The sequence below is a fragment of the Opisthocomus hoazin genome, chromosome 4, assembly GCF_030867145.1.
Source record: "Opisthocomus hoazin isolate bOpiHoa1 chromosome 4, bOpiHoa1.hap1, whole genome shotgun sequence".
Taxonomy (NCBI): domain Eukaryota; kingdom Metazoa; phylum Chordata; class Aves; order Opisthocomiformes; family Opisthocomidae; genus Opisthocomus; species Opisthocomus hoazin.
In genome coordinates this window covers 15,476,749-15,765,106 of record NC_134417.1, presented here as the reverse complement: position 1 = coordinate 15,765,106, position 288,358 = coordinate 15,476,749, and the positions used below count along the sequence as shown (strand labels likewise).

The window sequence follows — 288,358 nt, the reverse complement described above, 5'->3', positions numbered from 1 at the left end:
TCATGTAGCTTGTTCCCCAACTGTGGAAGCAAGTTTTTCCCCATCATCCTTCCTCCTCAGTGCTCGTTTCTCCATTAGCCTCCACAGCCCAACCTTCTTACGCTCAGCAGAATATTTTCTGTTTGCAGGCTTGTGTGTTGTGGTGTTGAAGGACTGAATCTGCTACAACAAACAGTCTACATCTATTGCTCAGGGAAGAGGAGAAAACAGGCAAAATGGGGAAGTGCTGGGAGAGTCGAGAGGCTGACAATTACAGACTCTCAGCTTTATTTGAAAAGGGCTCCCCAGCAACTTCTGCTCAAGGGGCTGGCACTGGGACCGCCAAAATGCCTGCTTTGTCCCAGCCATGAGAGGGTGCATCCGAACAGAGCATTACTGAATGTAACAAGGATGAAGAAGCATAGGGTCTGATTCACACCTTGCTAGTTTTCAAGGGTGACTGCTATCCTGAGGAGAAAAAGAGAAAGCCTGGCACAGCTCAAACTTTTTTCCCCAGTTTAGTTCAACTGCTTTGTATTCACTACCCAGGCTGCTGGAAGCTGATAATAAAAAAATATCTTCTGTTCCAGCTACTTGTTTTTTATCAGTTGCCTGTGGTATTCAATGTCTCGCCCACACTTCTGAGCATCAGACAGGTTGTGATACCTGGCTGCACATGTGTATTCAGTTGGCACCATTGCAAGTGTATTTAATGCCAGATGTATCCCTAAATATAACACAGGAAATTATGTTCATGTTTGCAGTAAGCAGTTATTTTTTTCTTGGTAACATAACATGATCAGGTTTTAAATAAAACTGATTATTTGTGGACAGATATGATGTTCTTCAGAACATCATATGATGAGAGGTGCCCGAGGACTGGAGAAAGGCCAATGTCACTCCAATCTTCAAAAAGGGCAAGAAGGAGGACCCAGGGAACTACAGGCCGGTCAGCCTCACCTCCATCCCGGGAAAGGTGATGGAGCAGCTTATCCTGGAGGCCATCATCAAACAAGTGGAAGAAAAGAAGGTTATCAGGAGTAGACAGCATGGATTCACCAAGGGGAAATCATGCCTGACCAATCTGATAGCTTTCTACGATGACATGACTGGCTGGGTAGACGAAGGGAGAGCCGTGGATGTTGTCTACCTTGACTTCAGCAAGGCTTTCGACATAGTCTCCCATGATATCCTCCTAGGGAAGCTGAGGAAGTGTGGGCTGGATGAGTGGTCGGTGAAGAGGATAGAGAACTGGCTGAATGGCAGAACTCAGAGGGTTGTCATCAGCGGCGCTGAGTCTAGTTGGAGGCTGGTAACTAGTGGTGTCCCCCAGGGGTCAGTACTGGGCCCAGTCTTGTTTAACTTCTTCATCAACGACCTGGATGAAGAGTTAGAATGTACCCTCAGAAAGTTTGCTGACGACACCAAACTGGGAGGTGTGGTAGATACACCAGAAGGCTGTGCTGCCATTCAGCGTGACCTGGATAGGCTGGAAAGCTGGGCAGAGAGGAACCTGATGAGGTTCAACAAAGGCAAGTGCAGGGTCCTGCACCTGGGGAGGAACAACCTCATGCACCAGTACAGGCTTGGGGTGAACCTGCTGGAGAGCAGCTCTGCGGAGAGGGACCTGGGTGTCCTGGTGGACGACAGGTTAACCATGAGCCAGCAGTGTGCCCTGGCTGCCAAGAAAGCCAATGGGATCCTGGGGTGCATCAAGAAGAGTGTGGCCAGCAGGACGAGGGAGGTTCTCCTTCCCCTCTACACTGCCCTGGTGAGGCCTCATCTGGAGTACTCTGTCCAGTTCTGGGCTCCCCAGTTCAAGAAAGATGAAGAGCTACTGGAGAGAGTCCAGCGGAGGGCTACAAGGATGGTGAGGGGACTGGAGCATCTCCACTACGAGGAGAGGTTGAGGGAACTGGGCTTGTTCAGCCTGAAGAAGAGAAGGCTGCGAGGGGACCTTATAAATGCCTACAAATATCTGCAGGGTGGGTGTCAGGAGGATGGGGCCAAATTCTTTTCAGTAGTGCCCAGTGACAGGACAAGGGGCAATGGGCACAAACTGAGGCACAGGAAGTTCCGTCTGAACATGAGGAAGAACTTCTTCCCTCTGAGGGTGATGGAGCCCTGGAACAGGCTTCCCAGGGAGGTTGTGGAGTGTCCTTCTCTGGAGATATTCAAGACCTGCCTGGACAATGTCCTGTGCAGCCTGCTGTAGGTGACCCTGCTTTGGCAGGAGGGTTGGACTAGATGACCCACAGAGGTCCCTTCCAACCCCTACTATTCTGTGATTCTGTGATTCTGTGAACTGTTTGTCCACTGGGTGTTTGTTATTGTAATTAAATTTATTGTTCTACTTAAACAAAAGCAGGCTTTTCCCCCAAATTAATTAGTCTTTATAATTAGAAATTGTTTTTCAAGAATACATTCAATTTACATGCTAGAAATTACCTGGATTCTGTTTTGCTGACAGCTATCAGAGTTGGCCATGCATACCTAATGTTCAGAGATATATTAATTACCTTGCTTATCTAGCATGCTCAAATACATTTACAACTCCCTGCCTTGGAGAACTGCTGCTTGCTGAAAGCTTTATATTGAGATGCAGTTTCTCATGATGTGAAGTTCCTGCTCAGATGGAATTCATGCATAGATGGAACGACTGAAAACAATCTGAAGGAAAACTAATAAAGTTGGAAGACCTTTCAACTAAACCTGGTATAGATTTACAACTGGAGACTAGTGAAAAGCAATGGCTTTCTAAGATTAAGCTGAAGTACATGAAAAACAAACTTTCCTTCTTAAAAATGCACAGGAAAATGCCACGTCCTGCAATTTTTCCAATTTTCCCCTATTTCTGGACGCATTTGCCCTCCCACTTGTCTTTTCTGCTTTCGATCAAGATAAAGCAACTGTTTTCTTATACTCCCACTCTCTACCTTTCTTTGGGATGGCTGGAGCCTAGCTCCAGTATGGACCCGTATCCTGAGCAGAAGGGCTTGTCCCGGGGAGGCTGTGCCAGCCCGGGCTCCAGGTCCCGCGGCGGTTCACTCTGCAGGTCTGCACAGGCAACCTGGGGGAAAATTGGTGTCTAACACTCGGCATCTGTACCCAGTGCTGCCTCTTTGCTTTCATCAGCTACACCATGAAATAAACTTCATTCTCCCATAACATACATCATCTTTGTCGCTGCATGGAAAGGCAGCCGCAGGAGAGTAGGATTATAGCAAAGAACAGACAAAAAAGTCACGTGAAACAGACAGAAAAAAACCTGAGGGACAGGCTGGTGGTTTGACCCCTTGCACTGAAAATCAGTGTCTGAGCTCAGGTCTTACTAGGCTCTCCTGAGTCCCTGTATGGTGCTTTAACCTCATTTTTCTAGATTGGAAAGATATGCTGGGTCTTAGATATAAAGTTATTATTCAGGTCTTGAAGTGCTCCTGCAAAGTTATTCTACTGTTTCTAAAATAAATAAGAAATAAATGACTTCTACCCTACTTTCAAGCCATGAGAGACACTGTGCCCCTAATTCCCTTTTCCAGAGTGTTTTTCTTTTGCTACTATATTTTTTTGTGGAGTCCTTCTTCATGCTGGTAACTGCTTTCATATTTAGGCTTCTGTCTCATCTGAAAAATTTATCTTTCTTCAAAGTATGTTCAGCAACATCTCCCCTTTAGACCTAGTTCTAGTTTGGGAAGAAAGCAGCAGATTTGGTGAGCCAGAAAACTCCAGTTAAGCTTGTTCATCCCTATTCAGCCAAGTACTTTGACTGAAATTTTCAACAAAGGGAGGTTAAATTCCCCAAATCCCACTGAAACTCACTCAGCCCTGTGAATAGTCTAGCCTTAAATACCTGATTTACTGGATCAAAATAAACATAAGCATGGGCTTATATACATGGAGAACTGGTACATCAATTACACCTGGCTGTAAAAGAAGAGAGGTTCATTGATAGTGTACTGGTGTACACTGTTCTTTTTAAAAACATTCTTTCTACCTTAAAAAAAAAAAAGTACATTTTAGTTGATTCACTAACCATGGCATTCAGCTGTATATAACTCTGAGTCAAGGCGCTATGAATATACATGTGGTATATATTGAAGCCAAGGTAGACACAGCTGAGTGTTGAATTCCCTGATGAAGCAACTTGTTCTTAAAGTCCTTATTCCTACCATTTATTTTAATTGATCCTAGCCGGTGCTAAGTTATTTTAATGGTCTCATTATTCTGAGCTTCTAATAACTTACTTTTAAAAGGAACATATTTCACGAAGACAACTTCAATAAATAAGATCAAAGCTATTCTGGGCTGACTGGTTTGGGTTTTGTCCTCTGCAAACAGAGACATATGCTTGATGCATTTTTCAAGAGTGGGGATTAAGGGAAGTCAGTATTAACATTAAAGGTAGGGAAGGTTGGGCCATTTCGGTAGTTTGCTTTGCAGATGTCAGAAATACTGCGCTGCTCGTCTTCCTTTCAGGGGCAGAGATTTACCAAAAGCACAAATGAAGTTTTAGGTGTTTAATTCCCATTTTGAAGACCTATTAGACTGTAGCACCGTGTCCCCTTTCCTTTCTTTGAAAGTCTCACCTTTATCAGGGATACAGCAATTTGAAAATGCAAAACAGCAGAGGAAAATGCGAGGCAGTGATATCGCCGGCTCCCAGAGCTGTTTTGGTAGCGTCTGTGAATAGTGAGGAATACCACAGAGGCTGGAGGGAATGGCCTTTGCAGTCAGGAGCGTGCAGTAGTGACAGCTCAAAGGACAAGGCAAAGGAGAAATTACCTCGTTATTTCTCTAAGTAATATAGACAGCACTTGTATTGCTGTGTGAGAGCTCCCAGAAGCATAACACAGCTTTGCAGTCAGGCGTTGGAGAGGAACACTTACGAACAGCCTTGCAGTGCTGCCGGTGTTTCGGTAGCCTGCAAGGGAGAACTCATTTTTCCTCTTTCTGCATAGGAGTCACCAGACAGTCAAGGAAGGCTGGGCTTTGCCAGGATAATTGTTTTTAATCTGTTCTCAAAGTAGGCTTGCTACTTGCAAACGTGATACTGATGTTTCTGGAGGAAGAGATTGTCTTATGCAGTCTGCTGTAAAGTACCTGGACTGACACAAAAGTTACAGAAAAAGTGAACTTTAAATTTCACCCAGATACTGCATTTCTTGTATTTTTTTTCCTATTGGGAAGCTGACTGAATTGCTGTGACATGTGATACTAATAAGCAGAGAGGTCAATAGGACATCAGAAATGGGATTTGGATTATAAACCCACTTGAAACCTTCACAAATCAGAATTCCTCCTTTGTTCCTAATATAGAGATACGGTATCACGTCTCTAAAAACAAAGGGCATATTTCTGTATTCCACTGGGAGTGAACAGAATTTAATGTAGTTTTTGACCAATCTTTTCATTGTAGCCCAGTGTTTATACTTTTATGTTTCAGGTGCACTTTTCTTGTTACTCTTAGTGTTCAGCTGGATCTCTGGGTACTCAGCCGGTGCTGGAAATTGAGTTCATGAGGTCTTCAAATTTCCCTTTCTGTAAGATGGGAGCAATGTCAGTTATGCAGACTACCCACCATGGAAACTGGAGGAGATCTGCTGGTTAATTTTTGTAAATAGCTCCAAGGCCATAAAGTGCCCTGTAAGTGATAAATACTAGTATTTTTAATATGGCATTTTTGATGGCCCAAGCAGTTTCTCCACTGAGAGGTCCAGCAATGTCAGCCATCAATTTAACAACATGAATCTATCAGGACAATAATACATTAGCTTCTAGCGATGCTATGTCCTCCTGTTGCAGTTACCTTGACAAATCACTCAGTTCGGAGGCACTGCATCAAACATTATTTCTCTGACTGGTAAACTAGGATGCTTCATAAATGTCGTGTGTGGAGGTGGAAAGCTCAGTTCAGGGAAAGACAAGGCACTCCTGGGTGCTATGGAGGGGGACTGTCCCCTAAAGTGACTGAGTCGTGGTCTGACACATTGCCCCTTCTGCCTTCAGAGGGACATATGCCAGAGGATAAGCTAAATAAAGTCTAAGTCAAGAGTGGGCTGTGCGACCCTGGGAGCTGAAGGAGGTGAGAAGGACGCAGAAGTTGCTTGTTTACTTCAGCAGTTTGGAAGGAAAGGCTACAATTTTGGTTTTAGGGAGACTTAGATTTTCAGAGTTTGAAGGAGGACAGGCTTTGCTAGCCTGGGGCTGGGAAGTGGCTGTTCTGTGCTCCCACATAAAGGGCACAATCTGTTTGCTAAACCTGTACTGTATTTCCCTCCTCTGATGGACTGTTCATTGCCATGGGATGCATGGCTGCGCTGAATGATGGGCCACTCTGACTGCTCGCAGCATAAGCAGAGGAAGGTCAGGTAGGAAGTATTCCTGTGAGACTTTAAGTAGAGAGAGGCTCATATCCTGTGTCCTGATATTTCTGAGATTTTCGAGGGTGATGGCTAAGAGCCAAGCTCTACGTACGGCCATGCTGCAAAATCTGAACTGAGAACTCCTCCATTAGCAGAGAAAGTTTGGGGAGGAATTAGCTTTGTGGCACAGCGAATCTTTGCTGTCTTGGTTGACTCTTGCAGCCTGTTGCAGCTGACATAACTCAGCCAGCATGGGGCCCAAACAGTGAAGCAGCTTGACCAACATCAGTCAAAAAGCCTGTCAATAAATCTCTTCCAGTAGCTCCTGTCATGTACTGAGGTTGCTGTGCCACAGCCTCAGTTTTGATGTGGCAATGGCAAGTTAACAGGTGTTTTAGATGGTGGCTCTGCAGGTGAGTAGCCATCACGAATACGTTTTCCTCTAAACACATGCTCAGTTCAAAAATCTAAGAGAAGCTGTTTTTCTGCACAAATCCCAATGCAGTTCAGGTTCAATTTTTTCCTGGAACAAAGGTGTAAATATATATGGCAGCTGTCAACTCCTGTGCCCCTTCTTTCCTTCTCTAGTTGAAAATTTTTTTTCTGGATAGGATGAAATAGAGCTGTATGTGTATTTGTGTAGATTTATAGTGGCCTGCTTTAAAACCAAAAAAAACTTGGTCTAGGTTATGTCCATGAAATGCTAGACCGTCAGTCAATTTAGTGTTGTGGGCTGCAAAGCCAATTTCAACTTCAGTGCTAGAAAAAGTAATAAGGGTTGGTTTGATTTGCAAGTTGTTGTTTTCATGTTCAAGATAATATTTTAATATCTTAGTGTTTACTTTTCAAATAATTTTTCTCTTCCTAAACGTTCTCTCTCATGTCTTCACACCAGAGCTTGTTATCCATGCTGTTGGTTCAGGTTCTAGTCCTAGGAGACTGAAAAACTTGAATATGTGCGAAGATTTAAGTCCTTGCTGCTTGTGTTTTGGCCAGTGTGATGGTAGCAAAAATTTCTCCTACTGCCTGGCGATGCTTTACCTTTTCTGCACGTGAAGGACTTAAAAATAGACCTCTAAGTTGTGAATTTGAGCTGTGCAGCAGTGTAACTTCCTTCTCACAACCCAGGTTAGTGTGAATATTTACACCATAAATACTTCAACGGTGTTTTTCCTGGCAAAGGTGTATTCATGTTCACAGGGAAATAAGCTATGCTGAAAAATATTTTATGCTAGATTATAACATACATATGGGATTTGTTCCTGGTTTGGTGTTAGGTTTCCTGGCTTGTACATGACAAAGTGTGTAAGACAATGGAGAAACAAGCTGTTCCTCCAAGGATGGGTTGTGACTATCCCATGCTTTTATGATTTCCTCTGCGAACACCACTGGACTTGACAAAAGCACAGGAGCACTACCTGGCACAGCTGGCAGCACTGAGTACCTCTGCCTGCTCTTTCCTGGCACACAGGAGTTTACTCTGTCAGCCCAGAGCTGATCACAGCTGCGGGGGTGTGTTATCACAGTGCCAAGTCTGAGTCAGTGCGTGCTCACGGCTCCTCTGGTGCAGGCAGAGCCAGTTCAGGACAATCAGCAAGATGCATGGGCTTGCAGGGGAGAAAAGACTGTTGCACACCCTCCCAGTGTGGGATTTATGTTCCCAATGCAGAGCAGGAGTGAAGATGTTTCACCTCCCCTCCAGCCCCATCAGCATCGCAGCTGTGTCTGTCACCTCACCAGAAATACAGAACAAAACACCGACGCAAAAAAACCTCAGAGGTTTGGAGCCCATGTTCAGGTTGCTGACAGGGCAAAGCTGGGCTGCTCCTCTTGGGTCGCTGCTGTTACCGGGGTTGACCAGACTGAGCTGCTGCAGATGTTCCAGCTCATCCTAGCATCACACCTCAGTGCAGATTGTCTTCTGGGAGTGGGGGGAGAAGCGAGGACAGCAGGCTGGGTAGTTTGCACTCAGGAGCTTGTTTGTGGCCATGTATTGCCTTGATGACAGAGTCAAGATTTGAATCCAAGCCCTTCGATCCAGTCCCACGATAAGCAGTGACACTACAAACCCTCCTGAGATGCTTGATAGCGTAACAATAAACAGAATTGTTTTACTGGTAAGGCAGCCTCTGCCAGGATGTTAGCAACGCTCCACCAAACAGTTTTGAAAGCAATAGAAAAAAGCACAGGTAATCAAAGTGGAGTGCAGCATTACGCTGATTTAGTGTCTCCCAGAGACAAACCATGGCCCTGGTCCTGCAAAACTTGAAAACCAGTTTACCTTGAGCGTCCCAAATAGTCTCCCTGACTTTAGCAGGACTGTTCCTTTTCACAGCGCTGTGGAGGTAGCATTAACGCTTGTGGAGATGAGCCGTTAAGGCTAAAACCCAGCAAAGTTGTATCCAGCTGAATTTGTGCAACATCCCAGCTAATGACTGTATGAAATTTTGTGTATGATATTCCTTCACCTTTGTTTCATTACCAAAAGTAGTTCTTGCAGACAGAAAACCTCTGGAGAACAAGAACAAAGTTTATTTTGCAGTCATTGCCAATTAAATATTTTTAAAAATTAGATGCATGCTACATTCAAGTTGTGCACAGAAGCATTTTTTGGGGAAAAACCAATTACAGATTTTTTTACCAGTTTTCCTCAGTCTCTCAGAGTAACAGAGAGATTAACATTCTGAGTGATAAAAACCCCGAGCTAAAATTCTAATAACTCCAACATTGCACGTAATATCAAGAGAAAACTTTCTCATTATGTATGTTGTCTTTAATTATAACGTAAAGGTTCGAAAAGGAGAAATTAATTATAGTTTTTACCCTGAGATTGTCAAAACTCAAAACATAAAGCTGATAGAAGATGCTCTGGAGAACATCTTACCCACCATTCAATTTAAATATCATTTAAGAGCCCAGCCTCCTGATGAGTTGCTTAGATTTCCAAATCATGATATTCCCTTGCCATTAGAAGCACAGTATGAGATCATTTTCCAGACCTCATGCAAATGAGAATATCCTTCAGTAACCTGAAATGGAAATGCTCAGGTCTTCATACCTGGCATTTTGGAGTAACTTTCTGCTGAGGGCCTACAAACATTAATTTATCTCTTCAGGATGTAGGTGTTATTGTGGTACAAGTCTGAAAATAGCACATTTGGACATGATCTTATGCTAATTTGTCATCAGTGCTTGCATGAGCAGCTCATGATCTTTGCAGAAGCACTGTGTTACCCTTAATACCATGTTATAGACCCTTTGAAGTACTTAAGCAGAATAGAAGAGAGAAAAATTACAATACCCATGATAATCAGAGATGTACAGCTCTAACACTGTGTTTATAATGTAAGTGCTACTGCTCCTTTAGTAAACAGAAGCTGCTTTTAATAATTATTCCTTATCAATAAGCTTAGATACATTTTACAAGTCATAATATCCACCACATGCCTAATTAAATGAATTAGGGCTTTTTTGTTGTTGTTGTTGCCAATTACAAGTGATCTTCAGAACATTCCTGAAGTCGCTAATTATAACTTATCTCTGTCTATTTGTATAATGGCTAAGCCTCGCGACACTGAAGAGCAAACTAATATAATCAAATAAAGATGATATAATCACATGTCCTTTACCACTGTGGAATTAATAAGGGTTGTACAAGTCTAGGTTTACAATTAAATGAGGCCTGGAGAACACTTCTTGAGCCCAGGAGAGTGTTGTTTCAGATTTGAGGAAGAAAGTGTTTATTATGTGTGTCTCCCTTCATAAAATCTGTATTTTTTCAATAGGAAATAAATGTTCAGTGTTCTGTAGCAGTTTAAGATGAAAGACAGGTATAGTACCCTTGGAGAAGTGATGTGTAGATCTTGGAAAGATGAATATTTACTCCTGTATTGAGAGAGGATATTAATACTATGCTGTTTCAAGTGTTCTAATTTAACATAGGTAATTAGTTATTTTAAGTGAACTTCAGAGATTAATTTCAGGGTCTGTATGAGATTTTCTCGCAGTCTTAGCATGACTTCCAGGACAGAAGGGGCCATATCACAAGAGCTCGCCTCTCCACCGGCAGCCCTTTGTGATACTGAGCAGGTTTATGTGGCCCTTCAACGTATGACGAGTACCTCTAGACCTCCATGTTACAAGTATGTCTTTACCAGGGTGCATGTTTCTTGCTGTAATCACAGGCATCCCACCATTCAACTAGGAAGGCAGGGATTTTGTTAATCTATATGTATAAATAAAAAAGGTATGCAGCATCTTCAGCCATTAATAAACAAGAGGCTCTGCAAAGTGGTTCTGAAGAAGCAGTGGTCTGAGCTCCAAGTATCATGTCAAATTTCAGCTGCATTTAACGGCTTTTGGAGAGTCTTTCAGCAATGTTATTATGTGTAGTTTTATAAATTTCCTCCATCTAAAGCGACAAGCATTTTGATAGAGAGAAACACCTGTTACCTTCTGTGACACACTTTATCATCTCAACGGAGATCATTCAAGCCTGTGCTTCCTTTATTACTTTTTCCAGTTATAGTTCAGGTTCAAAAGGTTAACAGTAGTATCAAGTGACACTACTGTATCATCTACTGTGACTGTGCTGCCTCCCAGACAGGACCACTCTGTCCTAATAACCAAAGCAATAGCATTTTATCCTGATTTCTATTAGCTGTTTGACAGGATCTGCTTGTGCCATTGCCAGGTGCTTTTTTTTTGTATCACATTTAAATTCATAACTTGAATCTTAAGGGGTTAATTCTAAACTCCAGATGCAGTGGACTGAGTTGAGCATCGCCTGTTGGTGTTGAAGCGCGGGCATGCGCCCAGTGCATGGAGGTGAGATTATGTCTCTGGCATCAACCGCGTCCAGAGCAATCCTCTCATAGCCAGACTGCGTTCAAAGAGGGACAACATCAAGTGTGTTGCCAAGCTCAGCTCTCAGAGTGTTAGCCCTGTCTGTTGTCGAAATGCAGACCAACTATTAGCAGGGGCAGTTTAATTTTTAACCACACCAGGCAGGCAGTGTAACTCAGAGCTGATATCCCAGGGCTCAGCAGGGAGCACCGGTCCCCAGGCTGCCTGGGACCAGCTGCCTCTGCCTGATAGCGGTGGGGGCAAGAGCAGTCTGCCTGCAGAGAGGGCACGGGTTAGCTCAGGACGCTCTTTGCGAAGAAGACCATGTAATCAGCCCGAAGTAACAGTTTTCATCATACTGGCCATAGCATTTCCATAAAGGGCATCCTTTCCCTCATGAGGGATTGGACTCCAGACTCGGGTAATGCCACCACCTCAGCTCTCACAGAGTTCACCCACGTCCTGAAGCACCTGATAAAGTAGTTTTCCCTGCATGCAGACAGATGATAAAGGATACGTCTAGCGTTCAAGCACTCTGGAGAGCACAGACCTCCAGTGTTTCACGCCAGGCAGGGTGTTGTCAGCACAAGTGGGTCTCTTTCAGTGAAGCCAGCACTAAACACTTTGCAGCCCCCAGCAGAAGCATCAGGAAATGATACAGCCATCTCGTGCTGCCAGCTCTCCTCTACTTTCCAGCCCCTGTATTGCAATGCAGTTTGCTTAAGGGGAAATGTAGATTTTGTGGTTTGATCCTTAGCATTATTATACAGGGCAATTTGTAACAAAACAAGGAAATGATTCTGTGAATATTGTAAGCCCTGGGAAAAAATTGTTCGGTCTGTACTTGATTCAATCAATCAGTCTCCAGTGAGCCTGACAAACACCTTGCTTCTTTTTTTCCCCTGTCTATGTAGGAAGTTTATATCCTGCATGAGTGGGTGGGTGAGTTCCTGGAAGAGATATTATTTCTGATTAAGTATAGAAATGCTAGCTTGGACCAAATTCCTCCTGCGACAAAGCAGTGGCAGAGCTGGGCTACATCAGTGTGTGTTACCATGCTAGTGCACAGTCACCACCCTACTGTACCTGCTACAGAACTGCTCCCATGTTGCACGGTAAAAAAAATTTTATCCATGGAAAAATCTGATTTCGTTACCTTTTCTGCTCTGTAAACATCCGAGAGTACCACCCGTTGCCTGCTGTATGTAATGTGTGTTTCCTGCAGCCCTATCCATGTGCTTTTTATAGGCAGCTTTCCAAAATGAGAATGAGTAGGACATGCTCCATCATCCTCGTGCCAGGTGCTGCAGGTCAGGTAGAGGGGAGGAGTAGGCCCCAGGGCCACCTGGATGTGCTCAAAAAAAGCAGCATAACAACAGCAGCTCTCAGGCTCTTCATTGGTTGGAAGAAAAGGGACGGTCAGATTATTTTGATTTCACCTACAGTGAGATTTGAAAGGGATTCTGTTAAAATAATAAAAATATCACTTGAACACTTGCTGTTCTAGAAGTAAATATTGGTCCTTTTTCTATTTTCCAAAATCTATCTCCACAAATACTAACAGAAATTAGGAGCGACTTGTGAAATACAGAAAAATCTCTTTGATGGCTGGTCAATGAACATGGATGCCTTAGATCAGCAACTTACTCCAGTGAAAGGCAGCAAGAGAGTGGAGAATCATCCCTTCCATATAGCTAGCAATTAGACATATACAAAGTCTGGCATTGCACAAAGTTGGAAATTATTGTAAAAAGCAGAGGAGCCTAAAAAGGTTTTGCAGAGACCTGTGAGAGGAAATGCAGCTCTAGGGTGGTGGTCATTAAATCTTGGTCCACAGGTCCTAGGGATCCCTCAAGTGACAAGTTAGTCCTAGGTGATGCACAAAGGGGACTAAGGAAAGGGATTTTCCTGGTGTAGTCTTTATTTCCAATCATATTCCTCACTTCCATTGGGCAATGGCTGGAGATCAGCAAATCTCAGAAGCTGAAGATCATTGGCAAATATTCAGGAGCTGGCAGGGCATGTATTTTTTTTTTTTTCCCCTATGGCCTTGCTCATTCCAGAAGTAGTCAAGAAGAGCCTACTTGAAAAGGCAAAAAGAAAGAGGAGAAAAAAAGCGGTATCTGGCTTGGATCCTGGCCAATGAGCATGTGTGTCCTACATCACCAGGACAGATGATCCTCATCATATGAACCTTATCCCTCTGGGGCAGTGGCTGCTTTCCCTATTTGCTTCATCCTTTTGGAGCCGAACTCTTGGCTTGTTAAGTATTTGTGGCAAGACCTCATAGGCAGCAGAATCCACAGAGGAGGGAGGGATGGAGCCTGGGATGCCACTCCAAGTCTTGTTCTGGATAAAGAAGGCTACACTGAAATTCAGTGCCCGTGTATAACGTATACACAGCTTGTTTTCCACTGCCTCAGTAACACCACATCTGTAGGAATGCACGATTACCAAATTCTATTAATTCCCTTTTAATGCAGCTCCTGGTTTACAAGCCAGGAGCCTGCTTCTCACTTGTTAGGTCTGTGTAGGCACTTGTCCTGTTTTCTGATGGAAATGACCAGGCAAACTGCCCCAGCCATCGTTGTTATTAATTTTTCCCACTGCATTCAGCTCCCTCCCCGTCACTTAGCCACAGTCCCCGGTTAGCGCTTCATTCAAGCTAAGAGGAGCAACTTGTACATGTTTAAGCATATACACGTACATGTACCAGCATTTCCCTTGGCAGGCAGCGATTAGAAGAGTCTCATGGAGAGTCTAAAACATCACTACTGATGTTCACTACTGATCACTACTACATCACTACTGATGATCACTACAATCCAAGTTACCTGGTGGTGAAGGAGATCAGCTGTGTCTTGAGCTAGAAACAGCTGACTCAGATATTGGCTTGAATGGAGCTGAGTTCAATAGCTCCCGCAGAAGAGAGCAACTAAACACCAGGAGACAGTACAAAAGACCCAGATAAATCCTTTGAGGACATTTTTTGCAAGGTAAGGGGTTTTTCTTTGTTTTCTTAAGAAACTGGATGAGATTTATTGGTATAAGAGTCAGTGGCTTATTTAAACTAAGAATCAAATCATCACTGGGAAGGTTATTATTTGGATGGTCATTTAATATTTATGAACAAGACTTGCCTGTAAATTAAGAACTTAATCATCCAAGAAACAGCAGTAGCAAATTTCTCCCCAATACAAATACAAGCAGATTCCTGAGCTATTACCCCACAGTTGGCTTTTGCCCATCTTGTCATAAAAAGAATGCTTGCAAACCTCTTCTTAAAGCAATAAATTACAAATTAATTACAAAACACCCCAAAAGAGCAGAGATGCAAACCCGGAGGAAATGCCTAGACAGAAAATGGTACGACTGGCTTCCTTCTAGAATGCTTACAAATCAAAGGACTCAGGGTCACACCACAGCAGCCCGCTTTCAGACAAACCTCAGAAAGACATCAAAATCCGCAGAAATGTTGCTGTGAAATAGATTCAGCAAAATATGCAGAATGCAAATCTTAATGTATTTGTGTGGACAGCAACAACAGGGAACTCTGCAATAAACATTGCATGATCATTATGTAAAGAGGAATGTATATGTGTACACTGACCTACTTTTTGCACGTAATTTTATTCAGAATTGTAGATTTACGAATATAAGGATATGGATATTTTTCAAGGTCTCCTATAGGATGGTTTCGTCCCCTCCTAGGCCTCCTCACTTCATTTGCTTGATCTGAAAGCGAGGAGCATGCTTATAGTAACATGTGGGACCAGCTCCCTGATGTAAAGCTCCTCAGCTGAGGGTAGTTGTTTGCATAGCTCCTTTTCCTGTGGGACTTAGATCGAGCCCCCTTGATCCCAGACAGGCAACCCAGGCCATTAACCAGAGCTTGGCTGGAGGTCAGAAACTCTGTCTGTGGTCTGCAAGCATGGCAAAGTCCAGAGGCAAGCCAGGCACGCTGGGATGCCGGGGTCTTCTAGCAGATCCAGGAGCTGGACTCAAGTCACAGCTATCAGCTGTTGGTCAGGGAGGTTTGAGCTCTGGTCTTCCGAATTTATCCTTCTCTTTGAGCACAGTTTGGGTTGCATTGACTCGGTGGGGCATCAAACTGCTTATTAACCCACACAAGCTCACATAGCAGGTAAACAAATAACAAGGTAATATTGAGTGCCTTGAAGTTGTCTCACAACCAACCACTTGGAGAATCTCTGATGATCTTCCATGTCATCACAAGAGCAGGATGCAATTCAAGGGTCCTCTTCAAGTCCTCTGACTATCCAAGGGAGTGGCACTCAGGATTGGGGTAGTTGAGATAAGTAATTACTGCAATAACACTTACAGCTATGTGCTGCAGTACTAATGAGCTATATTGCCTCTACTGGAACTGAGAAAGCCACTGGAGACAAAGGCCAACTACAATTAGCAGCTCACAGGGTGCTCCTTGAGCTGATGTAGTCTGTTCCTCTAGTTTGAATATTTAGAGAAATTTTCTTGCTGGCAGCCCCAGCTGACAGTCAGTGCATTACCCTGCTCTTTTCTCATTCTAACTGTGGAATGGCAGAGTCTTGCAGCCACAGGTGAGGTGAAGTTCACTGATCTCTCATGCCCCTCAACAGGACCAGGCACATGAGCATACAGCTCCACTTCTTAGAGTGAAAGTCCAAATCTGTATTCCACAAAGGAAAGGATTAAAATGTCATCAAAGGTGACAGAAGAAGTTTTCAGGGTGAAAACTCCAATTTCAATGAAATTATAGCAGTAGCCCTAGATAAATGTGAGGGTGGGTTGGCAGCAAGTTTGGAGGCAGTCCATTTACTGATTAAATTTGGTTTTATATCTATAGCCATGCTAAACCCCAATTATCGTTATTCAAAAAAAGCACCTGGATTAATCAGACCTGCCACATCCATCTTTTTCTAATGTCTCTTCCACATTTATCTGACTGCCTGTGACTCCTACAGAGGAAAATTTCACCAACTGATTTAAAACACTGATTAGTTTTGCAGCTCTTTTATTTCTAATCTGCAGGTAGGAAGAGTCAAAATCAGACCTCCTCACTTTCTTCCCTTCCCTCCCAAACAGGGCTGGAAGAGTGAGCTGCGTGGCACCTGAAGGACCTGGGGAACATGCCTTCCAGCAGCGCTCCTGGGAACGAAGGGCCAGGTCTGCTGGCATGCCCAAGGGGTAGGTCAGTCCTGGGGTTTCTACCCTGTTCCACAAGTAATGTCACAAAAAGTGAGATGCCCCAATATTGCCTTTTTTAACGTGGGTGACAAAGTCTAACTGCAGGGGAGCACGATGGGATCCCGTGTGGAGCTGAAGGCAGGAGCCTGTCTTGAGGCGGAGCATTGCAGACAGACACACGTGGCTCCGGAGCTGCTTCGGTCAGGGGCTGCCCCTCCATGGGGAAGATATTGTGCAGGAGGAGAACATGCGGTGAGGGGAGAAGGTTTTGGGAACAGTGCTGTGTCTGAGCTTGCTGGCTGTATGCTATGGACAGTGGTGGAGCAGCTGCAGATCAGCTTATTTGACTGATCTGGACTTCATTAGCGCTCCCATCCTCTCCATATCAGTAGGTCTGGCATGTCATCCTGTTTGCATCCAGTGATAACCTTGTGTCAGGGGAAAAGAGGATGATTTTTAATAACGTGTCTCAGAGAGATGCAGTTCTGGCTCTTCAAGCCAGTGATAGCAAGGCTGTCTGAGCGAGGCAGGCTGAAGAAACTCCCAGCCGAGCTCTCTAATTGTTTCTGGCCACTGACTGAATGTAACAGCCTGTGGATTCTCAGGCTATTCCCTGCTGGCTGAAACGCCTGCGAAAGGACAGACTTTGCTCCTACTCTTGAGCCAAAGGAAATCTCTCCTTTCTAGTTTCCTTCAGCAAGTGAGATGACATCAGCTCTGTGGGTGGACAAATGTATTGAAAACCTGTCAAAATTCATAGTATTTTCAGAAATACAGAAATGTTCAAGCTAGAAACGCTGTTATAATCAGCTAGTCTCAACTCCTTCCTATCACAAATGTCGGAGAATCTCACCTGAGCACTTCTACACTTTCCAAAGTTTCAAAAATTGAATATAAAAGCAAAGTTCAAATGTCCAGCGAGAAGGGAATTAGTACTGGAACAGGCAGATGAGAGACAGAGTAGATTCTTCATTGCTTATGATTTTTTTCTTACAACTGGATGGCTTTCCTGATGATGAGCTGGTACTAATCAGAAATATTTTATTGACCTAAGATGTGCCAGCTGGTATCCTTTGGTCTGTATTACACAGGGAATGTGAATGCTTTGTTCTACCTTTGGCACCCACAAATCTTTGAAACCTGGGATGACCGGGAAACAGGTTTGTGGGCTGCATTTTGTGATGTGTGACAAATCTGCTCACCGGGAACCTAGAAACACCCTGGGGAAAAACTGGATGCTTGTGTGAATTTGTTTGGCTGCAGATTAACTATTGGCCATGAAACAACACATCCTGGGAACACGTATGAATGGGCTTCAGAATAGCCAGTCTGCAGTATGAAGCGTGATTCAGAGGAGGCCAAAAATTGTTTTCTTCTTCCTTTTTGATCTCTGGCTTCACTGTACCTTCCTCCTGTGAGTGACGAACACAAGGCTGTGTGCTCGCTTTGTTAAACAATTTCTTTTCTTCGTATGCAGAATGATTATAGTCTTCCTACCCCCTCTTGTTTCCCAGAACATTTTCTTCCCTCAGTTCCAACAGACCACTTTCCAACATTTAGTCTCAATGCTCTGAAGCCTCCCCTGAATTTAACAGTCATGTGGTAAGATTTTGAAAGTTAGTGATACATTTTTATGGAGAGGAAAAGCACTTGAAGAAAAGCATGGGGAATTATGCACAGATCAGAATTTCTGAGGGATTTTGCAAGTTCATAAAGCCTTATAAATGCAAAATGGGCTTCTCAGAGGGACAGCCTGAACACTTCCTGAAGCCAGGAAAATCACCATGTGAACTGTCAGAACACAGTGCAATGCTTTCTGCGTGCTTCCTGGCAATGCAAATGCTAGCAGCCCTCTTCTCAGAAGCCCTATCTTTATAAGCAACCACCAGCACAGACTGTAGAATCTTTGCTAGATTTCCCAACCCATTTTTGAAGAGCTGCCTGACTTGTATTCCACGCTCAGTTTTGCAGTTCCCCGCATGTCAAATCTGGGATGGGAATTCCACCTCTCCTGGCACTGCACTGCTGCCACCTCCACGTGGCTTCTGATCTCTCCCCAAGTCAGCCTCGTTCACTCCATGACTTTTTCCCTCACAGTGTGAGCTGAGTTCCCAGTGTGACCTCAGTCTGCTATTTCCTAAAGGGCAGACAGCCCACCAAAGTAAAATACTTTAGGACTTCATCCTCTTTGCCTGCTTCCTTTGCTAAAATCTGGTATCAAAAGCTCTTTTCAAATCATCCCTCCTGCTCTTGGCAAATATTCAGAATAATACAGCTTTCCCCCTCTATTCTGGAAAGATTTTTCTTTTCTCTCTGTCACTCAGGCATAGGCAAAGACCAAATATTATGCCTGCTGAACAGCTCAGCAAAGGAATTGGAGAGAATATAGCCAAAAGGACTGAGGACTTGCAGTGGTGCTGAGTTTGGCCAGAATTTTGGTGCTATGTGCTATTACACCATGTGTACATCCAGATGCAACTTTGTGGCAGAATAGTATGTTGGCTGTGACAAAAGTAAGTGGTTGAGAGATACAAGAATCTTGACTTACTGAGGACGCAGGTAGTAGAAGGTCCTCATGAGCTAATGGGAATATGATGCAGAATATCCAGGGCCAAACCAGAAGATGTGGGCCTTTGGATCCTCCTGGTGAACACCCTGTGAATGCTAATGCTGCTAATTAGTTAAGAGAGATGCTGTTATAAATAGAAGAGCCAACTGAATCTTTTCGTGGCAGATAAGCTATACAATGAATATAGTCATTTCCTGTTTAAGAGCATGGTGATATTTAGAAAGATATTTTTAATTGTTCATTACTGATAATTACTTGGTTTAAAAAAGAGACAGCATTATGGAAGATTTGAACTACACATTTATCAGAAAATAACATCAACCAAAATATCCCCTTCAAGCTGGTTACCAGGGAGGATTGCCTAGGTAGCAGACACGTGTACTTCTAACCAATGCAACAGTGATCTTCTGGCTGACATGAATTTTGAGCACTCACTTTTCTCGTCTCACCATGTTTTTTTTTTTTACTGTAAAATAACTTCCTTTCCCTCTGTCCATGGGACAGGGGTCAGTGGGACTTTGCCTGAGACAGGGAAAAGAGATTTCTTGCAAAGCCCAGACTTGGTTTGAATTGCTGTTCTCACCAGAAGAGTGACACACGATATATGAAATAAATTCTCGTGTCAGAAAATCTCCCGATCTTTAACACATGGGGAGTTGCAGCAGGCTAACAGCTGGTGCTTCACCTCTTGTGTCCCAGCATTGTTGTCCACATGCTTGACAGTGAATTAGCTGCTAATAATGGATAGCCAGACTCTTCTGGAGTGAAACATTTACAAGAACTGACATGCTGCCAAGTTTAAAGCCTGGGAACACAAGGCAATTTCAAACCTGTCATTTCCTCACAGAAAGGGGATTATTGTTTTGTTATCAGCAAAGATACTATGTTATGTAGCTTTTCTGCCCTTGAATTATCTAGGTCACATGGAATGGCCGTGGGTTATATTGAAAAATACGTATTTTGGGTCTGTGTGTTTATATAACATACATATGTCTATATAAACCTCTAGCGTGGAATTCACTGGTTACCCGCATACCCAGTGCAGTTGCACGGACCACATACTTATAAGTGTCAGTACTTACAAACTTGGCAATTGTCTTAGACAGCCTCTGTAACAAAGATTTATTGTTAGCTCAGGTCCCACGGTTTTCAGCGTTCAAGGTGCTTCCTGTGATAGGTATCAGGAATCACTGCAGCACCTGGGGCACCGACTGAAGGCAAAGCTGGCGAATACCCTTGCTGTGTTCTTTGTGCTATAAGCCTTTGGCTTGTATGGTTGAACTTCACTGCTATCCAGTGAAAGGTGCTCTGAGAAACACCTCTTAACCACAGCATTTCTATAGCTGTGCTCATTTCTGTTGGTCAATACACAAAGGATCTGATAGATGATAAAGTTGCCAGTTTACATAGAGCGTGAATTGTGCTGTTGCATCAAGAAAAAAGCAGATGACCCCGCTTTCACTGTGGGTAAGGCATCTCGTGCTCGCTGCTGGGTTTTGCAAGGCATTTCTTGGTTCCTGATGCTCAGAGTGTACATACTGGAGCTTCAAGTAATGCATTCACGTGCTCGTACTGCAGAAAAGTGAGACTTGCAGCTGGGTTGGACCTAGTTTTGGAACACACTTGGAATCCTGAATCAGAAAAGGTGTCTCAGCCATGCTCTGGCTGTTCAGTGCAGCCATGCTTCTGCTGCTGAGTGTCCCTTTCACTTGTTAAAGAGCAAGAACCACAGTGGAAAAATTCATAGTGAGCTACTGGTTTGTAGTAGAAGCCTTCTGCAATTGTAAGCCTTGTTTCATCTTTGATATGACATCGAAGCATACAGTGATAACAAAACAAACTAATATCTTGTTCCTTTCTGGTAATTAACAATATAAATATTTTCAGGGTACTCTCCAGTCTTTTCTGTTGCACATTTATTTCATCTGCTTCACAGTCTTTAGTTATACTGGCCTGAAAAGTCACATTATTCAGAATACGCGTATTTATTGAGGAACAGTTTTGACTTGAATATAAGTTGCTTTCTTGCAGCTCCTCAAAAAGCTGAGAATGTATTCAGAGTATCCAATGATAATATCCTGTAGTTTTCTAACAGAGGTGTCAACATGATCTACAGAAAACAGCATCCAGCCTTACATGAGATATAACAATGATTCCGTCATCTTGTGTAGTGAAATAAATATGTATGTGTGATATATCTACATATCTATAGTATAAGCCTATGCATGTACGTCTTTAGCAGTTCACTTACATATGTCAGTTAAAATAATGTATTTGAATACTTGGACTATAAACAAAACATTTGGGGGTTATGAATTTTTAATAAATTCTCATAGTTAATATGCATATGCATTTACATTTTCAGGGTAGTACCTGCTTAATGAAATGGTGTTGTACTGCAGAATTGCCTTTGATTTACAGCAGCAACAATGTGCTGATTGACTCAAAGGAATTGAGACAGCAGATCTGCCTTTGTTATGAGATCTAATGTGTTTCTTTTAACTGTTTATTTCTAAGTGCAAGGCAGCTGCATCTGCCAGTACGCATTGGCATGTTTTAGAAGCCATTCCCTCACAAAAGCAGGTAGAAGTCATGAGAAATTCAAATTTCTTGCTGCGTGAAAACCAGAGGGTGAAAAGAGTCTGTTTAGAGGGCTCATTCTCTGAGAATTTCTTTTAGGAAGCATTTCATCAGTAGATCTGTAGGTTTCACTGCTGCTTATTTTAAGCCAAGTAGGAAAAAACGTAATTTTTCCTGTCAACACCTTGGGCTGAAAATGATGAAACAAGCATTCGTGGCAGGTTAATTGTTCCTCGGCTATTTGCAACCCCTGCACAGAGCGGGCATGAATATTAACTCCGGCAAGTAGCAGGCTTACCGCACGGGGAGGCTGTATTCGCCAGACATGGACGGGCCCCAGTAGGCTCCCTACCCAGACAACGTGTGCACGGCAAGGTCAGCTCGACCTTCCTTAACTGTTGGCTGAATCGGTAAACACGGTGTTACAGAGCTCGCAAAGCAGAGCAACACCGCAGCCTGCGATGGAGGGAGGGAAGGAGGACGGGTTGGGAGTAAAACTATTATGCTTTAAGAAGCCTGTAGCTATAAAACCATGACATAAAAATGTTCAGTAGATGTTTCCATCTCCCACGTAAATATCTTGTCTGTCACACAGGCACGCAGACACAGCTTCTCTTTTTCCCAAAGACCTATGGTCATGTTAAAGCAAATAGCTGGTGCACTAACATTTGGATTCACCTACGTTTAGCTGGAATAGCATGTATTTGCACCTGGAAATTGTCAGGCTGATATACCATCAAAGCAAGAACTGTATTTTCATGACTGCATATAAATATGTGGTTTAGGTCTTTGTTTTCTCTTGCTGTTTTATTCTGCTCAGATCTCCAGCTCACTGAGTGCGTGCACATCTGAAAATGTGGGGAAGCGTTATAAGTGAAGTGACAGCAGAACCAAAATGTTGCCAGGACTGGTCTTTCCACATGGATACCAAGAAGAATATTCAGAGGAGGCTGACTTGTCCGTCTCTGTGCTGGAGCTTTTCGACTCTACAGAGGCTGTCAGCATGAGTAGTGCTTTGATGAAGTCAGGTTACTCCGTCTGGTCTAGGAGGTAAGGTTAGAAATCAAATGTGCAGTTGTCTTTCATATTCATTCTATCTCTCATTACTCTTGTGCCTAATATAACTGTTAATACAATTATTCTTGCAATGCTGTCTTGTAGCAGAGTGGTTCCGTAATCCTGATGTTGCAGAGAGGGAGCTGAACTGCAGTCATCTGGCAAAGGTCAGGCAGGAAAGTTGGAGGCAGAAGAGGGAGCACAACAGCTTTCTTAAACCCTGAGAGACATTCCTGCCCACCAGACTAATCCTGTGCAGGATGAGGGTTGTGCAGGGCAGGCATGCAGGCATGGAGCTGTGACTCGCTGCTACTCTTTTCAGTGCCTTATGCTAAAGGATGCCTCTGTGTCAGCCAGAGGTAACAGCAGGACCAGCTGCATTCCTGGGGTATGTGACACTTGCTTTTGATTTTACGGACCCAAGATAAGGCCAAAGCATCTCCTCAGGTTTGCTTTCAAAGCTGCTTCTGAGGAATCCAAAGGGATCATGGCAAGCAGTGACAGCAGAGGGTGCAGGAGGGAGGATGGATAAAGACAGCGTTCTTGAAGGAGAGCACAGGATTTTGGAAAGAGGCATCCAGCCTCACCCAGTGCTGGAAGGAGAGGCTCCCAATGCCGCGGTGGTGGCACCGACAGTTCAGGGGTGAAAATGCTCTGCCTCTTTGGAGCTGAATTTGCTTTGCATTTATGCTGGTGTGTGCTGGGGAGTAGAAATGAGACCTTCTTCTGTTCTTCATCGCTCTCTGGAGTCAAAGGAAAGAGTCGCTCTGGGCCCTCTTCCCAGCCTGGCTGCTGCCTTGCATTGCCTGCCCTGAGGCTGCTCTCTTCCCACCCAGTTCGATCCCAGTGGAAGATGCTGACTGGTCTAGAGCAATGACATTTTGGGTGACACTGACAGCCATCACCCCTGTCTTTCATTAGGAGCCTGGCTGATTTCAGCATGCCTCTTTGGGAAGGGACTAGGGAGACAAGCCCAAGATGCATCTAATCAGCTGTGATCTTTGCAGTGATGCGTTATCATTGCTTTGTACCCTGTGTCATAGGGTTATTACTTACACATAAATTCCTGCTTTGCTTTGCTTTCAGTTTTCTTTCCTGTCCCCAGGGGTTGATGCACCTTGTTGTGAATGCAGGTAGACATGGGGCAGAGCTGGGAGGTGATGTCCCAAGACGAAGTTTTGATCTTGTTCTCATTCCTAGCCTAAATTTTGTGACCACAAAGTAAATCAAACATAAATACTTGGAGCCTGAGTCTGTCTTAACTTTCTGAGATACCTTAATAGAGATGCTGCTGATTGACATTTCTATGTGAAAAATTCTGCACCAATTGATTGCGTATCTGGATTTAACGTTTGTTTTACCTGCTTTTAGCTCCAGCATCCCAGACACCATCTTCTTCTGTAGATGAGGGGTGATGCAGATGTCTCAAAAAGCAGCCAAAGAGCTTAGTCTTTTTGCAGTGCCTGTTCGATATTGATGCAAATAACCAAGTGCAGTGACCCAGCAGCAGTCCCCAAGTTTGTTACCTCAGCGCACGAGGAAAACGTGGATGCTGGGTAGGGTGGGCTGTAGCCAGGGCCGTTCCCTGGGACACCTGGCTGCCCTGCAGTTGATTTCAGGGTGCGCTCTCCTGCAGAGCTGGCTGAGCAGATGTGTGAGTGTGATAGCACCTCCTGAAAAGCATCAGGTTTGTTCCTTTGCAGGTGTTTTCTTTTTCCTTTTCCTCCTGTGCTATTTTTACTCTGGTTTGAACCGGTGTTTAATTTGCCACTTTTCACTTGCCTCTAATAACAACTCCCTCTCATCTCACTGCTTTGCCTGATCATTTTTCCTCCTTCTTTGTTAGATGTCTGGTTTCTCATGTTCTCCTTTCTTCTCCCCCTGTGTATTGAGTCTTGCACACTTCTCGCATACATTTTCATGTGTTGTTTATCTGCACAGCTCCCCAGGGCGTGTTCCATGAGCATCTTACAAGGCAGGGGAGCATGTCCAGATCCTACCAGCTGCTCGGACACGGGCACACAGAGAGCCATTTCCATGAGTGGGGCAGATCAGGAGACTAATCTCTGCTAACAGAAGCCACTGGAGCACTGTTTTGCTTTTGATCAAGCTGTTGTGATGGTCCAATACCTTATTCCTGAGCTTCAGCCTACCTTCTCACCTACTGAATTTGCTCTTTTGCAGGGGTATCTCAGTCCTCTCATAAAGAGTAACACATTAGGAGTCCCTGCATGAGAGCTGGAATTAGTGAAGTCTAATTTCCTACAGGCTTGTTTCCCATGGCTGGCTGACTGTGATCTCTAAGAAAAAAAATCCAACTCTAGCTTTTTGTCTCATTGGAGCTTCATGTGACTCTCTCCGTGTCCCATTTCTGACACCTCTGCAGTCTTTCCCGTGTTCAAAGGGCTTTTGTGTTCTCTTGTACCCAGATACCTCTTTTCAGAAAACTGATAGGAACTCCCTTACCCTCCTGTCCAATACCACTCCAGCAGACTTGATTGAAACAAGGCACAGGCTTCAGCAGAAGGGTTCAGGATTGCAGAATGATTGCCAAAGCCATGTTTTCCTCAGAAACAGGGCAGCTAGGCTTACCACACGATAGTTTTTCTGTCTTTCTGCCTTTCAACTCGGGAGCAACAAGCAACCTGAGCAAATTCTCCCCACCCATTTGTGGTTAAATACGGGAACCCCCAGCTACACGTGGTTGTCTTCGTCTGCTGCACGTCCCAGGACAGGATGGTTTAGCTTTGGAAACCTGACAACAGCAGGTTCCTTCAGACGAGCATGTGGCTGTGAGTCTGCAGGACCGTTGTCAACCAATTCCCTGGCCAAGAGCTCCCCCTTTTCCCTCGGTCTCTTATTGTCCCAGTGGGTGGGTGCAAGGCTGCAGACTAACAGAGGTAGATGGCAGGAAGAAGGAAAGGTATAAATAGGGATATTGCTGGGTGACTCTATCTACAGCTGGGATTTAAGCTTCTATCTAGCTAGCTCACTCATGCATGCATGTATTTTAGGTCTTTGAAAAGTGGGAGTAGTCTGGTCAAATTTTCCATTTGCATTTTCAATTTCCTTCACTCCACCCCCCCCAAATGTTTCTCTCTAGCAGAAGACGACCAGGAGAGTAATGTGCCTGGCAAAGATCTGCCAGATGAGTGACCCCCTCCAGATTAAAAAAAAATAGATAATCAAAGGATTGTTCAGAAGTGCCAAGCAGCTGTATAATGCTCATCCAACCTCAAATTCTGCCAGGCCCATGCTGAAGGAGCTTTCCATGCCATTCCTGGTGGTGTTGGGTCAGCCTTCAGTGACATGGTGTCCTTTATCGACACGGGATGGTGCAGGACAAGCTGCATGGCACCACAGCTGCCTGCCCTGTGGGAGCTGGGCCTCGCACTGGAGGAACTGGTGTGGTCCCATGACCTGCGGGATGGAGCTGGCTCTGGCCCTCGCCGGTGAGGAGGCTGGGGTCTGACCCCCACCAATCATGATCTGGAGCAGATGCAGTAGCTGTCCAGATGGTTAAATGGGAATGTTTTTTCCTGTTTCTGTGGGAGTTTTGAAGAAATTTGTAAATGGTTTTCTTGCTTTCTATTTTGGAACAGAAATTAAAATCTCAAATGGCTGATGGTAGATTTGTAAAAGAAACAAGAAGTCAGGACAACCTCAATATTTCATGTTTGATTTTGGCTTTTTAACATTTTGTTTACTTCTTCAGAAGCCAAGAAATCAGTTATGATACAGAATAAGAGTGTTTCTCATAAACAGAAAGGAAGAAGAGTTTCTTCTGTCTTTTCTTTCCCACAAAAGGTGTAAACTTACAGGAAAGAAATGTTTAAAAAAAAAGAAAAAAGCAGCAAACTGATGGGTGAGAGGAATGACTGATGACTGATGGGGGTATTGTGAATGTGCTGTTTATATATCTACTTTATCATGAGCCAAAGCCAAGTCAAACTGAAAGACATCCAATTAGTTAACAACCTTTCCATTTAAACACATTTTTAAAAGTCAAATAATAGCAAGAAGAAGCTGGGCTCGCCGCCGCCTCTGCCCCAAAATATCATTGTTCATTCTCATAGCCTGGCCAGAAGCCAGCTGCTTTCAGGCTTTTAGCCACAGGGTGCATTTGAAAACCATTCTGTGCTCCTGTTTTCTTGTCAGTATGAGTGAAATCATTGTAAATAACCATTTTCAAGTATGTCCATGTCCAAACAGAGCACGGTGTTAGGTTCTCCGGGGTTGGTCGGAGCAGGGAGCAGAAAGGATGAGTAGCTCCAGAGCAGAGCATTTAAGCCTCTCCAGGGTCTTCTGCAAACATCTGCTGAAGCCTGAGGGTGTTTTTTCCTGCCAGGATCAGGCTCTTCAGCAAACATGGGGGGCTTGTTTGAGATGTGTACATACACTGATTGAAATCTGGTCAATGTAATCCCCCTCTGGTGTCAGTTCATTACAGCCTTCTATGGGTTGGATGAAACCCCAAGGAAAACACAAAGCCATGGCACGGAGCTGTAGAAATACCCAGATGAGGGAGGCAAATCTCCAAGAAAAGGCTCTACCTGAGAGTGTTAGGTTGGCTTTTGTGAGCTCCCCAGATAACCTGACCGCTACAGAAGAACGTATGACCAGTGAAGTTGTCTTTTATTTCTCTTCAAATATCTTTGCAGGAAAATATTGAAAAAACCCCACGCCAACACCTTCTTTTTCTATTTAAATCATATAGAGGGAGCAGGGAATAGGTTTGTTTTTTTTTAAACCTTTTGTGTTTTCTGTAGACATGGACATTTTCCCTTGAAAATAAGTGAAGAAAGACAGCAAACAAGCAGTAGAAAGCCGGCTGTGATTAAATCCCAAGCCCCTCAGCTGTTGCGCTCATTTCCTTCACCCTGTTTGCCTTCCCTACTCTAAAAAAGCTTCTTCACTGTGCAGGGCCCGTTTACTGGGGGGGTGGGATGGAGGCGGTGGTGGTGATTGCTAAATCACTGTGACTGTTGAAGCTGCTGCACTATTCCACTCTAGCATTTGCCCCCACTTACCATCTCTTTTGTGTCACCTCTGGGGAGCTGGTACTGCCAGATCCACTGGGGTATTTGATCAGGGAGGAAAGTAGATACCAGATCCCTTTTCTGTGCTTGTGGCACTTCTGAGATAGAGACTGAGGACCACTCACAAAGTCTATGAGGTGCAGTCAGAATGACCTTATTTCATTCCTTGCAAGGCTTGTGCTGCTCCTGAGTTTGTGTGCTCAGCGCCTGATTTGCCTTGTAGGCAGAGGACCTGCTCCCCAAAACAGAAGTATTTCCAGACTTCTTTCTGTCCTCTCAGATGTGAGCTAGAGGCTAGTTTGATCACGTCACAGTGCTCAAGCGTATATATATATACACACACATACACATTTATAGCCTGCCTCGGTCACTGCCTGTGGATGTGTGTACTCATATACACACACTTGCACAAACTGTAGGTGGCACTGGGAGAATTAGCAAAGCTGCTGCTGTGGCCTGTGTCGGGGCATGGCTCTATGCACACCAAGCCGGGGGGAAGGAGGAACAGAAAAATGGATCAGCTACCTATGAGGAAGGCAGAGAGAGAGCAGAAGCTCCCTGGAAAAAATACCCTTCTCGTTCCTCGCATTCATGGGACTGCAGCACTCAGCTGCTGACAGCCCCTTTGGGAGAGACGTGCCGATACCCTGTACTTTTCTTTACAGTATGTTTTACTTATCTGCCTTAGAGGCGGAGATCTGCTGTACTTATCACCCCAGGAGTTCAGCCGGATACAAATGTTAACCGACTGCAGGAGAAACAGCTTGCTCCAAAGGTTTTATTGTGTTTAGTACGTAGCAAGCGAGTGCCAGGCGCAGATTATGCATTTACAGAGCTCTTGGCCCTCGCCTGCCTGAATTGTCAGGAGAGAAATTCAAACCACACTGTGATCAATTTGCTGTCTGTCAGCAACTGGGAACCGAAGGGCAACCCTGGATCGATCCATTCTTGGAGCACTGTCCTCATTTTCAGAGATTACCTCATTTCTGCTGTGCTGTATTAATGCTTCAGGTACTGGGTGTTGGAGAGCTCTACGCATGCATGTGGGTATGACCTTTGCATGAGGTCTTACAGAAGGGTATATGAGTTTTCCACAAGACATGCTCTGTATATGTTTAATGCTGCTCTGTATGAGATGGAGATTGGCGTCTTCAGCTGTGTGCCGTAGCTCTACAACACACAGTGGGTCCCTTCTTTCATTCTGGGCAACATGAGCCTAGATTTTGGGGAATATTCTGTGTTTGCCATGAAGCTCTGAATGCCCTTGGAATGTACATCGCTGGGCGCGATACTAGAGGATGATAATGGAGAAGAGTTTACTGTGGTTCACATGCTGAGAAGCCAAGAAATGCCTCTCAGCCTGCTGAAATGGCATCACGTGAAAACTTGCAAAGTTTTTGGCCTTTCCAGCTTCTGGGAGAGGAACTGGGAATGTCATGATTAATTTTTCAAAAGGACTGAATGTCTTAGAATCCTGTAAGAGTGAGGCCACAATGTGAAGAGTTTTGATCATTTGTGTTTTGGAAATTCTTGCTCTCTTACTCGTTGGAGATAAGAGAGTCCCCTCTTGGAGGGTCTCCAAGGTGCCAGCCTTTTAGAGTGTCTCACTTAAAGAGCTGCTTTCAGCTGGTGTGATGTGGACCCCAACAGCACCTGAAAAATCAGCCATGGGACGGGAGCGGGCATGTGGTGTGTTCTCGTTTTTTTGCAAGAAGACTTAGCAGACAAAAAGTTAGAAATGGACTGGGACCACACACATGTAGCCCAGTAGCAGAGGTTCTCAAGGGTATGCCCAGTTAGATATGCAGGCTTGGGGCAAGTCCCAGCACAGAGAACACGTTCAGCTGCTGCTCCTGCTTAGCCAGTGCTCATTCTCACCATTTGAGCTCTGCATAAGGATCCAGTGTCAGTCCCCTCTCTACCAGCCGTTGGGCAAATTACTTCCATTCCTCTTTCCCACTAGGAGAACCTTTGTGCATTGACTGCTGCAAGCTCAGGTGGAGCAAGGTGAGCAGCTGGTCTTCTTTTTACCTAAGGCTACCACCCTTATTTATCATCCACCCTGGTGCTGGTGAGTCTCCCGTTCTCTGCTTAAGGAACTGACTTGGAGGTATTTATAATGTGGGCTCTACTTTAGTCTTTTCTTTCTTTTTCTATTCATTTTGTTGCAGGTGGATGCCTTGAAGCTGCTGTTGTGTTAATCACGGTCTTTAAAGTGGAAGAGTACATCTTGCCTGTATCAATGTAAGTGAATGAATTTGCAGGGCTATCCAGGACCTTGTACGAGCACAGTCCCAGGTAAATCTGCATTAGTAATCCGAGGTATTCCTGGGGAGATTTGTCTGAGAAGGCTGCATCTCAAAATGATATCAAGATTGATACACCCCAGAATCACAGCTTCATCCCACTCTATCAATACTTCTCTGAAGTTTTCTAATGGGAATAAAAAACCCAGCTGTGTAAAATCCACAGATTTATTTCTTCCTTCCCCGCCCCCCCCCCCCCCCAATTCCCTCGAGTATGACATCATCTTAAGCACTGTTCATTTAGGATCTTCAGCTTTCAGTGCCAAATGACAAAGGAGCCAGCAAAGCGTGCTTTGTTAGCTTTGACTATGTTCAGTGTGGTGTAGAACAACAGCTGGAATAACTGAGATAATCTCTCAGCTCACAAGGGGAGGGGGGAAACCAGTGCTGAAGTGGAGCCGGGGGGGGGGGGGGGGGGGGGGGGGGGGAGTGGAGGGGGGGTGGGAGAAGCGACAAGGGAGGAGACTTGGCAGCACAGGAGCCAGCGTGCTGTAGTACAAGGGAGTTTCAGCAGCCAGCAGGTTTCAGCAGCTCTTTGGAGTACTTGCACCAAGTGGCTCTGGTCCAGTTGTTACTGGAGTGCAGCGAAAGGTACGTTGTCACGGACTGTGTTTGTCCGAGACTCATTTCCCCGTATGTAAGATGGGACCAATGTTTTTGGCTGTTTGTGAGGCCCCATTCACCTCAGTGCAAATGTGCTGGTGACTTTCACATTGAAGAGTCACGAGTCGCTTTGAACAAATTCTGTCCCAAGTCTTCTTCATGAAGTCAATGGAGGGTCACAGTGATGGCAGCTCTGAGCAGTCATTTCTTGACGCTGAAAAGCACTGTGAGACCTGCCTGTGCACACAGGGACCTGCTACCCCAGGAGCACTCTGCAGGAGCAGCCTTTCTTAAGTATTTGTACTGCTTTATCTTAACCAAAAACATTTATCTGAGCTTGGAAGAAGTTGAAGCCTACCCAGGTTTACTTTGCTTTGGATGCAAAGGCTGCTTGCAAAACCAGCCAAAAAACAGTGGATCCTTCTCTCAGCTTAGGCTGGCAGTGCATACAGTTGTCGCTCCATCCTTCCAGGACCAAACATCTATGAAGCTGTTTTGAATTTACGGAGGGGCAAGCAGTAAGTTATAACCTCATAACCACAGTGACTGCAGAGTCTTGGAAATTAGTGCTGATGCATATACTTCAGGGCTCTCAGCAAGGTGTTATCCCAGCATTCAGTTCCATCTAACTTAGCAATTGTTTTTTTCTGAATGGTGACCAGCCCACATGCAGCAGTTACCTTCTGTTTCCAGCATTTTTCACCAGCCCCTTAAGCAAAGATAAGATTTGCCTTTTTGGTCTTTAAAGGTCTCTTCAAACCCAAACCATTCTGTGATTCTGCTTTCCCTCTCTGTCACTCTGCTGTCCTTTCTTTCTCTACTGAAAGCAATACACCTGTTTCTGCAGATGTCTACAGCTCCAAACCAGTCTCTGAATCTCAGTAACTCTGGAGAGGCAGTCACATAAGCTTAAAGCAAAAAATAGGAGTCTGAAAAATAAGCTAAGGAACCTGTTTTGGATGCTACATGTATATAACTATGTATTACAAAAACCCTGACATGCCATGGTAAACTTTACTTAACAGACTGCTTAATCTCTACAAATGTTAACCTCCAGGTTTTTATTTACTGAGCTGGTGTTTTATGATGCCATTGTCTAATTGAAATGTGTTCATTCCTTCTCGAAATGCCACTGCTAAGCATTTTACTGATATATAGCAAGAGAACTGGATGGGATTTGCTTTCTTTCAGAGTAAACTTGGGAGACAGATGGTGTTCAGACAGTACAGATGTGACAGCTTCCATTGCCTGCTTTATGGAGTCTTTCTTGCCAGCTAAGCACTTTTGTTTTCAAATGGCAAAATTGAAATTTTCACAGGCACCATAGAAAAAGAGGCAGAAGAAGGAGATTTGTATTTGTGCATCCTCAGCAATGAGGACGTTTGTTTCCAAAACTGGAGCGGGAGGTGGCTGGAGCCAAGTTCTCATCATCTTGAGCCCAGGCCATTGTGTATAGAGCAGCAGTTTGGATAGTCCCAATCCTTCCGTCTCTCTGCTGTTGCATTGCTTATTACTTGGAGCTTTCCAAAAGAGACCAATGGCTCACTCTTTTGTTACAGATGGGGAGATTCAGGCTCAGAGAAGGGGCCTGAGCTGCACAGCATTGGGAAGCAGAGGGAGGTCTGGGAATAAAGCCCAGCTTGCCTTGGTCTGGAGCCAACGCAGCGGGCACTAGACCCAATCAATCCCCCAGGCGTGGTGGGGGGAGTGGAGGGGGAGAACAGGCAGACCTGGCACTGCTGGTGGAAGCAGACTCTCAGAGCCAGGTGACATTTGTTCCAGTGTTCAAACTCTTTCAGGTTGGGCAGATAGAGAACAACAGATTTGTTAGGAACGGTTTTTTTCCTTGTACAGCTCGGGTGCTTGAAACAATGAAAGGACTACTGTTTCATTTCACAGAATGGTAGGGTTTGGAAGGGATCTTTGGGGATCATCTAGTTCAACACTCTGCTAAAACAGGTTCACCTAGAGCAGGCTGCACAGGACCTCGTCTGGGTAGGTTTTGAATATCTCCAGAGAAGGAGAATCCACAACCTCCCTGGGCAGCCTGTTCCAGTGTTCCGTCACCCTCAGAGTGAAGAAGTTCTTTCTCATGTTCAGATGGAACTTCCTATGCTTTAGTTCGTGCCATTTCGCCTTGTCCTGTCTCTGGGCACCACTGAAAAGAGTTTGGCCCCATCCTTCTGACACCCACCCTTCAGATATTTATAGGCATTTGTAAGGTCCCCTCTCAGCCTTCTCTTCTTCAGGCTGAACAAGCCCAGCTCCCTCAGCCTTTCCTTGTAGGACAGATGCTCCAGCCCCCTCACCATCCTCGTGGCCCTCCACTGGACTCTCTCCAGTAGCTCCTCATCTTTCTTGAACTGGGGAGCCCAGAGGTGGATGCAGTGTTCCAGATGGGGCCTCACTAGAGCAGAATAGAGGGGGAGGAGAACCTCCCTTGACCTGCTGGCCACACTCTTCTTAATGCACCCCATTTGATTGGATATCATTATTCTGCTGTTATTTACCACGGGGAGAAACAGCAAGGCTATTTTGCATGGAGGATGAATAATCCTTTGAGACCCACTAGCTTGGATTATCACAAAGGTGAAGAGCTCAGTAGGTGTAGTTCAGCTCCTTCCCTACAAAGCTTTCTATGGGCGGTCTTTTTGTGATGTTATTGTGCCCCCCAGACAGGGCTATCCTAGGAGCTGGACTGGAGCTTTTGCCTCAGGCAGTCCTTGGGACTCTGCTGTTACTGCAGATGCTTTTCACTGCTAGCTAGTCGCCTGCCATTAACACTAAAAGCCCTGGGAAACACTGATAAGGAAGGCCAGGTCTGGCTCTAGCCCATTTCTTAGAAGCTGTTCACCTTTTGTAAGGCAGTGCTTTCAGCATTGTAAGTTAGAGAACAAAATCACAGCTGCCCCGAAACCCATGGGACTTGTGCCAGCTGGGCTGGAGTTTCAGTCCGGAACAAAGACTAGATCTCTCTGAAAAACTGCAAAATGTGGAATGTTGGCTACAAGCCAAATCTCACTTTTGAATAAAGATAATTTTTTTTGTTTGTTTATTTTTTGCAAGGGGGTCTGGAAGCCAATTTTCCTCCCTGGGAAGACAGCTGAGTCTGTGCAGGCTGCACTGGATACTCGGCTCCACTCTCTGAACCAGACTTGCTCCCTGCTCTGACGCCAATCTGGGAGGGTGGGCATGGTTGGAACTGGGTCCCTGGTGCACCCAGAACAGAGCTGAGCACAGCTGGTAGCTTGGCACAATGCTGCTACAAAGTCTGGTGGTTTATTTGCTGTCATGAAGACCGGGCAGCCTGTCAGCAGGCTGCCATCATGCATTTCTCTCTGCAGACTACCTGTGGACACATGGCTGGGAATCTGGGGGTCTGCTGTGGTCCCGGCTGCCTCTGGTAGGCTTAGATAGCAACAGTGCTAGAAATACCCAGAGCAGCCATCTGTGGTGAGATGACTCTGTCTGTGTGTATTCATAGTAACTGCATAGCTTTATTGTGCTGGTGTTCATGGACTGTTGTTAATTTTTGTTTCTGATACCAGTCAACAGAGAAAGAAAAGTTTCTGGTTCAGAGCAAAAGTCAGCCTAGGACTGTGAGTTTCTCGTTAATCTGACGGTGGCCAGACATCTTCCACAGCCGCCTGATCTGTCTGTAGTTGAGGACACTGGATAAGATGATGGAAAGGCTATCTGCTCCCCACAGCTCTAGTTTGGCAGCAGCTAATTGCCATACCAGTTTAGCTGAATCCAAGATATGGAGACAAACTCTTTGCTGGCTTTGGACCAAACCTGACTTCAAACCCATGGCTGGCTGGTGCAAAGATATGGTGTGAAGTCAGTCTTTGGTTTCAAAGGGGATGAGCTGTCTGCAGTAAATCAGGCAGGTTTTGCTTACAACACTCCCTGACAGTGCAGGCTCTCTTGCAAATCGTTCTGGTGTTAGGTGGCCATGGTTTCAATTCAACCAGCCTCTAACATATTTTACTGCTTATCGGTTTAATTGCAAGGGGCCCGTTGCCGTGCTGCCTGACTGCAGAGTGCCAACTTAAGTGTCTATAACCCTGGAAGTGCAGTGCCCATATTCCCAGGCCCAAATCCCTCTGCCTCATGCAAGCATGCTGTGTCAAACCAGATAAGTGGGTAAATACTAAAAAATTAGCAATTTAGCACATGTGCAAAGCTGCCAACTGGCAAGAATCCTCAGAGCAGTAAGATGAAACATTCTGAGTTACCGAACAAAATGTCTGTGCTGAGGTACTGAAATACATGTATTTAATGTGCTATTATTGAGGTTCAGTGGCAAAGCAGAATGAAAGCTATTTAAACAAATCCTCACTTCATGTAACGTTGCTGTAGTCCAAGTAGTTGCTCAGCATATCACGAAAGACAATATTATCCAGCTTTTGTTCAATATCAATTATTTTTCTGCTTCAAATAATAAGAAGCGTTTTTTTTTAAAAATGGGTTTTTCTTAGACATTAGGGAAAATAGAGTTAACAGACATCAGAACTCTGTCTTGCGAAATTCACTGTGAAGCAGGCACAAGTATAACAAAAGTAATTATAAGTGAATGCTGATAATTTATTTACTGGGATAGTAGTATTGTTAGAGATGTCAAAATCCTGCTTTATCTGCGTCTGCACAAGTAGGCTTTTTAAAAGAGTTTCTATGTTTCCAGCAGCAAGACTCTTACGATTCCGATGAGGCTGTGAGAAGCACAAGCACTCTTCCATTGCAGCGGAGAGGAGAGCTCACACTGGGATCTGGAGACGAGTGGTCCCCATTTGACAAGAGTGATTCAGCCAGAAAGTCCAAGTTCGACTGGGCTGCTGTAGGAACGTCAGTCTGGGTAGCATCATGTAGGGATGGGTGTGAAAGTCACTTTGACCAGCTGAAAATGGTTTAGTACATTAAGTTACTGTCAGACAATAACTCCTGTAGAGGAGACAAAGTGAGGTGCAACGGATCTGATGTTAAATCTGCCTTCCTCTGGCAGGTTAATCAGGAAGGTGGGAGGTGGGAGAAATGCTGCAAAGAGCCTCTAGCTTCATCGCAGGCCTTGACAATGCGGGCAACAGCCTGCAGCAAGAAGCCTCTGACTGGACACCAAGCGATGCTTCAGTCTGAGGGGTGAATGCAAAATGTGATGTCTCAGAAGCTGGTGGGGCCCACATTCTCTGTGACTGGGAGGGAGAGGACAAAGCAATCTCTGCTCCTGGGCCATTACATCTGGCCGACGCATTTAGGGCACATGATACCATGCTGCTCCACGCACTGTGGCAGTCAGGGGACCACAGCCATGTGCTTTTAGTCACAGCCTGTCACCTCATCAGGTGCCCCACAGTGCTCTGGGTGTGCTGTGTGGCCAAATCCCACCCTCACACCTTCCACAAGGGGTATGTGGAGCTGCTCCTCAAAGGCAAGCCATACCAACCCAGCTATCACTGGGTTTGCTCCAAAGCCCAGGGAAAGTGAAGGAGTCGTCCCTCACCAAGGGTGTCATCACTATGGAGCTCCTGCCACTAAAGAAATCTTATTCTAGCAGGGAGTTGCATTGCATCCCAAAGCAACAAAGTATATATGCACTTTAACAAACTCAAGCTCAGCTCCTTTCACAAACCAAAATAAATTGTTTCCATGCCTGCCCGGATTCTAAATTAGCAGAACAAACAGTCATTTAAAATGAATGATTTCAAGTCAGAGGAATACAAATCAGAGACTGTATTTCTTCTTATTGGAAGAATACTTTTACACCAAAAAATATTACCTATATTTTCAATCTTCTATAGACTGGGCAGAAGATCTTCATTATCAAGCAGTTAGAAGACAATGTAACCCATTCTGGCTCCACATCTGACATGTCCAAACCTTGACAAATCATTCCCTTTGGTGCCTTTACACACAGCGAGGGTTGCCAGCTACAGGGCTCACATCTTTATTTGGCTTGTGTGGAGCTGGATCCAGAAAAGTTGTGGCCCAAAATTCACCATTATGAGCTGTTTCTCCTCTCTGCTGTGCACGGCACGGACCCCAGCAGCTGTGGCAAAAGATGGTACTGCCAGAGGGGAATGGGGTGTGGGAGAAGGGGAGGAAGGAGTGCCTGCAGCGTGAAGGGGCAACAGAAGAGAGGGACCAGAAAACATTAGCTGAAACCACACAAACCTATGTGGAGATCTTTCTACAGTTCTGCCCCAAATGCTCCTGACTGTCTTGAGCTGCAGCTCAGTCTTTTTTGTCATCCTCACCAGCCCTGCTTTCTTTCACCTGGGCCAAGAAACCATTTTTGCATGGAAGAAGGTTAGTAGGTGATCCTGGTTCATAGCTCTTCTGAGAAAGTGTCAGTCCAGGCAGGACAGCTATTTGGAACAGGTTATAAGACATTACCCTCAGGCAAGTATGGGTGTGTGATGAACGCATTACTCCAAAGGGAGCTCATAATTTGCTACAGACCTTTGGAAGCATCGGTACCAAATTCCAGTTGTGCAAATTAAAACTCTTAACACTTCAGGTCTGATTCAGACTGCTGCAAAGTCAATAGGAGTCTCTCACTGCTTCCAGTGGGTTTTTGATGTGATCCTTATTGAATAAACAACAAAGAAATAAAGATGTATAGAATCTGATTACCAGGTCTCCAGTCTCTGGATGAACTCTCTGCTGTATCATGGAAATACACCGCTAGCATGTGAAGTCCCAGCAAACTGGAGCAGCGTTTCCATCGCCCAGCTGGATACCTCTGGTCAAGATCACCTGTGGCTTCTGGTCCTAAAGTCGCTAGTCTCTGTTATGCAAGAGGTAGGACTATCATTTGCAACTGTCCTTTCTGCTTTTAATAATCTGCAAGGAGGTCTTTTTTACATGAACTCTAAGCAGCTGCAAGTGCCTGCACCAGCTGCTAAATCTGCCCCATGACCACTCACCCTTTCCACAAGTCACCGTGGCACAAAGAGTGCTGAGATGCTGCCCTGAGATGATCCAAAGGATCTCTTATTTTAACAGTACAGCTGTTTGTTTTTCTGTCCAGGAGCAGTAAAGCTATCAATGGCACAGAAGGACAACATTTTAAAGCACACTAAACAGCAAATAATCCTCTGGTCAGGACGTTAAAATATCACAAACCATGCATTTCCCTGTGCCATTACTTTGTAGCCAGTATCTGTGTGTTTTAGCACCCCAGCCTGTAGACTGAGGAGGTGACATGCTCTTACAAAGCCTAGGGTAAAAGGGGATGCACAGATAGCCTTGTGCTGTCTGCTTCCAGGCAGGATTTGCTTTTGCAGACCCTTTCTCTCCAATCTACTGACTTACAGTCACTGCCATGTATGAATGGCATGTCTTCTTCACCATAATGAGGCCGGGTGTATTAGGTAGAGCCTTGGCCAGCATGTCTGACACAGACCACCTTGTGATGGAGACCATATCTGCAGCCAATCTTACCACATTTTCTGACCCATCTACTTTTTTAGACCTTGGAATAATTGCCCTAATTGCATGCTCGCACTAGATCTCTGCCATCAACTAGTCAAAAGTAGTTTTTAAGGTGCTGACCAAGTCACAGTCTAAGGCAGCCTGACTGCAAGATGCTCTGTTGTCATCACAAGTTCCTGCAGGGTCAGATCCATCCAGACATGACATGAACTGGTACAAGGGGTGTTACTGAGGAGGCAAGAGGGGAACGCGGCTATAGATATAGATAGGCAGAAAAACAGACACACTTATTCTCCAAAAAGAAAAAGTTATGCTTACAGTTTGTCCTTCTTAGTCCTTCAACCAGCAGAAAAATGCTGGTCACACCATTAGATAAATCCTACAAATGTAAAGAGGAGCTTCCCTTAAGATAGAGAATGAGTGGTGTCACCCGACATAAAGGGAGAGATTTTGGAGATAAAGGAGGACAAAGTCCTGCACTGCCTTGTGGAAAGAGATTGTATATGGCTTTGGGGAACACAGGATAAGTGGCATAAAGCAATTGTAAGGCCTGGATTTTAACACCAAGAGTCTTCGTGCTGTTTCCTGTTATCCTCTGACACTGTGCAATCATTTTCTAGCCCTGAAAATGATGGTCAAGGCTTGATAAAAGGTATAACTCATCAGTATGTGCAGAGGCATCTGCAAAATCCAGATGGGAAAATGACCTTGGCTCCTGCAGTTAAAGAGAAAATGAGGCTTGCGCCAGATTAATTCCCAGGGTTGCACATTGATTTCATTGGAGTTGCTCTGAGGGTGAGTTTGATTCCCAGCTCCTGAAAGTTTCCAGAACAAAGCAAAATCCATGTGGGTGGCAGTATGGAACCAATGGGGCTTTTTTGTTTTGCTGGGGGTTTTTTTGCCAATAGTTTTAGTACAAGCTACCATGACTTAAAGCTTATTCCTACAAATATGCAGGAGCAGGCAACAGTTTTATGAAGAAAAGGTAAAGCCTTTACCTGGAACAAGCTCATGCTGCCTTTGGGAAGATTTGACTTTATTGATGAGCTTGTATTTCTATTTAAAATACCCCCAGTTTTGACTCTCAGGAGTGCATCCATTCAGGCTCTCTCTGAAGCCACCACCTGCTGATTTGTTTGCAGAAGATTCTCCCAAGGAACATATTTCTGAACAGAGAAATGGTTTTACTGAATTAATAATAGATGGACTCAAGCTGCAACAGTCGAAGCTAAATTTCTACATGAATGTGGGCTCCAAGGTTTGGGCATGTCTAGAGCTAGGTTATTGTGCTCCTTAGCAATCAGATATATCCGATACTTTACTTTTTCCTTGTTTTAAATGCCACCACTTTAGAAAAGGCCCAGTCAATCCTACAGATGGAACAGAACTCTGAAATAGTCAGGTTTTGTATTTGGATATTCAAAAAAAGAGAGATGAGCATAGGATTTAGAAGTTCAGTTTGGTTTTGTAGGGAAAAATACAGAAAGGGAATCCAAAAATGACAAATTTGAACTAGACCTTCGTCCATGGCAAATTTAGGTCTCTGAGCACTGTGGGGAGCTTTCCCTGGGAAGATCTGGTTGCACACACTGACTGCATAGATTGAATTCAGATTTAGGACCTACGTTGCACTCCATTGACCTTGCTAGGAGAATCACTTGAACTCACTGGTGAAGAGCAAGAGTTGCAGTACCCTAAATGTGACCTTGTGAAAGTTCATTACATGCTCATGTGAAAACTACCCATCCGAAAGCCCAGAGGCGCTTTAGTAGATGTATGACTGAGCTGGCAATCATGAGAGTATCTGTCTGTTTGTGAGATAATGTTTCCTGCTTCCACACCAGAAGTCAATGTTTTCCCAGTGTGTTGCTCTCTATTAGTTTTGCTTTCTGTTCTGTCTGATAGCAGGAAGCATAGAAAATACTGGAAATTAAAAAATGAAGATAACGCAAAGTTAAACACACCTCTCTTTCATCGCCAAATTGAGTTAATGTCAAGCAAATCTTGTGTTCTATGCCTGGCTTGCCTCTCTGTTCAACGATGAATCGAGTGGAACTATTTCACTTGTCAGCTTGTGCAGAAAGTTGGAAAATAAAACTAATAAGAGGCAGTGTCAGAGTCACAGTGCGTAAGTGACCCTGCCAAAGCACAGCTGAATTGGAAGCTCTTTGCCTTTGCAGGGTCCTGTTCTCATATGACCAGACCATTGCGTAAGGCAAAATGTTGTGATCCTCGTAACACCCCTGCGGTAGGGCTGCTTGCCGACAGTAGAAACTGCTGGCACCATGAGCACACGCTGGGAATGGCATAACAGGAGGACTGACATCTCTGTGTCTCAGATTTGGGGGTTCTTGCTGTGGGGCCTGCATAAATCAGGGTCCTTGGAAGCAGAATTGCCCAGGATACTGAGCCTTGTTTTCTTGTCTTTCCTGGCATATCTGGAGGAGGTGTGTGGTGCCCTGGGAGGGCTCTGTGATGAGCCCCTCTGGCCTGGGCCATCAGCTGACAGCCTGAACAGGGTACTTGGCTTGGGATCGCGCTGCTGCCCAAGCAGGAACTGCTCTGCCTTGTGCAGATGGGCATGCCCTGAGGACTCAGTGAGGATGGTCTCCCAGGAAAACTTCGACCCCTGAGAAAGGAAAGGATCTGGATATAGAGACTTAAATGTCACCGAAGTCCTGGTTTAGGCACTGGTGCTAAAATGGAACCACCGATTGCTTTTCTTCCTGAAATTTTTCTCAGAGCTCAAGGAATTACATTCACCAAAGCCTTAATTTCTGAAAGACATGAAGTCTGACATACTTTGACCTGAAGGTCATTTGACTGTCTGATGAACGCTTTCATTCTCCCATGTGCTGTCCCTTCATTTTTGTATGAAGCAATGAGAAAGAAGGGTAGTAACCAGCTACCTAAAATGCAGATTACACACGAGGTTAGCACAGCAGAAGCATCCTGCCTTCTTCTACCAGCTCTGTTCAGTATTTAAACTGAGATATTTAGTTCCCATGGGGAAAATTGTACTAGAATAGAAAAAGGCACAGCATGCAGCTATTATTGGGGCAGTGATTGTAATGAGCATGGAAAATGGAACAATATATAACCCATTCTTAATAGACTCTTGGGAGGGTTATCCTCTGCTTCTTCTCAGATCCAATACTGAGACACTTTTTTTTAAATAATTGGTAATGCAGCTTTTTTTTTTTTTTTGAGAGCCCAGGTCCATTTGTACTGCTCAGTAAACATTAATGGCATTTCCCAAAGATGAATTATCTCCATGCCTGCACCAGAGTGTGGTTTGAATGAAACAAACCCCCTTCTCTCTTTTCAAACAGCTGTTAGATCAGAGATCCTGTCCTTTCCAGAAGGCCATAAAGGTCAGATCTTTCTGCACTGATCCTCATTATAGCCATTAGCAAAGGCTGGGTTTGTTTGCTGTAGCTAATGATAATTGTAAACCTTCTTTTTTTAAGAAGTATAGTCCTCAAAAAAAGGGTTTTTTTTCATGTCTACTATCAGATGTATATGCTGCTGCTTTGCTGGTGTGAAACCAGGAAGGATGGCACATTTTGTTGCCTTCTAGCTCTAATCCGCTAGGAGAGCTTACAGCACCAGTTCCTTCAGCTTTGCTCAGAGTGTGGCAATGATGTCCTTCTGGGGTGGTAACAGTCCACAATCAGTGCAGTTTAAGATGTAAGGATGTAAAGTGAGGCTGGTGACAGCTTGAAGGATTGCGTGGGGCTCCATCAGGCAGACCCTATCCGAGTACAAACAAAAAAAATGTTGTTGACAGACAACTTTCATAAATTGCTTTGTTGAGTGTCAACTTCACTTTATAGCACATTGTCACATGCCAGTGCTGACACTTGTGGCATAACTTGCTGGTGCCGTATGGCATGCTTTTTGTGCTGGTGCCTTTTTTGGATTTTTTTTTCCCAGTAAATTCCTGATAGTCCAAACTGGAGCCATGTTATCAGATTTTGCCCTTGATGCATAGGTGAGAGGAGCTGTTTTGCATAGCATGTCCTGCCTGAACAGTGCAGACATCACAATTAAAAACTCAACTAGGGTGAAAGAGAATGAATGCTTTAAATGTACCTGTTACATCTGTGCTGTGAAGTGTTTTCTGCTGCTGGACCTCTAACATCCAAGTTGTTCCGTAGCAGCATCTGTTCTTTAGAGGGCAAAGGTTTGCTGTAGACTTAACAGAATTAACAGTTACCATGGGCTAAGTGACATGAAAACATCCTTCTTTTTTTATCACTTACTTTTCTTGGCCGTTTTCTGTGCTAGATGTTTGCCCAATGCCATGCCAATATAGCTAGGAAGGGAATTTGTCCTGCTAGTATCACATGTAGGCTAGACAAGGGTTGTGGCCACCATAATGTTAAACTGAGTCACAAAGCTCCCGAAATGGGTCTTGCATGTATGCCTAAAGACAGAAACATCACTTGCCAGGACTTTGACACTGAGCAATAACAGAGAGCATCAATGAAGAGATTGTAGAAACCTCAAAGCAGGAAAAAACCTCTGTGGACTCCCCTTTTCCCTGCAGATTGGGAATAGGCAAATGGCTAACCAACAAAACCCATAGCACCTCCTTGAGCTATGGCCTGGGGAGAAAGCTTGCAAGGCACTTGAGAAACAAAAGAAAAAAATACGTGGACCCCTATGTGATGCCTGCAAGCCATAGCTCTCCCTGGGCTAACCCAGGCATCCAGAGAGCCTCAAAGCACCTGGCGCTGAGCAGCTCCCAGTCAGGAGCCGGTGCAGGTGGGCACTGTGGAGCTGGGCTGTGCAGCCTTGCTGGTTTCTGGGCTCTCCTGAGGTCAGGAGTCCCTGCATTACACCATGAGCTGATTTTTGCAGCTTCCTTAAAGGTCAAGCAGCGCACCGTGTTTCCTGAGGGGAGTGAGAAGGTTTTATCGTAGTTTAGGCCACCATATATGTCTCATGGTTTGCTAAGGCTAAGCAGGCAGCAGGCAGAGCCAGCACTTACAGTACATGGCAGAAGAACTGCTCTGAGGTAGCACAGACCCTGACTGTGAGCAGGATTAATAAGCTCTCATTACGGCCCAGCTCAGTGAATGTTGCATGAAGGTGATTAGCTCAAACACAGTTGCCCAAAGGAGCAGATTATTTTGACATTTTAGGCCTGAATGTGACATTTCCAGGGACTCTTCCAATGATTTGGCCAAAGATAACTGTAGGAAGTGATGTGAGACACACAATGGAAAAATTAGCACCTGGTAGGACTGGATCTGCTGTTGCTCACAAATTTCTGGGGCCTTAGGCAAATTGCACAGAAGGTCACAGCAATATTTTTTGTCTTTCATGCCAGATTTGCTTTAGGTGCCACCAGTGACCTTGTCAAGTTGTCAATGGGTGGGGCCAGAAGAGGCTTGTGGTAGCAAGATGTGCCATGGATGCTCTCATCCACGGTAGGTGCTAGGCTTTCCCTCCAGAAAGGCAGCTGAGAAAGGCTGTGGCTCACTGCCTAAACCATGGCCTGGGTGTTTGGTTAGTTCAGAGACCTGCTAGCTCAACATGTTGGTCTTGATGTTCCATTTCTTTCAATGGCATCTCTCCCGTGAGTAAGCAGCCCCTTGCTCCTTAATTTGGGGTGCCTTCTAATTTGTGAGAGAGCTGAAATATAGGAAATAGATTGAATCAGATGGGGCTGGGGGATGTGTTCTCAACCCAAACATGGATTAGAGCCCTTGCCCATGTCTTGTGGGACTGTGGGCTCGAAGGAGGGCAGGAGTAAGTCACTCCAACATGACTGGCAGCCCCAGATGAACCTCATTAGTGTCTGCTATTGGCATGCGGGCACCAGTGCCCTCTATGTCCCTATAGCATGAAGGTGCTGCCCATAGGTGCAGGTGGCAGAGCAATGTTAAGAGGCTCTTTATTTCAAGGTTTCAGCTTTTGAAAACACAAAAGGACCTGCCTGAAATTCATTCCTTCATGCTGAGCCTGGGAGTCTTCCATAACCTTGAAATTTGGCTCGCTCCTTAGTTTTTCCTCTTGCTCTACGCCTGTATGGAGCTGCTTGCTGAGCCCTGCCACACACCAGCACATGCGGCAGGGCTGGAGGCGCCCGGGCCAGTAGCAACTTTGCAGGAGCATCTCAACCAGTCCAGGTATGCCCCATCTCCTGCAGCCACAGCAGCTTCACAGTGTGAGGCATTGCATTGGCCGTGACAGCAAAGAAACAAGAATTACAGTGCTATTTGCCATTTCATGTATGCTCGTAATTTATGAATGCCACAAACACTGTCACTGGACTTGCAACAGCAAGGCTTTGGGCTGTTTCCTATTGTATAATGAGCCAATTCTGACCTGTTACCCCTCTCTAGGCGCTTGGGCATTTGCTTATTCATTTTGCTTTTCACCACTCACAGAAGCTATAACCATGGCCCAAGCAGCAAAAACTTCCTGGGCACCTCAGCCAGGGCAAAGCCTGGTTTTGTAACAGCAACTGTATCACCTCTATGATTTGCTGCTCCTGCCTGCAGGCCCTGGGTTCCAAAGGAGGTCAGAGACTGAAACTAATATGTGTGGGCAGAGAAAGGGCATCTGCCCATATTGCCCTGTTTCAGTACCAGCCATGGGAGCAAAGGTGTGTGGGTCACCGCTGACAAGGAGGCAAAGCATCAGGCAAGGAGAGACCGGCAAAGCCCCCTCATGCTCCAGCTGCTGCAGGTGGCCTCAGCATTGAGCATCCCTCACCCCATCGCCCTTTGCCTTGCTGTTCCCTAGCTGTGAATGCGTTACCTCTGAAGAGCTTCTCCAGCATTTGCAGCCCCAGTACTCGTGGGACACATACCCACACCCATTCCCAGGTTGCTGCAACATCTCAGGTGGTTCTCATCCCGTAATGGGCTTGGCAGTGGTAAGGCTTTGGATTAGAGGGGTTTGTAGTCTCAGCTTTGAACATGTGTAAGATGAGGTGTGTATATACGGAGCTTCAACATGCACAGAGAGCTCAGCTGCTAGAATGAAACAGCAGCATCTCCTCACCCTGGCCCAGCTGGACAGGCACAACCACTCACATTCCCCTGTAGCTTCCTCCTTCACTGCACACCCCACCTACTCCCTCCCAACACCCCCCCATGGCTGAAATCCCTGCCACCCCCTCACACAGCACATGCCTCATCATTTCCACCTGACAGCAGGGATTTCAGCAGCATTTCTTGCTCTGTTTCATATTTTAAAGCAGGCAGCCATCCCTCCTTCCCTTTATCTTCTAACTCTTCCCTAATAAATATGATCATTTCACCCTGCAAGACCTGAAAACCCATTTCCGAAATTCCCCTGGCAACTTATACAGTAAAACAAGCCTATAAATATAAATAATTATGATAAAAAGGCATAAAATGCCAGACTTGGGTTAAACATACTCATAGAGTGACACTAGCAACAAATAACTCCACAGTGTTTGAATGTAGATGGAAAAAAGCTGAATACAGAGTATCTAGTTTGTTGCCCATAACTGTCAGACTCCTAATTCGGACAGGCCACATTTTATTGATAGCAGAGCAAACACAGTCATAATCCATCCCTACCTTTCCTGCTTTGTGAAAAATCCCATCCATCCCCAGGGAAACAGGGATGGAAAAAACAGTGGTGTGAACGTGAGGTGAAAGACAGACAGCACGGTCCCAGGCTGTGTTTCCCACATGTTTCTCGCACATCATATGCTAAGTTCAATTTTCCAAAAGCTTTGTTTTATTTTTAAAGGTAACATCTTTATTATTATTATTATTATATTAGTAGTTATTATTGTTATTATGCAGAGATGAGATTTTTTTTTCCCCTTTGATCACAGAGCAAACAGTTTGCTTTTGAAAATGTTAATGGAGTCCTGATTTAAAACATTTTTTCTTCACTTTTTTTCTTTTTTTGTTGTTTTTGTTTTTTAAAACGTTGCAACAGGCAGGGTCTGGGGTTCGGTTTCCTCGTCCTACACAAAGAAAGATTCTGGAGTTCAGACTCCTAGCCACTACCGGTAGGTCCTGCCTTGCTCAGTTGTCGTCGTCTCAGTGTGGTTTCGCCGGTGGGGTGGGTAGGTGGGTGGGAGGGGAGGAGCTGGAAGAAGGGAGGGTATTTGTCAGCTATGTCGAGTCTTGGTTAACAACTTTGCCTCCATTCATGGTTGGTGTCCCTGAACTTTTTCTTGAGCGTCCTTGTTTTTCTCCAATTTCATGCAGTGATGGCTCTCTGTACATGCACACTGCAAACAGAAAAGACACTCGTTAACAGCCATGAAGTCACAGACATTAGCGACCGTAATGAATGATTTCTTTGTATGTGAGGCTGAAATTCCAGCCCCAATACAAACATACACGTAGCTACAGAAGCCTCAGTGTCCCAGCAGCAGATCCTGTTACCATTCTACTGTCTCTGGATCCTTCCAAAGGCACAGATAGAAGCAGGGGTTCTTCTCCTTTTTCACAGAGAATTCTTTCTAGGTTTTCTGTGCTTTACTGGTTTTTCACATTATATTCATATGTATAAAATAAACATTCCAGTTTGCAACACTGTGTATTGTCTCGAGATGCTGATTATCATTTACTAACAGGTCCAAGAATTACCTGGTCCCAGGTCCTTAACCTCCAACAAGCAGCCCTTGAGAGTCTTGAATCAAAACTACGCTTGCATCTGAGCCTTCCAAGCTCTCTTGGTGTTAAGCTCTGGAAGTGTTTACTCAAGCCCATTTGGCTCCTTTGGCTAAGAGCTGAGGTCTGGTCTCAGCACTTCTTATTTTTTTCTCCTTTAAATCAAGACAGCCAGACAAGGCCAAGGCCATGAGCAGACACATAGGGATAAGTTCAGTGGCAGCAAGCCGGGAGCCATCTCAGCTCTGTGTGGTCACCTGGCAGCACCTGAGAACAGGCTGGATGGAGGGCACCTTCTCTCCTGGCCCTGACCAAGCAGTGTATACCTTATAAAAAAATACCTGCTGGAGCCTAGACAGTCTGCGAAGGCAACGTCTGCCCAAGGCACGGCACATTCCCATGTCCTCTGTGGCATAAAGCATTTATCCAACTCACCATGTGGACTAAGTCCTCATGGCTGTCCTCACGCTGTGTGAGGTGTGCCAGAGCAGGGGCATGTGCTGAGCGGCTCACACCAAAGGGAGCATCTCTGATGAGCTCACCGCAAATGTGGTGGGGGGTAGAGGTGATTGAAATAGTGAGGCATCTCGAGGGCAGACACACTGGAGTTGAGAACTTAAGGTAGGTCCAGACTGCAAATGTCATGCTCGGATCTTTGCAAAAATTAGGATAGAAAGAAATGACTGTGTACTGCTTCATTTTATAAAGCTGTCATGTCACAAGCAATGGCACAGAGCTCAAACACAGGAGATAGAGCCCATCAGGTTTTGGTTCTGGGTATCCACCAAGAACAAAACTTCAAAAATTATCTGAAGAAATGAAAGAAATACCCCATGTATAAAAAGACGATGTAAGTGCTTTTATTTATAATCTCCCCTGATCTGCAAATAAATCCTGGCAATTAGAGACAGGCGGCAAATGACATTATTGCTCTGTATTTTACTCCTAGCTAGATAAACAGTTATAGCAGTGTGCAACAATACAGGACAGAGATAAAGTGCAGTCAACTGTGTATTAATAGGAGGGATATTGCATTGAATATACGAGCAGTGAAAAAATATTACTTTTCCCACAGAGCATTTTTCATGCAAGGCTTTCCCAGCAATTTAAACACACGCAGTAGCGTGGCTGCAAGGCAGCTACTGCTCTGCAACTGTTACTGCTGCTGGAGCCATTTTTTGCTGAAAAAAGAGAAAAGCAATGACTTGCCCCATGGGTCTGGGCCAGGATAAGCAATGCTGCGACTGTCCATCAGCTGCCCAGATCATGGATGCTGCCTGCACACTGCAAGGAAAGTCTGTAGCGCGGCGGCAACAGAAGGAAAGGGGTCTCGCATCCCCTTTCAGCTGCTGAGCTGCCTCTCATGCCTCGCTGAGCGTCACTCAACAACCTGGTGATGGTGAATTTGCCTGTTGTGGCAAAGTACCTTATAAAATCTTGAAGAACAGTACGAAAAGGTTAACAACTGAGGAAAACCTATGCCCTTGTGATCTCTCAGCCTGAGTTGCAGAGCCTTTTGATAACACTGGGGGTGCACATCACTGCTGTGACTGACCTTACTGTCCGACGTGATGTTTGCCCAGCAAGGTATTTGTGCCCGTGTTGCCCCAGTGCCCCTAACATCCTATACACAAAGTTCTGCCTCAAGTACAGTGTTGGCTTCACTTTGACCTCTCTGGCCCCAGGCTGGAGCTGGAGGGACCTCCATGAGCTCTTCCCCCGGGCAGCTGCACGTACTAAGCTCATTTCACCCGCATCCATCCCCAGTACCCCATTGGGCTGGGCCAGATGTTTAACCACAAGGGCTGAGCCTGAGCAAAGCCCACAGCAGCAGCACCATGGCACTTTGCCTTTCTTCAGCTCCCTGCCTCTCATGGCAGCCTTTGGGCAAAAGCACTGAGCTGCTAAAAAGGCCCACAGAGTAATGAATATAAATCAGGCTACTGAAGTAAACAACATTTGCAGCTAAAAATTAAGGAAACCCTGCACCTAGCAAGCAAATAGGGCAGGAATTGTAAGTTCATCTTCCAGTCTAGTGCATGATACAAGTACCGACGTGCGACATGGCTGAAGGCTGCTCACATTTTGCTTTTCAGGCAGAGCTGTCAAATCCTGTGTACCAGACAGGCTGTGCCAACAGACCACGCTAGAAAATCTGTAGCAGCATAGGACAAGCGTATTTTCAGTACTGAGATACACCTACAGTATCAGTGTACGCAGTATGTATATGGCGTCACACACAAGCAAGTGCCTGTATATTCTCCTACAGCAGAGGCTTGTTTGCGTGGGCTGAGCGATGGCCACGCTCTGCAGCAGCTGCAAACCCACGTGCACCACGACACACAGGTGCGCGTGCACACAGACATGCGGGTGTGTATGCACACAGCCGCACACACGCAGGGTGTAAGGACAGGGCGACATGTGCAACACAGGCTCTCGGACTGCAGTTTGTTACTCCTAGTACTGCGGAAGCTTCAGCGTGACTCACGCGCGGAGATGTTAGTCATGGACCGGCGAGGGGGGTGTTTGCAAACGGACTGCTGCGAGTGCCCACATCTTCCCAGCTTTAAAGTACATCTTTGTGGTTCAGGACTAGCAGCAGTCACTGACAGGTCTGTTTGGTGTCCCTGTGCGTGCATGTGTGTGAAGACACATTGTCCCTGTCACCTGCATCAAGGTAAACTAGCAGCAGTGCGACAGTCGGCACGCCCAGACGCTTGGGAGGTCTGCTGGTGTGCACAGCACAAGGCAGCTTTGGAACAATGAACAACTTGGCTAGAAGAAGAGTCCTGTCCCTGCTTTGCCTTGCTTCTCCCACCCACCCACACACCAAGCCAAATACAGCCCTTAATGTCTGGAAACCAAGCTAATGCTTTGGAGCTTCAATCAGATAATCAGCTCCTATGTCCCAGATTCTAATCAACACATCCATATTCATGTTTTAATTGGAAAGTGCCGTTAGCCTGATCTGCTATAGAGCCACAGGTGTAAATGGAAGGGAGTGAGTGGGAGTGGAGCTGTGCCCGTGGTCTGGTTCTTGCTGCTTTCGATCCCCTGCTTCCCCACTAAGCAGCAGTGCCTGCCTTTTGCATGCACAAGGAAATGATTTTGCACAAAGAAACACCTCACAAATTAGGCAGGAAGGAGACCGGGGGTATAAGCAGGAGGAAGGGGGTGGCGGGGAGCACCCTTCCCAAAGGCAAAGGCATGGAGGGGTATGCCTGTCACCCAGGAACAGCTGAATCTCTTGCCTATGTGCTGGCACAGGATTTCAGCCCCATTTCTGCTTCCCTGGCATGTCACTGGCACAGCACCCATGCAGTGAAACCGAAATCACCCTGTGCTTCTTCCCTGGGCATCAGCGACTGGCTGAGTTTGGGAAGCTCGCACCATTTTCACTGCTGATTGAGGAGAATGAGGGGATGAAACGAACTCCATTTCCACTCTCTAGAATACATGGAAAGGCTTATTAAAGGACCTGAGTTATAACCCCTCCATCCAGCTTCACTCCTGGGCTTCCCTGCCGCAGACCCTAGCGAGTTAGGAAGAACTACTTTTTTTCCCAAGCTGCCATTTAGCAGATACGAGGCCGGGAGGGCTGCAAGTTCGCAGCACAGCCCGACGGCAGTGGGGACCAGTGTCTGGGCCATGCTGGGCGCACCTCCTGGCAGGCAGCCCTGAAGACGGGCTCCTTCCCTTGTTGCGTGCCACAGCTCCGGGTGTCGGTATCTGCAGTAGCGGCTGCATTAGCTAATGCTTCGGCGGAGAGAATTAATTGTCTGAGCAGCAGCTAGGGACAGGAGGGAGCAAGTGATTATGCACCCTCGTTTTCTGCCTCTAATTACTCTGTTCCATACCCGGTCCCAGCTGATGCATTTCAGAGGCGTTTGAGCTCACTGTCTATCTGGCGGCTAAATCTGCAGGATGCTGCCAGATGGCATCACAGTTTGTTCAGGTAAGAAATGCAGCACTGGATGACAAAAAGCCAAATAAAAGCCTGGTTAAAATACATTGCTTTTGCCATCTAATAAGATGATTAGGAGTTTGATAGATGAACAGGTGAGTTTGTGTGGGACTGAAAACATACCAAAGCCTGCCCACTTGAAAGACAGACCCAAAAGAGGAGCTGTGTTAACAAAGACCGGTAAGGAATGGGATTTGTTGTGTGTTTTTTTAAAGAACACTTAGGATGTTTTGTGAATTAAGGTGATACCTTTGAAGCATTTTCACTAGACCTACCACATATTCCTACTCAACAGTGTCTTATACTTCTTTGCGACATCTGAGGACTCTAACAAACTGAGATGTTGCTTCCCTGGGAAAACACACTGGGAGAGATCTGGCTGCTGTTCCTTGCACATGGATATACAGCAGTGGTAGAAAATGGATCAAACTAGTCATTAACAGGTCACCTTCACGTCTGAGACATCTTCACATCATAATGGCTGAAGCACCAAGAGTTTGGCGTTAGGGGTAGCTCTGCTGATTCAGATGGAGGAAGAGATGTCTTCTGCTTTCTGTGGCCAGATTTGTCACCCCAAATGCATTCTGGCTTGGGCCAGGTGAGAGATGAAATGCAGCTCTTTTGGGAGAGCAATCTGGAAATGGTGTCTTCAAGGAGAAGAAATATAAATAACAGAGCACATCTATAATAAGCATCTGATAAAATTCATACTTCGGTGACCAGAAAAGTCTCCCATTGTTTGAGATGGGTTTGGATATTTAAAGGAACAAGAGGCGCCGTGGATGGTAGTGTTTGTCCAGCACTAATCACTATAGACACTTAAAGAGACTGAAATTGCTTTGAAAGATTGCTTGGTGTCCAAGTGACAATTATACTCAAGCTAATTTCTTGTGCAGTCTGGTTCAATCTATATATCAGCACTTAAAGGGCTCATTTAGCTCAAATGATTGGTGATCAGAAATAAAAATATCAAAAGAAATGTGTTGCGTATGTGTGTTTTTAACCAAAACTGGCACCACACAGTACATTAACTGCTGCCTGCCAGGCTGTTTGCCTTGGCTTTGCTTGTGCACAGATGGGAGAGGAACTTAACGTTTCCCCTGTTATTACTTAGTAAGTTTTTTGTGCTTTTATATTGATTAAGCTCAATGCTATTTCTAAAAACAAACAAATCCTACCTACACCAAACCAAAAGGACCCTCCTACCAACCAAAACTCAAAACTTTTCCAGTTGGTATCTAGTGACTTTCGCACAGAACAGCTTCAGCACCCTGACAATCTACAGGAGTCAAAACACTCTGTGAGATCAACATAGCATAAAGCTGTAGATAACACACATACATACACAGATACCACTGTATATAGATGCACTTGTACGTATATGTTGTCCTTCAAAATTATCTGAGAGGGTATTTCATATTCATTGGTGGAGGACGTGAAGGTTGGAGGTAGACTCGGCTGCAGTGACCATGAAATGGTCGAGTTCAGGATCCTGCGTGGAGGAAGCAGGGCGATAAGCAGGATCAAAACCCTGGACCTCAGGAGGGCTGACTTTGGCCTCTTCAAGGAGCTACTGGGAGGAATCCCGTGGGCCAGGGCTCTCGAAGGCAGGGGGGTCCATGAGTGCTGGTCGCTTTTTAAACAACACTTCTTCCATGCACAGGAGCAATGCATCCCCCTGAGAAAGAAATTTAGCAAAGGAGGAAGGAGACCTGCATGGTTAAACAAGGAGCTTCTAGCGGAGATCAGGCAGAAGAGAAAGGTGCATGGCATGTGGAAAGAGGGACAGGCCACTTGGGAAGAGTACAGAAACGTAGTGAGAGCATGCAGGGATGCGACGAGGAAGGCCAAGGCTCACCTGGAATTGAAGCTGGCAAGGGATGTCAAAAACAACAAGAAGGGCTTCTTCAACTACATCAGCAGCAAAAGGAAGGCTAGGGACAACGTGGGGCCGCTGCTGAATGAGGCGGGTGTCCTGGTGACGGAGGATGCGGAGAAGGCAGAGCTAATGAATGCCTTCTTTGCTTCAGTCTTCAGTGCTAAGACTGGCCCTCAGGAATCCCAGGCCCCGGAGGTAAGAGAGGAAGCCTACAGAGAGGACGACTTTCCCTTGGTCGAGGAGGACTGTGTGAGGGATCGCTTAAGTGATCTGGATGTCCACAAATCCATGGGCCCCGATGGAATGCACCCACGAGTGCTGAGGGAGCTGGCGGATGTCATTGCTGAGCCACTCTCCATCATCTTTGAGAGGTCCTGGAAGACAGGAGAGGTGCCCGAGGACTGGAGAAAGGCCAATGTCACTCCAGTCTTCAAAAAGGGCAAGAAGGAGGACCCAGGGAACTACAGGCCGGTCAGCCTCACCTCCATCCCGGGAAAGGTGATGGAGCAGCTTATCCTGGAGGCCATCATCAAGCAAGTGGAAGAAAAGAAGGTTATCAGGAGTAGTCAGCATGGATTCACCAAGGGGAAATCATGCCTGACCAATCTGATAGCTTTCTACGATGACATGACTGGCTGGGTAGACGAAGGGAGAGCTGTGGATGTTATCTACCTTGACTTCAGCAAGGCTTTCGACACAGTCTCCCATGATATCCTCCTGGGGAAGCTGAGGAAGTGTGGGCTGGATGAGTGGTCGGTGAAGTGGATAGAGAACTGGCTGAATGGCAGAACTCAGAGGGTTGTCATCAGCGGCGCTGAGTCTAGTTGGAGGCTGGTGACAAGTGGTGTCCCTCAGGGGTCAGTACTGGGCCCAGTCTTGTTTAACTTCTTCATCAACGACCTGGATGAAGAGTTAGAATGTACCCTCAGCAAGTTTGCTGACGACACCAAACTGGGAGGTGTGGTAGATACACCAGAAGGCTGTGCTGCCATTCAGCGTGACCTGGATAGGCTGGAGAGCTGGGCAGAGAGGAACCTGATGAGGTTCAACAAGGGCAAGTGCAGGGTCCTGCACCTGGGGAGGAACAACCTCATGCACCAGTACAGGCTTGGGGTGGACCTGCTGGAGAGCAGCTCTGCGGAGAGGGACCTGGGTGTCCTGGTGGACGACAGGTTAACTATGAGCCAGCAGTGTGCCCTGGCTGCCAAGAAGGCCAATGGGATCCTGGGGTGCATCAAGAAGAGTGTGGCCAGCAGGACAAGGGAGGTTCTCCTTCCCCTCTACACTGCCCTGGTGAGGCCTCATCTGGAGTACTGTGTCCAGTTCTGGGCTCCCCAGTTCAAGAAGGATGAAGAGCTACTGGAGAGAGTCCAGCGGAGGGCTACAAGGATGGTGAGGGGACTGGAGCATCTCCCCTACGAGGAGAGGTTGAGGGAACTGGGCTTGTTCAGCCTGAAGAAGAGAAGGCTGCGAGGGGACCTTATAAATGCCTACAAATATCTGAAGGGTGGGTGTCAGGAGGATGGGGCCAAGCTCTTTTCAGTGGTGCCCAGTGACAGGACAAGGGGTAATAGGCACAAACTGAGGCACAGGAAGTTCCGTCTGAACATGAGGAGGAACTTCTTCTCTCTGAGGGTGATGGAGCACAGGAACAGGCTGCCCAGGGAGGTTGTGGAGTCTCCTTCTCTGGAGATATTCAAGACCCGCCTGGACAAGGTCCTGTGCAGCCTGCTGTAGGTGACCCTGCTTCGGCAGGGGGGTTGGACTAGATGACCCACAGAGGTCCCTTCCAACCCCTACTATTCTGTGATTCTGTGATTCTGTGATTTGTTAGTTTACTGCCCATTTGCAACTCCAAAGAGAGGACTTCTGAATTCAGAAAGCAGTACGAAGCAATGGGAGTCAAATGAGCTCCGGGAGCAATCTGGGCTTTTTTGTATTGTCTTTCCCCGCAAACTCTCTCTTCGCTAAGCTGCTGCATAATTTTTCTGCACACGGAAAACAACTGGAAAGTTTCACCTCAGAGACAATTGCCATTGAAGCGGTAGGTGAAGAGATTCCTAGCAATCTATGTAATACCTCTCCTTCCCAGGGGATCAGATTCTTCCTTGCATCTTGCATCCATTACGGTGTCAGCCGTCACGTGGCAAGGCTAATACTGGTTGTAGTACCAGAGTGCATTACTGCAGATGGAGGCTGCCTGAAAAAGCAGCAAAGCCTGCCCGCTGGTGCGTGCCACAGCATTTAACAGAAGGGACATGCAAATTTCGCAGGGGAGGGCTTTGAATACTTCCTTAGAGCCATGACAAAGAAAAAGAAGCTGTTAAAACAGGGCAGAAATTGGCCCTTTTCTGTAACATCTGATTGCAAGCTCTGCACGTGGAGACTTTGATGGATGCAGCACAGAGAAGTCACGTGGAGCTGAGTGTGTTGTACTCCAACCCTCCTCGCAAGCCTCTGCTACCTACAATGAATCTTAGGCTCGGGAACAGAGTCCTCAGTCTGGAGTCACAGTCCCAGACAGCTGAACGCTTTGGGAAGCTGACACGTGCCTCGGCTTGGGAGACTGCCAGCTCTTTGATGCAGCAGCGCTCACAGAAGCTGACTGCAAAGCATGTGGAGGAGGGAAGGGGTGGAGGAGCCCTTAATTTGGCTGCCAACTTCCAAAGCGCTCACTCGCTCGGGAGGTTATGTGACAGCTGTGATTGAAGCAAGCGTGGGAGGATGCAACTGCAGGAAAGGGAAGCTCTCAGGCTGGGCTGGGTTTTTCAAAATGAAAGCCAGAGCGGCATTTGCTGCAATGAGAACTTGGCTGTGGGTCAGGCACCTCTATTAATGCAAGGCTTTCCATGAGGAGAGCCACAGCAATGGCCTAGTTTAACGCATACAGAAGACAACTATTGAGCCATTCAGCAGACACCACGCACAGTACATCAAAAAAGAAGCCTGGATTCAAAGGAACCTGCTGATCAGGGCCAACACCCAGCCAGGCAGCAAAGAAATACCAGAAGGAGCTGAAAACACAGCTGTGAAAGCTAGCGCTTGCAAAAGACTCTCCTCCAAGCCAAGGCAGGAGAGGAGGAGACAGAAGAGAAGATGGTGACCAACCCCATGCCTGAAACAAGCCCTGCTCCTTAGCAAAACTCAATGAAAGCTTAGGGCACCAATCCCACTGATGCCTCAGATAAACAAGAAAAGGCTCTCAGACACAGAAAGGCTGTTAAAAACAAGCTCAGGACAAGAGACTACATGCCATTCTCTGCTCTTCCAACATCTTCACCTCCTATGCAAAGGCCACAGATACTCCGGGAATGAATGCTGACTTGAAATGTCTCTCACTGTGCTTTCTTCAGTGGTCCAAGAGATGATATCAGCCTGCCTTCCTGAACTGGCTTTTCACTCACACTCACACACTCATCTGTCCCTGCACCTTAGCTGGGAAGCTGTTAAAACAGATACTAGTGCACGGACTTAGCTGTGCCCTCCACCACTTGTGAGTAGTACCTGTCAGGAAAGCGTCAGTTCATTCCTTCTCTCCATGTGTCCAGCTCTGACCCCACAGCCAACATGGGGGTAGCAAGAGGGGGCATGGAGCTGTGCAGCCGAAGCCAGCTCCTGGATTCTGCATCCCTGAGGTGGCCACTGGCAGGTCTGAGACAGGGTCAGAAAGGTGTACCTAATTTGGGGATCAAAAAGTAGTGCTTTTTCCCAGAAACAGAAAAAAGAGGTCTCCTTGCTTCCAGAATCAAGTTAGTACCTGTGAAGTACTGGGTTCATCACACTGCATCTCTCCATTTATCAGGGGCCAGCCCATAGAAAGCAAAATGCCCTGGCATGAGCCTGTGTGTGTACAGTCAGCAGCAGGAGGGCAAAACTTCCACTCCACGACTATCACGGAAGCCTCATGCTGCGATGAAGACATATGGTATGACAGCATCTCATCTAACTTTGGACATCTATGATGAGGTTTCTCTACCCCCCCGTGACTAACTATGATGTCTTTACATATGAGAAAAAACAGATTTAAGTCATCTTAGGGTAGGCATATAAAGTACATCCACAGCTGTGCCGCTATGATCCGTTTCTCTTCTGTTACTATAAACAGAGTGTCAAAGTCTAAAATCAGGTGAGATAAATCCTATATCTAGGATTTAGATGGGACTGGAACCCCACTGAATGACATTGGGAAAATCCTCACAGAGAACCCAATGCTATGGTCACTACTGGATCAGATTCCTTTTGAACTGTCACCACTCGAGGGCTGCTTTCCTTTTCCAGTAACTTCTCACATTGCTGGGCTTTTAAATTGATCCTTTAGCACCTCAAAGCTGAGCAATCCCTTTGGGACAATGTGCAAAGTTTATTATACAGGAAGCAAAGCAGACAAATTCTAACAATGCATCCCAGGACTTTTCTGAAATGTTACAAATATTGTCCTTGCTTTCTGATCTTGCAGCCCAACACCCTCATCCAGGAAGCCCCAAATCTGAAGTCGCAAACTCCCCCTTGCCATACCCCACTGATGGAGGGAGCGCGCAGATTCCATACCTTCAATGGGTTTGGGTACAAAATGTGATGAGGGTTTGGTTTTTTTCACTCGGTTTCCCTTCATAATTTGACCTTCTTTATTGAGTCCCAGGAACCACGCTCGTCCAGATTCTTGCTGCCGGTACAGCGTGGAAGAATAAATAACGTAGTAGTTTTCAAAGACAGATTCCTTAAATTTGCACTCTGGTGTGAAAACATCCTGCAGTGAGAGAGAGAGAGAAGAAAAAGCAATGGAAGGAATTAATCACTAATCTTCTAAATTAGGCATCACTGAGTGATACATGACAGTCACACACTGCAGTTAGTTTAACAATAGAAAAGAACAGGCATCAGCGATACCAGCTCCCAGCAATAACACACATCTAGAAAACTCCCTACTGAAAGGGAAGGCTCTCCATCCTTCCCCGGCAGAGGTGTTGTTTGCAAAACAGCCTACAGTGAACAGGCATGAGAACTGTGCAGGAAAAGTCAGAAATTTGCCAGGATTTAGACTGAAATACTAAGCAAAATAAAAAGAGCTGAGAAGAAGAGACAGTCTTGCTGCTCATCTGCTGTTCCCAATGCCATCCCCTAGCTTTGTTCTTACCTTCCCTGTGACGGACGAGAAATGTGCAATGGTCGTTGTCTAAAATATTGAGGTTTCTTCAACTTCATATGGGCAAAGGGCAGTTTATCAGGGGCTTTTCAGTGGATTCAGAGAAATGGGAGTACAAAAGCAAGTAAACAAATTATTTATTTTCAAAAGCAACAGGAGGAAATGCTTGCACAAAGCCAGGAAATCTTTCAATAAAGAGAAGTAATTTTAAAGATTTCTGACACAAGAATTTCTTCAGATACTGAGAACTGGTCCCACACCTGCCCAGGAACAGAGGACACATAGGTCTGTCCCAGACATCCCCCGAGCCTATGACGGCTGTGGGGTTGGAGGTGCCTTTGCCACTTGTGCTGGCTTTGCATAAAGTCTCAAGGAGGAAACTACACTCAGCTATGGACCAAAACTTGTCATGTCCCAGTAACTTTCCAAGATTTTAACAACAGGGAAATATTAAACCTCTTTTAAAAGAGCTGGCTGGCCAGAGGACTCTGTGGCAGTGGGCTCCCAAACCTTCACAGAGTCAGATATTGTTGTTGCTGGTGGTTTTTTTCTTCCCAGACTCTGATTTTGAGCACAAAATTAATCCTGGCCAAATAAATTCTCCCACTGGGTTCCTTAAAGCTATGACATTCTTGCAAAAAAAGCTCAAGCCACAATGATTATGCATTTTCTGAAGAAAATCTTTTGACAACAAAATCCCTTCTTGTAGGAACCAGACAAGGTATCTCGGAGCCCCGTGAGTGAAGGCAGGTGCTGCCACAGGCGAGTGATGCTCTCTCCCAAGCCCCTACCACTCAGAAGTCTTTGGGAACTTCTGCAGCCTTGCTAATGGAAAACCCATGACCAACATCTGAGCAAAGCATCTGGAGTAATGCCACATATTTGCTGCAGACCTCATTTAAGAGTCAACATTTTGGATATTCAGCAACACTCAGGTACGTGTTCCCAAGTGCTTTTGGGGGTTATATAAAGCATTGCTGCTCTGACAATAAATCCAATATGCAACAGACCTACGGAACCAGGCAGGCTTGAAGCCACAGAATATAAAGCACAGCAGAAAGCGCAGAGCTGTGCTTGCTGCACACGTGAAGTTTGCATCAATCACTAATGTCACACAGACAAAATCACCGTCAGCCCAGTGGGTCATTCTGCCCTATCTGAGAGAGTCTTCCTTGCTGGAGAAACAAATATTTTAAGAGAGTGAAACAAGTTAAGAGAGATCTAAATGACTTAGAGCACTTTAAAACAGTGTTTGAAGTAGCTTCCCAAAAGATTAGTGTTTAAGCGCTCCTTAAATCTGCTCTTTATCTCCAGGCTTCGCCTTGCCTCGGAAGATGCAGCTCACCCGGGAGCTGGACAGTTTGCAGCGGCTGCCTGTGACCGGCTGGTTCGGGGGCTCTCCTTGGCATCAGGCCCAGCCAGACAGCAAACACCACGATGGAGAGCATCTCTGAAACTAAACTGAACAACTCAATTCCCTTTCCCAAGCCTTTGTTAGCCCATTCATAAAAATTTATCAGGAAAATTCCCTTTAAGGGGATTGAAAAGTTCGTAAGCTGTGAAGGATAGCTACCAAGTTCACCAAAACATGGAATTTACTATGTATGAGATATCTGGATTTTCAACATCTGTTTTAATTTCAGCATGGAACAAAGACCATTGTTTTTATTTTCAATGAAGGAGAAATATAAAAGGTAATGCAGTTGAAAAAATTGAAATGTTGGAAAAAAAAAACCTGCATTTTATTTAAAAGCTATTGAAAATCAACATTTCAGTTAGAATAAAGAAAAACTAGTGATTTCCTTTAAATGTTTAAGTTCCCCCCCAAGCAAACAAAACTGTCCCATTGCTTCTATGAGTTGGCTGACTGATTCCTCATCCCCCACAATTCAGTTGAAATAGCACTTCAGGACACTGACCATGGCAACACCACCACGAAACATCCCAGCTCTGTCCATTTGGAAGTTTAGAAAACCCACAGATTTGACAGCTAAGCTCTAGCTAAATAATGCCATTTTTATTCATGTTTCTTCTTACGTACATCACCTTGTCAGCAACAGCCAGTGTCCCACTGTGCCATGTAGGGACAAACACACACCGGGACGCTCTTCATGCTACCATTGAATTGACATGCCACAGGGTCTTCACAGGTTTGAGCACCCGAAATCTTTGGTGCGGGCACTACCACATGCAGATCGGTCACAAAGAGCAAGCAGATGGAGAAGGGAAAATCAGTTGACCAGAAAGGAGATGGGACAGAGAAGCAGGACACAGGCCACTCTCCCAAGCACCTCCTGGGGTTATCTGGAGTGTCCCCTAAATCTATTTAACATGCAAGCCCTTACGTTTTTCTTCACTGATATCTTCTTGGTGGCCAGCGTCAAGCCTTCAGCTATATAGTGTCACTTGGTTTCTGCACGTGCCTCTTGCTGATAGCTTTGGGGCTACCAATACCAAAAGGTTCTTGGGATATTAATGGCAGAAGCTCCATTCAAGCTTTACTGTCAAAAGTAATTGTGGCAATTATGCCGAATCAGGTGGGAACTGCTGTTTCTGTTGTCTTGGGCTGAGAAGAGCTGGGAAGAAAGAGGAAGGTGCAGGTGAGCTTAACAGGCTTCACTCTAACAAAGAAGTTCTTAGCGGACACTGCTGCAGAGACTGAAATCTGAGATAACTGAAGATATTTTTGGAAAATCACTGATCTATTGGCCAGACCTCTGGGGAATGCAAGCTTTTTGGTTTGTTTGTTTTGTTTTTTAAGATTAATTCAGTGTTGATGAAATGCGCTTGATGGAGAGACCTAGAGTCCAATACTTTCTCTTCATCCCACAGATACAGAGTGGGTAGAGCCAGCAACGGGATCCTCAGGCTGTGTCCTCCACGTGCTTTTGACAGGACATAAGGACATCCTCCTCCAGAGGTAATGGTGTGCTCAGCCCTGGAGTCGGGAGCCCCCGCTTCACTCTCTCACTTGGTGCAGGGACCTTCTGAAGCAGGTTTATAACGAACCCCACTCAATTGTTTTCCCAACTCTTTGCTTGACAGGAATAGCATGACCAGGTACAAGACAGTGAGAGGACAGATGGCTTAATCTTTTAATCACCAGTCTTTTTTCAGTCTTTAAACAAAGAAATAAATCATGACTCTATTTTCTGTACAAACTCCATGGAGCTCCTGGTTTCCTGTCAGCACCATCATGAACTCGGCTCACTCAGAAAATCCATCATTCTCCTCTTTAAAGAATATGCTTGTTATTTGGAGAAAAAAAAGGAAATTATTCTGGTTTTATCTTCATGAGAAATATGTGTCTATGCTTAAATTACTTTTGCATATGAAGTAAATAAATACATTTATTTGTTTCCTATTTGGAGACTTAGAGCCTGAGGTATTTTGTTAAATGTCTATGGATATTACTGAAAGTGGTTTGAAAAAGCAGATCTTTTTTTAATTGTTAAACTAAAAATCTGCATGAAATATTTGCTAAAGAAATGTAAGTAATTTACACGTAAAATGATTAGCATCTGCCCGCAACTTGTTTTCTGTATCTCAATACAATCCTTTCAACAAAAGGCAGTTCCAGTAAGAAAAGTAATTAGATTTGCTTTGCAAACTAAACATAGGTCTGGTTTGTGCTAACTCTGGTTTTACTGGAAATTGCATAGTCTAGAAAAAAGAATGGTAGCTATCACACAGAAAATTAGGGAGACTACAGTTAATGACACTTGGAATCACAATAGTGAGCTAAATGAATGCAACTGCCATTTAGGGGGCACTCAGTGTGTCAGACCTGCTCAGGGAGGGTATAAGATATCATCAATTGCCCCAAAAGCTATTCCTGGTTTAGAAAAACAAGATGTTTCATTTATCCTTGATCCCAGTAGTGTCTCTTGCCATCTGTAGATGGAAATGTGGATGGGACTTCCAGGCACAAGCCAGTCTCTGTATCACCTGGGCCAGTCTGGTCCTTCAGGGACGTGTTGGAAATGTCTGTCCCCATCTCTCCCCACTGCAGCACAGGCTGGGGGTGATTTGTGAAAGGACAGATCTTTTTTTCCAATCTACCTCACCTTTCATCTGCCCTGATCAGGTAAATCTAACCCAGCCTCTTGGCCTTGAACATAATAAGCTTGACTGGACTCTCCTTTGCACTTCTGTAAAGCTGGAGAAGCTCCACAGACATCGGTGGAGAAGCATCACCGTCAAACCTGTGGACGTGAGGCTGCAGGGTCTTCATGGAATGCACTGCCATCCTCAGATGGCAGCTCAGCTCCTTCAAAAAATGACTATCCCATGGTACCACAGCCCCAGTTGCTGGAACAGTGCTGCCAGAGCAGTGGACAGCCCTGGTGCTGCTCTGACCAAGAAAAAGCAGTGCCAGCCTGTAGCAGGCTGGGAGCATCACTGCCACTGGCACGCCGAGCATCCTCAGCTGGGAGGTACAAAGAAGGGGTCCCACTGTAAGCAACAGCATAGTGCTCCTGGGTACTGATCATGAGAACAAACAATTTGCTTCCTCGTTTGTTCACACCAAGCTCTGACTGGCGCAGAAACCCCTGATGTCCCCAGACCACAGCACAAATGGTGACTGATTTCCAAGTGCAATGCTCAGGGACAGCCAGGAAGCCAGCAGAAGACTGTCACTAGCTGTTGTATCCAAACCCAGCTGCTCATTCAGCGTCCCCCTAGACTGGGCCACTTCTTTGTATTGCTTGCCATTTCCCTACAAACATTCTCAAAATTGCCAGATAAATAAAGATCTATTTTTTTCTCAAGATCTCCTTTTATTATAACCCAAAGGAGAATAGCAAATATATACATCCACATGCAAACCTAATGACTTAATAAATTTTGTCACTGAAACTAGCAGCAATAAAAGAAAAAGCCCATTCTGCAAGTAGTTTGTACCACGATTTAGGAAAAGGATGTTAATTATGAGTGGTGAAATATCTAACTAACACACTCCCAGAGTAACACTTTTCCTTTGTTTACAGCACTTACGGGTTTCTCTTTTATGTTCTGCACAATTACTGAGCCAGATCTTCAGATGGGATAAAAGCACTAAACTGCACCAAAGTCTATGGCATGGCAAGGCTTTCTTCCCAGAGAATCTCGCTCAGGATACTTAGTGATGTTAGTGTTAAAACTTGGAGCTCATCAAGTCATTTAAAACATATTAAATAAGAATCATGAATATGATCACAGCTATTAACAGTGGCATTTCATTGTGGTGGCAGAGGCAGACCATGGAACGGCTGGATCTTGTTCACGGTGTCTGTCTAAGCACTGCTCCATCCCAGGGGAAAGGATGGCACTGCAGAAGAGCATCTGCTTTACAGTAAGCCCATTCTACATTCCCCACTGACCTCAGGCAGAGCAGGGTTTAATCAACACCCCTCTGATGCCAACAGCACCGAGAAGTTCAGTATTGGTATCAATGTGCATAGACCTGTGTCAGACACCAGATTCTTGAAGACATCTGCGCTCCCAGATGAAATGCAAATGCCCAACTCGTCTTTAAATCTGTGGAAGTTCAGAGACTAAACACACCTTTCAATATCTAAGAATTTGTGACCACAGCCCTCATACTGTAGAACGTGATCCTGGCATACTCTTATTTCCAGGACAGGTCTTGAACCACGTAGGTCCTGTTCACAGGATAAGCCCTGGGCAGACCACAGCAGCAGTCCCACAGGCAATGAAGGCTTGTGTACAGCCCAATCCAGTCCAGCGTCCTTCCGCCTCAGCGTAGCTTCTCGCATGACCTAGGGCTGCATCTGTCTGGAAATGCTTTAAAATAATTGTAGCTGAGCTCTCTCTTGGCATGTGATCAAGAACCGCAAATGTGCATCCAAACTTTCCATCTTATCACATCTTTGTCCAGATGGCAGGTGATATTCTACTGTTCACACTCCACTTTTCCTCCCCCTTCTAGCTCCTTAAGAGACTGGTGACAAGTTTTCTTGGTGGCCTTTTAGAAGTAGGAGAGAGCACATACGTTTTAAAATGACAAGCTGCTACATGGGAGTGTACAGCCCTGCTGCAGAGCAGAGATTCACTTGATGAGACAACATGGTATCTGCAAGTATTCTGACTCCGCCTGGACCATCTGTGGGTTGGAGGGAGCACATTTTCAAATAAATCACCATCCATGTAGGCCTGTTCCCCAGCTCTGGGAGCTGAGAAGCAGCATTAGCAAGCAATCTAACTTACTGCCTCTGAAAAATATAACTAGAGGGCTATCTGCCTCGGCTTTTGTGGGAACTCTCTGTGCTCAAGGTTCATACTTGTTCAGTTGGGTTCACTTTAGAACACCCAAGCAAGAGGTGGAGTGCAGTCTGGTAAATCTTGCAAGCTGACCCAATATTCCTGGAGAGGCAAAAAAAATCAAGTGCTGGATGAGCGTCTATAATTAAGTTGGAGATCTTTATATATGGACACAAGCTGTCCTAAAGCACCTTTCCCTGTTCAAGGACTGATTAAATCATCCATGTGACCACAGAGGAAGTTTGTGAATGCTGGAGACAAGGGTGTGATTGCAGCGTGGACGTGCCCAAGTTAAACCTGCAGCAGCAAGGACGTCTACCTGGGCACAAAGCAGAGTACTGGCAAAACCTGTGGCAGGTTCTGCAAGACACGCCGAGCTCCATTCTGTGCTGGCTAACTGTTTACTGAGATCAAAACAAACTCGTATAAATCCACACGAGCTACAGTCTCACATATGGCTACAAAACAGATAAACCCAGTGAGTTTTGGGGATCCAAATTCAGACCTGTACATTCCACCATATCTCAGTATTGTGTTGTTCTGCTCTCAGTTCTTGGCCTGTCCACCGTGCAAGCACATTTTTACCAAGTACTTCATAAAGATAAAAATGCCCAAATTCACTGCATTGGCCTTTGGAAAGCTGCTCCTGCAATCCTGATAGGAACATAGCTTTCAACTTAACCAGTGCTGACAAGAACATAACTCGGGACTAGTCTTCAAGCCAGGCTGCTCACTACCATACCTCCCTGAAGAGTCCCAGTAGGCTGGGGGAGACAACAGGCTCCGGGAGTAAGATCTGGGTACCAACGACTGCGCAGCTGTGTGTACAGTGTTACCTGAGGAAGGCTGCGCTTCGAGCAGCTCATGATGGGGCACACAGAGCAAGTGACATATTTTGTCTTTTGCTTCAGTTTTTCTTAATGACGTAACCCAACTTTGAATTTGTGGTTGGATGGCATAAATTTTCATCCCTTCTTTGTAAAATATAAAGTATACATGAGTTTTAATTGATTGATTTGTTCTTTAATTTTGGATCTTATTTCAAGCTGGAATTTTAAAGCCTTTTCAAATTTTGAGTTGTTATGAACTGGAGTAGCGATGGCAGTGTAACTCATGCACATGGCACCTGGCCCATCCAGTTCAGCATCACTCTTCTAGGAAAGCAACTGCTTCCTGCGAAGGGGATTTTCTGGCAGCATTGTCTCTGGTATTGCATTCCTGGCAGTCTGGAATCTGGTGAAACCCCAGGGTAATTTCTAACATGGGCATCCCAACTCTTCCATTGTCTTCTCTACATTCTACATTCTGTTTTTCTGACAAAGTGTCTGAAATTGGTAACAATGTTATGAATTCTCCTTACTTCAAAACAGTATCCAGAAATACATCATTGCATTCAGAGATAATGATCGTGAGACAAGATGGGACAAGATGAAGATATGTTAGTTGCACACAAGAAAAACAGATTTCCTAAATTAGCATCGTACTGCCTCATCTGTTAAAGCCTGAAATAACTATGAAGAAAAATAACAATGCAAGAACCCTAGAAACACAGCCAGATGGGATGCTTTGAACCTGTGATGTCTCTATGGAGCCAGAGAGTTTCTTGAGCCTGAGCACAGGGTACAATAAATTGATTCATGGCCTTCGGTTACTTTAGTGATATTGCTATTTTTATTACGGTTGATACTAACAACAACAATGTGTAAACTAAAATAATGATTATACATTTATAAACATGACACTATTTTTTTCTTATATTCAAAAGAACCCACTTAGCAGAAAATTAGCAGAGAATATTCGATTTATCATGCTATTATTTACGTTAAAATTATCCTCATAAGCTCAAACCAGAGTACAAACGCTTTGAGTATTTAATAAAAATGCCCTCATCATGACAGCAGTACAGGGAAGACCTCTTTCTTTCTACATTATTCTGCTGAGAACCTGAGCACCGAAAGACCAACCAGCCTGCCAGGGGTTCTGTAAAACAAGAGGTGTCAGAGCTAGGAGAGAAACTTCTTTCCCTCGGTTTCCAGTTCAGTTTCTTAGGCAGAAGCCCTCTCTTTCTGACAGAAATGAAATAATGTAGTTAAGCAATGTCCAGGAGAAGGGAACTGTGAGCGAGTCCCAGTCCTTGTAAGGTAGAGCCTCTGGTGTTTTAGCACACAGACCACAGCGTCCCTGTTCTTACCCAGCAGTACAGCCCTGCACGAAACAAGCGCGGGTCCCAAGAAAGAAAATGGCCTTAGCCCAATTTGCTGTGTAGTTCATTTTCTGAAGTAACATGTCACATGGGCAGAAGACAAGAGGACTTGCCAAGGAGCTCACCAGACCTATTACAATCGTAAGCTGCTAATGTACTGAGATAGTCTCTTTGCTTTGACTCTTGAATTCAAACTACGAGACTGGGTGAAAACACACCATCTCCGACACTCTCCCTATCTTTCCTGATGCTGAAAAGATCTCTCCTGCATTAAACCAATTTCAGAGCTGTCATGACCAGGGCTGGAAATTCAATTTCTTTGCTGCTAAAATTTCCATCCTGAAAATGAGTGGTGCTAGATTATTAATATTTTGACAGCTTGCTGACAGGTTGGCTACAACTCACCAATTAACAGCAAGTCCTGTGGTCTAAAGCATCAGCTAAGGCTGGGGTGAGCTGGTGTTGGACAGGCAGGATCTTAAAACCAAGACAAAATGTTCTAAAGTGTGACAATTTACGTGGCTTTTCCCTCCGCCTTGTACCAGCTGCTGTGGTGCCTACACAGAGAAAAGCAAAGGTTCACAGCATATTCTTGGGTGGAGGCCAGCTCTGTTGTCCACTGGGAGAGCCAAATGAAACCCACCGAGATCTGTGCCTGAAAGCCTGGGTTTCAGCAATGTTTCTGCTGACAAAGTCAGCAAAAAAAGTCAATGGTGCTTCCTTAAAATCTGCCAGGGTGACCCTCAGGTGTCTGCACCACCTCTGCTGGGGGCTGCTTTACTGCAGCCAAGCAAGCCACATGCCCAACACTTCAGACCTCTCTTCTCATCATCCCAAATACCAGGTGAAGGTGGGTATGTGCTATAAAAGAATACCCTGAAGAGGGGTTGCAGGGACATTTTTGTTCATCTTGAGCATTATTTACTGCCAGTGGAGAGAGCTTGTTGGTGAACAACTGTCATGTAACTGAGGCATTGGATTTTAATTCCTGAGAGCAGGCTCCTCTGCTGGTTCTGACTCCTCCAGGCTCTGTGTCCTTAAGCCAGACACTTTGGGCTAGCGTCCTATCTAATATTCTTTAAATTGCTCATTGTGTATGAAGAGCCTGTCTTTGGTTGTATACAACAGAGGAATATTCAGCCCGCAGAATGAATGAGCCTCCAGCTCATCAAAACATTTTTGGGAGAAAAAGAGAGGAGAAAGGAAGTGTTTGGCATGAAGTGCAGACAGCCCTTTGTTCATTTATTCTCTGAGAATTCAGAAAATCAGCCAAGTCTGCTGTGATAGAAGTCCCATCCACTTATTGACCACAGCAGCTCTGCATAGCCTGAAAGAGCTGACAAATCTCGCAGCCCAAAACAACTTCGCTGAGAAGACTGGGCTTATTTATACCTTGAACGATTTCCACGATATGTATGTGCTGACAACCCGACTTGTTCTTTTTCTGTTAGTTTCCTTTTGATGTGAAATAACCCATAGACAATGCACAAACACTGAACAGACCTGAACTATGCCACAGCTTAGATCTGACTGTTCCAGCTTATGCAGCCAAGTGACCCATTGTAGCTGATGCTTTGCTTCCCAGGAATTAGACAGATGGTAGTATATCACCAGGGATTTTGCAGGAGTGGCTGTAGTGAAATTATTCACTCTGTTGCACACTTTGCTAGAGAACTCAGATTAGCTTTGGCATCTGATCCTGTTCAGAAGCCAACTAATGACTGCAACTTCCAATCTAAGACAATATAGTCACTCTAGAGAGAGTAATTTAATATACTAACTCTATTTGGCACAATGCACAGTAAAGCAGGAGACCATTTTATTGTGTAACTAGTATACAGAAGAATGTGCAACTGTCTTAAATTATATGACCCAAAATACAGCAACAAAGCAATCCAGAGTTAAAAATTGCCATTTCCTATTTGTAGCTACTTACTGCAGCATGCAGTCTCAGTGAGGTCCAGGGTTTACAATCAGATCTGTAGACATTTGATTTTGTCTTACAGAGGCTGTGTCTACAACGCAGGATTGAATGCGTAGAGTGAAACTGGTGGTGGCAAGGGCCGGACACTCGCACTGTACACATTTCAGGACGGGTTCATTCTGGTCTAGCTGCCACCTGGTCTCATGGTCCAAATATCTGGCAGTTTAGGGGCACTACCGGAGGGCACCCTTCAGTTTAGATCATGCAAAAGGAATCTAGTTTGCACAGCCTAAGATCGCTCTGTTGTGCAAACTGCAGAGCTGTATGTGAGGGTGATCGAAGGGATTTCTCCAATCCAGTTCGATTGCTCCTCCAGTTCAGTCCTGGTCTGAACTAAAACACTAATCCCAGAGATGGCTGGGATAGTTGGCTTACTGCAATAGGGTATAATAAAGTAGGCATGTGATGGATGTGAAATGTCAGCTACCTGCTGCACATTGGTGATCCTTAAAAGGAGCTGAGGGCCCCGTGTGCACTCTGATCTAAACACACACTGGAAAGCAGGGTTGCGAGCAGCCTGCTGTAACCTGGGTGGTGGCTGTACATGAGATCCTCTTCTCCTGCCATGCCGAGCTTGCACTCCAGTTTTTTCCTTTATGATCTGAAATGCCTCACAGCCACACTGGATATAGGAACAAGAAGCCTTCCAAAATGCACTCAGCACCAGCATCCACAAAGATAAACAGCTACATTAGCAATAATAACAAAAAAGGTCAGTTGTGAAACCTGCCCATTTGAACCTCAGTACCTTGCTTGGAGAAAGCCTGGAGTTTACTATGTGTTGCAGCTGGATCCTTCACTGAAAACATTTTTCTTAGCATGACAAATTTTAAAGAAATCTTGTTCTTGTATTGTATCAAACATGTTGAGAGGGGGAAGGAAGCCTCAGGGCTGTCCTGACTACATCACTGAAGAAAGAATGTGGCATTACTGCTTTCTTTTGTGCTACTCCAGAACAGGGGGAGAAAAATAAAGAGAACAAAAAAAACCCATGAAAGAGAAACCATTTGCTCATGGACATAACAGTTCTTTCTTACTAACCACAATATTTCATAGTTATCATTTGTTTTCGTCAGTGCGAGGTCTTGAATCATTAGTGTGGCAACAAGAGCAGAATTGGATCCTCTAAGAATCACTAAAGCTGGAATACACATTCTGTTCAAGGAATAAACACTGATTCATGAGTGTTTCAATTAAAATGGATACGATCACTTTCATAACAAGGGAAACGGAGAAGATTAGAAGTCCTGTGGGAATATAACTTCTGGTGGTAGGAGAAAAAGACAGAAAGATAACCTGTCTCAAAGTGTCTGATTTAACCCAACCAAAGGCAGGGATTTCATGCAAGCAAAACTCTGTTATCTGACAATGTATTCATTCTAACGGACCTGAACAGTCACTTCTGTGCCTATAGTCTATGGTGTTGGGGTCAGCGACAGGCACAGTGTCCCACCCTTTCCAAATCTGTCACACAGGGCAACGAAGAGCATGGCTATGAACACCTGTCAGGATATTTCACAACACAAAAGCATTTGGAAGGTGAAAACCTGTGAAGCAGAAATTCAATCAGGCAAGTGGAAGAATGCTTAAAAGTCATTGGACTTTATTTACTAGTTTTACATTACTGCATCTCTTCTGACCTAACCAAAGCATATTAGCAAACTGCTAATACACCCAGAAACACATGCAATAAGCCTGTGCACTTAGAGGAATACAGAGAAAGTAAGAGCACAATGGGGATCATTTTACTTGGAAAAGTTCAGTAAAAAAATATGAGGCATGAGAGGCACAAAAGAAAAATAATGAGAGCTGTGAGATTTTGCTTTTTAAGCTGTTCATAAAAAAATAAGCTTTCAACTAACAAGGATGCTTTAAAAAGCACACTTTCTAAATTTAACTTTGATATTGAAAAGTCTCAGGTTTTGTTCTTTTGTTTTTTTTTAGCATAAATTTGATAAAAAAATGAGGCGTGATAATCCTGGTGCTACACATTTTCAAAAGCTATTTTCTAGCTCTAGTCTCTTCAGAGGGTGCAGATAACATTTGCATGGATACAAAGCCCTTGCGGAAAGAATGTTCCTTAAGGGCAGAGCTGGCTGTAGGATTTAATATGGTAGGGACTGAGATTCAAAATCAGCAGCATTCACATTAATAGCCATTAAATTATTTATTCATATCAGGCTCTGGAAGCCTGTAGAAAGACTAGGTTGTTCTGAAGGGCTCAACTTTCATAAACTTCGTTGCATGACTTAGTTTCAGCTACCATTCTGAGGGATGTACATTCATTTTTACAAGTCCTGATGTACACTAAAGCCTTTTGTTCCTTCTTTCCCCAATTTAGTGAATGGGGAAAAAAAAGTCTGTGCACCCAGTAATGTCCGTATCCAGCAGGCAGCTGCTGTGTTACAGCACAGTCCATGCTCCACAACACAGCAGGACGGGGAGCATGCAGTGTGGAAGAGGCTCCCTGAATTTTTTGATCCAGTCCTTGCTATGGCACAACACCAGTTCTCAATTAACTCCATTTATAACCCTCCGATTTTTTTCCCCCACAACTCATACTACAAAGCTCTTTTGGAAGCCAGCTGCTCCATGACAAATCTTCTGCTTTCCAGCCAAAATCTAGCCCAAAGCCCCTAGTGACACAGGTATCGGGTTCAGGGGTCTCGAGGGACTGCCATGGAAAGGCTGCAAGGAAGGCAAGTGGGCTTTTCAAACAAACCGACCGCCTGCACCCACCAGCAAGCCTAGCATGGTGCTGCTGCTGGACACCTCATGACCATGGGAAAAGCCGTCCATGACATCTTGCCTATGAGACCAAAGCCACAAGCAGCAGGGCCGCAAAAACCAACCTGAGCTGCAAAAGACACCAACATGGTGGTATTCTACATGAAAGAGTTCTCAGCCCTTTTTCCCCGGCTTGTGTCCTGAGCCCTACTGCTGACCTTGATCCATTTAATTATCTCCATTACCAAATTACACTGTAGCAGACTGTAATTACGCAATCAAGTAATGAGCTATGGTTTTGCTCTTGGTCTTGTATGCAAAGCCACCTTTGAAGAGGGCGATAAAAGAAGCGATTATTATAAAAGGACAGCGCAGACCCATGTACCAATTACTGGCCATGATGCAGGAGACAATGTCTGCTGGCAACACTGATCCATCAGCTGCTGTTCCCGGGCAGCTGGCAACCTTCTCCACGCCGCAGACTCACAGCCAGCGCTGTGGGTTTCATCCCGACACCAGACGTACGCTCACAACAGGCATGCTGTGTGACAGGGCGGTGTTCCTGAGGATACTAATTTCTCCAGCGACTCATCTCTGTTTCAGACATGCGTATTAAAACTGACTGCAAAAGAGCTGTACTGAGCCAGACCAGTGGTCTGGCAGTGGCCAGCAGCAGCACCTACGGAAAGGTGTAAAACTAGGGCAAACTTGTAGTGAAAGGTCCTCCTTGCTCCCAGCGGTGGGAAGCTTGTGCCTGCTGGATCCAGGGGCTTAGGGAAAGTATCCAGCTTCCCATGGGAATGCGCAAGCGTGGCAGGCGTTGTGCATTCAGAGCAGGGTGTGGGAGCTAGCGTAGCTCCCCAAGGAGATGCAAGAAGGGTCTGAGCCAGGAGAGGCCTGAGAAATGCGATGGGAGGGAGGTTTCCAGATAGCTTGGAAGAGCAGCTCCAGGCTTGCGCTTTGCTGCCCAGCTTGGGGTATGGGAGGCTGTGCCCCTCTCAGGTCTCTGCCCATGGAGATTTCACCTGTGTCACGCCAGATTTTTTTTTTTTTTGGGGGGGGGGGGAGGAAACGGCAAAAGAAAATGTGGTATTTTAGGGAGAAAATAAATTGCCAAATGCAGTTGTGACCATCATGATACTTGTCATGCTAGACTCACGCTTACACAGCAGCTCGGTGGGACAGAAGCAGGATCAGCCCCATAATGCCACAAGTAAGGGTGGAGGTTTGTCCCTTTAGGGAAACAAATGGTGCCTACCAGCAGACCAACTGAATATTTTCATTTACCTCACTCACACAAGGGTCCTACGAGGGATGGAGAAAGTCCCACCATGGTGAGTAGATAAATGACACAGAGAAACAAGGTCAGTTGCATACAATCCTTGGAAAGGCTGTGTCAGAGTCAGAATCTGGATTTTCTTAATCCCAGCCCAATGCTTTCAGTGTAAAAGCTTTTCCCTGCCCCATTCAGGCCAGTACGGGAAACCCAGACAGAGCAGGACTCACTGCAGCCACAAAACGCTGCCCTTTACATCCAGTCTGCAGGAAAGCTCCACTCTACAGCACCTTCTGAGCCCAAGAGCCCCGGCACTGAGGCACAGCATTGCTCTGGCCCATCTCTTTTTTCTGAATCTAGCAGCAGTAGCATCAATGTTTGGGAAACACGAAGTCACTCAGCAGCGACGCCGAGCACACGCACATCAAAAAGCCCTGAAAGGTCTGTGGAAATTAATTCCCTATCATCAGCAGCATCTTCGCCCTCTGCAAAGATAAATAGCTTTTTATGTATGCAGTATATGTGCTAGCATGTAGTCTACAGCTGACAGTGTTCAGCCTCCAGTGTAACTTGTCAAAGCCTGATACACCTTCCCTTAATCAATGTGGCAAGCTCCTGAACACCATGTGCTCCAAGCAGTGGGCTGTTGTCCCTCTAGGCAAAAGAATGAAGTGCACTGTCATTCTTGCTGCTGCACTTCGACACATGTATCTCCCGGTGATCAAAAGCCAAAACAGAGCTGGATGCAGTTCACAGCTTCACCAGCACAATCCCTCTAAGCCGTAGCTCCTCAAAAGGCCGTGAGATGAGGTGCTGCGACATCCCTCGGCTCCACATGAAGACACAAACCAGAGAAAGCAATGACAGGCGATGTGGGATGGCCTCAGCACTTCAAGGGCTTCCTCTTGTCCCAGTTCTAATTGTGCCATTTCTTGCTGTTCATTTTGAACTGAATAGGATGAGGATCACCCCAGCATGAATCATTCATAAAGCAAATTCCCCCTGTATTAGCTGCTCCACACCCCTACGCAATACTGGGACAAAGGATCAATCTGTGCAGACAGTGACTAAAATACCGTGGGCTTAGGAAAATTTGTGGCCAGATACTCAGGAGTGTTTATAAGGGGAATTGCTGAAATCAGACAGTTTGTGAAAACCTGATGACCACAGAGCAGCCAGGGATGCCTGAGGTGTGGCAGGCAATCCCGCAGCTCCAGAAGCGATTTGAAAGCTAAAGGTGTGCTCTCAGGGACAGGGCACCGGGGACATGTGCTGGCATTCACAGGTCATGCAGAACAACTGCACTGTCTGCACTTTTGGGAAAAATGTGCTGGGGACAGCAGGGAAGCACAAGGATTTCACCTTCATCATGTCCAGCAATAGCTCTTTCAGGGATGACCCTGCAGGGTGTTTCCTCTTACGGCTGTTTGGACTGGGAAAGGGATGTGCTCTCTCTTTCCCAGATGCCAGTTTGCTCTAAAATCCCCCCAAAACTTGGCTCTTTTCAATCTCACAATATGGGCAATGCCACATCACACCGACTTCTTCCCCTTCCTTCCACTCAGAACTTACATTCGCTTTTTTCCACTTCTGAGTCCTTCTTTATTCACTAGCACTTTATTTCACCACAGCAACCTTCTGTTCCTGAGCCACAGTTTTACACAAATGAAATCACCCAGAAATTCATCTGCTCTGCTGGGTTGTTCAGATACAGGTCACACTATGTCATACCCTAAAAACATTTAGATACAACCCCGCTTCTGTTTCAACTTCAGTTGACTTTAAGAAGCAGCTTCTCTTTGGCCACTTCTATCATACAGAAATGTGAGACGGGAAAACGGCTTTTTAAGCATAACTAGAAAGGGACACGTTGTTTTCTCACAGGAAACTTTGCTGGCACGATGGAGCAAGAATGTAACTGGACCAAGGTCACTGTCAACATCAGCCTCAGCCCTGGCAAGCAGCAAGAAATCTCCAAGTGCTGCAAACGTGAAGTAAACATCGTGCAACTGATTTCAGCACATCTATTGCCCTCTCTCCTGCAATCCTGCATCACGGCGCAGAGCAGCAACAGACAGAACCCCCTTGGCTGGCAGCCGTGGGACAACACTGGAGCTAGGAGCTGTGAACTGGTCCAGCCTGGGCTAAGAGGGCCCGTCGTGCCCATCATGGGATGGCACAGGGGTTTCTCATCCCCCCCTTGCTCTCACGCCTGCAGTCCTTGACACATGAGCAGCCCTCATCACCTCTGATGAGCCTCTGCAGAGCAGATGTTCAGGCTTTGCACTTCTCAAGCCACCCTGAGAGCCAGCAGGGATCTTCCCAGATCTTCCCCGCAGCCCCGACCCAGCCGCAGATGAGGAGGACAGCCTGGCAGCTGGGCCATCCCTACTGTCCCATGGGATGTGGGAGTGCTCGCCACACTCAGCTACAGCTGATCCACTCCTGCCACTCCCTTGCGGGAAATACAGACAAACGCAGTAACACAGATATTCAGTGTGTCCTAGTGCATCAGTCCTGTACAGGTGCTGCATAAAAAGGCTGGATGAGTTCAACACATGCTGCATTTTAGATACACCAGGCTGACTCGTCTATATTGTGCCACCTACACATGTGCAGCAGCTGCTTGCGTGGGTTTTCTGGAGATTTGCTACCCTGGATGAAACCTCAGCAATGGCCAAACCTCTCTGCTTCTGCCTGGGGAAAATTTTGGTGTGGAAAAGGAGAGTCCTGTCCTACTGCTGCACTTCTGCACCCAGGAACCCCTGGGTCTACCCCTCAACTCCCCCACACCCCACACAACCCTCGCATCAGCTGCTTAAGTGGTGCAGAGATGTGGCTCTTGTCCAAACACAGGACAGTTCATTGCTGTTGCTGTCAACTCGCTCTGTCGAAAAGAATCCAAACTGTAACAGCAAGAATCTTCATCCAAACAGGTTAATTTCCATGAAAAAGCTGTTTCCAGGGAAGGAAAGTGTTAGAGGCTGTGTGCAGTGATTGATGGTCAGGAGCAACGGTACTCAGAAATTCAGACCCTACGTGTATTTGCTGGGACCGAATGGGGTTTGCACATAATGGCCCCAGTGCAAGGAGGCTGTCAGCACCCTTGGGAGAGCAGGAGAGGGCAGGAGAGCAGAGCTCACTTGCTGTGGCCTGGCTGCTCTCCTCTGCAGCATGCACGGATGGCAATCCCAGCGCTGAGAGTGCACTATGCGCAGCCCCATGCTCATGTGGAAAAGACAGTAGGAAACTGAAACACAAATCAACCTCAGAAACACTGCTCCCCCCCCCCAAGATAATCCCACTGGTTTGGCAGCGTGGACTTATATCCACTACCCCACAGCACTGGCACACATGGAGTAGCAAAAGTATTTTTTTTCTCTTAGTAGGAAATTGCTTTCACATATTCACCCACCCCCACCCCTCCCCTCCCTGGCTACTGGGTCCATCACGTCTTCAGCCTAAAAATACAACAACAGATATGCAAAACGTGCCTGGATCACTGCAAGCAGACAGAGGCATTTCCTCTCTTCTGTTTATCCCTGTATTTAGGAGCAGGTCACGAGAGACAATTTCAGTAACTCTTGCTCATCAATTCCTACCTTATCCGAACAACAGTTTTCCCAGGACAGCCATGCTGAGACTAGACCTTGGCCTCAGCAAAGACAACATCGCTACTAGTGAGAGACAGCAAGAGAAAGCAAACCCCTAACCCGACTCAGGGTCCAGCAGATGCATTCGGATCCTTGCTTCCCATCTGTCCTCCCTTTACTAAAACTGATACAGCTCGATACAGCTACATGCCACACAAAAAAAAAGGAAAAAAAAATCTTAACAAATAATATGGGCAGGGCCTGATGTGGGTGGAAAAGGCGACAGAGGAAGGAGTGCAGCTGGCAGAGCCACAGCCTCTATGTCCCGTCACACCGGGGTGGCTCTGTGACAAAGCAGGGGACCTGACAGCTCCAGGACAAAGGCACATTTTTAACCAAGGCTCTCAGCACAGACAGCAAGTTTGGTGCCAGCGGGTTACACGGTTTGTGTTTTTTAGGTTTGATTTTGTTCAAATTTATATACTCGTTGAGAGAACGAAAGCGGTGTTGCAGTTTGTCTGCGAGGATTTCACTGCAGCGTGTGCATCTCCTTATCTCCTGGGGACATTGGAACCAAGGACCAGACTCTCCAGGGAATTCACGATGTCAGAGTCATCCCTCTTGTAAGGGAGTATTTAGACCAATGATTCCCAAAGTCTGGATATTTTGTTGATGTTGTGGAGACTGCAAAAAACATTGGCATGCATTGTCTCCATCTTGGAAAGAAGCATCAAGGACCTCATCAGATTCTGAATGTTCACCTTGGTCTGAAGGTGCCTATGCGAAGCAGCAACCATTTTGGTGTTAGATGAAGACACCAGAGGTTGTTCCTGGAAGGATTCTGCTTCTGCCAGGGAGGGGACAGGTTGTGGCTGACAGCAGGATTTCCCTTCTGTTCTGTCAATGCAGGTATAATATGAATTGCAATTTTCTATGCCTTCAAAGAAGACAAACACACTACCCACAGATGGGTAAAACTTCTCTGATCTCCCCTGACCTTGAAGATCACTTGACAAAACTTTCCTCTGTATTTTAAATGCTGTTTCTACATTATTGATGAACCCTTCAGTCATGCCTAGTGAAAATCCTTTAGACATTCAGAATATCGGAGACTGGCTATTTGGACAGGTGACAAGCCCATTTCTGCTAAGCCAATATTTTTCAAATCAAGAGTCACCAAGCAGTGGCAATAAAAGTGAAACAAGATGAGAGCTAGAGATATCACCTCGGCTCCCAGCTGATTTCCTGAGTGTCCTGCCAGCCAGAGTGTGCTTCTGCGCTTGATTAATTTAAATTGGGAGTTTCTGAAAACAAGAAGTGTCACACTCAGCTTCTAATCAGAGCGTAAAGGTCCCGCAACTGATCAGCAGGCAGTGAACGCTCAGCTGCACTGCAAGGTACTCATTCTTCTGAGATCTTTCGTTAATAAAGATATTTTCACTGTGCAGCTCTTTAAACCGAGACAAATAACCTCAACAGCAGGGCAAATAACCTCTCACAACTGTGGCTCCCAAGTAATTACTCCGGGGACCTGTGCGCTGTGACAGCCCCACTCCAGGCACAGCCCTTGCAGCTGGCTTTTCCTGCAGGATGGAGCTGCAACGGAGCCCAGCGCATCCCACTGGTTCTTCCAGCTGCTTTCCACGGTCCATCTCTACCTGTTCGAGTTTCCATCTGAATTTGGGAAGATGGAGTTTTCTTTATCCTGCATGTTCCTGGCCCCAGGCTATCCAGCTACCATGAAAATACAAAACAGTGGCTAACAGAAATGGCTATTACTAAAAGGTTTCTTGCTACATTGCTTTTTATACAGACTCTCATTTTACATTGAAACAGCCACTTTTTTCTAACAGATGCATGCACACTCAGTAAGCTGTGAAAGTACAACTTTATTAGCAAGGATTTACCTCAAAGGGCAAAACTGAGCCAAAAATCAATTCAGGTTTGCTGGCAAAAAGCAAAATGCTAATACTGGTGTTAGGGAATCAAAATGTCACTCCTTAGCACCTGCATGAATATTAATCGCCTCATTTTTTACATAATATTTTCCTTTCCTTTGCTCCACAGCTACTCTGCCGAGCAGCTCATACCATGCTAAGTTTGGCCTGGAACCAACCCATGCTATTTTCTGTGCCAGATGTGGATTCCGGTTTGAGGGACAGAAGCCCTTGGCACTAATTGATTTTGAGTGGTTCCTTGAATTTTGTCATCAGTTCAGTAATAAGCCTTCGGTTTAAGGGCTTCAGATCTGTATATGTACTACCACAGTGGATGGCCAGAAGCGGAAACCTGACCATGGATTTTTAGACCTAAAAGCAACAGTCTTTCTTACTTTAATTACTGTCCCAGAGAGGCTGTACCCGAGTACAGTACATGCTTGGATGCCCACCTCTCAAGGCAGATATTTAGCAGTTCTGACATGTAGTACGTTTATTTACTAAGGTTATGAAACAGCTTTGCCACCTAGCTCTAACTGAACATCAAAGGGAATTAGGCACCTAAGGCATTTAAGTACATCTTTAAATCCCACAAAGCTTGAAATCTAGTGCAACAAAAAATATACAGTAAAAAAATTTCTATGTGCAAAACAGGATCATAATTATTATCCTGGTCCAAAACCATGGAAAAAACTGCAGCCTCACCTGAGCAACCAGGCAGAGTACCGAGGAGCCATCTCGCAGAGGCAGCCACGGCCGGGAGCACATCATCTCCGCAGTGGAGGCATTAAACTTGGCTGTGCTCGCTCTCACCATTTGAACTCTTTCAAGGGGAAATGTGCTTCTGTGATTAACTGGGGTTATTAACAGTGCTCAATGACTTGAAATGCCATTGGTAATCAAACAGGTCTCAAAAAGTGGAAGAGGAACTGAATAGAGTTAAAATACGCAGACTGTCTACAGCCTATCATCCCAGGTCAGCGACGTGCCTGTGCCTACAGCGTCCTATGCATATATAGAAATTAATTCAGTGACTGCAGATGTACAGATGAGGACAGAATATGATTCCAAATGTCTTTGCTTGGAAGACACTTGGGCAGTCAAGCATCATTTTAATGCGAAAATACTGCTGTCCTATAAATCACTGACTTCAGGGCCAGGAAGTATCTCTAGAGAAATCAAATCTGTTTAGCTGCTCTGAAGCAGATATACCAAAACCAATCCTTACAGATATTTGCCTAACATTGTCTTAAACATGCACAATAACCCTAATTACTTGGTCCAGTGCTCCGTGCTCCCCTAGCTAGTGAAGTTCTTCCTTCCTTTGTTGCTGAGAGTTACACCTGTTGATTTTTGCCATTCCCACAACGTTCACACAGAACAGTTGGTCACAACCACCCAAAGAACAATTTCTGTGTCTGTGAATGCTGCCTGTCTGTCATCCTTCACGCCTCTGTGCTGTACTTGACCTTCTCTCTTCCAAGAAAAAACAAAATAAATGCACTCCATCCTCCCAGTATTTCTTATTTTTTCCCTGTATACCTTGCTGTTTTCCTCTGGACCTCTTTTTTCCTCCTTGTCTGCTTTTTTTCCAGCTTTCCTGTGGTTTTCTTAAGCACAGTGCCCAGAACTGGCTCTAGTCCTCCACCTGAGGAGCAGAATAATAACCCCTTCCCAACGGCTTCCATTCAGAGCCAGAATGAAAGGTACCTTTTTTATAAGCTTCCCATGCAATCTTGACTCATGCTCAATTTGTGGTCCACTGTAAGTTCCTGTTTCTTTCCTGCAGCATTACTGCCTTCAGTATTTTTCATTCTCTATCTGTGCACTTAAGTTTTCTTTCTAAAGTGTAACTCATGAGAAACTCATCTTCACTGAATTCTACTCTATTGATTTTGGACTACTACTCCAATGTATCAAGGCGATACTTGAATTTTGACTATATCCTTCAAAGTGAATCCCTATTTGGCACAATCCACAGATTTTTCTAGTAGTACAGTCTCCTATCAGATGCACCATTAATGAAAACATTGGCTTGAACCAGACTGAAGACAAAACGCTCAAGACTTCTCAGAGTCTGTTCCCCATTTAACTGCAACACACTGCTATGCACTGAGGGCGATTCTTGCAAGTGTGTGTCCTCCCACCTTACACTAGTTTAATACAGCCCCCTTTTGCCCAGATAGGAGTTCCTTTAGGAGACTTCTCAAAAGGCTTACTAATATCACAGTGCATCACATCCCCATTCCTTCCCTTTTGTCTGTTAAGTCAGTTAGCTGCTCTGCCAAAGAAGGCTGTTGCACTGGTTTGAAACGATCTGCTCTAGCACCTCATGTGCTTAACAGTAACGCAAGATCACAGTCCTGGAAGACGCAAGCAGAGCTCATCACCCTGCATCCTGACTGCAGTCACTGTGTAGATGCAATAGGACTGAGAGTAGAGAAAGGCCTGGGTTTTTAAAACTTATATGCTTTTCAGATACATAAATCTTTTCTGTTCAGAAATACAGGTTCAGGCAGTTAATAATGGTACTGGAGTGTGAAAAAAATGAAGGTAAGTCTATAAAAAGTGGATGGACTTTTGTGCAGCTAATTCTTTATACAGAGCTTGCTTTGCTGTATTTTCCAGCTGCTTAATAACTATTTCCCCTTGGAACAGCCCCTCTGTGTCCTTGCTTTCTGTGGGTTTTTTTTCAACCCATCTTCAGTTAAATCTTCCCAACCCAGGTCTCCTTTGAGAGAGGGTTTGAAAGCTGCCTAGCTAAGTGATTTGCCAGAGGTGGGCTATGAGAGCTGGGAGGAAGGGCAAGCCCCAAGGTGCAGCAGCAAGCAGGTCCCTGGAACTGGTTCAGATTTTGTCAATAAGCCTAGCAGGTGAATGGAAGAAGCCAAGTGTCTGTTTGGGTTATCAGCAAGGACCCTTTCCAACCTCTAGTTAATTGGCTTTATTGATTTTCAGGATTTGAGAAATTTCTGTGAAATTCTGAGCAATTTTAGGGGACATGCTGGACCACTGATCAGTTTGGATCCTCCCCCACCCAGCACCTAAGATTCCTATATTTTAATTTCTCTCTCTCCTGGGCTCAACTTTCACCTTTTTCTAGGGTTGAAGAGGACTGGAGACAGGAGAGATGTGATGTTTTTGAGAGCTGTGTAAAAGAAATCTGGGTGAGCATTAAAGCGCTGGCAGCAGGCAGGATGCTACATGTACCCAGTCCACCCAGATCTGTAGAGATGGGCTTGTGTCCAAATTGCTGTGGCAACCCACTGCAAAGGCACTCTACTGTGTGCACACAGCCCCTGGCCCACGGGTCTGGGCTGTACAAGCTGCTCCTGTGGCTATCACACCATCGTTATCTGCTGCATGTTTCTTCAGTTCAAAGTCCTTGAAATAATAAGTGGGTCACGCTGAAGCCCAGTGGTGATGTTTTCAGAGCATTGGCTGCCCTGGATTATAGCTTGTGGGGATGTTACAGGACACAAGACCAGCCATGATGATTTTGGAGGACCGCACAAGGATTGGAAGAAACCAAACCTGGCCTGCTCTCTCCTCCCTACTGCCTCCTGGGGAATGGTCACTACCCGACAGCCCCAGGGGAACCAGGTGGTTCACTCCAAAAAAGAGCTTGGGAGCAAGCCACCATCCAGTCAGTGTGAATAACTGGGTAAACTGGTCCAGGGAGCGTGACAGAGAGGCAAATTACCTGAAGGCACACAAATAGGGTAGGGTTAGCAGATCATCTCAATCCTATCTGCTGGAAATTTTTTTTTTTGTCTACTCTGAATGGGCAAGCTACAGGATGAGATGGGAATACAGGGTTGACCTAGTCTGGTAGTTGCTGTGCTTTGTTTATTTATTATCACAAGAAAGATGATTCTTGCTGTATTTGCCATACTAATGATGGGCGAGGCATCACAAATGACTGAGTTTTGCAAACTCCAAAGCAAAGGTTGACATACAACAACAAAAAATAAAAAGGCAATGGAAGGAAGCTGACAAGACATGCTCTGTTCATTTACTTGACACGAGTAATTTGTTTTTTAATTATGCATGCCACTCCTTCACAGGGTGCTGGGGACCATTCCACTGCAGCTTATTCTGAAAAGTAATTTAATTCTCGGTAACAGGAATCCTCACTGCTGCTCTGCCACAGCTGCTAAATCCTTGCTCGAGATCGAAACAGAAACTGTCAGTGGCATATGAGTGGACAGGTTCCATGCAAGCCAGGGAAACACACATGTTCTGTATAGGCACTCACACAGCGACAGTTACCTACTAGTCATTAGGGCTGTAAATCCAATGAAATAATGAAACTTCACTCCATCCACTAAAAAATTGATTTGTAAGTGCATGAAAATGTGTATTTGCACAGGCAAATACATACTACAATGCCTCTGTTCAGCAGAAGTCTTGCAGACATAAACAGTAGGCAAATTATGTCATTCAATATAAGACTGCAGAGCTGCAATCCAAGGGCCCTGCAATCAGAGAGGAAAGCAGGGATCCTGTTTCTCATCCTCCAGCAGTCTCCGTCCTCAGCTGGGACAACAGTGTCTAATGCCAGACACTGCCTGTCAGGGCAGAACAGAGGGGAAAGCATGCCCTTCGAGCTTTTGATGATTTTTACCACTATCTGCAACTAATATTTGGACTCTGCTGAGACCGAGAGGATACTGGTTACTGAACCAAGGGCAGAGGAGGAACAAAAAACTATTTGCAAAAATCCAGTGAGGCGGTAATTTCAAATCACTGCCTCTGGGTGCTGTGCTAATGAATGACGGTGCGACCAGTTGTGCAGAGCTAAGCTCAATATTGATCCCGACAGACTAGAAAATCTTTTTCATGTCTAAAAGGGCACAAAATGTCAAAACCATCAAGGACTGCTTCATACTGTATTTCCCCATTTTTATTTGTCATCAGCGAGTCCCAGTTAATATCTGTATTGGACACAGACGACTCCAGTCACAGATTTTATTTTTTGCATGCATGTTCTCTTACTCTATGTAGTAGTTGCCACATCTGATAAGACCAGGGGGGGCATCCAATAAAGCATCCCCTCTCTGAGCAGCACAAGCTGCTTCAGAAAGCCTGCAAGTGCTCCCATCATGGCAGTAATAGAACAGCTTGCCTCAAAGAAAATTTCCTCTGTAGCCTCAAAACTTAAAGGTTGGCTTAAATAAAAAGTCACTGCATCAGTTCAGCTCCTGGGGAAGTGAAATCCACAGCCGCAGCGTTTTCAAACCTTCACATCCTACCACAAAGCAGTTCATTGCAGAAAAGGAGATTGAACTGATGCATAAAAAGGTAATAGATTTTTAAGTAATAGAAAGGAAGATAATGTGGCCTATAAAGGGCCATCATAAAAAATGTCACACACTGACCAAGCACGGAAAATGACACTGGCAGGTCTGCCCTGACACATTGCAGCTGCAAGGATAAAAAAAAAATAAATAAGCAAAGAAATGTTACCACCCCATCAGACCTGTCATTTGTGTCCACAGGACTGAGACTTCCGCAGCTCCATGTGGACATCCCCACTGCAGGGTGGCCCCAATCCCACAAAACACGAGGCTCTGCCTGAGGAGTTTCTCCCGTCCCTCCCGAGCAGGACGGCTGGATTAACCTCAAGTAACACGTTTGATGTGCATGGAAACCCTGCCAAGGCAGCCTGTCACTTATTAAGAACATTTGTCAAGGTTATTTAACAACCTTGACAACAAACCCATGGGCAGCAGCAGCAAAACGGGGCCTGCGACGCTCCCTGCATTTGCCTTATTGAATGTAGCCTCATTTGATTCAAACACCAAATGAACTGGCTGTGATCTCTCCCGTCTGAGGGCTGATAGAAAGAGTTCGAGAACCACAGCCTTCACAAGTGGCTGGTTGTCACCTGCATAAAATCTTCCCAAATCCTCCCAGAACACCCACACATGCTGGCAGGGGACCTTGCTCCTTCCTTAGTGCCTTAAACCCTCCCCGAATTGCGCTGGGGCTTTGCAAGGAGGATCCTTCTTCCCTTTTCGGTCTTTCCATCTGCTGGTGAGGACAGGCCAAGGGGCAGCTCCTTGGATGTGCTCGTCAGTTTGGAGACAGCAGGGCTGGATTAACTTGGCAAGGAGGGAGGTCGCAGCCGCCAAGCCCCCACAGTGCACACTCCACACCCGTGCACCCATTGTCCGGTCCCCATCTCCACCATGGCTACAGCCAGCCCTGCCTGCCCGAGACAGGGGTTGGGTGACTGACTTTAGGATCTCCAGAGTACATACGCGTCTCATTTTCTCAGGCTTTTGTTCGATACAGAGAACGAATGACAAATAAGCAAAGCACAGCATTGCCTAAAAAAAACCCCAACAAAGCTTAAACAAAACTTCTTCCATTGAAATGTGCTTCATCAAAATATCTGTGCCTTGCACAGGGTTCCACTGGGAGGTCTGAGGTGTGGGTCTGTGCCCTCCTTGGCTATGGGTGCTCCAGCAGAGAGCGGGCACCCCCAACCTCATCTGCTCTCCCCAGACTGTTCCCAAGCTCTCATGCTTGTGCGGCACCGAGAGCTCTGCGGAACAGAACGATTTTCCAGCCACCCTTTATCGCTTTACTCACTGAAGTCTGGAAAGCAGCTTGACGACAGGCAGAAAGAGCCCACAGAAGGAGATTTTGGATAGCAGAGATGCTCTAGGCAAAGACTTAACCTGACCTACTGCCTGGAAGATGAGGCAAGAAAAATGGAGACAAAAAGAGCCCTGACCACCAGAGTAACCACTGGACATCAGTTAGTCCCAAAGGATTGTCCCCACATATCATGCAGCTCCTCTTCAACACAGACTGTTAGTTAAGAAAATACTTTTGGTTACGTTTCCTTCTTTTTTTCACCTAGCAAACAGCTGCTGGAAATACCTATTTAGAGGCTTTCCCAATACAAACCATATCAGTTTTACTTACGCTTTCACGTTCTATTCATAAACCTGTCAGCAACAGGTAATGAATGGTGTCCTGTTGACTGACCATGCAGAGGACCAGGACCCAGAACATGGGTGATATAGAATAGATGAAGCAATAATTTCTATCTAGCTATATAGAGTGGGTTGAGGGTTAATTAATTCACAATTCATAAAGTTGTTTGCAGTGTGTGGGTACATTCAGCTATTTTAGTAGCAGGGATTAATAGGTATTATAACAAGAGGAGGCTGGCAATGGTTTAATTAACTAAACTATCAACATCATTTTGGGTCCACGTACACGTAGTTTAGCTCTATTACTAGAAAACTGTAAGCATTAACAGAGTTTATGGCTCACTATATGAGCTCAGTTCTGTATCCCCGCAAATGCCTGTCCTTGTTTCTCCTCTCAAATTTAGTCTGAATGGAACCACTTTCATCAACTACCGACAAGGAAATCAATGTAATAGTATGTGTGTGAATGATGACTGAGGAATTACATAATTTATGAACAGAAGAGGCAGGCAAGGGGATTCTCTGATGGATGTATTCTTCTAGATAAAGGATCTATTTGTGTTTGAAACACCCTGTTTGGGAGAGAACAAGAGCCACTAAATAATATTTGGTCAAAATGTTCTGAGCTTTGTTTTGCATTTGTATAAAAATATTGTTTCTTTATGCAAAGTTCGAACGTGATGTCTCATTTCTATCCTCTGAAGTCATAAAATTAACACTGTTATTGTGGCCTTTGGCATCTCCTATTCCATCCTGTAAGTTGGATTTTTTTAGAGAAGCATTTTGTGGGACTCCGTGTGGATATTCTGTGAATCTGTATCTAATAAAAGTCAATCATATAGTTATTTGTAATTGTAGCAGAGCAGACATGAGGAACACTGTGTACAACCTTCCCCACCATTTGTTCCTAGGACATATTGATGCCTCATCAGAGGTGATACTGAAGCACATTATGCCTGTATTCCCGACTTTGAGATAAGCCATGCTCTCGTTTCTAGATGTCTTACTCATTTCTGCCCAGCTAAACCACTGTGGTGGTTATTGGGAAATCCATAGCCTTCATCAGCTGTAGGAGTTGTAGGCCAGGTCAGAAGATCACAAGGGAAACTAGACGACTCTTCCTAGAGTTGTGGTTATCTTTCTTGAAGACTTTAGATATGCCAATTTTCATTGCAACATGGAACACCGACACCTGTGTGTGGCTACCTGTACATCCATTATAGAGTAGGAAAACCTCTAGAAGAAGGGGACAGAACTCAAAACCTTCAATCAAGCTTAACAGACAGTTTGATATAGAAAAACCTGCAGGACCCTTCTCTCAATACAGATAAAGCTGAAAAAAAGAGAGATTATGGACTTCTGAGGGCTTTTCCATCCCTAGCCACTCTGAAGATCAAAGACTGAGCTATCTCCTCCCTTGTCAGGAAGGGGAACAATGTTCCTGTCAGTGATGAATCAGCCTTAGTGCACATGAAAAGAGATACTGTTTTGTTTTGCTGAGATTTATTATGTATGTATCGGGAGAAATCTTAACATAGGATGAAAAACTATTCTTCTTGATGTACAACTAAATAAATATCTTTGAGTTTAAGACATTTTTTCTTTTCTTTATGTCTTTAAGCTTGGATAATTTAAAACTAAACCAGAGTGCATCATGATTGGAAAATGTTCTTGAAATGCATGATGAATCTAAATTAACATTCTGCATCTCAAATCGACAGAACTTTATTTGTGTCTGCCAGAGGGACCTGCAAAAACAGGCGCTGCACAGCTGGAATAAAGTACTGCAGAAGTCTGGGGTTTTAGCATCTGGGTCCATGTTCACATTCTACTTCTGAGGACTATACAAGCTCTGCATAATAACAGCTCTGCAGAACCACAACATCTCTCTCAGTTTAGATCAGATCAGTATCACTATAATGGAATGGCCACTCTTTAAATGGACTTTGCATTCTCCAAAATCTCAGGTTTCACTCCCCTTCAAATTTCCAGTCGAGGAGCATGAACTGAGTACAACTGGATACATGCAAGACAGCTGCTTGAGTTCTGGAAGGTGTTGAAGTATAGCCCCATGAAATGTGAATTCCCATCTCTCGGAAGTGCAGGTGAAGCTCACACTATAGAGAGAAGCAGGAGGGCTCTTCTCCTCTGGAGCACTGTGCCAAAGACACAGTAGTTCCATGGGAGGCCCCACACCACCACGCTGGGGGACAGACACAGTGTGAAGGGCAAGTGGAGTCAGTTCCAGCATGGAGCAAGAGGAGGACAGACACTGTGGGTTCTCAGTAAGTCTGTTTGGGGTACTTGGTAAGATCTTTTTCATCTATCACCTAAACTGAAACAAGCTCCTCACATCTCTTCATCCAAAAGTCACTAACAGTTTGATCCATGCCCTGTGCTCTGAAAGTCTCCTCATACAAAGAGACTCTAAATCCAGTGGCTGTATCAAGCCTCTGGAAGAAAGTCGAATCACTGATCATCCAAACTGACTTCTTTACCCACTCGAGGTCACCGAGGCTTTTTTCCCTTCGGTTTTGTCCATTCACTTTAACGTTTTATATAACTCCCATTTTCACTGCATCTGACCAAGTGGGAGTTCTACGCTCTTTATGACTTCTTTTTAATCTTGTATTTTAAAAAGGAAAGTAGTTTTAATGGAGAATTAGGATTCTCGCTAGCAGTGGATGAGAGGGAACAGAACGACCGGAGGGGCTGCTAAGATAGCAAAGCGGGGAGAAAACGCACATCCCATTCCCAGAGGCTCAATCACTGACTCTAAGTACAGGGACTCCAGCGGCCCCTTCCAGGAGCAGTAAAAAGTCTCCTCAGACCTCTATGGAAATTACACGAATTTATTGTTTCTTAGGCAGTGGCATTAGCACGTAGGGCAGTTTACACATGGTACAAAGAGACACAGAACCCAAACTACAGTTTAGCTTGCACCGAGGCGGGAAGGGGAGCAGGCTGCCCTCCAGGCTCAGCAAGATGGACCGATGGGGTGGTGTAGGCCCTTGCTGATCTTTGCTGCATGCAAAAGGCATCGCCAGCCCGTGACTTCGGGACTTGGCAAGTATCCTACAGCTGGGACAGCACCTTACTCTGCCACTTGATTTTACCCTGGAGGAGGACAGAGCCCCATGTTGATGAGAGAAAAGTCTATCACAACAGCTTTTGCAATAAAGAAAGGTAATTTAAAATAATGTGTAATTTTTGCAAAGCAGTGGGTCACTTCTATGGTGCTCTGCTTGGAAACTTAAGCCAGGTACTGCTCACGGGGTGATGAAAGATGAACTGCAACAGTTTTATGGAGGTCAGTCTTCAGGATTTGCCTATCTGCCTCTCTAGGCACCAGCAATGGCCACGCGTAGGGAAGACAACCTTGTTCCTCCAGAACAGTCAACATGTTTTTCAGCGTTTCCTCCTCAGCCTTGACTTCAGGCTCTCAGTACACAAGCACTATACCTTCCTGACACCATCTAACAACCAGATCTGCAGACAAAACTGGCGAGCTTTTTGCCACAATTATGAAGAAAACATTAAAAGTTCCCTTTATACTTGCATTTTCATGGGAAAAAAAGGCTTGAAATGAATGAGGATGAGCTGCTGGGAAAGAAGAGGAAAGTAATCCCAAAGAGTACTCCAAACTGCATTGCTTAAACATACATTTCCTTGACATGAAAACCCAGAAAAAACATTCAGCTAATTCTCCTTTCTGACAGCCTAATATTGATTTTAGACTAATTCTCCATATGTAAATGAAGTCATTAATATCCTCCATTCTTTGTAATTAGTCTTATATTGTATTTTTCTAATAAGCCAAGCCTTTGAAATGGACAAGAATAAGAGATGGATAGGAAAGATGAAGCAGTTTCATGCATCTCCTCGATTCTTCACTAAAATATCTCAAACAGAGATACAATGAGACCCAACTAAAAATTCTCAGCCACGTCTCAAAGGAATCTCATCTGAATTAGTTTAGCACCTCTTTTTCCATCCAGCAATGTTGCTCTGACCTTTCTTTCCCTTTACACTTTAGCCTTAAGAAATACAAAATGCTGCACAAGATTTAGTCACAAAAGTACTTTGTTTCCAAGGATGTGGTGGAATCAAATTTTGCCACTATTTTGCTCTCCAAAAGAAACAAAATGGTGAGATACATAACCACCAGAATATAACAGCACAGGGCTGCAGAGCCTCACATCTCGGGCTGAACAGCCATGTGCACAACACTTGGAGTGAACCACCAGCCTTGCTAGGAAAAGTCTCTTTTTCTGGGAATGTCTGGAATTTTCTTGGTTCAAAGCAGGACAAGATATTGATGTATCGACCAGTCAAAAAAATACCCGGAAAGGGAGAAATGAAAGTGAAATCAGTCATAGTAGAAAGGACACTTTCAATCAAATCATAATGTTATGACATATCAATGCCAAAATGAATTTTTTGTTTCAGTTCATCTAATTGAAAAATTTTAATATCTTGTCAGTTTGTCACTCTACCTTTGAAAAAGTCTAGTTCTATGAAACTCAAATTTGCCAACTAGAAAATGTATTAGATGAAAGAGTGGAAGTAGCTGCCTGCATCACCTACTCTGACCTGTGGATTACGCTGAGCACGGCTTCACTTCGCCTCGGTGCCTGTAACCTTCAGATAGTTCCAGTTCTCATGGGCTTGCTTAAACTAGGAGTTTAAAACAGGGTTTTGCACTTTTGCAGCATCTTTTGTCCCAACGTGCCTCATAAATTATACACCTTTTAATGAAATGCATCCCTGCTGGATGAAACATGATGGTAACACGTACTATCATCTATGATCTGGTTTCTCGTACCTTCTCAGGTCACTTATATTTGAAGGTGAAGTGCCAGATAATCAGTCACATGTTGAACATTTATACCAGCTGGGACAAGAGGGTCCCTCTGTTTTAATCACACCAAGGATAATATGACTATATTCTGTGAATATGCTATATTCTATTTGTGTCCCTTACTAAACCCAAGGCTGCCTGAAAAACAAATGGAGCCTGTGTTAATATTGTGTGACACGGTACATTAACGACAGATAGAGAACAATTTCAGTGTATCCTATACAGACTGATTCAGAGATGAAGTTCTCAAAAGCCAGCCTGGCAAATACAACATCCTTTTAGTGTGTATTGTAACAGGGCAATAAATTACAAACATCAATACGGATAGTAGAAATCGGAGCCTGTGGGGCAATCTTGTGCTGAATTAAAACAAATATCTCCTTGACTACAGCTGAGGGAAATGGCAGTGGCATCATATTTCATTTTAATAGACTGCAGAGAGCTTTGCCTGGGGAGAAATCAAAGTGACTTGATTATCCCATCGTGTTAACTAACAACTTATCACATTGAGGCCCTGTCCCTAAACCAATTTAAAACCCTACTATAGGAGGATTTCAAAAGGGAGAACTGGGTTAAAAAGCATTCAGAATAACCGCTCTGCTTTTACCCTTTAGTCTGTGGTGTTACAAGCAAATGTCCAGGTAGTTTTAGGCTTTGTAGCAGAAAGATGACAGAGGAAAAGTACTGGAGTAAGGCACGATACAGCAGGACCTCATGCTGGCAGCCTGAATTCTTGTTGTTTGGGGTCCTGTGAGGACCTGGATGCAGAGTTCAGCCAAGGCTCTGTCCAAAACCCTGCACCACCTTTGACTAAAGCTCTCCACCACCTCCTTCCAGTGCCTTTGCTTTCTGTTTTCTGACTTCCCTTGCCTGCCAAGTGTAATTGCAAACCCAGAGGGGAAGATGGACCTGTGCAACCTCTCAGCTGCTTCCCTACCTGCCTGCTCTAAAGACAAACCACTCTGACCAGTAGTTCTCATGGGCTTGTGACTGAGATTCACGGCCTGCAGTGGTTTACATGTGACTCACATAGTGGTGCAGCTGAACAGGCTGGGCTGGCTTCTCCAAGGTCTTGATGGACCTGTGCAGCAGGACCCAAGGAGCTGCTCTGCTTCCCCTCTGCGCTCAGCTGGCCACCTGAAGCAGCCACCAGTGAGGAGCAGTTCACTGTGTCTTCGGTGGAACTCCCCACATCTTCAAGTTTTGATGCATTTGTATAGAAAAGCCCAAGGAAGTGTTTTGCGATTATGAGAAACAGTAAAAAAGATATTGCTAAAAACAAACAGCACTTGGCAACCAGTTTGAGAGGAGGAAGGGCAGTGTTATGCCTTGTTATTTCCCTCCAAGATTGAGAAGAGAAACAACTGAAGGAAAGAGAAAGTTTGATATTCTCTGACACTGATATTTTTCATTGCCTGCAATCTAAAACTCAAGAAATGTGTTTTTTCTAACAAATTAACATCATTATTTGTCTATTTGCTCCCCCAAAATTTTCACTTAGATGACTTCTCCTTTTTCAGACAGCTCGGTTTCTTTTGCTGTCTGCAGCAGTCAAGGCCAGCCACTTGGATGGTCCTGTCACTGCGGGAGCTGGACGGGGCCAGGTCTCAGGTGGTTCCTTGGTTCCTCAGTGCTACTTCCTGTCAGCTCATGTACAGAAAAGACAGGATCTGCGCCAACCGCTATCACCGTCTTTCTATACATCTATTTTGGTTCATATTCAGCATCTATAACCATGACAACTGCCTGCCTGCCCAAGCTATCAGACTTATGCAGAAGCTGTCTGGTTGTCTAGGCAGCAATGTTTCTAAAGAGAAGAACACTTTCAACACTTTCATGCAGGCTCGGCTCATCACCATGACCAGGATGACTCATGGAATCTCCTCCTTGCAAAACATCTTGGAAAATATCGGAGCTGGCCACATCCAAAGTGTCTGACAGCAATCGGAAACGGAAGTACCCTATATTTGGTCTCACCCTGATCTCTAGCAGTTAGAAAATGGCTTAAAGCTCAACCCACTTTCGTAGTATCTTGCTACATAGCACTGAGTAGTCCATATAGAGTAGGTCTTTCTTCATTCAGCTCATAAGCAGAAACTGGACTTGAGAAATCTGCAGAAGTGTTTCGATCACCCTCCCTACAGCCCCGGGCAGCTCCCCAGCTGGTGAAAAATCGCAAAGTCCTTTTTCTTTGCCAGAGCCAGCCTTGCTTTTCTACTTTCACGTTTTTAGATGCACCCTGTTGGAACACAGAAACCAAACTCATATGAAGTCAGTGTTATCTATAACAGGACAGACCCAAGGGCAACAAAATAAACTGTCAAGAAACCAAGCAAAAGAGGGTGAGCATGACTAGGAGGCATATAGTACTTTTGTCCCACATTTTTTCTCTTCTGTCTATTCAGCAAAGATAGGCTAAACTGACGCACAGGCTCCAGGATTAATCTGTTCATTACACCTGAGCAGAGGAGAGAGGTACACAAGGAGGCAACCTGCCAGTGATGGATATCTTGTACCCCTGGTACTGACACTGGGAGAAGTTGGAAATTCTACCTTGTAGGCTTCAAACTGAATTGATCAATGGCCCGGAGTTGCTACCTTGGACTTTCTCGGTTAGATTTCTTGGCACAGCCCGTGCTGTTGGGGAGGGCAATTCAGAAAATGGGACGGCGATCCATCAGTTCAGCACTGCCACAAATCTCCCTCAAACCTGAGCTGCGAGATGGAAACATGGGACAAGCGATGAGGCTAAGGTGTGACACAGTGCTGGGGACTACCCACAGCATGGGTTTTGCTATGCTCGCATTTCAGGAGTAACAAGCTGTTTTCTACTTCGTTATTACACTCGTAAACCTTACAAATATAAAAGTAGAACCACAGCCTTAACTGCCGGGGTACCAGTGTTTTGCACTCTCTTAGGTCCCATTTATCTAATGGTGTTCTTCCGTGCAGTGCTGATGCCTTAGAATTAGATTGCATTACCGAATTTTGCTGTTGTAGGTGAAATTATTATTAAGGTTGTCTGACAAATCCCATGATAACCCCCTGTTTTCAGCTGCTTGTAACTTTGCCAAGTTCTAATCGTTTGACTGATAATTTCAACTATTTCAAGAGAAATTCACCTAGAAACTTTCAGTCATGATGGCTCATACATTCACAGGGAAAATTTTAAGAAAAAATGTTAATTCTCGTGAAGTTTTCTTGCAGAAACACCCCTTCTCATCCTTCAGAGTAAAGAATATTCACCCAAGCCTTAGTTAAGCTGATGATCTGTGCAAATGAGCAGTTCACACATGAGTACAGGGGAGATGTGCTATAGTTCAAGAGCTGTTATTTCCTACTGATTCTGTCCAAACTGAATGCATTCCAGTGAACAAATTCCTGGCAATTTCAACTCTGGATGGTTACAGGCTGTGCCAGGACTGTTCTGAATTGACAGCAGAGAGATTTCTTTTCATCTATCGTCTCTGCTGGATCCTGACAAAATGGAGGAGTTGGCCAGTTTGAATACAAATGAGAGAAAGCTGGACGAGCAACCAGAAAGAGAGACAAACGGAAATGTGGGAAAAAGAGGAAGGCAAGAGCTAAAGTGGGACTGACTGGGCAGGAATCAATACACAGATCAATCTCAATACTGAGATTATCCCATTTTAGAGGGTAAGATGAAGGAAGAATTAAGGAGACTGATAGGAAGAAAGAAACCAGCCAGGAAGAAAGCTGGGTTGGAAAGGAAGACCACTCACTCTCTTGGTCCAACCACCAATGTTTTCTATGAACTAGAACACTTCCCCCAGGAGACACCAGAACAGCCCAGCCTCCATACACCATACTGCCCGGTTGTTACACCACTCCTGGTGAAGTCCTGAGCCCTTTGTTCAAAACCCTGATCCACCAGATATTTATTTACACAAAATGGAAATGTGCAACCAAAGTACTGGGTCCAGCACTCCCGATTGCTGCTGTTTCACACGATCTGCTTGGAGATGCAAGTCTCAATGCTCTCAGTAGACAAGGGTCACCCTTACCTTGATAATGAGATACTCAAAAAGAAGTGAACACTGCCAAATGCTTCTCCTCCAGAATTTTTTTTTAATCTAGTTGTCTAAAAAATATTTTTCCATTTCAGGTAAATGAGGGATCACAGCCTGAATTCCCATCTATTCTCAGAACAGCAAATAGATATTGAGGATGAAAGGGGACAAAATTTTTAAATGAATATTTATATCTATTTACCTTCAAAAATGACACCCAGCCCTTATACAAGCTTCTGGGGGGGAAAAGCACAATCCATGCATGGCTTTCCCTTCCTTGCAGTCAAACCAGGACAGCCCAGTACAGAGCACACCATTCCTGCTCATGATTATGGACCATACCAAGGGAACATCACCAGAAACAGCTTCCTCTGGCACAGCAAACTTTGCCATCCAGCCTCTTACACACTCCCTTCTCTAGCGCACATAGATCTGAACTGCAGAATACTTCTAGCTGAGCTTGATATCACGTTTTCTGCATTTTCTGTCTTTACTGGCCGCTTTCCTACACAATTAACTCACCAGGTGGATATTAGCAAGAGGAAGAAAAACAAACCAGGCTGACAAGTACCTTAAGCAGAGCAGGAAATCGCTGGTATCCATAAGCTCAGCAACTTGCAGAATATTAATGACTGAGCCACAAGTGAGATGAAAATATCGTAAATATGTGTATTTCTCAGCAAAGAGCAAGGGAACCACAGAAGATGCAAAGAGATGAACAGCTAATTAACTTTATTTAGCTATGGGAAAAATTAACAGCTTTCTAAAAGAGTGTTCAGGTGGTATTGCCAACACAACTTCACTCAAGAGCATCTCCCCTTCTAAGACCCTGTGGCTGTATGGGTAAAAGGTCTGGTGCGTGTAAGAGGCCCTGCACGTTTCTTGCTAAGGAGCTTTAACAAATGGGTTGGGTTCAGGTATCAGAGAGCAGCCTGGCAGGCCACAGGACTCCACATTGCCTTCACCTAGCAAGAAGAAAGCTGTCCTGCATGGCAGACAGAGGCAGGATTTACAGGCCCTTTCCCATAGCTGTGGACAAGGCTAACAGACCAAGACTGGCGGCCACCGCTCTTGGCAAAGGCTATGCCATGGGCACAATGGGTGCTTGCTGGGCACCCAGGCGTGTCCCTCACACCAGAGACAGCCGCGTACGGCTGGGGAAAGTCCCTCAGTGATATACGTGTTTAACCACAGGAAAACAACTTCGGCCATTTACACAGGCTTACATTGCAATGTCCTTCGGTAGCACCATGACCCAACGTTTTATAATTTCCTTCCTTTTGCATGTTCCAATTCACAGGCAGCATCCTGCAAAGGTACATTTAGAAGCACTTTAGCAGTTTTCCAAGGAAATACTTACAGGGCTTTTGCCATTTATAATTTGGTCCTCAATGTCATTTATAAATTACTTCCAGTTAAAAAAACAACCTCACCATAACTGGACTTTTAGCTATAAAAAACGGCTGTTCCAAGACAGAGGAAAATTACTAGAGAGAAAGTACCCTTCTGTTTCACACCGTCAAGTTCCTGGCAATATCTCATCATCCCTTTCATAAGTCCACCAAGTTTCACTTTTAAATGAGTTATTGGGTTGGATTCACTGCCAGGCAGTGACCGTTTGTTCTTGTGCCAGCTTTAGCCTTCAGCATAAACATTGCTGTATTTACCCCCGGGTGTTAATTTATACATAATTGTAATACATTTTAATCTTCCATTTTGCTGTGGACTAAACAAATCAGTTGAATGCAGATCATATGAAAAGACCTTCTCTGAACTTGCTCTGCTTAGTCTTTTTTAAAACAACCGATCATAAATGCAAGCATAAGCTAGACTGGGTCTCCACGATGATGTCTTTAGAATTCCAGCATGTCCTTAGTTCTCTACGGGTAATCTGTGCCTGTTACAACTTGCACTGTCATTTGGCATTTTCTAAGTTGCATTTCATGAATTGTTCATGGTTGCCAGATGTAAATAATACAGCCAAGGTTTAACCTGTTATTTCCAGCAAACTTAACTGAGAGCACAAATTCTTAATATTAGGACAATTTCTCTAATATCCACTTAACACGGCTTTTTGTGTAAGTGCTGTTTCTATAACTCTGGTCCCCCAGAATCACCCAGTTCTTCCTATGCAATATTCCAGCTGCCTACTGCAGTGACAGCATCTCCCAGATCCAGCTTAACCACGCTCTTCCCTCACCCAAACTTCAGCAGGTTTGCAGCCAGGCCAGACACACCCTTGCAACGCAACCTGTTGTCATCTTTACTGCAGGGATCCTCACTCCCTTTGTGATCCTCTCTTCTGCTAATCTTGCCCTTTCCATCTGGACTAGTAATTCGTGTGACACAATAGCAAACGCTCCACTGAAATCCAGATAAATCAGATTTACCCCATTCCCCTTATCTAGAAAGTCCGTTATTTTATAAAGACCAGTAACAGAGTAATCTATACAGTCTACCTTTATTAAATTCAGGTTACATTTTCTCTCCTTATGTCCACTGTTTTAAATGATTCTTCCCTTTTTGGATACCACTGAAGTCAAAGGGATGATCCTATATATGGCCATAATGTTTATTTTGCTGATTCTTAAATAAAACTCTGGCGCTCCCCAGTATGAAGCACATTTCCACATAGTCTTCATAAAACTGTATGTCGGCAGACTCACAGTTTGTTATGTTATGTCCTTCAGCAGCCTTCAGCATTTCCTCGTTAAATGCAGTCGCTTCGTTCTTCTTCCTAGATATTCGGTCTCTCCCTCCTCTCTGGGAACCCCCTCTAAAGGGGAAGAGCACTATTCCTGCTGGTCATATATTTGGGGTTCCCTTTGAATCATCTTCTCTGCTGGCTCCTCACTGCAAATCAGGTCCACTTGTCCTTTCTTGCTTTGGTTTTAATGGCTAAAAAGCATCTTATTTGTTTTCTTTTTTTCTCTCATGCTCTTTTTTTTAAAAACAATTTTTTTTGTGGTCTAACTCCTCTTTAAATGTAATTGATCTTTGTAATTATGATGTCTCCCCTATGCTTTCTGACCAGAGAGCAAGAGCTTTCTTTGCTGAATCACATTGTGCCTGTTTGTGGACTTACTGCCTGCATCAAATATCCCCCTTTTTAGCTTTCTTGGTGTTTATCTTTTTTTTTAACCTGTTAGACTAAGTGTCTTTCCCTACTAGATTTTTCCTTTGTCTGGTATATAAATTCTACAGGTTTTTTCCCCTCTCACAGAGAAAAAAAAGAATCCAAGCCACTTTTGCATTCAAATCTGGAGCTCTACAGACTTGTTTGCCTCTATAACTAGTTTTCTTCACTTTTATGAAATAATAAGTCTTAGTTACAGTTGAATGTTTAGCCCTCCATTTAATTTAAATTGAAACAACTCATAATCTCTCAGCTGAAGGTCGCTTTCTACATCTAAGTCTTCTATAATAATCTCCATATTTTGCAAATTGACATTGCTTTTTCTTAGTTCAGTAACTATTTGGAAAAGAAATCCATGAATTATCACATCCTGGTATATCTGGGCCCAGCATTAGGAGCAGTATTTGTTCTCCAACATCTATTTGGAGAATGAAAATCTCTCAAAATGACATAATTTCTGGTAGTTTTTATCACGCCAATAACATGAATGAGATTTTTGAGTCTCAAATATGCCTTAATAGAATGAAATACATTTTTTTGTGATTGACTTTAACCTAGACTAATTTAGTCACAAAATTACAGCCAAATCTCATTAAAGCAGTCTGACTATGTATCTCTGCACCTCTGCCTTCAGGAGAGCTCATTTGAAAAAATTTTGACAGTTCATATCCTGCTTATTCCTGATGAAGGAGGGAATTATTTTCCCCATTAATTATAATTAAAATAATTAAATTGTGCAAGCCATTGTGCCCTCGCAAAGTTCTGTATGCAGTAGTATTAATGGTGCTTTCGGCTGCTAATGCTGGGAACCTAACTGTCCTGCTAGGAGCAGAGGGAGAGGTGCCCACCCCATGCTATGTGCCAGAAATCGCCGTCTGCTCCCACTGCTGATGGAAATCTGCTCTGAGGCTCAGGGCAACGGCGTCCGCTCCATGGCATGGCCACCCCATGCTGGAAGCAAAGCGATTTGGACTCCCCTTCTCCCCCGGTGTCATCACGAGCCCGCTTCAATCATGGTGATACAAATCCAGACCTATTCGCATAGTGCTGTGGTGAGTAATTCTCACTTTCCCCTGGTGAAAATAGAGATGGGGTTGTCCTTTCTGCCTTCACAGGGGGATGAAGAAAGGAGGTGCCGAGGCATCAGACTGAAACACTCTGCTCACATCTGTTCTGATGGGTAGCTGACAAGCAGGGACAAATCCTTGCCCACATCTCTGCTGCCTTTTTCAGGTTTGCCAGGTGCCCAAAACAGAGAAGCCCTGCCCCTCAAAGAGAAGCAAGGGGTGTTCACAGAGCAGTTCCCGCTGCCTCAGTCACCACGGTGCTTTCACAAGAAAAGGAGGTGGCACAGGAAGCAAGCAGCAGGCAGTAACTGAGGAGAAGAGTAAAAACTCCTGATGCAGAGTCTAAAGGGAGGCCACAGAGCCGGCACCCAGAGTGGGCACAAGGAAATGCTTGTGGCCTTCAGCCACATATAGAGCAAAAGAAAAATGGGCACGTTCCCCTCCCAGCCATGCTGAAGCCCAATAGTCAAAAGTCAGGATGATGGCATATGCTATTCGCCCAGTGAGCTGGGAAAATATCAGCATTGCCTCAGAGTCAGAAGTCTATAAACTCCTTTAACTAGTAAAGATCGGATGCACCTACACAGACATGCTCAATGAATCAAAAATCCAGCAGCCTAGAATATATGCAGTGCAAACCAGTGAAGGTGCTTCCAGGAAAACCCAACATGTATAAAAGATGGGTTAAAAGAATACTGTCATCGGTGAAACGAAAAGCTGCCAAGAGATCTAACAAAGCTAGGATGGAAATGCTGCCAGCATCCTTCTTACAGGAGGATTGCTGCAGGCTGTCCTCAGTTCTGTGACTGGGCTTCCCAGCAGATCCCAAAATCTTTTTCCAGAGAAGACTGTTAAGAAGCAAAGTGGCAGCTTCAGGGCATTTTACTTAAGCACCTTCTACTAATAGTCCATTTGTGAGATAGACAGTTAATTAACACACACCCATTGGAAAAGAAAAGCTTTCTTCAGCTCCCATATTACTTGTTATCCTTTGTAAATGACAGGAATTTTTCTCCTGTTGGAACAAAAATGTCCTTTGCACACAGGTATCAAAATGAAGGAGGGTACTAGTAACCTCTGCCCTTCCCACCCCTGGTTATGGGCCGAGTCAAAGGACACATCCCTAGCAGTGCAAAGACAGTGATTTAACTCACATACCTGTATTTATAGTCTCTACACACCTGGAAACCGCCCTTTTGCAGAACTAAAATCACTGAACAAGTGCACTCCCATCACCAGGTTGGAACTTCCTACGTTACTCTTGCAATGTTTTATCTTCATTGCTGGTTTCTGGAAAACATCCCCACTCTTGGTCAGTACAGCACAATACATACCTCTCTTTCCCTCTCTTAACACATCCCCTCTAACTCCACCCTCAGCACCGTAACTGTTTCTGTTGCCCTTCTCTGAATTCCTTCCAATCTCTGACTCATAAAGGAGGATTTATTGGACTAACGATCCACTTTTAATAATGCCTTCTGCTGTATAATTTCACTGCTGAAGTTAACTCAGGCACCTTCTGTCCTGCTGGATTGTGGCTTAGAACAATCCATGATGGCACGTCTGGAAGAATTTTGCTGAATAAACTCACAGTCGCAGAAATGTCAGATACATAATGTCAGAAAACGTCCTTACAGGGAGAACTTGGGTGACTGGGGGAAAACGCCGTAGAGGGAAAACAGTGAGATGGCACTGCTGAACTTAATAACTTCTGCTGTGAATGTGCCCACGGTGATCAATACACAAACATGGAAGCAATTACAAGCCATCAGCATGTAACCCCTGCTCTCCACTCCCCGCTACAGGAATCAGTGGGAACAAATCTCAAATTGTTATAAAAACTCACAGATGGTTTCTGGAGACCTTTTAATTAACACTGCAGTTTCCAAACCAAAGAAGATAATCTCCCTGGATTCTCACTGAGTAACAGCAACAAATGATCTCCCTTTAAAGGCAGAGCTTTGGGAACATTCTCTCCTCATTCTGAAATGAGAGTGCAAATTAAGTGGCAACATTTTTATTATCGATGATTGCAGGATCATCTCAGAGCTTCTGGAGTGTCTATGAGGAGGGCTGGTGCAGGCTAAGGGAAGCGAGACACATACCAACACTCTATTCATTAAAACTTGATAACACGAGAACAGCAAGTATTGCTTAAGACATGGAAACGCCGCATGGATAGCGCTGGGCAACAGTCAGCCGTACCAACTCTTAGACCATGCATTGCTGGCAGCAAGTATTTCTTATCACAGAGACACTGGTTTCTCTCCAGTCTCAGCCAGTCTGTCCTGACTGAATTTCTATACTTGCAATAATGACTAATAGCAATTGTCACCAGTGACTAACGATATGGTCTGGATGCGGACATTTGCCAAGAGGCAGAGATTTATTAGGGTGATATAGAGTTGGACAGAGAGGAATCTGGACACGGAGGCGATACGTTTTGCATCACATAACGATTCTCCTCCATCACTCACTTCCCTTTATGCAAGTCTTCTCTACCATTCCTGTCAGTGTCCTTCCTGTCACTGCTTCTTACTACCTCTTGGAAAAAAGGCACATTATGGAGCAGAAAAAGGAAACTATTAACATAAACACGCAAAATTTTGGGGGGAGGGAGACTTTTTTAATGGTAACCACATTGCTCCTTTAAAACAACCAGGACTTTCAGCAAGTTAATAGCTTCAGTCTATATCCGAGCTCACTATTAAAACTGCTGTGCCTCCCTCTTTTTCCTATCACCTAAAGGCTGATACTGCAATACAAAAGACATTCATGTGGCATAATGTGGAAAGAGGCCCGTATGCTTCTGAGACATTGAAGACTGATTATTACCTCTCTCTTTGATTTCTGGCTTCCCCGGTAAGTTTTAGTGGTCTTTGCAGATGGCTCTGAACCTTTCTGCTGGGATATTTATGCACTAGCTTATTGAAGCAGGTTGCTCTGCTGTTGCGTTTGTTTCACTGGGTCTAATCTTGGCAACATATTTGCATTCGCACTTTAAAGCCATCTAAAGACATTCCATAGCTTTATTCTACTCTGTAGTCTTTGGCTAGATTCCATAGCCAGGAAGCCACTTCAGCTGACTCTTACAACCCATCTCCAGAGACACCTGCAAAGACCACTAAAACTCGCCGAGGAAGCCAGAAATCAAAGACAGAAGTAATCCCTCTAAGTAGGGAAATTCCACATCCTTCCTGGGCAACCTGTTCCTGTGGTCAGTCATCCACACAGTAAAAAAAGTGTTTCCTGATCTTCAGACAGAACCTCCTGTGTTTCAGTTTGTGCCCATTGCCTCCAGCCCTGGAGCCAGCTGAAAAATCCAGCTTTGCCAGAAAAGTTTACCCCATTGTTTCTCAGGCCTGTGGACTAATGCCCTCAACATACACGACACTGAGAGAAAAGACTGTGCAAAACATGATGAGATACAGAGAAAGGAGAAAGAGGTAAGAGAGTGACAAATTTTCATCGTGATTCTAAGTAAATGCTCAGGCCTTCCACAGACAGCCCATGTGCCATTGGTGGACTTGCATGAACTTCTTCTAACTCTGCTGTCCTGCTTTCAAATGGGCCTAGTCATCAGCCTTTTTGTCAGAGAACAGCTTTGCTGATACCCCAGTCACTGTTTTTGATGGATACTTGCAGGTTATAGAATGGTAACGCTTCATTCAAAGCATCCTTTTCCATTCCTTTGCTCCCAGACTCTCTTGAACACAGGTTCCCTTCTGCCAGAGGCCCATCTAGGTGAATATTTTGTTGCTAGCAAGGACTGGTACTGGATGTACTAGCGAAGAGTGTAGGAACACAGCCTACAGCCCCAAATCTCCAGCAATTCGTGGTATCCTTGTCTTTAACAGCCATCACTTATTATGTGAAGAATATTCTTTTTATCCATTTTAAACTTGCTAATGTTCTTCTGGACAATGTTGACAGGGATGCTCAGGGAATGAGGCTCACCCTTCTCTGGAACTCTCAATGGGGATGTGTTTAACAAGGACTCACCTCTAGGCTTGAACCTTTCTCCTTTTTTCTGCACACAAACACATACGACGCTTTCACTGACTCTAGGACCTTCTTTGCCCCACTGTGTGCATACATCTAATTAGTCGCCTATTTGCTCTGCACTGTCACATCACACAAAACTTTCTAAGGATCTTCCAAACTGCTGTCAGAGTGCAAGCAGTCACTCAGCATACATCATCCTCCTTAAGGGACAGATGAAAATCTTGCAGTTCTGGCCCAGTTCCCTCATTAAAATATTGCTCCAGGTAAATATGATTCAACCAAGTTTGACGAAAGCCTCACAGCTTGCTTTCCACAGAAAGCAGCTTGCTTTTCCACAGAAAAGCTCAAATTGGTCAGTCCCACAGAAAACTCAAACTGGCCAGTTCAATCACACTTTTATCTTGCAACTACTTTCTCAAAGAAGTCGGCAGGGATTCCAACACCAAAGGTGATGGGAGGTCCTAAGCAGAAAAGGGACAGACTGACAAAGTTACTGAGATGCTGTAATTCTAGGAAATGAAGATCATCTTAAAACAAACCCAAATATGAAAACAATGCAATGACAGAACTTCCTTAGGAGTGTATATTTCATTCAGTTGAGGTTGAAAAGGGCATAGTTATTGAACTGTTGAAGGCTGAAAACATCCAGGAGCACACTTCTCATTTATTCACCGGAATCTAAAGACCGGGTTAAATCAGTTCTCCTTTGCAGTCTGGACAGTTATTTTCTGCTGACTCCACAGCTGCACACTGAAGAACTATTCAATGGCTTTTATAACCCAGAAGCCAGAAAAGGCTAACAAAAAAAAATAGGAAAATGGCTGATAGGGAATTCTAAAAAGGTATCTAATCAAGAAACAGCATAATTTCAAATGCTTTCAAGCCAGAAAATATTGTAACGGGAAATAAAACCTGCAGATTTTTATTGGATTTGTGGATAATCCCCCTATTTACTGAAAGAATTGTTTCTAAATCTTTATTTTTCTTTGAGTAGATATATATGAGGAGTCAGACTATTGTCTCTGCCATGTATTAAGCTAATACACGATCTGATTTATGTAAATGAACAAGAATCATATGTAAGCCCAGTTTTTCAACTACGTAAATCTGGTTTGTTCCCTTAACGTTATTGTTACAACAGCCTCAGAATATTATAATTTACCTACCTAGCATGTACACTGTGTTCTTCACTATGCAGTTACCCATTCTGAATATGTAAATTCATCATAATCCTAGCAAATGTGGATTTAGCTTTCTATAGCTGACAGCGTAGTTCCACAGAGGCATTCCTCCTTCCTTCCTCCACAAATTTTTCAAAGGAAAAGTGGTCAATATTTGCATTATAATCATGAGATTCGGAGCAACTGGGATGTTAATTTTAAAAATTACACTGCAGATTTGAGTGGTGAAAGCAAGCAAGCAAGCAGCTGTAGCAAGCCTGTAGAATGCTCACCATGCACTAGCAACCATTGCATCATTTGCTTCATCATTAGAGGACTGTATTTCGATGGTCAAACTCTTAAGCACAGCCATCCGTTAGCGCTTGGGAAGATCAGACAGACAGATGCCTCCTACAGAGAGATGAGTTAGAAAGATGCAGGGAGGGATATTTTCACCAGATGGATGCTGCCAAGTTTTGCAGGACACAAGAGGTGCCCTGAGGTCTAGATCAAAACCTAGTTCCCCAGGCTCTTCTGGAGGAAAATAGTTCCTCAGTTCAGCCAAGCATTTGAGCAGAGGAGTAACTGGAGACACAAGGAGTTTTCCTATTGAATTAAGGTTGTGCTTATATGCTTGATGACTTAGTTACTGCATAAGGCCACTGAACCAGGCAGAGAAATTTCCAGCAAGAAATGGGTGGATACAAAGGGCTCCTGACTCCAACTGCTGGCAATGTATAGGAGGAGTTGCAGCAATGGCCACTGTGGCCTTCTTTTAAGAGTGTTTTTCGTAAAAACTCAAAGGGTAAAAGTGAATGGAGAATCCATGCAATACCAGGGACTTATAAATACACTTAGAAGGCCTCTTTTGTTGGCGTTTGCTCACTTTCTGGATGTTTCAATAACTAGAGATTCAAGAGTTGCAGGAGGGGAAGTACATTGTTGATAATTACATCAGTGCATTGTTCACAGAAACTGAGAAACTGTTACCCACAAAGAATTTTACAATTTCAAGTGCCCCTACTGAGAGCAGATTACACCCAAGTATTTGAACATATGATTGATGACTACAGGCACTGTGAAAGTGAAGATAAATAAAAGGACAAAATGACCTAAAAAGTGCATGCTGCAGACATGCTTACAGGGTCTTTGGAAAAATACACATGGTTACTCAGTTTCTTCTCTGACAGTTGTGTGGCTAAAGCTTGTGCTACACAGCTCGGGGGTCTTCACAGCCTCCTCTTGCTGTCCCCAGTGCACCCACCTCTCCCACTGCACATGGAGTCCTCTGCTGCAGAGAATCATGGTTTGATTTTTCCAGGGGAGACCTGAGGAAGGAGATGACCTAAAACTCTGCGCTAGATTCCAGCAGGGTCTATAGCTGTGACTATCTAAAATGCCTATGCTAGTTTGGTCTCTTTTGTCCCAGAGACTTCCAGCATTCAGTTCCCTTAGAGGAAACCTTGAAAAGATCTCGTTGCTATACAAAATTTCTTTCAGACAGTCTCCAAATGGATGTCAGGAAACAGAGTCCTAAATGATGAGCATAAAACTGAGCTTTTGAAGTCTGTAAATAAAAGGGGAAAAAACCGCAGGGATGGTGATTACTTTGAAATCCCACTGAAACCACAGGGAGCCGCAGGTATTTACAGCACCACTGGCAATGAAGTAACTAGGTGCCAGAATAGTGATTGAGCTGAAAAATAAGATAGCTAGGTTCTGGGTTTATTCTCTCGGGTGGTGCCAGGTCAATTTATTCCATTTTGAGGTCAAACAGCGGTTTTCCTACTTCCCTGCACCATTCCAACTTGGCAGACCTGAAAACCACAAGCATCCTTTTGCCTTTTCTTTTTTCATGAGTAATAGAGATAACCCAAATGGAAGCTGTCTCCAAATGCTGCTGAGGGATACGCACACTTTTTTGGTTGAGTAATGTGGGGCAAATAGGTCAAACGGGGCCAGGATGGCTGGAATCAGAGAGAAACACCGCTAGATCTGGGGCAATGTCAACCCAGGAAGGCTTCAGGTGTGAGAGGCTCGTCTGAGCTCATCTCTCTTTCACAGCACTAACATCCTGATAGGAAAAGGACACATGAAGGAGAAAGTATTTTGAGGTAAAAAACAAAGCAAAAAAACCTCATGCTGTCATGTAGTCACTTTCTTATCTATTCAAGCTCTTACACAGTGCCCTCAACATAGCATCCGAGTGCCTGTCAATCACGAATGCACTTATCTCCACACTGTCTCTGTGGGAGTAGGAAAAAAATCTTATCTCCACCATATAGATGAGCAGCTGAGGCAGAGAAATTAAGGGCTTGGTCCAGTTACCTAAACATAAGTTTCTAGTGCCATCTAAGATGTCCCGGGGTATGCAAGACCTGTACAGGGCTGGCAGGTGGGACACAGGACCCAAGGGAGATCCATGGTCTTCTGGAGGCCAGGCAGGATGTGCTGGCACATTGCAGAGGGAGAGGAGTGTCTAGGTTTAAGTAACTGAAGTGAATCCTGTGGTCAAGGCAAGGCATTTGTGGCAGAGGAGGGAACCCTACAAACTGCCCTGCTAGCACCCTAAATGTAAGAATTGCCTTCTGTGTGCAAAGAGGGACACTTCACATTTTTTTCACATTTTGATTGCAGGCCTGTATGATTACTAAAGCCAAGTTTCACGTGCCTGGGATCTCCAAAATGACTACTGCTGTCAGGACCCTGTGTATTGTCTTTTTCCTGGCTGCATATAAACACTCATCCACACATCTTTCAGCCACTATCAAGCAGACCCCACCTATGGAAGACAGTTATTTTCTGTTAAACTCAGTAGAAACACTTAGACTGTAATACAAGGAGGCAGAATCGGTATCACAGTGGCCTTCCTCCACCACACGTCCACAAGCCCAGACCTTATGCTGAAAGGTGAATCTACCTCCTTGTGGCAGTGTTTACAGGAAGACACTTCCATTGTAGCTCATGGCAAAACCCTAAAGACGACTTAGAAGCTTGTAATGAGCTTACTGAGGAAGAATAAAAGGATGGTCAAGGTCATAGCCCCCACAGGAGCGCTATCAGTCTTAACATGTACAGCAAATCAGGTTCTCAAACAGCTGCCAAATCAGAAACAAGCTGTATGCAGGGAAGCTGTGCTGGCCTTGCTGCAGGCTGTTATTTTGGTGCATGAGGCCGAGGATAGATTCGCAAAACCACTCGAGCAATTCAACATTTGCTTCCCCTTTGAAACAGCTCAGTGAAAGAGGTGGTGGCGACGCACTGGCCTGGCAGGGCTGGCTGCTGGAGCAGCTTCCTGCAGTGCAGCCTGCAGCCACGCAGGCATCTCTGCCCTGCCGTTTGCCCCTGTTGGTTTGGGCTGCGTCCACACACCTTGTAGGTCTACATCCCAGCTGCTACCCAGAAACACAATTTTAACCAAACAACACCCAGGGACAAAGCTGGTTTCAATCCTCACTTCTGGCCTCCCTCTGAAGGCAAAAGACAGACATCAGACAGAATTCCTTCCACAGCCACACCACACTTCCACTGTATTCACAGCTGCAACAGTGAGAAGAATCTGATCCACATCTTAATTTACTTAAGCCTCCCAAATACTTGAAAGAGGAGAATTATTTTTATTTTATTTTTTTTTCATATGTGAAATCTGATTAAAATAATCCTGGCAAGGCAAAAAGTGATAAGACAACAGAGTAGGTGAAAAAAAGTAGTTTTGAAGGAGGAAATTGACTTCCTTCCATCCTTCCCAATTTGAATAATAAACTGTCACAAAGAACTTCTCTGCAAGAAACTCCTGTAGATGCAAGAAACTGTAATTAAATGACTTTAATAAATCATCTCTCAGAGTTCCTTACGAAAATAGAGATTGTTGCAGAGTAGAAAGTTTGGGGCGTTCACGCTTGGAATCCAGTGGCCAACACTTCCACGGAGGTGCAGAAAAATTTGAAAAAACACTTGAAATTAGCCAGCGTCATGCAAGAAATTGAGGCTATGGGAATCTGGGTGCTTTGCCTGCTTTTGTAACTAAGGAGTTACAAATGAAAGAGAAGTGTGACCAACAGACATCTTTCCCTCTTCTTACATCTCTGTTTTCTTGTGTAACAAAGTGGATAATTCTCTTCTTTTTCTGGAAACCGCTTTGAGCTTTCCAGTGGAAAAGCTGGTCTTGCTATGCCTGCACAGAAAGACGTGACAATTTCCAACTTCCAAAACAGTGACTATTTCTGAGAGATCACCATTTATTCACTAAAATCCTAAAACACTATTAACAAAGAAAATTCATTGAACATTCATATTGCGATGCCTCAGAAAGTCGTTTGTTTCCTATATATGTAGTAGTATGAGCATGAACGCATTCACTGGACATTACCCAAATGACTGAGCAGATCACAGTCTCAGGAATGCCAGGGTAAACACACTCATCTTAGTTTTCCGACTACATGAACACCAGTTGGTTGCTCTAGTTATAACCCAGTACCAGAGACACCAGAAACTGAAATATCCCTCAACACCACAGAAATCGTACTGTTCCTTTCACTGTTGCCTTGCTATGTGATGCTTCACCATGCTTCCACCACTAAAAAAACGTATGGAACAACTTTTTCTGTTGAGTCACACCCAGTCCACCACCAAGAAAACCACCAGCGCAGAGTTTGGCCCACAGCTCTCATTAAGTCCTTGGTCATGCCTGGATAGCACTAGATGCCCTGGAAAGAGGAAGACAGTGCATGGCACCATACCAGGGCTATAAAGCACTGCTGAAGCACTGTGAATGCTGGACAGACTGCTTAGCAATCCACCCAGATGGTCTTTGGTACCCAGACTAGCTCTGAAAAAAACAGGTATTTCTGTACAGCCTAAGGAGATGTTTTCTCAGCAGTCAGGTAGCTCACTATGCTACTGTCTCTGTTACTGGTTTCTCTTAGCTGTCACTATGAGTGGCACCTACTGGAGCTGGACATTGAGTTGAATGGACCCACAAGGGCCACCCTTATGTTAACCTCAGTGAGAGCAAGGGGATGTACATGGTGCCTGACACCTCTAAAAGCAGGGCGTTAGATTGTCTGAAAATCCATGCCTGATTTTGTTACTGCAAATAGTTTTCTTGCAAGACCTGGCTCTTCAGCTCCTGGGGGCATCAGCACATTACAAGTGCTTCTTTCCAGAGCGCTGCTCTAACCATGAGCTTCTCAGGAGCTGTTTCCAATACTCCACCTGCCATCTTGTGAAGCCAACACTGTAAACAGCCCCAGCTCCTTGGGTGGCTGAAAAAGAAATATCTGTGGAGCCCTGGGCAACGGCACTTGACATATGGTATTAAGATGTGCAAGGGGAAATGGCTGGCAGAGTACTACTCTCCTGTGGTTCTTTTGCCTGTTCCCATTATCCTCAATGAAGATTGCTAGGGACATTAACGCTGAGGAGCCAGAAAAGAAGTTAAATGGGAAGGCAGAGAGGGAGAAGCAAGCCCTGCCTACACAGCACGCAGCTTTAAAGCAAGCTGATTTGCTCAGACACAAGATACCACACAAAGAAGTTGTGCTGCTGCTGATGCACCAGTTCCCCAAATAATCACAGTGATACAAAGGAAATTTTGTGATTAAGGCAAAGAATTAGGATCAGGATGAAAGAATGCTTAATCCAGTCTCCACGCATGACCTTGGGCATGTCACATCACTCCTCTGTGCTCAATTTCCTTAACTATGTGATGAAGCTTCCCACTATGAGTGGAAAACTATCTGAGAGCGTGGGAGAGCCCAGGAGGAACTCACAGATAAGTGATAACAGCTTCTTTTCGGGGCCCACACCATTGGCCTCTGCAGCCCCAGCCAAGTCAATTCCTCCCACTGCCAATGATCCAGATGATCCAGGCACCCTCAGACTAGCACATCCATGAAGACCAATCGTGGAATGCAGCTTTAAGCAAAAGAATTGCATTTTAACAGCTCTGAATCTACCAGACATGTGAGAGCCACAGGCTGGGTCCTGCATTATGCTGACAGTATTTGTGTGGTGCTCCCATCAGAGACTGAAGAGACACAGCACCTCTCTGACCTGGCCTCCCATCAAAAGCTGGTGTTCAGCACAAGCTCTCGCTCCTCCTCCTAGCCCATCACTGGCAGTTATCAACAGACTACCCTGCTTCTGATTTCACCTCAAGTACTTATAGAGTCCTTCCCATTTCTCTGTTCCCTTCCTTCTCACCACAGTGTATGGTGGGATTTGCCGGCACCCACAGAGAAATTCTGCTACAGGCAGTAAATGTGGATCATAAATCAGGTGACAAAGTTTAAACCGGAAACAACCTCAATTGCAAAAGGACCATGAGTATCGTGACAGGGTTGGTCAAGCTGCAGTCTGCTCTTAGAGGTGCTTTATATTTTTTTTCTCCCTAAATAAAAGCTCATGGATGCAACCTCTGCAGAAATCTGCAACTCTCTCCAACTGGAGACCATGTCTGCCTTCGGGTTCAATGCCTTCAGACTGCTTGCTAAGGCAAAGCACTGCATTGCACTCAAGGACTGGGGAAAGGAGGAGGAAGGGAAGTCTCTACGCAAGGTCTCCAGTTTTTTTCCATGCAAAGACAGAAAAAAGGCAGGTCGGTTCCCAGGCAGGTCTACATGTTGAGAAGCATTGGACGGCAGTGGCATTTTAGATGCCTTCCTATCACACTAGGTGTCTGCAGGACATCCATAGACATCTCCTGTGGACAAGATCCTGCTAAGCCTCTGTGCAGATGCAGATGGGCAGGCAGGAGCAAAGAAAGGCAGAGAGCATCACTGAACACACTGTTCAGCTACAGCCCCCAGAGTACACCAGTAGAGGCAGGGGAAGGAAAAGGAAGAGTTTTGCCCAGCCAAAATGCCCACAGCAGCAGTAAAAGGTGCAAGAAGATGGAACCCAGTACAACAGCTGTGAGCTTTTGTTCCTCTAAGAACTTGAAAGGCAACAACCAACATTATGGAACCCAGCTGGACTGGGCTGGTTGCACACCTGCACAGCAGCCTTCTCCTGAGCTGGCTGGATCCCTGTCAAAGGTCCTTCCTCCAGCCAGTCTGCTCTGCCATACTGGAAAGCAAGAACTTCTCTGCAGCCATCTACCTGGCACGGGAACAGACACAGTGCAGAAAAGAGGGGGCTGCAGGAAACAGTTAGTATCCCCCAATTGCAGACGGTGGTGGTTCTCCTCAGTATTGAGCACAGTCCCAAACTCAAAATTCACTAGCTGCCTCAGCTCCATCAACAGTAACTATCCAGTGTCAGGAGGAATGGGGGAACCTCTGTGCAGTGCTCATGAATCAACTTAGAGCAATATGGGACAATGATGACTCCTCAACCCACCAGAAGTGGAGAACAGTCACTTTACAATGCACATGATGTCTGGCACAAGTGTGTGGATTTTGAACACTGAAGCAGGGATACCAAGAACTGCGCTTCTTGATTCCTGCTTGCTTTAGAGAGTTTCGTGCTGGGGGAAGCAATAGCCCAGCATGGCCACTGCGCTTGTGGGAATGTCAGAATCTTGCTCCTCATCTCACTTTGCACATGCCTAGAAAGTTGGACGCTACATTTCTCAGTGCCTCCTCACCTAACAGCCTTGTTCAAAATCCCCAAGGTTCTATTTTCCCTTCTTCTATTTCATGCTTACGATGATTTAGTGGTGGAAAAGAAAAGGCTATACAGGAGATTCGTGCTGATTTCTATCTCGGAGACTTTAGAGAGAAGCAGACAATCTTTGTCCAGCTGCAGTAATTCCTCTGCAGTGGTCCACACAGCATCTGGGAGCCTGTGCATGTGTGCATGCAACTCCCAAGTGCTGTTATCAATAATGTATTTGATGTGCAGCCTTCAGACAAGCTGACCAAGGAAGCTTCTTGTAAAGAAAAAAGTCAATGCTTTGATCATCTCAGGAGGAAAGTGGTGAGGAGATAGGAAGTTTTACCATCTTCATGCCGTATCTCATTTAGTCAAGAGGGTATTCACATTTCAGAAAGCTTTTAGCGTGGGGCTGGTGCTGAGGTATGTATTTGGGGGATTAGAGAGAACATTGCGAATGTTAAAATACTTTCAACTTTCTGGGATTCAGCTAACCTATAAAAAAAAAGCTGCACGAAAGCCTCCCATTGCTCTGCAAGCACAGCTCCTCTGCACCTTGGATGCTGTTGGTATGACAGAGGCAGCAGGACACCCTCATAGTCTTGACTGCCTTCTTGATGGCTGAGATGTCAAACTACCAAATTAAACTGTGACTTGTGTGTGCATGGAAGGGTTTTATCTATTTCAGAGAGGAATAATTAATTTAATTTCATTGAAAAGTTTTAGGGCTTGTCAGGCTTTTCCACAGAAGAGTAGCCACCTCCACACAACAAAGGATGCGATCTGTAGTGCATCAGCAGGGAAGAGTCTCCTTTTTAATCAAGAAAAAGCTGTAGGGGAGGCCACAGGCATAAGTCTATGCAGTGTCCGCCCACTGAGATGAATCATTTAGTTTGGGCATGTTGTCTGAAACAGACTGATGTTAAGGAAAAGGAAAAATAAAGACAGCAACAAGGCAAGAGTAGAAGCCATTGGAAGGTGTAACTGAAGAACAGCAAAACTGTAAGCAACAGAAATCAGCCACAAAATATCCAGCATGTAACCTAATTGCAGGCAAAAATGTGGATGATACACCATAAAGGGACTAACAGGTACCACTCCAACCACAATTACCTGGGTTTCTAGTCCTACGACAAGTCTATAGATGACTACTGGTGCAGCACAGGAACTTCCATTTAAGCTTGGAAAACAAGGGCCAGGCCACAGGTTCAAACTTTGCTCTGAACGACCCTGTCTGGCCTCAGCCTCTAGCAAAGCACAGATCTCCTCCTCATGACACAGAAGACGCCATGACTTTACTACCAGAATTTTCAAAATTTCTAGTAGTCCTACATCCACAACTGTGCCCCCTACTCTTGCCCCGCTGGCCATGGGCAGGCTGATCACATACCCACTTTCCCTTTACACGCGGTGCCCTGCTTGTAACACCACGCGGTCACAACTGCCTGGGCAGGACGCAGACCGGGGCAGCAGTGGTGGCCACTGGTGCGGCAGGGCTGCGAGCCCCGGGACCATAGATCCCCCACCAGCCACTGCTGCCCCCAGGCACATAGTGAGCTTTGTGTGCCCGCTCCAGGCTCCAGTGACAGCTAATGTGTAAAGCGAGCCACTCTGCTGGGGGTATAGGTATTGGTTAAACTGACCTGGCTCTGCAGAGGGTTTTGGATGTTTGTTAAACCAACCTGCTCTGCAAAGGGTCCTGGTTAAAATAAAGTTTCGATCATACCAATGATGCTGTTGGGTCATGGTTCTGCCAAGCATCCCTAAAGAACCTGCCTGCCCCCACGGTGCTGGCTTGCAGAATCTCAAAACTGTGTGGACCCCATCCTAGAACCTCCTGTACCATTCCAGAGGAAAAACTAACATGGAGAAAAAAATGTCTTAGAGATGAATATTTTTAAAGAGTTATTTTAAGTCCAAATCCTATCCAGTTCATTCATTCAAAATTTACAAGTTGAATAATATAATTAAATACCCCAGTAATAAACAACCAGCCAGTTCCCCTCAGGGCTGATGTTTTCAGCCTTTCACAAGGGTCAGGCATATTCTTTAAACAAAGTCAGCCCCTGTGTCAGCAGATGCAGTGGGTGGGGAAGAACGGGCTCTGCCTCTGATGCAGACTGCTGTTCAGCTGCCCTCTAACCCTCCATCACAAGGCCAGAACTGCGCTCAGCCTTGGCCAGCATGTGCAGAAGATAAATCTTGCATGGCTTCTTTAGTGTACCCTGCACCCAAGGCCAGACACAAGGACCAGGCACAGTTCAGGAGGGCCCAGAGAAGGACCAAAGCTGGGTTCTGCCTGCTCCGCTGCCGGGATGCCTTCGGGCAGTGCTGCTGGCAAGGTGCCCCTCTGCTCCTCCCCGCTCGCGCACAGATTGCGGGCTCCTTGGCAGAAGCACACCGGCCATCCCACACACTCTGCGGAGCTAAGCACGCTGTCAGCATGCAACACATCACAGCAGTAACTGGCTGCCAGTAGTATGAACAGATCCCTTCCACCCCGCTCGCAGCTTCACAGATGAATTCACAGCGAGAAAAGGCGGGTAGATGTGGAGCTTTCCTTGCAGTAAGGAGTAGCTCTTCCCAAAGAAATGCCAGAAGAGGCAACTGAAAGTGGCTGGTAAACCCCAGGGCCTGCGTCCCAGCAGCAGGGGAGACCAGGGAACATTGATTCAGTAAAGCATCAAGGTGCATTTTCAGTGCTTTGCTGAACTGGATCTTGTACAAGTGCATTTCAGCTCCTCAGCCAGGTTCATAACTCCCACTGAGCACATTGACTCCACCAATTTCAGGGGGCTCCTCTGAGGCACCATACCACATAGCTGGAGGTGCCAGAAGCCAGCCCTTTATCTTGGGACTCATGGGAACAAAAAAAGGTGTGAGACCTGAACTCCGCTCCCATGTTTCAGTGACTTCAAGAAAACTATTTTTGCTTTGCAAGTGCTTAGTCAGGATAGTACCCTTTCACAGCAAAAGCAAGGCAAGGGTGGTTCAGGCTTCCATCCAGACCTTCCCGCTACAGCACACTACATTCGCCACCAATTCAGCCAGTCTGGCTTGAAATAGCCGAGGTATTTTGAACCTCTTTCCCTTTCCCCTGGCAAACTGCATTATAGTTCAACAATGTTCCTAATTTTAAAACTTTTCTGTCACTTGGCTTCCAGTTATAATTACATGTACACAGTCGGTAAGGCTTCTGCTCGGGTTTTTCAGCCTATGACTGTGGTATCTCCTGCTTTCGCCTCCAGAGTCATTAGTCAGTCTGTGTCAAAGGCAGGCCATTCACTAGTTTTATCCATTCTATATTTGACTTCGGTGTTATCAGAAAGGAGATCTGAATCACTTCATTAACACATACCTGACCTCAGCCAAACATGTCCTCTCTCAAAACCTTCCTCCTTTTTTTTTCACGTCAGAGTCCTGGACCCAGGAAGGACAATATTTTTCCTCCCTCCACCACAAAATTAAATGTTAATAATCACACCTGATGTACTGGAGTTTAGTCTAGATAGATTTCACTTGTGGAAAACAGACAATGACACTATTTATGGACAATATATTGGGCAACCAGCATTAGAAACAAGCAAAGCAGGCTAGAGAGTTTGAGGAAAAGCAAAATATTAGCCCAAGGAGAGGAGCTCAATTACCAGTCCCTCCTGCATCCCCCCAACCAGCAGGATGCAAAGGAAAGGCAACGAAAGGGCCTTCTGCAGCAACTGTCTCTCCAGAGCGACATCGCGGCAGTCAGTGTTAGGTTTGTGTTTGCTGGGACGAGTGCTCCACTCACACATCTCTGCTAACTAGGGGCTTTCCTGCATGCTGTCCTGTCCTCAGCCTGGACACCTCCTAGAGTTTCCTTCCAAAAATCCAACTGAAATGTTGTATCGCCATAAACCATTCTGCTTTAAACCTCATCATTTCCCCTACAGTGGTTAACTGATCACACATAACACAGAAGAAAAATGGGCAAGCTCTACGCAATACTACTGCTTAGTACCCACTCCAAAGACTTCATCTGCTTGCTTATCTCAGGTTAGACCTGTATGTTTGTCCTCAAGGAAATCAGCAGAAGGAATGCTGTGCAGAAGATGGCAGCTATGACCGATTCATCTCTGCAGTTTCTACTCTTGCCTTCCTCAGAATTTAGAGCAACCCCTCCTCGCTGGGGTTTTACCCTCCTCCCTCTTCCACACTTCAAGCAAATCATGTGGGATCAAAATGCTCGACCTAAATCTACACATTTTGTTTTGATTTTATTAGGAACAGTAAAGCAAGATAAAACACTCTGAAGTTCTTTCAAAATGGGAATCTGTAACTGTAACTGGAGCATTTTTCCCCCCCGATTTTCTTCCAAAATTAAATTTCAGCAAAAAATGATAATGCATCCCAATACTGACAGACCACTGCTCAAAGAGTGTCCCATCCTTGCTCCTCCAGCTGGGATTAGGAGGAACATAACACATTCCTAAATATGCCGCGCAACCAAGGCTAAGAGCAGACGCTTCTTATTGCGGCATACTTTATAATTTACACTGCTATCACATAAGACAAGGAACAGCTAGCTAGAAAAAACAGGATTAGGTCCTGCTGTTACTGATTCTGTCCTCTGAACAGTCTCTTGCTTGAACATGCACAAGCTAAATCTGACCTAACTAATCCCAGACATTGATCCAAGCTGCAGAACAGCACCCTACCCACGGGAGTCCCGCTGTGGTGCTGTGCTAGGAAAGTTCAGGGAAGACACGTCCCTCAACAGGATGCCAGATGGGAAACCTGTCAAAAACAAAGCCGTAGTATTGCACTGTCCCAGCTCTCCCCATCTGACGAGCAGTTCCAGTGGTCCTGCCAAGTGAGGTCGTACCCATTTCTAGCTCTTACAACATGCTGAAGATCCCCTGAGCCTGTGTGGGCCAGCACTGGTCCTGTCTGACTTGCACCAGTCATATATAGGGCAGGGGAGCTCGCTCTGCTGGAGTGAAAGGAAAGCTGGACCCTTGAAGGCCCCCTGCGAGCCAAGCAGAGTAATGTGGGCAGCAGCACCTCACCGAGAGAAAAGGGACCACTTTGCTATTGATAGCTGTGTTTACAAGTTTCCATGCCACAAGGGTGACATGCCAGGGTGCCCGCCAGGAGCTGTATTTTAGGAACATTCGATGCAAGGCAGGAATCTGCTCCCAGGGGCTGGCTCTCCTCAGCACAGCCGCTTCACTGAGCATCCATCTTGTTCCCTCCATATTTATGAATAAGCCAGGGGACAAGAGGAGTTTTACGTCTCCCAGTTAATGCCTTCATTCAGCGAGCCCCTTTAAACAGCCAGTGAAGAAAAGTAGATACTCTGGAGGAAAATTAAAAGCACATTACATTGGGCTCCTGCTGTGCTTTGCCTTTGGAGACATCTCTCTCTCTCCACTGACCTGGGTCCCTAATGAGGCATATAAACTCGGGAATCCCCCCAGCAAGTGTGCTTGCTTGCAAAGTTTGCAAAAGGGAGATGTCCAGGATACCTGCCTGGCCTACGTGCACTGCTGACCGAATCAACTAGCACCACTGGAGGTCAGATAGGAACTAAAGAAATGGCAACGGCAGGAGCAGGTTTAACACCCCAAGCCTATTAGGGTAGAGAATGCAGCATTATTGATACCAGCCCTGACCTTGAGATGATGCAAATGAGAGTGCAGCAACCCTAGAGGAGTTGTAGCAAAATAGTTCCAGCATTGCAAGCAGATTAAAAGATACAGATGATGTACATACTTCCCCAGATGCTTGTTTATTATTATGCAAGACATGTTTATTATGCAAAATGATAGAGCAGAAAAAAAAAGCAGAGAAAAAGAAAGTACAAAGACACACTGAGCTCTTAATATGACTTGGGTTATTCTAATGCTGTTTAGATTTCTTTTTATTGTGCATAATCATTCCCTTATTAGCAGGAATCTTTGAAGTGATTCAAGCTCTAATTTCAGCATTTCAAACTCTCAGGTTTATACTGTAAAACCATACCAAACTCTTGTAAGCGACCCATTTTTTTCCTCTGTATTTTGTACCTCTGCTAGGGTTTTCTCAGCTTTTCCAATAAATTATGTATCACGATTTGCCATTTCAAAAATAATTAGAACTGAGTTTAACAACAAGGAATATCCAAGAGCAGCACATTTTAGCAGAGAAGTGTTATGCACTTGGGGCAAAACCAGTCCCAGCTGTAATGCCACTGAAATATACATATCATGAAGTGATCTGAGTGGGCCTGTGGAGGCTCTACAGCCCCCATGGTGAGCATCTGTTCCAGGAGAACCACGTTTGCCTCTCAGGCAAAACACTTCACAGGCACACCCTTCCCCATGCTCCTATGAGTTTTTTGCAGCAGGGTAACGGAGAGAAGGCTGGGAGCCGAGGCGAGAAACTTCAGAGAAAGGTTATATGGAAGTAGGAATTAATTTGGTAGTCGAACTATTAACTCCAGAAGGAGACAGGAGAGCATGTTCTGTGTCTTCTCCCATTACGATGAGGCTGTAAAGTCACTGGAGCAGGACGTACCTCTATATTCTGTGTTTCCCTCTCCTCTGCAACAACCAGCCTTTGGTCTCAGCTTCCCAAGTACTAAGACAGTACAAGTAATAACCACTACTCTTCATTCATTCTGTATGTTTTTACTTTGGCATAAAATGCTAACAGTGGATCCTCAGGAGAGTCATGTCACTTCCCCAGAACAGGTGCTGATAAAAACCTTCATGCACCATCAGGAAATTTACAGCTGCTCTACATTACAAGAAATCAGATGGGACCACACCAATGACTCTGCAAGCTTGCTATGAAGACAGTGTTTTGCATGCTACAAAAAGTGCCTCAGACCAAGACCTGATTTTCTTGCCTACTAAGCACCTAATTCCCCAGCAGACCTCAGAGGTAGCAATAAGCTAGTCTGGAAAAAAAACAAAACAAAACAAAAAATCAGTTCTCTAGTATAAGTAAACAATGCACAAGTGTCAAACAGCTGCTTCCCAGGCAAACAGGCTGTGGCATCTAATGCATTTAGACATCCAAAGCTGGCTAGGGATCTGTGGTTGGCTTCAGCCCAGCAACACAACCCCACGCTGTCCCCCACTCATCCCTAACCAAACAGAAGAGATGAGGAAAATAATTGCTACAGGTATCAATGTGGCGGAGCACATAAGAGGGTCTTGCATGTTTATGCAAAGACCTTTTTCACCAAATTTGTTTTTAGAGGACCCCAGCCCCCAGGACTCAGGCCTGCTTTTGTGCTGATTGACACCAGGAAGACTTCTTCCAAGGGCTGGTTATTCTAAACACATTCATTCAAGAGCCCATTGGCCCAAACTCAGAAGGAGCTGGCACAAACCCCCTCTGAGACCAGGCTGATAATAGCCTCTGGTTTGATCCAGGACAGAGAATATCAGCCAAGGTCTCAGCTGACGCACACAGATTAAATATCACCAAAAACAATATCAAACAAAAACAAAACAAAGCCACAGTGATTGTGTGTTCAGTTACAGCCACAATCTGGGCTCAAGAGGAGAAAAAAAAACACCCCAAGAAACATTTCCCTGGATAGCTACATTTTAGCTGAAAACAGTCCTGGGGTTGAGGGCATTATAAGAAATCCTAGCAGGGCTAGGCCTGGGACAGACAGCAGGGGAGGCAGCCAAGCAGCAGAAGTTCATTTATCAATGGATCTCCGCGAACGAACAATATTGACCCATGTTTTTCAGAAATCCCTCAGAAAAGGCTAGTGAAAAATGGGTACATGCACAACACCAAAGGAAACTGGCCTGAGACCAAGTACAGCTGTAGTTTAGGGTCTGCTAAGCAAAGGAACAGGGACAACATGTCCTTTGGTGTGGGCAACAATCAGGTCCAGGCAGCATAGCCAGGGGCCCTGCTCACCCAGGGAGGAACAGACTGTCAAGTCCTGCCAAAGCAATTCTCCAGCAGTCTTTGAGACTGACACAGCCGTGCCAAATGTTGTCTTGGAGTGGCATCCTGGCCCCACAAAGAAAACTGCAGCAGCCAAGAGAGAGTGTGTGGTCAATCTGAGCTCTTCTCAGTCGTACCCAGTTTTCTTACAGGACCCTGGTCTCATCCCATGTCTTTGATGCTATGATTGGCTTGACCCACGCTCCCTGCTCCTTACAGACTTTATCCACATTTTCTTTTTTCTTGCCTTGGGGTCTACTCCAAAACACAGTGAATTCATTGATTTACTGCTGTAAGACTGAGACATAGTCACCAGTGAATACAAGAAGAAAATTGGGTTCAGCAAGCTCCACCTCCCTGGATTAGAGATGGGCCAGTAGCATCCATTTACTGCAAGGAGAAACCTTGCATCATGTAGATGAAATGAACAGTAACTCTCCGAGTAGTTCAGACCTGAATGCCATCAAGCCATGGCATGTAATGAGGTCCACTTCATTAACCACTGCATTGGCCATCATAGTGCATCTTTAGCCTTCCCTGATTAACCTTCCTAGTTAAGATAGGCACACTTCCTGGGAATAAGCAGGCCCCATTAAACCACCCTCATTTGAATACATGTATGATCTGGTGCCTGTTACGAAACTTCATGTGACTAGCAGATATGTTTCCTGGACACATGGTCTTCCTACTGCCCACCATCTCTCGGTACATCCCTCCCACCCTTTGCATCATCACACTACTGCTAGCAAGAAATTCTTTTCTTCTGCATTATCTCTAATCTCTCAGCTGTCAAACGTCATGTTTCTAACACTCCATTTCTTCTGCCTGAGCCCCACACATTTCCCTCCCTTGTACTATTTGTTCAGAAAATGCTATCCCTCATCGCTCCAAAAAGACCCACCCAGGTTGGATGGGGCTCTATGACACACACTACTTTCCTACAGTCCTCATTTACAGGGCACCGGTGGTACAAGGAGCCTCAGCACCAGGCCAGAACCCCCTTATGCCCAACACTGCTCAAACACAGGGCAAAATGTCAGTCCTGACCTCTCTGACTATGTGCCTAAGGGGAAGCATGCACAATATTGCCACACCACGCTTGGTATTACCTTTAGGACTCCGATAGCTTTACAAGAGGAGGTTTTCATTGTTAGTAAACCAATGTAATTTGTTTAGAAGGAGTCATTTATGTTTACTGGGCTATGAAAGAACAGGAAGCGTCTGGCATCCACAGAGATCCAGATTGATCTCTGTCTCTTCTTGACAAGCAGCCAGTTCTGAGACCGATCTCGCCATGCATACTAACACACCCACTTGCTGTTTTCTACCCTGAGCCACTGGGGAGACAGACCTTTGTTACCTCTCAAGGGAAAGGGGGAAATCCCAACCATGTGACTGGTTTAAAACTGACTGGGAATGAAGACGGATGGCAAGGGCTAGGAAACATTGCGTAGGAGCAACTCAGATTGTTGTCCTTTCAGTGGTCTTATCTCCAACCTCACATATGCTTTTAAAGCAAAGTAAATGACTAGACAAGAGCAGAATCGCTGCACTGTAAATTTACACAAAGACAGATGAGATTAGAATCTCAGCTATACACTTTTAAGATATCATAACTGTAGAAGTGAGAAGGGTATTATTAACCATTACTTTTTAGTATGTAGAACTAGCACAAAGTTATTTGAAGCATAAAAAATTCTGGCAAAGGGCTGCCATATTTAATAAATCACTGAATCAATTATTCACTGTGAAAATCAATTACTTATTTCAAATGAGAATCTTATGAATAACCTCATGCCCTTTCATGCCATCTAAGAAAGTTATAGGGGAATTAGTCAGTAAGAAATGCCTCACTTATCTTTTACGTGCATTAAAAAGACCACACAAATACAGGGAAATTCTGCTCCACTGAAGCACTCTGCCAACAGAATAGTCCAGAACCATTTTAATGAAGTCAGCGTATTGCTGTGGATTTACACTGCAGTCAAAAGCAAAGTATGACCCACTGGGGCACCACCTATGATCAGTTATCCCGGCACAGTTCAGAAGCAATTTCATTCAGTCCATGCCATTTCACAAATGTGAAATCAGAATATAAGCAGCCAACTACACAGCCTCCTCTACAACGTGACCTACATTAAGTAACTACTCAAAGTAATGCAAAGTGTATCTTCACAGGTCAGGAAATATTGCCACGAATCTCCGTGGAGACGCTTTGAAGTGAATATTGCATGGCCTTGCAGCAGCTCCCCCCGTTCCTGCTTTTAAATGTTTGCTGATACGTGAACATTTTCTGAAAAAGCTGCAAGTCCCAATGCAGTTTCCCTCCCTCCCACCTACAAAATCAAACCACTCCAAGAACCCAACAGCGCAAAGTACTTACTGAGCTGTAGAGATATCCCTCAGCGTTCATGGCAACGTACAGACCTGCCTTCACCCCTTGAATTGCCACCACACGAAGACCCACAGGAATTAGATTGAAAAGGGCTGTGGAAGGAAAAGAAAAGCAAAGGTTATGGAGACATCACCCTGCGTGGCCGCTGCTGCATTTCGCCCCAGGGCCAGCCCAACCCACTCCTGACTTTTACAAAAGATACTGAACTAGAATCAAAAGTCCTGCTTCCAGCTACACGAAAGGTCTGCAGCCGTGGGGCCAATGTTGAAAGCAAATTTGAAGAAGTACTCAACTTGGCTGCCTCCCAGAAGCCTCAGGACACCCACCAGCCTGTCTGATCACTGCCTTATGATGCTAAGGGCTCATACGTGCACTCAAGCTAGCACATCTCAACAGCCTTCCGTGGGCCAGCTGGGCTGTGGTAACTGCACATGCACATCTTTGCCCATGGCAAACGCAAGAGCACAACTTAGTTTAGTTCACCCTGAAAAAGATTTGAGACTAGTCACACTTTCTTGCATTTGCCATATGCTAAAAGAGTATACAGACAGCGATCACGGCCAGCAGGATGCTAATTAACTTGACTGTGTCTGCCCCTGTGATCCCTGCTGTCAAGGGAATGAAGAAAATCAGGAAGAGATACTGCTCCACTCCAGCATCAGAGCACTGCTCCTCATTCAGAATCAGCACTAGACAGCACAGAAGAGGACAAGATCTTTCAATACTCAATTTTACTGCAATCTTATTGATTAAAGCATTGCAGCCACTTCTTGCCAATTGCTTACTTTATTGCTTGATTCCAACTAAACCCTGTATCTCATTGAAAGACATTTCCCATGAGCATACACATTAATATACAGTCAGGATTTTGCTACATTTCTAACAGTAGGGGCTCAAAGAAGAGAGGGCTGTTTGCACTGACAGACTGAACACCAAGGCGTTAGCACCGTTTTGTTTTCAGTGAGACTTGCAGGACAAGAGTATCCAGATGTTGCAGGACGTCTTGTGCTTCAGCTTACAAAGAGCAAACTAGACCCTGTCCCAGCGAGCTCAGGATATGGAAAGAGGGAAGAAACAGGCACAGACACCATGGAAATGCTTCATTCAAGGTCTCTTCCCACACAACTGCCCTCAAACAAGAACGTTTTTTCCACTTCCCTGGTCATAAGGTCAGACTGCCCCTTCTACATTCATGAAGCATTTCTTGTGCCTTTTTAACATACTCATTTATTTTAAAAAGCCTGCTTCAAACTTCTCAAGGGCTTTCAGGTGTTCAAACTAGCCCAGAGGAAACCTGTTAATGAGCAAAGCACAGAGGAAAGACTGAGTGACAGAGCATGCAGTGGAGCATTCCTATTTTCCAGCCAACTGTTACGGACATCATCCTCTAGCTGATTCATTTTCTAGATCATTTACGCAGTTTTATGTCTGACGCATCACATTGGAGCAAGAACAGCACAAAGGGGTCTTCACGTAACAGTTGCAGGAGGAACAGTCCTTCGTGCTGTGCCATCTTCCAGCCTCTGCTTCCCTGGGAGATGGACCACTGCTGATTTAACATCAGCCCTGAAGGATAAAGCAGTTTTTGCTGAAACGGCCTATTCAAAATCCTATAGCTCCTCAGGCCAAGCTAATGTTAAACCTGGTACGACGAGAGAGACTAGAGTTCAGCTCAACATCAACCTCCCACCCTGAGGAGACTGGTTAGATGTGCATATGCCAGGTAACGCATAGATCTAACTCAGCCACAAGATGCTTCCCAGGAACCTCCCTCATGTACAGCCTGTGAATTATTGCAGAGGGGAGGAGACAGAAGCATGTTTGGATTCCTTTCCAAAAGAAAAAAAAACAAACAAAACATTTACAGCAAACATGGAGAGAAAGGAGAGGGAAAAAAAAGAATTGAAACAGTGGCTTGATTCTTTCCTTGCAACCAGTGGTTCAGAATACAAAGTCTGAACCAAAGTCCCAGGAGTTGCACAATCTCTAAGGGAAAATGCAACAGAAGACTGGTTATGTTTGACCTGAACTTGTGGTGGATTTGCTCAAAGTTCAGAGGTGGATGCCTTTTCAGAAGTGAAACCCAAGAAAAAGCACAGGAGAGAGAAAGCCACTTAGCTTAAGATATCTAACAGCTGCCTTGGCTAAGCTGGTCTCAGGGCTGTCTCCAAACAGGGATTCATGAATCCCAGGTTCACATAAATGCTCTTTTATCTTCCTTGACTCCCAAGGAAGACTGGATGACTCCCCTTGGTGAGCCACTAAAAAGGGATGCACCTCAAGTCTAGTGAAAAGAAACCTACCCCCAGCCCCTTTTCATGCCTTTAAGCACCTTATTGAGTAAAATATCAAAGTGTGTGCTGAAGTACCACCTAAGCCAGTGCCTATATGTGATTTCATGGGAGGATGTCAGACACCTACAGCAAATGAAGTCCAACCTGGGCATTGGTCTGCAAACAACTGGAGTCAAGGACAGTGCTACTCTGATACCATCTCCAGATGAGACAAACACACCTCAGTGTAGATACTCAGCATTAAGAGCTGTGTTATAGCAGTCCTACTGTTGGGAAGCACACTAAGCAAGGCAAGCTTATATTTCTAACACTTTCTCACTACCACAGAGGTCTAAAACCCTCTGCAATTAACAAGTCTATCTATAAGCAGTTCCCCTTTCCTAATTTTTCCCCCCACTGAAAAATGGAGCATATTACTGCTAATAATGAAACAAAATGGGCATCATCATTCATTCCCTACAGCGAATTTGTCTTGCACAGAAAGCTTGTGACAGACTATTCAAAGCATTCATTAGGCAGCAAGGTGATAATACCCAGAATTAGTGAGTTCCACTTGGAAGCACCCACATGTCTCCAAATCTCTCTTTCCACCTATACACCCTAATGGAGCACAGGAACAATCCCATTGTGCTCTATGTTACAGCAGCAAGACCACTGCCAGTTCCCAAGCTCCCTGGGACTCGGCTGCAGACCATGGTGGCAACGGCCAGAGTCATGGCTTTCAAGCATGGCAGAGCATCTCCTGCGGCGTATTGCAGAGCTGGGGAGCACGCAGGCAGAAGGGCATGCATCTGACATTGGTAACGGACTGCCAAAGAAGTTTTAGGAAGCAGATGTCTTCCTCTATTAAAAAAGCAGTTTGGGTCAGTCAAGACTTTCTCAAGAATTTGTAAATTCTCAGAGTTATTTCTGCACTCAAATCTAGAAATAACTTTGAAGTTGAAGCCCTTTGTTATCATGCTTCCAAATGAATATTTCATCTTGTTTTAAAACAGTTTTAAAAGATTATAAGCTTTATTATAAGAATTTAAAAATGTGGGAGGAAAATCCCTCAACCAACCTCAAAAACAAGATATCTCCTTTTTTGTCAGGAAAAAAATTCTGGTTAACCTTAAATAGAAAATTTAGAGATAGAGAAGAGGACGAGCTGTGGTAGAGTAGGACTGGACACATGGTCTGCTGATGTGAAAAAGAAAACTTAACAAATGCTTTAAAATCTCTTTCTCTACTGCAAAAGGCACATTTTCTATGCCATCTGCAACTGCATGGAATGGACATGCTCTTTCATTTCATGGGCAGAAGAGAAAAAAATTAAGACATTGCATATTTCTGTCTATTTTTCCTTCATTACATCTCACCATTTTCAGCCACCAGTAGATTTACACCTGACCCTGCTTATTGATGATACTACTTTTAGCATGTGCCAGTCCTAAACCCTTTGGCCATGAGTATCTTGTTCCCTGTTATATTGCAGCAGTTTATCAGCTGACTCACATATTTTTTAAAATCTGGAGGCATACTTGGCTATGGGTCTGTGATAACTTATTTACAGAAATGGAAGAGTAAGGCAAGGCATGCCATATATAAAATGTGGTCCATATGCTCAGCTGATTTCAACAGTAGCAAGTCAGAGGAGCTAAACTAATTTATACCAGGTGATTTGTTCTGGAGCAAGACATTTGTGCCGCACATGAACAAGGAAGAACTAACGGAGGACAGAATAGGCAACAGCAGCCTCAGTGCACCATGAGATGGGCAGGTTTAAGATGCTGATGGGAGTAAGGAAGGCTGCTATGATGGTTAAGAGGCATGATGCAACATATATGAGAAGAAACTGAGGGAACTGGGTTTGCTTAGCTCAAAGAAGGGAAAGCTGACGTTGTCAGAGACAGACTCTCCTCAGAGGAACACCGTGAAAGGACAAGAGGCATTAGACATAATCCTCAAAGGCATTATGACTGGATATAAAGAAAATTGTCTACAATGAGAGCAGTGCACCACTGGAACCAGAAAGGTTATGGAGCTATGGAATAGCTCGTTCCTGGAGACATGTGAAACAACTAGACAAGGCTCTGTGCAACTGAATATAACCCAGCTCCAAGTAGGATGTTGAACGGGAGACATCCAGAGGCTTCCCCAGTTTTAATCTTTTTGTGTTTCTGGCTGGAAAGCCCCAAACAATATCCTAGATATGCTGGGCTATTTTAACCTGGTCAGTACAGTTGACCTATCCTTTATGTACTGTCCATTTCCAGAGGCTTTTCACACATTCAGCAGGATTACGCCAGCAAACAAAGAAGTCCAGTTGCTCTCACAAAGAAAGGTTGTTACCCTGCTCAGCCCAGGAAAGAGCCATAAAGATGAAAGCACTGACAGCAACAGACAGCCCTCAAAGACCATTTGAGATCACAGGAGTTGGAAGGAAAAGATACTGTCCCAAATTCAGGTTCGTATATATTATTAAGACAAAGGCCTCATACACAATGAAACTGTGTTCCAATTAAAAGAATATTCTTCATATATCTCAATGAAAGTAGGCAGAGAACCTGTCTTCTTGCTTTCATTAAGATGGTGTGCCTTGAACTGCATGGTATAAGGAACAGATGTCCCAAGCGCTGTTTCGCGGGAAGCTGGCTGGATGCCCATTCAAATGCCATTAGAACTTGGCTTCTGGGGTTTTATTCTTTTTCTTCAAGTGAAAGGAGGTAGAAAATAAATGCCATCAGCCTCTCAAGAACACACATAAAATGGGTACCAGATAATTAATTTAAAAATTACTTAAATATTAGCAGTTCCTCCTATATAAATAACTAGATTTTTATTAGAACTTTTAATTGCATCAGACATATCTGAGGGACATTTCATGTCTCATTTTAAACGTTTGCTTTGCCAGAGTAAACCAACCTAATGTATTCCATGAAAATTAAGTTCCTTTCATAATGCTAATTTGAATAATCTGTGTGTGGCTACAGAACATAGAGCAACGTGTGGAACACGGTGTTCACCACGTATTTAACTGTGCTAAGATGGCTTCTGCATGGAGAATAGATGGTCATCCAGAGTGGGAAGGATGCTGCTGTGGCCATCAGGACTGTCCTTCTCTGCCAGTGGATGAGAGTTAACCAACCCCTCTCCAGGGATAGGGAAATATCTTTTATCTGAGTCTTCAATGAGTTTTGCCCTTGCACAGAAATACAGCACAGACTTCTGACTGGCTTGTAAGGAATCTTCTGAATAAATATTTTAGAACAGAAAATATCAATGAAATAAATCTGTAAGCTGTTCACTTAGACAAGTGGTTTTGACTTTTGCCTGGTCAAAAATTGAGATGTTTGGAGGAATAGAAAAGGGAAAAGTAGTCAGTGTGCTTTATTTTGGCATTTCCAAAGTGAAAAAATGTGATTTTGTTTTGAAGCTGTAACTGGAGGCTTCATATAATATAAAACGTTGACTCAAACCGAAAATTTATAAAGGAGAGCTTGTAGCAAAAAGTTAAACAAAACTGAATAAAGCACATTCTTCATTTCATTTTTCAGAAGCCAAATATCAGATTGAATTTTTTCCTCTTTTGATATCCTCAGAGCTCAGGGAAAGGGGAATACTTCATCCTCAATCTTCTCTCAAAAACTTCATTAAAATTTCCAACACAGCCCATGACTTTGAACAAGCGGCTTGGCACACTTCAGCTAGGTACCTCCTGTCCCACCAAACTGCCAAGGCAGGGCTGCCATCCCACCAGATAGATTCATGCTCTAGAAGTGCCCTTCAGCCCATTAAGACAACTGGGTGGAAGCGGCTCACAAGTACTCAGCACCTTGCCAAACTTATCTCTAACATTTCTAATGGGACACATAAAAAAGAGCGTTTGGGCAATTCAGGCCCAACCTCAGTCATGGGGACTCAGGAGGTTCCCCTGCACCCACCAAGGTGCTGCCAGAAGCAGCTTCCTTTATCTCCCCTGCCAGCCTGAAATATTGCAGAACTGCTCTTACATTTTATTCTCCTCTGCTGTTTACCCAAATTTATCTCTGCTTCCATTTAAGCCCATTACTTTGTTGTTCAGTCTTCACTGATAGATGAAGGCAATGAATACCTGTCATCTCTAGCAGCTCTTCCCATGTCATTGACAAATAGCCCTCCAATGGGATTTTCTGCAGATTGAGAACACCCTATGCCTTCTTTCCTTAAGAAAAAGCAGCTAATATGACCCAAAACTGGGTCGTTACTCCCCTACTAAAGCCCACTGAACTCATCACTTGTGTTTGTGTCTGCCTGAGGAAATCACAGGGCCAGACTCTTCTTGTAGGAAGAGACCTCCTCAGTCTCTCATGGACTAACCACGTGCGTGGAGAGGACCACAGGTTCTCCTGCTCCAGAGTGAATTAGCAGTTGTGTCATTGCAGTTTGTGGTATTCCATTTGTTCAACACCAGCATATGAAAAAGGGGACTAAAAAACTGACACCTGCATCTGTTAAAAAGCCAAGTTTCTGGTAAATGCAGCCTTCTTGGGTCGTTTCAAAAGGGCTCTGCCAGCCTCCCACAATTTTAGTTGCCATGTTCTCATAGCTCGTCTCATGCACAGCTCCGCACACGGATCCCAGCCCTGAGCTGGCTGCAGCAGATCAGCCCCACCACACACAACACTAACCATAGCACCCTGATAGCTTCTTGGGGATGGGAAAGCACCATGGGCATGGGACTGCAGCCACCTTGCACCCTTGTCCAAGCGCACCTTCACAGGACAACATCCATGACCTGCACCACTGCAGACACCTCTCACCAGCATCCCAGGCCCTACCTTCCTGAAGTAACAATGTCTTCAATCCAGCTAGGAACTTCTGAGTTGGAACAAGATTTGTTCCCAAATTAAGTGGGTTCCACCTTTCACAAAATACATGAAGTTTGTTTCCAATCAATCACACCACAAAGACCAACTTTTGTTTATCTCTAGTAATAACTGGAAAGACATCTTCCATGCTGAGCAGGCTATATATGATGTCCCCTCAGCAGTGGCACAGGGAGCTTCAAACCAACATATAATGACCCAAATCAAGACTTGAGTTCTACTCTATTGATGCAGTTTGTGGTACAAAGGATCTGAGCTTATTACTGCTCTCTAAGAAGCATCAATCTGAGACCTATGAAATTATAAGACACTGTAGAAAATATCCTGCACATTTTTTAATTTTTTAAGAAGCTTTGGTATTGACAAAACTACTTCTTTTGCAAAATAAATATTGGCCACTGCTTTGCATTTGTTTAAATCAATATGGCTTCAGCACTTAAGCATCATTCTTAAACGTACCTCGCTCTGCCACGCTTTTCTGTCCTTTGTTGGACAGTATGAACCCAACTTTGAACAGGGTGATACCCATATATATATATGCTAATTAGTTCCTCGAAGAGTCATGAATATGCTAAGCATTTCTCAGAAATATAATGAATATGTATGCTGTGATTGTATTTAACCTGAAATAAGGTGTTTGGTGCACGTGTTTGGAGGAGAGATCCCGCATGTGCCTGGCTCCATAATCACAGAATCACAGAATAGTAGGGGTTGGAAGGGACCTCTGTGGGTCATCTAGTCCAACCCCCCCGCCACAGCAGGGTCACCTACAGCAGGCTGCACAGGACCTTGTCCAGGCAGGTCTTGAATATCTCCAGAGAAGGAGACTCCACAACCTCCCTGGGAAGCCTGTTCCAGGGCTCCGTCACCCTCAGAGTGAAGAAGTTCTTCCTCATGTTCAGACGGAACTTCCTGTGCCTCAGTTTGTGCCCATTGCCCCTTGTCCTGTCACTGGGCACCACTGAAAAGAGCTTGGCCCCATCCTCCTGGCACCCACCCTGCAGATATTTGTAGGCATTTATAAGGTCCCCTCGCAGCCTTCTCTTCTTCAGGCTGAACAAGCCCAGTTCCCTCAACCTCTCCTCGTAGTGGAGATGCTCCAGTCCCCTCACCATCCTCGTAGCCCTCCGCTGGACTCTCTCCAGTAGCTCCTCATCTTTCTTGAACTGGGGAGCCCAGAACTGGACAGAGTACTCCAGATGAGGCCTCACCAGGGCAGTGTAGAGGGGAAGGAGAACCTCCCTCATCCTGCTGGCCACACTCTTCTTGATGCACCCCAGGATCCCATTGGCTTTCTTGGCAGCCAGGGCACACTGCTGGCTCATGGTTAACCTGTCGTCCACCAGGACACCCAGGTCCCTCTCCGCAGAGCTGCTCTCCAGCAGGTCCAAAATAATAAAGAATACCTGCTCAATAGCCTTCCCACTATCGAGTCTTCAACTCCGGCTTTTCACGGCATCAAGGGTTTTGAAGATTACCTCCTTTGGAAAGGTCATTTGATACCCTCAGCCTCAATGCTAGCCTCAAAGCACCAGACTTCAGTGAACAGTTGGTTTTCTCCAGCCTGGAAATTCCTCATGCTTGCTGAATTTTTCAGGATAAAATAGTGAAAACAATTTTCTCCTCTGCTCCTTGGAGAAAGAATTCCCCGTATCCTTTACCCACATGGCATGTGTATAAATATAATCTCCTTTCTCTTCTGGCAGCAATTCAAATCATGGGTTTTATTCTCCACCCCACCCAGATGGCATTTACAGAATCGGGGTGGGAGGGAAGAAAATCGGAGAGGAAACATATGAAATTATACAGGCAAGATTTAAAGGGGAAAGATAGATAGAAAAAATGTGCAGAAAACAGCTGGCTTCTTCCTAATTTGATCTTTGCAAAAATAAAGTTGCACAAGTGAGATCCACTAGGTGATGTATTTGATTGCAATTTGGTTGCAAAACAGGCTAATTTTTCTTACTGTAATCACTGTTTTCGTCCTTGGTCCCATCAATTGTACCATCTGGGTGCATCTGCAGGAAGTATTCCTGCTGGCTGAATAACCTTGTCACAATTCCTTTCAGCTGGGGTTCTGCAAAAAAAAAAAAAATAATTATTATTAGATATACCAAACATGCAGCAAGTAGCAAGAGATCCAATTTGCTTGGCTGCCATTAAGCCCCAAGCAGATAAGACAGCTTTCTGTGAGTCCTTTCAAGTGTGGTTGTAAAATATTCATATATACATAGATGTACAGGCAAATAAAATGGAGATCAGATGAGCAGGTAAAACGCAATGCATAGCTGGTGCAGCAGAAAGTAACAGACTTATGGAACATCGCTTCACTGAAAGTTACCTACCAAATGAAAGTCTTTAGACAGTTTATGTATTCTAAATATGCTACTCGTTCAGAAGAACATTCACTAGCAGTGTTACAAGAATTTGCTCATTGTTTCATATTCTGCCTATGAAGCCAACTACCTTGCTTTCTGTATGGTTGATTTGCTCTTGTGTGGTTCCAGTTTTATGCCAGTGAAAATCTATTTAAATCAATGGTATTAGAGGGGTGTAAAAGCAAAGTAACCAAGTGCTGAATCAGGCTGCATGAATCCAACTGTGTGGGACTCAGGGAGCAAAATCCTGAAAGGAACAGATGCAAGACACCTCCAAAAATGACCTCTGAAGCATTTACGGGCACCTTAAAATGCCTCTGTTTTAAAATCTTGCATCTTCCTCCCTCCCAAAACATGCGCCACATACTCTGGTAGATGCGAATCACTCCTTGCCCCTAGCAGGGTCCTTTCCCAGCCCCTGCACCTCATGAGCCAGCCATGGACCAGCTACGGGCTCCCCTATTGCCTTAGCAACATTTTATACCTGTGCTGAAGAAAAGCAAAGCACAAGAGAAGCCAGAAACAATTTGAACTCACATGACAGAGGTCTGCAGCATTACTGCCTGTCTCCCTGCTGTCCAACTGATCAAACACAAATTAAGCAGTCAAAAATGAATTAAATTTTAATCATGCGGGTCTTACAATTTGTCACAGGCATTGCTTCTGGAAAGCAAGCTAGATAGCTACATGTGAACAGACACTAGCTGGATGGCAGAGATCTTCCTTGTGTGACAGGAGTTTCTAGTGTTATATGACCACCCACCAAAAGTAAATAAGACTTAGTTATTGCTGGCTCAATAGACAGGAAAAAATCCAATGTAGCATACCAAAATCTTGTCAGCCTCCCGCCTTTCATGCCTCTAGTGAGGCTGTTTAATAAGCCATAGTCATTATATAACTCCGGTCACGTTGCATGTTAAGTGTTTCCATTAGGAGCCCCCGTCTCTAACGATTTTGCACCACGCTGTACAACTTCCATTTGAGGACAGCACTCTGCACAGGCAAACCCCCTCGCCTCTAGCGGGGACCTTGGATGCAGACAGGCTGCAGGTGCAAAGGATTTCAGCTTCAGCAACCCCCCCAATAGCCAGGGGAGAGTCAGGTACTATTTTATAGCTACAAGTCACTGAATAAATCAGTATCAGCTGGTTTCCATGCTGCCTTAAAAAAGTGATTTCATAGCAACCACGGTGTTGTAGACTGCAGGCAGGCTTTCCCCAGCAAGACTCTACTCTAGGACAGCAAATAAGTACAATTGTACTGGCCATTAACAAAGAGGTCACGTCAGTCAAGCCAATATATATCAAACAGACTTAGATGAAGCTAAGTGTTTTGCTTTCTTCTTACCGATATGAAATATCTGTTTTGTTGAATGCAGAATCTTGATTTAACATGTTTTTCTAACAAGCACATCACAGCTAGAGGAAATGAAAAGCTGTATTCTCAGGCACAGATGACTGCACCACTCCCCTTGAGCCGGTCCCCTTCCTCTCTTATCTAATACCACAATAGTAAAGGCACTAACAGGCACTCTCTGATACGAGACCAACATTTCAGTCCCTGAATGAGTCTTAGCCTCATTTTTACTCACTGGTTAAATTTTAATGCTTAAGTACTTTGCACAAAATGGAAGAGCTCCCAGCAGGAGAAATTCAGAAGATGCTCCTGCAGCCTGAGGCTTTCTGCGTGCTGGGGAAAGGGGGAGATCTTGTCTTAAAGCCCCACAAGGATAAGAGGAGTGGAGATAAGCAGAGATAAAAGCTAACCCTGACCTTTTCTCCTTTCTTGGGAAGATGATTTGGCTACAGGGCAGAAGGCCCTTTTCTTCTTCAGGATGCAAACTATACTTCAATCATGCAAATAATTTTGGAAGGACATGAAGACCTCACCCAACTTTACTACACAGCCTATTGAATGAAATATAGTGCAAATCTGCTCATCATTAGTAGCTCCATGACATATTTATAGTTTATCCAAACAGCACCTAAGATCCCCTGAGGTCCCTCTGCATCCATGCTATAGATGCAGATGCTGTTGCACCAGAAGGCCAAGTGTCACCACAGTAGAACACAGGGTAAAGCCCCAGTGTCCCTTTTTGTTACTGATCTAACATAAGCACGCAGTCAGGTATGATTCGAGCTTTAACATCTGCCCTCTTCATAATTCCAGGCTTTTCTGAGTCAATGCCTGCCTAAGGACAGGTTGGAGGAGAAATCTTACCTGACGTGCTTTTTTCCTGACCTGGTTTTGCTGAAGTTTGAGGCTCATGCCCAAACTCAAAACAAAACTCAGGAGAAGTGAAGCAAAGAGCTCTAAGCTATACACAAAACCACCTTGTTCCTCCTGGCCCTAACACAGTCTGACAGCAGCAGTGTTCCTGTCTCTCCACAGCAACACAGATCCTCTTCTGCAGGAGCATCCCTGCTCCCCAGACTCATTTAAGAAGCAGTGCCAGCAAACAAATGATTTTTCCAGACACCAAAGGGTCAGAAAGCACTTTGGAGACATACAGATCTCCCCTTTTCTGGTTTCTGCATTTCCTTGGGTCTTTTTCTACAGGAGAGATGCACTAGTGAGCAGCTGCACCTTTGGGTGCCTAACTGAATTAAACATAAAAGCAGTGTAGAGACATGCGCAACCAGCACCGAGTTCTCTAACACAGAGCACAGCCCAGAATGATTAAGGAGTTGTCTAGGCAAGGTGTGATTTATCTCACCTAGTACAGGGATGCCTACACCTAAACCGGGCTCCCTGTGCATCCCAAAGATCAACAGGCAAGCCAGGCCACATCCATATGGTCCTGAAGCCACCTGTATCTCCCCACTGATTGCAAAGGGACCAGCTCAAACAGACAGCTACACTGGTAACAACCACCAGCAGAAGAGCTGCTCCCTACCAGGGGACCTCCTGTCTCACACCTGGGCAAAGTGGGATATTGGGATTTTTCATTCATACAGCAAACAATGTGACTGAGAGGCCTACAGACAAAATTTTAGGTGAAGGCAGCTTTTAACAAGGAACAAGCATTTACCGATCTTTCTACCCAAAGCTCACTACAGAGTTGTTACCCGAAGAGCGAACCGTACATCACAGGACAGGACTTTTCCTGCTAGCCCAGAAGCAAAACTCTGCATGTGACTTTTACACGACTCCCTACCTTTGTTGTATCATATATTTTAACATCACTTCCTCCATCTACAGAGCAATTTTATCAGACTTTTCCAGCACTGCTATCCCTTATGCTTCAGCAATCATACTGAAAACTTCAGTTTGTAGAAAAATCTCAAAACCAGCAGGTCTCCGTGTCAATTAAGGATGGTGGGACACCCTGATAAGTCAGAACAGAAGGCAGAAACACAATGAAATAGATTGAAAACTTTTCACAGTTTTGCAATTAAAAAAAAGGAAGAGAACAACCCTTTCCAGCAGGCAATATTCCCAGTGCTTACTGGAGCACTGGGGGTAAAAAAAATTAAAATAAAACCCCACAATCTTGATACTTTTATTTGTCTAAAGTTCCCTCAAGGACACTGCTCTAGGCTATGATCAATAAGACAAAGAAGCAAACCATAAGAAAAGAAAAAGAAAATGCAACGCAGATAAGCACAAACCCTGCCAGAAGCATTTTCTTTCTATAATTCACAGAATTTACCAGGAATCAAACGCAAACCTACTCTCTGACCTCATTCTTGTACAGCAAGGAGAACTCAGATCCTCTTGTTTTTAAAGGAGCAATACTGCATAATGCACTTCAGATAAACCTATTCCTCCCCCTCAGGCTCCTCCATACACTCTTCTATCTTGCTGTAGGAGCAGCTTTCCCTGCAGAAATGGAACTGAACTAATGTGGACAAGACTTCAGCACCAGCTTAGTGTCTCCCTAAATACAAAGTCTAGTACTTCACAATGGATTTAAGAAAGAAGTTACGACTGCCTTGATCCCAAAGTACCAACTAAATGCAAGAGATTTCCATGCAGTGTATACTCCCAGTGCAGACCCCATGCTAGCAGAATTCCCATGTGATATGTAAAGGAATATTTTTACCCTTATTTTATAAGCAATACTGTTATGCTTTAGGATGCTTACTTTAAAAATCCTGTTCTGGTTGCTCATGCAAAGCTGCTCAGGGCTGGGGGTTGCTGGAGAAAGTTCAGTGGACCCTCTCCTCATGCAGATGTAGTGAGCTCAAATTATTCAAATGCAGTGCCACCAGAAGATATAGTAGAAGATCATGCCCAGGAAGCATCCCCAATGGGCACAGTCACAGTACAGAACATACCAAGAGTAGCAGGGAGCAAGAGCTAAGCCATGGTTCTGTTCCTGGTCTGCAGCATCTGCCAGGCTGGGGGCTTTCCCTAATGTGAAGGCATAGTCCTTAGCTAAGGACCCTTGTTTCTTCTTTGAGCAGTCATTCAGCAACCAACTCACTGCACATCCCCTGAAAGGCAATCTGCTTGCTCCCCTTTCCACAGGCCAAACTCACCAGCTCTGCCAGCCCTGCTTTTAACTTTATGAGACCCTTGACACAGCTGAGACTAAGTAAGTCATGACCTGACTGCTAATCTCCTTGTCTCTAGGTAAATGGTAATGTGATGCTGCCATTATTAATTTCAGCTGTCCTGTTGCTGAGCCCTAAGTCATCTCACTTCACCATCAGCTGCTGTGTTTCCTGCCTTACTGTACAGCTATACAGTGATTTTCACTCTCCTGGGGCTTGCCAAGGACATCACAAGTGCAGGGGGCTCACACATACTTTGTTTGGTCTCCAGGAACATGCTCAGAGAAGGCCAGGGGATTGTCCCCAAATTAGCTGCCCCCCAGATCACATCCCTCACCCCCAAACCACAAGCATTGCTAAAGGTATCTGCCGTGTGCTGTGGGGAAAAGAGCAAGAGCTGTGGCAGGGACACTGGCAGAAATGCTTCTTATCAGAAATATCACTGGCTCTTTAACAACCTTTTCTTTTAGTTCTGCTATTTGAGGTCAATATTGAACTCACCCCATTAACTGCAAAAGGGAGAACAAACAAGCAGGATAACTCCCCTTAATGCAGAGAGGACCTATGCGGTTATGCACCGGCACTCTATTTAGCAAAGCCCTGCTGAAGACATTAACCTTTGCTTATTCTCATCAGCAAAGCAGCAGCACAAAGTTGATCTGGCCACATGCAGCAGCACAAACCCCAGGGTGAGGAACTCTACGCTCTATCAAGTGCCTCGATCCAAGCCAAACCCTGTGCTCTGGAGCACCAAGCAATAGGGCACAACTCTGATTTCCAGCTGAGACTCCTTCATGGAAGGCAGTCTGCCATGGCCTCACTTCTTGCAATTCACAGAATACCTCTCGTTACGGCAATATGATTACCTGAGGCTGCAGCAAGCCAGACCCCACTTTGCCTTGGGCTGGGAAATCTAGAGGGACTCAGCAAGACCCTACTCACACCTTCCTCTGAACTCTCCGAGTTAATGGTAGGGATCTCAGGGGGGCTGCTTTTCAATAATCTCTTGAAAAGATGAAGGGCTTAGCGGCCTTCCACAGACTTGAGCCACTGGCTCCAAGGATTCTTGCAACTCTGGTTGGCAGGGAGGCCTCTGTTTGAGGTTGCTGGTGCAGAACTGCTTTCAAATCCACTCCAGAAGTTACTGTGCTGGGTGCCACTGGTACTCTGTGTTGGTTATGGCATAAATTCTGAAGCTCTGGGGGTTACTGTTCTCTGCACAACGAGCCGTCAAACATCAGAGGACTCTGCTAGCTCAGATGGCAAGCAGCCATTTTATATTCAGCAACCTGAAATGAGGTAAAAGGAAGGTACCTACTGCGTAATTTCAACAGGAGACTTGCCCATTTGTTTTCTGCACCAGAACATGTTCTGACTCAACACCTCTACCTGGTCTTCACACAGCAGGGCTGTCAGAGATGCCAGCGGCAGGCTCCCGAAACAGCCCCTCTGGTACCTGCGAAGGACTGGCAAACGGAGAAAGCATCTCCAGCCCTGATCTGAACCATGGCTGGGCATGCTGCTGACTCTCTTCTGTGCCTGTGCAACAGCTTTGCTGAGGATGTGGCTGCAAGCATGGGACCTGTAATAGATCTCAGGAGCATATTTCACCTAAATGTTCTTTAAACATTTGTTTATTGCAATTAAACATTTTAGCCTGGAATTTACACATTCCATTATTCTTATTTCCCCCATTCAGGCTGCAGCTGTCTTAATGGGAGGTTGATTTATGACTCACCCAACCAGCACTCAAATCCTTAACGCACCAAAACCAGCATTCAAGTCAGAGCGTAAACTGCTCCTAATTTACTTAGATTAACTCCATGTTTAAAATGTCACTGCAGAAACTGCAGTTCCCCTCCCCTGAAAAGGACAGGTTCCAGAATACTCGATAAGCCAAATAGTGCAAACACATGCAGACAGAGAAGGGCACCAAAATCCCTCCTTCGGAAGTACAGTATTAATGAAGGCTTGTATTAACTCACCACAAAAATGCACCAGTGAGCTCCATACAGATTACTATGGTGACAGACATCAGCACAGAACTTGGGGGGAAAGGGAAGATGAAAATCTGAGGGAGAAAAATGTTGGGTTTTTTTCCCATCCAGGAGCTTCTAAGTTCCCCAGGGTGTTTGGAGTTAAGATGAAGTAAGTGGCTGTCTTGAATTAAATGCATCACTGTTGGCAAAAGTTTAATAGCTCAGCTCACTATGATGACTCACTGAACCCACCCAAACTGGGAAGCTCAGGAATAACAGCACTTACAGCTATGCAAGGAGCTGCTGCCCTTGAAGATCAGGGGTGTGTTTGCCCCCGCTGAATGCCTGTCCCAGCCCTTCCAAGCTACGACCACGGCAGAGCGTGAGCCTTTAGCAGATGCTGCGTGTGGGTGTCTGTGACTGCATCTGCACGAAGCAGGTCAAAGCCTCCTCAGCCACACATGGGGATCCTGGAGGATACTCCAGCTTTGTCACTTGGGTGTGGAGGTAGGAAATCCTGCTGCAAAGTGCTGAGCATTTTCAGCTCCCACAGGAGTCAAAGAGTACAGAAAAGCACACAGGCAGAGGCAAGGAGGACATTTCCCAGCCCTACAAAATGTTTTCCATGGCTTCTGTGGCTAACCTCAGCAAAACTGTTTGGAGCAGAAGGATGTGCTGTGCCTCAAGGAAGCCTACAAGCAGGTGGCCTGGATGGACCGGGCAATGCAGCCTGTAGCACCCCGAGGAATAGGCAGGGAGAGGGCAAATGACATGCAGAGCTGAAGGTGAGAAGGTTGGACAGCATTTGCATTTGGATGCCTGCTCATGCTGCCTGCACAGAGGTCACATCACGGTGGGCAGCGGCAGCTGCCCAAGCATCAGGCGGGGCTCCCTGCAAAGCCAGGCATCCCACCTCACCTTGCAAAGCTGCCATGAACCCCTTTAGATACAGCCATTCAGCTTAACACAGGGGCAGATTGCGCAGGATGGAGAGATGTAAACACACTAACTAACTAATGCTAACAAATTTATTCCCGAGGTCTGTAACTCTGGGGGCACCAAACAGTTGATCCCAACTCCTTTCCTGATGATGCAGAATGCAGGCGATGCCCAGCTCCAGTTCAACGTGATTACAGGGTTAGTGTCACCCTCCAATTATAGGGAATTTATTTTGAGAGGAAAATGACTCTGAGACAATAGGGCTGCGCAGCACACTCATGTATTTACTCATCTCAAGTGCGAATCTCCACCCAGGGCTAATAACTACAGAGAGACAACTGGTGTTTCCAGGATGCATTACATGAAATAACAGGCTGTGCTGACAGGGATGGTCTCTGCATTTGAAGGACAAGCTTCCAAAAATGACATTTACCTAACTCAGAGGGATGATGGGCCCAAGCCGATGACAGCACCCATCAAAGCAACCGCCTCCTGTCACCGTCAGTGAGTCACTAGAGCAGAATGGCACCTTGTAGGCAAAAAGAGCATCCAGAGAAGTGATTTCCTTTCCTGTGCTGATGCCTGCAAGGAGGAATAGTAATTAGCCCTCCAGCACTGAGCACAGCTGCCTGCCTGCACCTCTCTACCAAGGAGCAGACATGTGCAAAGCTCTGCACTATGCCTGTTTTGCTCTTACAAAGATGAGTCCCTCCAGGGAAGTCTTATTTCTCACTTGTAGAGTAAGTGGAAAGGATGTGGTTTCACAGCATTGGCATCACGCAGGCTCTGCCATGTCAAGGGAATCAGCTTTACATGGTTATTAACACAAGTCCAAGGTAAGGGGCAGAGAAAGGAATCATCGAGCATTGAAAATGGGGGGTGCAACATGGGACCGCTGCTACATGTCTCTCCCAGACCCACCTTTTCGTAGGATCCTATGGATGGTACAACTTGGAGAAGTCACCCTGCAGCTCACTCGCTCCCCAAGCTCCTGACCCCATACAACAGCCACCTAAGGTCCGAGGCTCAAGGACAAAGAGGTCCAAAGTCTTGGATGGGTTTTCCTAGTAGGCAAATGCCAAACTGATGTACATGACATGAGCTACTCATTCTGAGCAGTCCCTGCACACAAGCTAAGGATGACACAGCCATCTCCAGCACTGCAGGGCCAAGACAGGTCCCCAGACACCACCACAGGTGAAAGCAATGGGTTGGAAAGTGGGAGAGGAGTGGTGGCCTAACTGCCACCAGTTATTTGGCACAGAATTGCTGACTATCTGTGGGTGAGATGAATATTTTATTAAAGAATTCAGAGTAAGAGCACCTGAAGTGATACACAAATTCAATCTCATTAACAGGGAAAAAAAGAGATCTGAAAAGGGTAAAAGGTTTCATTTTGTCTTTTGAGGCAATGTTTTGTTTGGAAATATAGTGGAAAAGAAAGATGTAAGAGAGTTGGAGATGAAAGTCAAAGTTTCATTTTAAGTAGACTAAAATACTGCATTGGATCTCAATCTCCTCCTTCCCACAAACTTTCTTTTATTTGAGCAGAGAACTAAAAAAATCAGTTCCTTGAACAACTGCACTCCTGGGTTTGTCTTCACCTCCCTCAGGACACAGTTTGTGTTGCTCTGTTCATCCAGTGTGTTTTACCAGCAGTCAAAATTTCAAAACATTTCACTTTAAAGAGCAATTTTCTACACCTCTATTGACTTGAGCTCTGATGAGGAGAAAGCCAAAGCCCGACAGAAACAGAAAGCATAAAGGAGAGATGTAGCGCTGTTCCAGAATTTACGCAGGGTGAGCTTTTTCAAGTAAGGGAGTTAAAAAAATGAACGAAAAAGAAGATGTAGCTACAGCTTCTAAGCTGTCATTTTCCAGCACAGTCAATGCCTTGGCTACTGAAGGTTAAAGCATGCTCATAAGTATGGATAGCAGAGCATGCAAGATATATTATTTATTTTGAGGAACACCCTGCAATTATTCCTGACATATTGTGTAATTAGCCAAAATTACAGCATATTCACCCAGAGTGAAACAGAGGATAGCATAAATATTATGTGTGAGCCCACAATCAAAGAGCGCATTTCATTTGGGTGCAGATGTGACTCCAAGAACCAAGCAAGTGTGTGCCCCTTCACAGGGGCTTCTCCCTGGCCCCCGTGGGCTGTGCCAGCTCCTGAGTGGGCACCCCCAAAGGGGAAACATCGGGAGTAAAATTCAGACCTTCCCCATGCTGGCAAGGATAGCTCAAGCACTGCACAAACATTTAGCAAATGTGTACCCCTCACCCTGCAGAGGTTTAGGGTTGAGGGATGCTTGAGCCCAAAGCTCATACCCGCAAAGAAGGGGCCACAGCTGTGCTGTCCCCAAAGAAGGTGGGAAGGCAGGCTCAGAGGATGATGCCTGGAGATGCCACTTGATGGGCTTTGCTGCCTGGGGCTGGCAGGAGGGAGAAATAGAAGAATAGCTCTGGCCTCTCCCCATGCTTGCAGTACCTCTCACCGTACAAAGAAAGATGGGGTCTCCCACAGGGCCACGCATCACCCAGAAGCGTCCTAAGGATCAGAAGTCCTGGGCAATCTTGTGGCAGAGCTTTGCCGCTTGTACAGTTAGAAAGGCTGTGTTTTGTGTTGTTGACTCCAATGTGCAGCATAAAACTTCTTCATTGTCAGTTAAGCAGATTTCTTTCTGGTTTCCTACAAAGATTTGGTCTGGTTATTAGGAAATTCTTTCTACCTAGAATTTGCTCCATGAGAAGATGTAAAAAAACCGGTTAAAAAACATCTGTCTGTGGAATGGACGTCTGGTGTCACTGCAGGGCTGTGGCTGGACTAGTCAACATAGGGGGTCCCTTCAAGCCTTGCTGCTAGGTCACAATAATTTGGTGACATTATCACACTTCTGAACCCCAAGTTTTTGAAGGGCTCCACAACAGAGTCCCCAGCTCCCCTCACCTTGACGTGCCCTACGCAAGTCACCAGATCACTAATAGTCCTCACATGAGCAGAACAGAATCATGGAATCATAGGTTGGAAAAGACCTCTAAGATCATCAAGTCCAACTATCCACCCAACACTACCATTCCTACTAAACCATATCCCAAAGTGCCACATCTACATGTTTTTTGAACACCTCCAGGGATGAGGACTCAACCACCTCCCTGGGCAGCCTGTTCCAGCATCTGACCACTCTCTCCGTAAAGAAATTTTTCCTAATATCTAACCTAAACCTCCCCTGACACAACCTGAGCCATTGCCTCTCGTCCTATCACTAGTTACCTGGCAGAAGAGACCAACACCTGCCTCACTACAACCTCCTTTCAAGTAGTTATTGAGAGCAATAAGGTCCACCCTCAGCCTCCTCTTCTCCTGACTCAACAGTCCCAGCTCCCTCCGCCGCTCCTCAGAAGACTTGTTCTCTAGACCCCTCACCAGCCTCGTTGTCCTTCTCTGGACACGTTCCAGCACCTCAATGTCTTTCTTGTAGTGAGGGGCCCAAACCTGAACACAGTACTCGAGGTGCAGCCTCACCAGTACAGGGGCACGATCACCTCCCTATTTCTGCTGGCCACACTACTCCTGACACAAGCCAGGACCCCCTTGGCGTTCTTGGCCACCTGGGCACACTGCTGGCTCATGTTCAGCTGGCTGTCGACCGGCACCCCAAGATCCTTTTCCGCCGGGCAGCTTTCCAGCCACTCCTCCCCAAGCCTGTAGCATTGCATGGGGTTGTTGTGATCGAAGTGCAGGACCCGGCATCTGGCTTTGTTGAACCTTATACAGTTGGCCTCAGCCCATCATCCAGCCTGCTGTTCATGCCTGCCATGGCACTGTGATTTGTGCTATTCTCAGATGCTAAATCTCTCCGCTTCCCCCATCAATCCAACAGGCCTGGAAATACTGCAGAAACACCAAGAAGGCTGTCACACAAAAAAAACAGGCTAGGGAAATGACTACACCGTTCTTCCACACTGCTCCACGCATCTAGGAAAGTAAATTCATTAAAATATGAAATTGACGGAACATGCTATCAACAAGCACTTGAGCAGAAACTAGTCACTTAAGACACTTGGGGAGGGTAGCTGGTCCTACCAACACCAGCTCACAGAATAGCCCTGGGGAATCACTGGATGGCAACTCAGGGTAAAATTTGGGTCCCAGTCACGCTGCAAGCATTCAGTAGCACCAGGCAAGAATGTCCCCTTCTGCTATATTATTCCTCATGCACTCCTGCAGCATTGTCCAAAGGGATGAGAGGTGTGACACTTCTTTATTTAACAGGTAATGAGCCTGTGATGTGGAAAAATTAAAGCTTGCATCAGTTGGGTTGTATTATAAGAATTTTTTTGCTCACTGCACTAATGCATCTCAAGTCTTCCTGTAGCAGTTTGCAAGCATTTTTTGACCCAAAATTATGACATTACTGAATTTCGACAAATCTTGCACAACACCCAAATGCATAAAGAAAATGTACTGCTTGTGCCACTCTGGTTTGAAAGAACATTACACTTCAAAGAGCAAGATCATCCTAAAAATAGCCAAAACCCACAAAGTTCTTTCTTCTTTCCATTTGCTTTGTGAAAATACACCTTTTTTTACCTGCAGAGTGATTTTAATATTCCATCTGAACCAAAGGTTTCCATCAACCTAATGAAAACACTCGTGGTGTGAGGATGCCACCACTTGCCTCGCTCCATCTAAAGCTCTTTTAAATAAGGACGGCATTTCATGGTTCATATCTCACTACAAACACCTCATTCCCGATGTTGCGTGGCCCTGAGGACTTCAATGAGATAGCCAGGTTCATTGGCCGCCCCGTTGCTGTCTCGGGAGAGAGCTGTAAACAGCGCGCTCCCTCCCTGGGGATGCGTGTGCTCAGGATGACACAGCGCAGATGGAGCGAAAACAGAAAATCTGCCTCTCTGACAGGTCTCCAAACACAACTCCTGCTCCTCCAGCTGCCCAGGACCCACTTGCTGCCTGAGGGCCCAGGGCAAAGGAGCTCCCAGACTTCACCTGGTGGTTTCTAATCATTCAGGAGCTGCTATCAGGCTCTAGCTCTAAAATCTGAAAGTTACTGAATGGAAAGTAGAGCTGTGTTTTTGAAGAAACAGAGACAAAAACAGTAGAGAAATATTTAAGGAAGCCGAGAAAGTAGGAGTGGCACAGAAGGAAACAAAACAAAAACCAAACCAAATGTTTATAAATTTTTAAATAACGATGCTGTGTGTTAGCCAGCAGGCAGACCCCATAAGGAAGAGCATAAAACCAAACCATAAAAAGCCAGTAGAGAACTGGTGGTTATACTGTGTGCTCTGCCAGCCCTTTTAGCCACCATCACAGAAAATCCTCACAGGAGTGTGATGTTGGTCACCAGAGGATGCCCTCACAGATGGCTGCAGATCGATACCGGAGGCGGAGGGTGCAGGCAGCCAGCAATCCAGACCCGGATCTGGTTACAGGAGCCGTGCCAGGGGAAGGACCGCTCGGGAGCGGGTGGACCATCCAAGCCCCTCGCCTGCCAAGGTGTGATCCCTGCATCTCCTGCAGCCTGGTGGCTCCCAGGTCCCCGGGGAGCATCGTTCAGCAACTGCCGTGTGCTTCCCAACCCCGGGCTGGTCCCTGGAAGCCAAAACCACTGTGTCTTTTTGCTAATTTCTACTGCTCTTCAGTTTTCTGGAAGATGAAAACTGACTTTTTGCAGCCTGACTTCACTTGCAGCAATCCCATACTGCTTGACCTTTTGCAAACAGTTTTGCTTTGGGGAATGAAAGGAGTGTATTTATTTGGCAGTTCAGGCAATATGGGTGGCAACTGCTAAGCAAAGAAACTATATGTGCAGCCAGCAAGGGGAGGGGACTCCAAACTATGCTGTTCAAAATAAATATCAATTAAGTGAGCATGTTCTATTAACCCCAAGACCTGGCTCCTTTCTTCCTTCTTTTCAATCCAAAATGCTTAAATATTTCAAGAAAGGAACGTTTCAGGGGGTTTTTTATCTTCATCATGACCGCGATCAGCTTTCAGCTGGGAAAGAGGAACAAGTAACAGAATTCTATTGCCTCTCTGTGGATATTTTGCCAGTTCACAGCATGTAGCTGTCCACCGGATGTAACACGTCCCCTTAACAGAGCACGCTGCTGGAGGGAAGGTGAGACAGGAATGCCGCGGGGAGACAGCTCTGCGCAGCGTGCTCCATAGATGCTGCAGTGGGATGGGGGAGAAGCTCAGTGCTCTCTGTCACCATAGCGGCTGTATCTAGCCCTGGATCTTCATCCTCAAATCCAGCCCCTGCCGTTGGAGGCAACCAGCCTTCTCACATCTACCCTTTTCTAACATCTATCAGTGGAGTCAAGCACTCCAAACACAAACTATTCGCACTGAAAAGGCCCCAGAAAGAAAGACAGGGAGTGCAGGCAGGCGGCAGCAAAACCACTCCCCTCCTCTCACCACGGCTGCCCACCTTCTGGCCAGAGACATGCCACAGGTCCCCAGCTGAGGGCTTCTCTTTAGGAACAGGATGGTGCCACGCACCACCCAAAGTAGAGTTCATCCTTGTGCTCGGTAACATGGAAGGAGAAGGGGGCACTGACGCAAGGCAGACTCTGCAGGAGGTGTACCTTGGGCAAAATCCCCCCCTTCCTCGCATGTACAACTTCAGGTACAACAGATGCATGTGCTGCCGAGAAGAGCAAGGAGCTGCTATTGCTACCTCCCCCTTTGCCCTGACCCAAGCCAGGGTCAGCACAAGAGCTCAATACTCCTCCAGACTTAGACCTCTGCCAGGAGCAGCACCAGCCTGTAGGGCATCTCCCTAGCAGGACCCCAGGCATAGCAGCACAGTCACCTCCCGGTGCCACTGGGGAAAGAGACAAACCCAAAGCCGCAGAGCAGATGCAGGAACAAAGCTGCAAAGCCCCATTCAGTGATGATGCCCTTTCCAGCATTAACCTCAATCTTGCAGTCTAGACCACTCCCAGGGGAAAAGGCAGAGACCAGAAATGCCCAGAGCCACTGCATGGAGCCAGCCTTCCTCACTGTCCTGACCCTTACACCAGTAACCTGCCAGTGGCTCATCCCTGAGGACACTAAGAGCTCTCTGGAGTTGGCTGCCCTGAGCCATCACACTGCCTCCAAGCCCATGGTTTTGTTCCTCAGCCACCTTTAGCCAGGACATGCTGGAACGAGCACGGGACAGCAGAGGTGTTGACAGGTTTCAGGGTGCATCCAGCTGAATTATCTCAGCAGCCATGTAAGCTCCATCAGTGTTTCAGAAAGCCCCAATTCAGTACGTGGAACAAGCATGCAGATACTTGTCTGTGCTGCAGCGTGGGGGCTGGAAAAGCCGGAGTAGTCTGCCTGAGCAGTGAATACCACAGTCGTGTTCCACAGCTCTCTAGGAAGCTGCCTTCTGGTTTGCCATTTTAAAAATGTGTCGTAGCTGCTATTTTCAGAGACGGCACTGTCAGGAAGCTGTAGTCCTACAGCCATGCTGCAAAAATTCAGTGTCCACGTTGACTCCCCTCAAAGCACAAACCCCTCCTTTAAAAATTATTTATTCCAGGAGCTCCCGCTAGCGGTGTTCACTGCGTGAGGGGCACAAAGCGTGTCTGTGGCTCTACTGCAGCTTTCAATAGAGATGCAAAGCAAAACCAGCCTCCGGAAAGGCCAAGTTATTTCAGGATTCTGCTACATGTCAGAATAGGGCGAAGGTAAAAAAAATAGATGTAGTAGTTTGCTTTATGCCCAGAAAGGATAATGTATTAATATGGAGAATATTGCGTTAGCTAGGGAATAGAGATGAGCCACGTATTAAACAGGAGAACAGAGTCTAAAGGTACTGTTCCCTGACAGACTGCAGTGTGTGCAGCCCAGGTAAAGGGTAAATGATTTTGGTATAGGTCACTTCACAAGAGACTTCCATGATTAAAGCACAGCAGTAATGCAGCCATGCAATGCTGCTAGAACAGAGCACAGGAAGACGGAGCATACGGAAATCTACATCTATTTAAAGGTTAGTTCTCTGGAGCTGCTTTGCCTGTACTGCTCTCTTGGTCACCTTCTTCTGCCAAGCCACGGAGCTTGCAAATATGAAAGAGATGTCTATCTCTTACATTTTGCTTGTTAAAACTCTTGCTTTGATTTTAATAATAATAAATCACAGCTTGGCTTCAGCTGCGCGGGAGTAGGAAACCCCCAGAAATAACGTGCACATGACTGTTCAGAGGGATGGATCAAATGGAACAAATGCCAGAGGGATGGAACAAACGCCTACCTGGCCACCGTGCTATCTGGCAGTTCATGGTGTGCCTATCTGGGGTAGGAAGGGAAGGAAGGAAGACAAGCCCAAGTGAGTTTGCACTTGCTCCTCAAGATAGCAAGACTCAAGGCCACGTTTGTCTCTCACGGGAATGAGATTGTTACAATGTCTTCAGCTCCTGTGGCAGCTCTGCTCTCCACACTGCCCAAGTCAAGCTGTTATTTTTTTGTTGTTGTTGTAGATATCTGTTAAAATATGCAGTATCTGGCCTACTGAAACTATTCTAAAATCGTGATGAATTCAGCAAAGCAAGGAAGGAAGAAAACTTTGTTTTCACTTCAGGATTTTTGGAACTCAAGCGTCTGTTCTTTATTTCAAAGCATCATTTCATTTAGAAGTATACCTGAAAGTTAAAGAAAAATACACATATAAAAACCCTCCAATTGAAATTGCACATTTTTTTTTTTCCCCAAAAAGAACCCAGTTATATCAGTCAATGATAAACTGATTTATACGGATCTTTTATTTTATGGGGAGGAAAAATAATCACTCATGAACCTCTTCTTATCCTGACTTTTCCATTTGGCTGGTGACGGAGAAATCAATCATTTGTATTGCTCTAATGGTGAACCTCCTCTGCTGGCTAATGATTTTCACTGCTCCCACAAGCACAGCTACCCCTGAGGCCATGGGGAGAGAATATATCCATCCCTCTAGGAGCTTGGATGACTTCCACAGATTTTCTTGGCATCAACTATATCCAGCCCAGAACTAGTACGAAGTGGCTTACTGACTGACATGTTCACCCACAAGCTGTGTTGCTAAGTGGGCTGGCCGCTGAATTTTCCATGCTCTGGAGTAAGCCAGGAGCCTGCAGTTCTACCCCTGATTTTAGAGCCAGGGAGCTCGGGGTTGCTGTCTGACCCCCCCAGTAACTGAGCAGAGACACACACCGTGACAGCCACCACATCTGCAAGTCACGAATGTGTGTGATACCACCCCCGGGGATCAATTTGATAAAATGAAACCCATCTGCTGAGCTGTCACGAGCAGGAGGAAGCCTTTTTCCCCTCCTGATTATTTCAGCATTCATTAGCACTAGCGGGTGCGGAAGGAGTTTACAGCACCAACAGCAGACCTCACCGACAGACTGCCCCAAAGAAGAAGGACGCACACCCTCAAGCCTGTGCTCCTTCCCCTTAATGTTATCTAGGTTCATGCTTGGCCGCTACTTGGAATACATACCCTCATCTCAACTAGTACTTCTAAGAGCTCTTGCTGACCAGGCAATGCCAGGATTTCCAGGCATTTCCACTCCCCCGAGCCACTCAGAGATGGGGCACAGCACCAAATTCTGCAGAGGAGCTGGCAGAAGAATGTGACGGACCCCCCTTGGCTGGGCACACACCCAGATACACATACATATGCTATGGAAAAGTGCTGGGATCCAGCCCGAATCCTACTGCAGACAGTAGCTATGCACTGAGATAATGTAGCCGCCACCAGGACACTGCAGCAACAGAGGGGCCGAATTCCACAGGTTAGGCATGAACTACTCCATAAAAGCAGGCAAGGACTACAACAAATTTAATGAGGAGCTAAAAAAGTGTTTTGTTCCATGAGCGTCAATCATCATTTTCACCCTGCATGAAATCAGAAAGGACTTCAGGATTTAACTCGGGGAATTTAACAGCTTGCAGAGATGACAGACTTCTCAAATGTTTTAAATGAATCTCTGAATGAACAAAGTCCTTCTGCGTCCTTCAACTAAAGTTGCCCTTATATTTTAGTCATACTGCTGCCAAAATATCTACATCTGTATATTTGAAATTCCAAATCTTCATTTACTATTCAAAATAAGAAGCACCGCAAAGGGAAAACATGTTTTAAGTTACTGCTTTATTTCTATGTATGAGCTGTTTTCTTCACTTTCGAAGAAGCCTTTAGACCTCCTTAAGGACAAGCATCCTTTTCCTGGAGAAGCACAAAATATATATCAGATGGGGGGGGGGGGGGGAACAAAAGGAAAAAAAAAAATCCAGAATTTGTTTTCTTTTTCATGGGGTAAAAAACCTGTTTGAGACTGAACTCTGCATTCTGAGCTGGAAACTCATCTACGGAAGCAATGCCTGAAGGGATGCAGACAATGCTATGCAGTGCCTGGCACTACCTGACCCAAAGCTGCCTGAATTCAAATATGATTTCCCTCAGTAATGACACCCTTTCAGCCAGCTTCACTCAGGTAAAATTCCCACCAGCCCCTACAGATGCTGTGCCTGATGCTCCAGCCATTTTCCCTTCACGAAAGGCCCCCAGAGCCCTCAGATTCGCTGCTCAGTGGTCATGGCATGATGGAAGGCCCCCTCCACCCCATCTCTCCAGGGTGAGCTCTGCCTGAGAAGACAGTTGGTGAAGCAATGGCCACAGCTTTCACAACCAAGCTGGACCCACCAGTCCAGGGCTTCCAGTCTATTACAGAACAGCTGAAGAAGGGATGCAGAAGCCGCAAAGGGGATGAAGTCATGCAGAGAGAGCTGCTTTGTCTAGTCTTCTGTATTCACCTCTTGGATCTATCGTTCTCTGATGAAGGATCCATCTCTTGAACCTCCACCAAAAAGCCATGCCATACAGCAATTTCTTCTGAACCCTCTATCAAGTTACTACAGTCAGAGGAAACTATATAATTTAATCTTTCCTAGCTGTACTTTATACATAGAATTGTACAGGTGCTGTTCAACATACACATATTTTGCTTGGCACCTGCACAATTCCAGCCAATGACCTGCATTAACCCACAATAACGGGATTACGCCCATGTGTCCAAGTTCGGCCTAGTCCGCAGGACTCAGTGTCCTGATTTGGCCTGTCCTAAACTGGCCAAGTCACAGCTTAGAGCCAAGCACATGCAAGAAATATAAAAGAACATAGAGCGTGCATGCAAGAGAGCTGTCTTTGCCTGTTGAAAAGGCAGACGAAACAAGTGCTCGTTTTACAACATGGTGCTTATTGCCACCAACAAATGAGATGATTCTGCAGTGTTTTCCTGAGGAGCTAATGGCTCTGATTATCCAAGATGTCCCTGCATGGACCTGGTTCCTCACAGCTAACCAAAACCTGTGACTACTCATGCCCACCGCCGGGTGAGCCTGACTTTCTACCGGGTGCGAATTCTCCCTTCCCATGTGAGAGCAGTATTTCACTCCTGTTTCACACAGGTTGCGAAGTGGAGCACAAGGTGCCAACCGGTGCAGAATAACTCTGCTAACACACATCTTTACTGAATATTTTAGTTATACCACTGAGCTGCCTATTAAAAAACACTTAATTGACATAGGCTCACACGATTACTTTTACAAAAGCAAAGAGCAAAGGGAACACGAGCCACCATCAGAGTTATATTTGCGTAACGGTGCAAATTGCTACACCTCCACTGTTGCCGCATTGGAACTTCCCTGGCAATGAGGGGCCCAAAGCGCGGCGTGCTGGAACGCACATCGGGAATTAGGTCTCTGTGTCAGGTAACTGCTCCACGCCTTGGTCTCGCCTTCTGTAAAATGGGGAGAATCCTTCGTTTGGTAGAGCTTGTTGAGTGCTACAGATGAAAATCACTCTGTAAATGCGAAGTATTTTTACAGTTACTCCCCATAGCCATAAAATGAGGTCATGTTTAAAAAGGTAAAATAGTTCTGCTAGCACTGTACCACTTCCAAATGGGATTGTACCCCTTCTGAACACGGATGTTTCTCACGTTCCTTTCACTGACTGGGAAACCACTGAGCCAGCATATCATTAAGTACACATAATCACCGGGCTTGTGGGTCACTGCACAATGCGTGCACATTTCTTTAAACCAGTTTCAATTCATTTGCATGTCATTTTCTATGCAGAAGAGCGGCTCTGCAATGAATAAGTTATCTGGGCACAATACACTCCCTGAATAAACAATCCGAGCAGCAGCAAACCGAGTGGCTTGCTGCCTTCTGAGCAGCACACCTGAGTCCAAGAATAGGATGTACCAGTGAAATAAATCTCTATTTAAAAGATGGATCTAGGCAACTAAAGCAAACACAGTCCACAGCCTAGGAAAGGACACTTGATTTTTTTTCAGAGCAACTTAATTCCTATACTTCTTTAATTTTATAAAATGAATACAGTACTGGCTACGAGTGATTGATTGACAACTTCAGAGACTGAACAGCTCTATTTTTACAGCACTGAGCATCATTGATCCTTCTTCTAAGTCAATAAAAAATCTTCCTTAAATCACTCTGGTCTGTAAGTTACTGAACACCTTCCTCAGCGTGAAAGCCCACGCAAGTTGAGGGAATTCTTAGAGTTCATCAATTCTTCACAGGCATTTAGTGAGTCCAAAGGAAGCAGAATTGGACCTATGCAGCTGGAAGTGCTGTAGTAGGACCAGCAAAAAGCCTCACTGACCACACCCTGCTGTAAAAGTCACCCAAACTTTAATGAGACGAAACATCTTGAAATCCAGGTAACAGGTCTAGACTTCCCAGCCCTTTAGTCCTTGAGGGACCTCATTCAATAGCAGATGGAGATGGGGAAGAAAGAGAAACAGGGAGAGATTTCATCAGTGAGACTCCCAGGTCCCACTCTTGATCCTACAGAGAATGATTCCTGAGACAAAATGACCACACTTGTTGGGCAAGAGCCATCTTTTGGTCTGTGCTCACAGAATAACTAATATATTGGATGGGCCAGCAAGCTACGAGTCATCATAACGCAATAAAAAAAAAAAAGCAACTGTTTTCCTTTCGACTATTTCAAGTCATGCTATATTTCAGGTATTTTGTGTCCTCTTTTGGTAACTATCTTAAAACAGATCATTAAAGAGTCTGGTTTTCACAGCCTAACGCCCCTGCATTGTAAGTCTTGAGGCATTTTGCTATCTAAATACAGTCCCTGCCCCATGGCCTGTGAATCAGGGGCACTAAGAGCAATCAAAGAGAGTAATTATTCCTTCCTCTTTGTCGACAACAGTAAGTGGCCTTCTATGCTGAGAGGCTTTCCCCCTAATTCTTTTTGTTCCTCACATGAGTACAGATCCTCAATCTACAGACCAGAAAAGCAGCCCTCAGCTAGCTCTGACACCTCGCTGTAGAGTCATGACTGACAGACTTCAGATGTGGAAAAAGGGCTTCGTGAAGAGACTAATCAACAACCAAAATATTAACTTATATGGGAAACATGGGAGGATTACACAGGTTGATGGCACGACCCTAAGAGCTGAGTAAACAAGTGTCACTCTTTTTAACCACGATACTAACAGACGCCTAAGAAGAGCACATGTTCACAGCAGCTTCTCAACCCAGTCGCTGTTTTCATACCTTAGTGGTGATCTATAGCAACGAAAAAATAAGGGAAGAAGTAAATATTAATTCTACTGAGAAATCACAGAGGGCCTGCCCTCGCCAGGTATTGAGTTCTCACACGTACCAAGGACGGCTGAGAGCACAAAGCACTCCTCAGAACTGAAACTGTGGGTGGTGGGACTTCATCGTGGAAATGTGAGCAACACGTACGCTAGGGCTAAAGTTTCCCACAAGGAACCGAGACTGAAAGCACACACACACACACATGAGAGAAAGGAAAGAAAGGAAAAAAAGACTACCCTAAAACGCATCCCTAGGTCCTTGCAAGCTCGCTGTTAGGTGCAACAGTCGTACAGCTGCCATCTGGAAAGCTTTCTGAGCTAACAAAATTCCCTATGCAACTCTGCTCGAGAAGTAGCACTTGGTGGATCTAGTTATCAAATGGCCACAATTCTAATTGATCGATTTCCTTGTCACTACGCAGAAAATAAAATGAGCCTGTTTGAAAAGCGTATCTACGGGGAGACGGAAAGACACGGTTCTGGGTTAAGCTTGCACGGATCAAGCCGCCGGGTCTCTCCGACCCGAGGATCCGCTTTGCTCAGGCTTCGGCAGCGGCGGAGGGATGCTGCCGGCTGCTCCGCGCCCACCCCCCCCTCCATCCCGGGGTGGCGGGGGGACCAGCCGCGACCCAGGCGAAAGTTGAGCACGGAGCAAGCCGGGTCCCCTCCCCCCCATCCCCACCCCTCCCCGGAGCAGCCATCCCGGCGGGTCCGGGGCTGCCCCAGGCCGGGGAGCGGGTCCCCACGGCCCCGACCCGCTGTACTCACCCGGTCTCCTCCTCACTGGCCTTTTCCTGCCGCTGCAGAAGCGCACTTTGCTGAAGACCCCCAGGACGTGCCTCTCGCAGAGGGAGCGCCCGTCCTTGCTGGGGCTGGAGCGGCGTTTGGAGGCGGACACCCGGTCGCTGTTGGACTCCCTCGCCTGCCGCTTCTGCCGGATCAACGAGCTGGCGATAGCCGCTGCCATCGCCGCTCATGGGCCCCCCCACGCTCCGCTCCTTTCCGCTCCTTTCCGCTCCGGGGGCCGCCGCGCTGGGGCCGAGGGACGGGGACCCCCCGCTTAACGCGCTGCAGCCCCGAGTCCCGGCGCCGCGGAGGGCTCAGCCGCCCAGGCGGAGCAGGGCGCCCGGGCTAACAACCATGGCCGGCCGCCGGACCCCGCCGCCCATGGGTCTGTCCGCGGGGAGCGCGGGCGGCCGTCGGCGAGACCCCCGCCCGGAGCCTTGTAAATCCGGGAGGCGGCCGCCCCGCTCGCAGAGGGTCCGCCGGCGGCAGCTGCGTCCGAAGGGGGGGTGGGGGGGTGCGAGGTGGAGGATCCGCGGGTCCCTGCGGCGCCGGTGCCGCTCCGCCCGGGCGCAGCCGCCGGCGAGGGGCCGCGGGATGAGTCAGAGCCCCCCCGGCCCGCGGTCGGCCCCGGCCCCAGCGCGGTGGCTCCGCGGGTCGGCGCGGCGGGGCTCGCACATGGACACGGCTGCGGCTCCGCTCCCGCGGCCGGGCTCAGGGCGAGCCGCGCTGCATTTGTGTTCGCACTCCTCCTCTTCCTCTTTTCCCCCCCTCCCCACTCCGCTCGCAGAGAGGGCGGGAGGGGAAGGGAAAAAGCAGCGGCGGGGAGAAGCACCAGGCCAGCGGACGAGCAAAAAAGAGGCGACACAATAAAATTAAATTAAAAAAAAAAAAAAAGAAGCGCCCGGGCCGCGGGTGCGGGCTCACATCGCCGCAGCTCGGCGCCACGGGCTCGCAGCGCCATGGCTAGCGCAGCTCCCCCAGCCCTGCTCGCCGCTTCTGCCCCGGCACCGGCTCTCCCCGACGGCAGCAACCCACATCGTCCGGCCCGGCGGGAGGCCGCGGAGCGCTCGGCACCGGGGCTGCCCCGGGCCCGGCTGTCGCGGCGGGAGGAGCGATGCGAGGCGGCGAGGAGGAGGAGGAGGGGGAGAAGGGCGGGGGGGGGGCTGGGTGCGGCGGCTGCTGCTGCTCCGTGCCGGGCTCAGGATGCTCCGCGGTGCCGCCCGACGGCGGAGGGGCGAGGAGGAGCCGAGCCGCGCCCGCCGCCCGCCCGCATCCTCCTGCCCGGCTCGGCCCGGGAACCGTGGGGGTGGGGGGGGCCGAGGCGAGGCGGGGGGAGGAGAGGGGAGGGAGGGGCCGGGGAAGCCCCCCAGACGCCCACGCCGTGCGGGGCGGCTGCCAAGGCGGCGGGGAGCCGGGCGGGTCGGTGCCGGCCGGGAGCCGGGCTCCAGGCTCGGGGAGAATTGCAGCTGCTCCCGCTCGCCCTGCTCTACGCAATCCTACGTGATCGAGGTTCGGATGAGGAAAAACCGCGCAGGCAGAGCAAGGCAACTGCAGCTCCGCGGCGTCTCTGCCCCCTCCGCCCGGGCAGCCCCCGGGCCGGCCCGCCGCCCCCCGCGGGGACCCCGGGCTTCCCCCGAGCCGCAGCCCCGGCCCGGCCCCTCCGAGGGAGCCGCCTGCGACCTGCGCAGCCACCCCGGCCACCTCCTCGGTCCCTGCCGCAGGCAACCCCGAGCACCCGAGGCTCAGCCACCGGGCATCTCCGCGGCTTCCCCCGCTCCTCCGTGCGGGCGGAGGGAGGACGACAGCCCCCCCCGGGCACCCCGAGGGCCGCGCTGCCCGGGGGTCGGTGCCTCGCCGGGGGAGCTCCCGGTCTGCCCCCGGTCTGCCGGCCCCCGGGAGCTCTGCTGGGGGCAACCCGCACGGCCCGGCCGGCTCCCTCCTGCCTCCAGCCACAAAACTGCGCTGAAGAAGATTGAAGATGCAGAAAATCGGTCTCTGGTTACCCAGCTCAGTGCCTGCTGCCGCTGCCCTAAGAACGGTGCTCTCCGGATTTCAGGTTCGACCTAGAGTGTACGTACGGGAGGTGGAGAGCAAGATACCTGGGGCAGCGTGCAGCGGTCAGGGTAGAGGGGGGGGGCTCTCAGCTGGGGAGGGGAGACCTGCCCCAGCTACGCTTCGGCGAGTACCAGCAGCAGGACGAGACTAACCTAGTCCCGAAGCTGTTGGGGTGCAGCGTGTACCCAGCTGAAGAGGGCACCTCAAACAAATTGGGGGTTCCCCCCCTGGGAATTACCAACTTCAGCAAGATGATCTTTGTAACTACTTCCCTGCAAGAACTTAATCTCTAAACTATTACAATGTATCGGGAAAAAAAAAAAAAGGCAACTGAAAAAAACACCCACTATGTCCAGAAAAATTAAGTAAAGTCTGGCATTGCTTCCTGACTTTCACTCTTAATCCCCATGCATGCAAAACTGAGGTGGAATCAGGTTCTCTAGCAGAGAACAGGGGAGGAAGACACTCGAAACCATTCAGGAGATATAAATGCTTGGCTGTTGATCTCTTTTTAGCTGCTGCCAACTTTTTTGAGCAGATTTCACTGTCCCAATCAATAAAGATTTTTCTTCCCTTTCCTGTAGCTAAAATGCTTCATATTTTAATTTTCTCTGCCGGATTATTTCACTTGACATCAAAGAATGTTGCAGTACAAGGTACAGGCATGGCCTAAAGAAAGCTGTTTGCAATCAGAGAATCACTGTCTGAACGTCCAGTGAATTATCCAAAGCTTCATCTTCAAAGGATGTGAGCAAATCTGACATCTTCCCAAGAAAGAGGTTTTCTGTCTATATATAAAGATACTTTTTTGCCTGTAGTCTTCAAATCTCTGGTGAAAGAATGTTGTTTTATCCCCCCCATTAGATAAGTTTCAGTTATTTTGACATGCGACTAATTTGTTTTCTCATGTAGCTGTAAACTAGGAGCAGCAGCTCTGCACTTAAAAATGATCCTAATCAGTGCTAGAGTTAGTCACAGGTTTTTTTTCTGATGATTTGTGGGTCTGAAAAGAGAGCTGCTGCAACTCCAAGAAGAAATGCTTCTTTCAGGTCTCTCTGCCTCTGCAATGATGGAATTAAATTAAAGCCGAGCTTGTGAAACTGAAAATAAAGTTGCGTTTGCTAACAGGCAGGTCTGTCTGTATTTATAGATGGCCAAGCAGTCCACAGGGCTTGGTTCTGAATGCGGGCACAGTGCCATGAACTCCTGGTGACATTACTGGCATGCGCATCTGCTCTGCACCACTCTGGATCACGCCCCAGCTCCACAAAATATTCTGAACAGCCCATGCTTTCACAAACACTAAGCAAGCCCAGAGCGGTCTTGAGCTAGAGAACTGAAGGCCAGCCTCAGCATGCTCCTGCACTGTCATTCTTGCAGGTGAAACGTTACCTTGGGCGGGCTGCCAAGTGAAGCAGAAAAGCCTCCATGTGCTTCGGTCTCTGCCAGTAGAAGTTCTTTCCTTCAACTTCCATTTGGGCAAACAAGGCTCAAAACATCTCCCATTTTAATCTGTACCAGCTACTCCTCTTTGAGGGCAGGGCAGCCTGCGCTGTTCCATACCAACCAGCCCCTGCCGAATCCAGGAGCTGCATTCCTCACTGCCACCTATGGAAGCCAATGTTTTTGACCAAACTGGGCCAATGTGGCATTTTTCCTTAAGACTCTTTGAAAAAACAATATCTATCTATCTATCTATCTAGAATATGATATGATATAACATGATATGAAATAATAATATATCAATGATGTAATTGAGGCAGTTCTTCTCCCCTGCCTCTTCTCCCCCGGGTTCTCTCCTCACCTCCACTCCCAGACTGGAAACCTGCACAGTGCACACTCTGAGGAAGGAAGGAGAGGACAGCACGGGTTCATAAAATGAACAAGCAAGATGGTGTTTTGATCGCACGGGAGAGATTTGCCAATGCTCGTCCTGCAGTTTGTGGAGAAAGGCCCCATCCCGCACACGGGAACAGGCAGAGGGTCAGACTCCCGACGGCTGTTGGAGAATCGGACTCTCAATGCCTGTTAAATATCCCCACCCCACACTAAGCGTACAGGAGCCTATGCATTCGGCAGTTGCTATGGACAGAGGCCAATAAAAACATTTCAAGACACTGTCATTTCTGAGGTTTTGTTCACTTGATAAAGAAACTCTTCTGCCCTCTATGCTGAGGTTTAAAATGAAGGCCTGGCTGAATTTCAGGGCTTTGGTGGCTTCAACAGAGAAGAGATCTAGAATTACATTCCCCTACCTTCCTAAACAGAACAATCTATCTAGGTCAAAACGGAGGTTATTGGCATCTTTCCTTAGTGAAGTGCAATAATTCCCGCAGGGTTGCTAACATAATATCCTGTTTATTTTTCATAGAGCCTTCAAAAGCCATGGGCTATGTTCTGTAGATTCAGTCATTAGGCATATCTCTACGTTACTAATTCTGTACACACAGAGCTAACTACAGAGAGGAGTGTATGCAGGTTTTTTGCTGTTTTATCTGCATAGCTACTGAAAATGCTTGCACAAAAGTGAAGGAAGAGATTTAAATTTAATACCACTTTAAAGTGTATATATGTATTGCTGTAGTTGAATGGGGAAGAGAAAGACGCCCATCTCTGGTGAACAGTTATGAATGGCCTAATTCACCATTTCACAGCAGCATAGCAACAAATTTCTTCCAATAGGAAGGCACTGTGGAGTTTAAAAGTCTGCATTCAGACACCTCTTAAGAAGTGTACCCATTTTCCACACCGTGGAAATTACATCTAAAATGTGCATTGCTAGAGCTGCTTATTAAGCAGAATTAAGCCCATATCCATGTTTTATTAACTTTATTCTTTACAAGGTAGCCCCTTGTTGCATGTCTAGCATAATTAAAATCCGTGCAGCTTTGGCATTCCCCAGCCTCTCTGCGTGGGTGGACTTTTTTAAAAAAACATGCCTGGATAACCTGATAAAGAAAAGACAAGACCTTACAGTATTTTTCTCGTTTTATGTGCGAGGTAATTCTGTTTACGATGCAAGGTTTTATATCTGTTTGCATGCCTAATAAGAATTCACATGGCCACTTAAAAATAAGCTGTTCAGGGAGAGCGATCTGGCCCTAAAACAGCAGCGGAGCAGGAAAACTGGCTGGCTTTCTGGGCTTTTCTCGCACAGCTGAGCTCTGAGCTGACTTAGCCTTTTAATAAACATGGAAGGGCCTGCATCTTCTGATTGCTATATCAAAATAATTTATTTAATGGGCCCCTCACCCCTGTTTTTGGCTTCAAAGATTCAATTACAACAAAATTTGCAACTCATCAGGAGGAGTATTCATTAGCCTACCCGGTGTCTTTAAAAACAGCTCTAGCCTGGGGAGAAGTTGGGTTTGTCTGTGTCTCCAAGCAAGGGGCAGGTAAGCAGTTACGCAGATTGCTGAATGAAACCACTGCTGCAAAAACGGGGCCACAAGCAGCACCAACACAACAAAACCAACCAGGGCCCAGAAAAAGAAATAATTCTACTTGGGTTTTACATGCTTATACACATTTTTTCCTTTTAAGAGAGGATTTCTACTTAACCAAAGGTTTTGTTTCTCCTCTGTGACTTGTTGCCTATACCAGGTGGAGGCAGGGGAACACAAGAAAGCTTTGATTCACTGAAGGCAACTGTGGCTGTCTCGGAATGAACACACCATGATGCATTTCTCTTCAAGAAGTCTTCTCTATTGTTGAACCGACTTTGTCTCCTGGGTTCTGGAACCACCTGCTGGAAACAGCAGGAAGGGTCACCATCTAGGGTCAATTCTGGTGCCCACGTCTTACTGCAAAGGTTGTGTCCCCAAAACGAAACCTGAAAAGGAGTAGCAGCAGGGGCCATCTGAAACTGTTCCCACGTATGAAAAGAAACCTCCCTGCAGACAGGTCAGTGACTGTCCCAAGTGTCGGAGCAAGACCTGGGCCTTGTTCAAGGTGGGCTCATCTCAAAGATGCTGTTACCACCCCACACCACCAGTCCTGTTCATTAGCCATTTTGCCATTGCCTTCCACAGTGGAATCAGGGCATGAAAAACTGCATTCCTTGCAGTGATGAGCATCAGTTGTGGCTTCATTAGTGGCAGGAGTCCAAGGAAATGGGCCTGCCAACACCTGCCCAGTGACAGGTCCCACATAGCACTTCAGTCATTAAGGCAATGCAGAGAGTGGGCCTCACTGGAGGGTTTCCAGTCAAGGAACAATGGAAGGTACTCTACTTGCAGGTAACCTTGTGCAAGGCAGAGCTAAGACCTCTCTCTTCCTGAGCAAGGGACACACAGCCAACCAGCTGCTCCATGCTTAGAGGCACCCACTTCAGCGTAACTCCTTGTCTGAACTATAGCTGCTGAATTTGAAAGGCAGGACAGACATCTGCCTCCCTTCCTCCCTCCCTCTGCCTCCTCTTCTCCACTAGTCTCCTCTCAACATCCAGTAACTCCCTCTATCCACCCCCTTGGGGACTTTTTCACCTGTGGCCACCCATCTAAAAGCCCTAAGCCACAGGAACTACAAGGAACTGGAAGGGAAAGGAGAGTGAGGACTTGAGATCTCATCCCAGGTCTTATGTCTGCATTGATAGCAGGCAAGAAAGCGGAAAAGACCACATCCCTTGTGCTTTTATTGCAGAGCAGGCGCTTGAGGCTGAAATAAGTGAAACAGCCGTTACAGAACAACCCCAGTTGTGAGCCTGAGACTGAACACCCACACATCACACCCTTCTCTGAAGCAGAGACCTAGTCCTCAGACCTCAGGGTAGAGGCACTCCTACAACAACTCCTACAGCCCTCCCCTCCCTAGGAGAGGTCAGCCATCCCCATCACTGTCTTTTAATCCTGTTTGATGGCAACCTGTAGCCCATTTTGACCTACACTTTCAATAATGTGAGAGGTGCCTAATTCCCATAGACATTGAACTGGTTGTGTCTGGCTTCATACCTCACCTGCCTGAAGGTGATGTGGTCTGGGTGGAGAGGGGACCGTGATCCTGTGGTGCAGTTTCAGACCCAGGACCTCCAAATCCCTGGGCTCAGGAGATCTAAGGGGCTGCCCATGCTTTTCTCCCCCTTCCCGGGAGGAAGGAAAGCTGCTCACATGACGACACCTCCTCAGGTTGTAACCATGCAACCAGGCACTGATGCCAACCAAAACTGTTTTCAAGCATGTGGGGAAAAGCCTTTCAATTTAAAGTTTCCATCGAGCTGACTTTGCTGAAAGTCACACAGATCCTTCCTGATTAGATCTCAGCTTAGGCAAAACAGACCGATTACGTGGTTGAGAATGATAAAAAGTAGGGAGGAAGAACAAAATCCCTACTGCGTTCCTCCAGCAGGGCCGTGGGAGCATCCACTCTCCAGCAAGTCAAGGCTTGGAGATTGGAGACATCAGCCTTGTTCATGCACATGTGTGGCACTGGCATAGGTTGAGAGAGGAGGATGGAGAAGAAGCTGTCAAGGAGAAATAACAAACTCCCTCCAGAACCATAAATCTCTCTGTCTGCACATAATGAATTCTGCCAGACCTAAAGAGGCCTTGGAAAGTTCTCTGACCCCAAACTTCACTCATCCCTTCATGAAGCCTCCAAATCTGTAAGCAGCCCAGCACTCACATCCTGAACCAGGTTCTATCTCGGATCCTGCTGGGTCAGAAGCGAAATGCTTCAAAAGGGCAGCCCGTTGCTCTCTCACCCAGCAAAGGCTCCTTGCAGTTCAGAGAGCTCGCGGGAAATGCAGCGACTCTGACAAAACCTGGTACTCCTGCTGCCATCAAGCTCTGCAGAACAGGAGTGCTGGGACATTAATCCTGCCCTCAGGATGGCTGAGAAGTTACATGCATCCAGATTGCATCTTATTTCACCAAACCTGCTTATTTTGTCCTGCATACTGCAGGGGCATACTCAACACTAAACGTAAATAAGAGATTACAGCTGTCATACAGCTAGCACAAGGTTTGAAGACTCCCTCATCCCCCGCTGACCTAAAGTGCTGGGTAAAAAGGACCTGAGTGAATACATCACTTCCCCCACATACCCCTGGCCTCCAAACACACCGCTTGCTATTTGCATTGCAATTTATTTCCCTCCCCAGTGATAAATTAACTTTTCTATCTCCTGACTAAAATGAAATCACGTTCCCTCTCCCCAGGTTCTCACAGCTACTGCAATCCAGACACCAATAAAGATATCAGTGCCCTGGAAGCAAATCCAAGTTTGCCAAGGATACAAAGACTAATGCAGTAGTAATCAATGATCGCAGCAGGTCTGGTGAAGAGAATAAACTGAACTGATGTGGAAATTGAGTTCATAGAAACAAGTCTCATTTTAATGCAGCCAGATCAAACCTCTGGAGATAAATTGTGCAGTCAGTATTACTTCAAGACTAGGCTTTTTTTTTTTTCCCAGAAAGCAGTGACTCTGGGAATTGGGAACCACGAGAGAGATACAGCTGAATGGGAGCTTTCTCCACAGAACTGCAGCAAGGACAGCCCAAGCACATGGGTGCATGCATGGAGCAATAGGGAGCAGAAGCAGAAATGCTCTGTCACATTCGTACGCAGCACAGCAAACACTGGTATCACGAAAGTCACGAAGTCTGGTGGCCACGCTTCGGAAGTGGCAGGGATCAGAACATAGCTTGAAGATGGTCTGAGGTCTACAAAGAATACGGGTACAGTGAGAGACTCGAGCAGTTGAGTTTCCTTGTTTGAGTAATAAGCACATCTACAGTAGGTTCACAGGGGGCCACCCTGTGAAAATGCTCTTGGTACTCTGCTATATTTGGTCTGTTAATACTGCGGCCACTAATAGTTTGCTGTTGCTGAAAATCTGGCCACAGCAGAAAAATGGTTGAGATCCTGTGTATCCAAGACAATAAAAGAGAAGACTTGGCCATGGCTGATAAATCTCTCACCTCTCAGTAAGAACATTTTTGAAAGGAGGGGCTCTTTCAATCCAGCAAAGTCAGAATGAGATCTGGAGACTATGAGTCAAGGAAAGGCTCATGTTGATTGTCAGTAGCAAAGGTAATTCATGTAGAGAATGACATGGCAAGAGTTGTGATGGATTCTCTATCATTTCACCCTAAGAGCCAACCTCTTTCAAAAATAGATGAGCTGATATCATAACGCACAGGGTACAAAGGACCCTGGAGAGGTCACCCCTGTACTGTGTCAGCAGTACCTTCATCATTGCTGACAAGGTTGGTCTGATCTCTCTTTTGGGACCTGCAGCAGTGGAAATTCCACAGCTCCCTTGGGAACGTGGCTCTGCACCACCCTCAGCTGAGAAAGGCTCTTCTTAACACCTAGTCTAATCCCACTTGTGTAGAAGTTTCTTGCCCGATTGATATGTGTGCCACAGAGGACTTACTGGACTTGCTCTGTGCAGTCCTGACTTGAGTGAAGTAGGAGACCAGACTGTGCAACCACAAATAGTCCCTTCTGCCCGACTTCCGAGACTCATCTGGTGTCAGTCAGTATTAGAGCTAATATGAACAGAAATCCACTTTGCAGAAAATCTTGGGTTCCAAGTCATGTTTTTTCCCCACGAGGAATGAAAATGGGACCTTTTGGAGCTCACTGTGAAATGCCAGAAGAGCAAGACAGCACACTGCTGTGGTAGAACTGGTGGTCCTACCACTTTCGGGAAAAAGTCAAGTCTCTGCTTTTGCACCAGGCAGAGCAGCGGCGTGAAACTGGATCTTTAAATACCTGTGCAATGGGCTCTCCAGAAATTACTATTTCCTTTCTCCCTCCCACAGTTTTGATAAAGTGGCATTTTTCAAGGGAAAAATACTGATTGTTTGGCTGCTCCCTCTGCAGGTATCCATCCCACCCTCCCAGCCTGTATCACTCATACATGTCTCTCTGACACGAATACAGTTTTGGCCTTTTCCGCCCCCAGACTGCTGAACTCCAGGAGTACTTAAAGCAGAAGCTGCAATAGCTGCTCTAAACAGTTTGTAGATCTCTACTGGGGCTTTCCAAGACCAGGCTGTGGACACGGACAACCCTGTTTCCTTGCATCCTTTATCCGTGACCTCTCTACAGCTCCTGTTATGGACAAGGACTTCCTGTACAGTGCGATTTTTTTCCTCCTCTCTGGCCATGCTTGCCTTTCCTCCCCCTTCACATGCATGCTTCTTTTCCCGCTTCAGGGAAAGAGTTAGTGTCTCTTTGGTTTTATTCCATCACGTAACACAAAAAACATTATTCTGGTAATGGGCTGTTGGAGCCTGCTACAAACAAGTCATTGATTGAATCTGGTGTCCAGAGACTAGTCCAGTAAAACGGTAGAAATAAGCAGAGAGAGCAATGTCTGCTATCAGGCACGGAGAAACAGGCAACAAACCCTGTTTACCCATCAAAGTCATGTCCTAAAGCCTTCCCTTTTGAATGCTGCTGAGTCTTTCAGGATGAGAGGACAGGATCCCCTGAGTTTCCCTTTCTACCCCCACAAAGAAGGCTGCAAAGTTGGGAATGCTCCATCCCTGCTGCCCCAGGGACAGCGTCAGCTGCCCCTCCTGTGGCATCCAGCACAATGACCATGGCTTATCCTCGCCACCTGCCCCACAGCGTTTACAGGAGCCTGTGGGCACTCCCAGGGCAGCTGTCTGCTCCGCGACATTCCTGGCCCAGCGCAGGGGCAAGGGGCAGCCTCTGGTAATGAGACGAGCTGGTGAGGCAGCCAGCAGCACTCCAACAAAAGGTGCTGTAGCGTTGCCAAGTGTTGTCAGATGTAGGCAAACTCACAACAAGAGCTTTCATCTTTCATTATGATTGAATGCTCCTGCTCTAGCCTGTTGGAAATACCCTCTTCTGAGATGCTATGGGCTCACTGAAGTTCATGCAAGGTAGTATAAACCAGGGGGCAAGTTATTTGCATTTTCTTTTGGCAGAAGCTTATACACAAGACTAGCTGTGCTTGGCAATTGGAAAATGTATGAGCGTGGGGGTGGGGAGCCTAAATTAAAGGCCACTTAAGTGGGTACTTGAGTAATTATTGGGAGGCTTCTGAAGAGATATTTTTGTCAGTAATTAAGGAGAACATGGCTATGTGCTGGGTACAGGTGGCAATATGGCAGCGGAGGTCATCAGCACTCCACACAAAGATGACCAGCTATCCATTAGCTGCAGAGGCACATTGGGATTTTCTGCCCAAAGAGCATTCTTCAGAGTTGAAAGAGGGCCAGGGCAACAGAGGAGCTGAAATCCCAATACTGTCACAGTCTTAGATCCTTTGCACCAGGGAAAAGGATGCACAAGACTATTTTTATGAAGCCACCTAGCTCCCGAGGTCCCTGTTGCTCAGCAGAAGTAGGCTCTGCTGGTGTCTCTGCCTTCAGCAGCCCCAGAGGCCCTGAGTTTCCTGAAAACTTCCTACCCACAGGAAGTGAAGCAAAACGTGCTGGGAAGTTCCAGCCTGGAGGAGGGTTGGCTTATGCCTCCTGTCAGTGGCGTGGGCAGGTTAGTTGTGACCTGGCCCCAAGGATGCTCTCTCTCTCTTCTCTGACTTGTTTTCATAAGCCTCACACAAGCTTTGTCTCCCATTTGACTGGCTTTGGGGATCTTTCTGTTTGTTAAAGAATGCCAATAATGCACATTCCCTTCTCAGTGTTAAGAGGCAAATGTGTTATTTCTTCAGTCCATTATAGCAGATACGTCTAGAAACTGGTGCCTCTAATACTCACCCCAGCGCACCTCAAATGCTGTAAAATGTGGGTTGCAAGAAGGTGCCCTCACGTGAAAAGATTGATTTGACAATGAAGTGACTGAGAAGTAGAACTTCTTTTTAGTCTGCAGCAACTTCCCCGTGACAAACTCAGGCACTCAGGAAATTAAGTGTGAAGATCTGTAGCTACCAGGGCAGCGTCTGCCTCCTCATTAAAGATGCAGCTAAAGAAGCTTGAAGACAGTAGCAGTAAAAGGAGCATATGCAACACAAACATGTCCTTGCGAAAGAGCATATTTCATAGACACTTCATTACCTTCACCAACTTTCAGGTCCTTGCTTATTCATCAGCAAGTCTTAACTGTCATCAGTCAAATAAACGTGGGCTGGGATTACGAAAATGGGCATAAATGAACCAGAATTCCAGATCTCACTGATGCTCCAGGAAGACCCCCTCAAGCTCCAGCCTCAGCCCCTTGCACTACCAATGCTCCGTGCTAAACGTGGGGCGTGTGAGAGATCCCTGTGCACCACGCACCAGCTCCCGCCCCAGTTAAACTTGCCAGACTGACTCCTGCAAAGCTCTCCTTCAAAAAAAACAGTTGACATAAGGAGGCAGGCACCAGCCATTTGTTCTAGAAAGGGCTACACGCTACTCCCAGCCTTTTTATTTGCACTTGGATGGCTCCAAAAACTAATGCAATCCTCTCACTTTTCTTTCTTGACCCCTGGCACAATGTAGGATCTGAAAAGTCGTCTTTTTGTTGTTATTTATTTAACCATTTCACATGGACTCTGTCAGCTTGAATTTGGCCCAACTTCTCAATTTTGTGGAAAAAAAAAGGAGCTTTTATAAACATTCAATCAAACAGAAAGCACACCCACAACATTGTACAGCTTAAATGAAAGCTTTTCTCTTTAAAACAAAGGATGCTCCCTTGTGTTGCTTGAAATCCTGGCACTAGAGCAATTAAGAAAGTGAAACTGGCTACAAACTAAAGCAGAATGGACACGTTTCATAGATCTTCATTGCGCAGGCAGAAAGAAATGTAAACAGGGCATAAATTACAGCCGCCAGAGGACAGATAAGCTGAAGGACAATGCTGGCACAAGAGCAAATGGGTAGAAACTGGCCAAGAATAAATTTAGACTAGAAATTAGACATGGTTTCTAGCGACCAGAGGAGTAAGACACTTCCAATAGGACCAGTGGGCACATCCCTGCTCTCATCCTGCTCCCTCCTTTCCAAGGAGGATTTTTACAAGCATTTGTGAAAAGATGATGTGACACAGCCTGCAACAACATGAGCCCAGAGACCCTTTCTCTCATCTGTAGCATTTTTGGTGTTTTAAAAAATTACTTCTAAATGATTTAAGAATGAGGAGATGTGATGTGCACTCAGTAGGTTTTGTTAATGAGCACTGTCCCTTTAACCTTTGCTAATTGTTTCATCTTAAAATATATCTATCCTAATAGCCTTACTCATTTAATTGATGAATTAAACAACAGCAATTATTCAGTGCTTTTATTTAGTGGTGTTGTTAAAAAAGGCAAAAGAAAATAAGATCCCATAAAATACAAGTGGTCTTATGTCAGTGTTGTTAGGGATGCAGTGACAGGAGGGCATTCAGTCAAGTGTTTATATTGTTACTATCACTCAGACATTGGCTCCAAAGCTTATCAAATGCGAAAGCCACTCCGGCAGGTCTTTGCTAGTGATTGGTGCAGTCTGCAGAGACACCGCTTTCCACAGACTCATTCCAGAACAGGGAAACTGTCAGCTCCCACGTGAGGGGTCCCCTGGCCAGCTGGTACCCACATCTGTCTGCATATGCCTTTTCTGCCTGCCAGACGCTTTGGGGATACCCAGTATCATCTGGTAGCATGAGTTAGGGAGAGATGTACCCTCAGCTCTTTACCCCAGATCTCCTCTGACCAGGATTGCTGGTCTCTCAGCTACTACTCAGCATGAAACTTACGTTTATGCCTGTAATTTCTGCATTGAACTATTATATTGCCAGTTAATGTTGTTTAGAAATGAATTGCTGCTGCATAATGTACAGCAGAACAACAAATACACATTAGCTACATATCACAAATCAGATAATTAGCAACCAAGATATTCTTACGCATGTTCAACCTCTTACACGATGTAATAGGACACTATCAAAATAGAGTTTGCGTTACAATGACAGTTTTGGCTTCTAGCACTTTGGCTTTTATTGTAATAAATTCTAATTTTCTGATTTTTATCTGCTCCTCCCTCCCTGCTCCTAGTGGTGTAGGAATTATAATTATGTCAGCTCTAAAACTAGACTGCCTGTTTTTATAGCAGTCTTTCCGCCTGCTTCACAAGCACAGCATTGAAGTATTCGAGCCGTAAACATTGCAGATGATCCTCAACACCAAGAGCAAAGCACCAAGTTGACAGGCTTCACTTTGACTCCCACGTCTACCACCAACCTGCAGAGTGACCGCAGGTGTGTACTCTCCTCCCCACTCTTCAAATTCTTCCCATCCGTAAAATGAGGGTGATGATACTGCTTTTGTGAGCCTTCACCATAGGAAAGGATGCTTTCCTGGAGGGTCAGATGGATTTCAGGGTGGGATTTTTCAAGCAATGCAGGCAAGGTGTGCTGACGAAGGAAGCCTGCACTTTCCCTGTGCTCACACAGATGGAGATGTCAGGAAGGGCTCCACTTTCTGAAAGGACCAACACACTCGTCAGCTGACATCTTTCACAGAGTCCCCTCGGCATCCAGCTCAGCTTCTCTCCACCGCGAGCAGAGACCCTGCCATATCTTACATGCCCCTGCGAGGCCATAAGGACAGGGCTCAGCACCTCTGCTGCAGAGGAGTCCCAGCTCCACCGGCCACACTCTCCCCCCTCACCAGCTCTTCCACCATATTTACAGCTTGTAGGAATTCTGTGGCACTGCTATAAATGACAAGGTTGCCACCTTGCTTCACCAGGACTTCGTTTTTTAGCCCCACAGTCCCTCTACACCCAGTGCCACGATACTTGAACTTGGCAGCCCAGAAGCGGGGAAGATGGAGGGGCCAAGCACGGCTGGGGCACACTTGACCCTGTGCCCTGATAGCCAGCGGGCAAGCAGCAGGGACCCGCTAATCCCACCCAAACCCCCACAGTCTTCGATGTTGCACCAACAAAATCATTTTGACACCGGTGTTACTGCTGAAACTGAGCAAAAAATACAAGAACCACAAACAAAATGAGGAAAAACCAAGTCTGAGTTTCTATTCACCAAGCTATAGTGCTGTGCCCCTGGGGCTGACCACGCACCACGTACCTCTGCTGCACCAAGAGACCAAAAAAGCCTGCAGCAGGCCAGTCCTGCACCCTACGCAGCAGCATGTGCTCTTTGTGCTGCAAGAGATGTTGATGGTCCACGCTCAGACCCTCATGGACTTCAGAAAATCAGAATAAAAATCACTATCTATTTACACCAGTCCAGATCGGTGCATGCACCCCTGAATATACATGGGAAGGACACCACTAAGGATTTTTATCCTAAACTGCGGCTTTTTTGAAGCATCTCTCTCTCATCCTTTCCCCCATTCCATCGTTTTCACGTCCACAAGCGCTTGCAAAAGAGGCACCAATTGACCAAACAGGGTGCACAACGGGTGCATAACGGGTGTAGGCAGAGCCGCCGCGCACAGCGGTCGGGGCGGGATGCGGCTGCGGAGCGGCAGTGCCGCCCAGCGACCGCGGAGCCCGCCGCTGCCGCCCGCCGCCCCGGGGCCCAGAGCGGCGTCCCAGGTCGCGGAGCCGCTTGCTCCACCTCCGGCTCGAAGGAGGAGGGAGGAGGGAGGAGGAATGGGGGGAAAAAAAAGGAAAAAGAGAAAAAAAAAAGGGGGGGGGGTAAGAGAGGAAAAGAGAAAAAAGGGAGAAAGGGAGAGAGAGGGAGGAAGGGGGGGGAAGGGAAAAAAGGAAAAGAACAGGGAAAACAAAGGAAAAACAAGAAAAAGAAACTAGGAAAAAAAGAAAAAGGGAAACTGGAGAAGGGAAAAAGGAGGAAAAAAGAAAGAAAGGAAAAAGAAAGGAAAAAGAAAGGAAAAAGAAAGGAAAAAGAAAGGAAAAAGAAAGGGAAAAAGAAGGGAAAAGAGAGGAAAAAGAAAGGAAAAAGAAAGGAAAAAGGTGAAAAAGGAAAAGAAAAATGAAAAACAAAACCACCCCCCAAAAAAGCCCACCAACTCTAGGGTGTAAATGCAGCGGAAGTTTTTTTGTACAACTGTCTAGAAGACCGTTACTCATTCAAACTGAGGCTTCTGCACTCCAGCACCCCCACGAGCCGCACCGGGAGCTGGACAGCGTTCACCTTCGGAGCCACATCCCAGCCCGGCTGCTGGGCCCAGGCCCCTCCCCGCCGCCGCGGGGAGCTGGGAACCCCGCCGGCAGCAAAGCTGCCCCGGGAGAGTTTCCCAGGGGCCGGGACCCGCTGCAGGGTCAGCTGGAGGGAAGCGGGGAAACCCTGCGCTAAACGCCCGTCTTCACGAGGAGGGAGGGAACCAGGGGATCCGCTCCGGTCCGACGGGGCTCACCAGGCACGGCCGAGGCAGCTCGCTGCCCCGCTGCCCACCGGCCGGAATCCGTAGCCCGGGTTCGCGGCGCGCCCCAAACCAGCCCCTTTGCCCCACCCCAGACAAAACTTGCTGGGGGAAGCTGGGGACTGGGGCTTTCTGTTGAACAGGAACTTGGAATAAAAAGCTTCGGCTCAAACTCGGGAAATAGGCACGCCCTGGAAATCGGTGAAAGGCGAGAGGGACGCTCAGCACCCTCACAGGAGGGGCCGGGCGCTCCCCGAGCACTCCGCCTGCGCCGCACTGCCCCCTGCCGGCCGCAGGGCCGCACGCACCCCGGCGCGGCGGCACGCCCGCCCGCCCGCCCGCCGCCCCCGCCAGACCCTGCCCGGCGCGACCCACCCATCCCGGGCCACAACCCAAGGACGAAGGGTGTCTGCTTCCTTCCAAAAAGCAGGTCTCGCGCCTCTGGGCTCGCGGCAGCTCGGTGGCAAAGCGCAGGCGCCCTGGGCTGCAGGCGACAGGTCAGTGAAACGATCTGTCGCCTCATCTCCACCTTTAAAAAAAGACACCTGCGTGTGGTTTGGCCAGAATATTGAGTGAATTTGTGCCATTTTACAGTGCTAGTTTGAAAAAAACCTGAAAGAACTGAAAGAAAGGAGAAATGTTTTTACTCTGCAAGTCAAACTCTTGCCTATTGTTTTACTCAGGCTGCTTTATTCTAACTATTTTTAACAAGTTAGAAACAGTGTGTTTCCTTCTGTTGGAGTTTTGGACTGTGTTTCAGATCTCATTCTTTCCCTCCAAACTTTCTGGCACCGCACGAAACCCCAGACATGTTGTTCTCCCAGGACTAAGTTAAACTGCCTCTCCTCTTCACAGCACACAGCCTGCGTGCTCCGTACCTAGAAAATCCGAGAGCAAATTCTAAGCTAGAATCACTTGCTGCTAAACGCAAAGGTCTATAACTGACACTGGAAATGCCTACTCACCTACACAGACTCCAGAAAACTGAGTATGTACCAAGGTCGCCTTCACTCCCTGCTGAAAAGGCAACCAGCAACAGGGTGGAACAAATCGCCCGTTTAAACTGTGCAGAGCGAGACCCTGCAATGTCCCTGCCAGACCGGCCAGGGGACAGCATAGCGATGGAGATGGGGATTCTCGAGCAAGCCGTAGGCAGCCAGGTCAGAAGCTGACCAGAGGCTTGGAGCGGGCATCATTAAACGCCTTGGCCTTCTTTTACACCTAATCAGAGAGACCATAAGGGTTTCAGTGCTTTTTTCTACCCCATAAGGAGTCTGCAACAGTTTCTTACACACTCCTTCCCTCCTGCCTGGTCCTGGTAGCTGCAAGCCAGGACTCACTCAGAAGCAGGAGAGAGCTGCCCAGATCTGGACCTGAGGTTGTTTCATACACAAAATTTACAGCAAGGGAGGCAGCTTTTGCCCAGTGACCATCAGTTTTAGCATAGCCATTCTATACAAATGGTGAGAGCTGGGAAGCTTAGATTCTGCACTTTTGCTGTCTGAATATACGTCCTGCAAAATCTGGTGAGTGCCTCCGGGTATGCTGCCGAGCAATACTACTCGCACAGATGTATACCACATCAGCTCCGGATATTACAACCTGAAGGGTAATGTAGGTGCACAGATTACAAAGAAAAACATAAGCTAACTAGCTCGGCCTTAGCTGTATTGCTTGTTCATTTGTCTGCAAGTTGTGAAAGTCCCCGCTCGCTCTGCTATTCATAGCTATTTGTTTATGTTGCCCTAAGCCGTTCTTGCTCTACCAGTCATGCAAACACAACATTTGTAATTTGTCCTATAAAATAGGAAATTAATGTAGGAAAGAGGCTGCATATAGCTTTCCACTGCAGCATTAATATCAAGCACTCTATTCCATTTTAATGGAATAAAATGGGCTTGTGCCGTAGTGGCTAGTTGCTTGCCTGGGAAAAGGAAATTTCCACAGTCCTCTTGGTCCCACATCCAGACTCTGCAGCAAGACCTGAGAATAGATCACAGGGGCAAATTTTCTAAGTTTTTTTCTCAGGAAACAGATCTATTCAATATGTATTCTTCAGGAGATCATAAAAATTTGCAGAAAATGATCCAAAAAAGCCACAAATGCAGCTATTCCTGTCTGAATACTCATTTCTCTACACAGAGAAATGTGTCGGGTATTGCTTTAGCTCACTACAGAACAAGTACTGCAGAGACATGGTTTAAATGAACTTATGCTGTAAAAAGCAGTGGCTTTACTGCTAGCTGCTCTCTGACTGGCAAATGTATTACAACGTGAGAATGTAGCAGTCACATCTCTGTCCTATTTAAATAAATCTTTGAGGTTACCTTGCCCAACAAAATCACACCGATACAGCCCGTTATTTCTAACACACCACTGCTTTCTCTCCTTGGTACTATTTTCCTTCCCCATATAGCTTGTTTATACAATTAGTCATTTCCTACCCTGGGACATAGCCTTTGCAGCGTCACAGCAAATAATAAGTACACACAGGATACTGTAAAGTCTCAGTGGGCCAACACTGAGCTCTCCTCTTCGCAATTTTTCCAGTAGATTTTGTTTTGAACAAGGTGTAAGAACAGCCTTAACAGCCTCTCATGTACCCACAGCACAGCCCCGGGCACAGCACGGGTGTAAGATTACAGAATCACAGAATCACAGAATGGTAGGGGTTGGAAGGGACCTCTGTGGGTCATCTAGTCCAACCCCCCTGCTGAAACAGGGTCACCTACAGCAGTCTGCACAGGACCTTGTCCAGGCGGGGCTTGAATATCTCCAGAGAAGGAGACTCCACAACCTCCCTGGGAAGCCTGTTCCAGGGCTCCGTCACCCTCAGAGTGAAGAAGTTCTTCCTCATGTTCAGACGGAACTTCCTGTGCTTCAGTTTGTGCCCATTGCCCCTTGTCCTGTCACTGGGCACCACTGAAAAGAGCTTGGCCCCATCCTCCTGACACCCACCCTTCAGATATTTGTAAGTATATATTAAGTCCCCTCTCAGCCTTCTCTTCTTCAGGCTGAACAAGCCCAGCTAGCTCAGCCTCTCCTCGTAGGAGAGATGTTCCAGTCCCCTCACCATCCTTGTAGCCCTCCGCTGGACTCTCTCCAGTAGCTCCTCATCTTTCTTGAACTGGGGAGCCCAGAACACAAGTAGTGCTCTACCTTGTTAGCTTTGTGCTAGGGGAAGTAATCATGGTTTCTATGAGATAGTTTCATTTTATAAGAATCTTCCAGTTTTCTTGGTGCTAAGTAACTACACAGACTTCCCAGCCAATGCCTGTTAGACCACTGCGAACAGCAAAATCACAGCCACTTTTTGTTGAATAGGACCCTGGCTCAGGCATGTGATGCCCCACCAAAAGCGAAGGAGACGCAAATGCTGCTCCCACTAATGCAGAAATCTGGGGAGTCACTCTGGACTTATACAGGTGCCACCGTGAGCAAGCGGAGCCTTGCTGACATTTCTCACGCTGTTGTGATGCCATAGTTGTGGTGCAGGCCAGCACAGTGCTGCAAGCTACTGTGCACTCGCCGAGGGGCCAGGGACAACCCCGGCACGCAGCCCGCAACTCCGTGTAGCCTCGTGGGCTGGTGATCACCCTCAGCAGCTGGCCTGCGGACAGTACAGAAACCAGCTTGCCTAAAACTCATTCAGGACTGAACCGCAGTGGCATCTTGAAAGGCTGAGGGAGCTGGGCTTGTTTAGCCTGAAGAAGAGAAGGCTGAGAGGGGACCTTATAAATGCTCATAAATATCTCAAGGGTGGGTGTCAGGGGGATGGGGCCAGACTCTGTTCAGTGGTGCCCAGCGACAGGACAAGGGGCAACGGGCACTAACTGAAGCTTAGGAAGTTCCGTCTGAACATGAGGAAGAACTTCTTCCCTCTGAGGGTCATGGAGCCCTGGAACAGGCTGCCCAGGGAGGTTGTGGAGTCTCCTTCTCTGGAGATATTCAAGACCCGCCTGGACAATGTCCTGTGCAGCCAGCTGTAGGTGACCCTGCTTCGGCAGGAGGGTTGGACTAGATGACCCACAGAGGTCCCTTCCAACCTCTAACATTCTGTGATTCTGTGATATTCATCACACCCTTTAATAAAAATTGGCTGTGGGCTTCTCTCTCCTCCTCTCACCTTACAATAACTGAGCTGGTGGCTTGCATCTCACAGTGGGGAAAAATGTGTCCTGCAGTGCAACAAGCCCCTGGTTCCTTTGTGTGCCCACACAGCTGGAAGAGGGTCCAAGACAGCTCTGATTTTTACAACACCCCACGGCAACCCAAGTAGGCTCCCAAGGTCCCCAGAGGGTTCATCCTCTGCTGTCATTGCCCCTGCGAGCCCATGGCAGGCTGGCACCGTGCTTCAGCCCTGCTAGTACCTGCCTAGGGGTACCTCGGGGAGTACCGGCCTGGCAGGAGCTGAGGTGGGTGCTCTGACCCTGCTTGCTGGCATGGAGCAATGCCCGTGTCTCGCTGCCATGCCTGTTTTCCCATGGTCCCACAGGCGCCTGCTTGCAGCCAGGGAAAGTTCAAAATTACTTTTAGTGAATAATTAATTGTCATCATCCTGGATCATCTTTAATGAATGAAAAGGCTGGAAACCTGCTGGGCACAAGGACCTGGCTCCGTTATCGGGGTACAGATGTTCATTTCTGCAGGTGCTCCCTGAACTCCCTAGTGAGAGATCCTGGGACTGTGGGTTGAAATCCTCGTTCATTATCTCTTCTTGAGACCCAGAAACATGAAAATGCTGCAGGAGAATTTCATTTTCACTAAAGATGTCACATGCATCACAAACTGGACACAGAAAATGCATTTCCCTGTGGAAAAGGTATTCCTGTGATGGGTGAAGAGAGAACAGTGGAGAGAAAGAAAACAGGCTGGGCTTGGCAGATATATTAGGTGACTTCTGTTTAAGCACGGGTATTCGGAGCTCCCCGATCCACGTGCCCATTTTCAGGCTGCCCGCCCCAGGGAGAGGGGGCTTTCAGCCACCCGCCAGCTGCGATCACTGCACCGGTTCTGCAAAAGAGGCTTACGCTGTCCCCGCCGCTGTGCCGCCAACACGCGCAGGGCCCATGGCCCATTTATCCCTGCAGGGCTGTCGCAGCGCTGCCAGCTCTGCCGGGGGTTTGGCCACTGATCGAGAGACTAAAGCTTAGAGAGGGGCTAATGAGGGATTCCTCTCCCCATGGCACAAGAACAAACCTGCACAGCTTTCTAACAGGGGTGAGCGTTTTAAAGGAAGCAATGGATTTTTTTGCATCCTCAGAAGCCAAGCTACTTGTTTAAGCAGCAAAAAGCTTTCTTAGGAGCTCACGTCCATCTTCAGAGCATTTGTCTTTGCCAGTGATGGCAGCAGCACTCTCCCCAACCCCAGTGGCTGCAGGGGCAGAGGGCAAACCTGCCTGTTGCCAGCTCCCCGAAGACAAGCGGCCAAGCAGCCATGGGGAGGCATCAAGGGGATGCTCTGGCTCCTCATTAAACCAGGAGAGAAGGAAAGAAAGGCCTTGGGCACGATTACCTTAACGAAGTTGGCAGCACTGCGTGCTAACAGCAGCTGATGTGTGAGGTTTGAAGTGCAGCTGCACAAACACAACCACCAGCGCTTTCAGACCCCTCAAAAAGCATAAGCGCCCGGCAAAGCAAATACCTGTCTGAAAAGAGCGTAGATATCCACGCTGCAGAGCAGGCAGCGAGTTTGTCTCTGAACTAAGCATATGTCCGTGGAAAGCATCTGTGCACTGAGAAGCCTCAGCCCTTCCCTGCTCCCGCTGCCAGCAGCTGCCTCCCGGCTGGGTAATAATGTGGGTGACATTGGTGTTAATGCCCACAGGAGGCTTGCGGGGTGCTGGCAGCCATACCACAGACAGCAACCGGAAGGTGGCTGGGTTTTGTTTTGGTTTTTTTTTTTTCCTTTCCAGCCTTTAGAAAACACCAGCTACGTGTAGGTGATGAAAAACTGGAAACTACGGAGGCAAAAAGCGTGGCGAGTGTTTTGGAGAGCAAACAGAAAAGGATCTCATGTTCTGCCCGGCATGCATCTTTTGGACTCAGATTTTGTGTCTGTCATGCACAGCCACAGGTTAGGCTGGTGAGCACAAGTAGCACTATAATATACAGCAAGGACCGTTCAAAGCCGGGCTGCTCCCACCCTGATCAGACCCGGTTTGCAGACGGGAGGTGCAGAGGCTGCTCATGCACAGGCTGTGCGAGCCGTCGGCAGGGTTCGATCAGCCTGCCTCGCTGCAGGAGTTTTTGCTTCATTATGGAAATGTACCAGGACACATTCAAATTCAGTCCAGCTCTGACAGGACATGCTTCAACATTGGCTTGATGGGCTCCTCTTTTCTGACCATCACAGGAGTTCACAGAAGACATTCTCCATCTGCATCTCTGCTCCCCGTACTGTACTTCCTTTGGTTCCCTACACCAATTATGTAGATATCGCATAGTGTCAGAAAAAGCAGAAAGAGCACAGAATTTTGCACAACTGATTCATTCAGATAAGCGTGCAAAGCACTTTAACAGGTATTACAAATTACATAAAAATGCTCTTTTCAGTTCTGTATTTTGCTTCACTCTATGAATATTACAGTATAGACAAAAAAGAACAACAAGCGAACAAAAGATAGAAACACGGGCTGATATTTTAATGCCATGGATGCCTCCATCACTAATTTTCAAGCTTGGTGAAAGTTATCATTGAAATAACAGGCACATACATGCATCTAAACTTGAATATAATTTGAAAAACTATCTAGCAGATTTGGATATGTATCTCTTGCTAGTTTCAAGAATAAGTAGAAATTTAAATCCAGTACAGAAGTAACAGTAGCCATAAAGTTAAGAATATTTTTTTAGAAAATAATTTGGCCACGCTTTTCTGTCAAAGTGAAAATATCTGACATTCCCTTCAAGCGGCAGAAGCCGAACACGTCAGGGCCTTGGTTGAAAATAGCTGGTTGCTCAAAATGTTTCTATTCTGGGGGTGATTACATTAACTGGAAGACTACTAACTATGGTCCAACACAAGAGTAATCCCGGCGCTTCTTATGGGATCTAAGTTTAACTGGAATGTCCCATGGAGGATGGGTCAGAGGTGGAGTGTTACTGAATAGAACTGAAGGTGTATCTGAGCTATTAGTAGGCACACCTAACTATAACCTATTTATACTGGATAATAAAAACATCTGCAAAAATAAAATGCTTGAGGTGCAGCATAACTTCTACCAGCACACTGGCTGCTCTGGGTATGCGTTCACGTAATGAACACATCAGTACTGCTATGTCTGCTGGACCTAGCTAGATTAAAGCAAAACTCTGCTCTGCACATCCTCAAATTCAGTGCAAACATCCTAAAGTAAAAAAAAAAAAAAAAAAAAAAGAATGACTACTACTACAAGAAAGATGGGGAAAGGAATGAGTCCAGTGATTGCTAATGGACAGCCCAGGAGACAGCATCATCATGAGATGTTACTCACAAAGGCGACTCACCCAAGGAGAGGATAGAGGTGATGCAGAGTCCTAGGCTGGAGGTCCCAGCTCTGCACCACGAGGGGCTGATTTGTTCTCAGGGACAGAGCCTCCAAGGAGGCTGTCACTGCTGACGTATGATCACCTGAAGTAGCATAACACAAAAAACCTTCAACAGAGAGAGTTATGAGCACTATAACTGCCTCCACCCCTCTGACAGAGGGGAACAGCAATGACTGTCTTGTAACCAAGAGGCAGGATTCCTCGCAGGTAGCCCTTAGGTCCCTGCAGACAAGCGTGCCCTGCTCTCCTAATGGGACTGCAGCAATGCTTGGGGTCAAGGGAGGCTCTGTCCCACCACAGCACCATCTTGACTCTCCGTCCCTTCTCCCATTATCAGCCTTTTGTCAGCAGCTTAAGGTTACCGGAGCTGTAGGTCTGACAAACACCCTGCTGCTGGGCCACTGGCAAACCTCTCCTCTGCCCTGTACGCCGCTCACAGGACACAGCAGTCCTGCAATGTAATTTCCCTGCAAGGCTGCCTGCAAATTTCCTCCTAGGCCCTGTAAAATTCAGAAACCTCCTTTGAACTGCTGCGTAGGACAAGCCCATCTGACCACCTAAAATATTCGTAGAGGGACAAGGGACTTCCCACCTGATGCTGCAGCCTCATCCAGTTTCACGGGAACAAGGAGAAAACTCTTGTGTTTGATGATCAGAGCCAAAGCAACCGAGTTATCGCAGCTCCATATCACACGAGCCACAGTGACGGACCACCTGCATGTCATTAACCTAGACTGGACCGCACCGATGGATACCCTGGTCTCCTGCCCTTCCAAAGTATATCCCCTCCCTGCACGAGCTGGGGAGGCATTTCTGCTAATATTATTGGGTCTACGACACAGCCGGTGAGAGCTCACCCCAGGTACTGTGGGCAGTGGGAACACACTCACAAACATGTACACACTCACCCACCATTTCATGACAGAGTGTGATTTGTAAAGCGCTGCTGCTTCCACGTCCTTGAAGATTTAGGGAAAGAATTTTTCACCAGTAAAAATGCACCCACGTTTTGTCAGAGGAGAATTAGATGTAGGAAATATTCCGTGGAAAGATCCTTCTTTCTACAAGAAATGTCAACTTTTCTCCAACAGACAGAAAAAAAAAAAAAAAAAGCAAGATTTTTCTTTTTTTACTTAGCATGTTATGTTATCACTGGAAAAAACAAAACCCCAAATCCAAATGTCTTTTTCTACTGACTTTCCCCTTTGTTTCCTTCACTAGGGCAGTGATTTCCAGAGAACCTTTTGAATCTTTGGGAGCAAAGCCAGAAAGCATCCCCCATGCCCTGCAGACCGCTGGGCTCAAATTACTTACTGGATTATCTCTTTATGATTAAAAGATTTTGGCTTGTGTTCAGAGATGTTACGGTTCTTCCCATGAGAGGCCCTGTTTACTCAGCTACATCAGCATTTGATGCAAGTGTAAATGCTTGGCAAAAGAGGGACTAGCCACCAATTTGGGTTCGGTTCAGCACATTCCTGTGAAAAGCTGCCAGCAGGTGGTAGGTTTGGGCACAGGTTGAGCACAAGATGGAGGAGAAGCAGGTATGGACTTGGGTTTTGCCTCATGGATGTATCTGTTTCCTGAATTGTACAAAAATATAAAAAAAGCTTCACGTCCAGAAGAGGTATAAGAAATAATTAATTCCAGCAAAATCCTTGGAGACCTTCAGGTAGAAGCAAAGGCAAAAACGTGTATTTGTACATCTGTTGCCTCTCTCCTTAACCCAGCACCTGTTCCACGTAAATACTTACTCTAAGCCTCTGGCTGCTCTGGACACATACAATAAAACACTATTTAATGAATTCATTCTAAAACAAAACCAAACAACAAGCTGTACCTACCCAGCTTACAAGAGGGACTTTCAAGCCCTCCCTCCCAAAGCCTGGCAGAGATGTTGCTGCCCCTGTTATCCTTTCACTTTCGTCACAGCCTGGGGAATTTCTTTGCATGGCTCAGGGCACATTGGCAGCATGAAGAGGGCACTCCTGCTCCAGAGAGTCCGTCTTGCTGGCTGCTACTCCTCCAGCCGCAATGGGATGGGATTCATAGCACTGCCTGCCCTGAGCTTAAAAATAACTCAAATGAAGCTAGTTAGAAAGATTTATGCCTTTCAGCAAGTACATTGCTCCAACCTGTATACCCGTGATCTCCTGACACAGCACAGAAACATCTTTATAATAGGAACAGGCTGTCATCACCCTGTTCACAAGGGCCATCCTAAACCTGATCGGGTGTCTTTACTCTGCTATTTGTCTCAAACACCAGGCTGGACCTGCAGCTCCAGCAGCCAGAGAGCTCCTACCTGCCACTTTGTCGTGGTTCATTCCTCTCATTTGTTCCTGTGTGTTTAACCTGATTGCTAATGCATCAAAAGGTCATACAGCTGCTCTTGGGCAGTCCTATATGAAGCCCCATGAGTTGTGTGCAGGTTTGGCTTAAGTAAATCCTCCAGAAGCCCGGATGAGGCTGTCTGCAGGGACAAGCCAGGAACTACCTTCTCTAAGAATTCTCCTTCCTGCTCTTCTGCTTTATATGGCATCTTTCTTTGAAGCATGTAGTTGCAGTGTTAGGACTTAACAGAGCCCCACTGCCCAGAGAAGTCCAACCAGGGGTGTGGCTACCCTTCAGACATCCCATGCCTCAAGCTGTGCTCCCTCCTGCCAAGGCAATGGCACTGTACAAGTGCTGCCTAGTGGGTGATGCAAGGGGCTGAGTCTCAGTATTTCCCTGCACCCATCGGGTTGCTTTGCTCTCCTGTATAGCTGGCAGAATGCAGATCCTCTTAATAGGGGTCTGCCTGGTAAAACCCACTGCAGGCTGTCTGATATCAAGGGCAGGACAATTCTCCTGACTATCAGGAATGGATATATACATGACAATAAAATCTCCACAGCCCACTGCTAGGTGCAGGTCAAGGTCTTGCTGAGACAACTACATTGCAGGCTAAGTGCAGAGACAGGTAAGTGACCTTGGTTTTCTCCATCACGTGGTCAGGTGGAGTTAGCTACAAAAGGCTCCACATGGCCTTTTGCATTTGTAACCATCTTGCCTTTCCAGTGGGCAGACACCGCTCCTTTTAAGATTCAGACGGCATTCTGGTGAGCACTCTGAATGAGAGAGAACTTGCATTTCCAGTGCAAAATGAAAATGCCTGAGTCACCATTTTATCAGGTGCTGAATAAGAACAAGTTTATTTTTTCATATCTATAATTATACATTTGGAAGGGGCTGGTGCAACTCTCAGAAAGTGGAGGGAAGATGCTCGAGTGAGCTGTGCTGATGGAGAGGGCCCTTGGTTGGACAGGGCAGGGGGAAGAGCACTGCTGGGGCCAGCAGAAACTGATGGTCCCTGGGAAAACGTGCTCTGCTTGTTTCTTTCCAAAGTTCTTCCTCACATCACAATAAATGCTTGTGCTTTGGGAGGGATAAGAAGGACTGGTCAGGAAGAAAACAAAGGGGTTTTTTGGCTTGGGGGACTTTTTGGCAATGGTACTACACGTCTATAATTAAATCGGTCCCAACCCAGGCCAGGAATGAGCAAGGACAAACAAGAATCGGCTTCCCCACTTAAAGTGCATGAACATCACAGCATTTCCTAGCTAGCTGACAGGCTGGGATAGGCATATTTAACATCTCATCCCTAGAAGTTATTTCTTCTCAACAAGGAGAGAGAGAGAATGGAGCAGGAGGAAAGAAGGAAATACACTGCTGGTATCACTCCTGAAATAGGGCTATACCTGAGTGTTTGCTGTCGGCAGTTCAGTGCCTGCCACACAGCACGGCCCCTCCACCAGGCAGCTATCGATAGATGGAAAATTGAGTTTACTCTTAATGAAAGACCACAGCCAACAAGCAATCAGCCAGTGTGCTCTCCATCCCGTGATTAATGATCTAGGGGATGTTTGTCTTCTGCAACAATGGCTCTCCCACCTCCACAACTATAGGTCCGAATCACATCCCAAAACAGGAGGGGAACCTAATCTTTAGATTTGACTTAGAAGTATCTCGGGATGCAGAAAATTTCAGGAGCAATGAATATGATGCAAATGTCACTAAGAGGGGTGCAGTACCGCATCACTTCAAACACAGTTAAATAATTCAAAAAAAAAAAGAAAATGTTAGTCTCCTGCTCTGGCTTAACACCCAGAACTAGCATCAGCATAGCAAGGGAGTACACGTATGTGCCCACAGATGATGTGAGCACAGGCTTGTTCCCCTCTGTTAACAGTGAAGACACTGAGGAACTGCAGGCTTGGTACCATGCTCATACAAGAACAACCTCTAAATCAGCTCAAAAATTGAATGTGCCTTGCAAATCCCTAACCTGAACCAGGTTTCTCAGCCTACGTGAAGAGACTCATCTATCTGACCTTTTTAATTCATCACATATTAAAACGAAACAAAAATATCCCACCTTGTCACCAATAAACATCCCCTGCATGCACAAGTATCCTCAGGAGGGTGTAAGAGACTTGACAGATTGGAGTCATAATCCTTTATGCGTGCCTGGAAACTGCTTAAATATTACTATGGCCCTTTAAGAATCTGTAGAGACCCCAGTGGGATCTGACTCTCTAAACTGCAAGATCAACCACTTTGATGAAAAAACCTCTCTTACGTTGCGTCAAGTGGAGTTGAGAAGGAAACAGAAGGGAATAATCATCCTCAGGCTTTTAACAAACATCTGAAAGTGGAGAGGTAAGAGATCAAAGGAGACCGATAAACATATTACCAAATTAAACTTTCACAGGTAATATTTAGACATCATAGAAGGTGGCATCTTAAGAAGAAGGGCGAAAACAGATCAGAAACAGAGAGAAATCTCCCAAAGTCTGTTCTCAGATGGCCATTTTCAGTAGCAATCACACTAATTGCACACACAAATTAGGCAAACAATCATGAATGCATTTTTCAAAATCAAGCCTCTTTTGTGTTACTCTTACAAGAGTTTCCAATCAACAGTTTTCAATTGCAAATACAGAACAGTTCAGTCATCAAAAAGCAAAATGACGAAGAATATACTGAACACGAAAAGAAAACAATCTCTTCCCTATCTTTCCTATGCTTCTGTAACCAATTCCTTCTGAACATTTAAAAGAATATCTTCTATTGACACAAGCTGTAAAATGACTTTGGTTTAGTGAGCTCCTCTCATCTTAAAAATACAGAGATAAAAATGTAAATGCACAATAGAACATTTCAAGTAACTTTGAAGGGGCTATTATCAAAGTATAAACATGACAATCTACCATCTGACATCCTAACTGCTACTAATATCCCTTATGGAAATTTAAATAATTGTTTCAAAGCCTAATTTACCCTTTCATCATCAAAATCACTTATATGTTATAATTCACCTAGCTTGAGCAATGAAAATACAGTCTGCTTTCCTTCTCTGAATAAGAACAGTTTCAGCAAATCACTTCAGCACGGGCTTAAAATTAACTAGCTGATTGAGGTCACAGCCCACTCTGCCTATGCGTTAGCATGCTGCTGCAGGTGATGCAGAGGATAAGCAAGCCCCAAACAACAAAGAAAACCCTGTTTTTTCTGCAATCTACCTCCTGAGACATCCCCGTTAACATTTAGCATGTAGAAGCCGTAACTCTGAGCACTGTAAAAGCAGTGCTGTTGCTGACTCAGTGTTAGAAACCATAGAATCATAGGTTGGAAAAGACCTCTAAGATCATCAAGTCCAACCGTAAACCCAACACCACCATGCCTACTAAACTATGTCCCAAAGTGCCACATCTACACATTTTTTGAACACCTCCAGGGATGGTGACTCCACCACTTCTCTGGGCAGCCTATTCCAGTGTATGACCACTCTTTCAGTAAAGAAATTTTTCCTAATATCCAATCTAAACCTTCCCAGACACCACCTTCACTGAGCAAGGCTCTCTTTGGAGGGATGGGAGGACAGGGCATTTGCTATCCATGCCCATCACTGCGCTACCCCCAGCTGCTGGCTGGCCACTTATGAACCTCGCAGGCCCTGGCTTACAGGTCACACCTTAACCCTTAAAAAGCAATTGCCTTCATCCGTTTTTCGTAACAGGCAGCCAACATATTCTCACTGGTAAGCTGCACCCCTACTGAACCTTAAACACTTTTCATGTGAGAAATTTATAATGCACAGGCTTTTAATCGGAGCTTACCGAAAGGCTGGGAGTCTCAAATGCCTGTTAAATCACAAATTAGGAATCTCAACTGTACTCTAAAATTCTCACAGTGTATCTTCTGTTAAATATCTAAAATCCTAACCCACTCCCCCAGTTCCAGTGTCCAGACGGAGTAATACTGTGAAACTTTGAATACTTTGAAACTTAGTTCTTCAGTGGTCCGTACAGGTCCCGGGTTAGTTCCACAGCTACGGTACAAAGAGGGCAAAGTATCACCTCCATTGTACACAGAGGGCAACAAGGCAGAAGGAGGTGTGGTGGCACCCACGGTGGAGTTACATGCAGACAGCCACAGCCTAAATGTCAGACTGAGCAACTCTCAGCGACTTCCCCTACACTTGATGGAGATATTGTCAATACAGTCAATGGGATATAAGCTGCAGCTCATCTTCACCATGTAGGAGATGCGTGCTACAAAGGAGCTCAGTTGTACCCCAGACATTCTGGTTCCTCTCCTCTGGCTGTGGAGCAAGCCCAGGTCAGCTGCAGAGATCTGCACAGGAGCAGCAGCATCTCGCTCCTCACCCCACCATCTCACGTCATCATGGAACGGGCTCCCCCAGTCTTGCTCTGGTCCATGGGCAGCAAACCACCACCGCAGCTTGTCAGGCAGAATGCAGTTGAAAGCATCCAAAAGATGAAACTGTGTCTCAAGGTGATCCCTCATGCTTCATCACACACACAGCTTTCGGCACAGCCATCTTCATCTGCTGACATGGCTAAACGGCTGACTGAGGCTGCGTCCACACGCAGCTTGAGACACCAGTTTAATCACAGGCTCGTAGGGACTGACACATCCAGAAACTCCGTGTTTGGCTGTAACACCCTATTCACCAGCCTGCTCTCCTTTCTGCACCCCACATGACAAGTACCAACTCTCCAGCTGAACTGACCCCACTGTCTGTGAGCCCCTGGGGATGGAAGCAGGGCCCCATCTAGTCCATCATAAATGAAAGCAAAGCAAATAGATGTCTTACTTGTCTTGGTACTTGAGGCAAGAGAAGGAATGAAGGAGTAAGATGCATGCCTATGGCCCCAGGAAATAAATGTAAGAGCTGCTTTTGTCAGCAGGTGCTGCCAAGCAAGGATGGAGAATGCCATTGCACATGGCATGCCATGAAGGCTAGTCTGGCTCAGGTCCTCCTGTTCTTCAAAAAGGTACTTATTCTGGAGGACACACTGAACTTCAGCAATCGTGGGGACTTGGATTTATCTAGGATTCGTTGTTCCTGTATCACAAACTGGTTTGTGTGAGATGTCTACTTGAGCTTTTTGATAAAAGTGTAATGTAGAGATGGGCTGTTTGACAATGCAACCACTTTCGCACTCAGCTCTAGTTCAGCCTGTGTTGGAGAGCTGGGCATGCAGCTGACAGCCTCAGAGAGGGGAGAAATCACAGGGAAGAACATGAACAACAAACCTGTACCACCAGTAAACCCAGGATTATTTTCTTTCCTTGCACAAGAATCAGAAAATCATTTAAGGGCAAAAAAAAATAGAAAGAAGCACAACAGAAGGTTTCATTTAATTTTTCCCATTTAGCTCTCTAATGTTCAAGCTATAGCTTGTGCATGCGGTTGTGCTCCTCTCACTGCAACAAGCACTGACTAGAAGTGGAAATGGTTTAGAGAAAGGCAACAGAGGAGATCAAAGACTCTTTAGGCTGTGAGAGAGACAGCTTAGGAAGGGTATGCTTGAGGTCCATGAAATCACAAGTGGCAGGAGAGGATAGGATCAGTTCTTCACTAGCTGGTTCTGTACTAGGTCTCAGGAAAGCAACAACCCAAGCTAGCAGGAACCAAGTGGAAAACAAAGGAAAGGAGGGGCTTCTTCATATCACAGAAAGCAAATCTGGGGAAATCCTTTCTGCAGGACATCATGGTGTTAAAAATATATGTGAACCCAAGGGGAGTCTGGTCAACATGGAAGAGAAATCTACTTAGAATTAGTAAATACTTTTAACCATGTCTGACTCAGAAAATTTCCTAAGCTGAAAAGAGCTAGCAGCTGGGAGAGTATTTGGGGGACACATTATATTGCTGTTTTCTTATTTTTTTCTGTCTGTTTAATGTGGACTGCTGGGCTAGATGGACACTTCATTCTGGTCCAGTTTAATTGCTCTCATATTTTTCTGTTAATTGATGCTACCTCTGCATGTTTTTTTTGGTGACTTTTTCAGAGAGGCTTCTTTTTTGCTAAATAATGCTTTCCAGTCTCTATTAAACCCAGTGAAGATCTGGCTTTATAACACAACAGTGCTGTGGATAAAGTGAAGCTGAAACAGGGAGTAAGACACGCTGGCTCCTAGTCTCAAGGCTTAAAGAGAGATTATAAAAGTGCTATAACAGAAGACTGTCCCTTGGCAGTTAGTAGGGCAACATGTGCTCACTGAGTAGCAAGCACATTTTCCTCTCTAACATTTAATCCCAGCAGTGTTTTACCAGCCAAATGAACATTCTCCTAAGTAATAGAGACGTGATGCCTTTCTCTCCTCCCTAGCACTGTGCTGTCTTCCCCTTCTGCAGCCTGGGAGCAGTGAAGCAGTGGGGAAAGATTAGTGAGGTTGAGACTGGCACTGAGTTTGGAGCTCACCCAAGTGAGCAGGGGGACAGGGGAGAAGCAGAAGTGACACCTCCAGGCTGAGCAAGGGGGATGGACTCAGCCTTTCCTCCTTGCTCCGGGCAGAAGTCAGACCCACACCTGCATTTCCAGCACACTTCAGAGCTCTGCATTTCTCTCTCTGTGCCCTGCCAGGCCCTTCCCAAAATAGGATTTTCTTATTAAAATGCTTTTTCCTCAGTGGACATAGACACAGGCAATGAGCCCTCCCCACAGTGCAGGGGCCACCTTGTGCTGGTACAGCCCCTAGCACAGTCCCTAAGGGACACTCTTGGATATTCTGCAAAGCAGTGTGCCTATCCAAATCTTTCTTCCAGTTTGGGGTTTTGTTTTCCACCACTAACAAAGAAAAGCCTCTCTTTTGAGTATTTTTATATTTAGTAGACTATCATATAGAAACTGTGTTTCCTGACCTTCTCTGAGGGGATGGAGCATCCCTTGCTGAGCGGAGATCTTGCCTTGCCAGCCAGCGTATTTAGACAGAGAAGTGTTGACCCAAGGGGCACGGGCTGTGGATGCGCAGGAGACAAGCTCTCATGGGAGTGCTCTCAGCAAGGCCCACCACTTCCCAGGAATGCCAAACAAGTGCAAAATTCATTCACTAAAGTGTTTCCTCAGAAAAGGACATACTCCCGCTTAACTGTGTTTCTCATTCATGCTTCCCATCCTGTCTGAAGAAATTTGATTGTTCTAACTCACCTTTTCTAATCTCAAAAAAAGCCCCAAACCAACCCTAAAAAACAAAACCACATCACCTTCGTGGCCAAGGTGCTGTGAATGAGCTGCAGGGCAATAACAGATCTCTAGCAAGATGTTGTGAGATGTGTGTCAATCATTTACCAGGCAAGGTCAGGGCAGGGAGGGTGCATTTCACTTGCTGAGCAGCCCGAGAGCGGCTGGGAGACATGAATTATACCCCCAGAACTGCCTCTTCAGGCTAAGGGTGAGAACAGTAAAGGTTTCATCACAGAAGCTCCAGCAAATGCAGAAACAGAGGAAAAAGAAAACTGAGTTTCTTTGTCTTATCCATAAAAGGAAAATCCCAGTTACTAGAGAGGAACACTCAAGTACAGCTACAGGACATTAAGCCATATGTGAACATTTATATACATATTTGTCTGACGAACCAACTGAGTATTTACAAAGATTATACCCTGCTTGCACAGAACAAAAATACCTGGGGAAATCAGACTTTCAAAAGCAACATCTAAGAGTCCCTCCAGCCTCACCAGTGCACCACCTAGAACACCCCTAAGCTAAACTCAAGAAGCAGGTAAGTAAGGGCCTAGGCACACAGAGCTGGGAGCAAGGGGAGCACCACATGCCGGGACATAGGAAGGTGTCCCCAGACTGTCAGGGTCTGCGCTTGAATTTCACTGCTGCGATTCCACATAGGGTCAGGTGAACTTAAAGATGCTCTAGCTGCTACTTGATTTTGTTTATAAAAGCCTATGGTATGCATGCTCCTGCAAGAGACCAGAGCCGGTTGCGTCAGGGCTATTCACACATGAAATGAAAAGCTGCTGTCTCCACCAGCAAAAAACAACCATGGAAGAGGATAAGCAATGGCAACAGTAAGTCACAGGGACTCAGAAGAGCAGTGCCAGCACATGGCCGCCCAGTCCCACCAGTAGTATAATCATTATTATTTTGTTTGGTTTGGTTTTTATTTCACATTGTGACAAGAGGAAACACAGAACTTGAGAAGGAATCCGCAGCATGGAGGACTTGGCAATACCTTTCCGGTGGTCATTTGTAGACACGCCAAAATCATAGAGACGCTCTTGAGTACTGTCACTGTGGGAGTGTCATGGATACCTTTGATCCCTGTGCTTTTCCAGTCTGAATGCTCTGTTGAAGTATGTCCAGCTCCACCCCAAGCCCCATAAGGAAGACTGTTACAGCCTCTCCCTCCCTCTTAGCATCATTTGGGTCCTCGCAGCAGACTTCCACATGCTGAAAAGTCACTAGACTAAGGCAGAGAAGGGAGTGCTGTATTGAGTATTTCTATCCACGAAGAAAGCACAACATGTCTAGCTACAGTTTTTGAGCTAGTTTCATTAGAAGTCCTCCCTTCTCCACTCCTCTTCTTTGGTGCTCTCAGCTCCTTATTCCACTCCTGTGCTCATGTAGCTCTCCCACACGGTCCATGTCTTTTCCACCTACTGTGTATCCAAGTTTTGCATTTAGAACACTTCTCTGCTCTTCCGTATGCCCACACGCATGCATTTTCCTACTGCTGGACCTTTCCCTTGAAGGATCCAGCAGTTCCTCTTCATCCTGCCCATGGTCCCTGCAGGTACACTTGCATGGTCAGTGGCACATTAAAGAAGTCTGCTTAAGAAGACACCCTAGAAGGTGGTCTAAAAACTGGGACAAAATTATTACATTCGTCACAATCCCATTGTTCTCTCAACCACTTGTCCTATCTCCAGGAGGACCAGCAACCTCAGCAAGTGGGTGTCAGGCCTACAACTGTGGGGATAAGACCAGTGCGTCTCTCAGATGAAAGACTCCTGACCTACAGCAAACAGATGCCCCAGCTGGTCCCATGCACAGCTGTGGCTTTATAAAAGCCACACTTGGTGCGTCTTGCTGAGAAACCAGTGGGACACAGACAAGAAACGAGAGCAGAAACTCCTCAGCTCTGCCAGAGCCAAGCAATGACTTCAGTCAAGTCACTTCATCTCACGGTACTCACTGTTGCCCACCCATCTCCTCAGCAGCACACAGCAAGCTGATTAGGACTGAGCAGCACAATTGTTGGGCTATGCACAAGCAAATTTTCAAGCAAAAAAATGGCTGTGAATGCACATTAAAGCAGGAAGAGGACACTAATAAGGAAGTAATTAATTATTTCATGTTTTTTATAATGGATCTTTTCCTATTCTTTCCTCTTATCTGAAACAAACAAAACTATGAGGGAATAAATACAATTCCAGAGATAATCCACACTTTGGATCCTGGAAGCATTCGGTGCCGACTTCTGGAAAACAAAACAATGATAATGACTCACGCTGGGCCTGTGGGTGGCTCATCACAAAATTAGCAGCATCTTCCATGCTCCCAGCTGAGACTGGCTTTGCTGGATTGCTTTCACAGATCTCCAGGACTGCAATTTAGCACATGCAAATAGGCCCAGCAGCCAATCGCAGCCACAATACTAGAAAAGCATAAACATGCCATTTAGAAAAATGCTTTGCCATACAAAACATGATTACCTCTTTCAATACCATTTCAGGCTATGGGAAGAAACGCTATTTTTATTATTAAATGTTACACATTTCTTTTCCTCCAAGGGGAAGAATCTATTTAAAGACCTTTTAAGCAAACATCTATTCATACAATTGAAAGCTTTGTGTACTACCATTGCATAAGCAATCTCATCAGAGCCTGCTGAACTTTTGATGATATCCGTACCACCTGGCTTAAAATGTTTACTACTAGCATCAGTTTGGTAAAAAAGGAAACAGGTTACTTTTGGAAAGGAGCAGAAAGGGCTGTGGGAAGAGAAGTGGACTGGTTTTTAGATAAAGTTCAGCAAACTAGAAGTAGACCATTCTCACAAACAAAGCAGTAGGATCAGAGTTTCTTTAACAAACAAGGCTTTTCAACTGGGGACTGACAGCCGTGAATACCTCCAGAGGGGTCTGCTGAAAGCGGGAAACAAGCCTACCATCAATGATCTGTTGGACAGGGAAAATAGGAGGAATTTTAGGGCTGATACCCGTCAAAAAAGTTAAAAGCCACTCATCTAAAACAATTATTCTGATAAGTATTCAAGCACAGGATCATCTTAAAATGGGAGTAGGTGCATGCATAGAGTTAAATGCCCACTTAGACGGTTCGCTGAACTGAGACCTACCTCCGGAAATACTCCTTGCTTTTCCAGTAGACATGACCTAACGATCTTCACACAGCTCTCAAGCTGAAAGCGTTCACTCTGAAAGTCATCAGCTTTAAATATCTGCTTATGAACCTGGATTTTTTGTTACTTTTCAATTGGAAAAATAGGAACTCAGAAGACAGTGTTTTGTGTATATGGTTATTCAGGAAAATCGATGGAAAAGCTAGAAAAATCTTTCATTAAATTCTTGATTAACATTTCCCACTCAGACATACAGTTTATAATGTGTCACAATTGCACATGGTGTTTAAACTGAGACTAACTCTTCCTCTTTCCTTGGTTTAGTTTGGGGAGTGAAGTTAAACTTTATTCCTTTGCAAAACCCTGCAAGCCTCCAGGTGAGAACTGCCATAAACCAGCCAACCTCTGCTTTAGAGAACTGTTTATTGCCCTGATCACAGCTAAAATAATTCAGATAAGGTGCATTTTGCCGAATTTGCTCATTCACTGAAAGTAAAGCATTTCACAAATACAATTTGATATCAGTGACGCTCTGGTAGGACCCAGACAAGTTTGAAGACTCGGAGGACTGGGTGAAGATCCGGCAGTTCCAGACTCCCAGCTCTGTAAGCCCAGACAGCTGTCTGACAACCATGCATTGCCAAAGCACCTTACACCCAGGGAGTTCCTCGGACCCACATTTGCTTCTCAAGATCTATGAAATATTTTATTGCAAACTGAATAATAAAATCCTGCATAATATTAAAGGCTTTCCTTCGCATTACTACACAGAACTGGCTGTAAGCACTTAAAAAAGTTATATGCATATAACTTTATAATAATCTTTATCTCTGAACTTCTGCATGATAGAAACCAAGAAATTTCACCAAATAAAAACTCTATCAATTCCATCATTTCTGGCTCAGCCAGAAAAATTTTTTTAACAAAGATGCACAAGCACTATGGGCATCCAGGAGAGATGCTTAGCATATGTCTACTTGAGAGGGTTACTTCAGAATAAAGGAAAGTGTGGATTTAAAACGCTATAGCTATTCTTGAATAATACCCTGGAGGAGTGCTCCTATTACAAAATACAAAAGCTTTTTCAGAGTTTTGCTTGATTCACTTCCCAGGTGAATAAAACTAAATCAGACAAAGGTATTCTTTCCACTAGCATAGGAGTGTCAACAATAGGCATTATCTTGGAACAACACAGGTACGTAATTTCCACTGGTCAGCAAGTGCTGCTTTTCCAAACTCACACAACAGGAAGAGAGCGCCTCAGCAAAATGTACACAGGGACTCCGACACACTCTGAAGAGTGGTAGAAAATGGCAGGCAAGGGACCTGGTGCAGGAAGGAAAAAGTGCTGACTGCCGCCAGTGCAACGCCACTGCTTCCCAGCCCTGTGACCAGCTCCCATCTCCAGTTCAGTGGCATTAAGCCACCATTCCCATCTCCCATCAGCAATGCACATACCACACTCTGAACTGCCACAGACCAGAAGAGCTCTCAGTGCTCCCAAAACTCAGAAAGGAATTGCAAGTTTTACTATCTGTTACTTCCGCACACAGAGCTATTGCTTCCATTAATTTGAAGCTGACTGTACAGTATTTGCTAGACACTATAACTCTCTACCTGAATAAACAGCAGTGGGAAAATTTTCTAGAACTAGTGTATAAAAGTAAAGTATACATGAACGCAGAAATCACTGCACAAGCAAAACAAAGAATGTCTGTTCTGCTCGTAAGCCAAATGTTAATCCTGAATATGCAATTGCACCTCTTATAGGCGTGGAATTCGATTTGCATCTGCAGATGAGATGTCTCACATGTGCAGCCACATTATGACAGTACTCCAAATAGTATCAGGACAAATACAAAGATGTGTATTGACAGTAACAGACAGGCTAATAGCACAGCCACAATCTGAGCCTGCCTATCTAGACAGAATGCTCATTCCTGTTCCATCAAATATCAAACTTAGCATTGCAGCCCTTAGAGAAATACGAAGACCTACTTGCCAGACTTTGTTTTAATTTACCGTAAAGCCAGTATCAATCAGCTTACTTCCAGGAGCATCTCCAAATTTTACCAGTGTGAGAGTCCCAGAGAAGCAAAGTGCAGGGTTTACTTTCAATATGAGTTTAATTTCTACTGAAGGCATCATTTTGAAGAATAGGGATTCAAACTGAGAAGTACTCTTCTCCGAATGCTTGGAAATAGATCAGTCTTTGGATACAGCCAGGCCTCTACTACTGAAACAAAGCTGGAAATATGTTACTGCTGAATGTTGTTGCTAGTTGATGTGACGATGTAAAAAATATCTGCAATTTTAGCAATGATGCATCCCACAGGAAAGTCTATACAGGACCTAAGGGCAGAACAGGCATGAGACAGAACCGCTCATACAGCCAAATAAGAAGTCCTTATGGTGGAGGACTAAAACATTCACTACCAGAAATCTCCCTGCTGCTATTAATGTAGCCTACGGGTACATGGCCTTCACATTAAAGTGGTGGCAAACCAGGTGCAGGTCACCTGAAATGTTTTTTCACAACTCCATTCATGGTTATATCAACATTACGATCATTATCTAACGTTTACCTTGAACTTAACAGTGTAGTAGCTATCTATGTCATAACGTTGACTAGGAAACGAAAAGCAAAAAAAAATCTGGACTGACAAATCATACCTTCCAAGAAAAGGGGAAAAAGGTGTTAGCAGAGAAAATAAATTAACTAAAAAATAGTTAACAAAAATAATTATGATTGCACCATCCAGAAGGGGAATATTTCTGCACATGCAATACAATCACCTTACAAATTCTGAAACTACAGGATGTTGCTGTGCTAAAATACTTGCAAAGAAATGCTCAAAGGACTAGGAATAAATCGCTTGCTCTGTATCACTATGAATTACTTGTACTTTTCTGGTGTTTTGGAGACCCATTAAACCACAAGCAAGGTGCTGCTCAAGCAGCCAAAGCAGCCTGCCCTTGCACAAAGACAAGTGTCAGACCTCAGAAGTGGAGCATAAGAAAACAACAGGTTAGAGTTAGCTAGGAATAAAAGTGGGAGGTCTTAGCATAGCAATAACAAAAATCTTACTCATACTTTTACTAGCATCACAACAGAGTTGCACAGTACTCTACAACTGTCTTTAATATTTCTGGGTTTTTTTGAAGTATCATGCCTTAATTTCTGTCAGAATCAGGAGTGGTCTAAGGCTCTGAGTCAGCACAACACAGGAGCATGAATCTGACTTTAAAAATGTGCTTACATCCTTATGACTTGTTTACATTAAAGAAAACATAGCTAGGAGGAGGGCAAAAGGCTTGGTCAATATGTCATTCAACTTAAGCGCATGAAGTACCAAATAGTTTGGCATAAATCACCTACTATCAGGATAACTCTTCAGGTTAGAGGATAAAGGGCATGCAAGTAGCTCACAGCACTCTATACCACCACTGTTGTAGTCCATGCTTCCATAGCCTTTCCTCTCCTGTGATTTACAGGTCTTCTGTTGGTTTACATCCCTGACTGGCATAGTCCCCACAGTGCCATGCTGGGCACAGCACTACACCTTTAGGGCTGTTGCAGGAGTATACACCTATCTCCTGAAGCTTGCTTACCTTCTGAAGAAGTAGCAAGGAGATCTCTCCTCCAGCAGGCCCAGCCCTCAGTGACCCCTTTATAGGTGGAAGCTTTCATTTTTATTGCACATTTTGCAAGAACGTAAAGCTCCTCTTTAATAGAAAAGGAACAAATGCAGCCAAGAAGAAGGAACATATTTTAGCAGCCTGATTCAAAGCACCAGAGCACAACTGGATTGCTCAGGCTGGTGGTGGCATGGGGATAGTACCTCGAGAACAAGATCAGTTGAAGATCATGATGGGAGATCATTCCCATGGACCGCCTCCCTATAGCACAACATCATGAAATACAAAGACTACACAATGTTCAGTATCACTTGGTCAGAGTGGGAGAGATAAGGAAAGATTCAGTCACCACGTATACATCAGGCATGCTTCAACACAGGATCCACCAGTAAAGCCAAACCAGCTCAGCAGGACAAGTATTAGGACACTACCATCAGCTTCTAGTTCACTGAAGTTACAGCCTAGCATGCCCTATGGCCTGAGCACCACCCCATTTTCACCAGTACGTTATTGTAGTCTTTACTGCCCCAGATTTTCAAACGGCACAAAATAAGTGTTCACACGTAGAACTACGAAGAAAACTTCAATATAGTTTTTCACTGAAAAGATGACTGTATGTAATGCTTCTAAGCACAGCCACAACTTGTTCTATTTAGCGTGATCACCTCTTTCCTCAAAGCAGGGCAAAAAATGCTTTCAAGGGAGCCAAGCCTATTCTCTCAGAGATTTCCAGCACGTCTTCTTTTGCCATAAGCCAGTCACAGACAACAACTTGTGTACACGAGTCTCATGGGAGGGCAAGGGGATACTGAGGGGCATAAAAAGGTGGCCCTAAGCACTAAGAAACTCTCCTTAGCAGGGCCAAAAGAGAATCTGGGCTACCTCAGCAACAGCAAGTAGCCAACAGTTCCCCCAAGCACAGCCTTTCTCTTCAACAGAAAATACCAGGAGGCATGGAAATTTTTCTTCTCTAGGACCAAGATCTCACATTAAGAAACAACACAAGCATCAGCAAGCTGTACTCTAAGAGACATCCTTGCAAGCATCCGGCATCCAAAGATTACAATGGTCAGGGTTCAATAAGCAGATCTAATCAAAAGCCGAGTAGGAGCTAAAACCCAGTCAAGCTCAAAGCAGTAAGCTTAGTACTGTAACTTCTACAGATCTCAATAAAAATATCATGGGGTTTGTTTCTACAGACATTTACCCAGTGTTGTAGAATGGGAAAGTCAGACTCATGAAACATGTGTAGCACACAAGAAATTACAGAGACACCACTTAAAAAGCTTCATCAAGATCACCCTAAAACTCAAGGGTAGTGTCACATCAAACCAAGGCACTCATGCACGTAGTCCCTTCTTCAAAAAGTGCTCAGATACAGCTCAAGATCAAGCACATCCTTCAGCCCTTCATCCCACTATACTCCCCATCCTAGTGCAGCCTCCAGAAATGCTCCTTCCCTAACAGGCTGGGAGCCAAGAGAGGTGCTGGGAGTCTTCTGGCCCCTCATCAGGAGCAACCAGGGATTTCCCTTTACTTCTAGGTGCATTCCCGCTCAAGAACGTGTTTCATACCATCTACCAGAAAAACATTGCAATATTGCTACTACAAACAAAGGGCATAGGGAACTCTTACAGTGAACCCAACCCTAGAGTTGCATGGTGCCATAGGCACTCAAGGGAATGTTATATCTATCCTGACCAGGTGGCAATAGAGGCCATGGTTAGGGGTCCTACATAGGATGGGAGATACAGGGGTCCTGTGAGGAGAAGATAGACGTGTGTGGGGGTTCTGTGTGGGTGTGGGCTGCAGGTGGGCTGGGGGACACTAGTGAGGGCCATGCGTGAGGTAGAGATCTGCGTGAGGAAGAGGGACTTGTGGTGGGGTTATGTTTGTGTGGGGGCTGCAGAACCTGGGTGAGGGACACAGCTGGGGAGGAGCTCTCGGGTGGATGGGGGTCCGGGCTGGGGATGGTGCTAGGAGTAGGGGACCCGGGGGCCGACGGGACCCGGCTTCAGGGGATCCCGGGCTGACGGGGGAGGCCCGGTGGGGTCAGCACCGCGGACAGCGGCTGCGGGGACCCGGGGCGGGGGGCGGCGTGGTCAGTACCGCGGACAGCGCCCGGTCGCTCCCGGCCACCTGTGCGCAGCGCCGGCGAGGAGGGGGGGGAGCGGGGGGAAGGCGAGGAAACGGGGCCAGCCCGGGGGGGGGGGGTTGGTGCGGCAGGGCGGCGGGGACAAGGACGCGCGCTCCCCACCTGGGCTGTGGCTGGATCTCAGGCGCCTTCCACAGAGACACTGCAGCATATGCGAGCCTTTCTCCAGGAGAAGCCCAAGAATCCTCATGGATTTCACTTTGTGGCGCCCTCCCGCTCCTCGGAAAAGGGTCCGGCCCCGCAGCGGCCGGCTCTTAGCGGCGGGGCGCCGGCCCCCCTCGCTGCCAAACTTCCCGGCCCATCGCCGCGCCCGGGGGAGGGTGGGGGACCCCGCCGCCACTTCCCTGGACTTCTCCGCTGGAAGGGGGTCGGGCTAGCTGGAAGGACGTCAAGCCCTAGAAACTGGAGCGGCCGGCTGCCGGCCCTGCCTCCTGCCAGCACAGCCCCCGCCGGGGCGGGGAGCCGCCGCCGCCGCTCTACTATCGGAGACCCTGGCCGTGTCCCCCCGCAGCTCCCTCCGCCGCCGCGCAGAGCCCGGTCCCGCCGGCCCGCCCGGCTCCGCCGCGCTGAAGTTGTCCGAGTCCCGGCGGGGAGGGAAGGAAGGAGGGAGGGAGGCGGCGCCGCGTCCCTGCCGCCCGCCCCCGCAGACGGCGGGATGCTCTCCGGGCTCGGTGCGGGGCGGTGCTCCCGGCGAGGGGTACCGAGCACGGCCTTCCCGGGGCTCCCTGCCCAGCAGAAACCACGGGACCTGCACAGTGGCTGGGAAGCAGACACACATCTCGTCTTAAATCACCGGTGGGAGCGGGTGCCCAGAAGCAGGGGTGTCTAAGGCACACGCCTTAAACGAGCAAGTCCGCTTATTTACGCTTACGGACCCTAAGGCGACAGCTTCTTGCAAAGGTCCCTCCCCTGAAACTGAGAGTTCATTCTCTTCTACCCATTTTTTAAACTGTCGCGGTTACACTGTTGCAAACTTAAGTCCAGGCTGGGTTTTTGTGCTGTACAGAGAAAGGTAGGGCCCATATTTCACAGGCAAGAAAGGCTGGGGAAACATGGTCTCCTTAGAGCCGCCTTCAATTCACAGAATTAAGCAGTGCAAGACCAAACAGACAAGGCTGGAAAGCACAGGAGCGCAGCAAGCTGCTCAGGGGAAATAGTGTCAGCATATACAAAACCTCTCAGATGAACTCTTTCACCTGAGTAGACTCCAATCTTCCACTGAAAAGTAGCTCCCTCTAGGACAAACCTGAACCTCACACCAGGGTGAATTTCCACCCGGATTACCTTGTGCTTAAGCGGTTACCTACTCATGCACCACCTTTCAAAGCCTTCTCTCCCTGTTTCTCCTGGCACATAGCTTCTCTGATCAGCGCATGAGATGGAAGTTTTTCTAGAGACTGCACTCTAGCACGTAACAGGCTTTTGGCCAATACTCCGCAGCAATGCAGGAGTGGGGATACAGACTTTTGTGTTAACACCTGCTAGGATGTCTCTCAAGTCCAAACAAAAAGAATGAGACACGGGCAGCACGACATGGGCTGCAATACTGGTTTCCTCACTGGGAATCCCATTAGGATGGAACAGTAAAAGCTATAAAATATATGGAGACCAGAGTACCAAGGCACATAAACCAGGCATAGTAAAAGAAATGTTGTAGTGTGAGAGTCTACTGAGGATTTGTGGCAAAACCAGTAATTGTGAGAGCACCTGGAGTCTTTCATACCCTCAGTAAACACCCTACAGTTTCAGTTTTCCAGTAGAATAGCAAAAAAACCCAAGAAAAACAGTTAAAATGCTAAATGTTTCATGAAATGGAAGCTCTTATTTTGCAGTCACCCCTACTTATTACACTGAAAAGAGCACTTAGCTAGAAGCAAAGCCAGTAGCATACAGTTCAGGACTGTTAAAAGGATGCAAGATATTAATAACTAATCCCTGTGATCCACGCTAACCTCAGGTTTTGTTGTCTGCTGTGACTTGTGCTGAAAATCATCACCCTGTATGTCTTAATTCATAAGCTGTTTTACACAGGATCTTGCACATGCATGAAGTCACAGCAAAAAGCCAAATGACACCACCCTTCTCCCTCCTCTCTGCATGTTCCCCATTTACCCAGGATCATTGTTTTAGCTACCTCCTTTGCCATACCTGCTCTACAGCAGTCACAGAAGACTGCCATGTCATGCCAGGGCAGATACCAAACTGACACTAGAGCTGTTACCTCTCCCATTCACCCACAGTTCTCCTTCAGTTCTCTGCTACATCAGATCAGTCAGCAAGCCTATAGGCCCTGTGGAACAAGGCCAGAACAAGTTTGCACAGTGAAGCCCTGAAACACAACCAGTGGTTCTTGGGTAGTTCTGTACTAGCACAAAAAATAATAGTCCTCTTTTTGCAAATGCATCAGCAGCATGTTTGAGATGAGAACAATTCTGGATCTGCAGATCAAGGACAGTACAGTGAGATGTGAAGTCAAGGTGCCCTCCTTCCTTTGCAGCCAACATGGAGCTCTAAATGAGGGGGATCCCATTTAGAGACACCAGTATTGACGCGCAGCACCAGGAGCGAGGTTGCACTTAGATGTTGCGTGTATTAAGCTAGCACGGTAACAGGCAGGCATTATCACTTGGACACGCGAGGACAAGTGTATCAGATGTGATACAGATGTCTGTAAGAAGAAAAAAAATGAGAATGCAACAGGTAGTTGAATTTTGAGACCTCTATTCAGTAAACACAGTTGTTCTCAGAAAATCTACTCAGAATAACCCCCAAAACCACTAATAAAATACCCCTGGGGCAGGCTCCAAGGGGCCAGTTCCTGATTCACATCAGAGTAAAGGAGAGCAGAATCAAACCAATGAAAAGAATGAAGGAGCATTACTTGACATTTCCAAAGAAGGGCCACGAGGACTGCAACAAGCACACGTTCTTCTTTCAAACTAAGTAGGTCTGAGTAAGTTTAAACAGCAAAATGGAAGCATAACAACGGCAAAGGATGATTCTTTAGGAAATATGATGCATATGACTCAAGTGTTTACATGCCACAAAATACTCAGTAATATCATGTACCCAATTAGGTAAATCTTAGCCCAGTAAACAAAGCTTATGGAACATGGAAAGATAAATGGAGCTGACATAAATCAAGATTTTGCTAGATGAGTTAACTCATTTTAATCCAAAAACAAGGTAACCCAAAATAAAATTTATTTCTCTGCAAAGGGACAGCATGTACCCAAACAATATTTCAATGGGACCTACGTGGCACACAAATCTTGCTATGGCTCCATTGACGGCCTTGCACTACTAAATAATAATGCAAATAACAGCTCAAAAGTTACTGTGAAAATGCTACTGATATTTAAATTTTTGCCCATCGGTAGAACAGAAGCATTAGAAATGATAGTGTTCTTGAACAAAAGCAGAGATTGCATTTGCTGGAACACAAAGCAAGCTGTGAAAGACTCATTGAGGTCAGAAGACAGTTACAGGGAACACAGTGTCATGTGTGTTTCTCCCTTATTAAATTAAAAAGCATTGGCCTTCTGAAGCACGGAACAGAAACGAGAATATGTTTGGGATTATGGAATTTAAATTAATACCTTCTACTAAAAAGAGGAATGCACTGTGCTCTGATCAGAGAAAAATAAGGTGATTTAGCAGACAAGGCTCTTTGCTAGGTATTAAAATAGCATAATGTGCATGAGTTCATCAGTTACAAAAGCCAAAAATGAAAGAAAATCTACAAAGGCTCGAAGAAGAGACTAGTCAGGAAAGGTAATTTCCTTGTGTTTGTACAAAAGCAGATGATAATCTTTCAAGGTGCTGGGTCCATGCTGTTTCTGTTTTCACCCATACCGACTACCTGTAGTTCTTCGAACATTGTGACTAGTACACAGACAAACAGCCCATGCAGGTGGGTTTGGTTTTCTGCAAGTCTTTGACCTTGTTGTATTTTCTGGGCAAACGCAGGCGGATATGGTGAGACACGGCCCATTAACCTCGATGGCTTTGTCCAGTCTGGTGCTGATGCAGATCTCAGATTCATCCCTCTTTGTAAATTTACAAAACTCCTACGGGAGCACTTGGTGTTCATTTCTGGACACTCACTCCATGGATCCATTTGTGATCAGTGATGGTATATTCTTCAGTGATGGCAGGTAACCACTTCTCAGCTCCTTTCTTTGTAGGAGCCATTGGAGCAAAATCTGCCCTGGAATGGGCCAAAAAATATAGCCCTTTTCAGTGCAAACAAGTACTTACCCCACTGTCATCACTGTGCTCTGTGAGTATTTCTGCTTACTCTTCACCCATCTTCGTGAAGCAGAGAACTGCTGACAAAGAGGGACAGCAGGGTCTGCTGCAGAGACATACGAACCATGCATAGCTTCTACTGCACCCTCCTCCACCAAAGCACAGAGCGCTTGTACCAGCACCACAAAGTTCAGGGCTTTGCTGAAGGTTATACAGTAAATTTGTGGCCAAGTAGGGAATCATCTGTCAGTCCTCATTCTGGTGATTTAATAAGAGGATTAGCCTCTTCCTGATCAGTGAAAAATTGTGTTTGTTATAAGGCAAAGCTTGTAGCTATTCTGCTGGAAACTCAAGCATGGAGAAAGTATACCACACGCTTTCTGACAGCAAACAGAAGATGAGACAGAAGAAAAGACAGAGCTTGGTTTTGTACATCAGATGAGAAAGACCCATTTCTTTGTTGATTTTCTGTGGTCAAAAAACAGTGCTATCGTATGAACAAGAGGGAACAGAAACCACTTTCTCCAGCTCCTGGTGGAGAGACTGACTTGGTTAAATCTCAGCTGCCTCTCAGCTCACGAAAGCAGATTCAGGAGAAAAAGAAAAGATGTCCCATAGCCTTGATCATTTAATAGGTTTATCCTCAGACACATAAAAAGCTCATAGTAATGAGTACTTAGTAGTTGTATTTCCAGACATTAAGAATAAATTTAATATTACATGTAAAGAAGGCTTTGTGTATCAAATGTCTCCAATCTGAATTAGTGAGAAGTGGTTGTTCTGGGTATTTTTCAGCACAGTGACACTTCATCAGAAGCTGGTACTTCCACAACTTCTCCAAAGATATTTTGGTAGTAGTACCAGCAGCTGGGAACAGATGCTCTGGAAAAAGGGGCAGCCATACATTGCTCCTTCCATCTGCTTCCAGTGCCCAGCAGCTTTGCCATGTCCTTATCCCCAGGGTGTCTCTCAACAAGTTTAAGAATCTTCAAAGTATTTCTCAATAACAAATTTTTATAATTGGTTTTTGAAGCCAGTAGTATCATTGATCTCCTCACTATCTCTTGGCAAGAAGTTCTACAGGTTAATCCTGTGCTGGGAAAAAGCTATTATTAGCTTTAAACTGCTCCTCAGTAGTTCCATTTAATGCTCACCTTAGTGGTTATATTGTAAAATGGTAATTTTATGTTCTCCCTGACAGTCACGGTTTTGTACGCCTCTATCGTATTTCCCTCCTCAATTGTTTCATTTCTGAAGACACCTGAAAATGCCTAATCTCTTCCATCGCTCCCTGGGTAGCAGCTATTCTGCACGCTCTGCTGACCTTGTCGCTGCTTCCTGGGTCTTTCTAGTTCTATTGCATCTTTTTCAAGACAGGATTACTAGAGCTGCACACAGTACTCAAGGTGCGAGTGCACCAGGGATTTCTAGCGCAGCAGGATGATAGCTCCTGTTTGCTTTCTGTATCTTTCCCAATAACTCCTGCTTACCTCTGCTGAGCTATCATTTTCTAGAGAGATCCACACTCTGAGATCTTTTTCCAGAGCGAAAATAGCCCTAATTGCACCCCTTACAAAAAGTGACCATAAATATATTATTTTTTGTTTTTATCCATGGGTGCATTACCCTGCACTCCTCAGTTTATACTGCCTTTAGTTCACTAGACACTGTATCAAGAGATCCTTCTGCAACTCTCTCCTGTCTGCTTCTGGTTTTCTTACTCCAAGTGATTTTGTTTGTCTCCTTGCCCTCCCCCCGCACATCCAGATCATTTAGGAGCATGCTGGACTGCACATTCCTGTCCCTCCCCATTGGCAATTTCCCCACTGATGAGGCCTGACCTTTTTTCTTTAAAGGAAACACCCAGTGAGGGAGGCATTGTAGAAATCCAGTTGTAGGACTTCTGCATCATCTTTACCCAGATGCTCAGGGAGTGCCAAGAGATTTGGGGGGCGTGTTCCCCCCCACAAGAGCGATGCAGCCGTTTCTCTAGATGACCAAACCTGACTGCCAGACCCCTGCAGAGTGGGGGGCTGTGATTTTTTGCAAATGGCTGAATTTCAGGGCAAAACCCCAGGTGTTGGCACATTTGTCCTTTGCCCCTGAGAGTGGCAGAAGCACCTTCTAGAGGCACCTCCTCAGCGGGTACAATTGCCCTGCCAGCTCTGCTCGGTGTTTCACATCCGATCAGTCTCTGCAGCCCGTCAAAAAGGAAAACACGCAGGAAGGAAGAAGATCTTCCCCGTCTGCCTGTCCCTCCAGGCTCAGAGGTCATGAGAGAGAAAAGCAGATTAAAAGGGCTGTAATACAGCCAGCGCAGGAAAGATCTGACCCACAGGGCCCCAGTAATTGAGGTTATTAATCCTTGGTAGGCAATGATGGCTTTGCCTGAGGCATGACCCGAGTTTAGAGGGCGACCGCTCACAGTTGTGCTAAGAGGCTTTTGAGGTGGGCAGGCCAGCTCCTGGGCCCCTTGGCTTTCAGCAGACAGCCACTAAAGCAAAGCCAGCACTGGAACGGGTGCGCCGTCCAAATTCAGTCAGGGCATGCACCTGGGGATTCACTGCATGAAACGTGAACAACTGGCAGGTCACTCTTCTCATCTGAGTGCAACTGCTCCATCCATCTCACAGGGAAAAGTTGGGAGGCGTAACAAAGGAGATTTGTTGAGGGTAAGCGCAATAGACCACCTCTGCAAGAAGCGAGCTCCCCTTCCCTTCCAGCAAACTCACTCCTAATGTTCAGGAGTGCATCTCAGGTAATGAGCAGCATGCATGGAAGCATGAACCTCCCCATCTGCCCGCTTCCAGTGACACGTGCAGAGCCCTTTACTGTTGTTCAGATCTGAAGCATATTTATTCTGACATGCTAATACAACACATGTGGCGCAGTCTCATCAAGAAAAGCAAGTACTTGCCTGCCTAACACCCTGCCTTGGGAATGATGGTACAAGAAACGCTATCTACTCCAATTCACAGCTTCGCCAGTCACAGTAAAGCCACTACCGGGGCACCACGGTGTAGACCCTCACTCATTAACTGGCCACCATGGCTGAAGAGCATGTGAAGACACATTTGAAACACAGATTGCACCAGCAAGACTGTTATTCTGGAGCTTGCAACTCCCAGTTCCTCCACTGTAGCATCACTAAGGCAGCAGGGTCTTTACACAACGCACAGAGGTTTTTCCCTACTAGTTCTGAAGGCAAAAAAATGACAAAAGCTAGGCATTAAATGATATTATTACAGAGTAGTTATAATGAGGCTATGTATGTAAATATATGTGTGTTTCAAGAGAATTGAAGACTGGATTTACAAGACCTTTACAAGAGACAACCTTGAAATCCTGGCTTCTTAGTACAGGACTTCCTACTAAGTACATTTTTTCCAGGTGAGCTTAGTTAAGAGGACTTTTTATCTGGGAAAATTACTTTTCTGAGACCGTCTCATGCAGCGTAGTCCTCATCAGAATGCAAGGGAGCTAGGCAAGAAAAAGATACTCTGATTTTCTTTCTCAGAAAATGCTGTTGCTTTTAGGCAGATGCTCCAAATTCATCAAAAAATCAACATGCTTACTATTTTTTCCTTAAAATGACATTTTTTAAAGTATTGTAACTTTACTGAAATACTTTGACTATATTATGAAAATAAACTTGCAAGGAAAGGTTTGGACCTTATCAAAATGAAACATATACGTAAGCTTCTCAGGTGAAATTTAACAACTAATGAATATCCAGGAGTGTTTGGCTGACATGAGTGTGAACCCACCCCATTAGGCCACAACTTCCACACTGCTGCTGCAGCCCCAGCCCTATGCAGGATAACATGCATGCACCACAGACATGGCGTTATCAAACTGGCTTTACAGGACAGAGATCATTTGTTGTTCACAGCTGCAGGACAAATAGTGAAGGCAGTCAATGTTACCAGGCTCAGACACTGCCAGCTACAAGGCAGATCCACCTCCTCCGTCCTCTGCTATGAAAGTAAAAACAAATACGAGTAACACATTTAGGGCTATTTTTGCATTCGACTCCTGGTTTAGGGTCTTTTGAGGTTAGCTTTTCTCTGCAGCCATTGGAACCAGAAAATATCCTGTTGGTAGGGTGAGAGGAAATGGCCTCAAGTTGCATCAGGGGAGGTTTAGGTTGGATATTAGGAAAAATTTCTTTACTGAAAAAGTGGTCAGGCACTGGAATAGGCTTGCCCAGGGAAGTAGTGGAGTCACCATCGCTGAAGGTGTTCAAAAAATGTGTAGATGTGCACTTCAGGACGTGGTTTAGCAGGCATGGTGGTGTTGGGTTGATGGTTGGACTTGATCTTGGAGGTCTTTTCCAACCTTAATAATTCAATAATTCTATAAATATGTCAAGTTGTGATTCTTACATAACGGCTCGGGGATTTAAGCAAGGCCCCAAACCCTCTAAGAGTTAGCAACACCAGTTTGCAATAATCACACCAGTGACAGGTAACATGGCTGGCTCCCAGAGACAGGAATCATTGCTGACTTGTGACATACTCAGAAATGGCCTTACTCTGCTTCCCCTGAAATCAGAGCAGTGTCAGCCCACACTGAGGCTTAGACTGGTTATCAGCCCCCGAGAAGTTCTGCTCTGCTATAAGAAGGTAAAAATCCTTCTCTCCTCAGCAGCTGAAGATATTTTTACTTATGTTGGAAGAAAAATTCCAGTGAATCCCATATCAAAACATGTATAATCTAGCAAAATGAGGGAGGAATGAGAAGCATTCAAGTGAAAGATGAAGCACCATTCTACGAAGACTGTTGCGGAGCACAGCAAGAAAGAGGGAATCACAAAAGATTAATGACCAACGGGTGGAATTTCAAGAGGGAAATAAAACATGGGAGGCAAATTATTCTGAGTACAAGCAGATAAATCAGCAAGACACTACTTCATCAGCACGCAAACATGCACAAGGTATTACCAAAGGCCTTGAAGGTCAATCACTGCAGTGGCTGTCCACTTCCCGCAAGCAAAGTTCAAAACCTGGACCATACACAAGGCACATGCGACGGAGCTGGCACAGCACATAATGCAGCTCAGCACAAGCTAAAGCTGTAACTGCAGCAGCAGAACGGACCAAGGAGGGGTTGGAGGAGAGAAAGAGGTGGCTGCAGAGCATTTACCAACAATGTTAGAGAGCTGGGGCCAGATTCAGACTGGCTATGAACTGATATGGCTCCATGAGGTCTGACTTTAGCCCATACATTTCAGGCGTTAATTTTTTTTCTTTTTTTTACAGGCACTTTAGGGATCCAAAGCTGGAATGATAAAGCTGAGCACTGCTGCTGTGTCAGCATGTGCTAAGCTATTTAAGAGTCACTAAAACACACCTTTTCTAATTCTCACCTTAGCTTGTGAATGGCATGTGGCCAATACACCTTCTCCAGCTACTCGAGAAAAGTCACCATAGCACGTTATCTGCTGAAGCTATTGGCAGAGCTGCTGCTTCAACCCTGCTGCAGGACATGTTTGACCTCCAGCCAGTCCTGCATTAGCCTTCTGCCTGTTTACATTGGGACAGCCACAGACATTGTCCAAATAAGTGCCACACAATGGCAGCGCTAAATTTTAGGAAGTCTGTCCAATGCTTTGCAACCCTCAGATGAGAAAGCCCATACAGAATCAAAAAACTTGAGCATAGACTTCAATTGTCCCAAATCGTCCATGCTGTCTGGCCCCACACACCGTTTCTGTCCCTGCACAAGTAGTCCTACCAGCTATACTGGGCTCACAAGCAAGCAGGATCACAGGCATCACTCCCCATTCCTGAAGAGCTGCCTCCTACAATTCAGCGGCAAAACATTAGTTGTAATGGAGAAAAACAGCCAATTAAAGCAAAAACGTTCTGAGCAAGCTCTCACATGTCATGTATCCATCCCCAGCCCACCGCCAAAAATTATTTCCTTCCAGCTGGTGTTTGCTTAACCCCCAACCCAGAGGCAACCTGAAACTACGTGATACTGGGGTTCACATAAACCGCCCCCAGATATTACACACCTCCCTAGGAACAGTAGCAGAAGCCATGAGGACTCCCTTTGCTCTACCTAGCTATTTGGAAGGCCAAACCCACATTCAAACCCCAATACTCAGGCTTAACTGTGCCTTTCTTCACTGTTATCCTGACTTTCATGAGGGATCTCGACCCCACATCCCCTTCTCACCCAGCTGTCATGCACAGGTTTTGCAGGATGACGCAGACCTACGGAATGCCAGGTCAACGTTCTCCTGCTACAGAGCAATCACTGCCTAGCTGCAGAAGGTCCTCAGCAGTCCGTATTAGGGCTGCTGTGCCAGAGAAAGGGAAGCAATGGTTGATCTGTGAGGAAAACCAGACCGATATCAGGGGACCTCCTGCCCAAGATGCAGCTCCTGCTGCTTCCCTCTGTCACGGTCTCACCATGTCCTTCCTTAAGTCTCACGAGAGCAGCTTGTTGTAAAACACAAGTTTAGCTCTTTGCTTTTCATGATGGCAGAGCCACAAGCTCCTGAGGGCAGTGTCAGGCATGCTGAGAAGCAGCACGTGACATTTGAGGATGCAAGGAATGGAAAGGCATGTCCCCAGGGGAGTGTCTTTCCTTTGTTCCCTCATGAGTCACAGCAAGTGTCATGGTCACATCATCTTTTATTTTATTCCTTTGCGTTCAGTGTAAGCCATCATGAAACCATAAGGAAGTCAGCATCACTCCGCAGTGTATAAAAGCACTCTGGTCCAGCTCGTCAGAGCTGGATTGTGTAGTGCGGAGTGCTGCAGGAAGAAGAGTCTGATACCAAGAGCCCAGCTCCTGATTTTTGTTTGCTACACTCCCCAAACTGCAGCAATGGCAAGTGAGAGCAAGGCATGGCAGAGAAAAGCCTTCCTTCTCCCCCTGCTCCCTCAGTCGCCCTCCTGGTTACAGTGAGAGCTGTCAGGCAAGACCACAAATGTCCAAGATGGTTAACGCAAACAGCAAACTACATGGAAGAAAGCAGGCCAAAGCAGAAGGATCGTTCTCAGGATGATGCTTTCAGGGGACAGATTGTCCAAGGGAGCTTTCGAAAGAGCTCTTAAGTGGGACTCTCGGGCCTCCGTCCAGTTGGCTTTCATGGACCGAAGCCATCAGCAGCTTGGGCAGCAGTGGAGAAGGGTGTTCCCTGACAAGGTCCACAGATGCGTGCCAGACACAGCAGGGCGGTCTCAGGCTGCTCATGCAGAGGCGCAGGCACCACTCCTGGGGAGACCCGGTGATGCCTCCCATTGCTCAGCCACCCCCGTGCCCAGGGGCAGAACACCTCTGGGCTCAGGCAGGAGGAAACCAGAGCTGTGTCTTCACCCATTTATCCAGACCATTTCTCAGCAAGCACAGAAAGTGTGACAGTCCCCGGTCTTCAGGTAAAACATGGGGCTGCCTCTGATGAGAGGCAGAACAGACACCAGCTTTACTTGCACACCAGCAGGGGAAGCGCCTGGTAATGGGCCTACATTAAGACAGAGTAAATTAATAATCAGGAACAATCTCTGAGCTGACATCTGCTCCAGCCTGTGGGATAGTCTCTGAGCAGCTAAAACCAGAACAGAGCAATTCCTGGGGAACAAGTCATAGGGAAAACCCTGCACTGGTCTGTCACAGATGCAAGCAGCAGTGCCTGGATAATCTCATTTTAAAGTTTCTTCCTTCTGGTCTTTCCCAGTCAAGGTCTCGCCCTGTAGAAACTGTTGGGTCATATCTCTGGTACCCCATGATTTCTCCCTTAGTGCCATTCTCACCAAGGGATGTTTAATGCAGGAAGTCTGCTGAGATGTTTTCATTTCTCTCAGGGGTGTTTACGCTGACTAGGATTGATGGAGATGGGCACGTGGTGGCTTGGCCAGCCTGCCACACAGCAGCTGTGTTTGCACTGCACTTCATCCAGACCCCGCTATTTCTATTTAATATTCCAGCTTCCTTTTGTTCCACATTGCACATTTCATATTCCTTCAGGATCTCTTTGTAATTCCATGTCCCTGTTAAGAACTCACTCCTCCACCAGAAAAATCATACTGAAAAGTGAGATTAAACAGTCAGGTGATGGTTCAGCCCACAGTCAGAGTAGTTAACAGACACAAAATGCTGTGCTCTGACCAGTATAAAGCTTTTCCCTTAAGACATCACAAGAAGTTACAGAAGGCAGAACAGCCACCTTCCACTTTTTGCAAGGGCAGTAGCATTGAATGCCCTTTCATGTAGTACTGCTGTCAGCATCTTTCCATCCTACAACTGCTCTTGGAAGATGGGAGAGGGTCCTGGTGGCTGGGAACAGGCAGGAGCAAGCAGGATGATGTTTCTGAGTTTTACAGTGTGCAAGATCCAGCTGGTCAGCATGTCCTTTCCGGTCTTACTTGGAGAAAGGGAGAAAAGGTTGATTGTGACGGTTTTGGTCAATTCTTATTCTTTACATAAACACTATGACCACATTTTGAGCATCACAAGGGTTTACATAGTTAGGGGTTATAAATGATACTGTCTGTTCATAAGACCACAGGCAATACTTTTCCATAGTTTAATAATTGCACAGAGATTGGCCCTTGACTGCTGGCAGCAGTAGGGGTCACTGTAGTGTGTGTTAAGTGGGAGAATTCAACTGAAAATAAAAACCTAAGTGGAAAAAAACCAACAAGAAGCAGCATCTTCTGACAACTTACCCCAGAAGCCCTGTCAGTCTGCCAGGACTGCACTACGCAGGAGTTGGGAGTGAAGCAAAACCGTCCACCGTCTAATGCTCAAGAGCTCTTTAACCCACTCCATCTTCAGCTGCTTTCCATTGCTGGCTGCTTTTAACCTAGTTTTCAACCTCCAGAACTCTTATTTCTGCCTGCCGCTTTCATCAGCAGAGACATGCTCCCCATTCAGTTCCTTCCAGAGATGTAGGCTACATCCCTGAAGTGCCTTTTTGGGAAAGCTGTCCGATGCACTCGCAGACTGAGGGTGCAGTGCCCTGGAAAACAGGGAGGAGCATAGCCTCAAGAGCGCATTTTTCCCATCAGTACTGAGGAGACAAACACCACTGGTGAAGCTTTTAGACAGGATTGTCCTTTCCTAACCATTGTCAGATTTGTTCCCAAAACTGATGGGAAAGACTGATTTTTAAGGACATAGACCCCCCCTTTTTCCCTTTCTTTGTCTCTTTCCCTCTCCTTTTGGAACAGTAGGTGATGCAATGCTGCTTTCTCTGCTTTTTCATGCCTCCATTTTTGATGCCCTCTCACATAGGCAGCTAGGAAAGAGGTTACCTTGCACAAAAAGGGTCTCTGCATGGCAATGCAACCAACAGCTTCCAGGAGCTCCCAGTGATCACAGACAGACCCTCATCCCCAGCTGGAAAAGTGCTTTCCTGCTGATCCTGAAAGAATCCCAATTTCCTGAAATCCTCCTGATTTCCTGCAGGAAAATCTTCTCCTGTTACTACACAGACAGGCTCTGTAAGAGGGAGTGCAGCAGTCTAAGGTCCCCGCTGCAGAGGTGCTCACACACATCTCTGGCATCTCCCTTACTTTGAGGCTGTCCATCTGCATCTTGTCTTCCTCTAGAACTAGCTGTGGACTGACAGGATTGAGGCAGAGGCTGGAAGTGAAAAGTGATTTTAAAGTATGAAATGCCTCAGTTGAAGCCTTCTCAGTTTTACACTCTCTGCCATCCTCTTGGTCACTGAACACAGGAAGAGGGTACAGGGGTTTCAAAGGCATGAGGTTCATGTGCTCTCTTTTCAAAAAAGTCTATGCTCTCTTTTGTTGGCAGGTGAGAAGTTTCCCTGAGAGGGATGGACGTAAACTGTCTCCAGTCCCAAAGCCTCGTAACCATGTAAGCAAAGCACTACACTTAGCTATTTAACTCTGCTGGGAGACTGGATTTATCAGCTCAGACACCCAGGCAATTGCACAACCTGCAGTCTTCAACCATACTGAGCCCAGCCAGCCCAAAACAGTGCCCAAACAAGTTTGCATCTGGCTGCATAAGATCATGTAAGACATACCCATGACTACTGGCATCAGCTCAAAACACTTCTTTGGTTTAGAAAGCATCAGTCCCAGAAGATGGATTGGGGATGCTGAACACCAAGAGCAGAGCTGTTCCCACAGAGCTATGTACGACTTTAAAAAATCCTTACAGTACGTCTTGGCAGCGATGCTGGGGTTGGCATTTCTGTCCCCGCTTCACAAGCAGGGATATTGCAGCAGGACTGAAATAAGCAGCTCCTGGAGCCTCACACAAGCAGCCCACAAGGCCTCTATAGGAACTGTATTACAAGTGGCTTTGCACTCAGGACCGCTGGTCCCAATTGCTGGGCTCAGACACCCTGTCAAGAAGAGACAATACTCTGAAACCTAAAAGCATGTCCCACGCCTCCACACTGGCTGCCTTTCCATCATCTGTGGGGTTTTGAGTGGCTTTAAAAACAGCAAGTTCTGCCTGATGGAGGTCAAACCACAGAATGAGTTGGGTCATCTGCTGTCACAGCATTGGCTGTGGTTGAGGTAACCCAAATCTACTGCATCCCTTTCCCCTGCCTGAACCACAAAAAACTGTTTTTTCCTTTAAGGTGGCCTTCTAGCTGTGCTTACTGCCCCACCAGGCTTGCGGTATTACTCTCTCTCAGGGTTTTTGCAGGCTAATCCAGCACAAAAGGCACTGGCTGCTCTCCACTCCAAACCCCTGCCAGGTTGTAAGATGGATGGAGCTGGTTTTGAAATGTATCATGAATTGGAACAGTGTGAGACGCTAAAAACAATCATTCTGCTGAATGTAGTAGCCTGTATCACAAAGGACCTCAGCACAGCTGATTAACAAAAAATACCACACCCAAAACAACAAATGCTTTTATATTTCAATGTATATTGAGATATATTTTATTTACATGTATCTCTTGTGAAAAACAACCACTGCAGGACTTTTGCAATTAGATCTCATTTGAAAACCTGTACAAATCCTCCCTTACTAACTGTATATTTTAAGTATACAAAGTCTAGAAATATCCAGTGCAGACATGCATTAGGGAGGAACACACACACATCCCAGCAGTGCCACTGTATTGCTTTTTTGGTGTCTTCCATGCAACAAGTTTGTGATTTCACGTCACACCCCACAAGTTCTCAGTCAGTAACATTAACAACTTTTCATTTCTTACAACCAAGGTTCCTGAGAACTCCACCTGGTTGGCAACTTGATCTAGCCCATGTGTCATAGAATGGTTTGGGTTGGAAGGGACCTTATAGATCATCTCGTTCCACCACCTGCACCTACGAGACCAGGTTGCTCAAAGCCCCATCCGACCTGGCCTTGAACACTTCCAGGGAGGGGGCATCCACAACTTCTCTGGGCAACCTGTTCCAGTGCCTCACCACCCTCGTAGTAAAGAAATTCTTTCTTATATCTAAGCTAAATCTACCCTCTTTCAGTCTGAAGCCATTACCCCTTGTCCTGTCACTGCATGCCCTTGTAAAAAGTCCCTCTCCAGCTTTCTTGTAGGCCCCTTCAGGTGCTGGAAGGTCACAATAAGGTCTCCCCAGAGCCTTCTCTTCTCCAGGCTGAACAGTCCCAACTCTCTCAGCCTTTCCTCATAGGAGATACAGCGCATAGTCCCTATGCAGGACACAGCTGTAGCAACGCATGGCTTCTCAAACTCAAAGTAACAAGAAAATCCAAGGCTGGAAGGTGAAACTAAACAAAGTGCAGCAGTATGTAACATTGAAGGTGATAAAGCACTGGAACAATTTAACAAGGTGAACCTTCCATCACTGGAACATTTTAAGCCAAGAGTGCATGTTTTCTATATTCAATGCTGCACTTCAAGTAGGGGTCAAGTGAGGGCAGTCCTGTGACTCGCTCTCTGCAGGAGGTCAGACTGAGAAGATCACAAGAGCCTCTCTGACCCCATAACCCAGGAATTAATGCCTGGGAGGAGTTTCTTGTAAGATCTGTCAAACCACTGCCCTTTAAATACCTACCTACAGCTCCTCTGCTATGATACCACAATGTAGAATCAGTTAAAGAGCAGGGAAGATGGAAAAGAGACAAATAATGGAGGCACAGTGAAAGGATGACGGAGGTTTGAGCACTGCCCCTGCATCAGGCTGAATAGGACCTATTCTGGGCTCCTGGAGATCATGGGAGTTTTGCTATTATTGACTTCACTGGTACTCGCTTTGTGTCCTCTGCAGACAGAGGACACTGGTTTGCATTCTGAAGGCTTGTGAAGCCTGTGTCTTTCCCAAACACTGAACAGTCCTATTATACAGCCAACCTAGGTACAAAGTATCATTCTTACATGTTAACCTCCCAACCAAGCCGCCTTTGTGACTAACTCTAGCCCAAAAGAGACTTTGTACGAACAAAAAGAAAAAAAGGAAAAAATAAAACTAAAACAAAGCTGCCTTTCCATTATTATCATACTGCTGATTTGGAAACAGAGGAAATAATCTCCAACAGCAGATCTGGGTTTCTCAATGCATTCCAAAAAGTTGGCAAGGGATTGCACACGGAATGAAAACTAGACCGCACAAATCCTCACAAAGCCACCAGAGGGTAGCAAAACATTTTAGAGAGCAACTAACAGAGCCCAGGCAAAGCAGCGCGATCTGTACCTGCGTCTCCCCTGCTTACTTTCTGGTTGCTATTTCAGTTCTTCAGGAAAGTCACGTTTTTATTCATCCGTATCCATGCCTTTTTCAGAATGCTGCCTTGATTTCTTTGCAGATAAGAAGCAAAATTTATATTTCATGTTATTCCTGCCCTGTTCCTTCGGAAGAAGTTTGTTTCTCCCTGATTTTCTTCATAGCATCTGCATCACCCCCCCAGGCCAACCCTCCTCTGCAGCAGCGGGCAACATCATACTGGGATGGCACGACGGTACAGTGGTATGGTACCACTCTATGGGGAGGTGCGAGGAGGGGAAGAGGGGCAGGAGGGCAAACAGCTGTTTCCAGCAGTTTGGGGAAACTGGCTGCATCAGCAACTCCTCTACATTAGGAGCCGTGATTGCCCCATGGTCTTGCTTATATAGCAACGTCCAAATAACACCAAGCCTGTGTTGTGGATGGCCAGTTCTGAGGTTCTGACTTTCTCAAAGCTGTGAAAGGTACAGGAGAGGGGGAGAGACAGAACACTTTTGTACTGCTTTCCCCACCTCTCCAGAAGTCTCCATTCTCCACTTTGCAGATTCCCACTCCAGTTACACGGAAAGCCCTCAGCTCCGCAAGCACCTCAAGCAGCCAACGAACCAACCCCATCCTGATCCCTCTCACATGCTGTCTTGCTGAGTGTTAGGGTAGGAAGATTTGCAATAACTTTTTTAATCATTATTATTAAGGTTCCTATATGTTAAATTCTCAAGTCAGGATGCAATAAGGCCTGCTGCCCTGTTTGGAGAACCTTGAGGTGAGCAAGTGGACCAGCCAGGAGCTCAGGGCAGGGGGGGAAGAGTCTGACTTTTAAATAGATAACTTTTTCATGCACAGTCTGCAGGAACCAAAAATAGCTCCTGAATATTTCAGCAAATCATTCCCAATAATTCAAATTGTGATGTGTTTGCTGTCAATCCCAAATGCGGTGAAAGCCATCAGATATCTTACTCACTACAAATTATTCATCCAGCTGCACTTGCAGAGTTGAAAATTTCCGTTCGCTTAGACCCAAGTTCAAAGAAACCCTCAAGGCCCTAAATTAGAAATTTGTTCCTATCTACCCATTGCTAAAAAATAAGACAAACTAATCTTCCCTTGCCTAGCCTATTCATTTAATACAGGTATGTCTCATCCAGTAGGTTAACACTATAGTGCAGCTGACACTTTGCACTGATTGTCAAGCTATAACTGTTCAGTGCAGCTGCTTTCAGTGACTACTACAGATGAATAGAAGTCATTAAATACATTTTCCACAAACTGTACCCCAAATTGGAGTATCCTACTTGCTCTACCCAGGTGCTGTGCCACACCTGAGGATCAGCCCCTTGCCACTTTGTCAGGAAGCAACGGGAAGCAGAGGAAAAGCTCTTGCAGACTTCCAGTTCTAGGGAAAAGCCTCTGCCCCTGTAGCGAACTTGATTATCAGTCCTGCCTCATCAATAGTAGAGACACATATCTGCTCACAGGCTCCCTGAAGCAGACTCCAAAGCTAAAGACAGCAGAAGCACCACCTTCTAGCGCTGTGAAAAATCTCCAGCATCATCTAAATCCAGTCCAACAACTCAGTCCTCCATTACATCTTCTCCATGAATTACACTCGGTGCAAGAGCACACTCTGGGCAAAATCCATTTATATAACTTTTCAACGAAAGTATCCAATATATAAGGGAGTTCTCATTTTCTTGCAGCTGAGATCAGGACACCTCAAGGGGACAACATGTTTTGGAAGCACCGAGCATCCCCAATAGCATAGTGGTCACGGGAGATTTCCACACATACCCTCCCCCGTTCCCCCCAGTGGATGTTTAATATGAATTAATATGAATTAATCTGCTATTACAAACCATTCAACCAAGTTCTACCTGACCTTCAGTCCGAGATATTCTGGGACAAGACGGTGAGCTTGAACCCTTCCTCAATCTAACTGTTTGGTTTGCGCATTTCCAACTATAAAATCACTCCTTTTCTTCATTTTTCCCCCAGTAATCTTTGTGTGTTTCATGACACACAAGAATGCCGTAGACTGTCCCAAACATCAAAAATACTTGGAAAAATAGGCTGCAGAACCCGTTTAAAAAAGGAGGGCCGCATTTCATTGCCATACATTTGTATGACAGGCACACTGCATTGATCTCACTGCCAGCATTCTTGTCACCAGCACTACCCCTTTGGTGGGAAGCTACAACCTCTTTAATTATTCCTAAACCAAATTACATACACCTACACAAGGTAACTCTCTCCCTTCCCCAGCCTGCAAAAAGGATAAATAAATTTTTTCTTTTTTCTAGAAGATGGGAAAAAGAGTATGATGGGCAGCCCTCAAAGTCCTCTTCTGGCTACTGTCTTGTCACAGCACCATGTGTAGCACTCCTGCCAGTATGTCTTAACTTCAGGGTTTCAAGCCATTTCTTAGCCTTCTACTTTCCAGCCCTTGGGGAAACCAATTAAAATTATTGTGCCAATACAGACAGCAGCTCTAGGCAACTTCCGGGAAGAATGTCCCGACTTCCAAGACCTGAGAGACTGGGCAGTTCAAGATAAGGGAACTGCAGATACTGCTTTGCATCTCCATTAGATGTGATTTGGACCTCTGATGAGGGGAAAGAGGACAGAGACAGCTGCTACCAGCTAACCAAAGCACCAGGCTCTATGTGCCATTTTCAGCCCCTTGTGCATCCTCTTTGTAGTTCAGGTGTTTATTGACACAATTCAGTTTACCTGGACTCTGGGAGCCCTAGACTGGTAACACATCTGCAACAAGGAAGCTGCGCATCACCAATTTTTATGGCTACTCACAGAGTGGCTTAGGAAGATTCAACATCTCTGCATGATCATGAGGATTATTGCTGGGAATGATGCTACAGGAAAAACTGGAGGATCACTAATATCCCATTTGGATATTTGTGGTGATATGGGGAAACACGACATCAAATCACAGTCACCTGTTGAGCACTCCTCCACCTCCTCAGTGATGTGTCACACTGTCATCCCTGAATGTCACCTTGATGGAGAGAACTTCTTGAGAGGAGTCAGCCTAGAGCAACAAAAGCCACCTCCTTCAGAAACACACCCACAGAGGTGTCTAAGGCCAGGACAACAACATCATGTCAGGCCATGATTAAAGCTTCTGAGTAGTAGCTCCTCATTGACAGTCTTTTACATAACAATTTAAAGCAACTAAGGTAAGGACCTTCCCCACACTTACACGTCTGCACAAACACAGAATTACAACAGTGATGGAAAGGAGCCTGACAGATGCTTAGCTCAGGGAACAAGAAACATAGTCAAGAGGTCCACAGCCATTTTCCAGCCTTGCTGCTACTGACTTCTGCAGGACACCGCATCAAGCCCTGAAGGAAGGGATAGAGGCCAGAAGGTGCCTGTAGATTAATAAGTCCTTCCTGCCCAGCAGATGACCTCTCTTGGAAAAACACTCTCTTTCTATAGAGGATCAAGAGTGTGTTGCTGCACAACTGACTGGCAATTTTATAGCTCAAGCTTGGACATAATGTCTTTCTAGGGTACAGAGGGATGAGGCTACCGCTTGCCTGGGATATTCACAAAGTCTCAAAAAACACAGTTAGCTGTGGCTTCTCACTCAAGTAACATCCACTCTAGGAGTGTATTTTTTCCTAAACTCCTTTTAGTTCTTGCAAAGTCAAGGTAGAAAATCAATAGGAGGCAAATAAAGATGAGTGCAGGAAAGATGATCAAATCAACAGAAAGAGCGGAGTTAAAACCAAGTTTACACAGATAGCAGAAGCACAGAAGTGCTGTGGGAAGACAAAAGCATTCATTTTCATATCTGAATAAGTGAGAATTATACAAAATCTGCACCAAAGAAAAAGTAAAAGCTTGCTAACAATGGTTAGATCACACATGGAGCCTGCCTGGTTGGCTCAGGCTGCAAGATTTTAGACAAAGAGGGTTTAGAAGAAGACCCAGTCTAGAAAAAATGACTGTGATAAAGTGCACAGCACTGCCTAGACAACATATTGTATCTTTCCCACTCAGCCCTTAGACCCTATCCTAGAAATTGTGACTCAGAGCTAAAGCCCGTGATGAAGCAGCACAGCCCACGTGGACTAGCAGGTATGGACAAGGCCTGAGGGCTAGAGCCTTACACTGTAAGCTCTTTAGGAAGATACGAGTCCTCTCCTGTAAAACTTCTGAGATTCCATCATAATGGAAGTTCTTCTACCAGGAAAAAAAAAAAAAAAACAACCAACAAACAAAACAAACCCCACAAACCAAAACACCACACAGCAAGCAGACAGCCCATTCAATTCTTTCAGTCTTTGCGCCTTTGCATCACTGTACTAATAAACATTCTCCAAGTAAAACTCCTACCACCAGCTTAATATCTCCCTCCAGTCTAGATTCAGTTTTGACTCATGTTGTTGCAGACTGAGTTCAACAAAGTCTGAAACAGTGGTTCAGATTCAACTACGGCTCAAGGACGAAGAACAAAATAAAGCTATGCTGTTTCAATGAGCTTTCAGTTCATTGGACCTTTGGCCCTGGAGAAGACAGGGCTTGTTTCTCACCTACCCATCAGAGCTGTGGTGCAGAGATTAGCTGGGAGTTGAGGCTGGGCAAGTGCCCTCCTCTCCTGAAAGTATTTTCCATTGCTAGTGTTCACAGACACCCCCATACACACTTTGAGGACTACGTAAGGTAACCCTGTAAGTACATCAAGAGCACCATGCATGGCTTACAGACGTTTTGGGGGAAAGGTTGGTACATCAGCACAAAGCGCAGTGTTTACATGGCTTAGTGGGCTTTTACCCATTTGCTCCTGCAATTCCACCGCAGATGAACAACCACCACCACTACTCCAACTTCTCCACTCAGTTTGATCCCTCTGGTTTCCATCACATCTGTGTAAATGCTGCTGGTGGGCTTCCACACTCACCAAAAATGCGCTCCTGTCTACCTAGAGCTTGGAGATTTCTGCTTCACCCATGCAGTTGTTCAGCTCCGTTTCCTCTTGTGGCAGAGAGCCTTGTCAGGCCTCGCAAGTTACTCTCTAAATCCCAGCACAGACCACATTAGGAAGCAAATTCAGATGCACCCTTGCACAGCAGCACACACGCAGAAGGGGAATCAATCACCTAAACATACACAGTCCATCATCACTTAAGGAGTCAAAGTGTCCTGCCTGGCCTGCATCTGCTCCAGGGGACTGCAGGCTCTGATAGCTCTGCCTGCACTGATGTGGATATCTCAGGTTTCTTGGGGAGACTGAAATGGCACTAAACACCACAACTCGACAACTGAACCTCACCCATAGAGCCTTTCCGGACAGGCCTGTTATCACCTTAATTCAGACAACACTCAACTTGAGTGGTTTTGCCAGAATTGTCAGCAAATGCTTCTACTCCTGTTAAAAGCCTTGTGTCAGGCTGAACAGTACATTGCTACATCATTTCTTAGACCAGCACCAAACTTCTTTAAGAACATCACCTCAGAAATGTATCACCCGTTCTCTGCCCCATCCCTTCCAACACCTTCCCTAGTATAAGCCAGGGATGTGCCAGATGAGATGATGTGGAATAATGACTGCTAGATACTCCTCAAGACTCAGCACTTACCCAAAAACACTGCAATTCTCTCTCCATTGGTCTGTGTGCACAAAAGTAGCAAGACTGATAGGGACCTTGCAATGCCCACAATACAGTTTCTCAGAGAGGGATCTCCTTTCCGCACCCATTAATAGTCCAGCATTTCTGTCCATGTCTCAGGGCTGCAGCTCCAGGGTGCCTGTCTGGGGGCTACACAAGCTGAGAAATAAGGATGTGTGCCCAGTCTGAATTCTGACATACCTGCAGTCAAGTACACACTGAATATTGTTTTTTCCTCTGCAAACAACTTGTTTCATTATGACATTCTCTAGAAAAAATGTCATTGTGTCTGGGTTTTTTTTTTCAAGTTTTGAACTACAGTAGTTTGGCTGACTGGGGAAAAAAGTCCACTTTTCCCACGAAGAAAAAGTGTGTGGGAAAAGAGCATTTGCAGAGCATGTGGCATAACAGGAAAAGATTGTCAGATTACCTGGAGAACTGATACTTGCCTCCACTAAAGCTCTATTTTGGTTCAAAGCCCTACTTGCACATTCTCAGAGAAGAGATAACACAGATTTTCTTATGGTATTTTGGATTAATTGCTGCATAAGAAATGGAGTATCTTCAAAATGTGACATCTATAAGCTTCTGAATCACACGTTTGCCATTTGGGGATATTAGGTATGTATGTATTTTTAACAAGACATAGAACATCACACAGAAAAAAAAAATCCAATTCACAATTCTATCTATGTACCAAGTTGAGTGTGCTGTGACTCCAGGCTCCACAACAAAATCATGCTGTGAGTGTGCTTTCAACACCAGCCCTCAGTGTGATGCAGTGCAGAAGCCACAGTCTGAGATGGGATCACACCCAAAGAGTTCTTCTAACACATTAAAACCTTCTTGTCTTAAATTGATTGGTATCCCTAGCATAGCCCGTCTCAGGTGTGCTGAGAGTTCAGAGTCTCTTCTTTTTCTAGCTGATTTTCATATAACTTTCCAAGTGGTAAAAACTGTGATACGAAGCTTTGTAAATGAAGATTGTAAAGAGAAAGTGGGGCAGAAAAAGACCTAAATCCAAAGCCTGGAGACAAAACACAGTGGCTACATCCACACAGCTTAACAGAGTCTCGAACACAGGCAAAAGGTGCTTCATCACCTAAAATCTTACAGTTTAACTTCTGACCTCCCAGGAATAGTGAGCCAGTCTGGCACACCATGTGGTGGGCATAAAAACGACCCAGAGCATCCATAGAAAAGCACCTCCTGGTTGTACTGTGTCTACAGGGAACTCGGTCCAGACACCACACCTACGTGAATAAACTGTACCAGAAGTCCCTCCACACCTCCCACTGCCCCTTCTCCCCAGATCCCACTTCATGAGGTTTTCCAGAACATTATCTTTTCCAGTATCTGCTTGTGTAAGCAACAACCATCTTGTATTTCCTTATTCAAGGGTGAACTTAAAAGAACAAAGTCTACTTCCATAATGCATCATCTTCATGAACAGACCCTATAAGGTCTCAATAAAAAAACACAAGTTTTTATTCATACCCATCAACCTACCAATAAATAACCACAGAAATAAGGAGCTTGCCATCCTTGAAACCTTCCTGAATGACTTCTGGAGATGTAGCACGCTCCCTTACACCTGCACACCATCAGTGGTCTTCAAAAAATGGTATAAATTATTTGAAGTGTGAGACAATGGGGATGGTATCTTTAGAAATACACATTCAAAGTGATTAGGAAAGCTGATGGAGCATGACAGCCATGGAAATTTTCTTTCTCCTTCTTAGTGGAGACAGAATAAATTGACTTGTCTTAGTATAGTGCCACAGACAGTCCAAAATATTACACCTAGAAATGCTTTATATGCTGTATGCTATTAAAACTGCATACTTTGCATATAGAAAGAAAGCATAGAACTAATACTATGAAAAAAGTTAGTAATTTTATGGCCCCAACTCAAACTTTTTTTTTTCTCCAGCAAACATAGGCATGCAAAGAGTGATCCCAATAACCAACAGCCAACCTTGGCTTGCTGATACAAGCACATGGTTAGAAAGGTATTTCTCTCTCTCTGCTAGCTACCACCTCACACATTGTAAATGCGGTGTCTTACGACCATTATTAGCATCAATAATAAAAGGTATCTGCCTTCAATGGCAGAGAACTGGAACTAGTAAGATGAGGTGCAAGGAAGGTGCCAGGTTGCCCATGCTTACTGCAGCTCCCATCACCACCCTGCTGGGCACCGGCACATTTTACAGGAGCTATTTATGCAACTCTGCCACCAGCAATGAGGTGAGGGGGAGAGAGGTGTGACTGAGCTGCGAGAGAAGGCAGAAAAAATGGAAGGGATGGAGTATTTGGGAGTACAGGGAAAATACGGGATTGGGGATGTAGAGACACTTTCGTGACCTGTTTCAGCAGCTGCCCTGTCAGTCCTGCCTGATCTGCAGAGCCAAGGAGGGGCTCCTTGAAGTCAAACCTGCCCAGGTGTCTACAGCACAAAGGTAACCATCAGTCTAGATCCACAGATCTTAGTGCCTCATGCTCACACAAACGTCACCGGGGTGCTTCCAGGTACAAAGGCACCTCCAGAGCTGAACAGCCACTTCTGCACAGCACCATGCAAGTACAAAGGCATCCCCAAAGATGAATGGCCACGTCTGCACAGCAGTAGGCCCTGCTGCTCCTCATGGAGCCACCCCAGTCAGAGCACCTGAGGCACGGTTACGCTGCAAGCTAGATACAGTGATCACAAATAATCCAGATTACTGAAATTTCATTTCAGAAAGAGAAAGTGAGTGAAGTTACTGCAAATATGATGTTGAATGAGGCCCACAGACAACTGCTATGGCCCCAAAACATCAAGTGACCTGTTCCACACACCCATATTTAGATAGCATGGATCATCAGTTCAGCACATTATTTTCCTCATTACAAACATTTTTCTAACTTCAAGCCTGAATTTATTACTTTAATCCCAATAATGGCACAACATGAGGCTCTATACCTCCTGTACATAAGCATCAAAACTTAGAAATAATTTACAAGAAAAATGAATACGCTGCCATCTGCACACAAAGGAACTGGTCCACAGCACGCGCATACGTGTTGCTACCTCTGGGGCAGGGAGAGGCTGAGGTGGGGCCAGCTGGAAGGTCATGCTGGGAAGTTATTGCTATGTGATGACTCTCTGGTGACTTAGGTAACAAACTTGATAGCTCTGATTTAATCTGCCAAAGCAGTGGGTGCTAACAGGAATCCCTGCTGGCAGGTGCAGCAGAGGACAAGCATCAACAAACAGGCAGATTAAAGAAAGGTCTCATCCCAAGAGATGGCCTGGGCACAGGCTGCATGTCACCTACCGTCAGTCCGATGTCACAGTGGTAGGACATGAAGCCCCAGGACTATCAGTCCACACCTCTTTGCAGCCAAGACTAGTCTGGGCTGGAGAAAGTGAGATTGTTCTTTCTTTGAATTTTGAACTCCACAAATCTTGAAGGTTCAGGGGAAGTGAAAGATAAACCATCGTATCAGTAACTTCTTCCTGCATTGCAGAATCTCATTCTCATCTCCACTTTCAAAAACTTAAAATCAAAGCTATAGTCTGGGGAACTTCTGCCTTGATTTTTCAAACACAGGGCAGAGAACTACCACCAAGCTACATAAAAAGCAATGGTCTTCTGAGTGGATGCCACAGGCTAAATTAATTGAGCCAGACATTATATAGATGAGTACACAAGGCTAGATCTGACATCAGTAGATTGCACTATTGGAAAGGCAATCTCATGCGTGAACGTAGCTCTACAATAATGACCCTGGGCAGAGCTCAGCAGGTCAAAGCCATTAAGGACCTGGCTGCTGGAGTTCCAGGCAAGTTGTTCAGCCTCTGACATCTGCAACACAAAGTTACATCGCCCACAAGGTAGGCTTCGTAAAGTTTATGAACCTTACAGAATGACAGAGATCTACCGCTGCAGTAGCAACTACTCCTCACTTTTTGTATTTGCAGGGACGGGCCTTTTCATCAATAGGAATTTTAACTGAACTTTTGATTTCAGTCTTGGCCAAATACTTCTGCACTCAAAGGAAATAAGTATAAATCATAGCTACTTATATATCCTAAATGGAGTACTGCTTAGTCACATGTGCCACTTTCAAAGGAACCATATTTCTGTGTTATAAATATATCTACAGAATTGGTGGAAGGTTTCTATCTCACTTTTTTTGCAGGCACTTTTTTTCCATCCAGCTTCAATAATTTAACTGATTTTTAAAAAATATTTTTAAATTACATGCTACTTTGACAGGGAGCAGGAGTTACAGCAGCACATCATCCTCTGGAGACTTTGCCTCCTAACAGGTTTCAACAGGGACAAGGAAAATATCCCTAAGACTGCCAGACTGCTTTTCCATGGGTCCTGCCCAGCTCCTAGCACTTACACCGTGTCACTCCTAGGTGCAGTAGGACTACAGCATCAACAGCAGGTGGAAGATTTAAGGGAGCACAAGTTTTGAGACGTATCCTGGGAGACTCAGAAATTGCTTTGCCCTTTCACGATGCTAAGCAGAGTGAGGACAAAGGAACGAAGAGATGACAGACTGAGACAAACCTTGGTGCAAAGTGGGACAGACCAATAATTGCCGTCACTAATTGCCATTCCCCAGGTAGGAGCTTGGGCAGCCCTTGGAAACATCACGAACAATTTGAATTGCTTTATTGATATTTATTCTTCCTTCACCCTTGGTGATTTACACAAATAAGAGATTAGAAGGAGGAAGGAAAGGCAGCAATAGTAGGAGCAAAGAGAAGGGTAATTAGCGCTGTCAGGATTGAGTAGATCAGTAAGGTCCTAGAGACGAGGGAAAAGACACGAGGAAAGAAAGGGACTGACAGGCGTTTAGTATTTCAAGCACAGAAAGGTTCTTGCAGTTAGGGATGCCGAAGCGAGACTTGCTTGTTATTATGACTATGACAAAGCAGAAAAAAAAAAGAACACACATTGATTAAAGCAGCAGGTATCTCCCTTGGATGCTGAGACTCAGCAAGGGGCTGCAGCTTCCCAAGGAGACAAGCATTTAGATTTCAGCTATTCCGAGACATGGACCATATGTTGGGGCCATCTGGAGGCTGCTTTATTTGATGGATGTTGGATGCCTCCAAAGGCACCAGGGAAGAGAGCTGAAATATTGGTAACTGATTGATGCTGAGGGCACTTAACTAAAGATGACCCCACTTCTTTAAAATTCACACCTGCTCTACAGGAGTAGCTCAGAAATAGTCTTCCCAGTGGAGATGATAGCTTCTATGGCTTTCAAAAAGCAGTGGCTTCTGATGAGGCACGCAATCATCATTTAACTGACACAGCTAGTGAATTCAGCGGGGTAGCCTTAGCTGTGCTCTCAGCCAGCAGTCAACAGCTGACCCATTGCACCACCTGGAGCATCCCATTCGGCACCAGACCGGAACTGTCACCATGTCATCGAAAGGTGTGTTGTGTCAATGGATAAAGCCTATGACACAAAGGGCCCTCCATGCCTTCAGAGACCTCCCTACTCTTTCAGCAACTCTTGAGAAGACTTGCCAGGAAGAGAAGCTCTGCCAGGGTATCACCACAATGCAGTGCAAAGAAGCAGAGAAGAGGACACCCATGCAGCAGCTCCTGGCTGACAGCTCTGCAGCACAGCTCACAAGCGATATTTTTCTTTCATACTCAGAAGACAGGATTGCAGGGCCCTGACATTAACAGGTCAGAGAGCGAAGGACAAGTCATGCCCCTGTCCAAGCCATAGCAAATTCCTATTTGTGCAGGTTTTTAAAAAAAAAAAAAAAAAACAAAACACCACACACAAACTAAACCAACAAACCCTCCAAAAAAACAAAAACCAAATGCTTTTGAAGGCAGGTAGTGTTTCTCTGTGTCTAGATGTGTTTCATGTCTAGCAGACACCTGAAGTATCAAAGTTATAAAGACCAGTAGGTAGGAACCCACCTGTCCAACCATAATGAGGCCTTTTGTTGAGACCTTTGCAGAGAATCATGTTTTGTCTCACACCGACAGTGGGTGGAAGAAAGCACAGAGAGCTCTGACTGTCACTCTGCAAGCAGAGAACAAGCCAAAGAGCCCAATTAACACACCTCTAAGAGCAGCTTTCTGAAAGCAGCTTGATAGACCACCCTGCACTTTGTCCCTGCCTGGAAAAACAACAATAAACACATTTTATTCCCCAGCATTCAAGAACAGAGCTTGGGAAATCATCTGAATACAAATGCTCATTACCCTCAGCATACGGAGATCTCCATGACTCACATCCAAGGACAGAGTATAAAATATGCTGCCGTTTTACAGCTCTTCCTAACAGCCTCTCCCCCAGCTTGCCGTGCTGTCTTAATAGTCCCTGGGATTACAGTGCATGGTGCACTGATTGCTGAACTACAACCCTGAGGCCTTGGTGATGCAATGTCATCCTGCTTTGTGCTCTGTTTCTGCAGGAAAAGAGGGAACATTTCAGGGGAAACCAGCTGTGAGGCTCTCAGCACCCTCACTGCCATCCTCTGAGCCTCGGAGATTGCATGATGGCTTTGCACACCACTTGGCCTGAGGTGCAAGACATCTGATGCCCTATCTCCCCAGTGCAGCTCCAGAGATAGGGAGCTGTCTGACAAATCCCAATTTCTCTTGGCTGTCACGAGTCACAAATTCTTTGTGAGGGCAGACTGAGTCAGGTGACAAAACTGTGACAATAAACTGTGGCTAAGAGTTGGCCTCTGCTTTGCAGTGTTGTAGGAATCTGTATCTGGAAAGGATCTAGGGGCAGAAGGACTCTGATGGGGGATTTAGCCACCTATTGCTCACCCACAGGAGGACTTGAGCTAGCTGTGCAGTGAAAGTAAACCAGGTGTCTCGGAGTTGGAGGGATTTAACTAAGCACAGGTTGCATCCCACTGGATGTCTTCATTAGCAGGCAGTGAAACAATGCCCCCTTACACATCTGGAGCTTAAATGTGCAAGCAAAAGTAGAACAGAGTAAAGGCAGAGCAAGAGAGTCCTTCCAACCCTCATCCCCACTCAGGCTCCAGCTTGTACTTTATATCATCAGCTCAGACAAGGACTGGGATTTGGTAAAGTCAAGTGACAAGAAAGTACAGAGGAAAGGTTATAAATATACATCAGAGTACCAGGCTGAAGATCAAGGGCAATTTTATGAGAAAATCATTTTAGAATAAAAAAAGTTGTGGTGAGGGTGCATGCGAATGTGTAAAACTTCATAATGGCAAGGAAACGATCCTGTCCTTCCTCCTGGTTAGGAGGAACAGAGAGTGCTGTGACTGTGACTCGACACAGGAACTTTGCAGACGTCAGTCTCCCTTTGTCTTCTCCAAGTTAGCACTGTTTTGGGACAGAGGCTCTCTTCAGCATGCAATTGTTCACCTGGGAAAATCTCCAAGGAACGTACTGCAGTTACTGGCAAACAGGAGGGGTAACGCAGGCTTGAATGTATCTGCATGCCTCCACCAAGCAACCACAGTCCCATGTTGTGCATAGAAACCAAGTATTCATCAATAAGTGATCCCTCCAGAGATCCCCAGTGCTAGTATTGAGGAAATATTAACACACTGAAACCTGACCAACCTAGATGCTTCAAAATAGGGACTTCTTAACTGGGTTCTGAAGAACTTCGAAGTAAAATGCACAGAAAGAGTCTTTGTGGGATAATATACATGAACAGACTTCTGGTTGGTCAGCAGATTGAATGGTGATTTATTTCCCCTTGGCCTAAGAAACAAAGAATCAGCAAAAAAAGGTATAAACTGATGGTAGTGCTTAGACCTCATCTACTAACAGAAGAACAGAAAAACATTGTTCCACCTGCCAGATACATTCTACTTGGTGACACCAGTTACCAGGAAATACATCAGATAGAATCTGCACCATTAACTTCATTTTTCGGAAGAGCCACCCAAACCAAACCGCTGCAAAGCACAGGATTTCAATGGTGCTGGGACTGCTAACTTTTCTAGCTCAGCATTATGAACCACGGTGAGTCAGCATCAGCTTTATTTTTGCAAGTAGTTGTCCCATTTCTGCATACTTGAACCACAGCTAGCTTGAAGGAATGCGTGGGCTGGTTTTTCTAATACAGAAAATAAGCCCTGCTCAGCCAGGAACTCTACACACACTGTATTTGTACACTTCAACCATGCATCAGCATCAAGGTGTAGCACACACCTGGCTCAGTGAATTATTGACATATTTGGGTCTTGGATTTCTTACAATTCCATCCTAAGCCTCCTGGTGCTCCAGCAGCACCAATGCCAGGCAAGACCACAGGTGCACACAGCAGCAGCACAAGGAGAGTTCAGGCAGCTCTTGTTCTCGAGACTGAATTGTTATCCCTTACTATCCATGTAAGCAATCGACTCTCAAGCATATGTGGCTATTATCTGGGTCCATATGTTAAAACAAATAATATCTGTCTCAATTCTGCAACATCCTTTCATTCAGATACTCTACAAATGGCACATCTAGTCTTCTTCCCATTGCAAGAAGCACCATTAACTTCAGTAGGTGCAGGAACAAAGTCCATTAAAGCTTACTGCGTACTAGAACAATTATCTCCATTAGTAGGGAGGTAAACTGAGACACAGAAGTACACATTTTCCTCCAAGGTCATGCAGTAAATCTACTGCAGAGCAGAAACAGAAATCAGTTGCTCATTTCTGGTCCAGGCTTTGACCATAATTACAAGTGAGAGATGAAATTTGGCTCCCATTCTAGAGGTTGTGGAAGTTCAGGACCCTGAATCTATTCTTGGCTTTTGCTTCCTGCTTCAACGTGTGACTTTGGATAAGTCATATTTTGATGCCTGTTCATTTGGAGTGACTGGCCATGCTTAGGTTTCCAATATATGCAAGATGCATCCATTAATAACGGGTTAGACAATTTGTATGCAAATATAAACCTTTAGTGCACAGGGGGTCTCATTTTGATACTGTCATCTTCTGGTGACAACTAGTTCTTTGTCTGCTGCCCCCCATGAGAGAACAGTAACAGCAACATCCCTCACTTTACAGGTATCCCCATGACAGAGGTGAGTCCAAGCAAATCAAGAAAACCTCAGGAACACAAATCCCATTTATCCTTTTGCTATGCACTGGGGAACATACATACTAATTCAAGGAACAACCTTCCCATCCCTGCCCAGCTGACCTGCCTCAAACCATCTCCATCTCTGCAAGAGGCAGCATAGCTCACTGGGTCCTCCTTGGCCAGGAACCATTCTGCTGTTACCAAGAACTACTTAGGTAAAAATACCACTGTTGGAAAACACTAGCTCATTCCAACTAAACTGTTTCAATGGAGTTGCTATTAAAAATGGAGCTCAGAGTTTAAACAACAACAAAAAAAAAAAACAACCACCACAACTCTCCCCCCCAACCCCCCCCCCCCCAAAAAAAAGACCCCAAATGAACAGAAAACAGGAGAGATGCTGCTCAAGTTCCCTCTGCAGCACTGCCTGTTCAGAGTCCAGCTCTGCCCATCCTGGAGCAGCGCTTAGATCCATCACCTGCACAGCTTCTCCTTGGGGTTTTATACAAGAGAGTTTGAAAAGTTTCAGATACAGACAACACACACCAGATCTTGACTTCTTTTTTTTTCTCAAGACAGACCTCCTGTTTTCTGGCCAGACAGGAGGTCAGCTCAGCCACTCTGCGTCAGGCAGCCCAGCGATCGGCAGCCATCCAGCAGCACTACAGAGGACAGGTGGAACTGCACACACCTTTCTGCAAGACTGCTCCAAATGCTCATTAGGTCACATACACGTATGTCCTTGGGAGATAATGGTCATTATTAACCCCTGTTTCACAGGAATCTAACCTCACCCTCGCAGCAAGCACAACGCAGCATTTGAAGACACGTCTCTTCTTCCCCCCAGTTCTGGAAACTTTTTTTTCCAGCTGACTGCTGTATTTTCACAGCTGCTGAGCAAGCCCCAGTTGAAATGAAAAGACTTGGGAATGTTCAGCACTCTTAAAAGTCAGCATAGGAGAAACCTTAGCCCTGGCAAATTCAGTCATAATTTTGCCTTTGAAATCCCCTAGAGCTGGGACTTCATGGATAGTACTTAGAATTGCAACTTCCCCATTAAACCTGCCCAAAGCTGCACAGTGAATGAATAAGTAAGGCCACTATTGTTATCTATTTGGGTATTCTACTTAATACAGACCAAGACATAGCCTTGAGTCAATTTATATGAAAGATGGAACGGAAAAGCACTCAATCTTGATTTTAACATTTCTAGTGAGGGAGGGTTCACCACAATCCTCAGTATCAGGTACCGTTCCCATGGCTAACTAGCTTCACAGTTAAACTTCAATTCATTTCTGGTCAGAATGTGCCCACCTTTCATTGCCAACCACTGGATCTTGCTGTACATTAAAGAGCTGTTCTCCATCTAGATACCAGACAGATCAAATCACTCTTTGATTAATCAAATTCCTGGAGCCTCTCATTATAAAGTCATGTTTTCTGGTCATTCTCACGCTATTCTCTGACTTGTATCTTATGTGTCTTCCTCCCCAGTATCCATTTTTGATTACAGGTATGAGAAACTGACTCAAGTATTTTACAGAGATCACACCAGTGCTAATTTCAGAGAAAACATAACCACCTTACTACTTCTCCAAATTTCTGTGTTTGCCCTCCCACAGATAGCATTTGCCTGTATTTGGTTACTACCAAGGAGGTCCCCGGGCTGGATCTTCGTGGCTGGGGAAGCTGTTGCACCCCTATTGTGCTCGTAAGTGCAGGCACGATGGATAGGAACAGGGAGTGCTCAGATTAAATCCTGAGAGCTCTGGTTCAGCTAACTAGTCAGTGGCCCTGCACCTTTTCAGACTTGCTGCTTCTCAGAAATAGCCCACCCTCTCATTTCTCTACATCCAAATGCCTGCTTTTACAAGTAACACTTTACTTATTTGCTTGTGCTAATTCACCCGAGCAACATAATGGCTCTCCGTGAATGATCTGTCCTCATCTTCCTTACCCTTCCTCCAGGTCATTTATCATTCAGCAGCCAACAGCCACGAGCTGACCTCAGACAGACCCCACTGAAAAGCCCAAAGAGCTGAACCCAGTGTCCTGAATTGCAGTTTGCTACTCTAGCAGCCACATCATGGTCCCACTTGTAATTTTGAAGAATGGAATCATAATTTTATAGATTCAGTTATTACTTTTCAAGACTGCCATAATAATGATACTTAACATTCCTGGAGCAATCTGTATTTTCAACGTGCTGCAAAAATGTTCATTAACAGCATGCTTACACCAGCTTTGGAAACCAGTCCCCTCAAAACTGCAGCTCTGCTGCTTCATTCATATCCACACTCATTCAAAAAAAGTATCAGAAACCATTTAACTCCCATGTTCCTGGTAATCTTTTATTCTACTAATTGAGCTTAATTTAAGGTTCAGTAATGAAGTGGAACTACAGATATTAATATGAGCCTTAAAAAATTCATGTAATTCCTACTGTCTATTAGGAGACCAGAGAAAAACTTCTATTACAAAAGCGTCACCCTTCACTGAATGTGTTGCGCAGTGCTATACTTTCCATACAATTCATAAATGTAAAGAAGTCTGACTTGTAACTGGATCCCAGCACTTCAAAAATCCACAGTATTTTCTCCTTGCACGGTTCAGCTGTGACAACCTTTGAAATTCACTGTAAGGGTGCCTTATATTGGAAGAGACTGGCACAAATCCCCAAAGAATCATCTATTTATAAGAAAAAAATATCCACAGGTACTGGCTGACACATTTTATGAGGAATATAACTCTTCTGCTTTAGGGAATAAGCCAAATATTAGAGGTTGGGAAGACTCTTCTCCTACAGAGGCATTGATCTGCTGCTGCTCTGTGAAAAGTCCCTGTGAAGCACTGGCCCTTGGACACTGTCAGAGAGATAATGGACAAAACCAACCATAAATCTTAGCTAGTGTGATAGCTTCTATTAGTTGGCACTTGCTAGGCTCATAGTTGGATCCAAACTTCATAAACCCTTCAAGGTATTTGGATCCAAATGTTTCTACATTTCTCAGCCTATCCGGAGGTTGGCAGAGCTAAACATGCACTTTAAGAAGTATTGGCACAAGAGCTGAAAAGAAAATCACCAAAAAATGTCCCCTGCCATAGATCTGGATACACAACATCCAGAAGAAAGGTTGCCAGTGACTCTTGAAGCCTAATTTCATCCATTACTGAGAGCAATACACAACAGAAAGCAGCTTATACAGTGCCCTGCTGAGCATCATCTGTTTAATGTGTGCACTGCATTTTTTTTAAAATGTGTGAAAAACGAAAAACTATTTAAGTCCAAATGCTGAATTTGCAGACTCCAGCCTTATGCCAGACAAAGATGTTGATCTTTAAGCTTGTCAACCTGAAAGACTTTTATATTTAAAGAAAGTGGCTTGCTTGTGTTACAGCATTCGAGTGAGATGAAGTCCATCTGGAACAGGTACAGAGCAGGGTCAGCAGGATCAGCCAACAAATGGAGCTGTGCACGACAGACTAAAGCAGCTTGGCCCACTTAAACCTAGCAAAACGAAATGCAAGAGGGAATATGATCATCCCTGAGGTATTTATAGGACAGCATTGGAGCCCAGTGCAGATAAATATGGCCAAGAATACACATAACCTAGAAATCAGATAAGGTTTGATCGACACAGGGAGGCTCTGAAACAGTTTCCCAGCAGAAACATGGCTTATAACAGGGCAGCTGATGTTCATGAATGTGGTGTACAATACGGTTTTCAGCAATGGGAGGAAGCCAGGCCAGATGGCCTGGGAGGTCTCTGCCCCTCCTTGCCTGCTATAATGGCAGGTTGTTGAGGTGGAGGGGGATTTTAACCAATTCCCTCTCTCCAAACATGTTTGTTTCCCACCTATTGGCCAGCTGCTGTCTAAACATTTTCTCTCCATTTTGAAACGCAAATACCTCGAGGGAAAATTCACACTGATGTTCCTCTTGAGATAATAACAGCTGCTCTCTGTTAGGGTTTTTACAGATTTACTCTTGCTAAATGCCCACTCAGCTCAGTGAACGTTTGACAGGAAAAAAGAACAAACCAGGAACTCAAGAATTTGATTAATGGAGGGCTAGAGCCAAAATCTGCCAGCTTCAAGTTAGAGCAAGCACTGGGCCTTGCATGCACGTGTCTAGTAGCAAACTTTACTGACGTAAAAGCTCAGCTGTCCTCAATCCTGTGCAGGAAAAAAAAAATGTCACTGTGTCCGTTAGCAGTGTTTGTAGGCTTTGGGCAAAATACAGGCAGGCAGCAGCAAAGCAGCCATGGCTGAGGAAGTCACCTGCAGCAAGCAGAGCTGCATCAGCCTTTTGCTGCACGAACGAAGCAAAGACCCAGCTCTGACACTGTCCCTGCCCATGGAGCACTTCACCTCTAACTGAGGTCAGATGTTAAAGCACCATTTCGGTCTACCAAGAACTCCCCAGGAGAGACAGGATACCAGCTGCATGGTGCGTGACAGACATCTGGGCACGCAGGAGGTCATATGTTCTACTCAAGTGCTTGCAAGATGAGGGATCTTCTGTCTGGAGACACGCTTTCATGCTACATTTATTCCTTGTGCTTCCACAGGAAACAATTCCAAACACCTGGACCTCAAAATCCCAACTATCCATTGCAATTGATCTCACTGCACAATAGGCTGCACTTGGAGAACATTTAAACCATCAGCCAGCTCCATTGCAACTCTCCTTAAGAGAAGCCAGACTAGGACAAAACCAGGTTAACTGAGGACAGAGTGAACTGAGAACTAATTTTATTTGACCACTGACACAGCCTGTGGAACTTGTATTCTGAAACTGATGTATTGCCTATGAAGACCAGAGAGAAGTTTCTCTGAAAAAATGTCAGGGCGATATTATCAGCCTTTCTTTAAAACTAGCAACTTGCTGGTGCTCCTTCCCACTACAAAGCCTGCCCCACTTTCCTAGACAAGTTGCAGTATAGACAGAAAGATGACTTTTCTCTGTCACATTTACGATGACCTAAAGAAAATGTGCTTGACCCCAGGCAGCCTAACTTACTCAAAAGATAGTCTCATACTACATATCATAGCTATGACTTATTCATAAAGTGTACTTGATCTGATATGTTTCCAAAATACATTCCACTTAGCTCTGAAATGTCTGTTTATTGGAAATCAATACATGCAATAATTGCCCTCTACATAAATGTGGAAGTCCTGTTATTACACTCAACGAGAGATTTGTGGTTTTATGTTAACACCTGCACCATGGCCTAAGGAAGGAAAGAGAAGCAACCACAGGCATGACAGGCCTGTTGGGTAAGTACCACCAGCACCTGGTTTCTCCCACTTGACAGGCATGATGTTTTTCCTCAGTTTTTCAGAGACCTGGGAGGAGCCTACAACATGGCTGGCTGGGAGTGATGAGCTGGGCCATGCACTGAAACACTGTAAAAGTACTAGTCGATCAGACCAGTGCTGAACTGGGCCAATGGTCTAAAAGTTACGTAAGTGACAATATTACTTTAACAAAACAAGTCTTTATGCTATTGGCTCCACTGACCCTTTGCTTGTCACCCATTCTCCTGTGTACATACCATAGCTCTTGACACTCCAGGAACAAGTGGGTCAGAGCAGATGGATATACAATAAGACAAAAAAAAAAATCTGATTCTACGTCACTCTTGGGTAAATCTTCCATTAAATCAGTGAGATTGCCTAGGACATGCACCATGACAACTCATAGGCAGTATTTGACCTTGACAAGCCTCTGTGGGCACACTAAGCATGCCTGTCTGCCTCCCCCACCTTCCCCATCCTCAGGCTCACCAGCAGTGGTGATGCTTGCTGCTCGCTGCACTTGCCGACAGAAAAAGACTGTCCTATGAGAAGTCCCAACAGAGGACTGCACAGCCTCTACTGATTACAAGGTTCTGCGAAACAAAGCTTGAGAAACTCTAAAATGCTTTTGTGGATTTCATGGGCTTGTAAAAGGGGTAACACAGAGCCTATGCAATAATGAAACAGGAAAATAGATGCCTTCTAGAATTCTGCTGGAGATCTAGAGCTATCAGAGCTGCAGGGAAGTTCTCCATCCATTTCTCCTTTTACCTCTTGCCACACTAATGTCTCATTAGCAGCATCAGAAATGGACTCTTGCTTCTGCTCCTCCCAGCCAACTTTTCCAAACTGCCTAGCCTCCAGCAGCCACCCTGAACCAAAGGCACCAGGCTCCAGGGAAAAAGCTGCACTCACTAGAACCGAGAATGTGAAATTGCTCAGCACTGCCTGACCTTCACCTCAGCACAGTTAGTAGAGAAGCAACAGCAAGTATATTCAGAAACCCCTGGTAGATATTTACAGAGAGCAAAGGCAAAAGTCTTCCACAGACTCTAACACCACCAAGGATCTGAGCATGTGGTCCTGAACTCAGAGGGAAAATCCTGAAGCTAAGAATGTGTATGGCCTCTGCTCTGCCAACACAGTCTAGAGTGTTAGATGTGACATTTGGGAGGATTGTCAGGGCTCAAAACTACCATCATATTATAATGAGTGGGTCACCACAAACCTGCACCAAACTTCTACCAGTAGCACCACTGGAAAGATGCTTTTGCCAAGATCAAACATACATTCAGAGGTGGTGTAGAAAAGGGGGAAGGGTGCCTGAAGGTTGGTGTCTACTTCCAGCAAACCTTTGGCATGGCTGAGAGCCCTGAGAAAAGAATCACTCAACTCCCTTGTTTTCATAAATGTGGGGATAAACATCATGGCCATGAGATCTGCCAAGACCACAGAGAGAACACAGCTGAACTTGGGGGAAAGCAAATCATATCAAGCTCCTTCTTAACCATGTCATTAGGAGGCTGGCTCTGCAACACACAGAGTGTCTAGCCAGCAGTATGAGACAGGATGACAGGTAGGAGAGCAGCCATTGATGTCAGACAGGTTTAAGCATTTGGAGATCTTTCAGTTCGCAGCCAGTCACACCTACAGTAAAAGTTACTCAGCAAGCCTCAGCTGCTGTCACACCTCCTCCTAGATGGGCTCACAGTGCTGCCCTGGATGGAGAAGAAATCCAGGAGGCACAAGGCCCTTTTATCCTCATCTGCCCACACAGCATAGTAGGAACAAGTCATTCGTATGGTTTTGAGCTCCTCTGGCTCTTCCCACCAGCTAAGCTTTCTCCAGAGTCACCCAAACTCAGGAACTACTGAACAAACTGGTCATAAACCATCCATCCCAATGGAGTTATGGTTTCACCCAGCCAGGACAGGACCAAAGAACGCACACACCACCAAAGCCACTCTGAATCACCAAGGTTCAGGGCAGCAAATAACTATTCTATTTAACATATCACAAGGCCTTGGCTTGGCCTCATGTGGGGTCAGCTGGAGACTTTTCTCTTGTATTTGTCCCCGTCCTTCTTCAGAAACAGATTCCTTAAAATGATTAATTGTCCTCAGCGGTAATTAATTATCGCCAAGTAGTGAACTGAAATGACAGACTGATATTTCTGCTTGAATCGTCAGGGGAAAATCAGGTTGTCTTGCTATGCGCTCTAAACTTGACATAAAGTTAAAAATAGGAAGTTTAATATGCATTCTGTAGGACTTTTTATGCCTGTAAGGCAATCCCAAGGGATGTCTCAGTTCAACTGCAAGCTCACAAAGTCCCTCTGTCCTAGAGAAGGCAGTGACATTTATGTCTTTCTTATTCATCCCAGGCTCAATAAAATATTAGCAAGAACCAAAGAACTTTGTCAATTAATACAACCAATGATAAGTTACAGCAAAAGCTTCTAAATAAGTTGCTAAAGAAGCCTGCTTAGAGCTATGCACTAGCAGCAGCATGAGGGAAACCAGAGATTCTTAGCTCTGTGACTGTCTGGGAGCAGATGTCATACTGACAGCGGAGAGGCAACTGCGTGGGCAAATACAGAAAATATTTGTGTTTGTTATTAATTAGCCTTGATGGGTTGGATGCTGTAACCTGGGGAAAAATCAGTTTTTGTCTTAAAGATGATATTCCAGCTCAGGTTTCTAGACTTTAGATGGGTCTATATTTGTTACCTTTCACACCCAGATCAAAAAACACAAGACTATTTAACAAATATTTTGGTTAATTCATATAGAAACATAGAATGCTTTGGGTTGGAAGGGACCTTTAGAGGTCATTTAGCTCAACTCCCTTCCAGTGAGCAGGAATATCTTTAACTAGACCAGGTTGCTCAGAGCCCCATCCAACCTGGCCTTGAACGTTTCCAGGGATGGGGCCTCCACTACCTCTCTGGGCAATCTGTGCCAGTGTTTCACCACCCTCACAGTAAAAAATTTCGTCCTTATATCTAGTCTAAGTTTACCCTCCCTTAGTTTAAATCCATTGCTCCTCGTCCTATCACAACAAGCCCTGGTGAAAATATTTTCTGCATCTTTCCTATATGATCACTTCAGGTACTGAAAGGCTGCTATAAGGTCTCCCTGCAGCCTTCTCTTCAGGCTGAACAACCCCAACTCGCTCAGCCTTTCTTCATAGGAGAGGTGCTCCAACCCTCGGACCATCTTTGTGGTCCTCCTCTGGACCCGTTCCAACAGCTCCATGTCCTTCTTGTGCTGGGGGCTACAGAGCTGGATGCAGGACTCCAGGTGAGGTCTCACCAGAGCGGAGTGGAGGGGCAGAATCACTTCTCTTGACCTGCTGGCCATGCTTCTCTTGATGCAGCCCGGGATATGGTTGGCCTTCTGGGCTGCAAGCACACATTGGTGGCTCATGTCAAGCTTTTCATCCACCAGTACCCCCAAGTCCTTCTTGGCAGGGCTGCTTGCAATCCTTTCATCCCTCAGCCTGTATTGGTAGCAAGGGTTGCCCCAACCCAGATGCAGGTCCTTGCACTTGGCCTTGTTGAAACTCATGAGGTTCACACAGGTCCACTTCTCGAGCTTGTCCAGGTCCCTCTGGATGACATCCCGTCCTTCTGGTGTGTCAGCTGCACCACTCAGCTTGGTGTCATCTGCAAACTTGCTAAGGGTGCACATGATCTCGTTAAGTCATTGATGAAAATGTTAAACAGCACTGGTCCCAGTACAGACCCCTGAGGGACACCACTAGTCACTGATCTCCATTTGGACATTGAGCCATTGACCACTACCCTCTGGATGCAACCTTCTAACTAATTCCTTAGCCACCAAATAGTCCACCCATCAAATTCATATTTCTCCCATTTAGAGAGAAGGATGTTGTGAAGGACTGTGTGGAAGGCTTTATGGAAGTCCAGCTAGATCACATCCATAGCTCTTGCCTCGTCCACTGATCTAGTCATGCCATCATAGAAGGTCACTAGGTTGGTCAGGCAGGCCTTGCCCTTGGTGAAGCCATGCTGGCTGTCTCGAATCACCTCCCTGTCTTCCATATACCTTAGGATAGCTTCTAGGAGGACCTGTTGCATGATTGTCCCAGGCACAGAGGTGAGGCTGACAGGTCGGTAGTTCCCAGGTCCTCTTTCCTACCCTTTTTAAAAATGGGCACAGTATGAGTTCTTCATTCTAAGTAAAAGTTGTTACAAGCTCATTTTACCAGTGTTCTTGTAAAAGAAATTCTCGAAACCCGTTTTCCTCTGTTTCAATAATAAAGCAGTATCTTGGAGTAAAAAAGGCAAAATTCCTAAAGGACTAGTCTAATTTCATTCCCTGCTGAACTGACAGTGCATTTCCCTAGCCCAGCTTTAATGAGAAAACAACTACTGAAAGTGAACCAAGCCTTCACTCAGCATTAAATCCCAGTGTGCTGCAAAAGTCAGGCTGGTTGTCAGGTGTTCTTTAAAGTACTGAGAGTTTGTTTATGGAAGACCTATTTCCAGAAAAGAGCAAAAAAGTCTTTTTTTCCAGATCGTCTTAAGTAACAGCATCTCTGTCTCCTTGGTGTTTACACAGCGATGCTAGAGCAACCCAACTAGTGCCATGGGCAGGGACCCAGGTTGCAGATCAATGACACCAGCACCTCTGATGGAGGCCAGTTCAGGTCTGGCAGGGTTTGTCACCTCTGTTGTGACTTTTAGCCTGAGTTAATAAGACCAGGAAGATCTGACCTGTCTGCCAGACCTCCCGCAGCACTGTGCTGGTTTAATAAGCCCTCTCAGAACATGGAGCAACAAGAAACATGGTGCAAAGGCACCCATCTGAGGCTTGGAAACAAAAATGCCTCTACCAGCCAGGTTTTGGGATTTGGTTTGCTTTTGGGGTTTTTTTGTTGTTGTTTTTGTTTTAGGTTTTGTTTGTTTTTTGTTGGGGTTTTTTTGTTTGTTGTTTTTTGTTTTGGTTCCCCCCCCCCCCCCCCGTTATTCACAGTATCCTAAATTCCCATTACTCTTAACCAGAGCATTACAATTCTTTAGGGTATTGATACAATTTTTTTCCATAACTGTGTAAGTTTATACATGTAGCCATTTCAAGAAAAAATTCACCACTGACTCCTTTAAGCAAAAGGGCTTCCCAGCAGAGGTATGCAGGTATTTCTCCCACCCAGCTCTCCACAGCCCAGTCCTAGCTGTGGCAAGGGGGTTGCTGCAAGCTGTTTAACACTGATCTCCTCTGTGGCACCTGCAACAGTCCTGCTTCGTGAAAGTGAAGAAATTTTGCCACACTTTCTGCTCCTGCCACAGGGCTTGGATATGCTTGCTTGAGAAATGTGGCTGGCTCTCAGCATGGTCACGCATGCCCCTGCACAGTGTGATTAAAAGCTTGAATACAACAGCAAGCACAGTCTCCGAGCAGGCTTGGTTTAAGCCACAGCATGCAGTTGCAATGTTTATTTCCCGAGGACGGGACCCTGGCCCAGCCACGGCACCCCATGTTAGAGCATCTAACAACATGCTGTTCCATATGCCATGTCCCATGGACATGCTTGGAGCTGCTCCAACGCCACGGCAGAGCTGCCTGCCCATGTCCAGCCCAACACATGGCTCAGTCATGCTGCAGGCACAAACACACAATTATACAACAGCAAAACCAACCGTGATGGAGCTACAGCATAGCACAGACCCCCCATGGCACATTCAGTGCCGCCCCTTTCCCTCCCCCCTCAACCTGCTCAACCTCCAGCCCCGCAACTCTTGCCCCCAGATGTGTTTCCCCAGATGCATTAGCCAGGAAGCCTGCAGCCTCTCCAAGCAGAAGGTGACCCCTCCTGCACACCTGAATCAGCCTTATTCTCTACCTTGTGCTTCCCCATCCTCTGTGTCAACCCCTCTCTGCAAACATGAGATTACAGATTTTACCTGTGATTTCAGGCTGGTTTTTTTCCTGTCCCCTAAACTGGATCCAGTGCTAGGAGGCACAAGCCTTCCGGTAAAGTTTACAGGCTGCCTACTACATGATGCACTAATTGTCTGGCATCCCCCAACCTTGTTTCATTTCAAAACAGCACTACGTTTGCTAGCAAACTTTGTCGACTTTAAGCTGATTAATGAGTTGATGTGTAAAACTTTTGTGCCCACAGGCGAGAATTAAGTCTTACTAATCAAAAGCATACAATCCCCCCAAGCTTTTACTACATGTGCCTTTCCAGTGGCATCATACTGCTACTACCAAAACCTTTGCAAGTGACATATAAGTTTCTTATTTCAGCTACACCTTAAGGCAGAAAATGGAAGAGCAAAAGAGAGGAAAAAACAGTCTTGCAAAAGAAAGTGTCATTTGTTATGCTTAAATAGCTCTGCTTGTGGTACAAACATCAGGCTACTACAAAAGCTACGTCTTAGTGCAAATGACACTTTACTCTTCCACCCAAGTGATTTAAGCTACACAGCACACATGCAAATAAACATGCAGGGACATCTTTTAGTAGGTAGTATTCTGCAGCAGGGGCAGATAGGTGATCTGTATTCCAGCTATACTCAGCACCTTGACCACTTCCAGCCTGGAAACCTCAAACAAAAATTCAAATTCCAGCCCAGGTTTCAAACCAACAGAGCTCCCAGAGCCCCAAAATCCCTGCATCTGGTGCTGGAGGTACCTTGCATTCACAGCCTTTTTCAGGGAGATTTGCAACAAACCTCTTACATAGCTCAAATCAGTGGCTACTTTTGAAAACCTGGCTGCAAGACATCCATTGCAGGTCACTGCCCACGCGACTGCTGGAGCTCAGCAGAATTAAATCCTTGAACCAGCCAGAAGCTGCTGTTGTCCCTCATAAGCACAGCAGCAGTGCTGCATTATCTACTACATATCTCCTGCAGCCGCTGCCAAATATGGCACTTTGGGGTCATTTATTTTAAGTGTCATTGTTTTCTGTGCATTAACATACACTCCAGTCAATCCTGTTATTCATTATTGCCAGATATGATGAGCCTTGTTACAGTCCAAATTAAACAGTCTTGAAAGCACTGCCTTAATTCATAACCAGTAAAAGGAAAGCAGATTTTAATAAATTTAAGGACCTTAACAGTCAAACCTCCTTTTCTGATAAGCGCAGAGAACTAAAATCCATGTCAGCTAAGAAACATAGAATTCCCTTGGGGGACTGAGCCCAGCAGCTGAGATGGGATATGGACAGGCTTCTATTGCTGCTCTCCCAGGAAGGGACACGGGGTCCCGTTGGACGCACAGGCCATGCTCACCATTCCTCACGTCTGCAATGGAAAGTTTTATCAAGCCAGCTCTTTGTGGTGGGAGATGAGCTTGCTGATCTTTGTATGGTAGTAAATCCTCAGAGGTGGTACCATTTTAAATCACTGACTAGCTTGAAGCATCAAAACTTCCAGATGACCAAGGTTATTTTATCAGCTGAACTAAAATTACCAGAGGAAACCAAGGGACAGGACATCCACCCTTTCCCAGAGCAGTCTTTTTTAACACTTAAATTCAACAACATGAAGTCTTCTTGCAGAAATCAGACTTGCAGGTCCCAAGTGCCTCGCCTCAGATCAGCTGGCAAAGTTCACTGGGAATCATCAGCCCCAGTGACAGGACCAAGCTCTGCACACAATCACACTGCACACACATGAAAAGCTTCACAAAGCACAACTCACATCAACCCAAGAGAAGGAAATCTAGTTAGCAGCATGTTAAGAAGTTAAATTCCATTATTAATGAAAATGTTTCCAGCAGACCAGTTATGCAGCACCCTTCGAGAAAGTTGCCAGGAGATGGAGCATTAACAGGAGCAGAGTTGGTGATATGAGGTTTGTATATGGACTGGCGGAATCACTGCTATCCTGTGCCTACCACAACCTCCTCAGGTAGAAAACATGATTGCAAATATCACTTGTGTAGCTAATTACTGATCTACAGCAGCAGGCTAATAAAAGGCCATATGGGGGGTGGGGTGGGGGAAGAGACATTTGGTGCTTACAATTAAGATTCTCCACTCTGGGGGGATGTGGGCTAAACAAACCAACTCCACGCAGAAGTCTAAGTGCTGAGAAAGAAAAATTCCACTGTGCTGGTTGAAAAACAATTTTGGGTTAATTAACATCCATGAGTCCAAGCCTGCCTGACAGCGTGAGCAGGGAGAGCTGAAGCAGTGTCCCTGAGGTAAGCCAGAGCACTGCACAGCAGCTCTCCTCCCTGGCGCTCTGCTACCCACTGGCTCATACAGTTTGCTTAAAAACAGCTAGAAGCAACATAGATATCGAATTTCTGAGTAATTCTTTATGCAATATTCCTCTTCCAGGGACAAAAGAGAGACAGTGGACAGATCTAGTTGAACTTTTAGACACTACTGTGTGTGCATTTCACAATGAAATGTTTTCAGAACTATCACCACACTGCAGCAGGAACGAACTCTTCCCAGTGGTGACACCACATATGTTGCCCCTTCTCTTCCATCTTGCTTGGGTGTCCAGGAAAAACAAAAATCTCCATTATCAGGTGCTAAAAGCACAAATTCCCATTCTCAGACTAGAAGAAAGCCGTCCCATTTATATGTGGGACAATGACATGCAGAGACAACTGGCATGAAGTAGTCACAGCAAAACCACTCAGAGCGAGGTATAGTAAAAGCTGGCTTTACAGTTGTTCGATTTTCACACTAATAAACAAGTTAACATTTATTTCTATTATCTTTGTCATTCATAGTGGCAGGCAGCTGAGGAAGCACTTGAGTTTTCCATGCATCAGCTTACAGGCATGCATGCAGTTTTTATGGCTAAGCGTTATGTCTCCTACTGTTACTTGTGATCCAGGCCAGCTTCTTGTTTTTCTCCCTCAATGTGAAGAGTCTAGCTTTAAAGATTTTGTCAAGCAGGTTGTGAACAAAATTGAAATAACCACAGCAAATTAATTGGCAGAGACACAGAAGCTCCCTGGGGTGCTACAAAATAATGAAAAGACTACAAAACTTCCTAAAGGACGTGAAAGGTATATGTACACATGCATGACCAGGTATTCCTCAGCCTTGTATCCTACGGAGGTGCGTGAAGTACCCATAAAAGCTGCAGTCCTGCAGGTTTTCAGACAGACCTTAGCACAAGTGTAGAATAAAAGATGAGAGGGGCATGGAGAAACCTGGCAGTTGGAAGGAGAGCCACCACCTCCTTGCTTTGGACTGTGATCCCCCTCGCACAGCAGCCCTTGTGGTCACCTCTCTTTGCTGAAGTGCCAACACCAGTCTCTGGCCCAGCAATACTTACCCGCAGTGGCAGCAGGAAGGCAGAACCAGAGGGGCTCAGCTCTCTGCTTCTTGCAAGATGACCCCTGAAATGCTTGAGCTCGTGATGTTATTAGCATCAGCAAGCAAGGAAGCCAGCCAAGAGCAAAACGTGTTTCATCCTTCCATCAGTAATTGAACTGGGCCGGCATTCAACAGCACTTTATGCCAATATTTCTTCGAACGCCAAACGGGTATACATCTTTCAAACACAGGGTGCAGAGTGAATGGGCTGAACTCTGCAGCTTCCAAATTTCGACTTCAAGCACCGCTCAATACAGTAGCCAGTTATTGGCTCTATACTACATGCACGCACGAAAAGCTTTCCCACTCTGAACCCATTTTCATCACTAAGATCATCAGAACAGGCTACTCTAGTCAAACTCATATAGAGAGAGGAAGAGCCTGAGCCTGCCCAAGTCTCTTTGAGATGGTTTAACCCAGACGAACAGTGACCGCATCAGGACAGCCCTAGCTACACGCAGTGTTTGCAATGTGGAGAGACAAAAGCACAACTTCATTGCTTCAGAAAGAAACTGCTTTTCAGATCAAGATATCCAAAATATGAAACAAATAATCTTCAATATAAATAGATAAAATTTGGATTTTGGGGTTCTCTTCCAACCCACGGGATGACACAGGATGCAGAAAGGACTCCTCTAGGATGGTGCTTCTGTAAGCAATTCAGTGCACAGACCCCAACCCCACCCACGCTGCTTGCCTGTATCTGCTCCCTGGGCAGCTATGCAAGTGAGGAGAGGACATCCTCAGAGTCTGCAACTCAATTATCTCCCATAGCTGTAAAGGCTTCAAACTGATTGGCAGCCTGTAATTGCTTCTATCAAGAATGGTGTGGCCAGCAGGAGTAGCGCAGGGATTGTGCCCCTGTGCTCAGCACTGGTAAGGCCGCACCTCAAATACTTTGTTCAGTTTTAGGTCCCTCACTACAAGCAGGACATTGAGGTGCTGGAGCATGTCCAGAGAAGAGCAATGAGGCTGGTGAGGGGTCTAGAAAACAAGTCTTCTGAGGAGTGACTGAAGGAACTGAGATTGCTTAGTCTGGAGGAGAGAAGGCTGAGGGGAGACCTTATTGCTCTCTACAACTACCTGAAAGGAAGTTGCAGTGAGGTAGGTGTCGGCCTCTTCTCCCAACTAACGAGCAATAGGACAAGAGGCAATGGCCTCAAGTTGCATCAGGGGAGGTTTAGATTGGATGTTCGGAAAAATTTCTTTACTGAACGAGTGATCATGCATTGGAACAGGCTGCCCAGGGAGATGGAGTCACCATCACTGAAGGTGTTCAAAAAACATGTAGCTATGGCACTATGGGACATGGTTGGACTTCATAATCTTAGAGGTCTTTTCCAACCTTAGTGATTCTATGAAATACAGCTCTCAATAACTGGGTTACTTCTACTGCAACACACTCCTCGCAAAAGCCCTTACATGTTTGCTGGCCTGGAACAAAGCAGATCCTGAGCAGCACTCCAGCACCTGAAATGGGATATATTCCCACCACAGCCATCAAAGACAAAGATGTCCTCTGCCTGGCAGCTTGTGTCAGCTGAAACAGAAGGGCAGCATTTTGCACGCATGTCAAAGGAGAAGCACGACTGTCCTCCATAGGTTACCTGGTCCGAGAAGTCTGTCGAGGCAACCCTCAGGCACTGCAACATTCAGCCACAATTAGCCTTAAACACATGTCAGGAGTGCTGGTGCTCAGAGGCTACGGTCCATACATCACACATTAAATAGCTAGTAGCATTTGCCTTAACAGAACCGTCATCTTATGCTGTAAGAGCAAGACAGCCAGATAATACAAGTCGTCTTCAGTGCTTGCAGACTGCAATAGAGGTGCACGTTTATGAACCCAAGATCCTGAACAAAATTAAACATAATTGCCCTGTTCATTCCAGAAGAAAAAAAAACCAACTTTCATTTCTGCAGTAACAGCTGAAAATTTTTCATTTGGGAGGGTTCTTCTGTTTAGAAAAGTTGTTTTTAGCTTTTTATGACTTCCCAGATAGAGTACATTTTTCTTTAGTTTAGCTCAACCAGCAAAGAGCAGGAGTGGAGCAACAAGGGTCTGCACATAAAAGCATTTGAAAATGCTGTCTGGCTAATACAGTCTAAATAGACACTGCAATCTTCCTGTCAGACTTATTAGGGGGTAGCTTTGTGTTCTGTATATTACATTACTATTACTGTATTTTCCAGGAGAATGAATTATCCACTGGTAATGATTTTAGATCGGTAAATGAGGCTGCTAGGTTCGCTTCATTAGCATCTTTTCTGCAGCCACTAGCATTTAAATTAGAGATTCTCCTGAACCACACAAAGGAACAAGTGTTTATTCAAGTATTTTACCAGCCTCCCAACACAAGCACCTCTGCATCCCCCAGTTCCTGCTGGGCTTGTGGAAGTTACAGAAACAGGGGGGTGTAATACAGATCTAAGAACTGAGCAGCTCCTGACAGAGATGGGATTTGTTCCCCGTCTATGGTGTTATGTCCTGATTGCACACAAGGAACCTCTGACCAGGACAGCGATGTTTTGCACATGTTCATCTCTTCAAAAAGAAACACCTTTTGAAGCAGATTAAAGCAAATACCATGTATTTTTGGGGTGCAGGTAGCCATGCTAACTGCCCTGTGAGCGCTTCTGGAACTTCCTACCCAAGTCGTGTGCCCAAGCTTACTTCTGCCCTCAGAGACCCAGTCAAAGGGCAGGCAGAGCTCCTGCTGCTCGTGTCCAGGGCCCACTTCAGTTGAGCAAGGTAGGTGGTTCAGGACTATGGGGAATCCTCCCAGGCCCTAGGAAGCACGGTGCTGCAATGCTCAGGGCAGACAATACCCTTCTATCCTCACAAACCAGCAGCCTTCCACAAGTCACGCACAGTCCCCAAGCCAGCACTCATGTCTCCCTCCAGCATCAAAACTCGGTCATTCCCATAGCCCCAAAACCCTGCACAGGCAATAGCACAAGGCAAGATGCGGGCAGGATGGTGCTACGTGCTCTGCACAGTGATCAGCTGCACCAAAATAGTGCAGGCAAACTCAGAAAACAGAGGCTCAAAGAAAAATGGTTCTATCTCCTCTAATGGCTTGGCTGACAGCAGCTGAGGAGAGGGGGCATCCCTCTGTTTAGGCTTTGTGCCCATCTCCAAAACTTCCTCCATTCACACTTGTATGAAAAATAAGCAACATTGAAGGCAGTGATAGGACTGGGTAGAGAGAAGGGTCATACGCTGTGACAGGACCTGATGTGACGCAAAACCACATCTATGCGAGATCCAGAAGGCTGCTGGCAGGAACAGGAACACAGGCATATGGCAAAATCCAGCTCCTGGAATGACTTCAGACAAAAATAATTTTAAAGGATATTTTAAATTTGCTCGTTTAACTCCATTCTGCTCTATTAGCAAGGTGGCTAGTTGGCCATATCACTAGACTAGAAAATTGAAATTCTTTCACATACAGAACATGTAAAATAGTGCTAGTTGTGACTGATGTCTTTTAGGATGTCTTTTAAAAGGCAATATGTGTTTAGATTAGTAGCTGGTAGATTCCCAAGGAAAGTTTATTTCACCTGTTTCCCCCAAGGGAAACAATGGGTGATCCTCTGTGAAGGCGACACGGCCAACAGCCCAGATGAAGTGCCTCTACACGAACGCACGCAGCATGGGAAACAAACAGGAAGAGCTGGAAGATACTGTGCTGCTAGAAAGCTACGATCTAATGCCCTTACTGAAACTTGGTGGGATGAATCCCATGAATGGAGCATGGCCATTGATGGCTACAGGCTGTTTAGAAGGGACAGGTGGGGAAAGAGGGGTGGAGGCATTGCCCTCTACATCAAGAAATCAATACAGTGTGAAGAGCTGTCCCTGAAGAACAGCCACGAGCAGCTCGAAAGCCTATGGATAAGAATTAGAGACCGAGGCAACAAATAGAACCTAGTCATGGGTGTCTACTACAGGCTGCCTAATCAAGGGGAACTTACTGACAAAGCCTTCTTTCTCCAGCTCCAGGAAGCTTTGCACTCGCAGTCTCTCGTCCTGCTGGGGGACTTCAACCACCCTGACATCTGCTAGAAAAGCAGCACGGCAAGCGGTAGGCAATCCAGGAGACTCCTAGAGTGCACTGAGGATACCTTTTTAAGCCAGGTAATTGACACCCCTACCTGAGGGTATGCAATACTGGACCTGATGCTCACCAATACAAGTGAGCTCATTGGTGGCATCAAGACTGGAGCCAGCCTGGGCTGCAGTGATCATGCATTGGTGGAGTTCACAGTCCTAAGGTGTGAGGGAAAGGTAAGGAGTACAGTCAGGACCCTAAATTTTAGGAAAGTCAAATTCCAGCTCTTCAAGGAGTTAGTCAGTAGGGGCCCCTGGGAAATGGTCCTCAGGGACAGGAGGGCAGAACAGAACCGGCAGATCTTTAAGGACACTTTCCATAGAGCGCAAGAGCTCTCAAGTCCCCAGGTGTAAGAAGTCAGGCAAGGAAGGGAAGAGGCCAGCATGGCTGAGCCGAGACCTGCTGGACAAACTAAAGGGCAAGAGGGAACTGCACAGACAGTGGAAGCAGGGACAGGTATTTTGGGAAGAGTATAGGGATGCTGGTCAGTTGTGTAGGGTGAGGTTAGGAGGGCCAAGGCGCAGCTGGAGATGAACTTGGCAAAGGATGCTAAGGATAACAAGAAGGGCTTCTACAGGTATGTCAGCCAGAAAAAGAAGGTTAAAGAAAGTGTACCTGCCCTGATGAACAAGAATGACAACCTCGTATCAACAGATGAGGAGAAGGCTGAGGTACTAAACAAGTTTTTTGCCTCAGTCTTCACTGGCAACCTCTCTCCTCGCCCCTCCCCAGTTGGACTGCAAGGTGAGGTCCAGAGGGGCAAATCCCTTCCCACTGTAACAGAAGACCAAGTTCGGGACCACCTGAGGAACCCGAACATACATAAATCTGTGGGACCTGCTGAGACGCATCCCAGAGTCCTGAGGAAACTGGCTGATATCATTGCCAAGTCACTTTCCATGATACTTTTAAAGGTCACGGCAGTCAGACAAAGTCCCTGGTGACTGGAAGGGAAACATTGTGCCCATTTTTAAAAGCTTAGAAAGGAGGACCCTGGGAACTACCAACCTGTCAGCCTCACCTCTGTGCCTGGGACAATCATGCAACAGGTCCTCCTAGAAGCTAAGCTAAGGCACATGGAGGACAGGAAGGTGATTCAAGACAGCCAGCATGGCTTCACCAAGGGCAAGGCCTGCCTGACCAACCTAGTGACCTTCTATGATGGCATGACTAGATCAGTGGACGAGGCAAGAGCTATGGATGTGATCTAGCTGGACTTCCATAAAGCCTTCCACACAGTCCTTCACAATATCCTTCTCTCTAAATGGGAGAAATATGAATTTGATGGGTGGACTGTTTGGTGGCTAAGGAATTAGTTAGAAGGTTGCATCCAGAGGGTAGTGGTCAACAGCTCAATGTCCAAATGGACGCCAGTGACTAGTGGTGTCCCTCAGGGGTCTGTACTGGGACCAGTGCTGTTTAACATTTTCATCAATGACTTAACGAGATCATGTGCACCCTTAGCAAGTTTGCAGATGACACCAAGCTGAGTGGTGCAGCTGACACACCAGAAGGACGGGATGTCATCCAGAGGGACCTGGACAAGCTCGAGAAGTGGACCTATGTGAACCTCACGAGGTTCAACAAGGCCAAGTGCAAGGACCTGCATCTGGGTTGGGGCAACCCTTGCTACCAATACAGGCTGAGGGATGAAAGGATTGCAAGCAGCCCTGCCAAGAAGGACTTGGGGGTACTGGTGGATGAAAAGCTTGACATGAGCCACCAATGTGTGCTTGCAGCCCAGAAGGCCAACCATATCCCGGGCTGCATCAAGAGAAGCATGGCCAGCAGGTCAAGAGAAGTGATTCTGCCACTCCACTCCGCTCTGGTGAGACCTCACCTGGAGTCCTGCATCCAGCTCTGTAGCCCCCAGCATAAGAAGGACACGGAGCTGTTGGAACGGGTCCAGAGGAGGACCACAAAGATGGTCCGAGGGTTGGAGCACCTCTCCTATGAAGAAAGGCTGAGCAAGTTGGGGCTGCTCCGCCTGAAGAAGAGAAGGCTGCAGGGAGACCTTATAGCAGCCTTTCAGTACCTGAAGGGGGCCTAAGGAAAGATGCAGAAAATATTTTCACCAGGGCTTGTTGTGATAGGACGAGGAGCAATGGATTTAAACTAAGGGAGGGTAAACTTAGACTAGATATAAGGACGAAATTTTTTACTGTGAGGGTGGTGAAACACTGGCACAGATTGCCCAGAGAGGTAGTGGAGGCCCCATCCCTGGAAACATTCAAGGCCAGGTTGGATGGGGCTCTGAGCAACCTGGTCTAGTTAAAGATATTCCTGCTCACTGGAAGGGAGTTGAGCTAAATGACCTCTAAAGGTCCCTTCCAACCCAAAGCATTCTATCATTTTATGTCACCATTTTATCACAGTGAGTAATTACTGTGGCGTAGTGGTAATTTTAGCTGGTGTGCACAAAGCAGCAATAGCCATCTAACTGCTTTTCACTACCACTTCACAGAAAAGATTCTCAGAGAGCACACCAGTTATTCGCACCTACACTGTCACAACTCCACAATTTATCAGTCATTTCACAGCCGTGGAAATCAAAGGAGAGATGAAGTGAGGCAGGCATGATAGACTCAGGAGAACTCCCCTTCTTCAGAAAGGGTTTCACTTGTGCTTGGATAGAGCACAAAGTCAGTTCTCAAACCCCACTAGCTTTGAACAGAGGGCTGGGCTGCAAATTGCACAGACAAATCAGTTGGTCTTTAATTCCTAAAAATGCCTTAAGTAGCCAGGGGATCTATATATATAAAGGTTTGAGCTTTAGAGAAACTTTGAGGGCAGGGAAGGGAGACTCTGTACAGCAGGTCCCCATATATCTAATGAGGCAATAATTAAACATCTAATTTCCCAGTCATGCTTTTGACCTGGTGAGCAGCACGCTAGGTTAAAAGCGCCCTCATACGTACAGACACAAAACAGAAATAGCTTAGTTGGGGGAACAGCTCTTCAATTTGTCAGTGACAGTGAAGACAGTATTTCTTCCACAGCACCCGCCTAGCTCAAGGATCTGCCTTCTCCAACAAATTTAGATCTTCTCCAAGAACACTTGGCTTCAGCTCCAAACTGAAACCTAAGTTTTCAGAAAATTACAGTGCTGATTAGATTTATGAGATGATTAAGAGCCTTTCCAAGTCCAAAATTCAGGTAGTTACACTGCAACAGACTGTTGCACTACAAAGCCCTAAAGGCAAAGCCAGTTTCAGGTCTAGTTTCCAAGAACAGCATGTACTCTGCAAACATGCTGCACGCTGCAAGGTCTGTCTGCAACACCACATTAAAGAAGTCACGCCTACAGTCACATGCAATCAGCTGTTACGGGTCTGATGGACTTGACCTCTATAGCTCTGCCATGGCCTCAATAACTGCAGTCTCTCCGGTCTTCAGCCTCTAACCATCATCTGTGCAGTACCCAAAGCATAGCTCAGCCACAGCATGCCAGCACCTGCAACGGTGACTCTTGTTCATATGAACTGGGACATCTTATGGTCAGTGTTCCTGAACCAAGGAGATACAAAACTATTTGGCAAACTTAGCCCAGCAGGGATGAGTTGAGAGCTCTCGACAACACAGCACACGCCTCTTAGGACAAAGCAGGCGTGGCATCACTGGTATTGTCACAGCACACTATCACACAGCCACAGTGAGGATGTGCCCTCACACAGCACTGAAAGCCCAACTGCAATGTATCAGAGCAAGAGAAGGTAGCTCCAAAGCACTGAGCTAGGGACAGACAGCAGGTTAGCAAGGACTGAGTAAAATTCAGCATGTACTACCAAACCAGCCCGAAAAACCTGTGTAGCCTTAACCAGCCCTCTGCGCTGCTTGGGCTGGGCTGCTGCTCTCACCGGAGACAGCTCCCAGAAAAGAAACTGGGGCCTGGCATCACAGTGATGCAGTGTGAGCACACCCTGCAGACCTCAGCTACGCCAGGTAACAGGAAACCTTCCTTTGGCAGCAAGCAGCCCTGAAAGAGTAATTCGTTTTCCCCAAGTTATTCGGAACGTGAGTAATCACGTGTACAGTTCTTTCGCTCTGATGGAGGGCAAGGCAAAGCAGAAGAGGGATTTGTTTGCAGTTGCTAATTGTGCTGTGCCCTGACTTTGCTTAAGCAGCTACAATTATTAATCTATAAATTTCAACATCAAAAGCGGAGATAACTAAACAGAGGCAAGGTCAGATGGAAAAAAATAATCTAATTTTTTACGTGACATTAATTTTTTTCCAGCTGAGATAGTTTTCTTTTTGAGCTGATATTAAGAGCACACATTTTAAGTAAGTCGCACTGGCCACGTATGCTATCAGCAGAGTGCAGCAGAGCAAAAAATAATTAAAGTAATTGTTTTTAAGGACAAATTATATTCACTTCAATTTTGCTAGGATAACAATTTGCACAGCTGAAAGAAATCAGACATGAAACTCCACACTGAATTTATTTCCATAGTATGCGCAATTCTCTGGATTCTTTTATGTGAAGAGAGAAGCTCCACTTTATCAGGGAGGTGAACCCTGGATACCACGGCTGTGTGTGTGTGTGTATCAATGTAGCACAGAGGAAAAAGTCTGTTACAAAACTGAATGAGAGTTCTGCCTCTGTCAATTACAGCAAAACAGTTTGATTTATTCTACAGTCTAGATCAAGTGAAAAGTGAAAAAGGAAAGAAAGGGGAACCTAGAAGAAAAGAAATTCGTTTTTTTGCAATAAATCCTAAAACTAGAAAGTGTTTCAAAACATTAAAATATTTTCATGGAGCACTGTGTCTGAGACCACATCACACTGAAATCGCATTAGCACATCTCTTTCATAACGTAGTCAGGCTGGTTCTCACCTCTTTAATAGCTGAGCTGTAAAAACCTTTTCTATCCACCAAACAAGCAAGTCTGCACTGTTACAGAAATATCACATTACAAGGACAAATTTGTCTTGTGATTAACTCCGTAGCAGCAGAATTCCACCAGGGATGAATTAACCAACATAATTTTTCCACCTTTTCGAAAATGAGGACTCAGGTATTTTAAAAATCCTTTTTCTATTCATCTTTGCTCACAGCACACGTAGCTTGCAAAAAAGTTCCCTTTATCATCTTCTTTCACCGAGCTGGACAGCAGAAAACAATACACCCATGAGGAACTTGTGCTCAGTCCACAGTGAACTGCAGCATCACTTATCTGAGAAGTTGCCTTAGCACGCTCAAGTGTGTTGCTGCACTGATTCATTTTCCTGTCATTGACCATAACTGGATGTTTATTAACAGTGAGAGAAAATACATTTTATCTTTTATGCCAAGAAACATCTTTCTGAACAAAAGAGGAGAGGCACTAAGAAGGAACTGAGATGTTGGTATACTTAAGAATACACAGCTGGCATCATGGTATTTGATTTAATGATTACTACATCAGCAACATGAAGCTTAATAAAAAGTGTGAACTGTCACAAAGAACTCCAGTTTTAGATTTCTCCATTCTCAATACAAAGATGGGCTGCATAGATCAGTATCCCGTCTCCTACAGGGTATTAGCAGAGCTTCAGCAAAAGGAATCTAGGTACACACTGTAAATGATAACAACTCGCCCGTAATATTCTCATATTCACTGATCATCTTCCACTTTTCAGGGTTTCCTGGACTGGTGATTACTATTAAACAACACTCAGAATTCAGGGACCCACAGTGTTCGTTGAGCCCACCCGCATCTCCCTCAAGAAGCGCAGCTGGCCTGGGACAGACGCAGCCCCCACTGTGTCACATCCCAGGGACGAGCCCGCACCCCTCTGCGGAGGAGCTCAGGGGTATGCCTCAACCTCCCTTCTGAGCCAGTTCCCAGAACCACCTCAGAACAGGATCTCAGCTCCAACGTCACCCTACAGTGTCAATGATTTAGCAGCACAGTGGAGACTGGGGACCCAGGAGTAAAGCATCCTGGCCGTAGTTGACACAGGTCTGCAGCAAGAGCCCTGACGTTGCTCAGAGACACCTGCTTCATCCAGGGGTTTGCAAACCCGCATCACTCCCAGTGCCAGCTGCTCTGCTGACAGGACACACATCCTTGGACCCAATAGCTGCTCCAGCAACAGAGTCCTTTGACGCTCACCATTGGGCAGCATTGTGGCACCAAACAACTTTGAGCCTGAACCCCAAGAACAAGCATTCCTGATCCCTGGTGAAGGCAGGCAGCAGCCCTGTGCCAGCTGGCACGTCTTGTGCACAACACTCAGCCTCCATCCTGCTCACAGGGGCAGCTCTCAGCTCCAGCAGGAACCATCCTAAAAATCTGATTTCAAACATAGTATAAAGCATGGCAAAAATACTGCTATTGAAGGCAATGGTGAGTCAAGATCATTTACCATAAGTCATTTCTGAGATGACTCAAACAACATCTGCCCTGTAATGAATTCATACTCCACTGCTAACAGGGTGTCAGAGAGACTTGCTCATGGGCACAGGGCGCTTCTGCCAAAGCAGACTGCAGCCATCTCAGAAACCACTATACACCAGAGGCAGCATCTTCAACAACAAATGAGACCTCCAAGGAATCTTTGAAGTCTTGGGTTTGCTACATGAAGTTTAAAGCTTGCAGCTATGTCTTTGGTAGAAGAAAAGATTCCAGCGGCATACTACTGTGCATGCTACTGTTCAGGGAAAGAACAGATCCTGCCACACCGCTCTAATTAATGAAGACTCAGTACCTCCAGTCCATGGCTATGAGACAGAACAGCTGTAAACTACCCTCTCCACTACTGCTTTGGATGTTTAGGGCACATTCAGATGAAGCAGACGTACAGCACAGAAAAGCAGTAAAAAGCAAAAGGGGAGAAAAATGCTGTTTGTGACTCCCATCTGCACTAAACTACAATGTAACACATCAGTTCCTAACCACCCATAATCGGAGACTGTTTTCCAGAGGACATCTTCCCTTTTGCAGGTACAGCACGTGCTTGGTGACACCTGCAGTTACTCTCAAGGGTTCCGACTTGGAAGTGCACCTTACTAGCAGCATTGACAAGAGTCATATTTCATTCCATATGTATTTACTGATTAAAAGCTACAATACAGCAGAGTCCAGGCTGAAAGCATATACCAACGATACATAACTAACCACCTCACAGAGACCTGCCAGTTGTCACATGCAAGCACTCGAATTTCCAAGCCTGGGTCGTTCAGACTTTAAGCTAACCTTCTGCAACACTGAGTGGGTTAAACCAGATACACCTAATCACTGAGCTCATCTCAACTCTGCCCATTTCAGGTGGGAGGGTCAAAATAATAAGAAAAATATCATGCAACTTCGAACACTTGTTTCATATGGCAACAACACTGTTCCACATTAACAGTCTTCACACAGTTATTATCTGGTGTAACAACACACAGCTTCATTCCCACCATATCACAGCACAGGGAGAGAATTAAAGATGTCGCTTTCACCAGCTACCCATATTGAAATCACATGGCTGCTGTATAAACTTTCAATTATGAAGGGGAGAGGCCAAGGGTAGAGGAGATAATCCTAAGAAGAGCTACTTCAAATGCAGAGTACAGATGAGATTTCAGAAAGGCTAGCTTAGAAGCTGTGTGATGTATCTGTTGTTTTGATATCAAGGTCATTCATAACACTCAGATACTGTTTTCTCAAAGGAACCCTTTAAAAATATTTTCTCTATTTGTTTCTACAAATTAGATGATTCTTGTTTATAAAAATCCCTCTAATTGAGTGTCACACAAACCATCAAAGAATTTCTTCTCTTCTCAAAGAATAAGACCAAGACAAATAAGGCACAACGAGGCAGCAAGATAACCAAGGAACCCTGCTTACATGGAGCTGAGGAAACCCCTGAGCTCAAGCCCAATACAAGACAACTTGAATGAGTTCAGCTTTCAGTGAAAGAAGGCTGAGCTTGCTTGACTTGCTTTGCATTTGCCCCTCTGCCCCCAAAGGCTGAGCACTTGGTAGATGCTATGGACTAGCTGATTTTTGCACCATGCACCACACTAACTTATGCATACAGCTGAGCTCAAGCTCCACATTTTGAGAAGAATACACTATTCTGTCCTTGTGAAAGTGATAAAAATTTTGGTTGTAGCTATTAACTATGAATGGTGCTTTCATACTGCATGCAATTGGGAGGGATTTTCATCCCCACAAGAACTCTACACCAACAGCTTTTGAACCTTGGATGGAAACCGTTCTTCAGGGAGACAAGAGAACAACAGGATAGCCTGCTGTCCTCACAGATCCAAGACAAGATGCAAATTTCAGGGCTTCTGAAGTTGGCTGGCAAATATCCAAGGGATTAGAAGCAGTGCTTCACCACATACAGTTGCATCTGAACAACATACTGGAAAAGAACTCTTTGGTGTTCACAGAATCACAGAATAGTAGGGGTTGGAAGGGACCTCTGTGGGTCATCTAGTCCAACCCCCCTGCTGAAACAGGGTCACCTACAGCAGGCTGCACAGGACCTTGTCCAGGCGGGTCTTGAATATCTCCAGAGAAGGAGACTCCACAACCTCCCTGGGCAGCCTGTTCCAGTGCTCCGTCACCCTCAGAGGGAAGAAGTTCTTCCTCATGTTCAGACGGAACTTCCTGTGCCTCAGTTTGTGCCCATTGCCCCTTGTCCTGTCACTGGGCACCACTGAAAAGAGCTTGGCCCCATCCTCCTGACACCCACCCTTCAGATATTTATAAGCATTTATTAGGTCCCCTCGCAGCCTTCTCTTCTTCAGGCTGAACAAGCCCAGCTCCCTCAGCCTCTCCTCGTAGGGGACATGTTCCAGTTCTTCAAAAGTACCTTTCCCAGTTCACAAGTGCTCAACCAGGGAATCCTGGGGGCCACAGAGGATGTTGACTTCGAGCAATAATGCTCCACCAACTGTTAGAAGTGGGATGTATGTCATAGAATCATAAGTTGGAAAATACTTCTAGGATCTTCAACTTCAATCATCCACCCAATACCACTATTCCTACTAAATCACATCCTGAAGTGCCACATTTGCAAGTTTTTTAAACACCTCCAGGGATGGGGACTCAACCACCTCCCTGGGCAGCCTATTCAGCATCTGACCACTCTCTCAGTAAAGAAATTTTTCCTAATATCTAACCTAAACCTCCCCTGACACAACTTGAGCCATTGCCTCTCGTCCTATCACTAGTTACCCGGCAGAAGAGACCAACACCTGCCTCACTACAATCTGCTTTCAGGTAGCTGTAGAGAAAAATGAGGTCCACCCTCAGCCTCCTCTTCTCCTGACTAAGCAGTCCCAGCTCCCTCCGCTGCTCCTCAGAAGACTTGTTCTCTAGACCCCTCACCAGCCTCGTTGCCCTTCTCTGGGCACACTCCAGCACCTCAATGTCCTGCTCGTAGTGAGGGGCCCAAAACTGAAAACAGTACTCGAGGTGCGGCCTCACCAGTGCCAAGTACAGGGGCACAATCACCTCCCTATTCCTGCTGGACACACTACTCCTGACACAAGCCAGGACCCCGTTGGCCTTCTTGGCCAACTGGGCACACTGCTGACTCATGTTCAACCACTGTCAACCAACACCCCAAGGTCCTTTTCTGCCAGGCAGCTTTCCAGCCACTCCTCCCCAAGCCTGTAGCATTGCATGGGGTTGTTGTAACCCAAGTGCAGGACCTGGCATTTGGCCTTGTTGAACTTCATACAGCTGGCCTCAGCCCATCATCCAGTCTGTCCAGATCCCTCTGCGGAGCCTTCCTACCCTCAAGCAGAATGACACTCCCACCCAACTTGGTGTCATCTGCATGTCTTAGCAAACGAAAGATCTTTTCTTCTGAGTTTGGCTAGACAAGTGAGAAACCAACAACAAAATATTGATATCTGAGAAAAAAATATACTGAAGCAAATGAACCTCAGGATTTGTTTCTTCTCTGCATGTCTCCTATTAGGTTAATTTGGTTTATCTGTCTACATAGCAGAAGTAGGACTACAACACATCAGAGGAGCCAGGATTGCTCCTTTCTGAAAACTGCCGTACTCAACACTGCTGCATCCTGGCAGAGAGTCTCACAACAAGAATATGGAGAAATCAGTGGGTTGAACATATTTGGGAAAGGCAGAGAAGAAATGGAACAACTCTGAGTATTTCCTGTCCTTGAGTCATTGACAGATCAGGAAAAGATAAAGCTGAGATTTTGTTCTTTAACCATCAAGAACGGATAAGAATAAAAACTGAGGTATTGCAGTGGATTTTGGCATGGAAAAACTGCATGTCCCACATGGCTGTTCCCGAAATGCCCTCCAAACGTTAACACCACCATCCAGATGACAACGTACTAAATCAAAAGTGCTGTGTCCAACACTAAGCCACTTAGAAGCACAGAATTAAACACATATCACCCTGGAGAAAGGGAAAGGTGATGAGAAGGAGCCAAAAGCTAGGAACTGTAAGTTTATTTATAAAGGCACAGGGGTGAATCTAGCTAGTAAAATTAAGAACCGTATAGATGGGTTTTGAGGCAATTCATGATTACTCCAATGCTACTTCAATCATTTCCACACTGTAGAGATCGAAACAAAAAGTCTAAAGCAATTTTTAACACATTTCATTGCATGGGGACAGTAGTTAGGTGGTGCATGCATACGTTATATCATCAGTCCTGTGCTCTTTATTCTACTACCAACTAAGCAAAGCCTTAAACTGCAGCTAATTAAGCAGAATCTAAATTCAGCAGGTTTGGATGACTTGCATCAGTTTTAAAAGAACATCCTGAAACAACTCTGTATTATTGATATCAATTTTAAACATATCTTAGACACATGGAAGTCGCAGTGGCTGGAACAAAACCTGCTGATGTGTCAAATATTTTAAGTGACTAGAAAATCGTAACAAAGATCTCCAGTAAACTAAGACAGTGATAAAATTAACCTATATAAACTGGGAATTCTCCAGAGCAGGCAATATCTAGTATTACTGACTTTTAAAACAAAGTATAACAATTAAACTTTTACTTAACATGATTTTACTCATTAAAACGACATTGTTGATCTTCCATACAGAATTTAGCTTCACATTACATGATGATTTGATTAAGATGAGGAAATAATATGACTTGTATTAATGGATGAAAATCATCTCATGCAGTGGTGACTAAATAGTCACAGGCACACGTGTATGTTCCTACTGAGGACTTGGCAGAGGGTGCTCCTTGGCCCTGTGGTGTAAACACGTATGTTAATGAATGGAAGCAAGCCTAAAATCATTACTTATCAAGCCTGAAGATGACGGTGTGGGACTGCTAAATAACAGCTAAGAAGGGACCAACAGATCTGCATGGCTAGATAAGCTGCACTAAAGAATAGAGTACAGAGTTCAGTACTGCCACACACCCAGAGCAGCAGAAGCGACGGGAGCAGCATCCTGGGAAGCCATTGACTTCGGCAGGAACTTCCTGGTCAACATGGAAAAAGAGCAGTTGAGCATACTGTGCTGGAATGGCCCTGTGGGTTGAGAGCTCAGAGAGGCTTTGGATGGGGGATGCTCAAACAGGGGAAAAAAAGAAAATCAGTATGTGGAATTTGACATTAATACTGTCAAAATTATGATAAGTTGTAATGCTTGCAATTCTAGAAGCATATTGAAAAACTAGATCCAGTGCAAAGAACCACCAAGAGGATGATTAAAGGACCAAAAGCTCAGCTTAGAGAAAGGCTCCAGAAGCACCATCTGTTCTCCTTAACGAAGGGAGAAGGTTAATAGGACGATCTGATCACAGTTTGCAAGTACCTACGTAAAGAACAGAAATTCAGTCAAAGAGCTCTGTCCTTTAGTAAATCCAGTCTAACAAGAGGCAATACAAAACCAGACAAACTCGGGCCCAAAACAATATGTGTTTATGATGATTAACTCTATCAGTTAATGCTGATGTTGACAGTATTACCAGTACTGATATCCGTCAGTAAGGCTGAATGCAGGACAGTAAAATCTGTCATGGATTCTACATCACACAGTAAAAACCATGATGGAATGATTTTTTTTTTTTTTTTTTTGCCTACTTATATGCAAGTTTCTAGCTAAAAAAGGGATTAATTCAGAGCAGCTAGGGAATTATTTTCGGAACGCAGACTTTGCATGAGCAGCTCTGTGTCCCACGAGGTCCCTACAGCGGGAGCATCGCTCCAAGGTGGGGACTGCGGCGTGCCACTGGGGACAGGCTCTGTCACTCTGGCAGCTCACAGGAAGGAAAGTTTAAGACTGAAGCAGGCCTCCTATACCACGGGCTGGCCAGCATTCCCCCGCCAAGCTGGTATTTATCACAGTACCTCATCCCTCAGATTCTCCCACAAAACATGACTGTTGGAGGGAGAGCTCAAACCCCATGGAGCTTCAGCTCAGCCCACATCCTTCAGGACCCAGGACCACAAAGCAAGGCAACACTATAACCAGGCATAATGTGAAGAATCCAATCCTTATTTAAAGAAATCCCATCTTGAGATTAAATATTCCTTGGTTATTATGTATTTAATTTTTTTTAGAAGGACTGGGGAAGATGGATTTCCTGCAAATGCTCTTTGACTCTGGAAGCTGAGGGAGCAGAGCATCAGCTACAGGACCCCCACTAGCTCCCAGTGTAGACCAGTTGTTTCTGACTTAATGGGTCATGCTGAGAACACTCCCGGGGGGGCAGGCTTTAGTATAAATGCACTCCAGTCAGGGGTTTGGGCAGCCTATTTAATAGTCACCTTGACAATAACCCATCAGGATTAAGGAATAAGTAAGTTAACCTCTTCAGCACGTGGCAGGACACTTCCTCAGGGAGGAAACAACAGCAGAGAAGCAAGTGGAGTTTGCTTTGCAGAGTGTGGTATGCTCTGAGGGTGCCGAAAGGATGCATGAGCTGCCCTGGGACTCCCCACCTCAAGCCCAAATTCTCTCACCACATACTATGAAAGCATTTGTGGCTCCAAGCTTTTGGTACAGACCTATTCCTCCTTTTCTGTCCCTTACACTTATTGCAAATCAATGCTTCCATGCCCTACACTCTAAACATAGGCACCGTTTTCAAGGGAAATGCAACTACGGAGCAGCAGCTGATACCTCAAAAATCAGACATGCAAGAAGCTGCTGGTGGAGAAGGGGAGAGAGTTTAGCTAGAGGCAGAAGTAGCCTGTAGAGCAGCCAACAGCAGGCTGGCTATGGGTAACCATTTATTAATTCAGTTTATAAGAGTCTGTGTGAGGGATCGCTTAAGCAATCTGGATGTCCACAAATCCATGGGGCCCGATGGAATGCACCCACGAGTGCTGAGGGAGCTGGCGGATGTCATTGCTGAGCCACTCTCCATCATCTTTGAGAGGTCCTGGAAGACAGGAGAGGTGCCCGAGGACTGGAGAAAGGCCAATGTCACTCCAGTCTTCAAAAAGGGCAAGAAGGAGGACCCAGGGAACTACAGGCCGGTCAGCCTCACCTCCATCCCGGGAAAGGTGATGGAGCAGCTTATCCTGGAGGCCATCATCAAGCAAGTGGAAGAAAAGAAGGTTATCAGGAGTAGTCAGCATGGATTCACCAAGGGGAAATCATGCCTGACCAATCTGATAGCTTTCTACGATGACATGACTGGCTGGGTAGACGAAGGGAGAGCTGTGGATGTTATCTACCTTGACTTCAGCAAGGCTTTCGACACAGTCTCCCATGATATCCTCCTGGGGAATCTGAGGAAGTGTGGGCTGGATGAGTGGTCGGTGAAGTGGATAGAGAACTGGCTGAATGGCAGAACTCAGAGGGTTGTCATCAGCGGCGCTGAGTCTAGTTGGAGGCTGGTGACAAGTGGTGTCCCTCAGGGGTCAGTACTGGGCCCAGTCTTGTTTAACTTCTTCATCAACGACCTGGATGAAGAGTTAGAATGTACCCTCAGCAAGTTTGCTGACGACACCAAACTGGGAGGTGTGGTAGATACACCAGAAGGCTGTGCTGCCATTCAGCGTGACCTGGATAGGCTGGAGAGCTGGGCAGAGAGGAACCTGATGAGGTTCAACAAGGGCAAGTGCAGGGTCCTGCACCTGGGGAGGAACAACCTCATGCACCAGTACAGGCTTGGGGTGGACCTGCTGAAGAGCAGCTCTGCGGAGAGGGACCTGGGTGTCCTGGTGGACGACAGGTTAACTATGAGCCGGCAGTGTGCCCTGGCTGCCAAGAAGGCCAATGGGATCCTGGGGTGCATCAAGAAGAGTGTGGCCAGCAGGACAAGGGAGGTTCTCCTTCCCCTCTACACTGCCCTGGTGAGGCCTCATCTGGAGTACTGTGTCCAGTTCTGGGCTCCCCAGTTCAAGAAGGATGAAGAGCTACTGGAGAGAGTCCAGCGGAGGGCTACAAGGATGGTGAGGGGACTGGAGCATCTCCACTACGAGGAGAGGTTGAGGGAACTGGGCTTGTTCAGCCTGAAGAAGAGAAGGCTGCGAGGGGACCTTATAAATGCCTACAAATATCTGAAGGGTGGGTGTCAGGAGGATGGGGCCAAGCTCTTTTCAGTGGTGCCCAGTGACAGGACAAGGGGTAATAGGCACAAACTGAGGCACAGGAAGTTCCAGCTGAACATGAGGAGGAACTTCTTCTCTCTGAGGGTGACGGAGCACTGGAACAGGCTGCCCAGGGAGGTTGTGGAGTCTCCTTCTCTGGAGATATTCAAGACCCGCCTGGACAAGGTCCTGTGCAGCCTGCTGTAGGTGACCCTGCTTCGGCAGGGGGGTTGGACTAGATGACCCACAGAGGTCCCTTCCAACCCCTACTATTCTGTGATTCTGTGAGTCAGACCCCAGGAACAGCAGGGGGGGCCGAATCCCAAGCTGCGTGTGGGTGCCACAAGCAGCAGCCTTCACAGGAGGGGCTCGGCTGAAAAATTCCCAGCCCCTTGTCTCTGCTGAGCCTGCTGCTCCACTCCTGCCGTTCCTGCACAGAGCTGCTGATGTTTTGGAGGGGGAGGGAGCCCGTCCCTTTCTGGCAACGCAGGCACCTCATGTAAATTCATTGAATAAATGCAGTCATTTCTCTCAGCTGATCCATCCCCATGTGCGCATGCTGAAGCTGTGCCAGACCCTCAATGCAGCCAACTCTCCCACAGTTCATCAGTCCTGAAGGTGAAACCCTTATCAGCATTTCCCCTTTCCCTTCCCCCTGCCCCAAACTGCCTTCCCTGAATTTCCCGGCCCTCCTTCCTCACAGGAGCTTTGCTGTGCACAAGTCAAAATGCAACCCAGGCATAGCCTTGAAAGAGACCTTGGAGAATAAAGGACATTATAAATAAAGTTATTTTAAGCTGAGGAAAACTGCGTTTCCCTTTGAGGTTGACTTCAATCTCTAGAGCCCTTGAATTTTTAGACTTAAATCTGTCTCCTTGATAAGGCTCCATAGTAGCTGAGACCCCCAAAGATGTTTCCAAAGCACCAGCAGAAACAAAACTGGAGCATCCTCACTGGATGCTCACGAGCTTCAGCTTCTGCAATTGGTCCATGTCAGCCTGTTAGTCATCTGAAACAGTACAACCCTCAGCTCTTCGTGGAAGAGGAAGGCTGTGCTGGATCAGCTGGAGCTGATTCTTTTCCCTCTATTTTGGAGTAACCACCAACTCCTAGTCCCAACCTGGCCTGAAGAAACAACTCCTTAAACACATGAGGGTCTGAATCAGCAGGGCTGCAGTCTGGAGCCCACTCTACCAACTCCAAGATCCCACAGGATTGGGCAGAAGGTGAAACGGACCTCCTTCCTGCAAGGGATACTTGTCACCTCTAGGTGCTGGTCTAGGCAGAGGTCTCCACACTAGCCATGGAAATCCAGGGCTTTCAGGGTCCATTTCACTTTTTGCAACGTAACTACTAGAAGCTCAAAACACATGGACAAAATATACTTCAAAATTCATGGACCCTAAGCTTTTATGCAGCTGCGGAAGCTCTGTGGGCTTAGGTTTACAGCCTCTTCAATTTTAATAACTTCAGCTGCTGTAGGAGCCTTCTCAAACACGAAAACAGGGTGTTGTTTCTCCAGTATTAGGCATCTTGGAGAGTAAAGCAATGGAGGTACTGACAGCATGTAGGGAGAGATCTATCAGAGGAAAAGATGGAAAGAATCTGTTATTTTAGAGAACGCACAAGTAACCGGCCAGCTGAGGAACCTTTTAGAGACATTTTTCTGGCTTTTTTGGATTTGGGGAGGGAGCAATAAAGGGATTTTTATCAGGCCCTTTTCCAGACTCTGTTATACAGCTCTAGCTCTATATGCACTAGTAATGAGATGAAACATTACTTACTTTCCAGAAGTGGCTGGTGATGAGGATGCCTTAAATTGAGACTCTTCATGTGGTTTAAAATTGCATTTAAAATAGTGTGCAATCATTCATCAAATCTGTTACCTTTCAAAGCATCTTCAACTTTATTTCTAAGAAGAGGCACTACAGTTCCCAATCAAAATTCCTGCCCATACCTTGCCACCTTTTCATCATATTTTTTCACATCCAGATCACACAGGGCAGCAATGGCAGAAGTAACCCTATAGAGATATGTATGATAGCTTTAAAAACAAGGTAGTTCAGACTCCTCAGACTTGCTCTTAAAAATAGATCTCTACATATGGAACGAAAGCCTAAATTCAAACCTCAGAACAGCCAAAAATTCGGCATTATAACTCAGATCCATTTGGTTCAGTCCCTGACCTCCTCTGCTCAGAGAGGCAGCTTTTTGCATCTGCTCAGCACAGGCCCTATGGCACATGAGACCTTACCGTGCTGCAGCAGCCACATGCCCCTGCCACGGTGGCATCTCACTCCTAGCAGAGGTACAGCTTCAGACCCAGCTGAGCTCCAGATCCTGGGAGAACCAAGAGCAATCAAAGCAGCTTTCATTTTTTTCCTTGCCTTGTGCGTTGTACAAGCAAAGCTGTCTGTCACTGGATCTTTCGACATCAAGACTGGATTATCATTTGAACAGCCAGATCATGAATCCAGCTACATGTCTCCTGGCAACTCAAGGATGCTCCTTTATCATTGCATGTTGACACAGTACGTGCCTGCACACACCCTCCTCTAGCAGGAAAGCCTATGACAGACCAAAAACCAATCCATAGCCACTTCTTAGCTTCGGAGTCCAGAAGAAGCCACTGTACTAATCTGGTTTAACTTGCATTACAGAGCATAGTGCAGCATTTCTGGATTGTACATATTTAACAAAAGTTATGTTTTGATCCCATTAGCCTGAGATCAGCGCTAACATTTGCACAAGTAAAGCTACATACTTGCTTAGCTCTCTGCAGTCCTCACCCTCTAATCTGGACCACACCAGGTTTACATCCTTCTACATTTGGCTCCATCTGCATCCTTTAGATTCAGATACAACAAATCTGCTTCAGCATATGTGACTACACTGTAATTTCTTAGCATGATTTCAGAGACAGCAATTCAAGATAGCCAATAATATCTGACCACTGAGAGCAGGCTGCCACAGCAGTTGTGTGCTGCAGCTCTGAAGACGCTGAAGGGAGGCAGCGCATCTGCAAGGAGCTGAGCCACAGGCAGAGCTTTACAAATTGCTACGGCTTAGAGCTGCTTTGTATGAGCTGCAGCAACCTCTACCTGGCCTCAGGCTACCGGAGTGAAGAGGTTAGAGCCTTGCACCAGTTCTGGAAGCTAAAGGTGTCCAGCTTTGCCCAGTTCCTCATTGTTTTCTATGCTCCCTTCTTTCATGCCCATTCATCCCATCAACCCACTGCCTCCAGATTTCCCTCAGTTTTACAGGGCTTGTTACTAGACACTACAGAATCACGTAAACCATTAACAGACTCTCTAAAGACACATTCCCTGAAGGGGGGGATACTTTCCCTAGATGGTTACATTCAGCTCCTTTGTATATCGTAACAGTTGCTAGATCATTTCCACCTCAGTAATACCCTGAAGGAATGATTGGAATCTGGACTGAAAGGAGTGTCATACAGACACAAAAAGGGACGGTGCCTATCAAGTATTTACAGTCTCAGCAGGTAAATAAAAAAACCTGACTGCACATCAAAAGCATGGTAAAGGTACAAGACTTGACTAAGGTCACAGCACAAATAAGTGGAGAGGCAAGATTATTACCAGGGTGTCCTGAAACCATTCCAGCAGCTTGTTCTCCTTCCCTGCTCAGTCGCCAACCTAAAACTTCTTTACAGACTTATCTTATTGATACAAAAATATTAACAGTAAGTGGAGTCTGCACCACAGCTGCAATCATCATTAGATATTCTCCTCAGCAGCTACGGGATGATTTGTCACTTCTGCATTGACATTCATTTGGGCTCCTCAGCTCCACAAATGTAGCCCAAACAGTATTCGCTCATTCACCATTTGATTCATAAATAGACTTGTGTTGGCAAGAAATGGGTCACCAGGAAAATGCAATTCAGCAGGCAGAACCAGGACCTACTGCTGGCCGCAGCAAACCAAAATCACTTCTGGCAACTTCAGATCAATGCATCTACAAGAATCACCTGCCCAGTTCCTGATGCTGACTTGTTCATCACAAATTCCAGTCATCATTTCATCTCCACTGTTAAGACATAACTCAAAGTCATTGTACAAATCTTGACTTAAGTACAGACTCAGAAGAATAGATATTTTCTATCACAACTCAGAGCAGGTCCAATTTTGTGTCTCCTTCCAGGTGGAGTTATTTCTCTTACACACACACCAACATCTATGATAAATCAACTGACCATTGTCAGAGCTGCAATTTCAGCTCTGAAGTGTTGATACAGAGATCAGCTTTGAACCTACTTGTGTTACATTATAAATGCCAGAGTCAACTTAGAGCAAAAAAGGCATTATTTGCAATATTGTTCTAATTAACTAATTTGTTACCAGAGATAGTTCAGGTAACATTTAGCATCACTACATCCCATTGGTTGCATAGACAGTGTGGTAAGTGGTTGCTGTTGTAGCAAAGTTAATAAGCATGTGCATTTTTCATATATGTGTGTATAATACACACATATATGAAAAATGCACAGAATATGTATTTCTAGTCCATAGTCACTGGACAAACGGAGCTGCTGTTTGGTACTACCAGAGAAATCCCTATTACAAGAGGACAAAACTGCAAACCCGGAGCAATTCGGGGTACCTTCCAACAGTGGTGTCAAGCACAGAAACCGCTGAGTACTTCTGGTGCACTTCTGACATCTGACAGCCAACAGCTGGAACTGCTGGCTCCCAGGAGCTCCTACAGGGAAAAGTGCTCCCAGCTGGCTCTTGCATTTACAAAACATGGTTTTTGGTCATAAAATACTTTTTAACTGAAGCTTAATTAGAAGGAGCAATCTTCATTAAATTTGCTTGAGGAAAAGGTTTATCAGGTCCAGGTTGGAAAGAGAGACTCATACTCTGAACAGATGGGGATCCAGGTATCCTGATCAAAGATCATTTCACTATGTAAATAAGGAGTGGGAAGGCATCTGTAAGATCAAAAAAAGCTGCAGGGAAAACAACATTGATTTCTAGCTGCCAGTAAAATAACCTACAGCAATTGCTGTGTGTGTGGATGCACACAGGCAGGATCAGTTCTTAAGATCTTTACTTGGATTTTGTGGACAAGAGACAGGCGTTTGTTTCTCTGCTAACCAAACACTCCAGGAGCCAGAAAACTAAAAACTGTTTCTGTGAAGCATATTGTTATTACAACACTACATCTTGCACGGCTGTGCTGGCCAGGGCCCCTGCTGAGAGGGTGAGTTTGGAGCACTGGCTTCTTAGTTTGGTCCAGTCTTCTAACACTGCAGTGACTGGCATGAAAACCCTCCTACTAGGCTCCTATGGAGAAAGCAGAGGCTTATGCTCGTCATGTCCATGAAGAAATGCGGACCCATCACACAGACCCAGTGGCTCTATGCTCTGACACAGAGCATCAACAGCTATATTCAGCAGAGGTACAAAGCATTTCCCAAACAGCTTTTATTGTTCAGGCACTAACCTCAACCCTGGATTTTACCAGATTCACCTGCTACTATTTTTACTGTTCATGCTGACAACACCTCCAGGTGACAGCTGTCAGATTAATATTATAGGTTTGTTTTAAAAACATCTTTTTTTAAACTTTTAAGCAGTTCCAGCATCTCTGTATACTGTATGCTGGGAAGATGCCACTGTTTTCATGTGCCTGCTGTGTCAACAAAGACATTTGGGGACCATTATAAGTGTCCTCTACAGTAGGTACTATCTGAAAGTTCGGAACATTTCATAAACACTAACTAAGCTTTAAAGCACCCACAGTGAAATATTATCACCTCCATTTCACAGATGGGCATACTGAGGCTGTGATTTGCCAGTGGACAAGGTTGCTTCTGCTTCTGCCTCCAGCTTACAGAGTGCCCTGGCACAGGTCACTGCACCAAACACCAGTGCAGAAAAGCACTTCCCCTCACGTTTGCAAAAACTTGCACCAGGCCTGCTCCTGCATTTAACAGAGATGTGGGACCTGGCACATCAGGAAAGGAGCAGCTTTGCCAGCTCCTGCGATGCCTTTCTGAGAGGTTGGCAGTCTGCACAGCTCCTTCTGGAAGTCTGAAGTCCGGGGCTGTAACTGTGCTTAGCTTTTATTTGACATATCTATCTTTCAAGTCAAAAAGGAGAGTTTAAATGGCAAGTTTGTAGGAGATGCATGCACGTCTACACAGAAATGCAGGAGAAAACCCTCTTGAATTAGGTTTTAAGCCTCTTTAAACCACTTCTCCCCACTTTTCCCCATATTAACTAGTCCAGCAACACTGCTAGCACCAAGTTAGAGCCATGAGACACATTTGTCAATAATTACTCTTCCAACAACTGAGGGGCTGTACAGAGACATACATTACCAAAGAGAGGCAACTTACCAACATCTCTAAGCTTATTTTATGCTCACCAGCTTATACCCAGATTTCCTTCTCTGTGACAAGCTGTTTAAAGGTTTGCTAACTTAAAATAGAAAACGGCTTTTTTTAAAGCATTAAAGTCAAAGAAATCTCCACAAACCCAGCATGTCAAGCCAACACACACAGAGCAAGACAACCAAAATGCAGCATCTTCTTATTCAGCTTCATACCACCTTCTGGCCTCTGGAGAGCCTTCCTCCACTCCCCCCCCCCCCCCCCTTCCTCCTCCTGCCTGGCATATCTTTATAAGCCCCTCAAAGATTATCTCAGCATTTCTGCTTTGTTCTGGTGGGCCAGGAGCCTGCTGGAGGTGCTCAAGGGTTTTAGCATCCCAAGAGATGCACACCACTAATCTGTGTCTTTTGCAGCCTTCCTTTTCCCAGGGAGACAGCTTCAGCTGTACTCAACATCTATTAGGGAAGACAAACCAGGTTTCCATGGTTATGGGAGCCTGAGCTTCCCATCTCAGGAAAAATGCAATGCACGAACCACTGCTAGGAAGAAGCAGAAACACGGCCAGACTTACGGGCAGCTGTGTATTACAGCTCCTTGATGTTTTGCATGCAGGCACCAGCAAAAAAAAGCTTTTCTTGACAGCCTGGAGATCTGTGGGCTTAGCAGCTGTGCTTTATACGTGTTCTGTTGCACTTGTGCTGTGACAGTATTTGCAGCAAGCATGTGGATGGGCAGGGCTGCGTTTCTGGCCATTGTTCACCTGAGCCAGCCTCACTATCCCCAAGAGGGGGTCAGTGCTGCAGGATGAGGCATTTATTACCAGAAAGCAAACTGTCAATGGAGCTGAGCGACCCGTCTCGCAGGCGAGATGAAGCAGGTGCAGGCTGCTCTCTAGGGCATGAATAAAGAGCTTGTGCACAAAAACCCTGGGAAGGCAGAATTTGCAGGTGTGAATTTGCAAATCTGTCCCATTAAGTTAGAAGGTTTGGGCTCAGAGTGCTGCAAAAATACACACGCAAAAAGCCATGGTCCTCTCTCTCCCCATCTCCAAGCAAAGTGTAATGCAGTTTCCTTCATGCTGCCCTGAAAGAGAAATGGTTTACGATCAAAAGCCCATACTGCTTCAAACTGAAGAACTGATGAGGCTGAGGATGCCAACACAATGTGGAAGCGAGAACTGCAGAGCCCCGGCAGATTTCTGAGGCAGCCACTCTCCAGGGCGCAGAACATCACAGACTCGATCCCACTTTCGGTGCTGGAATAGCATCACAGCCACGCTAATTCTCAGGCAAGGAGAATATTCTTTCAGAGCAGAATACAATAGATTTCAGGCTTATTTTGGGAGTTCAAACCAGGCAATCAGTTGATCACCTTTCCCCATCCCCCTCCTGCATTCCTCTCTACAGCTACGCAGTGAATGCCTGTCCTGACACCAGCCCTTTACATCAGAGCTGCGCAAGCTTAGCAACACCTATCCCTGGTAATCAAACTCTTCTAAACAACACCTTAGAAACGTGTGAATTCTGTGCTGGCAAAGCCTATCTGAGCAGCAGCCACCCGAGACCAAAGTCCATCCTCTCTCGCAGGGACAGGTACCACGTACTCCATCAGCAACGGGCACTGCTCACGCACCCCTCCCAGCTGGTTTCATTCCCCAGAGCCACTGTCCCATTGCATACCACAGGGGTACCAGCAGCTAATGACTGCTGGAACAGAGACAATTGTGCACTACAGAATCAGATCAAGATAAGCCAATTACTTTTCCACAGACAGTGTCTGACCCTGATCTGCAACTAACAAAATAATTAAAATATCACTTTCCCTTCATCTGAAAAGACCCAAGCTGTCACCATCAATAGTGCTGTACCCTAGTCCCTGGGACTTTCCAGAAGAGCACAAAACAAGGTTTGAGGTGAAGGAACTCAGAAGCATCCAAGAATGATGCAGACAGATTTCTCCTATTTCAGGGCATCTTTGGCTGGTTTTGACCACTCAGGGATGACTTCACTTTCCAAATAGTCTCCTGTGGGACACTAACCTATTTGGCAAATGAGAATCTGTGTGGTGCAAAAGCATAAACATACATACAATGCCAAGACAGAACTATAGGATAAACAATGATTTTGTAATATTTGACTGCACCCTACTGCGTATTGCAGCAGACATAAGCAGTCTGATTATATCCACACAAAAATTACTGGAGCTCAGCACCTGCCCATCAGGGTGTCTTAGGCAAGTTTCCTTCTGAGGCAGACATTTGACACTTCTTAAAATATTTTTGCTTTAGCAAGGGTTAATTCTAAGCAACTAACCCTGCTCTCCTCAAGGCTGTAAATTATTCATTTAGCTCCTTTAAGGCACCTGAGAAGGATTCAAGATGTCTGCATACAAGACTTACGGGTAATACACACTCAGGGTAGGGATTTGATCCTGTTCTTTCTCTAGTTACCTCAAGAATGGCCAAAAAGTCATTGCTAAAATTCTGCTGGCCGTATGCATCTGAGAGCAACTCAAGCTGCTCAAGATCCACAGAATCAAATACACGGATTTTTTTAAATTTGTTCAGCCTACTGTTAACTACAATGACTTTTGTGCCATTAAATCTGATCTGCTTGACCTCACCTTAAGATCTCTGCAATAAAAACTGCAGCTATTTCTGCCCCTTGCAACCAAACTTTGACATCACTTCTCTGCATTCAAATCCAAGTACATTCTAACAGTAGCTCACTGGAAACGTCTGAGGGCTCTCAGATGTGTCTGCTGGGGTTTCTTTTCTTAGACAGAGATAAAGAAGGAAAGTCACAGGTACAGAGACATTATGAGCACTGCTGCTCTGTGAGGGGCTGCAGGTTCTCATACACACTGGAAAGAAATGCCCCTTTTCTCCTGCTGGTTACAACCCTCAGCTCAGCTGGTTTTGGTCAGCAATTTTCCATTCCCTCTGGAACATCCAAAGGGCTCTGGCTCTCCCAAAACAAGCCAAGCTGTTCCCACATCTTGATAAAACCTGAGTTGGGAAGAAACCTTCTTGGGCTGGACAGACAGGGATACAAAATGTCTCTGTGTCCCCATCCCACTGGGCATCCCTGCTATTGCCTGGCATGCTGGCAAGCAGGATGGCCTACAGATGAGTGAAGGCTGGGGCTGTCATGCTTGTTTCCTCAAACGACTATGCAAAGACCAAAAGGAGGCAACCTCTAGATCTATCAGATACTTCTCAATAGAATCCTTCCATGTAATATGCTAATAAGCAGCAATTCAAAATAAATCAATAAACCCAAGTAACCAGAGGAAGGGATTTCTTGATGACAGAAACATCCAGTAATGTCTTGTTGGTTGAGCTTCAGAAAAGGCCTGACAAATCTATAAATAGCTACACATAGTATTTCATATTCAAAAATAAGTGCAAACACGAAATGCAAACGCAAGCTAATCTGTAATGCTCACGCTCAGCGGTTGGGAGCGCTAGCATCCACTTTTCTGTTGTTCAGCTGGGGTAGGAGATTAAGTCAATCCCTACCTGGTTAAACAGCTTTCCAGAAGTAGTGCTGGCATGGGGCAAGACAGCAATGGGAGCAGGACCGCCCTGTACCACAGCACATATCACAGAGCTGACACTTTTGACAGCTCTTTTCCCACTGCTCTGCACAGCAGCCACGGTATATCTCACCAGGACTGCACACCTGGGCGAAGGCAAGCCCTCCATGGCATATACCTGGATCCAGCTCTCTCACCCAACCAAGAGCTAGACAGCTCCAAAACCCAGCCAGCATCCCAGTCTCCATCTGCACACCCCGACCTTTGCTGGAGAGGCTCCCAACCAGGTACTTTGAGCAATGTGGGGCTGCCACAGTGCAATACACTTCCACAGAAGCTAAGCACAGACCCACTGTTTCACAAGACTCTGGGGTGGGAAAAGGCAGGCACGAGCCTGGAAAAAAGTGAGATCGCACCAGTTTTGAGACCATGTCACGTGTATGACTAGTTCTGTAGCAGCAGGAGCACCCTGAAGCTCTGCACTGCCCCAGGTAGCTCTGTTTGTAGCCCAGGAGAAAGATGCTTGTTTTCATCTGTCCCTATGGAGCAAGGGCCATCACCCACACTCAGATCGGAGCACTGCCCTTTGATTTTAAGATACCACCATAAAGAAAGCATCCAGGGCTTTAATACTCCATGGTCCTGTCAACCTACCAAACAACAGTTCATGCAGGGAATATACTACAATAACATTCTCTTGTCCACCTTGAGCTTCTGACTAGTTTCCAAGTGGAATTTAACACTCAACCAGGCTTTCTGGACTTCTACAAGAAACAGCCGTTCGCCTGAGTGCAATGCCTGAAGACAGGCAGCCAGCAGGACAGATTTAACCAAACTTAAACCATTTCTTCTGGCATACGTTGCTTCTTGAATAAAATACACACTATAGAACAGTCCTTATCTCAAGTATTTTTCTTCAAGTGCTGAGAAGTGTCTTCCCATTTGTTTGTTTCTTTTCGATACTATCTGAGCAGAGATTAGACAGTAGCTGATATTGTGAACACTGTATACAGATCTTTGAGAAATATCTATCTTCCATACAGAGTAATCAACCATGAGACACTGAACCACTGAGAATTAACAGTTTGAACTTAGAGTAAAAGCAAAAACCAAAACCATCCAGATGTATCTTATTTTCTGAATGGAGGAAGTCTAGGCTTTCTAACCAATCACTAAACTGCTACACTTCATAAAAACTGGAGGACCAGGTAAACTATATTATCTTTTCACAAAGCATATCCTTATGTGTAGGCTACAGAAATAAACACTATGTATTTTGGTTTATCCTTTCCATAACAGACAGCAGCATCACCTACATATAGATACCTTCTCTATGCTACCACTTCTATTAATTTCTTAAGACCCCAGGACATACCTACTGAAAGACACATCCTAAAGAACATGCACTCATCTCTAAATCATTGAGCAGCGCACACCCATCTCTGGGAAAAATACACATTTAAGTCTGCATTATGTAACTCCGTGCACTTCCTGATTGTCCAGCAGGTAACTTGTTTCTGAAGTTGCAGTTCAAAGGCTGGCTTTGAAGGCTGGGTTATGCCTCCGAGAGCATAACCCCCATGCTTGCCACCCTGAACAAAAGCATCACTCTGTCCTCAGCACATTGCTCTTCCGTGTCAGTGTTACTCCTCCAGGGAGGCTGATGCTGGGAGGCAGTCAAAAGCTTCGCAGGTAAGCCACTGAACTCTAGTTTATAAGGACCACAGTACTTCTGAAAGGATGGTTAGGACGCTGGCAGGTGGAGCAAGAAAGTGAACAGTTTAGAGACCTAGCCTTCTCTTAATTCCACAAAAATCTTCATTTAAGACTAAGAACTAGAGCTTCTAATCTCTCTCTAAAGATATACACCAAGATGCGTACATACCCGGGTCAATAGCGGGAACCCTCTCACTTCCTCAAAGCCTCTAAACCTCAGGAATCATAAGTACTAGAAGTGGGCATAACTACTGTGCTGACTTACTGCTGTTCCAAGCTGACCTTCCTACTACTTCTTTGTGCCAAAGGAGAGCAACATCATCATCCTCACTCAGAACGAAATCATCTGCTTATGAACCAGGTCCACAGATGCTACCTCAATAAGCCCCCAGGATTCCTTCATTACCACCACCGAGAATTGTCTTTTAGAATTTTTCCCCCATTATGCAAGAAAAAAATATCTGCATTTTTAACACTGAGACAGTCTCATCGGGGTAACTGCAGTGAAGTATCCAATAGGGCCAAATAAGAATGTTCTGCCATGTTCAACTAATCCAAAATAGCTGAAGAATATTTTTAATAAATTCAGCTTCCTTTCCCTACTAACACGCTGCTTGAAAGAAGACTTGTGGCTCATAACTCTATTCTCTTGAGGGGAAAGTCCCTGGAAAACTACTTCTTCCACACTGCAATACAGAGTCTCCCTGTTTTCCACTAAGGATATGATTTTTTTCTGATGTTCTAGTGCAGAGTATCATGGAAAAGGTGTTTTACCGCTAACTGTGCTAGTATGAGAATTATCCTAGTGCTTTAGAGGATGACCTTGAGCAAGTTGCTTCTACTCTGTGCCTCTTTTTTTGTAACACCAGTAATGCTCTTGGCTTCCTTTATGTAGCACCGAAACCCATGAATGCAAAGAGCTATGCAATAACTTAGCATCACACCTTACAAATGCTGGCATTTCACCAGGCAGACTGACTTGAGGGGAAGAGAGAGGGGAGCCCAGCTGCCAGACTCAGCTCCAGAAGTCATATGTCATTAGGAGAAAATACTGAGAATAATGAGAATGAAAGTTTTGGCTCTTTTGGCAAAACTTCAAGTGTCATAGGAACATGCATCACCTGAACATCCTTGAGATGTTGAGCTAGTTTTGAACAGAAATATCAAAACAAAGCAATCCAGTGATGATGAACTGTTTTCTTCCACGTTTCAAAAATAGCCATTCCATTTTTTTCTTAGTCTGGGCAAAAGCTAATACCGAAACACTTGAACTTCCCAGGAGATGGATCTTCCAAAAGTTATTTGGGTCTATATCAGGCCTGAAAAGCTTTGCCTTTGTCTGTATTTCTAATTGACTGCTTAGACAGTTGCTGAATATACAAGGTGAGTCTCATTACCCTAAAAGCCCTCTAACACCACAAGGAGCTGACACTGCTTATTTGTGGCTGCGCTCTGCAGAAGAGCGAAATAGAACATTTTCAGATAGGGATTTTGATTTCCTGGGGTTCTACCCCGTACTGGTGAAATGGCTATATCATTCAAACAGACAATAACAGTATACAACATTATGGGCATTGTTGCTTAAATACCACCAGCATAAATACAAATGCTTAAGAGCCTGAGTTGTTGAGTTGTGCCAGTCCTACTGACTTCAGTGGGAGCAGGACAAGTATCACAGCAGAAGTCAAATGAACCATGACAAAGGAAATACAGGGAAAGCACCCACTGATACAGATGTTATTTGACTTGGGTCCCTTGTTCAATGGTGGAAACAAATTTTTATGCAAGTACCTCTAACTAGTGGTGTGTCCGTGTCAGGATTTGCTAAGATGGACTCATTTATCTCTCTGGAACAGTCCCAAATGCATCCATCACCCACAAAACCAAGCCAGCTAGTACCTGAGAGACTTCAAACATTAAAGAAGCACAAGTCTCCTAAACCCTGTCAATCAAAATCCCCAATCTCCTCCCCTCATAGAAAGGTGATTAAAACTAGCCACCTGTTCAAGGCACACATCCAGACACAGGCCTGGGTATTTGCCTCCAGTGAAGATCCATAAGTAAAAGAAAGGAAACAATTATACGAAGAATAATGTTCTTGACGCCATTTCTCCATGTTGCCTTTTCTCTCACTGCAAATATTTGCCTGCGAAGATCTTTTTCTGCATGAAAAATGATATTTACTCTGCATGGAAACTTTGCAGACTATTACTCCAAACCAACTACACTATTTTAAACTTAATAAAATCAGGTTACTATAATAATTTTATAAGAGATGTAGATTTTAAAATTAAGAGTCTGACTATATGCAAGATTAATAACATTTTCATAGCTCTGCAAAGTTTCTCTGATATGTAAAACTATAAAATATTTTATGTAAGCGAAATGCCTCTTATACTCAAGAACTTAGATCCCACCTGAAAGTGCATATCAATCAGGCCTTATCAGTAGGAAAATATTAGAATCATCTTTTAGACAGAAGTCTAGTGTATCCTGCAAAATGGTGCAAACAAATGAACAAGTCCTTCAGTTATAGCTAATAGAAACGTTACACATGGAGTATCAAATGTGAAGAGGGCAGTGGTGCACACTGGCATTCGATCACATGCACTTGTAACTTCATTACCATTCAAGGTAATTTCCATCCGCTGGTTCTCAAAGCAAAGCAACCACAAAGCAGTTATAGGATCCCAATCTTCTGCCATCCCAGTGAATGTGAGACTAAAGCAGGTATTGGAGCTGACAGCACAGGAGGACAAAAAGATATTATGAAATGCCAGATGATTAGTAATTGTAACAAAAAAGTGACAATTACATGGACTACTACTACAGTCCATTCATCCTTGTTTTTATAAGAACATCCCTCTGGGATACAGCACACAGATCAGTCTATAGGATGCAGCTCACTGTTATAGAAACAGTTCTCAGACCTCTATTTTTTTTTGGAGCGCTTTCTGCATCACTGTCTTTAGTAAGCATAAGATAATGGCCTTTGTCTGAGGCACAGAAGGGAGATTACCATATCATACCCACATCAAGCTGCTGCCTAAACATACAGGCCTGACAACGCTAAGAGGAAAAGGCACAGAAGACAACAACATGTTACAACTGTAATCACCTGGAAGGGAAAAAAAACAAAAAAAAACCCAACAAAAAAGAACAGAGCTTTCTAATGTCCTTGCCTATCCAGCCAAACAGATCAGATGTGCTTTCATCCTTCTACAATTTTTGACCACCATTTATGATGCTGCAGCACTACTGTATGTCTCCAGGCCTGACGCTATTCTCTTACCTCCTGTTATTAAACACTACTGTTCTATTGCTGAAAAACTATTAGGATCCATCACCCAATAAAACAACTGGTAAACTTTAACTTTGCCAGTCATGGTGGTAGCTGGCATGGGATGCTCCAGTTAAACTCACCTGAGATTCAGAGCACCTTTGAGCTATGAACTTCAGAAAAAGGAAGAGAGGGAAGTAAACAGCACTACATCAGGCTAGAGGAAAACAGTTGCTTTAGTAGTAAAATGGCTCAAAACCTTTCATATGAGCAGGAGAAAACAAAACATCAGTGTACCCTGGTTTCAGGGCTGTGTCACCTTACCAATCTTCATACCATTCAGCAGCACAGAGGGGGTTTAAAAGTGATTTCAACACACGAAAATTCAGAGATAGGATTTAACCCAGAAATCCTGCTGCTCTCTACTATCTTCTTCCATATCACCAACAATATCTTCTTCCAAAGCCCGTCAAGCTCCCTGGCCAACAACACAACATCAGTATCTGGATTCAGCTGCTCCCAGACTGCAAATGCTACCCAAGCAAGGTCTCAGCTCAGCAGGGTAGGACACCGAAACCACATTAGGTTCCTAATACAATTCCTGCATAAGGTAGTGAAGACTTGTCTCAATCCCAGAGCGTGCGCATAAACACATACTGCCCAAGCACCAGCCAACCTCCCATTTAAGAAAAATTAGAGCCATACTGACATGCAGTCCCCACGCACAGTAACTCCATTAACCAGAGATTTCTGTAGCCATTCTCCCACTGCAGAGTAGTCAGGAGGGGCTGAACCCAGGTGATTTACAAGCTGGTGTTCTGGACTTGGCACAGCTGGGTGAAACTCTGGCTCTCCATCCCCACAATTTTTGCCAGCAGGGGCTGAGCTGAGAGCCAAGGGGTTTCTTCTGCAGAGGAGCAGGAGCTGATTTATTGCCTCATATAGCCATAACTAGCCCCTCCAGGAACAGAACCAACACTCCAATTGGTCTTTCAGTGAAAAAGAAGGATCCAATACCAGACCCATCCAGGTTTGTCTTATATCAAGGGAGTTCACTGCCCATGTTTTGCTGCTTCCAGGCTGCTCTCTAATCATCTGGGGTCATAATTAGAGACAATCTGATTGCGTTTTTCCTCAAGGAGGTACATGAGCTTTGCAATTCGTTAGAGTCAGGGCATTCAGCAGCCACTGGCTGATAGCCACATCTTGGTCACTATTTCTGCTACCCTGCAGCATCACTATAAAAACGCATAGTTTATAGCTAGTGGTGCCAACTGGGGCTATTCTGGGACATGGGGTGAAAGATATGTGGTTCACAAACCAAGACAACACAATCTGCTTTGAGTGATGTTTTTTTGGTAAAGCTACAACACAATCCATCCAGGAAAGGCCACATCAGCCATCTTCATGAACTAGACATGAACTTTCACATGACCTTGGAAGGCATTTAAGCCAGAAACCATTGGCAAAGTATGTGCAGAACATTTGCAGCTGAGATTTCCATGGAAATATTTGGTATAGTCAGTTGCAATGCTTGCAGTTTCATGATGAGTTCTGTTGAAACGTCCTGGGGAATTCGACAGAAAAATATCAATTTCAAAGTTTAAAATGATTAATTTTAAAGTTTAAAATGAAGCATTACTGTTTGTTCTGTTTAAAATGTTTTTTATTCTTTAATTATTTTATTTTTTTCCAAATGAAATAATTTCAAAACAAATTCATGTTGCTTAGTACTGAAATACAGAATTTTTGAAAAGTAGAATATACAGACTTTCCTGGCTATGTGGCCCTCCTTCCCTGGCAAGGAGCACTGTTTCTTTTTTACACGGGAAGTTAAAATGGAAAGCTAGAAACAACCATTTTTCCCATCAACTTATCCTCCATACTTCAACAGATAGAAGAGCTACGATGTTGATTAGGGAAAAAATACAAGAACTAAAAACAATGATAAAGCTTTATGGTCCTTATGTACCTCCACCTGGCAAGGCCTTAAAAGCATCACATGAAATCCAAGCGCCTTTGAGAGATCAGAAAGAGCTGGCTTCTGTGATACCTCCTTACAAAAACAGCACACAGTGAAATTGTTTAGCTGAAAAACAGGAGTGTAATCTCTGTTGTGTTGTCCGTAATACCTCAGGTGCTGGCAAGCTCTCACAGATCCAAGGCAGGACCCATCAGTAAGTGCAGAGTCCAGGAAGCCCTTGACTGGCCTGAATGGTAAGAAGAAAATATTGGCTTCAATCCAGTTTGGCACAAAAACTTCAGGAAAGGGGATTTTCTGCAAAGTGGAAAATCTGATTTTTAGGCAGTTCTGTTGCAACCAGAAAGGAGAAGAGGCAGATGCTTGCATCAGTGTTCCTGACAGACAGTGGACAGCCCAGAAATGTTATATATTATACTTTGCTAGACCACTGACTACCCCTATGGCTGAACAGAAGTCCCTGACACTAAGAAGGACTGCCCACAGGCATATATTCTACAGGCGACAAAACCTTCAACACGTGAGGAGCCAAGGAGAAGAGCAATGCACTAAACACACCTCCTGCATGCCCCAGCCAGGCTTCAAGCACAAGTCTAGCTTACAGAGTTGATATGAAGCTACAGGGGAGGGACAGAAGTAGGACATACCCACCTACACAGTCCTTCCTAATGCTCTCCAAGCATACAGCCCACTACAGCCACTTTCAAGACAAGATTGAAAGCTGCATCCAGGGCATGCTGTGTTCAGATGACCAAATTGCTGTGCAGCTGCTGGGCAATAAACATGACTTCAAGAAGACAAGAGCAGTAAGATTACTGAGTATTATGCTCATGCAGAACGTGAGTTTAACTCACTCCAGTGGTAGTTATGCCAGCTTTAATGTTGCTGAGATTCAGCGAGACTTTTCCAGACTCACTGCTCCTGAAAAACTTTAAATAAAAAAGGAACTGCCTATGTTTTCATGTGTATAGCAGTATATCTATAAACAGGCCATCAATCCAAAAATTCCTACTGTTTGGCTGACTTGCACAGCACAGACCATTGCTTGCACTAGAAGTTCCCCATGCATGCAAAGCTCAGCACCAGCTCCAATACCCTGTTCTCCATTTCACAGAAAGCAGAACATGAGGCTAAACTCTGCACTCAGGTCCACTGTCATCAACCTTAGGGTGGTGCCACAGAAGGGACAATTTAATCAAAACCAATATTTCCGTACTATGTATAATTAAAATTTTAAACACATTCTGTTCTGTGTCTCTGTATACTGCCCACGGCTGCATGCTTGTGTTGCTTCAGTATGCCAGGCTTGTCCTCACTATTTCTAGGAATCTTCTAATCAAAGAAGGTGGTAAATTCAGCCCTAAGTTTTTGGTTGTTTTTTAAAAACACACACCCATTTCTTGCTGTTCCTGGATGCTGATTTTTTGGGAGGGGAATACACTATAAATACAGTTTAGGTAGGAAAGCCTGAAACATATGTTGCTGAGAGATTAATCATACAAGTAAAACTGAGAGGTAATTCTAGATATCTGGTACTATATTCAGTAGTAATGGCAGAGACATGTCTCTGCACACAGGCACTTGATATAAGTGTACTTCACAGTCATTTTTAAGATAGGATGGATATTCTGACTTCTGAAGATACTATATAGCAATTTTAATAGCAGTTACTAACACAAAAGCCTCAAAGCTACATAATTTGTGGCAATAAAGTAAATTGACTTCAAAGCAGCAGGAAGAAAGTCAAAGGTAAACAAGGTACAACTGCTTGTTATTTTAACATTCCCTCAAGCCAATATAAAATGACTTCTTCAAACCTCTACAACTTCTTAAGTAGTTAATGATCAAGGTCTAAAGACATTTAAATAGGTCTTACACCATTTAATCACTATTATTTCCATTGTGTTTTCAGTTAGCTAAGGTATTAAAGGCCTTTGTCTACTGACCAAATGAAGCATTTACCTACACAAGTCCAAATCCAGAAAAGCTCCACAGGCTTTATTTAAAATCTTGACTGGAAGAGGAGACTCAGGATAGTAATATTTTAACTTCTCTGCTGATATCTCCCTCACTTCTCATATGGCAACAACAAGGCTACAATTTGCAGTAGGTAATTTCTCCACTGGAACATGCTGATAGGAATAAAAAGTTTAAAAATTAACAGCTGACTTCATTAATGTAATTATTTGATAACATATGGCATTGGTTAACAGACAGTCTCAGAATACCAGGAGTACTGGTCAATACTAAAAGGGAATATGAATTTAAGGCTAGAAAATATCTCAAAAGCTCAGATTCAACCTTCAAAGCGATCAAATATGCTGGAAATATTACAGAAAGCAAGTTTTGCTGAGGAAGCTTATTCTACTGTCAACCCGGTTATGCTGCAATGGTTTGTTAGGTGTCACGTTACAAAATCTAAGTCTTCCTTTATGTACAAGAAATTTTTCTCCTCCATGTGCTGGATTCTACATTTTTCCTCATTTTGTTGTCTTTACTGCTGTTTCCCTCTTGCTTACAGTATGCTGGAGCCACTAGCATTTATAAGACTGAATCTGGGGCTATTCTAGAGTGACAGTGAAATTGATACTTTTGCATCATAGCAAGCACAGCATGTGCAACGATTCTCAAGCAAAGAATGAATTCATACTGTACATCTTTTCCTAGACAAAGTTCAGAAAACTAAGCTGAATCTCAAAATAATATCACCTGTGATGAAACTAAGTAATTGTGGACATCTGGAGTATTTTGGTGCCTTGTGTTTGTTTCTTCCCATTCTAAAGCCATTGCTGCAACATTCTTAACTGAAGGTCAGACGAGCATTATACTCACTAAAGGTCTCCCTCTAAATACACATTCAGGACTGTACATCAATAAAGGATGAAGCTCCAAGGGCTGTCCTTCAAGGCAGACGTTTATTCTCCTCCTGAGATTCATACAAGTTTGATCTTTCAGACTGCACAGCCACCTCTAATTTCCCCCTCACTCAATAAAGCATAGCCAAATTCCAGCCACAACATCGAGATCCAGCTCTTAAATGCCCCAGGTAATGATAAACACTCAGATATGAGAAGGGGGTACAGACCAGTATGTGAATAGGAAGAGTAAGAGGCAGGATACAGAATTCAGACCCAGTTTTAGAGTTCAGGCTCCTCAGTAGGGTCATGTTGGAGACCAACATCAGCTGGAAGAGATGTCAAGGTCTCTACACCAACGTTTGCTTGAGCAGGGACTATCAACAGTTGCGCATGCCCATCCTACCAATAACCCTTGTCTGGCTGGACTTGAAGAGAAAATTAAAAATAAAAACCAGGGATAGCACTTTATGTTGGAATAAGCAACGGCAGAAGAGATTCAGTGACCAGATATGCTTCGATCTTCCTCAAGAGGCCTTCTTTCTTGTGGGCCTCTTTTGGAGACAGCATTAAATTCAAGGAGAGTGTTGTTGCATTAATAATACATTCTCAGTGACTGAGAAGCAAGGCAACTTTCCCTCATTACACCAATAAAACATTCAACACTTCTGGCTTTTCTTCATAAATGCTCCAAGTATCTACGCCCAATAAATTAACCTTGCCTATTGAAGGCTGATGGTGGATAAAGCCAGTCTAAACCAGCTTTCAATGGAGGGATGAAACACAAGAGGAAGAAGCACAGCTCAAGAAAAACAGTTTTCCAAATTAGAAATGCTATTCCATACTTTCCTAATTTCTTGCTTTGCACATGCTATTAAAAATAGCAAGTAAAACGCCTTACTTCTGAAAGTACACATCCTGATGCATACACAGCCCTCCCTCGGCTGCGCGGCTCAAGGCATGCCGCAGTATTGCTCCTGCACTCTACTGAGCAGCCATCATCTCAAGCCACAAGATCTCTACTGAAACACGATGACACCATAAGTAGTTTAATTCAATCTGAAGAAAAAAGCCATAGCTTTCAATGTGTATCCTGCATAAGTATCAAATCATAAGGTTCATCCAAAGCTGGGACTCGACAGAAGAAACTCAATGAATTAGCACAATGATTTGTACTCTTCTTGAGTATAAAGAACACTTTGAAAAAGCAGGGATATAGGAACTACAACAAAGGAAACATACTTGTATCACTGACAGGAAAACAGTAAATTGTTCAATCATTTTAGTATAACAGCATTATTAAAATCTTTATACTTTGAGGGAAAGCATTAATTGTTATGCCCATCAGGAATATTTTTCATTGTCAAATTGCTTTTTACCATGCTAATAAACACCAAGCTTTGCATGTAAAAATTAATCATGCTATCTCATTTATAGGTCAAAAGACACAGACTAAAATAGTTTCTGCAATTCTCCCTAAATAACTAGCTTTTGCATATCAAGTTTTATGGCACATTAGAAATGAATGCAATTCAGACAGGATTTGAATAGCTGAGTAGATAGAGAGGGAAAGATAAGAGCAGATAAGGAAAATCTTGTGGTAAGTTAAGCCTTTTGAAAAAACCTGCTCAAAAAGATCAAGTTTCTTTTTTGAAATTTCTGGATGCTAAATGAACTAAGGATGAAACAGTTGTACGCAGGTCATTACTCAAAGTATCCACAGATTATGCTTCCAGCCACTGTACATATAAATGGTACATCAGAACAACTTAGAGCATTTAAAAAAAAAATCATTTTAAATTACTCCAGCATTTCATTCAGGCTAAATGCAACTTCCACAGCTCCCACGTAACTTGTGGAAGTGGGGTGGAGGAATTTGTCTGCTTCTTGGGTATTTTAATAATAGCCAGATGACTAAGTCCTTCTCTCATTTTTATAACATTTAAGCCTATTACTAGGGTCATCTTTCCTCTTTGTTTTAGTAACATGATGGGTCTGTAGGTATGAAGGAATATGAGCATGGCCACTTTTCCCTCCTCATCACGAGGCCCATTAGAGCACAGACGCTTTCCAGGGTACCATGTCTACTTTCCCCAGCATCAGGTAGGCTTGGGTCATCCTCTCATCCAGAAGTTGCAGATGCCTGCCCAAAGTATTTCAGCAGCTACCAACCAATGGTTAATAAAGATATTCGACTTATCTGCTCTTCTAGGTGGCAGCACATCGCCAAAGGTTTGTCCATTTGCTAGTCCCACACAGCAACCTGAGCTCTTACCATATTTGACCCCTCCCAGGACACAGTCATATTTGTGTTGTGTTTCGTATGATTTCTAATTTAAGAGGAACAGACATGTCATTTGCTCTCTGAAACGCATTACAGAAAAGCACGCATGCGGTGCCAACTTAGTGCCTTCCACTCCACTCCGCTCTTGCATCTTCAACAGAGATTGAGTCTGAGGCACAGGAGCAAAGCAATCTTCACAGCACCCCACCCCAGCCTCAGAGATAAGGTGTTAAGGTCAGGCAACCAAAGTGTTCCCCTGCTATACAGAAAGTTGGTAGCCATATGGAAATGCACAGCCTTGGGCATGGGTTAAATACTAATAAAGTCAGGCCATTTATTTACATCTCCAAACATGCTTCCCTGTGTCAAACTTCAAGCAGCCAGTTTGAAAACTGTTGGCCTCAGTAACATGCCCTGGATCTCCCATAACACATCACTGAAAGGCAGGGAGCATGCAGCTACCTTCTCAACAGGAAATGAGCTGCTTGGAGCAGGCTCTGGCCATCTTGACAGAGGTGTAAGCATCCCCCAAAAACGGGAACAGTTTCATAACAAGAGTGAGTGTGCCACTACTTGGTCTCCATTACAAAGAAGTAACCAACATGACTGTGTGACCCAGTCTTTACCAAAACAACGTGCATTACTTCACCACACACATTTAACAGTCTGTGCTGCAGACTCAACTCTAACAAATACACAACGTGTCAGGAAGGTGCACGATGAGGTGGTTTTGCCATGAGCATTCCAAACAGCTTCAGGACTCAAACTACAGCTGGGATCACCAATCTCTTTTCTTTGATCATTGAAGAAAGCCACAAAGGTGGGAACAGTGCACAGCAATCTCCAGAACTGCTTGTTCTCACTTGCCACCCTCTCTCACCTTGTCCACAAAGCCTGTCTGCAGTCCTAGCATTTATCAGCTCTCGGTGGGTTTTGATCACAAGTTCTTCAAGGTGAAGATTCTGTCCTTTACAGGCGTAGCACACAGCTGCGCAGAGAAAGCTGGCCCACGACACTGAGTCTGGCCAAGGAGGCTTCACAGCAGCTCCAGTGGGGAAAGATGGATCAAATCACCCTGCACATTCACATATCCACAAAACAACAGGATGCAAAGAGCTCAGACCTGTTTGCCAGTTCCACCAGGGGCAACTCTGTATCCATGGTAAACTGGGTGTTTCTACTGTTTTACAGGACCTTATTTAAAGGCTTGAACATTGCATGTCTACAAATGGCATTGTGGCTTTCCTGCAAAAGCAAAAAGCCTGCTCTCAGCCTTTTTGGCTGGAAAGAGAACATGACTCAGATAGCACCATCGTGGCGGCATCTGCCTGGGACAGTCACTCTGCATAGATGTCCTCTGCAGACGTCTCCTCAAAGCCCTGCTGCTTTGGGACTCCCCAGCAGAAGAGAGCTGTAAGATTAGTTCCCCTGTCTCCTACCACCCAGCCCTCTGAGCACAAGGGTGGTGCTCCTGAGGGAAGACCCACTGTATGAAGGATGTGTCTCCAACCTGACACCACTGCCCAACAGGACAGGACCATGGCTCAGAACACTGACAAGAGCACATCCAGGTGTCAGCAGAGCAGCCAACAACATCACTTTAGCTTTGCTGTCCCAGTAGACCAGCCAAATAGCTGATAAGAATGACTCCTGCTGTATTTCCCAGCTAACAGCATACATGCAGCTGTCAGCAGCCTGCCCTGTACTGAGGCAGCAAAACCTCACCAGGGCCACCAGTGCCCAGCACTGACCTCCTCCAGAGAGAACAGAGAGCACCAAGAGCTGGCTGGGCCCTTGCAACAGGATTCAGCACGGCAGCATGCCCCCTCCCCCATGCAACACTGACACATCAAGTACCCACTCCCCACCTCAGACAAGGTAAAAGTAGTAAAATATCTTTTCTCCCTCACTGCCAGGAAGGGATTTCCCTGCGTCTTCAGGATTACAGAACAGGGTGCAGCACTTTTGAAGGAAGGGAGCCCTCCCTGCAGCAAGGCCAGCCTGCAGTCCCTCTCTGCTCTGTGGAGAAGCCCAAGGATATGCTCCACACTGTGCATCTTGACTCTTGCTTGGCCGATTTCTTTCTGAGCCTCCGAGTCTGAACATCACCATGTGACATTTCTTCCCTTCTCTGCTAAGCATCTTTCTGACTGTGACTGAAGAACCTGGAAAATGACCAAGTATTCTTTAACCTCCACATTAACTATTGTTAGCTTTGGCAAAGCCCAGCTCCTGGGATGCCTGGAGTGGTATTGCTTACTGCTGCAGCCTACAGGAACTGCTGTAGTGGCGAGATTCAGAGAAGTTGGGATCAGGTAGCAGATGCAAAACAGAGTCCTCACCCGCCATGTCCTCCCTCCCCCCCATTGCCTAATGAGCTTTGGGAGCAGCGACAACTTTTAAGTTTCTCACTGCTGGAAAAGGTTTGGAGACAGTGAATGTGCCGAACAGAGTAAGTCAAAAAAGTTGCAAGTTAGATGAGGCCAAACGCTACTTTTAGACCAGCAAGATGCCGGTAACACTGCAGATCCACACAGCGCTACAGTTATTTATCTTTTAGGAGTCAGGAGGAGATAGAGGTGTTCGTCTCTAGCCAGGTTTGATTGTTGGAAGAAGGCACAGGCTGCACCACCACCTCCTCCTCCTCAGCCCACCCCAGGACCCTCCTTGCCTGCATGCTTACTGCAGCAGTCCTAACAACAGTGAAGCCCTTCGCCCTGCTCCGTGCTGCACAAAAACTAGGGTATGTCCTTCTCCCCTCACTCTTCTGAACAAGTCCAACCAGTGCAATCAGTTATGGCTGCTCTGAGCAGCATCAGAGATGCGCCTTCAGCCCTTTGTTTACAGAGGACTGCAGGCTTTACAAAGCATCACCACCAGCCACATTCAGACAACTAAGTTGTCCTGGGATGGCAAATCCTAGGCATAAACATCCACAGCAGTCACCACAGACAGCTGAATTCAGGGACGAGAAGGTAGATTTTGTTCAACAGACTACGTTGCTTAATACAGCACACGCTCTTCCCCAGTATCTGCATAACGCTGAGTTTGAAATGTTCTAAGATTTACACCAAGGAAGACTGAAGGTGTGGAAGAAGGGCTGCAGGAGGAAGCATTTAAAAAGCAAGGGATGACTTCAGAGAAACACTATATATGAGCAGCAGTCTCATAACACAGGACTTGCAATGCAGAGGCTTGATCAGTAACGAAAACAAAAAGTAAACAAGTCCCTAATCAGGCAATGCAGTTGCAAGTCCATCTAGGATTAGTCACAAAAGCTGAAGCTGTGAAGGGTTTGGGCTGGCTCATACCTTCCCTCTGGGGAGAAGTCCTGCATTGTGCCTCGCTATACACATACACAAAGTTCTCCTGTTCCAGCTGTGCACCATAGGCCTTCTCATGCTACTCAAACACTAAGCAAGTTTCAAGAACTACTTCAGTGCCAACACAACAGGATACCTGCCGTCAGCAGACTTCATCTGCCTTCTCATTTTCCCATTAAGACACCACAGTTGCTTGTGTATTCCCTTTAAGGCCATCTTTACTTTGTATCTCTCCCATTTCGGTGCCTCGATTTCTGCTGGTCTGCTCTGAACAGCCCTTTTTTCTGCACAGATAGAGGAAACCCAGAGAGCATTTGTTCCCCCTCTACCCCATCAAGGAAAGTATCTAGTAAGTGCAAACTGCGGAGAATTTTTTGCAAAAGATAACAGAGTAGTGAGTCTTGTGGTTGCCTCACCCCCTGATAACCCTTCCACCCAAGCCAAGAGCCCAGGAACACAGACTGCTGTGGAGCCCATCTTGCAACTAATGAACACAAGTACTGAAAGTCTGCCTTGTTCAGCTGCTCATTGCCCACTCGGGCAGTGACTGCATTGTAACAGTTGCTGTTTGCACAAGATGTGAATCAGGTATTGCTTTTCCCACCAGCTGGCTGGACCCTTTTTCTTTTCGTTACTGTAGATGTTGCCTTTCTACCCCCTGCAAAACTCCTCCAGCTACATGAGCTCCATGAGAAGTTCCACAGAGAGCTTTTTGCCTGCTTGTGGAGTGCATGACAAGGCACATAATTGTTATACTAAAGTCACAGTATATTTGTTTTGCATCAAGACACATACCAGTAGGACATGCAAAAAGGTAAAGGTGTTCCATCTCAGATTAACTGTGAAAACAGCGTGGATATCCGCCCTCCCCCCCAAAATACATAAATGAAGCCTAACATGACTGTTGTGAGCTTCTAATCCAAGTCAAGCCTTTGCAGATACACTTTTTTTAAAAGGTACTTACCTGTCCTCAAGTGCTGGTAATTCTATTGATCACTGCCCACGAGAAACTGTATTTTATAGGACATGCTGCCTCCATAGGATTGAAATAGCTTCCTTCCTTAATCAGCATATAATCAGATATTCCCACACAGGAGAACTATAGCCCTGATTGACAAGATAGTTACAAAAATAAACCTGAGGTTTAAATATAGCTTGCTTGGCTCCCTAGAAGGTATGTAGTATTGTGTTATACAAGTCTACCATCATTTTCCTTGAATTAATATAGTCCATATTCTCCCACTGCCTCGAGCTCTATCAGATAAACAGCTACCTGATTTGTGTTATACAGGAGAGTTGGCAGCTAGGGTTAGGTGGGAATGGCAACTAGCCTTTGCTCTGCATGGACTAGAATACCATCAATATTTCATTGGCAATTAACACAAACAGATTTTGAGTTCATCTACCAGTTGAATGTGTGATATCTGATGCAATTGTAGAGGTAGAGAGGTAAATAAACGTGCAGGACTATATAGCTACATATGGAAACACAAGATATATGCCCAACAAGAGGGGTTCTATTTGGGTGAGATCTACGTCTCCTTGTACGCAAATACGCAAGCTAGGCATACAATATTAAACGATTTCCTCTTTCTAGGGTGGATAGTTCAACACTACAATACTCATTGCATTTCTCCCAATCTATCAGGATGTTCTGATGTGTTAAATATGCAATGTAATGAGGGCAGAGCTCTATAGCCCTGTTCTCCTCGTTTCAGAAAAAAAAATTGAGATTTTTTTTTTTAGAAAGCTAGTCTAATTACGAAATGCTTTTCATCTCTTAAAAACCTCCTCATTGCTGCCTGACTAAAAAGCCTGGGACAGACCTCATATTTATTATGCAAATCCTTAGCATTAAGAAAACAAATCACCAACTAACATCTGTCTCGCCCTCAAGAAAAAATAAATAAATTTTTAAAACCCCACAAAAAACCCCCAACCAAACCCGCCCTCCACCACGCTCCGCTGCGCAGCTGGCGGAATCCCACCCTCCGGGGCGGGCAGGGACGCGGCTCCCCGAGCCCGCTGCTGCAATGGACCCACCACAGCGGCACGGCACGGCGCGGCGGCTCCCGGCCCCGCTCCGCGCTCCCAGCCCGGCCACTGCGGTCCTTCCGCCGCACCCCCCCCAGCCGCCCCCCCCTCCCGCCTCACCTTTCCCTTCCATCGCGGAGCCTTGCGAGCGCCGGGAAGTTGCCGGGAAGTTGTCGGAAGACGCGCTCCCTCTGCTCAAGCCTGCGAGCCCCGAGAGCCCGGCGGGCAGAGCCGGCCGCCGCTGCCTGCTCCGCGGTGGGGACCGGCGCCGTCACGGCCTCGGAGCTGCAAGCAAGCAACCACCGCGGGAGAGGGCGTGAGCCCCGCGCCGCCCCGCTCCATCCCGCCCCCCCCCCCCCCATCCCCCGGCGGCGGGGCCGCGGCGCGGTTACCTGGCGCGGGCGGGAGCTGTCCCTGGCCGAGCGGTGCTGCGGGGGCGAGTGGCTCCGCGGCCCGCCGCGCTGCCTGGCGCCGCCCGCATGCGCGCCCCGCCCGCGCCCCGCCTCCGCCGCCCGCACCGCGGCACCGCCGGGCGCCCGGGCTGCGGGCTCCGCTAGGACCGGGCCGCCCCCGGACCCGCTCCCCCCCGCCGCCGGGTTACGCAACGCGGGGGGGCACGAACACCCGTGTAGCGATTGCGGGAGTCCTGCGGGAGTCCTCCTTCCCGAGCCGGGCACGCCAGGCATCTCCGGGGCGCGCGGAGGCGGAACGCATCCCGGCTGTTCTCTGCGGGGGGTGCAGGACCGCACGCGGTTCGAGGCGAAGACCCGGACCCCGACGCTCACGCCGGGCAGGTCGGAGGGACCTCTCCGCTCACCCTCCCCTCCCCGCACGCCCGGTGAGCCAGACCGAGCCCACGCCACTCGCAGCAACCGAGCAGGTCTCTGGGGAGATGCTCAGCCTCAGGTTCAGTCAGGCCTTTGCCGGATGCGTTGTTTCAAGATTAATTACGCTGATTCATAAAACATCCACCTCACAGCTAGTTTGCACTTCTCGGCTTTTGCACCCAGACACTGCATTTTTGTTCTCTTTGCTGAATAAAATAAGCCCTCCCCTGCTAATGAGAAGTTGGTAAAACATTCATACCAGGATCAAGTTTCTTCTTCTGAGAGCACAGACTGAGCTCCTTAAAGTTTGTCCTCGTAAGGCAGTTTCTCCACACCAGAATTATTCCTGTAGCTCTAAAGTTTTTCCAGATTTTTCAACTTTAGTACGATGGGGATGGTAAAACCCAGTTCTAGGCTTATTTTTATGATTTGTGTTACTGAAAAAGCAGCTCGGGCTATCTGTGAGCTGCACACGTTGAGGACAGATGGCTCCAGTACTGCCTAAGTTTCTAAATACAGACACAATAATTCCTCCTCTTCTACTGTTTCTTCACACATCCTGGTGTTTGTCACCTTCTCACCTGCAGCCCAGCGCTGGCAAACCAGGCACTGGTTACACACGCTTGCTCACGCTGCTTATCCTAAGCTGCTGTAACCCATCCTGGAGGCACTGCCTGCAGGCTTCCCCAGCCCAAAGCACAGCCCTGAATTTGGTCATGGAGATGAACAGTGTGCACGTGAACACCACCGGCTCAAATCTCAGCTACTACCCCACAAGGTGGCAGGGCACATAAGTGAAAGAACATGACCCTGAAAATCAACTAGAAATAGCCCAGCTGGGTGAAGACCCACCATGGGAAATTTGGTATTAACTTAGGCTCCTAACCCATTGACTAAGTCCTATGTTATTTTGAAGAACAGCAGTAGTTTTATTTCAGGACCGAATATTCGGGTGTAGAACCATAAGGGTTGGAAGGGACCTTAAAGATCCATCTGGTTCC

At 45.6% G+C, this 288,358-nt stretch overlaps 1 protein-coding gene across 2 annotated transcripts; it reads right to left on the bottom strand.

Annotated features, from left to right (window-relative positions):
* Positions 1-45,464: 45,464 nt before the first annotated feature.
* On the bottom strand, positions 45,465-287,002 carry FGF12 (fibroblast growth factor 12). Of its 2 annotated transcripts, XM_075418080.1 has the most exons (6): positions 286,923-287,002; positions 286,651-286,815; positions 129,786-129,896; positions 120,667-120,770; positions 56,967-57,165; positions 45,465-46,190 (listed from the first exon to the last, which is right to left on the bottom strand). In XM_075418080.1, exons 2-6 carry the CDS (start codon positions 286,661-286,663, stop codon positions 46,072-46,074), a joined length of 546 nt encoding a protein of 181 aa, XP_075274195.1. In that variant the 5' UTR covers positions 286,664-286,815; positions 286,923-287,002; the 3' UTR covers positions 45,465-46,071. The 2 variants fall into 2 exon arrangements, with proteins under 2 accessions (XP_075274195.1, XP_075274193.1); XM_075418078.1 differs by lacking the exons at positions 286,651-286,815; positions 286,923-287,002 and adding an exon at positions 152,040-153,504.
* Between the last annotated feature and the right edge of the window lie 1,356 nt (positions 287,003-288,358).

Bases quoted from the DNA above. Each gene is read 5' to 3' on its own strand.
- FGF12 (XM_075418078.1), bottom strand. From the start codon at position 152,238: ATGGCAGCGGCTATCGCCAGCTCGTTGATCCGGCAGAAGCGGCAGGCG. The intron at 57,166-120,666 runs GTAAGTACTTTG...CTCTCACTGCAG, and splicing joins AGGGATATCTCTACAGCTCA to GATGTTTTCACACCAGAGTG. The intron at 46,191-56,966 runs GTATGGAATCTG...TTCTGTTTGCAG, and splicing joins TGTACCCAAACCCATTGAAG to TGTGCATGTACAGAGAGCCA.